The 243,793-nt window shown below is 40.2% G+C and overlaps 1 protein-coding gene and 1 long non-coding RNA gene across 2 annotated transcripts; one reads left to right on the plus strand and one right to left on the minus strand.

Annotated features, from left to right (window-relative positions):
* Window positions 1–24,333: 24,333 nt before the first annotated feature.
* Window positions 24,334–27,051, minus strand: LOC120740190. The gene is made up of 2 exons (XR_005697330.1): window positions 26,937–27,051; window positions 24,334–25,773 (listed from the first exon to the last, which is right to left on the minus strand). It is a non-coding gene; the product is annotated as an uncharacterized LOC120740190 (long non-coding RNA).
* A 63,292-nt stretch (window positions 27,052–90,343) lies between these two features.
* gfra4a (GDNF family receptor alpha 4a) lies at window positions 90,344–240,091 on the plus strand. Its single transcript, XM_040042345.1, has 8 exons — window positions 90,344–91,355; window positions 201,106–201,387; window positions 207,177–207,257; window positions 213,876–214,215; window positions 217,728–217,837; window positions 219,538–219,672; window positions 232,051–232,220; window positions 236,544–240,091. The coding sequence occupies exons 1-8, from the start codon at window positions 91,298–91,300 to the stop codon at window positions 236,688–236,690; spliced, it is 1,323 nt and encodes a 440-aa protein (XP_039898279.1). The 5' UTR covers window positions 90,344–91,297; the 3' UTR covers window positions 236,691–240,091.
* The last annotated feature ends 3,702 nt before the right edge of the window (window positions 240,092–243,793 follow it).

A 243,793-nucleotide genomic window follows, 5' to 3' on the forward strand; every position in this document is an offset into this window, starting at 1 on the left:
GAGGGAAAGGTTTATGTGAAGTACCACATGAAACGTGTATAATTTGTTGAAATGACTTTAAATGTCTTTACAAATTACATGTTTTTGTTGTCAGCCAATGCTACAAATTTATTGACCTACTAAGAGAGTTTGATGGGGAAGTCCAGATATTCCAATTTTAAATAGTTTTTATAATAAAAGTTTTGACGTGCATATTTTTGTATAGAAGTGTCTAAACAGAGTGATATCCATTTTTAAATTTTTTTTTAAATAATCTCAAGTTTTAAAAACTTGAAATTAAAACACTTGAAACCTTAACTTTTTTTTTCAAGACAGTTTTTTAAATTTACATTTTTTAAAAGTGTTTATTTCAACAACAAACAAACTTAAGGCTGGAATTTGTTTTAACGTTCTATATAATATAACTGAAGTGCCTTAAAAACAATAGTGTTAATAAAAGAAAAAAAACAAGGAAAATCAAGGAAAAAGGTAAATGTGGGGTACCTGAGAGACAGCAATGTATAAATACATGTGTGTAAAAATATGGTGTAGGAGGTGATTTCTAGACAGAAAAACAACTCCCCTGAGTTTTCAGAAGATGTTTTGATTGATAAATTGCATGTAAATACGTGCAGTGTTCATTATCCACTGGGTTAATTATGAAACAAAACAGACAATTAGAGCAATGTGATTATTTAAAAAGTCTGTCTGGAAAAAGAGCTTGGTAGAGGTGAATTATAGAGTCAGCAAACAGCTTGATTTTGTAAGCTGTAATTAGTATTGCATGCAAATCTGCGCAAGGCTGATTATGCAGGCAGCTTATGGTGACCAGTGATCACATTAACTTCACACTTCTCGGTCAGCGTAACGTCTGTGTTGAAGGTGAAAGGTAACATCTCCATGGTGAAGGGAGGTTGAGGGAGAAGGTTATTAGATTAGTGTGGGAGAAGTGTTTCACCAATGGTCCCTACAGTGCCAAGTGATTGAGCTCTGAGGACAGATTGTGTGCAATTACAGTCCATTTGTTCCAGTCTAGCCTCCCCTCCCGTTAGAGAGGACCTGGTAATAGAACAAGCTCGCTGGCTTTCGTCGGGCTCCTATTGTCTTTGACTTGGCTCCTTTTCCCTTCTGTCTTATTTCCCTTTGTTTTTCTATCTGTCTCTATCTCACGACTCCCATCTCACTTTTCGCTCGCGATCAGAAACACTTTGCCCTCACCAGTTCAATAAATACACTAGATCTCCCCTTTTCTCTTTAATTCCTCTCCTTCTCCCTCTTTATCTCTTTATCGCTCCTTCTCTTTCCTTTCTGTCTCTCGTTCCTTTTTTCTGTCTGGTTGAAGCAATTATATGCTTTCCAGCTTCCAACTAAGGGCCTTTTCCTTTTTGAAATCAAGAATGTCCCCCTCCCCTGTCATCCCACTTGGCCTCCTCCAAAGGACCGGGCAGAGTCCGTCTGCTTGCAGGATATATCAAGTGGAACTTAATTAGATGAAGCTCATGGAACCTTGCATGCAGTGCAAAGGGACACAGAAAACATATAAGTAACACACCAAACTACAAAAATATACAGAGTCAACAATTCCACATGCCCTTATCATCATTTCCTCTTCTTTTTTTATTCCCATAAGCTTTGTAGCTCCTTGCTAAAGCTCTTTCCTTTCAACACAACCCCTTTCCTGCCTTTTTGTCTTTCTTTGTTGCTTCTAAAGCAGTCCCACTTTCTGCCTTCCTCGGTACCTCCTGTCCCTCCCTCAAAGTCCCTAAGGAGTCAGCCTCTTGGGTGTATCTCTGCAAGGTTCAGAGACAAGCACAATTAGATTGCAGTGCAGCTGGAGAAAAAGGTAGAGTGACCTTGCAAACAGTCCAAATGAAAGGGAAGACCATTGTTTTATATCTCAGTCAAGCAACATTCATTGTTCAGATGTGGTGTTATATTTATGTGAACACAATGTTGTATATGTCTTTGTTTTAACACCTGCACTTCATTCATGACCAACAGTGCATAATGCAGTAAAGGGGCAAATTTTAATCCAACGCCAAACTTTTCCAGAACTTATTGAAGCCGCTTTTAGTCACTAAACCTAACTGGAAAGTAAGGAAAGTAAAAGGGGATGAAAGTGGAGTGAAGCACTAAGTAAAAACAAAGTCAACAAAGGGGACAAAAATCAAGCACTCCTGACTGGCAAACTTGTGAGATCCTCTTCCCACAAATGTGCACTTTGTTGTTCCTTAAAAGAATTCTTAAAAAGCTATTTACTAACTAGGCACAGTGTCTATTTTGCAAGAGAAAGACTTGAAAACATTTATTTTTGTGTCTTGCCAGTAATTTATTTTCAGATCACAAAACTTCGGGAAGTTATTTGAATTACCCAGACAATATGAGGTACAAACAAATGTAGTCCTAGTGCTGTCACACGCCTGGATAAATGGGGAGTGGTCCACCGGAAGGGTACCTGATGGAAAAATCTTTGCCAAATTAAACATGTGATCACCAAGAATAACATTTCCATACTGGAACAAGTTAACAGATTAGGTCGGGCAGGAGTCTCCATGCATGATGTTTGCAGATGGCATTGTGATCTGTAGTGAGAGTAGAGAGCAGGTGGAATAGAGCTTGGATAGGTGTAGGGGTTCCACAGAGCATCAAAGTAAGCAGAAGCAAAGCAGAATACATGTCTGAATGCGTGGGAGAAGGGTCGAAAGGAAGATTGCATGGAGCAGTGGTAGTAAAGGTGAGTTTGAATAACAGGTGTCAACTATCCAAAGAAAGGGACAGTGCACAAGAAAGGTGGACAGAGTGGAGACAAAGGGAAGGTTTACAAGGTGGCGGTGAGACCTGCATGTACAGTATAGTTTGGGAACATTGGTTTTCACTGGGTGTGACCAAGAGTGCAGTTTTCATAACCAAGGCAAGGCTGAGATAGTTTGCACATGTGCAGAAGAAAGGTAGCTGATATACTGGGCAAAAGACCACCACAGCAACCCTTAAGGTACAATGTACAATGTCTTGTATCCTGTCTTCCTTCTCTCACCCCAACCGGTTGCAGCAGATGGCCCCGCCCCTCCCTGAGCCTGGTTCTGCCGGAGGTTTCTTCCTGTTAAAAGGGAGTTTTTCCTTCCCACTGTCCCCAAAGTGCTTGCTCATAGGGGTTTTTTCTCTGTATGTATTAATGTAGAGTGTACCTTACAACATAAAGCGCCTTGAGGCGACTGTTGTTGTGTTTTGGAGCTGTATAAATAACATTGAATTGAATTGAATAGTTTAATCAAAGTTATTCAAGATGTTTTAAAAGGTGTTCCACTTTTAGCCATGAAAAAAACTTAAAGTCGTTATCTTACAGATAATGAACTGCACTTGAATAACCTTTAAAAAGAAAAAAAAAGATAATTAGTTATAGAGAACAACAGCCCACCACCTCAACCTTTCAGGGAATCTTTTTTTTCAATAACAGATTTAAGTTGGATGGACATATATTTTACAAACAGGTGTATTTTTCCATTGTTTTCTCTGCTTTTTAAACCAGTTTTTATTACCATCTTCCTTCCTCGTCTTTACTACCAGCCCTCCTGTTGTGCCCTGGCTCTTCCCTCGCTGTAGCTTTTGACCTGCTCTAGAGGACCTCTGGTAGTGCATGCCTTTGTTTCATGCTTGTAAGTTCTCTAGTAAAACTTAATTAGATGAACTGACTGAGTAAGACAAATATAGCTATAACCCACATACAGTGTGTTGCAGAGAAACAGTGTTATTCACACAGATCATGTTCATGTGCAGTATAAAATTAGGGCTCAGTGCTCCATGATTCCCATGTTCTTTGTCACTCTTTTGTCTTCATTTATCTTTCTGTCTGACTCCAGCAATTACCTTGTATTCTAGCTCTTTGCTAAAGCCCTATTTTTACCCTCTGCTTCTTCGTGGTTTCTCCAACGTCTCTGATTTCTTTTCTCATTCAGTGCTATGACTCCCCTGAGGGGCACTGTAAGTGTGCCTCTTGAGTGTGGGACTGAGTAGAGCACAATTACATGAACTTTCTACAGTCAGAGCAGATGTCAAAGATCACCTCATTTCAAAATTAGGTGGACAGGCTCTGTTAGAACACTGCCATCAGATGGTAATTAGCTTCAGATTTGATGTTGTTCTTTTGACCCTTTGCTATAACAGAGGCTTTAGATTCATCTGACTGCGTGAAAATGTCGATAAGACAGGGGACAGAGGGGGGAAATGTAACCTGTCAGAGATGAACTGTTGCGGGTAAACAGCTACTCCCACACCTCACACACGCTTCCCCTGCACTTAAATTTCCAGCCATTAATTTTAGTATGGACAACCTCATCCATCACACCAGATGCACTTCTGAGAGTAGCCCGGTGGTTTTACCATTAAGGCCTGTCCTCTGTAGCCCTTTAGCATGAATCTGAGTGCTAACACTCAACAAGCCTATCGTTTTTTACTCATTACACCAAGTTTCAAACTAGCCCAGTTAAAAAAAATCACACAAAAATATACTTTTATTTAATAAAACACGTGAGGAGAAAAGCATGAACTTTGAACCTTAGATGTTATCTATTGATGGGATGACAATCAGGTGCGCAGCCAGTCTGAAGAAAAGAATGGGGGATTATGAAAGATGGATCACCTAAACACATGTGAAAAAGTAAATCATGCCACAAGGTGAAGATGGGAGGACATCAGAAAAATAGTTCTTTATGCTTAATAAGGTTGTAAAAGATTACAAAATCATAAGTTTGCACTCCAGTAATCAATCAACAAGGATTGATGGTTTCTCCACAAAGAGAAAACTACTGTCCATCTGCAGTTTGCTGTGTATGATATGGGCAAACCAGGATGCTCTGTTATGTTTTTGTTTAAAAGAGAAATATTATAGGCTGGAGAAATGAAAACACTACAGGCCAACCTAAGAACTTTATCCTATCTTTCAGAAACTGTGGGGGAAGTGTCATGATCTGGACTTGTTTTGCTGCGTCTGGGCCAGGAAGGCTTGTCATCAGTGACAGAGGAATGAATGTTGAATTATTAGCAGCAAATTCTTAAGAAAAATGTCAGAACGTCTGATCATGAACTGAATCTCTGAGGACAATGGGTAAGGCAGCAAGAAGACAACCCTAAGTAACCTCAAATCTGATTTGATCTTTGCTAAATTCAAATGTTCTGTTGCAGTTACCATTCAATACCATAATTTCTTCGTATAGCACTTAAAAAGAAGCACATGGCCGACCAAAGTGCTGTACAGCAAAAATATAACACACTACATACTGAAAGCAAGCTTTCAACACTTCATTCATATGAATATTTTTGTCCTTTTAGAATTTGTGTGGCAGTTAGTATAATTGAATCCATCTGTTCATCTATTTTCTGCTGCTTATCCGGGTCTGGGCAGCAGGGCAGCATTTTAGGCAGAGATTCTTAGATCACTTTCTCCCTGGATACTTACTCAGGCACTTCTGAGGGCACACCAAAGTGTTCCCAGGCCAGCCAGGAGACATAATCTCTCCAGTGTGTTCTTGGTCTGCCCCAGGGCATCGTTCCAGTTGGACATGTCTGAAACACCTCACCTATGAGGCACCCAGGAGGCATCCTATTCAAATGCCCAAACCACCTACGCTGGCTCTATCGACGTGGAGGAAAGTGACCATATGTGAGGGCAGGAATGTAGCTCGACAGCTTTGTTTCACACTAAGCTCTCCCTTCACCACAACAGACCGAAACAGCATCCGTATTACTGCCGACACTGTACCTATCAGTCTCTTTGTTCGTCTCTCTCCTTCCCTCACCCGTGAGGAAGACCCAGAGATACTTAAACTCTTTGGGGCAGCAATTCCTTCTGAAGAGTGGGGCAACCATCTCCAGCTGAAGATCTTATACCATTTCCTGCTGTGTAGCTAGACTGCAAGGTCTTTTCACAAATTCACATTCCAGATGGGAACAGCTCAAGTGCTGAATAATTGTTGGGTTTAGATTAGATTAGGTTAAATAGTTTGCAACCACAAAAGTGATGCTAGCGGTTCTCCGTGTTGAACTGAATGCTACTTTCTTAAAAACCCAAAGCTAGAAGTCTGATGTTTCTGGTCTGTACAAAATATTGCTTATACCATATAACAACAATAAAACAGGAAATCGAGTTTCATGTGCAACAGAAATATTTACACTTACTGTTGATTTTTTTTAAACTTCTCTATTTTTGTTGAATATGTCCAAAAAGTGTTAACCTGAAAAAAATTGAAGACCCCAACAAAATGCTTTGCAGTTGAGGGCAAAACACTGGCTGTAGTCTGTTGAGCTATAAGGGATGTATAACGCAAAGATGCTTTGTTAACTATTGCATGCATCCAAAATTCCAAATGCAAAACACTGGATTCTGGATGTGTTGCCATGATCTAGTTTTTGAACAGGCTATAGGTATTAACATCCCCAGTCATGCGGGCATTTGCATGCAGGCCAGCTTACTTCACAAAACAGATGATGTATCAGAAACGGAATACAGAATGAACTTTCTAAGCCCCTCATTTCTATGCAAGACTGATCTGCTGGGGACTTGTCATCAGATCAGGTAAAGCCAGTGAGAAATCAGTGGGACAATTATAGAATGCAACAAGTGAGCAGTTAAATGAACAACATGAAACATACATAGAGCGGAGTGTACAAAGGGCAATAACTTTCACAGTGTCAATAATGTGAGGCCTGAATATAAGTGTGTTGAATGTGTTGTTAAACAGCTTATTCAATAAGTGAACGCAGCTCTCACTGTTCCACCTGTCAAGTAGGGAAGACGAATAGAAGCCTTTATGTTAATGTGTTACATAATGCATGGACTTTAATCTTTAAAAGCAGTATTTCTTACAGTGAAACCAGATGAGAACTACCTGGGTGTTTGCTGGGCAAAGAAGCATTGCAGAGATTAAGAGACTACACATGTATGAGAGGGGATGTACAGTGCAAGCTTTTGCCTTGAAAGGAATAATTCAGATGCATGTTTGCAAAATGTGTATCAGTGATTCAATGGGGTGCACAGGACAACTTGCATCATTTGGCAGCTACAGAGAAGCATCCATATAGACCCACTCATCTGAAATTAAGATTTAAAAAGATCAAATGTCTGTATTACAAAAGGTTTGGCTGAAGCAAAATACGTAAGAATACAGAAGGCTGCAAATCTTTTCACTACACTAATGTGTGAACATTATCAAAATCGCCAAAACATGAAATGTGGATACAAATAAATACAAATGATAAATACAAAGTAGTGCACTTGTTGTTCTGTAGGCACAGGAGACAATACTTAACATTCACAAGCAGAACAAACACACACACACACACACACACACACACACACACACACACACACACACACACACACACACACACACACAAGTGAATAATTCACCTCAAGATAGAAATGTTAGATATGTGTTCATCTGGCATTCATTACATTCATTAATTATTCACATTAGTTGTAGTTCAAAGCATTTTTTGTGCATTTCATTTTGATCACACTATGCTGCCTTCATGAAATTGCATTCAAAATTAATTTAAAGCATGTTGTCAGCTCATGCATCCAAAAATGAAGTCACATGATACCCTTAGAGGGCTGGGCCTGGCCTAGGAAGCGTTGCACTCATGTCTCTGCTGTGTGATTTCTAGAATATACTGGCTCTTGATTATTCTTTTAAATTAATATTTGTGGCAGTTCCCCACAAATGTCCATTTTCTTCTGTTAGAAGCTGAATTAGTAATATACTGCTTTAGCCAATACACTTGATTCATCAAATGTTATACATTTGAATTTTTATTCATAAGCAGCAGGGCTTCAGTGATGGCAGTTTCTGTTTTTTTATAGGTCAGTCAGGTGGTTGGTTGCCCACTTCAAACTGTTAGATGAATTAAGATACAAATATGTGTAAACATCACCGGTGCCTTGACGATAAAGCCTGCTTTGCGCCTGCTTGCATAACACATTTTAGATTTTTTTGATCGGCCATCAGGCGAACAGATACACACTATTAAAACCAGCTGTCTCCACAGGTGGTGTAACAGGTTGGTTTACTTGCACTTTGCACTAAAAAACATCAGGTGTTTCAGATGACTTCAGGTCAGTTTTCCTTGATTTTGCATGTGCAACTAAAGCAATCAAGTTCTGGTAACTGGTAAGTGCAGCCAAATAATAGTTTCCACTCTATTTTGAGATCACTGCAGCTGACTCCTTTACTTTTCTCAGGTTTAATATTTTATTTTGTCAAGAACTTTGCTAAACGCTGGTGTTTTGTAAAGCTACATTCACATTTTCCCTAATACAGCAAATGCTAGAAATTAGCATGTAAGCTATCATTTTACTGCACTATAGTCTGCAAGAGCCGCTTTTGAAAAATGCATGGTTCAAAAAACATGTTTTCTGGGTGCAGCACAAAAAGTTGCGCGAGCTTTACTTTGTTGGGAAGAAACTTTTGTGTACCAGTGTTTGTGCTAATCTGTCCAACTGATGTTGAGACATTTCACTGGATTGAAAACTCACACTTGCCGCTTGGTGACAAGTGAGGAGCTATAATAAGAATGATGTTGATCAAAAGTGAGAAATTGTGACTTCGCAGTGAATAACACCCTTCTACCATTTTTGTGCCGCAAAAGCATCTTTCATATTTCCTGTCAAATCTAACCCTGGTGCTCACAAGGTAAGGACGAGGCTGTCACAGGCGCTAATTCTCCGTGTGACTGACATGTTTGTTTACTGTAATTATAGTGACACTAAAAATTCTTTTTGTGATGATTTATTGATGTTAAATGTAGGGCCTTCAATTAAGCAGTCAATTCATTATTTATTACTTTTCCCTGTCAAATACATGAACACATTCGCTCTTTTCTGTGTTTGCATAAATCATACCCACAGCTTTCTTTTAATCTCACTAGGTCGCTTTCTTTTGCAAACATATCAATGTCAGTATACTGTATTAACGCTGAATTTATTTTTCTCCAACTCTTTTCCGCAGCTCTCCCACTGTCAACTTGCTTTTGTTTGACTGTGCATGTGTAGGTTTTTTAAGGGTGAGGCAGGGACCCTGTCGTAAGTCCTTATTTATGTTTCTTTTCTATTATTATTCATTTTCTTCATACTAAAACACTTATAAAAGCAAAGGTGAGACCTGGATGTGGTTTCAAAGTTCTCTTACGACCCCAAACCTGAGGTAAAGCACCCATAAATGGTGGTGTAAACTTTAATTATATGTTTGTGAAAGTATTAGAAGTTGAAGTCATTGATGCAACATTTTTACAATACTTTATTCAAGATATGATATTATTACAGTTTTTAACATTCTGCAATAAGCTGATTATTGCCATAACATATATTGCCATTTACTGTCTTTTGTCAACTGCAAATTATGTCCCCAAAGTTCTGTTTTATCCAATAAGGGAATCCGAATCTGAATCAGTTGATGAGTTCGCAAACTCGGTTTGTTTTCATACAGAGAAAAATCCAGGTCAACTCCAGGTGAATTTAAATACGTCACTACAAACCACGTGCTCAGTCCGCTCTCTGGCCAGAAGTGTCTGGGGCAGGAGCAACAAAGGTAACTCAAACTTAAGCTCAAGCTAAAAACATACACCTGATTGTTGGTTTTGGTCGGGGTCAGGTCACGTTCACACCATAAACGAAATGCTCTGGAGTTTGTTTGGAACCATACTGAGACCACGTCCTCCAAAGGGTCTCGGTGTGGTGGTTTATGTTGGCACCTGAGTGCAATTACTGTGTTCAAACCTGCACATACGGCAAACAGCAGTAAGTGGGAACCAGAGTTTGATTTCGATGGACTAAACACTGGAGGTGTGAAAACAACCCAAAATACATGATCTCACGTCACTTATTTGTTGCTGCAAACTGAAACTGTCAGTAACACGACACTGAGTCAGTCTGATGTCGGTCTGTGATTGAATGGGGTATCATATCTGCTGTTTACATAGACAAAAATTTAACATTTAACAGAAGAAGTTCAAGTGTCACCCCAACCTGTTTCTTCCTGTTAAAAGGGAGTTTTCCGTCCCACTGTCGCCAAAGCGCTTGCTTACAGGGTCCATATGATTCTTAAGGTTTTCTTTGTATTATTGTAGTGTCTTTACCTTACAACATAAAACACCTTGAGGCAACTGTTGTTGTGATTTGGCGCTGTATAAATAAAATGGATTTGAATCGAACTATTACATTTATACTTAGCAAACTTCCTGTTCTATAGGTATATAACCAGAAGACTACTAGCTGACGGCCAGTCGAGGGGTTCAAGTCCCCTTGAGTTGGCAACATGTTGGCAGTCTGTCTGCATTTATACAGTTATTTTGTTTTGTTTTTTTGAAAGCAGGTTGCTTCCCTATTTTAACTGGTGCCACGGAACCATTAGCAATTTAAACTATTATTAGCCTAAAATTCTTTGGACTCCAAGTTGCTTACCAGTCTACTGAAAACGGACTCAGGTTCCTCAACACTCTACAAGTTATTAATGGGATTTTATTTTCCAAGTCAATTAATTTTAACTAACATGGTGATTTAGAAAAGCTAGCAATACTTTAGGAACTCTGGGATATCAATCTGAAATTTTAAGCTTATATTTGAGTGTCAAAAACAAAACAAAATGCATATCTGTAAGTGAACTGAAAAGTCTGTCATTCTGTATTTTTTATTAAGCTATATAAAATCAATTCACATGTATATGTCAGTGCAGAGTTATTTAGACATTAATAACACTGACAGTAAATCTTTGAATACAGGCTTCACATAGATCATATGTTTTTAAATGGTTGTCAGATATGCTAAATGATGACTTCACAGTCTATTAGTATGAATTAATACTGATTAAGATTTTTTTTATTTGTCCAAAACCAGCAGTTTGTTTGATTTTTTTTATTTTTTGCAGATATTTTTGCTTATAAGTCTTTAAGTTTGATTTTGAATTTAACAATTGACGCCACTGCCGTAGCTCGTTAGATGGCGTGTGGAAAACCTCCCTAATGGCACAGTCAGTAATTGAAGCTTGTGGTATGTTTTGCACCTCAATCACTTGAGGCTATTTTTTGAAAAAAAAAAAAAAAACTGTCTGTCCGTAACAGGGTCCAGGTGCAACTCAGCAGGAAATTTCTCCTTCCTCCGGAAACCTGGTGATTACAGGACAATTACAGTAAACACTAACAGCCAAGCTTCATCCTAAACACAGGCTTTATCAGTCAGTAGGCCACCTCTCTCTGGGCAACACTAGCATTTATCTCTATCTAGACAGACAGACAATCCTTCTGGGCAACAGCGTGCATGTTAGTAGCTTCACTGTAAACATGTTCTTCTCAAAAATTGTTTAATCTGGCACTCGGTTGTATCATCTCAGCGGAGAAATCGTAAACATTGTTAATTGAGGCAACAGCACCTTTTCCAGGGGAAATACATGTTCCAGGAATGTCCCTCAAATGTCCCTCAGATCAGTCACAACATCTTTAAAATTGACTGATGATCCCGGTATTAAACAATAATGCTAATTTCTCTGCTGTTATCATATTTTTTCTTATAGGCCGACTAAATGTAAGTAGGTCCATAAGATTGTGGTACTGACACTTACTTCTATGGAGTCCAACAAGATGCAAAAATGTAAGTGAAGCAGAACTTTATTAGGCTGAAAACAAAAATAAACATATCAGAGAGATATTTAAAAAACAACAACAACTAAAACTAACAGTATCCACTTATTTCTACAAAGCTTAACGCCACCTTTAGACACATTAGATGGCTGGATGCTTCCTGTGTAGTTTCTCTCAGTTATGTCCACAGCCTTGTCCTTTTGATTTACTTCAAGCAGCCTTAATTTCTCAGAGCAGACTTTCATGTCCATCCAAGTGTTGGAAGACTTCCAAATATACATGGGGGATATGATTAGGCATTATCTATTTAACACAGTCGCACACAAGAAAAAATACATCTCAACTGTCTCGTTATCAGGTGGCTGCCACAGATGCACGCCTAATACAAACGACTTACAAGTGGGATCTTTAATTTTGTGTTTTATTGTTGTTGTAGCTCTAATGTAACTCTCGTGACTCGCAATGCTGGAATCAGGGCTGGGCAAATACAGCATAAATATTACATAAACAGTAAGTATCAAAAATGTAATGTTCCCCACCAAGGATGCCATAAGGCTGTAATTTTCTCAACGGGGTATGTTATTTCACACCGCAATATTCTGGCGCTTTGCAACTACCAATCAGGTCAGCTGCACAAACTGCACCTTCAACCCACACACACACACACACACACACACACACACAGAGTAGTTTCAGTTTGACGGTCTATGAAAGTAACAAAACAGATTGAATTGTAACAAGAGTGTTTTTTGTGCTTTTCTTAATGTGCTGTTTGTGTTATTTAAGAGCACGCCACCTTTAATGTTACAGTCCACCTGAACACATGTTTATTATTAGTATTACATTGAGATTCTCAGCGGGTTGCTCTGATGTTGACCAGCTGTCCTGCTGTTGGCCGTCAAATACAAAACAAAATAGTAATTTAGGTTAATGATGCCCATTCAGAGCCGAATATACTGCATAGCCACGAGGAAAGACAACTTGAAACACAAGGGCAACGCAAAATCCATCTGTTCTCCTTCTCCACCTCCGCAGTCTGTCACGTCTTTCTCTTCTGCACCGTACGCCGCCGTGAACTCTAGGAAACAACTATCCCGCAGCTGTGTGTACACTGATCCTGTGGCAATGTTGCCTGCACTACTCGCTGATTGTCATGCTGTTGCTTTCTCACAATATGCAGTGTTGCACAGTGTGGTCTGCAAGCACTTCTCTTTGCAGAATGAAAGTAGTGTGTGGGTGACGGTTTTCTTTTTTTGTACGAGAAAAGAAACAGTTTTTACTTCTGCTGAGGTGCACTTACAGTCTCTTTGTCCAAGGGTAGATATTTTTAGATGTTCTTTACTTGGGCACTGATATTGAACACAAGTAAATGCAGCTTCTAGTTATTCAGGGATATATTAGCAATTCCATATTAATGCAGAAGATGCCTGCCAGCAATTGCTACATTTCTGTGTGGAGTTTGAATGTTTTGTACCTAAAGCTGGGCAAACACTGTGTGATTTCTTCAGTCGCGTTTTTCAGCTCCTGCTTAAACTGTATTACTGAATCGCAGGGGTTAGAAGTTCGTAGGTCACGATGCAGGGTCTCACACTATACGGCCCGATGCCCTGATGTGACCTGAGTGCTCACACTGTGCATCCATAACACGAGGCTTATAACACAAAATCTGTCTCTCGCTCTCCCTCTCTGTCTTTCACTCACACAGACACACACACACCACCATCAACTTTGCTAAATTGCTAATGAAAAACATTGACCAGGCAGCTGCAATTGAGCAGCAATGTCCATCCAACTCTTTTCACGGTTGTTGTGGTCGTGATAATTTTGTGAGGCCACATCGAAAAGGCTCGGAGGAGCTTGCCAAAGTTCTACAAGTTGTGCCTCCATCGTTTGTGTCGAGATCACACGCTGCACTGCCGTGCTACTCCATCTTTTTCACTTCCATTCCTGTGTTTGCGCGTGCGCAGTGTGAGAGGCTGCGTTGACACCCTCACGAGGGGCGACTGGATTTCAAACAGGTTTGATTTTGTTGCGACCATATGATTGATGATTGGAAGCTGGTCGTGAGGTGTTAATCGCTTCTCATTACCCCATGTATACTACACAATGCACGACACATGATTAAGGCAAAACTCAGGCCAATCCCCAAAACAGTCACACGACTGAAAAATCGGTTCAAAATGGGCCAAAAACAGTGTATGCCCAGCTTAAGTGCATGGGATTCTCCTTGGGTACTTTCACCAACCTCCTCCCAAAAACATGCATGCTAGGTTGTGCATATGCAGACCGATTGTTGCTCAGGTTCACACACTTTTCGACTTTTATTTATTAACATAAATCCCAATTCGACTGATCATGTTGAGTGAGCATGTTTGCACTTTTTTGTGTCGAGAAAGCAGGAAGAACACTTTTAAATGTGTATTTAACCCAAACCATGATTTCGTTTTTTCAAACAATTAATTGCACTGCTTAAATGTCACCAAGAGAGATACCTTTAATGAATAATGTATTCAAAACTGATGATGAGACAAACTTGGGTTTCTGGTGTGAGCAACCAAAGGTGACTATTTCATGAACTTCTATGAGACGGGGTTGTAGCATGACCTTACCTCAGTCTCGCTTCTGTAGACTCTAAAGTTTAAATCTTCATCACATTTCCTGGATAACAGATTTTCCGGATCCTTATCTGAAACTTTAGGTAAACCTCGGTTTTCTTAACACCAAGTCTTCTTCTTCTCTGCTTGTTTGAATAATCAATCATTTCAAAATTGCAAATCTTCTTATCTTGCGCAGGGCCGCTGGACAACATCAGTTAAGTGCTTGGTATGTGAAATTAAAATGTACCAAAGCCCTCAGTGTTTTCTTTGAATACCTCATTTTCTTTTGGCTATGCAACCCGTCTATCACATTTGCATTTTCGTACAAACACAACATCATAGCGTAGATTGTTCTTTTCTTTTAATCACAGCCAACTGGCCGTGCAGGAAAACAAATAGGGTATTTTTAAATTGACACAGACAAACATTACGGCGCAATCGAAGCCATGATCTAAAGTGTTCTATTTAACGTCAGCCATTCATATGCTGATTTTAAATTGCTACAGCACCATGCTGTGCCAAGTGTCTATAATCACAGTGACAGTATACAATATTCTGGCCCGTAGGCGAGAGCTCTCTCTCCAATTATGTTTCTCTTGGCCTGAGATTGAATCTATTACTGTGTAATTGCCTCTATATCTCCAACTATCACCCCGAGCAGTTCCGTGGATTATTCACACATATGGTGAGTAAATGTTTGGTGGAAATCAGAGCTATTTTTAGGATGTTGTTGATGTTGAAGGAGCAGTGTCCTGATACTCGCAGAAATTGTTGAACAAAGTTATTCAAAGGACTGTTTTATCCTAAACTGTAATGGTGACCTGGAGAGTGCCTCGATATATGACTTTTTTGGATTGCAGTGAGACGACCACTCTGAGAAGCACATGTGTGCATGAAGCCAAGGTAGTGACAAATACTTTTTTTTAAACATTTCCTCTCATCCTTTTTACCCAGGTGGGTTCAGCTCACTGAGTCAAGACATAGACAGCATCACTCAAGCTGTCAGGGACTAAGAAGTAGATTTAAGCTCCAGGTTTTCCACTGGACAAAAAAAAAATCCACCAACGTATACCACACAAACATCCGCCCTTTTCTCATCAGCAGCAAAGTGTTGGCATTCATTTCCAGGTGAACCGACTACGCAGTAAGCACAGGTATTTATTGGCACCAACTGAAACATAACCCGTATGCAGCAGTGCTGTGCAACAGTGCAAATGTGGAAACTACATTTTGTTATTAAATAATTGGTTAGTATTGCAGATGCAAATATTCACACAATTCAGTGGGCTGCATACCAAACTAAAGGGAAATAAACAGAGTCATACTACTATCAATCAATAGTATTGACACTATTACCAGCATTGGTATCTATACTATTGATACAGGGAGTGCAGAATTATTAGGCAAATGAGTATTTTGTCCACATCATCCTCTTCATGCATGTTGTCTTACTCCAAGCTGTATAGGCTCGAAAGCCTACTACCAATTAAGCATATTAGGTGATGTGCATCTCTGTAATGAGAAGGGGTGTGGTCTAATGACATCAACACCCTATATCAGGTGTGCATAATTATTTGGCAACGTCCTTTCCTTTGGCAAAATGGGTCAAAAGAAGGACTTGACAGGCTCAGAAAAGTCAAAAATAGTGAGATATCTTGCAGAGGGATGCAGCAGTCTCAAAATTGCAAAGCTTCTGAAGCGTGATCATCGAACAATCAAGCGTTTCATTCAAAATAGTCAACAGGGTCGCAAGAAGCGTGTGGAAAAACCAAGGCGCCAAATAACTGCCCATGAACTGAGAAAAGTCAAGCGTGCAGCTGCCAAGATGCCACTTGCCACCAGTTTGGCCATATTTCAGAGCTGCAACATCACTGGAGTGCCCAAAAGCACAAGGTGTGCAATACTCAGAGACATGGCCAAGGTAAGAAAGGCTGAAAGACGACCACCACTGAACAAGACACACAAGCTGAAACGTCAAGACTGGGCCAAGAAATATCTTAAGACTGATTTTTCTAAGGTTTTATGGACTGATGAAATGAGAGTGAGTCTTGATGGGCCAGATGGATGGGCCCGTGGCTGGATTGGTAAAGGGCAGAGAGCTCCAGTCCGACTCAGACGCCAGCAAGGTGGAGGTGGAGTACTGGTTTGGGCTGGTATCATCAAAGATGAGCTTGTGGGGCCTTTTCGGGTTGAGGATGGAGTCAAGCTCAACTCCCAGTCCTACTGCCAGTTTCTGGAAGACACCTTCTTCAAGCAGTGGTACAGGAAGAAGTCTGCATCCTTCAAGAAAAACATGATTTTCATGCAGGACAATGCTCCATCACACGCGTCCAAGTACTCCACAGCGTGGCTGGCAAGAAAGGGTATAAAAGAAGAAAAACTAATGACATGGCCACCTTGTTCACCTGATCTGAACCCCATTGAGAACCTGTGGTCCATCATCAAATGTGAGATTTACAAGGAGGGAAAACAGTACACCTCTCTGAACAGTGTCTGGGAGGCTGTGGTTGCTGCTGCACGCAATGTTGATGGTGAACAGATCAAAACACTGACAGAATCCATGGATGGCAGGCTTTTGAGTGTCCTTGCAAAGAAAGGTGGCTATATTGTTCGCTGATTTGTTTTTGTTTTGTTTTTGAATGTCAGAAATGTATATTTGTGAATGTGGAGATGTTATATTGGTTTCACTGGTAAAAATAAATAATTGAAATGGGTATATATTTGTTTTTTGTTAAGTTGCCTAATAATTATGCACAGTAATAGTCACCTGCACACACAGATATCCCCCTAAAATAGCTAAAACTAAAAACAAACTAAAAACTACTTCCACAAACATTCAGCTTTGATATTAATGAGTTTTTTGGGTTCATTGAGAACATGGTTGTTGTTCAATAATAAAATTATTCCTCAAAAATACAACTTGCCTAATAATTCTGCACTCCCTGTATTTGGATCAATGCACTAACCTTTTTACAATTTTTCAGTCTTATACAAACTTCCTTTTGGTGGTGCTTTGCTCACGGGTGCAACATTGAGTTCTGAAAACACCCATTTACAGACAGAAGAAGTAACAAGAGTTCTGACAGTGACGGGAGCACAGATGCGTGGATACAGAGAGACGTGAGAGATCCCTTTTACTGTTCTGAACACCAGCTAGCAACTCACTCTCAAATGCACTGTGAATTGCTGTGAATGCACTGGCACCTGCTGTTGTGGCCCAGACAGAAATATTGCTACAACACTACATTTTAAACACGACATGCTCAGATTTTTCTGTCTTTACTGGAATGTACAGGCTACGTTTTGGTAGCATGGTATGTCATGCCAATGTATCTCAGCAGGCTGAAAAGCCCATAAACTAAGCAATGGTTATCATTTAGCGTAATACTCACACTTCCCTGGTCAGCCATGTAGAGTTAGCTAATCAGTGGACATTTCCGTCTGTTTCACACAGCTAAAATGTCTGAAAAAAAAAGTGCACACCAAATGGCTTCTTTCCATTTAGCAGCTGTGTTCCTGTTCCACAGTCACACAACAGATGATAGCTCAAATGCCCTCTTTTCCCCACCCAACATGGACAACAGGAGGGGTCAGGTTCCATGTAGAGTCACTCCAACAGCTTTTACCAAGAAAATAATTACGAATGAAAAAGAGAGAAAAAAAAAATAATCAAACAGTACTCATGTTTTTCACATCCTGCATCATATGACATTTTTTTCATGTGCTGCTACTTTTCTGAATTCAATAGTGATGGGATTTCGGTTCGGCTCACTAAAAAGAGCCGGTTCTTTTGGCTCCGAACCGGCTCTTCAGGTTGTTTTGTTGCTTTAATTAATCTATTATTAACAATAATATAAAATTATGCACAAAAGGAATTACTAACGTAAAAAAAAGTGGTTTTATTTATATATCTTTATATATAAATATATGCGGTGGCCCCTAGAGACAAAGCACGTACAAACTCCAAAACACATTTCTAGCATGAACTGAACTTCCAAAGCAGAGCTACTAGATCACTTAAATTACACAATTGAAAGCATGTGTGTATTGTTTGTGTATTTATACACAGGCACTCATATATATTCAAATAATTTATAAAAAAGTTCATTTACCTGTTACTACCACACACCAAATCCGGTCGTTGGTACTTGCTGGCTTGTGTAGCCACTAGGTAACAAAGCTCAACACTGCGCCCAGCATCCTGGAGCACTTCTGTTGTGTTTTGTACGTGTTTTGAGTTTTTATGTGCTTCTGAGTTTTTACGTGTTTTGAAGTTTGTACATGCTTCAGAGTTTGTACGTGATTTGAAGTTTGTATGTGCTTTGTCTCTAGGGGCCACCGTAAATATACTTTTATTTATTCACTTCACATAAAATGTAATAAATAAATCATATAATACAAAAATCAACTATTCACATTTCAACTTTTAACTATTTAAATTTTCAGCTTTTTCCTTTAAAAAATTTAAAGTGAAAACAACACAAAACACTGCAAACCACAACACAATTAAATATAAATTATAATATGAAAACAAAAAGAACATGCACATTCTCTGTCATATTAGCCTGCATGAATAAACTTTCTGAATCCTTCATCCACGATTACTATACCTTTCTAATGTGACGTTGTTGTCCCTGGCTCTGTTCCTGTGCTACTGAGTGTAACTACCGCCCCTCCCCCCTCTGCCCAGCATAAAGCACAAGGCTCGCGTGCAGAGTGAAGCGGAAAAAAAGAAGCTCCTTATCGGCTCGCGTCGTTCACGTCAAAGATCCGGCTCTAAGAGCCATTTCGTTCGCGAACGACCCATCACTAGAATTCAATCACCCAGTGTTGATAAGGAGGCTCTCTCTGCGCCTTCCAGTTCCTGAGAATCATTTGCCATCTTGTCATAATAGCAGTCTGAATCCAATACTTAAATGATTGTGAAATTCCAGATAACATGTTCCAGTCTTATAATACATAAAATGTTGGCTATCACATTAGCTTCAATTTTTTATAACATTACCAACATAACAGTAAGTTTTGATATGAATTAACCAAATGAAGTTTAGCGTTCACTCATGTTTAATAAAAACAAAGGTTTTGACATGTCACCACATGCTGAGAAAACATAGATCATTGCATTGATTCAGCAAGCCTGAAGCTCTACAGAGGGATGGAAAACCTTTTTTACTTCAGTTGTTATTAAACTCAACAATTGAGCAGCTGATACCTGTTTGCTATTTGCTTCAGCTATGATGACCTACATGTATTTTCTACTATAATGACATTGTGAACTCCGCTCCATTCCATTTATGTCCATGATGAGGCCATTTCCACACCAACAAAAAAAACACGTCATTTTAAATAAGACCAATCACAGAATATTAGTTACCGACAGTTTTTAACAATGACATTTCTAGATTTCAGGCACACCAAGCAATATAAGGATGACCCGTAGGGATGGGTATCGAAAACCGGTTCTTGTTGAGAACTGGTTCCCACTGTTTCAATTCCTTGGAATTGTTTGCCATTTTTACAAACGATTCCCTTATCGATTCCAGTCGCCCCGAATGACGTCACCACATTGCGTAGCGTCTTTTACCCAGTTGGAAATGCGGCGCCTAAGCGGCACAAACGCTCAAAAGTTTGGTTACCCTTTATGAGAAAGGATGACAACAGGGCAACGTGCAATACTTGCAACGTAGAGATTTCATCAAAGAGAGGAAACACTACGAATATGCAAAAGCATTTGCTCAAAAAACACGTGATTGCTTTAAATGAATGTCGTGTTTTTGATCCGCTCCGGACTAGCAAAGCTCAACCCAGCAGCAGCGGTATCGTTTGCACGTCCTCTCCCGTTAATACTGCAGGTAACTAATCAACTAGCATTGCATATTATGTTAGCACGTTTTGCCTTATTACAAAACCTGCCATTACTGTGCGCTGCATTTAGATGACCATGACGAGAGAGACAGACAGAGTCTGTCTGGCTCAGATGCTGGCAGTTTTCGCTGCAGTCTACAGGTGGCTTTTCCTTTCACGGAGGCAGGGAAAAGTAAAATGGACTCAGGTTTTATTTTTGTTTGTTTTATGCAACATATCTGTTGTATTTTTGTTTTGTTGATTTTGCAGACTGGCTAAAATGGGCAATGATGACTTAAGAAAAGCAGAGGAGTTTGTGGTACTCATGCGGAAGCACTACACCTCCACACTAGCAGTGTCCAGTGACAAAAGTCCGACCTGTGGTGAGATTTTGCCCATCCTGCAAAAGCTACAGCAACACTACACCGTACAAGAAGATGACTCTGCCTTCACAAGGAGCATAAAGGAGAACATTTGGAAAGATCTTTCCAAACGATACCAGGTACAATTGATGATTTATTTATCATAAATAAAATGATAGTCATGATGTCACATTTTCCTCCCTCTTAAAAATTTAAGGACGCTGATATCAAGAGCTTCCTGGAGGAGGCCACCATCTTGGACCCCCGATTTAAATCCAAAGTGGAGAAGGATGAAGTCTGACACAGGATCAGGGAAGCAGCAATTGCAGCAAAGACAGAGGCAGGAGCAGATGAGGTATTTCAATATGACAGTGTTTTTCATTGTTGCACATTTCCATTGTGAGAGTGAGACCTTTCATCTATGGATCTGTGGTACTTAGTTTGATTTGTTTGTTTATTTGTCACTTTCTACTCAAGCACCTGGAACAAGGAGACACACAGGGAGAGCTGTTCGAAGATGAGGATGAAGAAGACTATGTAAGTTTAGTTCATTGTGATGGTAATTTAAATGTCATGGATTGTTCATTTTTTGCTTATTTTTTTATCATGTCCATTTAATTTCAGGCGCCACCAGTAAAGCAAAGAAAAACGGCCTTGGAGGAATTCTTTGAAGAAGAGGACAACGAGCTGCAGTCATTCCAACAACGGCATCCCGTTCTTTCCCTGGGCCACAGAGTGGATTAGGAGATCCAGCTGTATAGAAGCCTAACCCCCATCCCCTGCAAGGATAACGCTGCCCTATGGTGGTGGAGCAAGAGAGAGACTCTGCCCCTGCTGTCAGCACTGGCTGAAAGGTTCCTGTGTGTGCAGGCATCCTCCACCCCGTCTGAGAGGGTGTTCTCCACAGCTGGAGAGACCATAAGTCCAGAAAGATCACGTATCCTTCCTGAAAAAGCAGATATGCTTATATTTTTTATTCTCCATAGTTGATGGATGCAGAATTGCACAGAGCACAGTTCCATTGGACTTGAGTTGATTGTATTTTTTGCTGGCTGATATAGTTTTATTGTTGAGTGCCCAGCTCATATATACTTTTAAAAAGGAGAGTGTAAATGTTGCTGGACATTCTTGTGTAATTGCCACTGAATAATTTATGTTATACTTTGTTATTGCTACAACAGAATATTTATTTTATTAATATTTTACATTTACAACCTTTTTTTTTCTGGGGTCCTCGTGGCATCGAGGAGCAGTAGGCTGTGGATCTCTTAAGATCTCACTGTTGGGTTTGTAAGGTCATGCTACTCCTACATTTCTGTCTGTTCAAAGGTAAGATATAAAACAAAGTTCAAAGCTAATCGACCCGTGTGTTCTCCTTTTTTAAAAATAAGAATCGATAAATAATCGAATTGTTAAACAGAATCGAAAATGGAATCGGAATGGTGAAAATTAATACCCATCCCTAATGACCAGTGCTACTGAAAACTTCTCGTAGACTTGTAAGCATAATTCTGTGGGTTTACAGCTTTGACATAACCCAAAGCTGGATGGCTACTCAAGGTCACAGAATTAAAGCTAAATCATGGCTGGACCTCCAGGACCCTTGAGGACGCAGATCAGAATCTGCTTTCATAGTTGTGGTCGTGCAGGCGATCATTTGTTTTTGAATATCTAATAGGAAGCTTGGAAAGCACAAACACATCTGGCCTAGTAATTATGGTGCAGTGATTGTCAGCTAACAGCCACCAAACCAAAGACATGAATCAGATCGTTTGAATGCACGGTGTGTGTACAAGTAGTAGAGGGTGCTTTCAAGCTGTTTTCTGAAAGCAATAAGGAATAATACATGAAGATTCTGGTCTATTTAATCCAAAACACACTTAAAGAATGAACTAAACTGCAACTATCTTTCTCACAACAAACATATTCATGTTATACACTATGTATAGAAAATATATGCGTTTGCTTAATGGCTCAGTGAGACTAGAGTATAAACAGGACTCTTCTTCTAACTCGGAAAAATCCGTCACTGTGTCTCTTTGCAGTTGGGCTCTCAACTCAACTAGTTGTCAACTGGTTGTGTTGTGATTGTATTCCTATATAAATAATGTGACAGCAACATTTTTGGATGGATGGATGGAAATAAACTTTCTACTACAGACCTGCTACTACATGGTAAAACGAGTAACTCAAAACATCAGCATGATTTGTACATGGCTTGATCAAACCTTGAATGACATGCAAGAGTGAACATTTGTTGACTTTCGCATTCATGATTTGAACAGTAACGTGACATCAGGTTTCAAACCACTGGGGTATTTTTTTATCCTGTAGTAAATCAAAATCATATTCCCTTACTGACCTTAATTGAGAGCTGTGGTTTCAAAACTTGAGACCGTCTTACAGTGAGATTGCACCAGTCATTGCATCAATGAGCCACCATACTTATCTTTGAACATTTTAACCCTGTAAAGCCTGAACCATGAAATAACTGACAGAAAAGCCAAAGTTTTTGACACTGGGGTGCTTATATATGTTTATATTTTCTTTAAAATTAAAGAAATAAATTAAATACAAATTTGCACATGTACATTTTTATCAGTTTTTTTGCTATATCCAACATTTTTGTGCAATTTATTACTTAAAAATGTATTGTGTATGTATTTATTTTGATTCCTCTGGAGAAATTTTTTTTGACTCATTTGACATTAAAAGGTTCATAAAATGAAACACTGATAAAGATGGCTCAAATGCAGTGTTATGAATATTAACAAGAGTGTGCCAATCGCATAAAGTCCAAGGCCCTATGCTTTTGATGAGTCAGACCACCCTTGACCCATCTCCCACTCTCTTGCACAGACACACGCGCACACACACACACACACACACAAGTGGTTGGTTAAACTGTGCATCCTTGTGAGAACATTCATTGGCATATCAAATCCCCAGCCCCCCTATCCTACCATTAGCCATTTTCAGTCAGTAGTTAACCCAAAAAAACATCAAATCTAATACCAGGTCTTGGAATTAGGTATCCTCAAACAGTCATATAAAGGTGTGCGAAAACAACATCAGCCCCGTCATGCACTCAGCATTCGCAGATGTTGCGCTGCATTATTAAACAGATGGTTGAAATATGTAACTTGCTAGATACCTTAATCACCAGCAGTTCCTTATTATGTATGTATAGTAGAAAACACAATAGAAGTATTATTATATTTCCACTACAACACACTGTATTTGCTCTGGCTGTTCCTTTTATACAGGTATATAGCATGTTTGCTTTTGTGTGTACTTCACTCTTATATTAGCTCCAGCTCGAGGCGGGCAAGTCAGTGTCTACACAACAGGTAGATATGAAAGTTATTACTTATGGTATGTTTTTCTGATGCAAGTAGACATGTACTGTTAAAACAGGTCATGTCTACTTTCATTTCTTGCAAATGCATAATTGGAATTGAAAATAAATGTCAATGCAATGTGTACCACACAAAGTTACAGTATGAGAGAAGTGATTGGATCTTACATTCAGTTAAATAAAAAAATTCTACTTTTAGTTTGTGTTTAGTAAGTAAGTAAAGTAAGTAAAGTTTATTTATTAAGCGCTTTTCATAGACAGGTAGTCACAAAGCGCTGCACACAGAGATTAAAATAAACAGTACGATAACTAGCAAAATGCACAGTATACACAATATAGAGTTTAAATGTAAATTAAAAATATAAAACGCATTGGTCAACAGAAAGCTTGTTTAAACAGTAAAGTTTTTAACTGTTTTTTAAAGGATTCCACAGAGTCAACCAAACGTAGTTGTAGAGGTAGACTGTTCCACAGCCTTGGTGCCACAGACTGAAAAGCTCTGTCCCCTTTCGTCTTCAGACGTGTTCTGGGAGCAACCAACAAACTCTGAGTCTGTGAACGGAGACGGCGAGTGAGAAGCTTGGATAAATAATCTGGGGCTTGGCCATTTAGTGCTCTGTACGTTAAAACAATAATTTTAAAATGAATTCTAAAATCTATTGGGAGCCAATGTAAAGAACATAAAATAGGAGTGATGTGAGCTCGCTTGCTAGAGCGTGTTAGTAGTCTGGCTGCTGCGTTTTGTATAGCTTGGACGCGAGAAAGAGATGATTTATCCAAGCTGGTAAACAGGGAATTACAATAATCTAAATGCGATGACACAAATGCATGGACAATTTTTTCCAGTTCAGCTAAGGAGACCACATGTCGCAATTTAGAAATATTCCTTAAATGGAAGAAACAGGAACGAGACAGAGATTTCACGTGTGAGTCAAGGCCCAAAGAAGAGTCAAATATTACTCCAAGATTTTGAATATTTGGCTTAGCAGAAGAACAGAAAGGGGCAAGAACCTGACTGATTTTAGAATATAGATCAGGAGGAGCAATGATCATGGTCTCTGTCTTGTTCATGTTTAAAACGAGGTAATTGTAAGAAAGCCAATCAGAGATTTGAGTTAAAGCCTGGACTAGGGTGGACAGCCTATCCAGCTGACATCCAGGACATATACAGCTGAATGTCATCGGCATAGAAATGATAAGACAGGTCACTAAAAGACTAAATAATGCCAGCTAAAGGAAGCATATAAAAAGAAAATAATAATGGACCCAATACTGAACCCTGTGGAACCCCGCAGGTTAGGGCAGCAGTGTTAGAGAACCTATCAGTCCTAACAGAAAAGGTCCTGTCTGATAAGTAGGAAGAAAACCAGTCTAAGGCGGTGCCAGATATACCAGCCAGAACCTTCAGCCTGTTGAGTAGGATTTTGTGGTCAATGGTATCGAAGGCTGCGCTAAGATCTAGCAAAATGATCACGGAACAATTTCCTGCATCAGATGCCATTAGTAGATCATTATAGACCCTTAAGAGAGCGGTCTCCATAGAGTGCTGCTTTTGAAAGCCAGACTGAAAAGGGTCAAAAATCTGCAATCGGCATAGTAAGGACCTGAACTGATTTTCTACAATTTTTTCTAGTAATTTACTTATAAATGGCAATCTTGAAATAGGACGATAACTACTAGGGGAGGTAGGATCTAGATTCTGTTTTTTTTTAACAGAGGGGTTACCTCAGCATGTTTAAAATAGGACGGGACACAGCCTTGCCTCAGTGAATTGTTGATGATGGATAGTAGTGTGGGACCAATGCTGGTGAGAGTCCCAGACAGGACAGAGGGAGGTAATATATCTAAGGAGCATGATGAGGATTTCATTTTACCTATTACTGCAATTAAGTCATTGAGTGTGATTGGAGAAAAAGAAGTAAATGACCCGGGACAACAAGGGGCATCTTCATAAGGGGAGGCACTTGAGGAGATTTTGGATCTCAAGTCCATCACCTTATTTACAAAGTAACTGAGGAAAGTAGTGATGGGATTTCCGGCTCTTTTTAGAGAACCGACTCTTTCGGTTCGGCTCACTAAAAAGAGCCGGCTCTTCAGGTCGTTTTGTTGCTTTAATTAATTTGTTATTAACAATAATATAAAATTATGCACAAAAGGAATTACTAATGTAAAAAAAAAGTGGTTTTATTTATATATGTTTATATGTAAATATGTACAGTGGCCCCTAGAGACAAAGCACGTACAAACTCCAAAAGACTTTTCTAGCATGAACTGAACTTCAAAACAGAGCTACCTAGATCACTTAAATTATACAATTGAAAGCATGTGTGTGTTGGTTGTGTGTTTATACACAAGCACTCATATATATTCAAATAATTTTTAAAAAAAAGTTCATTTACCTGTTACTACCACACACCAAATCCGGTCGTTGGTACTTGCTGGCTTGTGTAGCCACTAGGTAACAAAAGCTCAACTCTGCGCCCAGCGTCCTGGAGCACTTCTGTTGTCTTTTGTACGTGTTTTGAGTTTTTATGTGCTTCTGAGTTTTTATGTGCTTCTGAGTTTTTACGTGCTTTGGAGTTTGTATGTGCTTTGTCTCTAGGGGCCACCGTAAATATACTTTTATTTATTCACTCCACATAAAATGTAATAAATAAATCATATAATACAAAAACCAACTATTCACATTTCAACTTTTAACTATTTAAATTTTCAGCTTTTTCCTTTAAAAAATTTAAAGTGAAACAACACAAAACACTGCAAACCACAACACAATTAAATATAAATTATAATATGAAAACAAAAAGAACATGCATATTCTCTGTCATATGAGCCTGCATGAATAAACTTTCTGAATCCTTTATCATCTGCAACTGAAAATAGTTGTGGATGATTACTATACCTTTCTAATGTGACGTTGTTGTCCCTGGCTCTCTTTCTCTCTCTCTCCCTCCCGCTCTATTCCTGTGCTACTGAGTGTAACTTCTGCCCCTCCCACCTCTTCCCAGCGTAAAGCACAAGGCTCGCATGCGGAGTGAAGCGGAAAAAAAGTGCGAGAGAGAGGGTGAGAGAAAAAAACAAAACAACCCACAGCTCGCGATAAGGAGCCGGCTCGCGTCGTTTGCGTCAAAGATCCGGCTCTAAGAGCCATTTCGTTCGTGACGGACACATCACTAGAGGAAAGTGCTACAGTCTTCGTCAGAAAGTAACACAGCATGCTGAGTTGGAGGAGAAACAATACTGTTGATAGTATCAAATAGAATTCTTGGGTTAGTTTTATGACGATTTATGAGATTATTGAAGTAAGAGGATCTGGCCTGTTTGACTGACTCATTATATAAGTGAAGAAGTTCTTTGAAGTGTTCTCGATGGACAACCAGCCCAGTGGACTTCCAGAGACACTCTGCTTTTCGACAGGAGCGTCGAAGACCACGGGTTTGATTATTTAACCATGGTGTGCAGGAACTAACAGTGCAATGACTACTTTTGAAAGGAGCAACCTGATTAAGAATGGCAAGACAGTGTTCATTAAAAGAATTAATAGGGATGTCGACATCGTCAGAAGAAGGTTTAAAATTAAAAAGAGAAGAAAACTTTAAAATGACAAAGTCATCAATAAAGCACCTGCACCTAATAAAACTTTGGGGAAGAGACTCTGAATTGAAAGATACATTAAAAAAGACTGACTTATGGTCGCTAAAAGACACATCATTTAAGTTCATGTGGTCAAGGGAAACACCACAGGTGAAGACCAAGTCCAGAGCATGCCCAGCTGTGTGAGTAGGACCTGATACATGTTGAACAAAATTGAAAGAGTCCATAATGCTCAGGAACTCCTTAGTGGTACTATTTGATGAGTCCTCTGCATGAATGTTGAAGTCACCAACAATGATGACCTTGCCCAGTTTAATCGTGGAAGTTAAAAATTCTTGTAGGTCTGACAGAAAAGGTGCAGCAGACCCAGGTGAACGATAAATTAAAATGCCGTATATGGGCTGTTCTCGTCCGATTTTCATCATAATCATCTCAAAAGAGTTGTAACAGCTTGAGGAGATCATCTGGCATAAAAATGTCTTTTTGAAAATTACCGCTGTTCCACCTCCTCGTCCAGATATCAGAGGTGCACTGAGAAATGAACAGTCAGCGGGACACAGCTCTAAAAGATGTGAGCCTTCATTCTCACGCTGCCACGTCTCAGAGATAAACATGAAATCAAGCTTCTCCGTACAGAACAACTCATTTAAGATATAAGACTTGTTGGCAATTAAGCGGGCATTAATTAACATCCACTTAACGCTGCGACCCACCGGGACAGGGGTAGAGTTTCCAGGAACAGAGTTAGTACTATGCGGTAAGCTGTGCAGCAAAACAGGGTTCCTGCCGCGATGAGGCATTGCTTTCCATGCTTTTAGGTGGAAGCCTGGGTGGTAAACACAGTGGGTTGTGGCGATTAATCCAGCTCTGACAAGTCTCAGGCGGATCTTACCGCTAGCAGCCCAGGAATAAAGCCCCCGAAGATCTGCCTCTTTCCGAAGACGACGGAGCAGGACCACTTCCTCCGACGAGGCCTCTGAAGCAAAATTGAGCTGACCGGCAAGAGTGGAGGTAAACCGGGTGCTGCGTCGCGCTCAAGCGGCGGTGGGAAAACAACGTCGTATCGTTGACTCTGAAAGTTATCCATAGCAGATTTGATCGCCAGTAACGCCTGGCGATCATAAATCCGAAGGGAGATGACACCGGACAAGACTGAAGCAAGAACATTTGCATAACATATAAAGTAAACAAACACACGGACGAAGGCAGCGGCACAGCCAAACACAGGCGCCATCTTGCCAGTCCTGTTTATAATTAATGCTTTTTAGTGTCGAAGTAACTTGGAGAAAAAGATTTCAGGAGTGTTGCTGAGTACATTTCCTCTTGTATGTTTTTTCCCCAAAACCTTATTAAGAATATCATAAAATCTGCAGGAGAATAGGTGAAGAAATTTCTTGTCATCAGTTGCAAAACAGGGCTGCTGCATTTTTAAAAATGCATGGCTTCATGTGCATCACCACACTGCCACTCTTTGTGTTCCCGAATCTCCAAAGCAAACGTTCTGTGTGGAAATGGAGCTGACTGCTGCTGAATGAATGCGTTGGTGTTCCACTGATGTTTGTGACATCTGATTGATTTATTCATCTTCCCCGGCTCTGCCTTGCCCAGAAACTATGAACATCGCAGTCTTGATCTGGCACCCTGAAAGAGGTTGCAGGGCTCTAGAGTGCGACCAATTTGGTCGCAAATGCGACCAAATTTTTCAGTGGTGCGACTACAAAAAAAAAATTTGGTTGCACCTGTGCGACCAAATGTTCGGGTAGCAAAAAAAAAAAAAAATCTGCAACCTTCCCTGTGGTCAACAACAGACACACATTATGCCCCTATCGTGGACTAAACCAATCAGAGATAGTAAGGGGCAGGACCTCTGATTGGCCATGGTCCAGTTGAAAGTGCAGGTGGAAGTGGGAGGTGAGTAGCTTGAATAAAGCGATATCAATTCATTAAATCCTGAATCGACTTTTAAATATAACTGTGTTTTGCCAGAAACGCCAGATTCTCAGATTAAAGCTCACAAAACCATTTCAACAACAACCAAACAGCAAATGAGAGCAGGTACACGGATTCCACACAAAGACGTGAACACAGAACGGACCGACGCATCAGAATCAACTTTGTCTTTCTCGGCTTTCTCACCCGACGGCCCGTAGACGGACACGCTGTCGGAGCTTAGCGATTCTGATGCGTCCGGTCCGCGCTGTGATTACCTCTTTTTGCGCTGATTCTGAGCTGCAGGTTCTGTCTCTCTCCAACCAAAATCCACCGAGCCAGCAGCAAAGGAAGCAGCAAACTGCGCTTCACATTTGATCAATGTCGTCATGAATTTTGCTGTTTTGCTTCCATGACTATTAAAATCACACTTCATGCACAGCTAGCTCTCTCTCTATCTCTCTCTCTGTACTTCAAGAACAGTTTCCCGTCTCCAATCTCTGTTTTCTGTATTATTCATTCGCTTATTACCCACCAGTCTACGGTTGTTTACAGCGCTGCTGTCTTTTTCTTTTCTTTTTCTTTTTTTCACTTAAATGACCTCAGACAAGAAAGCCTATTTTTTCTGTTGTTCAATACTGAAGAAATTTAAACTTTATGTTTTTCTGTGTTTTATTCTCAGTTACTTTCACACAAAGGCATCTGCTGTGATGTTCACAATTCTGAAGAAGTCAGTACTGATAAATGATCAGAATTATAATATTTCTGACTGTCTGAGGCCAAGTTGAATCGAATCGGGACTTTGAAAACAGGAATCGAATGGATTATAGAAATCAGTGATGATACCCAGCCCTAGTGAGCAGCCTAGGCACGACAGAAGTGGATGTAGCTGTAATAGGAAAAGAACTATTGCTAACTTTTCTGTTAAGTTAAGGCCTGATCCTTCTGAAATTCATAGCCAGTGCTCTGACACGGTGTCATCAATCTTTGAATGCTGAAAAAGCACAGTGTATCCAGAAAAACACATTATATTATATAAATTATTATAAAATTTGTGTGCGCCTAACTTTTGTGCCGGTACGCCTAACTTTAAAAAGTTAGGCGTACCGGTACGCCCATGGCAAAAAGTTAGTCTAGAGCCCTGGGTTGGGGTCTGGCTGTGACAAATGCAATTCTATTTTTTGGGGGGGGTAGGGGGTTGGTGTAGGTACCCTGATTTTCATGTTTGCAATGAAATTGGGACTTTATAGCTTTATAGGCAAAAAAAATGCTCCTGTGCAAAAATTCAAAAAGTTCTGATTCGAGAAGAGCACACAGTTTATAATTATGTGCTTATAAGTGCTTCTCAATAGGCTATCAGACCATATCTCGCTAAGCTTGGGCTACCAGCTTTTTAAATACACAGCCAAGGAGAAAAATTCAAAGCAGACAGCGGATTTAATGATAGAATAACAGACGTGGATAAAGGCAGGTTAAATACTTGCACTTGTTTCAGACTGGAGATTCAAACTGAGGGATGTTACCACATCAAGACAGTCAAGGTTTCGCCAATGCAGAAAACCAAGGCAGATTTAACACTGTGGAGGCTGGTTTGGAGCGTGGGGGTTATTGCTGCAAACTGCATCACTGAAAAGAATAAAGTGCAAATACCCAGTTGGATTCTGCACAGCTATGTCTGTTGCATTTTAACAGATGATTTGCATCTGTTTTCAATTTTTTCACCTTGCCCCATTGGAACACTTGTGTTGGATTCTTCCATTATGATGCATGAAGTTCAAATGTATTTCCCTGAGCATTGTATGCCTGAATGAACCATTAGATAAAATCTGGAAAGTCCTGTAATTGGCAGTCAGGAGGGGATTCTTTTGGAATCTCATACTACAATACCAACTGGTTTACAGGTAGATCCATTTATGTGAAATTTCTCACAGCGCATTAGTGTATAGAAAGTGTATGGCTCCTCTGTGACGTCTATAGTAACAAAGTTCTAGTAAATACAGGTCTATTTTCACAAATATTAATTTGGCAGCAGACCACTTAAGACTACAGAAGAGGACGAAGTGCTCATCCCACTCCGATCTCACTGTTTGTCAGGTGCTGTATGCATCTTGCGGTTACACACAAGGTGTCTATTGTGATGGATCATTTGATACATTAGGTTGTTGGCTGGGTGGCACTGGCATTACTCACAGGTTTATCAGCATGGAGACTTTGGTCCACATCCAGATTGGACCTTTGACTTCCCAGTTCATACACGAGCTGCTGACCTTGCTGAGTTTCTGGGCACTAAATGATTTGCTGTGTCATGACAGATGACTGAACATTCTTTTTGAACTAACCTCTTTTTAGTTGTTACATTTTTGCGCTTTTCTTTTAACACAGCAATGATTTGGCAGCTTGACTCTTAGCAATACCAAGGAAATGCCAAAGAAAGGACAAGAAGGAATCCGAGAGTGCAAACCTCCGACAAGGAAGCTCACTCTATGTACAGTATTTACTTTTGAAGGAATGGTATTGTGGTTTTTATATATTCATTCATATAGTCATCATTATATATTCATTTTGTTTTCTTTGGTCTTTTCAAACATACCTTAAGAGGCTTGTGGTGCAGTAAAAAGAAGTGCAAACTGCAGGCTTTTGTTATTTGTCATTAAGCTGACCTTGAAGGCAAATTATCAAGGATTGTTAACAGTCCACCTTAACATATGACTCCACTCTAAACCCCTACAAAGTTTTATGAGAATTAGTTCAAAAATTTTCAAGCTATCATGTTTAGACAGAAAAAGATGCACACAAACATTACCAAAAACGTTAACCTCTTTGATGAAGGTAATAAAACATAAATTCCAATAAAACTGTGGTTGTGTTTTAAACATTTAGCATTTAGCATGGCCACTTTACAGTATGTTTATGTCTAAGTACATCAAGCTCTGTATAACTTAAACAAGTGTATAAAGCCACTGGCACCCATCCAACAACCTAATGCATCAAATAATCAGTGACAAGTATTTAAATCAGTTTGTTGACCCAGCATAATACTGGCTTGGTCGAAGCTGTGATGAAGTAGGACTGTACCTAATCCAGTACTAATATTTTTCAAGAACAATAGTGGGATGCAAACATTCTTGTTTACTGTCATAAATGTATGAATTTGCCTCTGCAGCATTTGTGAAGCTGAGGCAACCCATGGCTGTTTATGCCTAATGAGGTGCCTAATGGATCTGAGAACAGTCAGGCTTTTTGGTTTGCCAGCGAAACGTTTCCATGAATCTTTGTCTCCTATGCACAGGAAGTAACGGAAGATGTTACAGGTAACAGAGGGTAAGCATCTGATTATGCAAGACAGCATGTCATAGCGGGAATCTGATCAAAAACGTCTCATATCATGACATTTTCTGACATACTGTAGTGTCAGTTCAACAAGAAGAAGACAAAAAAACTGGTTCAAAAAGTTTTATTTATTATAGGGGAAAAAGTTACACTCACTCATTTATATGTCATATGTCCCTACTGCTATAGGGAATTTGTAGATAGTAAAAGAAAGAAGTCTGTTGCTTTATAAGTCTGCTAATCAGAAGGTCTGTGGTTTGATACTGAACCCCAGAGTTGCCCCCAATGTATCCACAGCAGTGGGTGAGTGAATGTTAGGTTAAGGTGTTTAGTGTAGAAAAGAAAAAAAAACACACGTGTGAGTGGTTGAATGAGGCTTGTAGTAAGAAAGCACATTGAATGCGTTTTCTTACTACAAGCAGTTTTAATTGATTAGAGAAGTGCTATGTAAGTACTAATCCATTTACCAGTTTCTTGTTTTCCAGGTACAGTAGGAAACACCAACTTTCTGGACTTTACAGTTTGTACAAGGAAGTGCAAAGGAAGAAAACATGGATGAGCTATTATGATTAAAACCTCATATGCTTCTCTGCATTGTTTGGCAGAGTTATATTGTGCATCTGCACTAACATGCAAACCCAATTCCAAAAGCAATGGGAAGATATGTAAACTCTATATAAGATCAGAACATGATGATTAGCAAATCTAGTATTTCATATTTTATTCACAATAGAAAAATAACTTGGAAAGCATTTTAAGAAAAGTATTGGCTAATTTTATATTTGATAGCAGCCACCTGTCTAAAAAAAATGTTAGGAGAGTGTCTTTTTTACCACTGTGGAGTATCCCCTCTTCTTTTAACAATGATCTGTAAATCTCTGGTCACACAGGAGACGAGCTGCTGGACATTTTTTAGGGGGGGGGGATGTTGTCCCGTTTTTCTGTGTTACAGCTGCTCAACATTCATGGGTCTTCTTTATCATATTTTTTGTTTCATGAAATTTTTGATTTGTCTGTTTTCCACTTTTCCATATTCACACATTGTTTTTTCTTTGCACAACAGAGCTTAAACTTGCATACGGATGGCACGGCAAACTGTGTTGACTGGAAGTGTCCTTGAAGGCCATGCAGTGATTTCCATGACAGGATCTTGCCATGAACAATAATCATTTACAAACAGATTTTTCAGTTCAACAAATTTAATCGTTTTCACTTTCATAAAGGTTCCTTTATGTACAAATGCCTAAAACGTTTTTGCTCACTAACAGAAATATGAATAAAGGTGCACAAATTGCCTGAAATGCACAGTTCACATCACATCACATGTAGATGTGGAGTTTTGAGATTCTTCACAAAGCTCCACAGATGTAACCTGTGTTCAGCTGCTAGTTGAAAACTGGGACATCTGATTTTCCAGAACATTCCTTTGTTATTTCAACTTCAGTGTATATAGATGATACAGTAGCACATGAAGTTTAATATATGATTTAAATATATGGTGGCCATTCTTCTGTTTGGAAAACAGAGCGTGCAGATGAAAGAAAACCATGGTCATACATCCCTGTGGCTCATCCTCTGAAGAGAGTATATGCTAAATAATCTCTTGTCCACTTTTAATATAGATATAATCCAGATAATTTGGGATAACTACATCTGACAATTGCCATCTTACAATTGTTTGGTATCAACAGACCAACATTAATGTTTGCTTGAGGACTAATAAACAGTTGGTATCAGTGCTCATCCTTCTCAAATTTTACTCAAGCAGTACAGTTTTGTACAGTCTTATTAAGCGAGTGCCTGCTGTTCCTGAACCATCAGCATTTTGTCATCTGAATTCAACACCAGGTTAACAGCTTTCTGCTGTCAGCTAAATACAAAGCAAAAATACAAGAGATTAGTTCTGATACTAAAATACCAAACTTAAAAAGTTGCCTGTAAACAATTACTATATCTGGTTTTAACATGTAAGTTCGTTAAAAAAACCAAAAACAAAACATGTCTCACATGTTATACATGTCCTCACATTACTTTGCATTTGTGTGTGCACCCATTTGTGAATTCTCCAAATTACACATTGTAAACATTTGTAAATCTTAGTTTATGTTTTTGAATCACAACATCCACGTTTTTCACAAAAAGAAGAGCCAGTGTAAAAATTTGAGTCACAAACTGTGCACATGACACATTTCTGTCGTCGACATTGTAAACACTGCAATCTGCATATTGCCACGCCCATTTTTCTGTTTAAGGAAACACGTTTACCTCAAGGTACAGTGAAGAAAGCCATGAAGTCATTCTTAGGTAGAAGCCTCCACTGCAAAATACAGACTGTCAAACTGAAAAAACTAAAAAATGATGTCTGAGCAGGCACTTCTTTACCTACAAGTGATAATAGTTTTTAAAAAAATTCAAGGCTCTGGCTTCAATAAATGTTTTATGCTCTGAGACAAGGACTGTGGTTCAGGTAAAGAAGGAAAAAGTTTGACATCAAACTGTGGTCTTACACACATGAGTAAATGTGAAATTTTCTTTAATTTAAGGAAAGGAAAATATCAAATAATATTGATCGGTTACTCATGAACAATTGTTTTGTTTCAAAAAGCCCTGAAATGACACTATAGTGAGTTCGTGCTTGGCCGCTAACATTATAATGCTTCTATCGTGCTACACAGCCCGTAGCTGTGAGTATGTGTCTGTAAACGTGTTTCTCCCTTAGGCCATAATGTTGTAAATTAGAATGTGTTCTGAGTCAACCTACCATGCTAAATAACAGTTAAATGTTCTGTAAGTCAGCGATTTTCAGACTCGGCAGCAGGGAATTTTGCTGAGAGGTCGCTGCTGTGGATATCTGTCAGAGATATCCTGTTTCCTAGATCAGCTTTAATGTAAACTACAGTTCGGCTGACTTCAGGCGGACCCTGAACGTAGGACTGCTTGGCATTTGTTTATTTATTTTTTGTAAGTCTCAATAAATAAACAGCTGATTATTTTTTAAGCCGAAGCGAAGATGTGGGTAGTGCAGCTGAATATCTTATGAAAGCAGAATCAGTAATGCTGCTTGTGAGATTCTTAGTAAGGTAATTCAGTGCTCAACAAGGTGTCACATTATGCAACACTGTGTTACAGATGTCCTGAGAATTGGCTGTAGGAATGACACCGGACTGGGACAAATGTAATGCTTCGGCTCTCAATTTGCCTACTAAAATTGGGCTCATTATAGCGTAACAGCCATCAAATCCACTGAATAGTTAATATTCTTTTCATTGTGAAGTTGTACAAATCCCTTTTTGTTTCACAGGCATGTCAAATGTGGCTTTAACAGGAGTAATGAAAGCAAACCCCCCCTGCAAAATGCAATTATAGTCTGCAAATTACAAACTGTAATGATTCTTGAGCTACTGGGACAACTATTGTATTTCATTTGTAGATACCATGATTGCAGATGTGTCTTGATTTGGCATTTTCAAAGCGAGGGCTTCACTGGGAGCCTCTTTTTCCTTTTTTTATTGATCCCAACAAAGCAAGGATGCCTGAGGATGCCTCACTGCAAAAAAAAAGAAAGAAAAGAAAGGCGCTCTGTATGTTAGAGGTTCGTAGAAGTTCAGACAGAGTTTACAAAGCCTGCACAAAAGGGATTTTTAAGAAAACATGTGTCTCTGGGGAGTACAATAGCAAGAACTAGCCCAACGTGATTTAGATGTTTTTGTCACAATGTCACCAAATATGTTTTTAAATCACAAGCCTGGTGACATTCTCTAGTTTGTTATTGTCAGTAAGAAATATTGATTAACTATTAGTACCCACTGCATCACAGTGGAGCAGTGGGTTGCACTTTTGCCTCACAGCAAGAGGGTCCTGGGTTCAAGGGCCTTTCTGTGTGAATATTCCCCCAGTGTCTGCATGGGTTCTCTCCACGTACTTTGTTTTCTTCTTATAGTCCAAACACATGCAGTTAGTAGAGTTGGATTAACTGGTGAGTCTAAATTGGACACTGGTGTGAATGTGAGTGATTGTGGGTCTCTCTGTTTTACCCCCGCAACAGGCCTGTCAAGGGTGTACCCTGCCTCTCGTTGTACGGTAGTTAGGATAGGCTCCAACCACCTGCGATCCTAAAGTGGAAGGAAATAAAAATAATTAACACCCAGTGGGTTCCGTTAAAAAGCTTCCTTAACCTTACCAGCTTCCTATCGACAGATAGCCATTCACGATCACATTCATAACTATGGGCAATTTAAAATCAACAGTTAACCTAACTAGCATGTCTTTGGGAGGATGCTGCAGTACCCACGCAGGCATAGGAAGAACAGGCAAAGTCCGCAAAGAAGAATATTCAACCCAGGACTGTTTTTTTTTTTGTTTTTGTTTTTTTTCCTTTTTTGTGTCCCGTTTGGATCTTTAGCCATCAGAATTGTTGTCTTAAGGCCAAGAAAGATGCCAAGCGGATTTATTTTACCAAGTGGATCGTCATGGCCTTGCCATATTGGTCCATTTGATTGACCTTTATTATAATTATGAATTTATTTTATTTTCAGTTGCTACAAACGGGACAGACATGACTGGGGGATAGGACAGGGAGAAAGAATGAAAGAAAGAGAGGGAGAGAAAGAAAACCAAAGGGGAGAAGAGACGGTGAGAAGGGGGGGAAGAAAGAAAAAAAAAAAAAAAAAAAAAAAAACACCTGGGTCACCTGTATGGAGAAAAAAAACAGAAGAGAAAGCAAACAACAAAGAACAACATAATAAAAAAACGGCACCATCACAATAAACTAGCTAGCAGTAGATATCAGTAGATACTAAATAATAAACGATATTGTGCAGCACGCAAGATAGACAGCGCACAATGTGCTTTGAGGCAGCAGCCAAGAAAGCTGTAGTCTGCGTCTGTGAATACCCGTGTGTACACCTGTGTGCATACCTGTGTGGATCAGCATGCTTGCATTCCAAAGGTTTCTCCATGTAACGATCTGCTAGGGAGTGTGGGGAGCCACAGCCCCGTCCTCCAGGGTATGAAGCAGGTATGGAGGAGATCAAAACTCCAGACATCCAGAGGCCCCCAGAACACAAGAGACCAAGGAAGACCAACAGAGGGGCAGCCGCGCCACTGGCCCAGTAAGAGCTGAGGAGAGTCCCAGATGAGGGCTCACTCAGCAGCCGCGGAGCAGAAGCCAGGGGGAGTTGCAGTGACGTGCCCGTGAGCTCCGCCGGCAGCCAGCTGTGCCTGAGTGACCGAGCCCCAGGCCGAGAGGCCGAGGGCACCCCACCTCCGAAGTGGCCCGAGCTAGCCCCAGGCTCCAGGCCCCGATAAGCGGCCGCCAAGGAGTGAGCCGGTGTGTACCCGGACGCCCATCCCCGGACACAAAGAACCACCAACGCACCGACACCTGAGGGAGTCCGCCACTGGCAGGGGAAGTGGTGGTGGGGGAGATAGGCCTCCAAACCTTGGAGGGCCTGAGATGTCCCCAGAGAGGTGGCGTCTGATACCCAACCTGACATATAGACACAGACATACAGGCACACACAGACACAAACATCCATCCCCACCCTCATGCTCTCATATGCACTTACTCCACACTCAACCAACGTGGAGACAGACATAAAGAGACGCTGTACACACGATCACACTCCCCAAGCGTACTCTACGAACCGGGTCTAGGTACCCTTGCCCCTGGAGGGGGGAACTGCACCCAGACCCAGGTGGTGTTACCCTTTTCCCTGCGGTGGGGAGAGGCAGACCGCCCCGACTCCGCAGCAGGAGGGAGGCCCCACACTCCAGACCGCAGTCGGACGGCCAACTCCTCCTCCTAGCCCCCCCGCTCCAGCAGGCCGCAGAGAACGGGGGTGAGAGAAGACTCCAAACCTCCCTCCACCCGCTCATTGTAGTGTTGATGCATGTGTGTTCTAAGGTGCATTTAAAGCCCAGGAGGGCATGGAGCTACCTGCCAGAGAGCAGCAGGTAAGCGCATAGTCCCTCCTGCTAGCCCTCAATGTCTACGTGTATTCAAAATTGAGAGGTGGGCAACGACGCCAGGGGTGAGGTGTACACCCTGATGGTACTTTGGACTTCAAGATCCTATATGTATGTGTAATGAGAGTGTGAGTAATGTGAATGTCTAAGTTGTGGGAGGACTGGTTTTTGCCATGAAGCGGCACCACTACCACACCACTATACCACCTTGTAACAATAGTAATTAACAAGAAAGGTGGAGGTCAAGCTAAAGCTTGGAAGACAAAAACAAACATTTAAATTAAAACCACCATCTGACTGCAAAACACCTTTAGGAATATTTACCAGAGAGTGGAAAGGTGGTGCCATGTATAGAAAAAAAGACTTCCCTCCGTCCTAACCACAAGATTTTGCCCATTCAGAGCTGCACCTCTAAGAATATAGACTAATCTAATGTTATTATAAAACCTGCTCTAAAAGGTACACAAAGACCAACACTGTGTTGGACAGTGTTTCACTAAAAGCATAGCTTTGTAAACCACTGACTTCACACTGAAAGAAGCTGAACTATGGCACACTTACTTTCAAAGCTGCTGAGCAGTTATGTTGTAAAAGTACTCTGAACTGCTTCCACTTACCTTTAGGGAGGCAGGCCGGCCCCCAAAGCGGTAGTAGAATAAGCACAGGTGAAGTTGAACTACCAGGAAGCTACTGCAGAATATAGTGCAAATGCAGCTGATCCAAACAGATCTAAGAGTAGCAAAGAAATGGTGCTCCACCAAATAACCTAACCTAGATATTGACATAAATACTCTGAGTCATTGATGAAGAAAAAAAAGAAATAGCGTGTCATGTGATCAGAGATAACAGTGAGTCCAGCACAAAATAACTAGATTGCGAATGTTCTCAGTATGCAAATTATAAGTCTAATTTAAAGGCCTCTAATTTGAACCTCCTAATTCACTAGTATGCCCTCAAGGTTTTCTTTCTCTTCTTATTTCTAGTTACATAAATGCTTTTGAGCATTGGCTCAACCTAAGAGTTCCTAAAAGCCACAGTGCTGTGCAAAGTGTAAGTTGAAATAAACCACTGCTTGTATTTTCTAGTTGGGGAGGACAACTCACATACTCATTGACTCAGTTTGGATTTCAGTGCCCTGATGAATGTGGAGATTTGGAAGTGTACAATTGCAATCTGAAGATCCCCCGTAGGCTTTGCAAAGCCTTTTGACCTTGTGGAGCAAAAGAATGCGGCAGAAGTCTCGGTGAATGTAATTACTTCGCTGTGAGCAGTTCCTCCAGCCTTGCACGTAAAGATTTATTTGTGTAAAGCGCTTTGCTTTGGACTCACCCCAGCACATTTCATCAAATTTAACCACAATATCTTTATCATTAGTTGCTTTAGAGCCAGCGAAGAAGCTCAACTGCGGTATCTGGGGGATCAAAGTGAAATGGGGGCGCAAACTTCCCTAGTTGCTCTTGACCTCACACTATCTCAATTAAACGTTGGGGCTTTATTGGCCTGCAGATTTGCATAATTTATGAAGTGCCCTCAGGAAGTTCCTCCTCATTACAAAGCATGTTATTATGGTTTATTAGGTTCAGAATCAGGGTCTTTGTGTGCGCTGCCTGATAACATGGCTTACACAAAACAAACTAGTGGGACACACAGTCTCTCTTTAATGTCTTCCATTAAGTTTAAGCATGTGTGACTCATACAGCTCCTTGAAACTCAGTGACCTCATCTTCAGGAGTGAGAGGAGAGTCTGTGAAGTTCAGTTTCTGGATGAGTGCTTGGTTCTTCATTTGTGTTGTGTTTCAGCTGTTGATAACATTTTGTAATATTATTATATTATCAGAACATTACCATTTCAGCACCATTTTCTACTCTACCGAGAGGAGCCAGTATTGCTTTTACTATTTGTATTTGCTGGCTGATTTTCATGGGTGCAGCTACACCCTCCCCCTTAGGGTTTGATATATTGTCCCTTGTGAAAATGTCAAAAATATCTTCATTTTGCCTGTTCTGACGAGGAGCGCGGCGTTACGATTCCCTAACATCCTTGTTATTTACGCAAGCTAACAAGGTTAGGACAGAATTTAGACTCCTGCTGAATGTCATGACGGCTTTAAAGAACTGAATTTAATAAGCTCCACTGTCAGGTTGGGGTGCAGCAGTGCATTTATATGCATGAATATGTATGTAAGCACCTCTTCCTAACGTTTAACGGATTAACAGCTGAGTCTGTTACCTGTTTTAGAATTGCCAGAGGAAGAAAGTTTCTGAATCTAATGGGGAGGAATTATTTATTGTCATTATTATTATCATGAGCTGGGGGGAATGCCGTACTGAGCTAATGTTAGTAACTAAAGTAAAGCTGGTTTAAAATGCTGCACTCCTTTGGCCTACCAGAATTACTTGAGATCAATTTACATATTATGATAATTTGTGAGTCATATGGCGCTTTCCTTGTTCGCTTTTGTGAATTAATAAGCTCCGACTGCATTGTTTGGGTAGAGGTGGAGATTCTTGACCCAGTCGCTGGAGTCTGTGTCACTGTTGGTCCGTTCAGCTGAGTCAGGTCTGCCCTTCCCACACCACCTTATCCTCTGTCTCCTATCTCGCTATCTCCTTTATATGCCCTCATCATCCCCAGGCCAATATATTCCCATTTACTGTGGCTGACAGTGGGTATGAACAGAGCTACAAATAGCACTGGGTCATTAAATGAGGGCAGAAGTAACCTGAAGGTGAGAACAATGGGCTTGTTGCTTGAAAGTTGCTGGTTTAAAATTTCTGACCAGGGAAACAGGACTATGAGAAATTCATTTCTTTCTTCACTCGTTTGATGACTTTTGTGTTACTCTGTAACATGGTGAGATGCATTGTCACGTAAAGGCATTTCCAGTTTTGTTTTTAAGTGTGACCTGCCGCAAATTTTCTTTAGAACTATAACATACACACCGTATACAAAAAGCTACTTTAAAAAAAAAAAATCTTTTCATTTGCTTCTTTAAAATGTCCATGTTCAGCTAGGTGAGGGTAATTTAAGAATGCTCTATGCTAACAACGAGCTAACAACATGTTAGCCTGTTGCTGTGAGCTCGCATATTTGCCTGTGCAGTTGTGCGCATTGTGAAATGGACTGGTTCATTATTGAAAATACATCATGCTAACTTCCTGGTCACAGCTGAGGATGCTGGAAATTAGCTGATTCCCACAAACTGTCATGAAACTCAATCTTAAAGAAGAAACACGTTATGAACACATAATCAACAAATACATTTTTCTTCACGAATATCACCACCACAACTTTACTGTAGAAACATGTACACGATAGCGGTTTTTGATACGGGCGACACGGGCGGTTGCCCAGGGCGGCATCGTGGTGGGGGGCGGCATCACGAGCATCGGCAAAAAAAAAAATTTGCTCGTACTCATATTGGGAATGGCATAGGCACCGATCGGTTTTCTACCGCCCATTTGCTGGGAGTAAGGGCGCCCTCCGTTTGCGAGGTGTGCCTGCTGCTTGCGGCACAGGGAGGAGAGGGCGGGGCGGCGGGGGATTCTCTGGCTGGCTGGAGCAGCGTCTAATAACCAACTCGCAAAATAAAACAAAATAAAAACAAACCAACAAACACGAAAACACCAGACATCATGATACAGACTTATAATTTGCACCGATGTTTTTTCGAAAGAAAAGTGTCCAAACCCGGGTAAAGGAGCAGGGTTGGAATTGTGACATTAAAAAAAACAATAATTGCTAAAATAAATTTAATTTGTAGTTCTAAAAAAAACTCTAAATGCATTTAGGATGTTTTTTACTCACTTTATGTCTCTTCCACGATGTTATTTCTCTCTCCAACAACGTAGGTTACAATTACATTAGCATGACCAATTATGCAAATTGATGTCATTTAGGGACTTTTAGCGACTTTTAGGACAACCAATAACGATTTTCCTTACTGGGGAGTTGACCACACTGGGCTCTTGCTAGTTAGCTTGGCATTTGCTCACATTTAATTTGGTTTGATGTCAATAAAGTCATATAGAGTTAAGTACATAAACATCCAAGACGCACAAAGAGAAAAATAACACAATTCTTACTCTGAAGGTATCAGAGAGCAAGAGAAGAGGAAAGCGGAGGGAAGCATTCCCGGAGAATTGGCTGAGTAAAGTTACAGTATGTATGGATACACAATTTAGTATAGTGACTCCCATGTTGTAATGCATTCTTTTTTAAAAATTATTAGAGTCATCCTGTTGTTCTATATTAGAGTTCAGTGTGTGTTGACAGAATATCCTGGAAGTCAGACACAATTGTCATGTCATGGTAGAGACATCTTTTAATAATGTCAATTCCAGTGACTGTTATCGCTTACTTGACATCCCCTTAAGTGCTAACACTTATACTTATCTCTTTAAAACAAAAAACAGGCCAATATCATACCATCTGAAAGTGGCCTTTTAGAAAGTAGGAAAAATATCATCACCTAAGCTGAATTTCTCCTTGTTTGGTTGCAACTTGTTTATTGTAGGCAGATGTGAAGACTTCTGCAAGTTTTAGAGATTTCTAAGGCTGTTACTTTGTGTTACACTTACAGTTACTCTTGGGTTCTGTCAAACTCTCAAGACTGCAGACTGTGCTCTTTCGAGAAAGTCAGGTCATCCAGGGAGAGTGGTGCAGCATTCCTGAATTTCTCCAGACTGCAGTCAATGTTTCTCAACAAGAGCAGACTTAACGATAACCACAGTTTGTATGAATTTATTTCTGATATAGGGAAATGTCTACAACCAGTACTTCCAATCTCATCTCTTTTAATTGGAATGCCTAACTCCTAATAGCTTTTGAAAAACGTTGTTAGCACCAAGGTCTACTTACATCAGCTTTCACGGAGTAATGAAAGTACACCAGCCTTCGTGTCAAGTGATAGAGTCAAGTGACTCAAACATGGCAACGGACTGAATAGTTAGGTAAATGTTTCTAGCTAGTTAGTTGCTGTGCAGTGAAATGTTTCAAGGTATTTCAAGGTAAAGAAAGAACGATAAGAGTAAATGAGAGCTCGCTCATCACTGAATCTCATTTCAAAGTGATCCTTTTTACAACAGCTTAAAGGTCACAATGCACTTTTTTAGCTCAGGCATCATTTATGTTAGATCCCTTGAGGTTATTACCAGAGGTGTGGACTCGAGTCACATGACTTGGACTCGAGTCAGACTCGAGTCATTAATTTTATGACTTTAGACTTGACTTGAAAAAATGTTCTAAGACTTGTGACTTGACTTGGACTTTTACAGCAATGACTTGGGACTTGAATTGGACTTGAACCGGTTTACTTGAAAAGACTTGATATTTCACCCCAAATATAAAATTTAACATGCATATTATATGGAGATTGAAAATGTGACGTCATTCACGGGTAGAACCGCAAAGGATTCTGGGAACTCGTGGCAAGCGGTACTAGCGCACGCAGGCTTTCAATTAAAATCAGTCACACAGCGATAAAAAGAAACACAAAAATGTCAAGAAGCTGTTGTATTATTAACTGCAATAGCCGGTCGCATGACAGCCACGGGAAGCCGACGGGTAAAGAGATCGGTTGTTATCGGATTATGTCGTTGAAGAGAAATTGTTCAGGCCATGTTTCCGAAGTAACAAAGAGGCAACGGATTGCCTGGATTGCAGCCATTCAAAGATCAAATATAACGTCCCAGAACACTCCAGCTCACAGGTTAGTCTGCTCCAAGCATTTACACGAAGGTCAGTGTTTTTTAGTAGTTAATACGTCATTTTCATAACATAATTGGTGATATAGGTTACAAGCAAGTCTGGCGCTGAACAGAAATTGTCGCGCTATGCTCCTTTGTTTATTGTGCATAAATAGTGAATTGTCCTGACACAATATTGCGTTTCGCTTCTGTTATTATGGTACATTGACAAAAACATATACTTTTATTCACAGGATAAAACAGGTTTTTTGTATCACTAATTGCCCAGTACGATTACAGCATACAATATTGTTGTCACTGCTACATTTCTGTAATGCTACCAGAAATTATTTTCACTACTAATTAATTACCGTTGAGCTCGTTAAGGAATGTGTATTTATGACGACAATTTGTGAGACTGGTAAACTTATGATACGTACGATGGTCTTTCGTTCTACACGGTGCATTTCAAGGTCCTGCACCCATCCGTCGGTAAACTGTACCTGGGCTTGTTGCAGTGACCGAAAGTTACTAAACTTCATGAGTGTATGCACTCACTCCAAGAACCGTATGATTATAAATATGCATATAAATATGCTACAATGAGATAGCTGACTTCATCTAACTAGCAAATGTTGTCCAGGCTAAGTTGGTGATGCAGTTTTTTATTTAAATGATATTTTTTAAAAAATATCATTTATTTATGTATGATATTTTTGTCATGCGATTTTAAAGCCGGTCCTACAACCGCATCCAAGAATAACATGCAGCTTATCTCAGAACTGTCGGTGAAAATTATTCTTGGAGCTAGGTTTAATTGAGCTGCATTTTAAAGAGGTGCAATTTCACAATTTGTGTATATTTTCTAAGTTCACTATTTTGTCATGTGTTGAGAAAAACACAGATTTTAAAATTACATGGTCTAATATTTACATTTAGCACATAACTGCAACATGCTTTTTTCGTTTTTTTGTTTTTTTTTAAAGACTCGAAAGGACTTGAAATTCAAAGTTTCAGACTTGTGACTTGACTCGGACTTTTACACCAGTGACTTGAGACTCGACTCTGACTTGCCTGACATTACTTGAGACTTGACTTGAGACTTGAGGATAAAGACTTGAGACTTACTTGAGACTTGCAAAACAATGACTTGGTCCCACCTCTGGTTATTACATTACATTAATATAGGTGAGGTGTTAATATGAACAAAAATCCATTAAAAAAAGCACAAGATTATGTGTTTAGCTGTACCCGTCGAGCAAGCAGATTTTATTTCACCTCTGAGATCTCACATCACACTTGAATTGAAATTTGACTGAATTGCCCTATAGTATTAAAACTAAAGTTAATTAACAGAATGAAAAGCAGACAAAGCAAAACCTTAGAGAACCAGAGCTGTGGCAGAGTTTTGACATTCCCACAAAGAAGACGAGGAAGCAGATTTTATGCATTTAGCTTCACTACTGTATCCTCGCTCAATCCTCGCTCACAGAGGTGTCAGTACAAGTTTAAAGAGATCTCTCGACCTTATGTCAGCCTGCTGGAGTTGACCAAAGTTGCTGTTTTGCTGATGGTCAAGCCTCTTTGATCATAAGACATGAATCGAGGGCCTCCGGTCCTATAGTGACTAAGCAGATATGACTCAGTGAGGCAGAGAGTAACCTGACTCAGCTGAAAATAAAGACTCTGCTGTCATAACGACAGGAGCAGCAGGGAAAATTAAACAATAGCTGACCAAACCCGAGGAAAACAGTGATGACAGCTACAGTAACACATCCTGAATAAAATGCTCTGTACACCCAGGAGACTGTCTTTATTTCACAAATTACCTTGTATAAAAAAGATTAAGTTACGTGCGAGCAAAAGCAGATCTGGGAATCCTGAGAGAACAAACCTAATGAATTCACTCTGTTTCCCTTACCAGCGTTTTACCCAATAAGGATACAACTTTAAACATTCAAAACACAGCACCATAAATAGAAATTTATTAGAGCTACAAAAAGATCCACTGTGTGGCCACAGGCAATCGACAGGCATCAAGGGATGAAGTGAGCATGTGAGACGGAGGAGAAGAATGGTAAGTGAATAAAAAGACAGGGGTGGCTAAAGCACCCGGAGGTCAACAACAAACGCTTCACGGGCAAAAATAGAGACAGCTGTGCCTCAGGATATCAACTAATGAGCATGGAATGCATTTCTTTCAAGAATTCAGGAGCGCATGTTATGAAGTCGAGGACATAGGAGCGGGTGATGGTCTGTGGCAAATGATCATTATTAGAAAGACAAAAAAACCCATAATGAATAATCAAATGTTTTTTAAATGAGGGCTTTAATGCCAAAAGTACAGATGTATTTTGGGGAATGTTTTATTTCCAAGACTACATTAATCATAAAATAAGCACAACATCGAAAAAGCACAAGTGATCATCAAAGCCGCTTCTTTGCAGAATCTTGAGTAATGCTTTAATTATGTCCTTGACTTTCATGCCAGCAAAAATTTTGTATGAGTGTACTACAGTTTAGGGGGTGATTACCTCATCGCACTGCAAAAAAAGAAAAGAAAAAAAGTTTGTGTACCCATGCCCCTTTTCTAAAATACACCACAGGCAGCCAGTTTATGTTTACTTAAAAGATAAGGCCTGCACACAGCATTGCTGTTAATAATCAACTTCCCAGCCAGCTGCTGGCACTCAAACTTTAACCCAGTGAAAGTTATTGTTATAATTCTTTAAAATCAGTTAATTAACTATGTTATTGTATCAAAACAGACAAACAACAAACAGAAAAAAAATCATATAACATGTGGGCACTGCAGGTTTTTTGCAAACATTATGGGACAGCAGCAGAGGTCTATGATGCAGGGATTTGGGATTTTAGAGGAGAAATATTAAATATTAATATTAAGGTGTTTATTAAAGGTCTTTAAACATAATAACACAACTGCTGCAAGTGCATTTTTATCTGCCAGTAATAGTGTGTTTAATTTTGCAGTAGACTCAAAACTCAAATCCCTTCATTATTAATCTAAGCATGCAAGTGATTTCCACAGAAAAACAAACACACAAAAAAGTTATTAGAAATATAAATGACAATGGCTGCGAAGAACTGAATATGTGACTCCTATATACATATCTATTTTATCTGTTAACACTACCTGGCCCCTGTTGGACTGGCCTTGGTTCAGCTTTGTCTAATCATCTCCTATCTTAAATTTTTATTATATTAATTGATTGTCTTAGTTTACATTGAAACTATTTAGTTCAGCTTTATAATAATGAATGTACATTTTATGTATATCATTGTATTCCAGTAATAGCACTGGCAGATGATATAGTGATATTAACTGTTGCTCAAAATGCTAAATACTTGATTTTTGGGGTATTTTTGAATGTAGGTTTACTTTTGATTTCCACTGATCATTGTTATTTTGTTAAAAAAAAAAAACCCACAGTGGGTACCTTTAAACATTTCCAACATGAATAAGCATCATCATCCGATGTGTGACTTACAGTTGTGGTCAGAAGTTCAAGCATTGGATTGACCAATACGCAGAACAATGGGAAAGACCAATGAACTCCATGAAGATCTACAAAGGAGAAATGTAGATTTGCACAAGTTGAAAAGGTCTCTTGTGGCCATTTCTAAACAAATGCAGTTTCTAAGATCATCAGTTCAGTTTATTTGTTTGGATCTGGTTTAAAAGAAGATCCCAACTGTCCTCAGGTGAGAGTAAATTGGGTAGGACATTAGCATAAACAAAGAGGGTGCTGTCCGAGAAGTTTGAAACTTTACACCTTCAAGCTCGACTCAGATTTACAGCTACCAACATGCACCAAATGCCTTTAGTTTTTAAACTTTGTCAGAGGAGACAAAGGTTAAGCTATGGTATGTTTGGAGGTGTAAGGTGAGACTCAAACGCTGTACCTACTATCAAGTATGGTGGTGGTAGCATCATGCTCTAGGGCTGTTTTGCTGCTGGTAACAGTGCAATACATTACATTATAGCAGAAGGGGAAGGATACATGAAGAAGGATTCTTCAACCTTACCTCAAATCAACAGCTAGATGATTGAAACTTGGATGCAATTCCAACACGACAATGCAAAGCAATGCATTGTTCACAATGCGAGGTGGCTCAAAGCTAAGCAGCATGATTCACTTTTTGTCAGAAAGCCCAGAGAGTGGTACATGAAGGTGGACCCAAAGACACCAAAACAAGACAGTGATTAGATTTACAGATGTTACTGTAAACACTGGAGGAAAATAACAAGGGAGCCCTGAGCAGGGAATCACTTGGCGTGACGCACTGCAACAGAGGGAGAGGTGGTTAAATCAAATCAAATCACTTTCATTGTCACATCACATGTGCAGGTACACTGGTACAGTACATGCGAGGGAAATTCTTGTGTGTGAGCTTCACAAGCAACAGGGGTGTGCAAAAATACAATAACATAAGAACAAGCAAAATATAAGAATGGGTAAATCTGAGAGTTATATGAATAAATATATGTACAATATAAGAGTATATGCGCATTACTGAATGTGTATACTAAATATGTATATCTACGCGTGTGTGTGTATGTATTTTAAAAATTAAATAGAATAAATAATAAAATAAAATATACATAGGTTGGTAGTTGGACATGTGCAAAACAAGTGGCATTTATATACAGTGTGGAGTGCATAATGTTGAAGTTCCGGTAAGAGAAGGTGAGGTGTTTATGAAGTGCTCAGCAGTCTGATGGCCTGATGGAAAAAGCTGTCTCTCAGTCTGCTGGTTCGGGATCAGATGCTGCAGAACCTCCTTCCTGATGGAAGTAGTCTGAACAGTTAATGGCTGGGGTGACTGGAGTCCTTGATGATCCTCCCCGCTTTCCTCAGGCACCGCTTCCTGTAGATGTCCTGCAGGGAGGGAAGCTCACCTCCAATTATCCGTTCAGAGCACCGCACTACTCGCTGGAGAGCTTTGCAGTTGTAGGCGGTGCTGTTGCCATACCAGGTGGTGATGCATCCAGTGAGGATGCTCTCAATGGCACAGCGATTGAAGGTCCTGAGGATGCGGGGGCTCATGCCGAATCTTTTCAGTCTCCTGAGAAAGAAGAGGCGCTGTTGCGCCTTCTTCACTGTTTTGTTTATGTGTACTGACCACGTAAGATCCTCAGCCAGATGTACACCAAGGAACTGGAAGCTGCTCACTCTCTCCACAGCAGCGCCGTTGATGGTGATGGGGGTGTGTACTTCTCTGCACCTCCGGAAGTCCACTATCAACTCCTTTGTCTTTGCGACGTTGAGGGTGAGATGGTTGTCTTGACACCAGTGGGTCAGGGCGCTGACCTCCTCCCTGTAGGCCGTCTCATCACCTTTGGTGATAAGACCCACCACTGTAGTGTCATCCGCAAACTTCACAGTGATGTTGGAGTTGCTAGTGGCCGTGCAGTCGTAGGTGTAGAGTGAGTATAGGAGAGGGCTCAGTACACACCCCTGTGGAGCACCAGTGTTCATTGTGATGGGGGATGAGGTGATGCTGCCCAGTCTGACCACTTGGCGTCTGTCAGACAGGAAGTTAAGGATCCAGCTGCAGAGGGAGCTGCTCAGTCCTAGATCCTGCAGTTTCCTGTCCAGCTTCGAGGGAACGATGGTATTGAATGCTGAGCTGTGATCTACAAACAGCATTCTCACATACGTGTCTGTCTTCTCCAGGTGTGACAGGGCAGTGTGTAGTGTCAGGGCTATGGCAAATGGTAAATGGCCTGTATTTATATAGCGCTTTACTAGTCCCTAAGGACCCCAAAGCGCTTTACATATCCAGTCATCCACCCATTCACACACTGGTGATGGCATCATCAGTGGACCTGTTGTGGCGGTATGCGAATTGTAGAGGGTCCAGTGAGTCGGGTAGTGAAGAGCAGATGTCCCTGACCAGCTTCTCGAAGCATTTGCTCACGATGGGGGTCAGGGCTACAGGTCGCCAGTCGTTCAATAAGGAGATGGTGGAGGATTTGGGTACAGAGACGATGGTGGCCATTTTGAAGCAGGCTGGGACTACAGACAGAGAAAGCGAAAGATTGAAGATGTGTGTAAACACTCCAGCCAGCTGACTTGAGGACACCCGTCCGGACCAGTAGCTTTGCATCCGTTCACCTTCCTGAAGCCCTTCCGCACATCCTGTGTCTGAGGAGGTTAAAGACGGATGAGGAGTGAGCACCAGAACACTGAGAGGAATGCTGGGTTGAAGGGCTTACCTGCAGGTGGAAGTCATTCAAGTTTGGTGGGGGGGATGCTGAGTGAGCGTTCAACAGGTGAGTGTGTTTCCAACCTTGAGTTACTGATGTTCCAGAGAAGACGGCAGGCAGGAGGACGGGCAGGTGAAAACGGTGAATATCCAATTTCCAGAAGTGGAACAGCGGAGCTGCTTGAGATTATTGTCGGGAGACCAGTGCGTAGGTTGTAGACTGCAGGATGGTAGTGAAGGCACGATGAAGAAAATACGGACACAGGGAAACGTGGTAAGTACAACAAACTGATTGCGAGGCAGACAGAGTGTAGGGCCTGGTTACCACCATAGGTAGATGACGGACTGGCAAAGAACTGATGGTTCTGAAATTTAACTTAAATCTGACTGTAAGACTAGTCAGTTTGTCTAATTGTTGTTCCTTGTTTATTTGACTAAGGAATTAGTCGCCAGGAACATCCCTAATAAAACTTTCATAATTAACATGACATTCATGGTCATAACGAGTGAATGTAAAGTTCTGACAACAGCTATAGGTTCATTTAATGTTCTTTTTTGTTTATTTGCTTCTTTTTCAGATGTGTAGCCAGCATTTATTGTATTTACACTGCAGAAAAGAGGTAACAGCAGATAGGTGAGACATAGGGGACAGTGTTAGACTAGGGTTTTGAGCTCTGTGGTAAGTGAGGAAAATAACATTTTTTATTCCACAGCAGTAACTCCTTGATAACTTTTACTCTGTAAAGTGCTTTTTGCAAATTCATTTAAAAATACCAATCAAATCACATTGTTTCACAATGCAATGCCGCCATTTGTTTCTATTAAATAGATTTTAATTGTACTTGTCTTTGAAAGATGAACTGTACTGTTGTGAAACTGCTTCACGTTGTATTTGCACTGCTGCAAATAGCTGTGAAAAACACAATTTTTCACGTGTGTAGACGACATCCTTGGGGTTGAAATTAATAGCGAGAGCACTGCTAATAGATTGTCTTGTGTAACCCTTTGCACTCTGCTGTGCAACTAGGTAGACTGCACACACAATGCCACCGGTTCTCATAAATTCCCAGCCGAGGGTGAGAGTGAACGTTGACGAGGACTGAACCTTTATCTGAGAATGATAAATCCCTCTCCACTGCCACGCAGAGGATCACTGAGGAACCTTGAGCTGATTTATCGAGCTCAGAAAAACAAGGAGAGTGAAGAAGCTGTCCTCTGGCTTGATATCGCTGCCATTCTTCATTTGGGTGACTTTTCACTCAACCCTTGAAGAAAGTCCCAGGGAATACTAGGCTTGCTGTTTTAAGGAAATTTTTTGTGACATTTCTGCTTCATAAGATTCTGTTTAGAGACAAAATAGGAAGAGAAAGGAAGCTTGAGAGTGATAAGAGAGGGTCATAGGATTCATTCAAAAGTCATGACATTGGAAACAGGTTTTTATTTTTCTGTTGTTGTTACCATGTCTCTGTGCAGAATCTGTACACATGCAATATACACAATACTGTGCACAGATCTTGGATCAGCCCTCATTTCTTCATATTCTGCTTCCAAGGAGCCAGACTTTCTTGTAATTTTTTAATCATCTTGAGGCCTCCAGGCTTTCTGGAGACCTTTCAGAGTTTTTCTTTGGACACTGGCTGTTTTTTCAGTCATTTTCAGTCCAGTTTTTGTACCTTATCCTTTTCAAATGAATGATTTCTTTCCTTTTTAAGCCATTTAGCTCTGACCTGTGAATCAGTCAAGCATCAAAAGAAACCCAAGTCATCAAATTAAACTATGCAAAAAGTTCAACTTCACAAAGAACCAATTTCAAATTTTATCTTTAGGCACTTTTTTCCTTTAGTTGCAAAAATGCATAATTTGTGACCAAAATTGTGACCAAATTTATGAAACATGACAAAGATAACATAGTCTGACATGCATAAAGTGGTATTTTTACACCAAAAAGGTGATTTCAAAAGAGATATTAGCCGAGAACTTTGTCAGCATGGTGTGCATAGTATCATCAAAAAAATAAATAAATAAATAAAGGAAATTGGACAAATGCAGGCTAAAGGAAGAAGCAGCAGGCTTGAAAAAAAAAAAAACACTGAAAGAGGATGAACTGTATCTGAAAATCATGTTTTTAGGAAAGAGCAAAAACTCCAACAAGATCTGACGCAGGACCTGAGAGATGCATCTGGCGCTTCAATTGATCCATCTATTGTTTATCAAAGGCTCATTAGAAAGCATGTAAAAGCTGAAGTATGTTTAAAATCAGTAGCAAAACCCAGAAAAGTATTACCAAAATTTGATCCACCCTCCAATAGCATGTGGAAAGCATTTGATTGGCAACAGCTTCAATTTTCAGCATGAAAATTATTCTAAACACACTGAAAATACAGTAAAAGCACACCTGAATAGAAAAACACATAATGGAGCAGTCATGGATTGGCCTCCCCAGAGCCCAGACCTCAACATTATTGAAGCAGTGAGATCATCGTGACAGAGAAAAGAACAAAAGACAGCCAACATCCAAAGAAGAGGTTTGAATGTCCTTCAAGAAGCCTGGAGAACTATTCCTGAAGACTACTTAAAGAAATGACAAAAAAGGGCGTTCAGGCTGTGTGGGAGAATAAAGATGGCCATACTAAATATTGACTTTTTAAACTGTTTTTGCCTTATATACTGTATTTCCATGTATGTTTCCACATGTTTGAATATATTTCTGCAGGCGTTTCCCATTTTTCCTAGCAAAGAAATGAGGGCAAGAGGTCAGAAAGTGTGTGACAAACTGCACAGACTGCACATAGCCACGTCATGCTAGAGCTGCTGTATTTCATAGGAGAAGGGAAAATACCTTAATGTACAACAGTGAGAGCTGGAGAAAGATTTATGAAAGAGATGACAGGAGAGAAATAGGAGAGTTTATTTTCAAAATTAAGGGCTGATCTTGTTGGACTGGTACAGTGCAAGCAATGTTAGCTTACATCAAGGGTAGCAGTGAAATGCTCCTAGTACCACTAGGGACCACTTTGGACTTTACCTTCCACATCTGCTCCAGTGGTTCCTTCAGCTCCCTAGTACAATTTCCTTGTGCACCTTCTTCCTGATGTTGCTGTCTCCAGGGACTGCAACATCTATCACACTGTGATGTTCTGTTCTTGTATTCTGCTCCTTGTGAACCACCACTCTGTCTGGTTGGTTCTTTGGCAGCTGCTTCTCTGTCTGGAACTCAAAGTCCCACAGGATCTTAGCCCTGTTGTTCTCAACCACTTTTGGTGGCATGTCCCACTTTGTCCTTGGGGAGAATCCCAGCCACTTGGTTATGCCTCTCCCAGCACACACACACACACACACACACACACACACACACACACACACACACACACACACACACACACACACACACACACACACACACACAAGTATATATAGGTGATAAAACAAGCTATTAATGTGACTTATTTCTGAGTAATTCTTCACATAGTGCACTGCTACACCAGACCATATGGTTCCCCACCTGCTAAATCCCACCGTAACCCCTGGATATATATGCAGATATATTTTTAAGATGTTGGTGCCTGAACTAAAAGTAATAGAGCTACTCTGCAGTAATGAGCTTTATCAAAAGCTGTGATCTGTCTGGAACACCAGACAGAAACTCCTAAGAGTTCTCTGTGTTCCACAAAGTAAAAAAAGAAAATGATACATATATGTTTGTCTAAACTGATTGTCTGTCTCTATTACTTGAGTTAACTTTTCAACCCCAATCATCCAACCCTAACTCCAAGTCCGAACTTCACCTACAACCAGCATTCTTTTCAGAGGCAACATCTGGATATAATGATACTGATTATATTCTGTCACTGCAATCCCCCGTTTAGCTCCAGTGAGAGACTGTAGCTACATCAGCCATTAGAGAGAAATTCTCTGTCAGCTTGTCTTCGGCATTTGCTTCTTTTAGCCCTTTATGCAACTTTATGCAAAGTTCATAGCTGTTCTACTAAATGTAAAAGCAGACATAAAGCAGGTAAATCAGGTTGAAGGACAATGGAAAGATACATCTAGAACATTTACATCGCAAAATCAGTGCCTCCCAGAAGTATCCAAACATTACAGATCTATCAGTGTAAGAGTTCTCGAGGTCAGACATTTCTTTCATACACAGTAAAGTTTTGTGGAATCTTTCTCTGGACTCATTACTGAAAGCCGCACATCCAGCACAGCTGTTCTGTTACCAACTCAGACACATGACTAAATAATTAATTTTTACTTGTGTTGAGGTCTGGGTGAATCGCCATGTTTTCCTGCTGCTGTTGTTGCCTGAAATATGTTCATTAAAAGCATTCGTTACCAAAAGAGTGAAATTCTTACAGCCTGATGCACAGTCTGAATCATTTGTAAACTAGAATGGCATTCAGACTATTGCCTTTGGTGGAGGCAATAGTCCACAATCATATACAGAGCCTTGCCACGTGATTCATTTATGGATAAAATATCAGCATTATTGGACAAACACACATTTTTCTTTTTGTTGTATTCAGAGAAGGTAAAACGCCATAAAACTTTTTGTTCTTCAAAATGTTTCCATGTTACTGAAAACACTTTTGCGATAGACAAGGCTGGGATTGAATATCATCTGTGGCAGTTTAGCTGAATTGGAATGAAAAAATGTGTGGTATTGGAAATAATTTAAAAGTTTGTCATAAAATCTAATGGTCGACTATCCACTATAGCAGAACCCAGCTTGATCCAACGACTCCAACAGCACTTCCTGTGTGAAAATAAACATGGTGCTACAGTGCTAACTGCAGTTCACTATATGAGGTATCTGGTGTGTAAATATTTTGTGGGTTTTTTCCGATGATGACCTTGAGTTAATTTTATTTGACTTTTTAACTCCAGGGAGCACTTTATGTGCTTTGTCACATTTCAGGAAGCTCCATTTAAATCCACTGAAGACTTTATTATTTCTGTCATAAACGCAATGCTTTCCAAAGCCTGTAAGCAGTTTTTAAGTTGTAAAGTGTAAGTGTATATTTTTATGGAACAACTGTCAAGTAACATTAAGCAATATGAGGGTTGTCGGAGGCCTTGAAACAACCCTTCACAGGGAGGTAGGTCAGCATTGCCTCTTAAGACAGAGGAAGGTATCTCTTTACCTTCAGGCCCTTATGTTCCATGTTGTGTTCTTTTGTTATTTCTCCCACTAATCACTGTGACACCAGTGGTGACACAGCTGGCAATCATTTGTCTCCAAGTGACCTTTGGACAAAAGCAGAGTGATGTAGTTACACTTCAAACCATGTGTACATCCTTGTATCCAGGTTTTAAACAGAGTGGACGGATACTCAGATTGATTCCATTTCAAATTTCACTTAATCAATTCATTACTAATGTAAAGTTTGCTACTTTTAAAATAGGATACAAACAAATGTTTGTATTCCCCTTTTCATTTGTGTGCCTTGATGATCAACATGAAAGCAAGGCAGTGATGTATATGTGAGATATGGGAGGGATAACACTGATTTATTTGGAGATTGGAAATTGCAAGATTTATTTATTTTTTTTGAGACATACAATTTTCCTTCAAACACAGTAAATTAAATGATGAGTGAGTTTGTTATTTTTGTTGTATTCTTGGCTGAGGAACCAGTGTAAAAGCGAGATCGAGTTCCTGAAAGCAGGTGCGATGGAAAAATGAGGATCATTTCTGCCGGTGTCTGGTTTTGCCCCAACAACACCAGTTTGTTCAAATGTAGCCATACATCTTGGTTGAGCGTGATTACGAATGAAGAGAGACAGGGAACATGAGGCTGCTCATGAGGAGCTTCAGTTTGGGGCGTTTCGAGTGAATCTACCTGCATCGTGGGCTCGAGCTGGAGCACCTTCACCGCTAAACATATCTGACACCTTAATGGCGGAGGCAGACGGGCATGTTTGTTTAGTCTCTGTAAGGAAGACAATTGTTTTCAAATTATCTCTGCACCTGTCTGCTACATTGCTCCAGTCAGCTGTTTGCTCTACCCCCCCTCCCATCCCAGACAGCTGCTGTGAACGCTTGGCCTCAGCTGAGACACGATTGGCCAGATGCAGATCCATTCAGCAGTAGTCATACCAGTATTCACGCTTACATTTGTTAGCTTTCCACTTTCGTATTGCACAAATTCAGCTTAGAATGATAGCAGCGGCAGCTACAATTAACCATAGCTGTAGAGTAGATAGAAAAACAAATGAAACCGATGTCAGGCGTTGTTCCTAATAAAAGCAAGTTTCCCAACTGTGAAACCATGGTAACACTTCCGAACGCTGATTTAGATTGTTATTTTCTGCAATTCTTTTTAAATGTGGTAATGCTACCCTGTTGCAGTCACCTGGAGCAGCAGTCCTAAATCAAACCTTCTTATAGTGCAGTTGTATAAAGATGAGTTTTATTAGTATTTCCTGCAGACCGTTAAATTCCCTCTTTATCTCTAGATTGGCTAGACATTGGATATCTTTTTTTTTATCCTTGATCTGCAGAACCGAGCTCTAAGATTCTTTTGTTGTACCGAGCTCTATGATGATGTAAAAAAAAAAAAAAAGAAAAGGCATTCCATTGAAATCAACCTATCGCACCTGTTTCAACAGAAGCACATATGGAGAGATTATTTGCAGAAAAATACGCAAGTGGTGGTCAGAGTTTGACTGATTGCTCTTAAAGAAGCTCATAAAAATCCAAGGACAAGTGTCTAAAGCCTAAGCTGCTTTCACGGCCTTGATGCCAGCTGGATTAAATTTAATTTGTTCTTTTCAGTTCCACTTACTCCATCTCACACAAACACTCATAGTCCCGTCGGTGGCATTGATAAGATTATTTATGAAAACCATTTATTTAGCCATGACTTGATCAGAGGCAAAATAATTGCACACACCCGTGATTAGCAAAAATACATGCAATTAGATGCATGCCTACAAGTGTGCTTCTCCACCACACTGGGCCATGCAAGGCTATGGTGCCTTGCTAAAGAAAAATAACATTATGCAGGTATATATACGCTTACCAGCCACTTTACTAAGTACATTTGCCTACCTTATTCTACCTTAAGCCTTAGCAACATTCCTAGAAGAGTTTGGTCCATGACAGCATCAAACAGTTGCTTCAGATTATTTAGATTCAGATCCATGAAGCAAGCCTCTTGTTACACCACATCCCAAAGGTTATAGTGTTTAAACAATGGCTAAAGTTATTTAAAATAAAACTTCAAAGGGTCATCTTGACCACACCTAAATTCCCTGAGTTGCTGTCATGTAATTGGCTGATTAGATACTTGCATTAATGAGCAGCTGAAAAGGTGTACCTAATAAAGTGACTGGTAAGTGTGTGTGTTTATTTCAATATTTATATTCCATTTCAACGTTTGCTTTTGAAACCAATAATCTATTTATATCTAAATCTACAAATGCCACTCTCTATTTAATATACATGTAATAGCTTTGTTTACCAATGCAGGCGATGCTGTGGCACTGGTTGTCTATTTCAGAAAAGTGTCATGCACTCACAACAAAGTTAAGCAACATTATATATGTAATACTATAGTGTATAAGGGAATGAAGCTCAAGAGCATTGCAAGTGGGTAATGAAACGCAGTGTCTAGAACAACATGAGTTCAAACAAAACTGCCAAAATTTGTTGAATTTTTGCAAATGCTTTGCTCATCGTCTCTGAATATATAATTACTCAACTCAAATGTGTTGTGTGTTGGAGGAATATCGCTAGCTGAAAAACAGAATTGTGAACTATTTTATCTCTGCTCTGTTTGTGCTGTGGCAGTAAAAATATCCAGTAACATTCCAGTGGGCGTAGAATGGCTATTGCGAGCACCAGCAGAATTCCTTGTGACCTGGCCAGGTGATTGGCCTGTAATACGAAAGCAGTGTTAAAAATGCATAACTTGTAAATTACAAGGCAGGCACAGCCACAGAGTCCAACCCTGCTTTTGACTTAAACGCTGTGATCGCCAGGCCACTGGTCACGCATTTATGCACATCAACATACAGTAACATTATTAGTGCTTTACTGAAGTGCAGTAAAACCACAACACGTCTTTTGTTATAGTATCCTAATGCATAAGGACACTGAAATGGTATTCTCTGGCAGGGCCATCCTTAGTAAACATTCAGTAACAACTACCCTTCCTGAGTCGATTGCTCGGTCTCGCATTCCTGGCTTGAGATGTTTGCCCACCAGACAATAACAACATGTAGCATTATGTAGTAATGGAGCATGTGACATGTTCTTCATCAGTGGGGGGAGTTTACCCAGTCGTTGTAAATGTTTTTTTTGTTATTTTGCCAGGTTAGTATTAAAGTTGATTTTACAAAGTCTGTTCTTGACCTTTAAAATGGCAGTGGACAAAGTGTCTCATTACATCTCACCATTGTGTCATTTGACAGCAGTAAAGAATATTTTAAATGTAATTCTTTTAAGACTGAAATTTGATGACCTTTCCTAAAGTGACCAGAAATACACAAAAATTCACACTGTTATACAGGTGCTAGACATTTTTGTACAGTGAGGCTGCTTGGGACAAATTTGACCCATATCTGTTCAGGTGGATTTTACATCAACCAGTGTGGATCAAATCAAGTTAAATCATGTTTTTAGGGAATCTTGTGTCTGTGTTATTTTTTTTATATCACAGTGACTCTGTAGATGAACTGCACAGAATAAAGTGTTGCATGAATTTTTGGTTAAAATGTGGGTCATCGTTAAAAGTGCTTTGAGTTATTAGTATTAAAAAAAATCCTACAAGAATGCAAGAATGTTACATTTGCACCTGCAGTTTAACAAAATCTATTTATTCCTAGCTCGCTGAGATTAAAACAGAGATCCAAATGGGAGTTTGAGGGTCCTGACATTATAAAGGCACCTGCGACTTCACAAGCCCCACACATGCAAGGTTTCCTGTCACTGATTTTAATGCACAGGCTAGTTTGCAAGAAATAGCGTTTCATGTTTTGTGTTCCTCCTGGTCATTTTTGCTTTGAGTAAAATATATTTAAATTATAATGTCTGGTATGTTTTCATACCTTATGTAAAACAAGACTTATGTTGTGTGATAATAGATGTTTTTCTCTAAAATGAACTCTGGTAAATCCTAAAAATACACTCTTCCTAGCTGTCTGAAATACTTAATTAGGCTTTAATCATCCATTCATGAATGCCAGATGGGTTATTTAAACATTCTAATAGAGCTGTAGTTTAGAATTCAGTATAGACAATTATTATGGGTCTATGATATTGACCTGCCCCATATTGTGAATGCATAAACAGCATGTTAACAGTAGTTAAGCTAGTCCGTAATTTTGCAGTTTCAAATCCATCCATCCATCTTCTGCCATGTATTCTTGGCCGGGTCACGAGGCCAGCAGCCTAAGCAGAGAAGCCCAGACCTCCCTTTCCCCGGCCACCTCCTCCAGCTTGTCCAGGGGAAAACCAAGGCATTCCCAGACCAGCTGACAGATATAATCTCTCCAGTGTGTCCTGGGTCTGTCCTGGGGCCACATCCTGGTGGGACATACCTCAGTGGGCATCTGATAAGGAGGCATCCTTGTCAGATGCCCGAACCACCTTAACTGGCTCCCCTCCACTTGCACAAAAGAGGTGACATTCCATGTCCCAGTTGCTAGTGCTTCGTAGCCAGGGATCAGTCTGCCAAGGCCTCCGCTCCTGGTTGCCGCCCAGCACACATTGCCCCCGACCCCTACAGCGCCTCCTGCAGGTGATGGGCCTGCAGGAGGATGGGCCCATGTTCGTTTTTCAGGCTGTGCCCAGCCGGGCCCCATGGACTAAGGCCAGGTCACCAGACGCTCATCCTCAGGCACCCAGGCACCCTGCCCAGGATAACCCTATCTTTCACTCATAGAGGTCTGCTGAATCGCTCATTGTCTGGTCCCTCACCCAGGACCAATTTGCCATGGGAAACCCTACCAGGAACAACATAGCCCCTGGGGTCCCTGGGACACACAAACCACCTCCACCATGATAAGGTAGCAATTAATTCCCAAATTAATTGGGAAATTCCAAGATTAATATTAAGTTTGCCCAAATTTTGTTATACGGCATGAGGATGCACAAGCACAGGGTGTGAAAATGAGAGATGCAATCCAAGATGATATGTTGTAGAGTTTATGTGTGTAATAATGTCGTGGTGAATGTCTTTCGAAATATTCAAAAGAGACCAGCTGCAGAGGGTTGCACTTCCATCAGAGCACTTTCAGATATTATAACTACAGGTCAGCTGTTTTAACGTTGTCGGTTATTACAGGAAGAACTAGGCCTGTGATGGACGTGACACTCAACCATATAAGTGGTTAAAAAACACGATCAGTGGCTATAAAGAAATATGTAATTCTAACTGTTAAGGTCTCTTTTTTTTTTTTTTTACCTGTGTTTAACATCGACCTAATGGTCAACAGTTTTAATTATGAATTCGACATTAGTATCACAAGACATGCTATTTGTCTCCTCCCATCACATAGTTGCAATTTCCAAGCAGCTCTATCTGGTAAATAAATTCATCGAGTGTCTCAAAAGGAGCGGACATCAGTCACACTGAGCACATAGATATTTGCTCAAAGCACTCTTTGAAACCAGTTCACCAGCAGTTTAATTTTGTGCAAGCTTGAGTCCATTTGCAGTATATTGCTGCCTTCAGGAACGAGCAGTGCAGATGATTGGCTCTTACATGTTCACACCTGGTTGAACATGGGTGGTTTGACATTCATCTGAGGCTAATTGTGTGCCTGATTTTGAATTAAACTGATAAGAACATTAGGACACAGCATATCCCACAGTTGAACTGTCTCTATGACGAATCAGTTAGCGGCATTTTAAAGCCTCTTAAGTGCGAGGAGAAAGGAAGAAAAATCTTTTCGTACAAGAATAATATTTTCCCGATATTTAATTCATCTACATAATGTCTTCACTACACATCATGAGTCACATTCAATCTCAAGACATGAACTCATAAGCCTGTTATGCACCACCACCTGCTGAGCTTCTCAATTAATTTTGCCACCTTTTGCGAAATCACATCAGTAGAATTAAGTCTGTGCAGATATGCAGTTAAAAAAGTGAACACAATGTTCAGCCATCCTCCGCTTTGCCCGCGATAACGCCACAATTTCCCCCCTTAAAATGAATCCAGCACAAGGAATTACCCGCAGTGTCATTTTCCCTGCATGATCACACAGATTTCCCTATCACAGGTTTTTGCAAAAAAAAAAAAAACTTATCAGTTTATCTCTGCCATGTAGAGAGGAAGTTCTTCACCAGTGATGCTGCTGTCAGCAGTGCAAACAAAAAAAAGCTGATTGCAGTGCAGAATTATCTAGATTACCTGTCTCTGTTAGCATCCGAAGATATCATAGCGCCAGAGAACAGAGAAAGGCACTTGCCTCGTGCGTACTTGTTTATAAGATAATATCTTTTTACGATAAGTCCCCATTCCCAAGCCCCGCCCCAAACAATATAAATGTATATGAGGGAAAACTAGGGCAAGCCTGAATCAGAATTTCAATAGACCCCGTTTTTGTTTAGACTTGCAATTTTGCAGTAAGCACCACCACACTGAGAATATCAATCAAATGCTCTTATTCTTACGTCTCCGAGATGTGTTTTGAGAGAGACGCCAGTCTGCTCAGTGGAGGTGGCACCGCTGAGAATATCGACAGTAATCACAAGCAGAGGCAGATGTCACAGATTGTTATTTTATTTTTTTGTGCTGCATGAATTATTCCTCTGATATAAAGTGCAGCGACTCTGTCACCTCTCTCCCCCCCACACTGCTATGAACACCTCGACATATCCAGGACCTCCGCGACCTCGCCATACATTAAAAGGCAACACTAACTGCTGTTCTGCTTGCTGATTCACTTGCACAGTTATCGCTGGAATGATGCTCGTGGATGTTTGGCAACAGAGGGCAAAAACAGAAACAGGGCGATGATGGATCGTAAAGTATTTGGTTTATTGAGCGTAATGGCGCTCCGTTTATAGGGAGAATGGTGGACCATTGAAACAGGAGTGTCAGCTGTGTAGTTTAGACACCATGAAATTCCCAGCTACCTTCAGGGCATTGCATATCTGCAGGTAGCAAGATTTTGTACACATACTGGCAAAGAATAATAAATGCGAATGCTGTGAAATGAGGGGGTCAAAGCCATAATGGCTTCCAATTAAGGCACTCAGATGGTTCAAAGTCAGAATTCAGGAGCTCATTGTGCTAGAGTCCAATATTTCATTTAATTGCAGTGTGGTTTTACTTTTAAAAGAAATTAGACAATTTTTTTTTTCTTAAGATGTCAAGGAAATATTTTTAGGTATGAGGGCCACGTACTGTGAAAGCTCCATTTTTTGAGGTATCAGCTAGAGCTTGACATGCATTCCTGCCACTTATGGTTGCCTTAGCTCGAATAAAATGAAAAGAGACTTGTGGGTGCACAAAAATGTGGGGAATGTTAAACCAGCAGGCAGCACAGGTTTGCTTGCAACCCCACAGAAGCATATTTAAACCCTTACAGCTGATTGACTCCAGGCTCAGCCTCATTAGTGGGTTTGGAGAGGAAAGTTTCATGCAGGTTGGGTGGGGAGCGAGTTTCATAGAGCATGAAGGCCAAATACGCCGCATCCCATGACAATACCAAGGACACCGTTCTGCCGGCAGCAGAACCAAGGCAGAATCCTTGGATCATCAAAAATGCTGTTTTCACGTAATGGGAGTGAGCTGAAAACAAATAAACCAGGCTGATAATGAGGCTTTCCCTCAATTTCTGCGACATTTTTCCAATAAGAATCATCTGTGCTTTTTAATAGACAACAAACATCTGTGCTGCTCAGTACCACGGAGTCTAATTTGTCTGGTAATTGTTGGCCGAGGGCGGAGTGAGCTAACCGCAGTTTTTGTCAATAGCTATTAAAGTTCTTAGAGATGTAATAAAATGGTTATTCATTACAGTATGCACCACTCTCATAATTCAACTGCTGATATAAGAAGCAAGTTAGAGAGCAGCTTTAGAGGGCTGCTTGCATAGCTGTGGAGACCGAGCCTGGTTACATTTCAGAGACGGTAACAGATGGATGGTTTTATTGCTGCTAAGTTTAAAACAACCAAATAAACCTGTTGTAAATATCTAGATTAAAACTGGAATTCATTTATTTATAAAACCTGAAGGGTTTTTTTCTGCAGATCTAGCTGGAACAGAATTCATTATTCAGCTTTAAATGTATACAAGGATGTACAGCTGTAATGCACAGCTGTAATGCATTTAAAGCAGTTGCCATCACTCCAGCAGTATAGAAGTTTATTCAATTAGCTGTGATTTTGATGCCTTGCTAATTAGAGAGGAAAATAATTATGCTCAGTTGACATCCTTTGGGGGCACCTTTCCACTCAACTTGATCGTAGATGTGCAAATTAAAAAAGATAGACCCAGAACGCAGCTAAAAACTCAATTATCTCCTGTGACTCAGTAGCAAGAAACATGTGGACATGAGCACACGATATCATTCCCTATCCTTCTACAGTTAAGTTCTTACCCTTCACAGACAGACTGTGATAGTTTGTCTACGCTAAATTTCTTTCCATTTTAAGACTTTTGTTCTTTTTGATGTTAGCCAAAATGCTTTTTTCTCAGAAAATGAGGTGAAAAGTGAAGGAGAAATGCTTCTTGTGCCATACAGTGATGAAGCTTATGTGTCAGTTCAGTTAGGAACATCTTTAATCAGTCATCTGCCTGCTTTCCTGGGCGTTAGTTTCCTGTTCTGTTCGCTATACATCACTTCCTCTTTCCCAATGCTGTCCGTCTCAATACAGTCGACCCCCGCCTATTTGTGGTTCGGTATTCACGGGTTTACCTACTTGCAGTTTTTTCTGTGGAATGTAACTCCAAATTATTTGTGGAAAATTCGCCTATTCGCAGATTTTTTCGTAGAGCATCTAAAATGTTCGATACATATTTTCATTCTATCCACACGAGTGTTCGAGTGTATGTAAGCCATACACTTTTAAGGGTAATGTTGTAAGATGGCTTTGAAATTGTGTTAAAGTGTTTCAGGATGATAGTTTAAGGTATTTTTGATGTTTGAACCATTAAAATAAGCACTTTTAAGCATTTTAAGAGAGGGTTTCATTTTTCAAATTTTCAATTCGCAGGCGGTTGTGGTCACCGACTGTACTGTTGCCCTTACTCTAGTTCAATCAACTTCTTGCCAACCTTCTTTTGGGTCAATCAGCCTTGACTTTGTGTAGTTCAAATCTTTGCTCTCAGTCATTCTCCCTTGCAATCCACCTCCTCCCCACCTTGATCTCACAGACACCTCATTTGGAGCTCCATCCTCACCACCCATCTACACTCCAGGGGGGTCCTATCCTAAATCCTATCACCACTGGGAGTCCATTCTGTCATGATAGGTTCTTCGCTATCTCAATAAATCATGTTCTAATTCTTCTAAATGATCTTTTCTTATTAAACTGTGAAAAAGTATTTCCCCCCTTCTTGGTTTCTTAGTTTTTATGTATTTTTCACACTTAAATTATTTACATCATCAAACAAATTTAATTTAAAAACTATATTTTATATTTTCTCCTGTTATCATTGTCTAATATTACAAATTTGCTTGATGATTTGAATCATTTAGATGTGACAAATATGCAAAATGCTAAGAAATCAGGAAGGGGACAAATACATTTTCACAGCAATGTAGCTTTTTAAGAGAGGACCTTGAGTGACAAAGTGATCTGAAAAATGCATAATTTTTCTTTTCAGGTGTTAATTGGTGGACTTCATGGCTCATTGTGCCGTGTTTGATTCAAGTAAGTGGTTAGAAAAAAGGAACTTCAGTAAAAATACTGTAATGTAAGCTGTTATCATCCACACATGAACGAAAAGAATGTGATTTTAGCTGATGGTAGTTTTTGAAGACATTTTCTAATATTACACCAATTCATGTGGTTCTGAACAAAAGGACGAGTCAAATAAATTAGCTTCTTTTTAAAATGAGGAATGAGCTATTTTTAAAGCTATATTTAAAGTTTTGCTCTGGCTTTTACTCATGCAAAACTAAGACCTGCATTTGTGGTAAAAAAGAACACTTACTCTCTGTCAGTTCTAAGATACAATGTATCAGAATTTGAACCTGCGCAGGTCTTAAAATAAGGTAAATAAAACCTCAGATTAACAGTAATATACAACCATTACACGTGTCATTATTTAACAAAAACTAAGTAAAAATGCAGAAGCAGTATGTGAAAAACCAAGTACACCCTTAGTGTTTCCATCAGAAAGAAGAAGGTAAGTCCCTGCCAGCTGCTAATCAAATGTACTTGATTAACTGATCATCACCTCTATAAAAGCAGATGTTTTGGCTGTTTGCAGGTCTGGAGCCTTCAGATATGCGTTAACACAACGCCAAGGAGGAAAGACATCGGCGATTGTTGCTGCCCATCAGTCTGGGAAAGGTCATAAAGTCATTTTCAAACAATTCGAAGTCCATTATTCTACAGGGAGAAAGATTATTCACAAGTGAAAAACATTCAACACAGATGCCAGTCTTACCAAGAGTGGACATCCTAGCAAATTAACCCCAAGGTCAGGCTGTGCATTGCTCAGAGAAACTGGAAAAAATAAGCAAATGTTACAAGTCAGACTCTACAGGCCTCAGTTAGCATGATAAATATCAAAGGTAGAAAAAGGCTTGTTTGAAAGATGTTCAGGAGAAAGACTCTAGTCTCTAAAAATAACATGGCACCACAGCTTAACTTTGCAAAACTGCAAATTGTCATTTTAGCATCTTTTCAATTAGTACCTCCTCAGCACTGTTCGCCATGATTTTCGGGCTTTTCCATTAGGTCAAAGTATGTGGTAACAGCTGTTTTTTTTTTTAGTACCTGCTCAGCCAGGTTTCCAAGCAATCCGAGCATGTACTAAAATGTGATGTCATCACACTGCGGGCCTCCGATTGGTTGGTCAGCATCACTCGATGAGTCGTGAGAATCAAACCAGCGAGGCAAATGGCTACAAAAAACAACACCGTGCTCCCTGACGCTGATGAAAAGCCAAAGACTGAGCAGCAGGTATATCCCCTCGCATTCATGTCGCATTTCGTCACAGGATGCTCTGCAGGGTTGCCATGACAACAACCACGGACATTAGGACTGGAATGTAATGGAAAACCAGTCGATCCAAGCCTAGTCGTGGCGATCCATGCTGAGTCCATCAGAGTAGGTACTAATGGAAAAGGGGCTTTACTAACAGTGCATAAATCACACGTACAAACATTTCACACACAAATCCACATACCAACTGTCAAACACGGTGGTGGAGGAGTGCTGATTTGAGCTTGTTTTGCAGCCACAGGATTTTGGCAACTTTGGAGTCATTGAGTTGATCATAAACTCCTTTACCACAAACCTCAATGAAATAAAACAGAGGAAATTCTGCTTAGTTGAATAAATAACATTTCCCAAAGTCTTCCTACCTCTGTTTGTTTTTTGGTTTTTTTTGGAGAGATAGGGGGCAGGGGGGTGTTAAACAAAACTATGGGACATAATTACGACACTGCAGCCAGCACAATCAAGGCGGAAAGGTGCCGTCAGAGGTAGGAGGGAAAGTGGTGGATAGATTGGACACTGCTGGTGCTGGGCTCACACCACCGAGAACAAAACAGAGGACCCTCTTAGTTATGGTGGCGAGGGAAGCGTAGCGCTTGTAAGGAAAGTGGAATGCTGTTGTGTTTCTTCTTCACGCCTCATCTGCTCCTGCTGTTTTGATGATGACAGTGTGCCACCATAGGTTTGACATACCCTTTTAAATTTGCCTTGTAATGATGTAGATGTAGCGTGTTGTCTGATGTGTGCTGAGGTGACAGGTTTTCTTTTCTCTGGCAATTTTTGATTTGGGATTTTAAAAACACTGTGAATCTCAGAAAACAGACAATACCGCTGCAGAAAGTAAAATACAATAAAAATAAAAGCATTTATTAATGAATTTATACAAAAATGACCAATCAGTACCAATATTTCAGAAAATAAAATGCTGTGACAAAAAATATAATATCAAGCAAACAAAACTGTGGTACAACAGAGATAATAATATGAAAACGCATAGAGCAAAAAGATAATACTTTATCACAGATAGCAACAGCAATCCATAATCAACATCATAACACACTTACACAACAATACTTAAGAGGCAACCAACACTTAAAAAAGCCCCTCTAAAGCAATAGCATAGATAAAACAATAAAAAAGCAGGCAGATAGAGGGGGAAGTACAAAGCCAAAGCTGCATGCGATGACAAATCTAAAAATCTAAATCAACTATATTAGCCAAGTGCTGAAGACAAACAAAATTGTAAATGTGTTTTCCAGCCTGAGATATTAACTGCGTTAAGTATGAGATGCCTCTGCAGACAGTTCCACCAGCCGGGGTGGAATTGATATGAGAATAAAATTGGAGTGTAAAATGTTATTTTACAGCCAGTAAAGAGCTCGTGTGCACAAAAGTGTAGGTTGTTCATTACTGAGCATACGCTGCTTTAAGTCGGACTAAAATAAAACGATGCTGACGGCAGAGCGACTTTTTTCAAATGTCATTTCAACTGCTGTAAACTACACAGAGTCCTTTTCTTCTATTGCTGGAAAAATAAGTTTTTCTTGACTTTACTGTTCAAGGTGCCTTACCTTAGCCGTGGCCCGACTGCAGCAGTGTTGTGTTGTGAGTTTTGCTTCGGCAGAAGAATATAAACACTAAAGCTTTTATTCTGAAGCGCTGGCAGTACAGTTAATACGGATCTGTTCTGTTAAAGCACGCTGCAGATTACAGTGTATGCGCTTAATGAACTAGATTGAAATGTAAATGGGGCTCACTTGAAAGCAGCTGTTTAATGTGGAGTCTGTTTGTACTTGTGCTTTAACAAGGACGTCGATTTGAATGACCTTGTATTAAGGCGGCATGTTGTAAACTAGAGCCCGGATGCTGTTGGACATAATTTCCCTTTTCAACGCTGCCAGTTTTGGATCCTAATAGTCCGACACATTTTCTTTAGTTCCTTTTTGCTGTGACATTTAACGGCGTTATTGTCAAGACATAAAAAAACAGCAACCGTGTCAACTATGTCAATTAGAGCCACAACAGAGAGAATGCTTCTGTTTCAACCAGAATCACAGTCTTAAAGGTAGCTCTCTGTGAAAATAAAAGAGCAAACGTGTGGGTTGTTTGTGTCACTAATGTCACTCATTTTACTTTTAAAGCAGGTGCATTTTTGGAAAATGTGCTCTTGAACTAAACCTGCCTTGCGTTAATGGAAGCTGTGCTGCTGGAGGTGCGGGTCTGCAGCCCTCCAGGGATCCTTGATAAAAAGCCATTAGTCTCCTGTGGGCAATACCTGGTACTTTACAGTATATAATGGACTTAACATGCTGGTCGTGTAGCTTTGTGTTCTGAATTTTATCCACCTTACTGGGATTAATCCCTAAAGGCTGATAGATGCTAAATGAATATTTATGACCCCAAACAATGAGGGTGAGTAGTGAGCACTGAGCCTCCCCTCTCACCACAGGTGTGTCTAAGTGTGTGAGGATGTGTGTGGTTGTGTGCCTCCGAACCGGCCAACATAATCAAATCCTCGTAACATACTTCTAAGTGGAGCACTTTACCGCAACACAAGTTTATAGATTTTTTTTTTTCAGGAGTGAAATGACGCCCTGCTGGACACCAAATTCACTCTGTGAACAACTTTTTTTTTCTCTTGGTCTGGGCTGTGTGAGGGCAGAGCTGAGAGGATAGTCAGACATTTTCAGCTGCTTTTGGTTAAGCTTTAAAGATTATTTCTTATATTGTACTTATTTCTTACAAGTCTTCAGTGCTATTACCAGAAAATCCTTAAAGTATAACTTGTACACATATACTTAATTCTCTTTCATTCAGTTCATGAGGCACTTCGTGCACAGTATAAATGGTTTCAGAAGTTTCATCTTCAGCATTTACATCGTCACCATCTTGGTTGCAAAAAATAAACAGATGTGGTGAAGAAGGGCAGGTCTGACTGTGGCTAATGGCTAATGACTTGTGATCAGCAAATCAGCTTCATTCCACAGATGATCCTTCATTTTGAAACATGGCTAAGATTTCCAAAACACACTTAATTTTTGTAATCAATATGGTCCAACATGAGTGAGTGAGCCCATAAACTCAGCCGTCAAGACAGAAAGCTGTTGTGTCATCGACTCAGAAAGACCAGAAGTCTTTTTGGTGGTCTTTAGACAGAATTCAGATTTTAGGCACATTTTCTAACCCAGTAAACTGTCCAACCTGTTTATGGTGCCATCCTATGAATTAAGAGTTTTGCTGTACCTAGTGACAAACCAACAACTCTCAGTGTAATGTTTGCCTTTTTTTTGCACTTAACAAATGAAATAAATGGCATTCATTGAATAGTAAGTAGGACTACTCAAAATTTCAATTGGTTCTTAACATTTGGTAACAGCAAAATGTTCTAGCCTGACAAAATTTTCTCTTATAAAAAGCTTTTTGGGGGTCTGCACGTTGGCTGAACCAGCTTTTTTTTCTTGTCCAAATCCATAAACGTAGTGTCCTTTAGTAACTTGTTGATTTGAATAACTGAACTGTGTGTGGTTCTCCTGGTTCTTACTGAGCTGCACAGAGAATTTCGTTTTTAACCATGAAAACCGGTGGTGTCACGCTCTGCCCATCGGGGTGTACATGAACACGGAGTAACCTGACAGTGCCTCAGATTTGCATTAAAGTCTTTCTGATGTTATTTTAGGAATCTGGAATGGCTTTCATGCAAATGGTAAAACTCTCCCACACAACTGTCTTTTTGGTGATTTAGGGCACTTCTTGAAATTGATTTTGCTGCAATGCAGTTCGAGCCATCAAGCTAACTCGCTCTTTTTAACATCAGCCGTTTGCTATGGTTGCACGAAATTGCAAATCAGCGGCTGGTGACACTCTCTGTCATGTTTGCAATGAGAAACAGAGAAGAGAGGTAGAGAAGAGAGGAAGCCGAAACAGTATCTAACACCTGCAAATGGAAACTGTCACAGCTTGATAACAAACCTAGAGGAGGTGGAGCAGAATAAACACTAAGCTCTCTAGTGTTGCTGCTTAATGAGGTTTTCAATGATACAATTCAGTGAGATGGAAAGAAGCGACTGGCAGTTGTGAATGTGATTCACAAAGGAAGCCAAATCCTTTGACCTCTGCAAGGATCTGTAAGTCTTAGTGGCCATACATTTTGTTCCTTTCAATGACCGAGATCCTATAGAAGATCATAAACGGAGTCACCGCTACGGCTGGGCGCTCAGCTTCATCTTTGATTTAGTGCAGCGAGACAGGTAGAGACACTGGCGCAGCCTTGCATGACCAGAGGCAAATGAAACAGGAAACTGACCGCCTCATCTTCTCAAGGGTGTCTGTGGATGTCTGAGGTGTGTGGGCGTGTGGTGGAGATCAGGTGGGGTGGGCAGACGCGGTAAGGTTGGGGGAGTATATTTTACTAATGAGGACATACTTGCTGTCACCTATGGGTGTACAAACAGATGATGTAGAAAAATAAATTATGCATCATCATTGCACCTGAGCATGCATACAGCTGAATACTGCAGAGCTGTATAGCCATCTGCTTAGTGGCAGTATTGCTATTAAATGCACATACAGGCCTATTGACCGGTGCAAATGCAAAAGATGACAGCATACAGATTGCTTGCTGTCTGCTCACTTTAGCTAGTTACCCCTGTAAAGATGTGTACTTAGAGAGCTTGAGAAAAAATCTATGAGCCGAAGCTGAAAACGTTAAAGGCACCTGACAAACATCAGGACTGCAGCCTTTATTGGAAATGTTAGAGGGGTGGATAGATTGTTTGGACATAAGGAACAAACAAAAGCACAAAACAAAGAAAAACAAATTCAGCCACAAAATGAATAACAACGAACAAAATTTTAGGATTAACCTCAACATGAGGTTGTGGTTGGAAGTTTACATACACTCAACATGGCTATGAATGTTATGGTAATTTTGCCAGAAGCTTGTTGATGGCTATCAAAAGCAAGGTCAACTATGTATATATAGTCCAAAAAATAGTCAAAAAAACTGGACAAGTGGACATTTTTGACACTTTGTTTCCAGCACTGGAGACTGAATGTGTGTATATATGTCACGCCATAAATAAATTGTTACAACGGTTATTCTGAAATACTTTTAAAATCTTCCATCCGTGTGTGCTATCTTGCTCCAGATATTACAAAGCGTTTTTCTCCGTCAGTGATCTTGTTGTTAAGATTTATGATCTTCTACCTGTTCAGAAACATAGAAGTGTGGATCTCCCTTTGATGTGCACGCATGCTGTTCTAGATACTTACTGCATAAACATCTGCAAAGCGTTATTGGACTGAAGATCAAGGATCATGATTGTCTGCAAACGGAAGAGAAAGGTTAGGGATAAACAGCACTATAAACTCTTTAAACAGCAAATTATGTGGCCCATAGGAAAACCCGTTGCATACCTGATGTCACTAATAGCATCTTTTATTTGAAGATTTTAGAAAGTCTAGTAATAATCAAAAATGAGAGGCAGATTTGTTTTTAATTAAACACTGAATGTCTTGAGTCGGAGGTGTTTGGCTGAGGCCATTAACCAGAATGACTTTGAATGATTTAACTAGTATGGAGTGTTTCTCAAGGGGACTCTGAATAGCGTGCCTCCTCCTGAGACCTAACCTGTGATCCTTTTTTTATTACAGGATGACTTTGTGAGAGCTAGGCTACCTGCGACCTTTAACTCCTTGTGCTGGTCATGGTTCACGAGTCCCTAACACATTAAGGTGTGAGAGGCATGGGCTTCATTACAAACGAAACGGTCTGTGCACATCGGGAGGAGGAGAGAGGAGTGTCTTATTAAAAAAGTGGACTTCTTTGCCTCCAGCTGTACTTTGAGAGTGACAGGAAAAGCCTTCGTCTTCATGGTTCTGCAAGTGGTCCAACTTCATTATATGCAGCAGTGACACTTGAGCCACAAAATGCCAAAAGTCCAAAAAGATGATTTTCCAACTGTGTGACTATGACCAAATGCTGTTTCGTTTAGCTGATGCTTTCATCCAGAGCTTTTTTACGGTCGTCAAACACTGGCGTTAGAAGAACCCTTAACCATGGCAGTCCACATTCAGTTAAAGGACGTTTGGAGCATTTTATTCAAAGTTTGCTGTGCTTTTCTCTTTCAGTCTGTATCAGTTGGACAGGTGCAAAGAATGCTTTTCAAACAGTGCAGGTCACTAACCCTGACAATGTAATACAAACCAGCAGTAGGAGAGAGGTATTAGAGAACACATGATGATATCTTATATCAAACCCTGGAAAGAACAAAATGAACTCAGGGCAGTCGAGTAAGATGCTACTGGTATATTTCTTTATGTATTTTTAAGCTGCGAAAATCATTATTCACAGTAAAAAAAAAAAAAAAATCCCTTTTTAAATAAAAATAAAAATATTCCAAAGACTAAAAAAATCATTCACCCTGTGTACAACAGTATTTCACATATTCTGTATCTGCTTGTTACAGCGTTTAAACAAAGCAACAGTATAAAATGCTGACACTGAGTTAAGCATCCAGACCCAAGAAACTGTGTTTTTATGGCTGCGGCATTAAATCAGGCTGAAATCTGTTAGACGTATTGAGCATAATTTTATTCACATCCTCCTGGAAGTCATCCTAGTGTATTTGTATCTCTGGAAATCTGGGGGATATCCACTAGAATTCAAATAAAGTCGAGATGGTTTTAGTGGTATAAACACAGAAAAAAACACACACGTTCAAGTCTCTTATGGTTAGCCATTGTCAGATATATCTCATATTTATTTGGCCTTCCCCTTGGAGAGTTGAGGAAAAGCTGTTTAGCGTGATAAGCTGAGACATATGTCAGTCCACAGCATATTTTTTACAAACTTTGCAATCTTACTTTCTTAGTTTAACCTGTTCATCTCTGGTATAGCGATTTCATTTTGGCTTGAAGTCTAAGCTGTGTTTACCACTACTAGATTCTGAAAATCCCCTTTACCTTAATGTCACTGACCTAAGCAGCACGCCTAGTGAAGATGAATATACTCTAATTTCACCGCACAATTTTTGACCAACTCTAATGCGCTCCGATTTCACACGTGCACCTTTTGGACACAATTCCGCATGATTGTAGTCAAAAGTTCATTATAAAAACAAATAGGTGCGATCAGTGTGGCGACACTGATAACGAGGTTCTGTTCCTCATCTCTGTAATGAATGGAATAATCATCTCAGCGAGGCTGCTGTCGAATAAACGTCAGCACTAAACCATTTCTCTTCCACACTTCTTCTCCCCCAATGGGCTCATTAGTGTGCTGCTGAAAGCTGCGCTCCACAGTTATACAACATATTTATTATGTAGTGGGGTTTTTTCTGTATTCTACTTCTTTGTCTTCTTTGTTTGCACAGTGACGTCCTGCACATTTCACACTAGTGCTGTAATCAAAACTCTACTATGATCCACTATATTTAATGTGGCTCTCAGTCATTCTTTTCCCAGTAAGAAATCTATAGAAAAATGACACATGCAGTGGGTTTATGTGTGGTACTTGGATAAGATCCAGAAACTGTATTTGTTTCAAATGTAGAGTCGTTATCATGAACTCATTTAGCTCTTTTTTAGCTAACCAACCCTAAAAAACTGAAGCCAGAATAAAAGCATCTTCACCTTCAGTGTGCGGTTTATGACCTTTTAAAGGTTAGTCGCTTTCAGCACATTCGTCTGACATCAGCACTGTGACGTGAGAACAGAACATCCTCGTTACAACTGCTGTCAACAAGATCTGTGATGCAGAAAACATCGCACAGATGCAGGGTTGGCTTTGCTCAGAAGACACACTGACAAGCTTGAAGTTGCACATCTGTTTGAAGCATGCAGATTCAAGAAAAGATGAAGAAAATGGGCTTGATTTCACAGTAATTTTAGACTATTTACTTTTCGTGCTTTAATATAATGTTTGATTATGAAAAGGTCAGGCATTTTCTTCCTGTTTTATATGCCTGGGATGTACAGTACAGGCTAAAACTATTTAGATAATAACATTTTGTTGCTGTTTTTTCAACAGGGCAGCAGGTTTTAGTGTTATAATGTGAATTCCAAAAGTTTAACAGTCAGAAAGTTATTAATGCAACATATAAAGTAATAAGCCATAAGACATGCAGGTATATTAAACACATTATTGCTTTAATACTTTAATCAGTGTATACTTTAGAAAAACAAACTGTTTTCTTTTGCAGTGCAGTTAAAAGGACAAATGGAATCCAATCTTTTGGAAATTATACTACTTCTTTCTACCTATCTAGCAATAGGTACAGTGAAATCATTGTAATATATATATTTTTGTCATTCTCTTAGCCTGAAATGAAAACATTTTTTTTTAAATTGTACTGTTATAGAGGAGCTACTGGTTTGAGGCATATTAATTCAAATGGCTTTTTTGATAAACCAGTGTGAGTCAAAACTGTTAAACTGTGCATGCCATGTCCGTTTGTAGCTTGTACAGGACAGTGGTGACACAGTTAAGGCAGGATCATGTCTTTGTTGCGAGAACTGTGTTCCCATTACAATTGCCCAGGTTCCCCCAGAGACAGGCACTTTCTGGTCTTCTGGCCACCTTCTGGTAATTAGTGATTCTATCCTGGCTGTGGATATGAAGTAGACAAAGTGCTTGAGTTTTAATAGAACCAAATAGAAAAGTGGTGTACAGTGGTGCCTCGCTATAACGCAGTTCACCTTTTGCAGCCTCGCTGTTTCGCTGATTTTTTTCTTTTTGTGCAATTTTGCATGCTTTTTTGTAGTCTGCGTCCTGATTGGCTGTAGCCAATTTCAATCAATCTCCTCCATGAAATGTCTCCTGTACAGTACAGAATGTGTTCAGCTTGTCAAATTTACATAAATCTTTGATCGCTAGCAGTGTGACTCTGAAGTGCTGTACTGTATGTTTGTAAGTTTTCTCCCCAACAAACACAACAATGTCGACGAAACATTTTACACCGTCAAAGGCACCTGCGGTAGCACCCAAAAAGCAGAGGAAGATGCTAATCATCGCACAAAAAGTTGGACTTCTGGATATGCTAAAGGAAGGTAGAAGTTACCGTATTTTTTGGACCATAAGGCGCACCGCATTACAAGGCATATTAAGGGAATCAAAACAGTCAGATAAGTCAAACTTTACTCAACTCATTCTTCTTACTTCCTCCACTTCTGTACCATTGACTCATTAATGTTGAATTCTCTCGCAGCTGCTCTATTCTCATGTTCTGGACCTGAAAAAAGGGTTTGATCTTTGGTTTCGTTCTATAATACTGGACTTATTTTTCTACCAAGGTTTGAACTTTTACAGCCTTAAAACATCTATAATAATTGTAAAAAAGAAAGATGGCTACTTCGCAGATTTCACCTACTGCGGGTTATTCTTAGAACATAACTCCCACGATAAACTCATCGCGATAAACGAGGGACCACTGTATAAATGTCTGGTCAACGGTAGTTAGGGCTCTAACACACAAAAATGTGCATAAGCATGCTCGCTTATTTCTGACATTGTCGCAGTTATTTATTGTTGTAATTATTTATTGTCAGCAGATTAGATGCAATTCTCCCATTGCAGCTAACAACAAGCCTGCTAAACAACAACAGCTGGTTATAAGCTAATGCTACGTCAGCTAATGTTAGGCTCAAGGGTCCTAAAAATCCCACTGATGAACCGTTTGAGTCCAACAATGTCACAGCCACTTCAAAGGAAGTTTCACTAATGCAGATTAACAGCAGCTAACAGTTGCAAAAACTGCAGCGCTTACAGAAAAGTTCAGGATATCTTCAACAACAGTATGACCGTCATCAGAAAGAAGTGAGCTTCACTGACTCTTTAACACGTATCAGACTCATTTCACAAAGGTTTACAGCCTCACACTCATGGACACATATTGACAGCTGAGGTAAACGGCAGACTGACAGCTTACACTCACTACAGATGAACGGCAGCTGGGGTTGTTTGTCCTACAGCAGCCTAGATAGGGTTATGGACTTGAATTGGAAAGGGTAAGAAAACAGAGCTCAGCTGACTGCAATCTGCGATCTACTGACAGCTAGTAGTGAAGTTTTACACACTGAACCTTTAAAAAAGCTTTGAGTGGTAAGGAAGACTAGAAAAGTACGATTTAAATCTCAGCACATTGCAATGTAACAAAGTACCCTAAAGCCAAATCAGAATCAATTTATTCTATCTAAGTAAGCTTAAAACAGAGAACAGGGGGATCTGGAGGAGAGAACAAATTTTAATGGTCCCAGCAGTTCCAAAAGGTTTTTGTTTTTTGCCATTTTCAATTTCAAAACATTGAAGTCATTATTGCTGTTATGTTTCCATGTCTCAGGTAAAACAGCACGTTGATGTTTTTTTCTCCAAAAATGAGTGTTGTAAAACCTTAATAAATATACTCCCCCTGGTCTCTGAAACGTTAATTAAAAATGATAATCCATGTATTAACGATGGTTATTTATACATTCTGAAAAGATCTGTAGTATAGAATTACTTATAGAAACTTATAATGAGGGAATTCTTGGCCCAAGTCAAAACTGACCCTGGGCTATTCTGTTAAGGCATGAAATATGAACAGTATATAAGAATTCGATTTATTTCACTTTTCTGTATTAATACAATACAGGGCTGATAGCAAGACTTAACAGAAAGCCTTTAAATCTAACTTCAAGCGGTAAACATAAAAATGTTGCACACCACACTAGGCTAATGTTTTACCTTTAAGCTTGAGAATAAAGAACTCAGTCTGCATAAGAAAAACATTTCATTTACAACTTTACATGACACTGAGCAAAGCTGTTTTTTTCTTTTTCTTAAATCTGTAAAGGCTACTTAATTTTCTTTGGCGTGTTATTCTATCAGGTCTTACATTAGGATTTAATAATGGTGAGGTGTTGCTTGAATAAGATATCACGTGACAATCTGAAAATAAAGGGTGACCATCGTAGCATAGTAACAAAAACACTGCGACTGCAGAGTAGATGTGAGGAAAATTAATGAGTATTTAAATTGCTAGTGTTGACATTGCCTCAACCCCACACTGCTCCAGTGCAGCTGCTTGGTGTTCACTAGTATGACTCTGTGGTTATACTGGGGAGCCCCCAGCCATGTGTGTGTGTGTGTATGTGTGTGTGTGTGTGTGTGTGTGCGTGAATCTGGGAGCTGCTGGAACAGAGCATGCATGCTCAATCAAGTTCCCCAAGATAAATAATATGGAAAGAGATTAGTGCCAGCAGAGATTGTATTTGTATTGCATAAATTTAAATTTGTCACCCTCATATTAAGCAGTTGATTTAAAAAAAAGGAAAATGAATTTGTTGAATAAATGAATTCTAAAATTAAATATGAAGTGAAATTAAGGGATTTATGTTGGCTCTGATTACATTTAAATTAATTTTAACAAGCCCACATGATCTCTGTGTTTTCTTCTTTGCTATGTCTTTTGTCGAGATTTGGACCAAATGTAGCCAGTCATGATATGACATACAAGACCAGGACACAATAAGAGCTAACTGGTTTAAAGCTGTATAAAAAATAGTGATATGACAAGTGGATTTGTCATTTAATAGCCTTTGTGCAGATTACAGAGCTTCTGTCAAACAGTGCAAGTGACAACAGAGTAACAGCAAATGCTAAAACACTGTGTGACGGTGGCACAAATAAAGATATAAAGTCATTAAACAGTCCAACTCTAACCCTAACCCTACTAAAGCACAGCAGCTGTTATTTATTTAATTTCACTAACTGTCAAGTTAAATTACAATGTTGGTGCTAATAGACTGCAGTTTTTGCTCCACACATTTAGCAGACAGCTATTTCTTTTTACAAATATTTTAATGTATACAGAAAATGTATCTAGGTTTGTTCCTTTATCATGTTCAGGCAAATTTTTATTAGAATTAATTAATAGAAACTCTTAGAGTCTAAATATAACTTCCACCATTACAGTTGTGTCCATAATTTGTTGTATAAAGACTTATTTTGTAGTGCATCCCCCCAAAAAGTGCAGACTAATTCAAAGCATTTAAAAGGATTACATTGACTGTTTATGAATTACAGCAATATTTATACACAGGGCCTCATTTTCAGAGGCTCAAGTAACTGGAAAATTGGCTGACAAAGCAGGTTTACGGCCAGTCCTCTTGTTATTTCATGCCAATGAGGCAGATACAATATATGAAATTGATTCAAAATGTTGTCAAGGTTTACAGTCAAACAACACCTTCATGAATGGAAACACAGAAGGCTTTGAACAAAAGAAGCGCTACTTACACTGGAAGCAAAAAGGTCAGATTAGCCTTGAAATAAAACAACTAAATGAACTGGCACAGTTCTGTAAAAATAAAGTTCTTTAGACAGATGAAACCAAGATTAACTTGAACTACAATGATGGGAAGAGAAAAGTATGAAGGGGGAGGATGGACACTGGTCATGATGCGAAGCATAACACATCATCTGTCAAACATGGAGCAGCCAGTGTTGAGCACGGGGATGTATGGCTGACAGTGGAACCAGGTCACTTAGTGTTTATTAATAAATTCTAAAGTTTAGATCACTCTCTCCTCAGATTCAGTCAAATGCTGCAAAATTGATCGGAAAGAGTTTCACAGTGACCCGAAACAAACTGCAAAAGCAGCCCAAGATGAGATATTCTTTAATGACCAATTCAGTCACCTGATCTCAACCCAATAGAGCTTTACTGCTTTACAGTCACTGAAGACAAAACTAAAGGCAGAGAGACCCACAAACAAGTAGCAACTAACAGTGACTGCAGTAAAGGCAGCGTTTAGTGACATTCAACTTCTCATCAATTACTAAAAACGTTCCCTATAGTTATGATGCGTTTATCCAATTACTTTTGAGAATCTGAACATGCGAGATTCCTAAACCCTTAATGCAACTTTTTTTTTTAGTTTTTCAGGTTTTGTTTGTTTGTTTCTCATAGGAAGATGTGTGCTCTTTCATTTTTTTCCAAAGGACTGTTTGAAATGAGCCCAGCACTTGAGTGGAAGTTGAAGTTGAAGTTTACAGCTGCACATATATCTGTCCCTTTCTGTACTCTTCACTCTGCTTCATTTCTTACTTTTCCAGTGGACAAAATTGAAAATGTCCGTAAAACTCACTGCTCAAAGTCACTGCCGATAAAACTTGGAACAAGATATCAGATTTTGGCTGCAGTGTCTCCCCTGGCACAGCGAGGAAAATACTAAAAGCAATAATTCAGTTCTGAAGAAAAGTAGCATTTTTTATATTTTTGATACTTTTGCCTGTTTAGGAATTCAGCACCTTTGGCTGCTTTTTAGCTCAGGCTATACCGCAGGAAACACTCAGGCTTGCATTTAGAAACAAGTTGATGTCTTCTTGCTCCTCTGGTCTGAAAGATAATGTTGCCAGTTAGTAATAACTGATATCAGAACTGGAGGAGAAAGCCCTATTTCCTGAAATGACATCAGGCCCCCCTGGCAACACATTTACAGGTTGACTGCTTCTGAAGTGTTTTTGGAGGTGTTGATGCTAAAAAAAGTTTCTGATTCTGATTGCAGTTTGATGTAGTAACTTTTGTTTTCCTCTCTACATCTACGTTTAGAGTTAAACTTGTTATTTTAAAGGATTATGTATGTGTTTTCAGACTAAATAATTCCCATAATCTTCAATAATTACTTGAACTGACGGTCATCTAAAAGAGTAAGTCTATTACTTTATGTTTGTCATAGAGACACATACCAGCGAAGATTTAATTTCTTGAACTGAAAAATGTGAACAGTGATCTTTATTAAAGGCTTGTTTGTCGTTTGTCTTCACATTAAGTGACGTATCTTTGTTTAACTGCATTTGTCATGTAAAAGGTTGCTGTGACTCAGTGTAGCACTGTGCATCTGTACCAGTGGTGTTCTCTCAGGAAAAGCAAGGCAGGGAGTGTTTGCCTTGTCAAATCTACAAATAGACAAAAATTAAAATGTGCCAAAGCAAAATGACCTCTCCTTTCATCTCAGGTACCGCTGTCACACATATAAAGCTCCTCACCTGTTTCCATCCATCCGTTAAATAATGTTGTGAACACACTCGCTGAAAGCTGCATTTATTCCATGCTCACTGGATACTGTAGCTCTCTGTCATACCAGCATGTCTGTCTCCCATTAACAATGACTGGAGCTGGGTAAGCTGAGAGGCCAGAAGCTTTTTCTGTTTTTTTGTCATCCGTACTGTGGATAAACCTCTGGTCTTTTGTACTAAACTAATCAGAGACCAAGCTGCTGGCTCAGCTTTGACTGCTCTGAGATCAATTACGACCTGAGCTTCGTATGGGAACACAGCTAGCATTAGCAAGTAAACTAGCATTAATGATGTAGCATCATAACAGATAACTTTTGTATTTTTAACCACCTTGGCTAAAATATGTGATGTAGACAAGGTGGAGGGTGAAAAAGTTGTTAATAACTCCTCTAGTGCATTTTTAAGGAAAGTTCTAACGGTGATGGAGAAGGGACGGCAGGTCCACCCATGTCCATAAAATAGGCAAGTTGACAAGGTGCAGCCACCTTCTTTGGTGGCACAAATAATTACAGAGGTTATCAGTGTCACATGAAAAAAAAAACACTGTACCTGTTTATAGTACAGCTAAACAAACCAAAGTCCATCAGTGGCTGCATCGGACAACCGATTAATGCTCCACATAGTACCCATTGTTTTTCCTGCCGCAGTGGGACGCAGGGAAGTCGGTTACCTCACTGAAGAGCTGTGGAGCCTGTCACCTGCAGCTCTTCATCTAGACGGCTCATTGCAACTAGTCCTTCTCATGCTTTCCTACACTTCCTTCCCTTTGCTCCCTGTGGTATCTGATCCAGTGTTGTCTTGTTGTGTTGGCACATTTCTGATGGACAGTATGCGCATACCTCGCTGACATATACTGTATGTAGGAGACCAGGTTTGTGCACATCTAGGCAAAAACAAAATATCCAGGTGCAAGACAGAAATGACACAAGATGTCATAAAACAGGCACTGCAGAGCTCCATTTTAATAATTTAAGTCCATTTTAAATTATTATTTTAAATGCAGCAATTCAGGCCACAGGATCTTCTTCAGGTATGCGATGACAAGTCTGGAGGCCATTCTCTCTCTCTTTTTTTGACACATGTGGCTTCACAGCACACCCATGCAGGGCATATAATGTGAAGCAGGAGTAGCACTCATATGATGCGCAGAGATAGAACAGTCAGACTGATATTAATGTGATTACATTTATACTGAATTACATGGATGCATCATTTCCTCTGAGTGGGAAATTTTGTGCAAAAAGGCCAGGCTTCGCTGAAGAGTGCACGCAGTGAGGCAATCACATGTAACTGCTAAGTACGAAGAGGTGCTAATCATGAAACATATGAAAACTCACTCTGAATCCATGAAAAGGTTTGCAAATTTTAGGTGCTAGGTGCTAGCGCGTCACAAGTTACACACATTCCAGTGGAAACATTAGTGTCCGTCTCTGTAAAGATAAAAGTCAGTTGAAAGTTAAATGCTACTGCGACATTTGCACTCCATTTCCTCCACACTCTAGTTAAATGAGCACTCATTTAGAAATGATGAATAGCACATTCGTTCTCTGTAATATATATATATGATAGCGAAGGAGAGCACAAACACTTTTCTCATACGTCCAGTTCATGCATTTGATTGTGGGTAATGGGCTTGTATTCCAGTAAGTTTGAAAGTAATGCATACAGTTTAGTGATTATGTAATATGTCCTGCAACTAGTTTACACCCAGTAGACTTGGACCCTGTAAACAGGCAGTCTCAATCAGCAGCATGCAGGCAGATAATACGGGCACATGGATTTCTATTCCTGATTGCAGCAAAATGTAGTGCCTTTCATTTAATGAAGCAAATAGCTCGAGTTCAAATGGTAAGGGGTTATTTATTCAGTCATCTCATGGATGTTGTCTACATTAAGCATTATAGCATGTAGCCTATTAGCTCAAATTTGTTGTCTGCTCTTCATAATGAGTCAGATGCTCAGTAGCAATAACAGTGTCACAGCCAGATGTGTAACTTGATTGTTCTCTGTGGTTGGTGTGTACAGATATGTGTGTTTACCCAACCTCTAATCTGTCATTAAACCGGTGAAACAAAGCCTCGCATTCTCTGCGTTTGATCAACAAATCGTGCCGACGATTTAATTTATCAGACAACAAAATCGATGCTTTTGGCACGCGGAATGTGTGTCACACAGTTTAACCAGATGACACACTTTGCTTGAGAAACCTTAGCGTTGGTTACATTTTTAAGTCAGTGGGATGTTTTAGATGGCCCGCTGTTGCACCGCTTTCTAATCAAGGCTGCACCTTGAGTGTGAGGGAGACAGTGAGAGGTGTCGTCGTGTATGCCTGTGTGTGTGTGTGTGCGTGTGTGTGTGTGCGTGTGTGTGTGTGTGTGTGTGTGTGTGTGTGTGTGTGTGTGTGTGTGTGTGTGTGATGACTACTGACTCAGCTGGAGAGGGCAGACAATGACAATGATGATATTTAGCAATGCACATGGCAACTGGGGCCTTAATTTAGACATGCAGCAGTTACCAGCAAAGTACAAGGTCATTTTATTACATGTTCTTTTTTGTACTTTTGCTAATTGTGCCAGATTTATCATTCAGACCCTGATCTGTAAACGCAACTGTGTCAGATAATGAAAAAATACATAACAAGCAGTCCTTTTTTTGGTTGCATAACTTTAACAAATATTCCATTACCTATAGCTTCCTTCAAGACATATTTGAAGGGAAATTTCTTTCATTTGTGCCATGAAAATAACAAGAGTCTGTCTCCTTTTTTTCCATCTCAGTAATGAATGAAATAATTAGGTCTGTGAGGCTACTGTCGACTGAACGTCAGCATTAAACCATTTCTCATCTTGACTTCCTCTCCCCAGATGGCCTCATTGATTTATCCATTTCCACGCATCCTCGCTGTGCATCTGAAATATGCCCCTGCAAACACATCACGAAAAAAAAAAGAAGCCACGAGTTGCCAAGGGCGTATGGGTCTTTTGGTCTCTGTGCTTTGCACTTTTTTTTTTTTTTTGGTGCAAATCCTTCTCATCACCTGCCCACTGAGATGGGCAGATATGATTGTAATTATGCCACAGGCCTGCCTCGAAAAGCCCAAACACACCACAGACTCATTTGGCAGCTTTTTTATTCCTGCCAGTTTCTGGTTACAGCTCGAGCCCGCAATGAGAGCAGAAGCTGATGCTGCAGTACGCTGGCACCACTGCAGGCGAGGCTTCTCATATTCAGCTTCATCTTCAAAGGGTTTTCATTGTTGCTGGAAAGACTGGGTGACGAGCTGGCATTTCGATGACATGCACCCACGCTGGAGGGGCAAAGCGGAAATATGTTGCCCGCCACAAACTCTAATCATTGCTGTAGCCGGTGGCGGGAAGCTTATCTAACCTTAAGGATAGACAGTGTCTGAAATGAGATACAGGCTGTGGTGAATATGAAAAACCATCCATCTCAGTTAAAAGTTCGGTATGTATTAAACTGGTAAAAGTACAGCAGCAAAATATCCTTGAAGTCAGAGTGCAAAAAGTTACTGATTCATTTATGTACGCACGGTATATGGAGCATTTAAATGCTGTCACTGTGCAGGTGGCATTAGAGTTGACCTTGCTCTCACGCCAGTCCAGTGCAACAATGTGCAGAGCAAGGACATTATTTTCAATCGAGAGTGCACCTGCCCCTTCACGAGCATCTTCACTCCTGCCTTTGCAGCCAGACTGGAAAGATTCACATCAACACTGACACCACAACACAGAAGTCCCAAGGATTATGCTTCAGTGCGTTTTGATTATTTCATACTGTGTATATAAAAAAATGGTACAATCTAGTCTTTATAATTTAAGTATGAAAAATTAGTCTTAGAAATGTAACTCCCCTGTCACAGAGTGAATTAAACCGGATGTATCTCATGCTGACTGAATTCATGAAATACTAGGAAGGATCTTCAAGCTTGCTTTTATTACCTCCTTTAGCATAGGATAGGATGGAACATCCTTCATGAAAGATGAATGATCCATCATTAATTAGGAGTGCACTTTCAATTTCATGCTATAATCTGCCGTTTGGAACCATCAGTGACAAGCTACGCTAAAACCACCAGTTAAAATTATCTTAGTGTAATAAAATCTTCTACTTAGATGAAGAATGAAGTTTTTTTTTAGTTCTATAAACAAAGATTATGAGCAACAAAAATTATCAGAGTGAATTTAAGGTTTGCAGTAACTTACGTTCGCATAAGTATTGCCAGCCTTTACTCTCTATCAACAATCAGTTTTACTTCAGTCATAGAAAGCCTTAATAAAGCTGAAGATGGATAATCGCCTCAGCAGGAAGAGGAAGTATTTTATATGCAGTATTATCTTCATTTATTTGTCGGGTGATAGAGTGGCTGGTGCTGTCACCTAACAGCATGAAGGTCCAGGGTGCTGGCCAGCTCCTGGTATGGAGCGTGTTTTCCCCGTGCCTGTGTGGATTCCCTCCCACAGTTCAAAGGCAGGCATGTTAGGTTAACTGCTGATGAGTGTGAATGTGGGGGCGAAAGGTTGTCTGTCTCTGTTAGCCTGCAGTAGGCGATCTGTTCAGGGTGTACCCCCACCTTTTACCTCGTGACAGCTGAGATAGACTCCAGCTCCACTGCAACACTGATTTGGATAAGAGGAAGAAAATTTATGGATGGCAATAAAGTCCCATTTCTAACTGAGTTATCCTCGTCTATACATTCTGCATGAATCAACACGGTGAAGCGGGTGACGTATAGGAGATGCACTTTTTTGTGGTCTTTTGTAGGAAGATAGTTGCAACATGGCAGTCTCATGTCAACAACATCCACCATCACATTATCAAGCAGTGCTGTCAGGTTCTCCGACTCCAGAGTTTCACTTTTCCCCAGCTCATCACACCTTTCTTTGACTAACAAGATGAAGCAAAGGGCTCAGAAAAAAAGCGATAGGTTTTTTTGTTGTTGTCTTTTTGTTTTTTTTATCACCACTGTGCTCTCTCTCCTCTGCCTTTCTTGTGCGTGAGTTGGGGACAGCTGACTTCGGTCAGGTTAAGAAAGAGGAAACCATCAGTAGCAATGAGTCAGTCTGACAGTGTTTTAAAAGCATAGGGTGTGCACTATATTTAGCCTATTTTAAATTGATCCTTTCTAAATGTGTGGACAAATCCTAATTATGTGATTAGATTTTTTGTTGGCTGGATTCCTTTAAAGCATTGTGTCATATTTTTGTAAGCTTTTTATAAAACTGCTGTACAGTTTAAAAAACCAGAGAGATTTCAAAAAAGGGGAAATGGTCAAAAGTTAAATTATAGTATGGAGAAATATATGGATAAAATTCAACCTCACAATATTATTAAAACCAACTGCAGATACAAAGAATATCTGTTTGGAGAGACATCAGGTGACTTTCTGCTGGAACTGTGCAGTAACTACTCAGATACATTCAGTACAATTCTGAAGTATGTGACTAAAAATAAATGTGCCTTTCAACTTCCCATCCCTTTACATAATTTTGTCTTTATCCCAAAGATAAAATGCAGTACGATGCACATTAATACCGAGAAAACATTTTTCAGTTCATTGTTTCTCCTTTTCACAGAAATCTATCAACTGAGACGCTCCCCGCTGAAAAGTTGCTTGGACATCAAATGAGACGTGCTGAGTTTCATTCGACTCAGATTTCAAATCACTGCTCACAAACGATGTCTGCACTGCCGTTAAAGGCTACAGCGTGCGGGAAATATTTTGTAGTGCTACAGCTTGATAATATTGCCCACAGCAGGGACAGAATTTGAAAATGGGCCAAAATCAGTGTGACAGCAAAGAAAAAGTGTCATCAGTCCAAATTGTCAGTTGTTTCAGTTATGCCTCTGCCCAAGAGGAGGAAGTGAAAAGTGTTTTGGGCTAAATAGAAAGTCAGTGCGATACAGAGAGGTTTTTTGACCCTCATTTCTTCTTGCTGCCCCACTGCCCTCAGCCATGTTGCTGAAAGCCAGTAGGTTAAACTTCCTTACTGCAGAACAGTTTAAGTGCTAAGAACTCTGGAGCATGATAGGATGTCATATACAGTGCTGTGTAAAAGTCTTGAGTCACCCCCATTACTTTCATGTTTTGCTAGGAAAATGGGAAATAGTCCCCATAATAGTCCGCACATGGATATGCAACATATTTAGCAAAAGTTGAGTTTGTGCAGTTCTGACTAGCTTCGAAATCAATATTTGGTGTGAGTACCTTTTTTCTTCAACACAGGCTGAACTCTGAAAAGGCAAAATCTAAGGTAATTTCTTTATGTAGGCTTTAGGAATAGTTTCCTAAAGGGATTCCAAAGCTCTTCTTTGGATGTTGGCTTTTTGAATGCTGAAATCTGGTCTGGAGAGGCCATTCCCAGACTGATAGCGTTCCACTGTGTGTCGTTTTCTATCCAGGTATGCTTTGACTGCATTGGCAGCGTGTTTCGGATCATCGTCGTGCTGAAAAATGAAGCTGGTGCCAATCAAATGCTTTCCAGATAGTACTGCATGGTGGAGTCACATCTGCTGGTACTTTTTTACATTGATAATTACACAGACCATTTCTGTTGAAGTTTCAGTGAGCAGTAGATGGATCACCTGAAGGACCAGTCATTTCTCAGGTTCTGTGTCAGAGTTTTACTGGATATTTTCCTGTTTCTTAAAGACATGACTTTCATATCCTGTTCACCTGCTGTAGATAGTTTTTGTAGACCTACCACTTCTTTTGTCCCCCACTTGTCCAGTTTCCTCTTTTTTGTTTGGGTTTTTTTACGAACACACTCCATACCATGGTGAGATATGCCGAGAGTTTGTCTTATAGTTTTTTGGTATCTTGTTTGTGGAAAAATATTATTTTATGCCTGTCAATCTGTTATACTATGTGTTTTTATGACAGGCAGCTAGGAACAAAGTGCCAAAGATACAACTGAAAACTGATTCCTTTTTAAGTTGTCTGTTATGCGTAGCCAGGTTCATCTCTTTAGTTAGGTGCCTTTCTTATGATTGAGTGATCCATAGATCAGTGTTAGGTGGCGTTACAAAAAACAAACAAAAAACATTCTTACTAAAAAGATCTGGGATAAGGACTGGGCATGACTGAAAAAAGAACGGAGCTTGAAAAAGCCTGCACGAATATTGCTCAGGACCAATTTAAAAAATTACAAGAAGATGTGGCTGAAAGCAAAATTTAAAGAACTGAGGGGTGACTCAAGACTTTTGCACACGTATGAACAACAACTACTTACTAATCGTTTTTCTTGGCAAATCTGTTTCTACGTGACCGATTATGATCAAAGGCACTAAACCATCTTACCAAGAGCATGTCCTGGCATATAAGACTTTGGTTTGGTGTGGCTTCTCTAAATGCCCGTCTCAGTACTGTGTAATTGGGCCGACTCTGGTAATTATCCATCTGAGATAATTATGTAAATTGCTTGCAAAAATGCAAAGCAGTTATGTAAGGGTTAAACGAGAAGGTGAGAGAAACAAGAGAAAAGCGCGTGAGATGGAGACGAGATTTCACGGACACGGAGCAGAGTGTTGCACTGCAGTGGCTTTGTGTCATCATCATGTAGCTGTACCTTGCCCAGCAAGTCTTTGTTTATATTCTCCGGCCTTGAAAGCTGTTCCAGCGTCTGATTCAGCTCCATCGCTGGTCAATAACACAACTACAAAGTGACTCCATCACAATTGTGGAGTCGCACAGAAATGGCGGTGTGTAGGTGGTGCAGCACCACATCTCTCTCTGTGTATTCTCTCTTTCTTTCCTCCTCAGTCTCACCCTCTAATTTCTCTCTCCATGTGTCTAAGCAAGATTGTGCAGCAGTAGGCAGACACAGGAAAAAAAAGAAAAAACAACAACAACAACAACTCAGGAGCTGGCATTAATTTGAATGCATTAACACCTCTCAATCAACCTATAAGATTTTTTTCTGCTGTTGCATGGCCAACACAGCAGGAGCTTGTCCCACATCCTCGCCAGGCTTATGACATCAGTGTTGCAAATATTTGGAGGGCAAGGCAGCTTTTTGAGTCACATCAAGAGCTGGAGCGGAGGCGGGGACGCAGAAGATATTTCACTAGGAAGATTGGATCCAATGTGGGGAGGGGGACGCTTGATTCAAAGGGGAGAGGTGGGAATCAGAGGCCACAAACTGTGATTCAGGGAGTGTTGGAGAGGGGTTGAGGCTGCGTTGAACTTTGGAAATGTCGAAAATGGAAAGACACGACGACCCTAAAAGGATTGTTCTGTGTTCCCAGCCAACTCGCCCTTGAGCAAGGCAGTTAACCACCAGCTGTTGCTGCTGTGGAGCAATCAGTTAATGCACTGCTAGACAGCTGCCAGGCTACAAATCCAAACCTCAGACTTTACATTGTCCCTATCAAAATAAAAAAAAAAAAGAAAAGTTAAAACTGAGTTTTATTTCTTGTTAAATATGCACATTCACAGAGCTGCCACAGACAAAAGCTTCAGATTGAATAGTGAAGTCCAATTTGTGCTGAATGTTGTTTTCTTTTCGTGTGTGGAGACAACAGAGAATGCCACCGAGTGACCACTAGCGCATTTTAAAATGATTGTTTACTGAGATAACTAACAACCTGACAAATCAGGTCACAGCATACAACAGGACTGTTCAGCATCTCTAAATGATTTTTTTATAAACTTACTGCACCTCAATGGCATTTGTTTTATATATTTAAAATGTACTATTTTAGAGTGATACAAATACTCAAAGCTTCACTGTTCAGTTTACTTTTTTGCATCCTGTGATTATCATGATGATTTTTAAACTTGCAGCGTGTTGTATATTTGTACAAAACAATGAGCGGTAAGCAATTAAAACTCACTTCAGGCTAAAGAAGAATCTAAGCAAATATAGTTAAAAAAAAAAACTTGAAAAAGCAATGTGGGAAAAACCAACAACGGAGTCTGCGGTGGTCCCTGAGCAGTACATGCTATTGGCCTCGAAGCATAAATGCTCCTTGAAACTTCTCACCTCCTGCGGTATCTTTCTTCTCACCCTCCCTGTAGCCTCCGTATAAGCAAATCCTAAGAGGAGCAAACTGCCCACTCTCTTTGAGGGGAAAAAGTAGAACAGTGAAAAACAGAATGGGGTTGTGTTTCTATTTTTATTTATATATTTATTCATTGGGCATGATCCTTCCCACGAGTATCAGTCTTTTTTTTTTTTGCATACTGCACAGACACATTTTTTGGATTAAAGTGTCCCTGAGATGCTGTAAAATGCCGCAAAATAAGCTTGAAGAGGCAAAACAACTCCCCGAAGAGAACCCCAAAAATGTGTTTGTCATCTAGAGTGTGGGCTTCGACGCTCGGGGATGGAGGGAGGGGGAAGGGGGCAAGCTATCAGCTATCAGTATGTACTGTAGAGTGCGAATATTCTCCAGAACTTGTGGAGTGTAACTTTTGTCTGGTCTAATTCGGTGATTTTGGGTGTGTGACAAATTTCCTTCAGATTAAAAAAAAACTAGGCTGTGTCTTAAAAATAATAACAGTACATGTCTGAAGCGCCAATCAGACCCATTGTCCTCAAAACCCAGATCAAAATAGATTTTCTTTGTTCTGTTTTTTTTTTTTTTTAAAAAGAAAGAAAAAAGGACCAGCATGAGCACATTAGACAGCAGGTAGCCTCAAACAGCTCACGCTGGCTGCAAGATGGTCTTTTCATTTTACCATTAGGAGACAGACACCGTGAGTCAGCCTGGCTCTGTTTTCACCGCTGCTCCTTCTGCCTCCGTGGGGGCCCTTAAAAAGATTTTCTCTGCTGCCTCACTGATTCTCGTTTAAGTTGATTGTGGTAGTTACTCTTTTTTTTTCTTTTTCTTGGAGGCGTGCGTGTGTGTGTGTGTATGTGCGTGTGGGGGTATAACCTACTTTCAGAAAAGTGTGGTTATGGTCTACCCACCGATGCAGGCTATGCACCATTTTACGCGGGGTTGTTGTTTCCATTTTATGGCAGTAACGAAATAGCCTATCGATTTAAGTTGTCCTATTTCAACTTTGGTCAAGATTGGATTTTTTAAACGAGCTGGGTTGGGCATCTCCGGCCGGCCCGCCTGGGAGCTGAGGATCACAGCGGGGACTGACTCTCGGGTCGGAGTGCGCAAAGCAGCGCGCCAGTGATTCAGCCGCAGTTTCCAGACGGCGCGCAGGTGGAGGCGACGAGGAGAGGAAGCAGCCGCTCAGGACGTGCTGATGAACCGCACGGGGATGTTCAATACGCACACGATTTGTTCCACGTAAAGACCGAACTGCTTCTTTTTTCTTCTTCTTCTCCCTCCGCGGTGTGATTTTGGTAGCGGTGTCTTGGTCTGGCTCAGCTGTAACCCATTTCCCCTCCAAGACAAAAGTTTGCCTGCTAAAAAAAAGGGAAAAAAAGGAAAATGATGTTCTGGTCCGCTAATGTTTTTTCACGCAGTGTTGTGGATTCCGGCGTCAGCGTAAGTGGACAGTCATCACTTGAGAAATAGCTGCGATTTTTTTTCCGCTCTTAATTTCAGTGCCAGTTTCAACAAAAACAGCGGGCTTTTATTCTCCGCACATCATCTCTCGCCCAGGATTGCATCCGTTTGAATTAATGTCGCACTCCACAATGGACTTCCTCGGACTGTACTTTTTACAGCTGGCTCTCATCGGTAAGTTGATCAACACTTGAACAATTGATTGTGGTCGAAACCAATGCGCCGTCCTGTGACTGCCCAATGCAGCTCGCATTCGGCTTGATTTTATTTTATTCTATTATTCTGTTGTTACTAGCTTTTGTTAAGTCTTTCTTAGTGCGAATGATCTTTAAAGGTCCATATTCGCTTGCTTGTGTCAAAGTTGCATCATGAGATCATTCTTTTGTTTTTTTAACCCCTTTGCAGAATAAGCCGGTTTGTTAATGAGATACACGGATGCACGACAGGGTCACAAAATGAGGAGAGATTGTGATTTTCTTTTAAAGACCACACAGAAAGCCCGCAAGTAACATCCTATGTGTGACTGGGGAGTGATGAAACAGCGGGACTCTGACAGGCTGCTCACATTTTCTCCACTCGAGAGATGCTCGCTTGTGTTTTTTCGCAGTCTTATTTTGTTCTTTTTTCTTTTTCCCACCCTGCGGGCAGAAATCCCCTTTGTACATCCCATGTATTTAAACCGTTTCCCAGCACCGGCAGATGGATGTGATGATAGATTACCAAAGAAAAGATAAAGATGCCACCAAGCTGCCGCTGCTGCTGTTATCCAGCTTCGCTGCGAAAATGCCAATGCAGACAAGTGTATGTCAAACTGTTGGCGTGCGCGCCCGCATGTGCCACTTCTCACGGTTCGGTGAGCGTGCGTGTTGGAGGAAGGGGCATGGTGGTGGGGGGTTACGCGCTTGTGCACCTGCCTTTGCAGGTGAATTGTGTTGTCAGTGCGTGAATAGGGAGGAAAAAACAACGTGGTGGTGGTTTGCGTGCGTGCATGCGTGCGTGGTGGCAGGAGAGGAGTGTGTGTGAGCGCGCACACGCTTGAAACGAGCCAGTCAAACAGGGTGTGCGTGATCACATCAAACGCTGAAATCATAAGCAATGACCACCAGCACTGCAGACGCACACGCGCACACACGCACGCACACATGGACACTCAGCTTTTTTCCATTCCTCCACACTTACTTGGGCCAGGTGGTGCAAGTCAGTTTCAGTGCCAGCTTTGTTTTGTGTTTGCCAAACACAAGAGTAGACACCCTGAGTTTTTTTTTTTTATTGCATTCTATTGTGAAAAAAATATTATATGGAGGGAAAAAAAACTTCCTGCAGAACGAATGCTGGCTGGAAACAGGATGTACAGACGGAGGGATTTGTGTTTGTTAGATTTATAGCCTCAGTGTTGACAGCTCTCCATCCCGCAGTTCATTTCCTTTTTGCTGCAGATGTGATTTCAGCCACACTCCTGGTGCACTGACAGCAGCCTTATACGCTGGGAGTGAACTGGAAACTCGGGTCCTAGACAAGAGCTTCCACCACCATGAATCCTTAACAAACACTTTCAGCGGTGCTAATACCCCCCGCCCCCCTTGCTGTCTTCCTTCACTTTTCCCATCATATGTAAAACCTGTGTCACCACACTGCTGTCAGTCAAGATATGAGCAGGGTGGGTAACTGGAAGCAATATGTGCTCGGTGGAATAGTCACTCCTCGTCTTTTCTCTGCAGATATTCTCACCTTGTCAAAAAGATGTGTCAAAACGGCCGAGTCACTTAGCCAGGGCCTCGTGATCCCGTCCATCAGCCACACAGGGAGAGACGGAGGGGAGATGAAAGGCAGGAAAAGCAGTTTATTCTTAGAAAAGGGGAAGGAAGGTGGCTGGTTTGAATCCTGAGGGGTAGACTGGCTTAACTGAACTTAAGAAAACCAGCAGACTTTATGAGGATTTTTTTCTTTTTTTCAGTTTAAGAGGACACATCGGCTATGTGGGATTGCATGCAGCTTTTTTCCTGGGGCTCCCTTACATATAAAAGCATGCTTCTCTACAACTTGCTGGGCCAAACCTGAGCTTTAAAAGCTGCCTGTGGTGTCCAGGGCTGTACTAATATCCTTCCAATCTAATGAATGTTTCTCTCTTACGAAGCGTGCTGTGTGAAGTGGATGTATGCAAGATTAGTGTGCTGTGTTTTTGCATTTTGTTAACTTTGCAGGGCTAAACTCGCGGCATAAAAACGACGGGGGGAGAAACAAGCATCTATTTACTTCGGCTTTAAATTAGCATATTTACCGCTCAGTCTTGTGATGCTTCACTGATTATCTGCCCGCACAGCTCTGAACATTTTGCAATCATTACTGCAATTAGTTGACCAGGTTTATCTGCATATTATTCTTCTCTAAGTGGTGTGGAGCAAATGAACATGCCCTGCCTTGCCATTTCTGACATGGGAGAGGGTTTGTAGTGCTTAGCATTCTGTGTGGTCTAATCTTTTATACATGGTAGTGCTTAGCTGGCAAATAATAATGATGGTAAACTCGAGTGGCTATGTTTTTGCCTAACATGTGTTTGTAGCGACTGATTCTCGCAGCGGTGGAGGAAACTATAGATAAGATGTGTCAAGGTGAGGGGGCTGGCTGGGAGGACAGTGTCACATCCTGTAATGAGAACCAGCAGAGGAAGGGCATCCATCCACTGGCACTTTGTTTTATCAGCCTGCTTTGTCTAATGGCTGATTAAGTTTAATCTTTTTTAGTACAGTAGCTGTCATAGTGTTAGTCAGCTCCACAAAAAGAATAAGATAAGAATCTGCATACATAAAAAACTATTTCTGAAAGTAATGCAAAGCCACAAGATATTATTGATTTGCTAAATGTTGGTAATTTGTGGGAATTAATAATTTTCCTCATCACAACAGGAATATCTGCTATTAAAAAATATTGAAAGTTGCCTGAAACTCATCAATAAGAATGATGAGCAGCATGAGAATGTTTGACCTTCTACAACAAAAGCATGTTGAAAATAGTTCAGCGGGTGTAGGTTAGTCGGTGGTTGTGCTAGTAGATTACCCGTTAAAGCAGAAAGACACTGGAACTGTATCGCTAATATATGCTTTTTAATATTTATTAATTACAAGTAATGTTATTTTTGCAGTCTTGACATTGCATGTGACAGATTTTCATACTCTAACACAGGCCTAGTCAACACTGTCCATATAAAGTGCAGAAACATAAATGAAACATCAACTTAAGCTTTGTATGCCGTGACAGTTTTATTTAGTTTTAACAGCAAGGACTTGGCCATTGTCCAATGTGGATATCACTTTGGTTTGTCCCCTTCTCCCTCCCTCTACCTGCTGAAACAGCACCCTCTCTGGGGACCTGCTGATTGCTGTGCATATGTAACAGTGTTTGTCAAACAGTGTCCTTATAATTCATCAATCTAATTAAAAAGCAAATCAGTGTCCCAATAATAATCGTCAAGTGTTGATGGTAAACAACAGAGCAAAGTATAGATCTCACTGCCTTGTCCCTGATTAAGTTTACTCATTTATCTCATTCCAGCACATTAGTAACTGGTGGTCCTGATTTTTGATAGATGAGATCAGGCAGTAGACTCTGTGTGGACTTTGACATAGTGAGGAGGAGGAAGAGGGCCTGGAGAGGTGGAGGTATGCTCTGGAGAGAAGAGGGAAGAAAGTGAGGAGAAGCAAGACAGAATATATGTGTGTTAATGGGAGGGAGACAGGTGGAAAGGTGAAGATGCAAGAAGGAGATATAGTGAAGGTGAAGCCATCCAAAGCAATGGACGGTGTTCAAGAGTGGTGAAGAAGAGAGTGCAGGCAGGGTGGAGCGAGTGTAGACAAGTGTCAGGGGTGATTTGTCTCACAAGGATAGCGGCGAGAGTAATAGAGAAGCTTGACAAGGTGGTAGTAAGACCTGCTGACATGTATGGTTTGGAGACACTAACGCTGACAAAAAAAGGAGCTTTTCATTAGGAATGACCAGAATGAAGAAGATTAGAAATGAGTACATCAGCTTAGGATGAGCAGTTTGGAGACAAAGGTGGAGAAACAAGTCTGAGATGGTTTGGTCATGATCCACTGTGGTGACCCCCAAAACGGACCATCTGAAAGAAGAAAAAAATGGTCATGATTTTTTGATCTTGCGGCCACACACTACTAATTTCGTGGTGGCAATCTTGTGATCACTCAGTAACATTTGATTTCCAGACAAAGGTGGCCTGGGGACTCTAACAGAATGTTCAAAGTTTGCTTCTGAAATTGTAGCATGGAATTAGATCTGTCATAATCACACAGTCTCACAATAAACACAGCAACCGATAATATTTAACTGTGTTTACGCCATCAGCCGTTCTGTACTGTAGCTAATCACGGTTGTTGATCGTGTCAGTGCAGCCTTTCAAATCACTGATTGGAACAAAACACACATTTTGATTTTATATTTTGAGTGTTCTAGATCAAAGTTTCCCAAAAGTAATTACAGCGCTGAGGCTACTGAAAGTAAACCTGCTGATTTCCATTTCTTGCTAGGTAATTATTTACTGATTAACTTTCCAGTCCAGTTGAACAGATTTTTTAAAGTAGTGCTTCCTTACCTCAGATTAGTATTCACAGCCATTATAATGTGATCATGGGGACGTAAGGAGGAGCACTGCAAGATACAATAAGTTTTTATGCTGTCTTGCCTTTTTTATAATTGATTTATTTTTTGCTAACCGCAATCAGTCTAAAAAATGTTGCCTTAAAAAGACTTTGAAGTTACAGGCACATATAAGAACTCGCAGTTATGAAAAGTTACCCTTTTAGATTAAATAATAGAGCTGGAAATGAGCACAACAGGTCCAGCGTCGCTACATGTGAGAGTACGTTTTGTGTAAAGAAACAGGTTCCTCTGCTTTTTCTGATCTGTGTGATTACTGAATGTAAGGTGGAGGTGGAGACTTTAAGTATCAAAGCTGTCAAAGGTAGTAATTCACCTTGAACCTCTTATGTATGTTGGCCTTTTATTAGGAGATCTGAATAGAAGTAAACAACTTCTTTGAGAATTGTCATTATAGTATTTCCACTGTCAGTTATATCATTATATCGAGGGCTACAACGGTCTCTGGACATCACACCCTACATTCAGTGACTGCCTTTGTTTCAGTATTAAATAAATTCTATAAAAGGAAAGCTGAAAAGAAGCCATGCTGTAGGAAGACAGAATTCTAGCCCAGATTATTAACACCCTACAGCTGCTGTTCAAGCCTTTGTCTGATTGGTCTCCCAGAAGCAATGAAAGGGAACAACATGTGTGCTCAAAAAAGTAAATCAGCCACATACTTAGTACTGTGCCCGTGCCGACTGAAGTTGCACACAAAATTGGAAAAACTGTTATTGTTGTGTTTGTGCCTCTCTGATGAATGCATGCCCGTTATTCTTTCTACTTTTAGTGGTGGTTTGGTCTCCACAGTACCTTCCCTCATCCCAGGCAAGCAGGGATACATGGGTGCATTAACATTTATTAGACCAAATGCTTGTCAAACATGCTAGTTGCGAAACGTGAGCCCTGCAGCCAAACGGTCTTTTATGGCACAGCGTTGGTGGCTGTTTGCGTTGCTCTCCACCTTTCCAGACAAATTATGGGGATTGAACCTACTAGGAGGCAAAGATGCTCCAATAACCATTTTGTGGCCCACTGATACTGTTTTTTCTTTTCTTTTTCTTTTGCAGAGTCTGATTTTTTTATTCTAAAAACTGTGCCTGACAGCACATATAAACAAAAAATCAACTTACCTTCAATGCAACAATTTTATTTTCTTGGTTTCCTTGAAATTTCTCCCAAACTGCAGTAAGTTACTGGATCTTCACTCACTTAAACAACTGAAAATAAAGTGCTCCTTCACTTCAAAGAGGTATAAAGAACTAAATGAAAATGAGTTACTGTACAGCCATCTTTACCTGACATGTATGACCTTAACAAACAAAAGCAAGTGCAACAGATTTTTCTTTAACTGTTCTGACCTGTGATCCTTACTGCTCATACCGAGGCTCATACTGACACTGCTGGCTTGCGGCTGGTTCTTAGCTCCAGATGGTGCTAGCTTTGGCACACCTTGTCTTTGTTAGTTTCTTTAAATTTTCCACATTCGGCTAGGTGAGGGTGATTTTTTGCATACATGAAATGGACCATCTCAACATATGGAAAGCTGACTGGATGGTCCGGGCCGAGGATACTGAACATCATCCTGGTCCCTGGCTGGTCGATCGTTGCAGCTCTAATTGGAGGCTCTGGGGCTGTGCTTGCCCGCTGTCCATCGATGCTTAGATTGAATGCTGTGTGGCTGAAAATGTAGCATGAATAGGAAAGTAAGAAGTGTGAAAAACAACAAAAATCAATTCAACAATCAATATCAAATTTCAGATCTGCTAAAAAGATGTTTTATGTACATGGTCTTTTACATGATGGGGCTAAGCTAAGACCAGCACAGACTGTTGGTTATTCCACATGTAGATGGGGCCTGCAAAGCTCTGTGCAGCACCTCTGCACAGCAGCCAGTTTCTTAAACAGTTAACGAAAAGTTTTGTTTAAATGAAAAAACAACAAAAAAGTAAAGAGATGAAATACATTTGAAAAGTTTGTGGGAAAAAGCTGCAGTGCGTCGACATTTTATTTTTTATCTCCGTTACTAAAAACCCACGTTGCCGTTTAATTCACAGTTATGTAATGTTGTTAATTATCACACCTGTAATGAAGAGTAAATATAAAGAGTTTAGCTGTGGGAAACATAATCACAGCTTTTAGAAAGTTTCACAGGACAAATATTCAAGTGTAGAGGGACAGTGGAAGAGATTCCACAGAAGATAAGCTGAACATTTCACTCCACGCAAATAGCTTCCTAATTATCAACCCACGCACAGTCTTGGCCAAATTAACCCACGCTCAGTCTCACACGCAGACACACTGAACGTCCTCCAGTGTATACAAACCAAACTCCTACTGTTGCTGTCAGCAGTTTTTCAAACTAATCACTTTGCTTTGGGTGGGAATGAATAATTTGCTCCCTTCATGTTTAGTAACCTTGCATTGTAACTGCTAATATCGCAGTCATTTCCCCACGTGCATTTATTCGGACAAATCTGAAGCCCGCCCCTGAAACATGTATAATTCATACCCACCCTCCTCTCTCTCCAGGTCTCTGTAGCTGGCGCGGCGTTGCATAGTTTCCTGATTTCCCTTACTTGTAGATACTTCGCTGTGCCTTCAAGTTCCACTGACAGAGAGAAGCGAGAGAATATTGTCGGAGAAATTACAGAAGCAAACACAGCAGAGAGAGGAGGATGTGAATGTGAATAAGCCATGTGACAGCCAGAGAAGGGATTTATTTTTCTGTGAGGATGGAGCTGTCGTTGGGCATCTAACATAGAGGAGATACGTAGTCTCTGTAGAGAGTCTCACCCTAACTGACTTTCTCTTTGGATTCCCGGCACATCGGCTCAGTTCTAAGCCTGAAATTTACTCAGCTGGCCCTTCAAAATCTATTTATACACTTGCGATTGTTTTTCATGCAGAGCACCTGTTGCTCCGCATCCCTAAAGTGGAGATTTAGAGATGGCTTTCCCAAATCTGCACGCTCAATCTTCCCATTTGCAGATACGATTTTTGACGCTCACTCTGTCTTGTGTGATTTATTGGTTTCATTTGTCTAGTTGCTGTGATAATGCTTTGGAGTCACATGGGGGGGAAGTGCTTTAGGGACTCTCATTATGACTCAGTGATAGTGACACACTTGGATACTTGTAGGTGTGTTTCATCGATGGTTGACGTTTATCGCCAGCTGTCTTGATGATTTTCTCACTGCTCTCTGCTATCTCTGACAGAAAAAGTATGATTTTAAGGGTATGTGGATGCAGTTACAGGCAGTTGGAGGTACTGGAGATAAACATTCCCTGAAATAGAATGAATCAAACTCTTGGTAGAGACCAAAATGACTTCTAGTATTAAAACCCTGTCATTTCCATTTGCTTTTGTCGAGGGATGATTATACCACATAGAAAATTACCCTGCCCTTGTGAGCTAAAAGGATATGGCATTTACTTCCACTGTATTCTGTAAGTTTGTAATGAAAAGGCTGCAGGATGGTCCAAGCAGATTGTAAGAAAGCCTAAAAGGCTGCAATTAATCAGAAAGAAAAGGGGTTTTTTTTCCTTAGTTTGAGGGGGTGGCGTTGAGTTGGCAAGGCAGAGAGAATGAGAGGTGGTAATGAAACAAGCTAGCAAGACTCCAAGGCCCTTCATCAAATGCTCACAGTACTTAAAGCCTGTAAGTGTGTCTGTCAGTGCTTATTTAAGTATAAGGAACTTTAAGTGTCTTATTGCAGCTGGTGCAAACCATTATTCGATCCCATACAATAAAGGCTCTTATCACTCCACAATTTTATTGAGAGAGGTGACAGCCGTTTCAAACATTCTCACATATTCTCATTTCACACAGACAGGGCCAGCAAGAATATATCTGATTATCATGAGGCCTCAGCTTCCATTCCCATGATCCCACACATTAATCACACATGCTGTGCCAGTGCCTGTCTGAGAGACTGAGCATACATATTTATTTTTGTCACTGTTCCAGTGTGAACACAGCACAGACTATAAACACTATAGAGAATATGGTTGTCGCATGGAAAAGGAGCAGGCTACCTTTCTTCTACCTGACAAAAATGGAAATTGGACAATTTAACATGTTTTTTTTTTTCTTTGTTTGTTTTTTTGGTCAGTGGGAAAACTGCTTTCAAGGTGGTGCACTGATCCAACCTGATCCAAAAGTTATCTGCCAACACTGAGTACTGATCCAATAGACTTTCATCCCAACTATGAGGAAGAAACTGGGACTCAAACACCAAACTAAAAAAAGATTTTAAAAAACTAAAAGTGTTTTAAGTTTTAGAGCTGATATCTCCAAACTGCTGTCGTTTCGCTGTGACACATCTTCCTCCATGCTACTGAACCGCACTGAACTAAATGACTCGTCCCTACATCGAGCTGTTGTGCAACCAATATCCAGTCCAGCGTCTTAAGCCAGGATCTGACTAATAGAGATGTTAAGAGATGGGAATCACCACAATATGATAATATCGCAATACTTCACTCACGATACGATATTATTGTGATTTTAAACATTTTGTGATATGATGAACATTGCCATAACACATGTTGTGATTTATTGCCTTTTTAAAATGTTTTTCAAACTTTTTTCAGTATCTGTTTAAGATAAACTTATCTCATTTCAGTTATATTTTTATTTATTTAACTGCAAAATTAGATTGTGAAGCATCCGCTGTCACCAAAACTGTTTTCTATAAAACAGTCTGCTATCAGTCTGCAGCTGAAGGAGGTCAAGTTGACAATTACACGCAATCTGTTTCTGATAACACAGCAATTAACTGTGAAAACTGTAACTTTGTTAGTGAAAATCACATATCTATTGTTGTCTACATAGACTGAAATTCGCATTTAACAGAAATGTATTTATTTATTAAATTTTTTGTCAGTACCCTTTCTGCTCTATAGCAATATAAGCAGAAAACAACAAGCTGTGCTTAAAGACTAATGGAAACATTTTGCCCCTGTTTGCATTTTTTAATTTAGTGGCGAGTATTTGCAAATTGTAGGCTGTTTACCTTACAGTATAAAGCACCTTGAGATAACTATTGTTGTGATTTGGTGCCATATATAAATACAGTTGAACTGAATCAATACCTTTGTCAGTCTCTCTTAGACTGACAAAGGTATTGATGGTATGTCAAATGTCACTTCACATCAGACTGCAACTGTTTACAGAAATGTTGGCACCTATTATGCGACCTGTGCAATTGCCTTGTGATCAGAAGTGACACCTTCAACCTCTGGAGATGCAGTTGGTCGCAAAATGTATTACAAAAATACTTCTTCTTTTTTTTTGTATATGTAAGAAGGTTGCTGGCCTATTTTTACTAATGTGACTGAGCCACCAGTGTGCTCTGAATTAGTAGATAGGTTTGTCAAGCTAAGTGTGTCCAGTGTTATTTAGTTGAGCCAATTTGGTGAAAGTTTGTTCAGGTAACATTGTCTCAGGATGGTGCAGTATGAGATGAGGCGTTTTGTTCATAATATTCCAGAATATTTGAATTTAGCTAACAAAATATCAGTATTTGCTAATGTTTGTCCCTGTCTTGATACAAAAAATACAAAAAATATGATAAACTGTGCTGTAATTCTGTTTTTTCACTCCTACCAAATATATTAGAAACTTGAAGCCATTTTCTTTTTTCTCATATAGCAGAAATTGTTCACGTCTGACAGCCTGTGTAATGTGAAAGAAGGTGCACATGTACGTTTCATGTGGTTTCAATAACTTTAATACCATAGATTGTCACAGTTGTATGGTATATAGACATAAGTTTTGTTAACATATACCAGAAACTGCTTGTACCCAAATGTCTTAAATCTTTTTATTCTGTCAGTCGACTGTGTGTCCGCTGAACCACTCAGCCAGCTTTCCCGTAGAGGACATGAGTGCATGATAAGAGTGAACCTCTTTATTATAGACATCAGCTTTACAGCATCACCTGTCAATTAGTGTAGCAATTCAATGACATGTTATTTTAAAAAAAAAAAGTGAACAGCATAAAATGTCTGTCAAGTGCAGTTAGACCAGAAGTCAGTAGATTTCTCTGTGGTGCTGAAACACAACGCTTGTTAGAACCTGACAGAAAGTTTGTAAGTGGTTAAAAGTTTGGGGAAATGATCAAAAGGCTGAATCCTCTGCTGCCAGGTTTCTGGTAGGTAGGTATGTTTGTTTGGTGTCAAACTCAACTAATCAAAGATGTTTTAAAAAAAACTCTTTCACCCAGCAGCAGCAAATTTGAACTTTGCTGAAACTTGACCTGAAATTTGATCTTAAACGTAATCATCAATCCACGACTAAGCAAGAAAAAGAAATACATGCGAGACACAAACAAGTATCCAAAGAAAATCAATCTTTATTAATCTTTTCCTACTACAGCTCACATTTAACTCAGGTTGTGTTAAAGAAGTAGCTCTTCCACTTGTCATCTTACGTTTCCCTGTGAACCCCCGGCAAATGAGAGCAGACTGCTTCATCCAGAGCAGCAGGCGAATCGTGATGATATCCTGCACCGGGATCTGAGGAGCTAATTGGTTTCTAATCAGGGCTTCAGTTTCTGTGGTGGCGTTCTGCTCAGTCTGTCGAGATAGAAATAGAGGAAAAGTGTGAAATCGAGATTCAGGAATCAGGTTCAGTGCCAGGCTGTCAACTGACTAGACCGTGGAGAGGTGGAAGAGGATGGGGATGTGTAGCAATGGGCCAAATCGCTGCAGGCTATCTAACAAGGCAGTCTCAGATGTGTGCCAAATAGCATTTATGAGGGCTAATGAAAGAGCTTGCAACTCAACACTCTTACAAGGTTTCCACTCTGTTGTCTGCAGCAGGCCACCCAGCTGATTTACACTCATCACATGTGCACATGGAAAAAAAGAGTGATGGGGGGAAATTAAATCAGAAAAATGTTCAATATTTGTTAAAGAGGGAAAAAACTCAAAATAGGACAATCTGTATTTTTCTGCAATCTTTTTCTACAGCTTGCAAAAACTCTGCAATTTGCAGGGATGACCCTGTGAATAGTCAAGCAAATCATATTAGGGATATGGAACAATTTAAGTATACTAGTAAGTGAAGGAGGAGTTGGTATTTCAGGCGAAGCATAGTTTCATGTAGAATTTATTTCTATAGGTTCATCATCTCTCTAAATTAGCACTGTAGTTTGACCTGAAGTTGGGGTGTTTGAGTGATTAGTACAAATGAGTGCAATAAATACTAAAATAGTATTTGATAAAGTTTGCATGCATTAGATAATGAGGAGAAGCTACAGTATTTGCAGCACAAAAGGTTTTTCAAGCTGACCTGTAAACATTCACTAACAAAATGTACAATTCTGTTGCCTACACATTTGTGGATGTGACTGTTGCAGGAAATGTACCGTCTCTCATTTTTAATCCTTTCTTTTAGAGACTTGAACGTAAACTACTTGCATGTGTGTGTAATGAATGTAAACCTGATAGTGCTGTCTGAAACTAGACATGGCAGGTTGTGCATAGACAGATTTAACAACAGCATTTACAAGTTTATAAGCAGGGGTGCACATAAGTGGTCCGTAGGTGCGCATGCGCTGTCAAAATAAAAGACGCGCACCAGATAAGAAGTTGCAATGCGCGTTTGCGTACATAAGATTTTCTGGAGGAGGACAGACATTTGTTTTGAACTCTTAGAAATTTCAAAGAAGAAAGCTCCTTTAAGCAATTACTTTGGTGTTCCTCCACCTCCAAAGAAATGTCAGAAGGAGCCCAAACCGCAAAAGAAGAGCGTATTCTCGGAAAAGTGGTTGCAGGAGGTGAGCTGGCATTTGTTTGAAGCCAGCTCACAAAAGGCATAATCCTGTATGCAATTTTTTAAGTGATTCATATACTTGGATGCGCATTTAGCTGCATCATCTGTAATGACACAAATAAACCTAATGGTCAATAACGGCAATTAACGTCACTGGAAATAAGTCATTGCACATTTGTCATTTTTGGTACTAAATTGGCACTTTGGCGATGGTGGAGTTTGCTTAGATTACATTGTGTCAGCAAGCAAATAAGTGACTTAGAAAGGAGCAAATTAGATCAGGGTTAGGGTTTTGACAATAGTCATAAAGGTACTTTGCTTAGAGTCTGCAAGCAAAGTTAGTGCTGCTAGCATTACAGTGTTGATTTTGAACCATGGAAGGTCTGTATTTCCAGTAAGGATGCATATATCTACCATTAGTGTGCTTCTGCAGCTGTTTATCATGCTTGAGTATACATCTGAATGATGGCTGACAAAGGATTGCCTGAGCATGCTGATAAAAACCTATCCTTTTTTTATATAATATAAACTGGAGAGTCAAAATGAATATCAGATTCCTTGAAATAATATTTATTTTAATTTGATTCAGTGTAATTTCTTTAGCTAGTTGTTTTAACACATATTTCAACAGCTCGATTTGGTCTTGCTTTCCCTTATATTGTCCTTGTGCCTAATTCCTGCTTAATGTGCTTTTTAGCACACATGTATCTAAACTATATTCCATATTGGTGTTAAAATGCTAAAAGCTAGCTAGCTGTTTGCTCATTGGCTGGTAGGTTATGGTGGCATCAGTAAGGCTAATGGGCTTTTCATTAACCACAATCAGTTGCTCTCTGTCCCTTGCACACTCTCTCCTTTGCAGGGTAAATGTAAATCTGCATGACTGGGATTGGAAAGCATAAAGGTAAAGGTCATCTAAGTGGAGATATTTGGTAATGAATTGTGTTTGTAAATACAATAAAATAATCCCTTCTATCAAGAGAAACAAATACTGGTAACGCCTGTAAAACTCTGTTGGTTCTTCAACATAAGTGACCCCTTTCACAGGGCACAAATAGCTTCACAAACTTTGATAGCTGGGTGGTAAGATGGCAAGGCTAGCAATAAATAATGGAGTTAGGCAGAATGCATAAACAGGGCCACAACGTGTCAGCAATAAAGGAGTTGTGTTTATGGCAGTTTTATCACGTTAAACTGTTCTTTTTAAAATATTAATACGTTTATGTCCTGCAGGCCTTGAGATGGATTCCATGTGAAAATCATATGCAGCTTTTTGCCAGGCTCCATATAAGCTGAGAATAAGACGGGGCAACCCCGTCCTATCTCCGCTCAGTGGATCATCTCCCTTTAACTAAGCTGATAAATCCTGCCTTCAAGGTCTTTTTGTCCTAGCACATCTAAATACTTTTTTTTTTAGATTTATTTCAGAAGGGATTTTAGAGTATCTTGATTGACACTCTGCACACAATATAATAAGGAATTAGTAGCTTTCCTTCTTTTTCATGTGGTACATGTACCCATTTCACCAGCGGGATCGGAAACTTGATTTGCAGTGTCTTATAAACGGTCAAGGGAGTGGACATATTACATATCATGGGGATTGTGTCTTTCTTGAATTTGAGTTTGTGATTAGCCATTCTGCTGCATTCTAGATGGTGCATAGGGATTAGATGAAACCCTGATCTTTTTGCCTTTTTGCCTTGAATATATTATACGTTGAAGATTAGTTGAACCAATATAACTAAGGTATGGAAGCTTAGTAGCACAAGAATGAATGTAAATAGGATTCTGTGGCGATGAAAGGTACAAAGTGGTCTAATTAAATCCCTCTCGATGTGAATTCAATTTCCCCAGCCCTCACGGCATCCTGTCAGTGACAAGAGAGCTGCTTCTCTTTGTCTTCCTCTGAGCAAATTGCAATTAGGTGGTGGGTGTATGTTGGCTTGCCAGTCAATCACAGTCAAAGCCCATGTTTTAAAGATGATGACAGTGGCAATATATACAGACTCTAATGCTTTTGGAGTCTCTTGTTTAGAACAATAGACAGTTAACAGAGATATTGATTTCTTTTTATATGCTTGTTGAGTAGGAGACTCGGTTCATTTAGAGACTGGCTATTTGCTGCTCTCCCTCATCGCTCTTAGGGTTCCTCCGAAATATCACTCACACAGCTGTTTTCTAGTGTCGCAGTTTCTCCAGGCAATTAACACTAGCACCTACCGCTAAAGTGATTTTCACGACTTTCGAAACTGAAAATATTTTTTCCATGTTATCGTTATGGATGTCGGTGGTTTTACAGTCTGCCAACAAGGAGCTTTTGTTTTTAATTAATGTAATCTGACAAACTGTAAAAGCAATGAAAGCACCTAATAATGTGGGGGAGAGCAGTCAACACCTACACTCGACTTAATGTGACTGAGCCTTTGGAGCAGGAGTACGTGAAAGAAAGGGAGACCATAGTTCCACACCACTGCTGCCTCAAACCACAGACACACACTTACAGATACACACACAGATTTTCTTCAAATCAAATTACTGATGCCCGTTACGATGGCCAGCGACGGCTCGGCCTCAACCATCATCTGCGTTTGCCTTCAGAGAGCCTCATTTATTTTGAGTAGACTTTTTTTTATGACACGCTCCCTCATGTGGAACACTGAATATAAAATATAAGACCCGTCTGCCTGGTGACTTTGGGCCATGACGAGATCAAACAACAGAGCGAAGGGAAAAGGATTGGAGAGACGGAGAGGTGAAAGGAGAAAAAAAAGAGTGAGGGAAAATATTGGAAATCTTTTCCAGATGACTGCTGGCTCGCCTTTGTCCCCTTGGTCACTACATGTCTTATCTTTAGTTCCTTTTAACTCAGCCCATCGGCCTTTCCGTGTGATCATGGATCCTTGCCCTGCATGGCTTTAGGCCTCGCTACTGAGCTGCGTGAGGATCACTGAAGCTACTGAAGTGTGACCCAACCTTAGTGCCATTGATCTTAGGTCACTCGCCGTCACGCCAGTGACATTTCACAGATTCCAATTACTTGATAATCTGCTGCATCATTCATCCCTCAGATGAGTCAGGTATGAGATTTCTCCCCAGTGCTCAAGTAGCTACATGAAACCCAGCTTTTGGAGGATTCTTAACTCTTTGAACACCATCAAAGTACTGCTACTTTTTTTTTAGCCTTTTTCTGCTTTACCTAATAGTGCTGCTATCGTGAAGATGAAGGATTATGAGGAGATAGCCTCTGAGGTCAAAACCACTTGACTTACTCAGCTACTGCTTGATGATATCTAAGTAAGGTAATAGACACAGCCTTCCGAAAAGTGAAGCTTGGCCAGCAGCATAGCAGGTTGGTTATCATCAGCTCCTACAAGGCGGCAGATAAAGTAAAAGCCCCTCCTCCCCCGTCAGCTGCCATGACCTCATGTCTGATCAGCAACCCGAACAAACCCGAGGTTACGTGTTCACAGAACAGAACAAGATGCTGTCCAATCTTGATAACCACTAGATTGGATGAAAGCCATTGAGTCACAGAAGAATACTCTTCTGTGGACCCCAGCTATCACAGGGTTCACGAGGTTTTAGTTCCCATCAATATCGCTTAAGGACTTACACAGTGTACCAGTACTCCAGTGTTCTGGGAGCCAGGTAGTACTACGCTCCCGAGCCGAGGGTGCTAAAAGCCCAAAATGCATGAAAAGACCAAGAGGCTGGCCTAAGACACGGAGCCAAGAATCTGCCAGGGCCAGAGCCATGATAGATGATGAGGTGTTATGAAGGTTTTGTTGAGGCTGTAGCGCAGCTTGTCGTGACAACCAATATGAATGAGATCCTTGGCATCTCTGGGCACTGTCACCCCTCCGGTCTCATTTTTATTATTACTTATTCACGTACAGCAATAATGTTGGTGTAATTTCTGCTGCTATCAATTTGCAACCTTGGCTCGTAAACAGTGAATTATGCAACAAAAAAAGGGGGGATGGCAGCTAATCACCACTACTATGCTGAGGATATTTACAGCCTGCCTTTGCTCCCTGAAACTGTTTTACACCAGTGAAGGGAAGAAAACATATGGAAATATGTGAACACACATCTTGACTGTAGCAGTTCTCTGCTGGTCCTCTTGATTAGTTAAATGATAAATCCACCCTCCCCGCTACTCACAGTATGATGGTATTTGCATACAGTGATTAGAGTTTTTTTTATAATCACTGGTGTATTAACCATGTGGTCTTTTTCTAATTTAGCAGGGATTGCTTACAAGAATGTGTATATTGTGTGGTAGACAATATGCCATTATGCTGAGGTGTGTTTGTCAATAACACGAATGCTTAATGGAGTGTCTGTTCGCTAACCCCGTCCCAGCCTTCCACTGATGTATTATGTCAAGACAAACTTGTGAGCATGTTTGCCTTTTTACTGTTCAGCTTCTTGTCCTTTAGCTAGTTTTATTAATATAAAGTATACAGTGTGGTTTTGGAGTTTGAGTTTAATGCTTGTTGGGAAATATTGGCTAACTTTACACTGATGGAGTTAAGGCAGATATTAAAATAGCTCTAAGGACTGAAAGAAGTTTTATAAAGGTCTCTTTAATTTTCCTCACTTATCTGAAGTGTGCTCCAAAAAGGAATGGCTGTAGTTCAAAAGGCACAGTAGGGCTTCCATTAATCAAATGAGTTGCTTTTTCAGGTGGAATGCAGGAGTAAATTAGTACGGCTAATGCTGTACTACATAAAAGCTGTTCATCGGCATGGAACAAGAGGCAGCAAACCCTAACTCCTAACCAACAGCCTTGCAAGGCTGGCAACCGTTCTAACCATTCAACAACATATCTTTATTTATATGTTTTTATTGTAATATTTGAAAAATAACTTGAGTTGCAGTGGAGTAGAGATCTCTTATACATAAATGCAAACACTCAAGTAAGGCGGATGTACAGTCCCTCAAATTTGTACTCAGTTACAGTAAACTTAAACTTACAGTAAATTTACTTCATGGCTCACTACCACTCATTTTCCAGAAACTTCCTTTTAGTAATTGATTTGGGGCATCAAATCTTTTAACAATATAGAGACAAGAATCATTCAGAACATGACATACAGCTCCAGCCTCTGGACAAGCCTCAGCCACAACCTTAGGCTTCAATTTTCATATTGATATGGTCACATTAGGGCTGTTCGATATAACGATATATATCAGATGACGATATAAAAACATCTATCGTTTCATTTTACGCTATCGTTTGTTTCGTGGTGTCGCAAAATAAACGTTTACGGCAATATTTTTTCACCGTTTTGATGGTCACTGCAGTGGCTATATTAATTTCTTAAAGTTCTCTCTTTCTCTTATATTTAATATAACCACACTACTGAAGGACAAGCGCCTGTTTTTATGCGTAAAAAATAAACCTTAGACTCAAACGTTAGAACAGGCTTTTCCCCGCAGCACGCTGTGTAATAAATACTCACAAAGAAAACGGAGGCTGTTATGTAGGCTCATGCATCGGTTAAAACCAGTGTTGGTCAAGTTACTTGAAAAAAGTAATCAGTAACTAATTACTGATTACTTCCCCCCAAAAGTAATCCCGTTACTTTACTGATTACTTATTTTCAAAAGTAATTAATTACTTAGTTACTTAGTTATTTAGTTACTTTTTAAAAACACGATTTACAACCTGAATAGGTGATAAAGCGATAGATCTTTCAGCCCAATTCTACTTTTTCTGCATAATCCATCATACAAAATGTAATCAAATGGAAAAGTCTCTTTTTAAAACTTGTTTTATTAGTTTTAATCTTTTAACTTTATGCATCAAGCAAAAATGTAATTATATGCAACATTCTCTGACCGGAAGAAATTAGTTTAACATTTAAACCTATTTTCTGCACATTCCAGCACATAAAATAAAATATTTTTTGTGTTTACACTCAGTCTTTCAAATAGATGCAAGTAAAACACAGCAGAAAATAAATAAAATCAAAGACTCAGCGGTCCTGTTGCTCTATTTTCACCTGTAAAGCAGGAGTGGGGTAGGCGGAGGTTTACCCTGGTGCAGGTGTGCCACAGCGGTCAGTGGAAGAATCCACGAGTTTCTCTGTGAGTTTCCCATTATGTGGTAGCGCACTCGGTGCTTGTTTAGGTTTTTTTCGCTGTAAAAAGAAGTTTTCTTCCCACGCACAACGGACACTAATGTTTTTGTCACTTTTTATGGAATCAAACTCAAAATAAGGTCAGTACTTCCACGCTTTAAACGCTGCACGCTCATACTCTCTCCCGCACTCGATATATGATCCACTGTTGATCTGCACACAGCTGTTGTCACGACTGTCGCACTCGCTTACGTCACTGTCATGAGACATTCTCGCAAAAAAATCACGGTTTTAGTAACGCAGTAACGCAGCGTTCCTACGGGAAAGTAACGGTAATCTAATTACTGTTTTTGCAATAGTAATCCCTTACTTTACTCGTTACTTGAAAAAAGTAATCGGATTACAGTAACGCGTTACTGCCCATCTCTGGTTAAAACACTCGACTGCAGGTACACGACGCCAAGCTGGAAACACTCCACCCAAGTCGAGCTGCCCGAGATTCACAGAATTTACAGAAAATGTTACATTTATGGGATTTATATTGTTATCGGACGATAGATGTCTTATATCAGGATATGAGATTTTGGTCATATCGCACAGCCCTAGGTCACATCATCTGTGATAAAACTGGTCAACTGTGATATAAAAGTCTAGTTCCCAAGCCAAAGGAGCTACTGCAACACCTTCCATCAAAGCACACACTGCTGAGTACAACCAGCCATGTGAGGAGTAGATACTAGTAGCTGGTGATGAGCAGAGATGGGCAGTAACATGTTACTGTAATCCGATTACTTTTTCAAGTAACGAGTAATATAAGGGTTAGGGTTAGAAGTAATTAGATTACTGTTACTTTCCCATAAGCACGCTGCATTACTGCGTTACTAAACCGTCGGGATTTTGTTTTTGAGAATGTCTCATGACAATGACACAAGCACATGGACGCCCGTAGCAGCAACAGACGTGTGTATATCAAGATTATATCAAGATTAAAACTCATAAAACAATTTTTAAAAAGAGACTTTCCATTTGATTCAATTGTATATCTGTATTATGCATAACAAATAAAATTGGGCTGAAAGGTCTATTGCTTTATTACGTATTCAGGTTGTGTATCATGTTATTAAAAAAGTAAATAAGTAACAAAGCAACTAATTATGTTCGAAAATAAGTAATATATATATATCTATGCTCCTTACTGAGCCTGGTGGGAGTCCTTACCTTACATACATATTATGCACCTTGAAGCAACTGCTGTTGGGATTTGGCACTATATAAATAATGTTGAATTGAATTGAATTGAATTGAATTGCCTATGCTACGTTTGTGTTTATAATTCACTAATGCCGTGTCACTACTATATTGGACTACATTACTGCTGCTGCTGTTGGCACCTTGTGATAGTAGATTCAATATTTGAATCATGTTGTCTGTCATCAATGAAAATAGCTTTTTGGAGAAGAGAGATGGAACATGCCCCTTATTTGGTTTGCACTAATAAATGCTGCTGCCTGTGAGCCACAATCACCGATAAAACATTATTCGGAATTTTATTTTCCTTTTCATCGCATGTACCATTATTGCATACTTTTTTGGAATTGCCTTGATATAATTTTGAGGCTATATCGCCCACCCCTGTTGAAGTCCCCTCTTTATAATTTCAGTTCAGGGCACTGTGGTGAGTGTTCTGCTCACATTAACAACCCAGTTTGTTGCATGAAATGGTTTAGTGATTAAATAGTCCACATACACTAAAAATTATGTTTTTCTGCTGGCCTGGAATCAAACCAAGGCAGAGCCTTCCACTAGGGGGAACTAGTTTTTTAGGGAAAAGCTAATTTTGACAGGCAGCAGAAAACAGCTGCTTGACACTGTGTGTTTCAGACAGCAAATGGAAATGCTTTCATGGACTCAGTATCAGTTAAATGTTCTGCCAGTCAATGAAAGCATCCCCAGATATATTTAGATAGAATGATTTAGGCCTACTTTATTCACACATTGTTATGGTTCCTGCTTCCATCTATATTTGTGCTGCCGCAGAGACATAAGGAAGACATGCACGACTGTCCTCCTTGATCATGTCCGACATTTATGGTCAATCCTATGATCTGGCGCCATGTTCCTATGCACTCCTCGCTTTCTTTAACAGGACAGCTGAAATTTCCCTCTTTGCATATTAAATCCTCTGACCAGAGAAATGTCGCAATAATCCCCAACCGTGTTATTAGGGGCCATTGAGATCTGCTAGCATGTTCAGCTACGCTTGACTGGATGATTCCCATTTATACCTAACTTTCTTATCCTCCCTGCTGTCTGGGAAGACAAGAGCTGCCAGGTTCATCTGTTTGCCTGTCTCCTGACTTGTTAGAAGCCTCTGTCAGCCTTGTTACTGAGCCTACTGATCCATGGCCATAAACCTGTGCAAAGGTGGAGAGGTATTAGCGAACCAGGGCTTTACACAGCTGTTGGATGGGGTGGCTTTAAGCCCAGCATCTCTCTCAATTCATTACTGACACTGTTAGCAAAAGCTGAACTAGTGTCAACCTAAAATAGATAAACAAATGCGTATTTCCTCATGTCAGATTCTTCCTTTTGAGTTTTAAAACCTGTTTTGCGCGCTCTCTTGTATTGACAATGTTGGATTGTATCAGAATCATTTTGTGTAATGACCCCACAGTAATGGCCTATGTGTGCATTGCTCAATAAAAGCAATGAACTGGTACCGTTTCTCAGCCCTATAATCTCCAGCTGTCCTCTAGTACTGCTTTATTGCATCCACGTCTGCTGGCTTTAATATCCTGGTTTGTTAAATCAGTACATTTCACTGCTGGCTATGCTGATTTGTTTCCAGCGGTTGTTGTAATTACCCCTGGTGGAATCAGTTTTGTCGGTGATGTTTACCAGACAAAAACACTGGAAAAACAATTTACCCGAGGAGATGAAGATGTATTTGACCTCATGGGAAATCTTTACTAGATCAACACCATTAATTACTGACAAAAGATTCCCGTTCGATATGTGTGTAAAGCCAATACGTGTTAAGGACGGTGTGCGCATGTGACTTATTTATATTTAATGAAGCCTGAAAAGTGGAAAAAAAACCATGTTTATTTTTCAAAGGTGTGTTTTTTAATATTTATTCACGATCTTTGCTTTACTTCCTTTATTTTTTTTTTTCTCGCTTTGATAAACCCATCTGGACATTTCTTTGTAACAGCTCATGTGTGATTAATTTCACTCTCCTCACTGCACACTTCATCAAATAGATGTTACCTGTAGCTGGTACAGTTTTATCTCTGTCTTTGCTCAGTGACTTTCATTAACAGCAGGTAATGTTTGCGAACAAAGACGCAGCTTCCAGTGTTTATTCCCTCATCTCCCGATGCTCTTGCGAATGGAAAGCACACCCATTGTGGCCACCTGCTCTGAAAATAGCTGGTGTAAAACCTCAAGCCATAAGTCAGCTGGCACAGTGGCAGAAACTGAATTGTTTCAAAATGCAAAGTATGTTGAACGGTGCGGGGAAAAGGCAAGAAAGTGTGAAGATGCATGAAACACTACATTTTGGCTTTTTGGCTCAGAGTCCCATGAGAAATATCCCCCACTGGCCATCATTCTTCATGCACTAGAGATATGCACAGAGACAAAAATAGAGGAGATGGGACACTGAAATAGTGAATTCAGCACCAAATGAAAGAGCTGAGAGAAGGATTAAAAGGTGATGCAGAGGGTGAAAAGTACACAAAGAAACAGCAAGATGAAGAAAGAGAAAGTTGAGAGAAAGTGGACAAGATTAATTAACTTATTTCCAACAACAGATCCCATTAAAGTTGCTGTCAGCACTCACTGACTTCTTCTCACTGAGGCCGAATACTTTATGAGCTGTGATTTTAGGTTCTGCCACGTGAACCTAAAAACCGGGCATTGTCTGCATGCTGTTTGCCGTTTTCTTTTATGGCTTTCCTGAGATTGCTCCAGCAGCGGTCAGGTATCTGTTGCTACACTATTACAGAGCGCAGCAGATAGCAAAATGGCAGGTAGATCTGTAAACAGAACATCTGAGTGATTCAGTATAGCAGGCAGGTGTATAATACCAAAGAGCGATGGAGTCAGAGAGGAGGAGGTGGCGTGCGGGGTGAGAGGCCAGCTGCTGGGAGACAGCAATGAAAGATTGATCAAGGAGGCAGATGCCTTTTCAAGGTGAGATCTCAGTTCTGAGGGAGGGTGGGACCTCATCCTCACCTTCTCACCTCCTCAGTTCAGATTTTTTTCTTTTCTTTTCAGTACTCTGGGAGAAAGAAGATCTCAGAGAAGAGAATAAACCTGAGCTGGAGCAGCAGGAAGTCTCAGATTAGGAGAGTGGGCTGTTGTTTTTTTACCTGGTGGACTCTAGTAACACTCTAATACCTTCCCATAGTATTTTTTTAATCATTTTCTCTTTAAAACTTGTTTTATTAGTTTTAATCTTTTAATTTCATGCACATTGCATCAAGCAAAAATGAAATTATATGCAAAAGTGTTTGACATGAAGAAATTTGCTTAACATTTAAATGTATTTTCTGCATATTCCAGCATATAAAATACCATATAACTTTTGTGTTTACACATCTGTTGCTTCCGGACGTCGCGTGCTCAAACCTCATTGTCATGGGACACTCTCACAAACAAAATCATGGTTTAGTAACGCAGTAACGCAGCATGCTTATGGGAAAGTAGCAGTAATCTAATTACTTTTTTGCAATAGTAATCCATTACTTCACTAAATACGTTAGTTATGCGTTACTGCCTCTGATTTCTGATCACGATACACGATACATATCGCGATATGTTTGAATAACCTCCAAAAACAAATGTTTTTTTTAACCATATAGTGACTAAAATTTCACTGGTATAGTCACTCAAATTACCCATTCCATATATACTATAAACAAAATCAGAATGAATTGAAATGTTTTTTAACCACAGAGATTTTTCCAAAATGACACTACTGTCACAGTAAGTCTCTTTCTGTGGTCAACACTGACCTTTAACGAAAGATCATAGCAACAAAAAAGGACATCAAGCAATAATTCATGAGACAAAATGAAGCAATTAAAATTGAAAAGGTGCTCTTTTGTAATTATAACATATAAAAATTGTAAAATAAAAAATGTGATGACCTCAAATTACAAAAACATATGTCTAGATAATGACTATTAAAAAAGCTGACCAAGAACAGTCACAGGGATCACAGCTGGTTAATTTAATGTTTTCTTTGGTGTGTGGGGAGATGTTGACATGCAGAGTTTAAGAAAATATCCCCCACACTATTAGACCACCATCAGCACCCTAAACTGTTTATACGAGGCAGGACAGAACTTCTTCGGTTTTTCCCATTTTGGTTAGTTCAGGTAATTGTGCCATCACGTTCCTATTCTCAGCTGGCAGGAGTGACATCTGGTGTGGTCTTCTGCTGCTGTAGCCCATTTGGTTTTACATTTGAAGTTTTGTGCGTTCAGAGATGCTCTTCTGCACACTCTGGTTTGTAACAAGTTGTTATTTGAGTTACCTTTGCCTTCCTTTCAGCTTGAAGCAGCAGCCTGGTTCTGCTCTGACCTCTGGCATCAAACAACCACTCAGAACAGCTGCTCTCTTTTTTTCAGTCCATTGTGTGTACACCCTGGAGATAGTACTGTGGGAAAATCCCAGTAGGTGAGCAAATTCCAAAATACTCAGACCATCCTGTCTGGCACCAAGAACCATATATTATATAAATCTTTTTTTTTTTTTTGTATTTTACAAAGCAGCCGTGGCCCACTGAGGCTTTTTAAACATTTGTAGAACTCTATTATATCTGTCAGCATCATCAAGCACAATGACAATAGAGCCTCTGGGTGTGAATCTTCACCTTCCTTCATATTTACTGCAGCACCATTTGATCTTTTACAGCTTCCTTCAGTCCCCTGCACTGCTTCTCATTTAAAACCATGTGGGGGTTTGATCTCACTGTGACAAAGCTTTTCTGACACTTAAAAGGGCATCTTGCCACTGTTCAGCTCTCACATGCATTCCTAATAGTGAGAATGATAGTTAGCAGTAAGTGCTAATTTCACATAATTGATTTTTCCACTCAGTTCCATTTAACACAATGTAAAAACCGTAATTGGACTCTATGTCAGTCTGCACATTGTTTTTCACTTCCTACTATGTCCCCTTTAGAGCTTCGGAGGGAACATATATAATGGATCACGACAAAGAAGCTGGTTGCAAGAACCAGGTGCATCTGTGGTTATCAGTTTGCAGGTTCAACTCAGGCAAGTGTGGTTGGAGAGAGCAAATTAAGAATTTTATATATTCCCTGTCGTGCTTCCAAGGTGCCTTTAATCAAACCTCTTAGACTAAAAATATTCTTTAGGCCTTTTTAAATGTTAAGTGTTAAAAACTCGTCTCTGATTGCCAGGAGATTCCAGGAGTTGGTTCCTAACAAACTGTTATAATTCACCCGCCCCACAACCACCACATAACTTTAGTGATTTATTACTTCTTCTACAATTCCAACTTCTAAAGAACGAGTCTGGACTTGTTGCTTGCTTTTTTTCTGATAATGATAGCACTGTTATTAATATCTGTCAGCGCCAGGGCTAGTTTGTTTCCAGTAAACTACAGCCTTACAACAACTATCCTCCGGCCATTTTGGGCATTCTTGGTTACTGAGACTACTGGCCATACAGTACTGTTAGAATAGCATTGAAAACAGAAAATGATTAGGGTCATAGTTAACTTTTCAGCGGTGTATTTCACTAACTAGTTAGAAACTTACCAGAAGGCACCACATGACTCCACACCACCATTGCACATGTCTCTTGTGTTCTCCTCTACATGTGCTTCTAGACAAGGTTGAGAGTTTTGTAAATAACGGACTTGGAGGTTGTGATGACACCACTTATAACATGCCCAAGATAGGTTTTTCGCTGCATTAAAGTTTGTGAAAATAAATAAAAACATTTTCATGGCACCACGTATCTGAAAAAATGTAATTTAAAAAAAACCCCACACAGATACTGATATACTGCATATGTACAATAGAACAAAATATCAATACAGCCATAGGGTTGGACAATATTGTGATGAGGTAGACCAGGTCATCTACTAATTGGAAGGATGGTGGTTCAATCCTTGGCTGCTCCAGTCTGCATGCCAAAGTATCCTTGGGCAAGATACTGATCTCATGAAGTTGCTCCTGATGCGCTCATTTGAGTTTGTTTGATAAAACGCAGTAGGTGAATAAAATGCTTTGAGTGCTCCAAGGAAAGGGAGTGGGAGAAAGCAATATAATAACCAGTCCATTTACCATAGTTGTGGTCTATGTGCTGTATATTAATTAGGTCTACTGAGTCTTCATCGTGTGTTTCACGAGGTTGGTGCTTTGGGGATGCAGCTATGTGTGAGTTGCTGGTAGACTCATCGACAGCCCTGCGTAACGATCTATTGAAATGCTGTAAAATGTACGCAGGCTATGCATGTTTTCCTATAGCATTACAGTTCTGAAAAATAAGTTCAGCTTTAATAAAAAACAGTGTTTCTCCGTGAAAAGATAATCATGGAAAAAATATCAGCTACACATGTCCTAAGCATATGCTGGTACACAGGAAAGTTATTTAAGTGATAATGAAACACGGACACCATTTTTACTGGAAGAGCAAACATATCTCCAACAACCACAAAGCTTTGCAACCATGAACATGAGCAGCAGTGCGCTGGCTGCTGCTCAAGCCAGATTTGCAAAATATCTTGCTGATAATTATGACCACTGACATGATTATGCCTTTAAGTATTCACAGGAAAAGCGTTAACAAAATGTCAATAGTAAGCTAATTTGCTTTTAACCTTTTAAATATCAGGGGGGTACCTGCTTGAAAATGACAGGCCTAAAAAGAATGGATTATTTCTCTACAATTACAATCTCTGTGTAAACCATCTTGGTATGAAAATAAGCTAACACATGTAAGACTTAATAATAGGTGTAAGCATTACAGCAGATGCTACAGTATCAAAGTAACTGAGGATGGAAGACAGAAAAGTTGAAATTTCTTAGGTATTGAATAGCAAAAATTAGCCGTACTTGTCAGACAAATACACAACAGTTTACTGGTGCGTAAACAGGCAAAGAAGGCAGAAAATAGTGGTTCATGATGGGAAACTGCTCTTGAAGCACACTGGGAGATGGAGCAGTGCAGGAAATGTGGTTTTATTGCGGTGGATTTTTTTTAGGAAGCGAGACTGCAAAGGTAAGACAGAATTCATGCTAATATTTTTCTTTTTTTGCTGCTGCTTCAGTGAATTTTGGTTGGATCCGAGATCTGTGCTTTCAGCAGAGATATGGTTTGGCCACGTACATGCCATCGGAGTGAACAGGTGACTATGTACTGTGTGTTTAAATCTTTTCATGGCATCTGTTTACCTGATGCACACCCCGTGTAATCACATCCCCCCCTTTACATTGGGATTCAAGAGGTTAATGCAAAATATAGGGTGGCAGAGCATGAAAGAAGATTGTCTTATTTAAAAGTTTTCACCCTGTGTATTTCTCAAGGATGTCTCCTCTCTGGTAACTTGGGAAATGCTAGCTTTCTGATCTCTTGCTAGCGGTTATGTTTGTGATTAGCTTACTTTGCATATAAATATATAAGGTTTTGGAATATTTGTTGACTTTTAATTGCCTGAAAACAATATAAATACATAATTTTTATACACTAGTATCTGAACATTATTGTGTAAAGTTTCTAGCAGCTGACAAACATGTGTCTGTGATGACTACAGGGACAGACATTCCCATCAATAGCACATTACGACACAGAGTCAGTGTGCATAGAATCTTAATAGACATGTGTATATGCATAGTACTACATACTATATAAATCATACACATTAAAATACACAATAAATCACAGAAGCACACTTTTAAATAGCTGCCAAAATGAGTAATGGTGTGACACTGCTACAGAAAAAAGGCTTTTAATTTACACCCTGCAGAAGCTTCACACGCGGTGTGTTCACCGCAGTCTAAAAGGGCATCCAGCATTGCAGACGACTCTGTGGGAGATCAAAGATGTGCTTTTTGTGACATGGATGGGGAGGTAGTCTTGGATTTTTTTCATTTTCATTTGTCCCTTCTTTCTGACATAACCCCCCCCCCAAAAAAAATAAAGATACTGTACAAAGAATTTTTTCTGTGTGAAATTTTGACATAATGTAATTATTTCAGATGTATGAAATGGTAACTGAAATTGGACAGAAACAAAAAAGCACCCTTACTGGTTTCTTTCCAACATGTATCCCGTGGATATAATCCAGAGGACGGCTGAAAAATCTAGCAGGTGCAGTAGTGATTATCGAGCCTCCTTATGCCACAAGTGGTTATGTATCCAAGGAGGAGTACATGTCATGGTGTTGTAGGACCTGTGAAATCCACTGCGCATCTTGGTTTAAAGTTCACAGAAACACAGCTGTTAACAAGGAAACAAGCATTTTCGTTCCTCTAGAAACAGTTACCTGCATGGAGAAAGGCGAATAAATCGACCTTAATGCAATTGTCTCACTTTCTGCTTAGTCATGTGTGCTCAAGGAATTTATATTTATACTGCAGATGGTTAAAGCTGTTGTATCTAAATGGAATAGATTCAGTTTTAATTCAATTCAATGTAATTTTTCATTTTCATTTTGTTTTTTACTTTATTTATATGGTTTTGCAAGTTATGCTTTTTACATAAATTAAGCACGTTCTTGCATTCGAGCCAACACAAAGTGTGAAACAGGTGTTACACAGGATAATTTTATTTGCTTGATGAATAGGGGTGAATGGGGTAAACGTGTAGACTCTGTAGCTCTGACACTCATGGTAAATCTCTGGTTCACTCCTGTTTTTATCACTTGAGAAACATTGCTAAGCTGAGTCCCACTGTGTCACGCTCTGAATTGGAAATTGTCATACATGCATTTGTTTCATCTCGTTTGGATTATTGTAATTCTTTGTTCTCTTGTTTATGTAAGGCCTCCTTGGAACGTCTGCAGGTTTTTCAGAACGCTGCTGCAAGGCTCCTGTCCAAGTCTCCCAAGTACTTGCATGTTGCACCACTGCTGATCCAGCTGCACTGGCACCATCCCCGCACCAACATACATCCCTAATCTTTTACATCCATACATCCACAGCAGGCCCCTGAGGTCATGTGATCAAGGTTTGTCGGTTGTCCTTCATATGAGGCTGAAAACGGAAGGTGACAGAGCTTTTGTAACTGTGGCCCCCAGACTCTTGAGATCTGTGGACTCAGTGGTCTCTTTGTGATTTTTATCTTGAAAGGTGCTTTACAAAAAAAATTTACTTACTTAGATATATGGATAACATGAAACAGCAAATACATTTTTGCTATAATTTTAAGCTAAGTTTGTTCTAGCTTCGTGTTATTCTAGGCAGTTTACCTTACATTATAAAGTGCCTTGAAGCGACTGTTGTTGTGATTTAGAATAGAATAGAATAGCTAAGGGCAAGGGAGGGCTCAATCCAGCCAACTGAGTTGTTTTACCCACCCAAACCAGCCAGTAGTCTGCTGATCGCCTACAAAACCTTCCCCTGCAGAGCCATTTAGACTTGAGGTACAAGCACACAAAGAAGCAGACTGCTGTGAGTTTTAGATGGTACAGAGATCCCAAGAAATAGCCAGTATAAACTTATACACATGGACCTATACACAGTCCATGTTTAAAAAAAGAAAACTATAGTATCCACTAACTCCAGATGAATCAGTATAGCATTGTTGGTTATTGTTTATGACAATATTCTCTGCTTTCAATATTTCTGTCTAGTTTAGATTCACCTGCTGTTCCTGTGCTCTCAGGTTAACACATTTGATGTGTGGATCATTACCTGTCTTTTCTGGTTGGTAAAAATTGTGATTACTTCTGTTAAACCTATCTGAGAGTTTCACGTATTTGCATCTTTTTTTGGACTGGCTGCACTGAGAGATGGATGCACATTATGGTGTTGAATCATGATTTTTCAATTGTCTTGTGTGCTTTTACTCACAGACTGCATCAAACGAGAACCCTAACAACAGGAAAATAAGCTCCATATGAGCACTTTCGGTATCATGACATTTCCTGGTGGCCCAAACCTTTTTTTTTGCTCCAGTGAATAATTTTGACTCAATTTGAATGAGTTGACCTAATAGAATCCACACATCAGGTGATACTGTATCTCCACACACACTCTCTGCTCTCCAAATAATATCAATGGCATGCAGGTGCGCACCTCAGAGACATTCACTGCGAATAAATGTGCAGATGTTAGAACAGCGACAGATGTTCAGTGACATCACACAGCTGCTACACTGGAACAATTTAATGTTTTTTTTAATATTAGCTTAGTCAATTTGTCTTCTTATCTTTTTCATGGATAAGGCACAAAAACTCAGAGATGTCAGCATCCGAAGGTGAACTCAAACCAGAAAACCTAAGATCACTTAGTCAGCTATTCTCAGTTCCTCATTTCACCCAAGTTGGCCACAAGGATTGATAAAGAAAACCGTACTCAGATATTAATCAATACTAAAAATTAAAACCTTAACGATACCACCAATAGTATCTTTGCTTCATCCAGTTGATGAATAACTTCAAACGGCCTTGTGACACGTAGGCTCAAAGCCCCTCCCTCACTACCAGCTAGCATAACATCCATCCATTCATCCATCCATGCATCCATCTTCTTCTGCTTATCTGGGTCAGGGTCGCGGGAGCAGCACACTAAGCAGAGAAGCCCAGACCTCCCTCTCCCTGTCCACCTCCTCCAGCTTGTCCGGGGGAACACCAAAGCGTTCCCAGGCCAGCCAAGAGATCTGGGTCTGCCCCGGATCATTTATTAGTAACGTGTTTCTGCTGTCTTTCTGTATCTACCACTCAGTGACTGCCTAATCTGATGCAGTTTTCATGAAATCAAAAGGTAAAAATAGTTTGATCCCAGCAATGCAATTTTTTTTTTTAAAGAAAAAGGTCAAATAAATATTACAGTTACACTTGTGGCATTTGTCTGATGATGACTAATCTGGTATGATACTGCACTCTGTCTCACAGTGGAAGTGCTAGAATTTCAAAAACCTTTAATCTCTTGGCTTACTACAGTCTGTTATGAACGAGTGAGGATTTGCAGTTGTAGCTCGTCAGATGGTGGCGAGATGAGACATCTGAAGGACAAACGATGGAGGTGGGTGGTGTTTTGAAGACTCCACAGCACCTCTGGAGCTTAAGGTGTGTTTCATGATGAAGATTAACTCTCCTGTGACTGCATCTATTATGGAAATGCAATCTCTTTGTCACTTTCACAAACGAAACCTATACTCTACGCGTCTTGTGAAAGCAGTGTTTAGTCTCTTTCGCTCAAAATGCAGCGTTACCATGGTTACTCACTGTATATCACAGCTATTCATCTTTGAGTTTAAAGTTAAAGCTACAGTTTATAGTATATTCAATTTTTTTTCTAATGGCGTGTCCATCCTCCTATCATTGTCCCTCCGGTTGTGCTGTGTAAGAATTCTCTTCTTCTCCACTATATCATAATACGTGTACCTCTATCCTTCCCTGCCTGAAGTTAGAGTACAGTTAATCTCACCCTTCCCCTCTTCTGCCTTATTTTTTGAGACACTTTATCTTTCTCTTTCAACTTACAGTATAGGAGCCAAATTCCAAACCTCTCTCCAAGTATAAGCTTAATCTTTCCATCAACCCTTTCCTCTTCCCTAATTTGCAACAGAGTTAATGTTAAACTACCCAAAAAGAAGAAGACTCATAGCCTTCTGTTAGAAGTGTAAATGTGCCGAAAAGTACTTTTGCAGGAGGGTTTAAGAAGGATGAGCGGGGTTAAAGGGTTGGATTTTAATCTTATCCACGTCAGTGCTGCTGTATTTCCATTTGGTTGCTGTGCTACACTGTGAGTGTCACTCACTGATTAACTGATCCGGATAAGGCTCAAGTGGTTTTACATTAACAGGACAGCGTTTGATAAACAGTTTTTCACCTTGTTGACATGAACGAAAGCCTCTAAAGTACTCACCGCATGCTACTCATCATCTAAAATTACTGTAAATTGTCAATCAGTTTTTTATTTTACTAAAACGTAATCAACAATTCATGGTAGCTTAACTGAGAGGAGACAAAAATGTTCTGGTTCCATTTCCATCAAGCCTGTGCTGGGTTGACTGTTGGGGACATTTAATGTGAAAAAGCAGCTTGAATTGTTAGAATGTGCGGTGCTGTAATATAAAAATGATAAAGCCGGTATGGAGTAGCAGAGTGGAAGAATGGTGTATGAACCAAAGAAGAATACATTCACACAATAACGTATACATTTCTTCATACAGCAGGACAGTAATCAAATATCAAACATTTTTTTGTAAGTGTAACTGCTTTATTTTAATAACAGAAGATGGTGTTTCTTATACACTGATAAAAGATGACCTGTCCCACTGGGAGCCCTAATGTGAGTGTTTTCATTGACCATGTTGGTGATTTGAACATATGGCTACCCCTCCCCAACTCTCTGGTCCTGGTGGAGTGCACTTACTCATACAGAATAGCCTGATCTGGTTCTCTGTCTGTTATGGTTGGGTCTTACCTTTAAAATATGAAGGAAAAGAAAGAAAGGAAGAGAAAGAAAAGACAGCTGTGTTGAACTTGGGCTATGAATTTAGTTCAGCTGAATTTAAACTGGACGAGACAATCGGAGGATGAAAGGGTGATGGTAGCAGGTTGTCAGCTGGGAGTAATGTTGGGATCGTTACTCAAAAAAAAAGCACTGTGTTACACATTACAGTAAGGCAGTGATTCGTTACACTACTCGCTACTTTACTTTCTGTCATTCTTCTGGGTCAGTGATCCCGTGTTTTTGATTTTTGTACTCTTATTTTTGATATTATGAATTATGACAGTTTGTGTTTTGGTTTCCCAGTTTTTATTCTGTGCTCCCTCTGTTTTCCGTCGTCTCTGCCTGTGTATCCCCTGTAATGTAGTCAGGTCTCTGTGTTAAGCCCGTGTCTCTTAGTCTGTCTTTGTGTTTGTGTTTCCTGTTTTATTTTGAAAGTCCGTGTCTGATCTCAGTGTGTTCACTTTATGCTTCCTTGTCTCATCAGTTCTGATTTCCCCCAGCTGTGCTCTCCTTCTGTGTCTTATTCCCCTCGTTACTTCCCAGTGTATTTAAACCCTGTGTTTCTCTGAGTCAGTGTCGTGTCGTCCCTCATGCTGTGTGGATCTCCCTGTGTCTCACTGTGAGTTTAGTTTGTGAGTTTCCAGTTTAGTTTAGTTTAGTTTGCTTTTGTATGACTTTCCCCTGCCAGCAAATAAAGCTGAGTTCTTTGTGTTTAAACCTCGTGCCTGAGTGCCTGCATTTTGGGTCCAACTCCTGCCTGCCACACAGCGATTCATGACATGTTCGTGTTACTCTATCAAATGACATGAAATGTATTGTCATAAAATTACCAGTTCCCCACACAAATCCATGTCCTAATGAAGACACACACAGAATCTTTTTCTGTTTACAGATGAAAACAGGCAAAATAACAGAAAGCCAATACCAAGGGACTTCAAAGCGATCGCCACAGTGATTCTGCTGCAGGATTGATAAAAATGGATGCTGCAATGCCACAAGGCTGACTGCTTATCGCTGCCGTTATTACCTGTTCAGGATCAGGCTCAGGCTCCGGTCTGGGATTTTAACAGCTTTAATATGATTCTGGGTTCTTTGCTAGCTTTGTGTTGGCATGCTGTCTGTGCAGATGCTTGTGCTCTTTTGCTTCCATGCAACAGAAATAAAATTAATGTCCATACCACCGGGCTTCAAAAGCCCGCGGGCCAGAATCAGCCCGACAAAGACTCCCATCCAGCCCATCCGCCCCACTGGACTGCTGGAAACTGTGAAGGAGGGCTTACATTTTAGACTTTTAATTGCATTTTTCATAAGTTTTACAGCTTCTCCCAATAATAACATCTCCCATGGCCGTACTACATCTACTACCACGAGTAATTAATTCACACATAAACAAATAACAGAAAAGTTCAGTGTTTTTCACAGTCTAATATAATTATTTTTTACAATGGGTCCACAGTGGAAAAAAAATAAACACACCCAGCACGCCCCTGCGGGCGGTTTATCCTTCAAGCTCGGGTCCTCTACCAGAGGCCTGGGAGCTTGAGGGTCCTGCGCAGGATCTTAAGCTGGGCATGTGTGAATGGGTGGATGACTGGATATGTAAAGCGCTTTGGGGTCCTTAGGGACTAGTAAAGCGCTATATAAATACAGGCCATTTACCATTTACCATACACTGTGCGATTTTTGGCCCATTTTGAGCCGATTTTTCAGTCGTGCGACCGTTTTGGCGATCGGCCCGATTTTGGCCTTCATCGTGCGTCGTGCATCGTGTAGTATACGTGGGGTAACGACAAGCGATTAACACCTCACAACCAGCTCCCGATCATCAATCACTTGGTCGGGAGGATTTCAAACAGGTTTGAAATCCTCACGACCGTCGTGAGGGTGTCACCGCAGCTTCTCACACTGCGCACGCGCAAACACAAATTTCGGTGAAAAAGACGGAGTAGCGCAGCAGTGAGTGCAGCGTGTGATCTGGACACAAGCGATGGAGGCACTTGTAGAACTTTGGAAAGCTCATCCGAGCCTTTTCGATGTGGCCTCACAAAATTATCACGACCACAACAACCGTGAAAATAGTTGGATCTACACTGCTGCTCAATCACAGCTGCCCGATCAGTGTTTTTCATTAGCAATTTAGCAAAGTTGATGGTGGTGGTGTGCGTGTCTGTGTGAGTGAAAGACAGAGAGGGAGAGTGAGTGTTAACCTTCATTTTTATGGACGCACAGTGTGAGCACTCAGGTCGCATCAGAGGCCGTATAGTGTGAGACCCTGCATCGTGACCTACGAACTTCTAACCCCTGCGAGTTAATCGCACAGTTTGAGCAGGAGCTGAATCGCGCGACTGAAAAAAATCACACAGTGTTTGCCCAGCTTTAGCTGTTCCCAGGACTGCCCTCTTCTGGACAGAGATCTCCGATGTTGTTCCCGGGATCTGCTGGAGCCACTCGCCTAGCTTGGGAGTCACCGCACCTAGTGCTCCGATTACCACGGGGACCACTGTTACCTTCACCCTCCACATCCTCTCTGAGCCCTTGGTATTTCTCAAGCTTCTCGTGTTCCTTCTTCCTGATGTTGCTGTCATTCGGAACCACTACATCGATCACTACGGCCGTCTTCTTCTGTTTGTCTACCACCACTATGTCCGGTTGGTTAGCCACCACCATTTTGTCCGTCTGTATCTGGAAGTCCCACAGGATCCTAGCTCGGTCATTCTCCACCACCCTTGGGGGCATCTCCCATTTTGACCTCGGGACTTCCAGGTTATACTCGACAAAGATGTTCCTGTACGCTATGCCGGCCCGATTAAGAGATCCTTAAGGTTATTTTCTTCCAGACTATCTTTTTGCAACCAGAGGAGTCAGAAGTGTCTTACATGCCAGTTGAATGGATAAAGTATCGATCTTTTATGTACAATTTGTCCTCTGCTGTGCAGAACAGTCTGAAAGTTACAGTTTAATAACACTCAAATATTCATCTATGGATGCTGTCACATTTTAAACAACTAATAAAACTTTTCCAGTGAGAGAATTTAAGAAGCCAGAGTAAAGTCAGTTTAGTGCATGATGTCAAATTTAAGGTTACCATGAAGGTCAAAGTAAGAACATTCATCCAGTGATACAATCTGAAATGCCGCATTTTGTCTCTCTCTGGTGTCACGCAGAAATAAAGTTGTATTTACTCACCATCTATAACTTTTTCTCTATCTTGTGCCCTCTCTGTCACTTGAACCTTGTGTCCATCTTTCTCTATTCCATTTTCTCCTTCAACTTTTTTACCTCTGTTCCCTCTGTTCCCTCACAATGACAATATTATTTACAGTTGTTTGAGTTCATATCGTTGACCCTCCCAGCAGTGATAAGGTTATGGGCTTTCTGTGCAGGTGGCTGGTTGCCCACCCCCACCAGAACACACACAGACGAAGACACACAAACACTCACGCACGACTGCTCGAGCATCGGCTGTGAATCATGGTCTGACCTGGAGAACAGGGGACGGACCTGTAATTAAGGCCTGGTGCTATCATTCCTCTTCTCACCTTTGGTCCCCTCCACCTTCTTCTTCTTTGTCTTTCTCTTCCTTCCTCTCTCAGTGCCTTTTCTTTCTATTTCCCCATGCTCCATTCTTTCCTGTCAAATTGTCTTTTCCTCAATTTTCCTTCCCCCTTAAACCCTTTCTGATATTTGTATTTATGCAAATAACAGACTGGCAGTTTTATCAGGCAAAATTGCAGGCTGGCTATTGTAGCCGATTCTCATTCTTCCTCACTGAGATGCGCAGGCTCATCCCCTTTGCCCAGATGAAATTGAAGCGTTGGACACTAGCAGGGGATCTTTTATTGTCATCATTACTCTAAGCAGCCACTGAGAGGGAATTGAGATGTGAGAAGAGCATTGTAATTTATGGGTAATGAAGTTCTTCGAGTGGTTACCTCCTGTTGCTTCCCGGTGCCTGGTTTTGTGTCACATTTTATCCAGACTATTGCAGCACTGCACACTCCATAAACATTCCCAGTAGCTCTTCCTACATATACATATGAAAGAGATTCAAACACCCCAGAAGTCTGGAATTTACACAGAAGACCTCCCGAGATGGTTGACCTCTCGCCTGCAGCCTCACCGTGTGAAGTTTACTCACATTTAAAGTGGAAAACTTTGGATATAAAAGCTGTTTTTAACTGTTGGACATCAAGGAGGTTTCTAAGCAGTTTAGAGCCCTGTTCCATGTTCGAGTGCACCTCAGTAGAAGTCATAGAGAGGATGCTTTCTTTGTGTTAATGCCTCTCTTCCCTTCCTTCACTTGCATCTCGTCCTTGCCTCTTAGCTCCTCCCAGCTGGAATATGTGCTGCAAAATAAGAATACCTGTCTTCTACAATGTTAATCTTAAGCTACATCACTTAGATGACCAAGAGCTGAAAAATAAAGGCAGTGGGTACCACCGGAGCTTTGGCTTATAAAATGTTTTGTGGGAGGTTTTTTTGTTATTTTTTGTAACTCGTCCATCTGGATACTGAAATTAGTGGCTTGGGCACTATGACTGACAGGTTTCCAACACAGCCAGCTGGAGGCGATCAGTGTCTGCTGTCTGCTCACCTCCACTACTTTGAGTCATTAACTGGGCCTCTATACTGTGCTTATATTGGTCCCTTTTGGAGCCTTTTTAATGGATTATCTAATTATCATTATTATAACTTGTTGTCTAGAATAGACCGTGCAAGAAATATTTGGTTCAGTTCTGGTGAGTGAAATATTACGGTTTTATTCTTAAACAGACAACATGTGTTTTTGCACATTGCACCTGCACCTGTTTGTAGATGTACTTTGGTGATCAGGCTACTAAACATAGCTTCTGACTCCAAAAACCCAGTGTGGGAGCAGCCAAACCACTGATGTCTGAAGCTTCAGAATACAGAGTACCAAAAGTAATCGGTGGCATCCCTGTGGGTCCTTTTTATATATATATATATATATATATATATATATACTGTGGTTATGGAATGATGCAAAGCTGGATCAACTGTCAAGTGAAGCTGATTTTAATAATTTCTTAATATGTCTTTTAAATCTTCTAAGTTACGTATGGGTCAGTTCTTTTATTTCCATTATAATTTCTTAGGCTTTATAACTGTGGCTTTACGTCAAGCTGCTACATCTTGAAATCATTTTTCCTTTTGCATGTTCTCCCTGTGTCTGTGTAGATTTCCTCCAGGTGCTTCAGCTTCCTCCCACATCCAAAGATGAGCATGTTAGGTTAATTGGCCATAGATGTGGTTGGGCATGTGAATGCCGGTCTATTTGTGTGTGTGTGTGTGTGTGTGTGTGTGTGTGTGTGTGTGTGTGTGTGCATGTGGTAGCCCTGGACTGATACACTGGCATCTTTTCCTGGGTCTACCCTGCCTCTAACAAAATGCCAGGTTCCATGTAGCCTGCACAGTTGGTCACAGCTTGTGTTCGTGTTTCACACAGAAAGCCAGTGCATGCTTGAGCATCAGCACAATTGTCTGCGCCAACTGTAGCATGAGCATGAAAATGCCCTTAAATAATAAAATGCCTTTGACTGAAATATGGTCTCAAGAAACAGATGAAATTGAAAAATTGGTTGCCGTGAAATTGTATTGTCTTTTTTTTGTCTTTTGGATATATGCAGACTTTCAAATGACACTAATCCAGTAGTGAATTCATAATAACATCCTACACTTAGTGTAACTCCTTTGCGCTGCTCTTGTGGTGCTCGGCCTACGAGCAAGTGCATAATCTGCACTCTTCATTATTTAAAAAAAAGAGTGACATCATTTACATATCAGAATGTCAACAGGGTATTTGCATATTTTTCATGAACTCTGCTCAATTAATGACTTTGCTGTGAGGCTGTAATAGGAAAGACCCCCTGCTTAATATTGATATGTGTTAGGCCATTATTCTACTGAGCACAGCCAGTCAGCCATGCTTAATCATCAAGTCAATTCAAATATTTATATTAGTAGCTTGATGGTGGGACATGGGTACACGCCTAATGCTTTTTCAATATGGTTCAGTGTGACTGATCGGGCAGTGGATTGGATGATGACTGTGTGCTGATGGAAATTATTCAACATGTATCAAAGTTGGCAAGTCAACAGGAGAGGTTTAAATACATAAGCTATTCCCCGCAGCCCCCGGTGCCTACTCTGAGTCTGTGTGTAGGTGGACGGCTTGTGAGGGAGATGGTGCGTATGTGCGTGCGTGTGTGTTTGCGTGGGCAGGCAGGCCGCTCATTAGCATATTCACTTCAGAAATTCAGAACTAAAGATGGCATCCGTGAACCTGCTTTCGCTCTTAATCACACCTAGAAAGTGTGCACACACACGCATTCCTCGGCATGCATGCAAACACAAAAGCCACACAGCCTGTCAACACAGAGACACTCCTTAAATCACACACTCTTAACACAGACACTACATGCACACTTATACACATCTTTGCCACACTCAAATTCTCTCTCACTCATATTCGCGTTTCACATTAGAGTCCCCAAGTGTGCTGTTTGATAAATCTTCCCCTTAAGTCTATTATCCATGGAATACTCTGGTGGCACGAAAAAGCTGCTTTGAAGTCTTCCACCCTCTTCCTGCTTATTCTTCAGTATGAAAACACAGATGACGCTCTGCAACTCCGCTGCCTACACGCAGCAGATGCACAATATTCTGCTTGAAGAGTTCACTTCCAAAGTGCAAGATATGCATTTTGGAAATCGTTCAAAGGCGTGTTATCTACCGGTGCAAGAGAAAAAGTGCACAATTTGTTTTGTTTGTTTGCTAACAGACATTTTGTAAGAGTGGGTGTTATCGTGCTACTTGAAACTCTTATTGAAGGAAGGCTTATAATGCTGCTTCCAAGGCAAGGAGCTTGCAAGGCTGCATAGTGAAGTTCATAAAGGCTCGTTTTGGCCACTATCAATAGTGCTGTTCTTAGCACCAACCAGAAAGTGTCTAAAACAGAAAAGAATTTTAATTTTTTGATTGAATCTTGATTGAATTGAACTTCACCTTATATGTTTTGCTACATTGGTGGATGTAATATATTCCAAATACTTTGCTCTTCAGTACAGTTTGGGGTACTGGTACAATTGGCAAATACTGTTTTCTCAAATACATTTACTTGACAGCTTAAGTTACTTTGTCCACACAATACAGAATCAAACAGTAAATGTCTAGTAACCCTCAAGGGTAAACCTGATTAGCAATCTAAACACCTAAATTTAGCTAACAAATCATTTAAAAGTGCCAATTATAACTTAGTTTTAATTTAAAGAACACAAATGGCTCTTTTAAACTGTATGTGACCAAATAAAGTTTGTACATTTGGATTTTGTGCATTGTTTTTCCATTATCTCTTTCTCCATCATCTCTTTCCTCCCTCATCTTCACCTTACCCTCCCCTTCCACACCTGAAGCCTCATCTCCCAAACTCAAATCAACTCTATAATAAAATAAAACATATGTAAATATGGTTATTCATCCAGATATTGTCGCTTTTACATTTTGCTAGCAGATTAAACATACAAACCTGAAGAGCTGGCCAAAAGCCAGCTATAACAACGTTAGCTGCTTATAAGCTAACATTATGCTAGCTAACATTAGCAAATCACACGTTACATCTGATAAACAGTGTGATTACATTCTCACATTGTATTAGAGTTTATTAGATAATTGCCTCAGTCTGACAATATTAGAGCCACTTCTAAGAAAGTTTTGGTAAAGACCTCGATACCTGTCACATTGCTCACATTGTGCACCACAGGTAATGTAATCACACAGTCATATCCATTTATGGCTGGCAACAGCAGATATGACCTTTAACTTCAACTTTGGTGTACGATACGTTCGCCAAAGTTCACGCTGTGGGGATAAAGGAGCCCCAACAGAGGCTAACCGTGGCTAATGGTGGCGCTAACAGAAGCTAACACCAATTCCAGCCCTTACCAAGAGAAAATTTCAGGATATCGTGAGCTATGTTGACTTGTCAACTTGTATTGAACTGTACAGTCTCCTCAAGAGTAAACAGATGTGAACGCTTCACACCAAGCACTTTGACAAATGAGGTATACAGCAGAAAGACATGCTTCACTTAACTACGGATTAACTGCAGCCATTATGGGATATATACATCACTACAAAAACTGTATCAACAAATAAAATCCAGTGACCCAATTTTTTATTATTCTGATAAAAACATGATGATTCTTATAGTTGTGCAGAACAGTTCAATGGTGGTGAATACTACGCATATGCTTAGCCCCCAAATTAATATTCATATTAATCTGCCTTTTTTAATGCTAAAATTCTGATCCTTGTTTTAGCTTAGGCTTTACTCATTTATTACGTTTTTAACAACATGTCTTTATTGCTGCAAGAATCCAGGAAACAACATAAAAACTCTGTAACAACTCCTGCTGGCAGTTTCTAAGTGTCCTCAATGATAAAATAAATTTTACAGCCGAATTTACAGTTTCAGCTTTCTAGTCTTCTAATTTCTGGTAAATCCATAAAAATTGTTTTCGTTTTTATTTTATAGCACTCATGTAAATTAGGTGTGTGAGTAAACTTCATAACTGAGAGGAATAATAGTCAAAACCACAATAATTGCCCACAGGTAAATAAGAGAAGAAAATAGCTCCTCTCAGGAGATTTTGTAGCCAGTCAGGAACAAAACCTCTCAAATCTACAAACTTTGTTTCACGGTTTTTTCCCTGCAGGAAAAACAAAGACCTTTCTACAAAAATAGGATAATAAATAGGAGTGTGTGCCTTTGAAATATGTTCTCATTGATGTGAAAGTTAAACACATTGTGGGTAACATTTTCTTTTATCGTACTTTCTATTGTTTCAAAGTTAATTAACCAAAATTCTCGAATATTACTCCAAATATGTTCTCAAGGGAGTCCTCTTCGTTGCTCAGCCATATAAGGACTTTTGGGCTGAGTTAAAGCACAGAGTTAAAAGTGGTGCTTTCCACAGATACTTGACTGTTACGCAGCTGAAAGAGAACACACAGATAGAAGCTCATTTTTGTTCTCTTGTGCTACCAACCAGCAGGATCTATGTTTAATGGAGGCAAACAGGCACTTGGACAGAAACAGAGACACTGATATGATGAAAGCTTTTTTACCACTTGGCACAGCGTGGGGGATACAACGTCACAGTGAATTTAAAATATAATGATATCTCCCTGATGTTTTATGTGGCAAATGCGGGAATGGTGGGCATAAAAGAACACTTATTTGTCATTGTTGAATAATTAACATCACCGTCTTGTTAGAAAAAAACCTTTTGTTGTCTTCTCACCGACTCGGAGGCAATCTAAGCCACCAGACCTCCCATTGGCACTGAGTGCATTAAGCGAATGCTCTTCCACTGCTGAAATTGAGCAAGTCACTCAGGCATGCTGATATCTCTATGAGTTAGATGTGTAGTTTTGCCTTTGCGCTCGTATAGCAGGGCATCAGCTGTAACGTTAGCTACAGCTAACGTTTAGGCCAAGTTATATGCAAACGTGCCCACAGACAACTGTAGACTTACATTGGCTTATATACAAACCGCAATTGGGTTCAGGCACACATTCTTGCGTGGATGCTGCTGAAGAAGAAGAAGAAAAACCACTTTGTTTTTATTTTTTGGCTGGATGACATAAAAAGCCAAAAAAGGGAAAGCAGCGCTTGTGATAAGTGACCAAGAAACCAGCCAAGAATTTTCCATCACCTGAACAAACAGATAAATGACTGTGAAACCCGTTAATTGGTGTGAGAGGTAATAGTTGTTTTCACTCACACTGCCTACAGTACATATGGTTTAGAACACACAGTTTTCTACCTGTAGAGATAACATTTTTATTCACAGCTTGTATTGCATTACAGTTTTACCATGTCTCATTTGAGTAAGAAATGGCACTAGTATGAATATGTGGCTTGTAGAAAAACATTTTTTAAAGTCAAGTATTTGTATTACATTCGAAGTAACCTATAAGAAGGACAATGTATATGACATGTGTATATATTTTTTTAATGTAGCGTAATAAAAAGTTTAGATCTAAATGGGAAATGGCCTGTATTTATATAGCGCTTTACTAGTCCCTAAGGACCCCAAAGCGCTTTACATATCCAGTCATCCACCCACACATTCACACACTGGTGATGGCAAGCTACATTGTAGCCACAGCTGCCCTGGGGCGCACTGACAGAGGCGAGGCTGCCGGACACTGGCGCCACCGGGCCCTCTGACCACCACCAGTAGGCAACGGGTGAAGTGTCTTGCCCAGGGACACAACGACCGAGACTGTCCAAGCCGGGGCTCGAACTGGCAACCTTCCGATTACAAGGCGAACTCCCAACTCTTGAGCCACGATCACCCCATCTAAGTAAATATACAGACTGGTATGAGGGGCCGTACAAGCCAAAATTCATTCTTTCGCTCTCACATACATATATTCTTCTTTCACATACATATACTTTCACTCTCACATAGTTTTATTTTAATTTTTATATTTAGATATTTTTATTCTCATGTTTACACATATTTAACACACACATTGCAATATTGTAATGACTGGTTGTACCTGGTAGACTAAGGAGCCTCAAAAAAGCCTAAACATTCAGCCTTTTTGGATTTCTAATCATAATTTGAATAGAAATAGCAGCTGCACTGACAAAGCTCTGACACTGCACCTTGTAGCATTCTCACCGACCTCATTAACCCGCCGCAGATATTACACAGACATTTCAGTATATGAGAAAGTAAAAATACTACCTATTTCTTCTTTTAAAAGACTTGGCACCCAATCTTTATAAATGGCAGAGATCTTCATTTGCAATAAAACTGCTCAAGTGAAACCCAGCTAACCTCGGGGACTGTGGAAATACCTAATCTGTTCAGCTTGGGCTGCTGGATCAACTTTTGTAACCTCCAAAGCTCAGTGATTCGAGTCCCCTTTTGTTTTAGTACATTTCCTCCTTGAGCCCCAGTACATCAAGATCAGGAGTGTGAGTACAGGTTAGGGCCACGGCTCCATCCCAGGACTTATAGTCTGAGCCCTCATGGTCATTAAAATTTAAATAGAAGTCACTATCAAAGCTCAAGCTCTCTGTCACATTGAAAATGGTTGTGCACCAGATGAACATAAGGATTTACACTAAAAGCGTTTAAGGTCATCCACTCATCGTGGTCAGCTTGAAGGAATATGGTATCCCTGCAATGCTGTACATCCCACTATGTCTTTGTAATGCCAAATGACTTTTAGTCCCCCATCAGATTTCCCTGTTGGCTGCAAGGGCCCTTTTTCAGAGATATGCTGTGGAAATAAGGGCATGGTTTGCAGGCAGTGGGGCAAAACGCAACAGACAAATAGCACAGACAAGGAGCACCTTGTACAGACGGACCGGACATGCAAACAGGTAAACAGGAAAGGGTAAGAAGTCATATAGAGGACATGTCAGAGACGGTTTAGCTGACAGATTTATCCACAATGACTTTCATTGAGTTTTCCAACCCGAATAAACTTAAATTCCTCGATCAACAATATGACAAGCCATCAAAGAAAAAGACCTCAAAGGTCAAAGCAGCAGCATGAATATAGATGTAATAAATATTCCCATGTCCCTCAAAGTGCTGCATACTAAAATAATGGAGTGAAGAAAAGTTAAGGTGCAGTTATATGGCAGAGAGAGTTTTTCTTCAATGCACTAAAACAAGCTGATATTAGATAGAGTTATTCACATTTCCATCTCAGTAAGCCTTGGCTAATATGTAAGATAGATGTAGTGGATTCAAACTAGACAGACTGAAATCCCTTGGGGCAAAAACACATGTACAAATAGGTGTACAGGATTAAAGAAAGGCAAACATACAGGCATGAAGAGAGGAGACAAACAGCAGGATGGACAGTGCCCAGAAGAGGAGATAGATGGGATAGACTGACAAATTTAAAGACAGAGTGATAAGACTAAGGAAAACACACATGCATAGAGACAGACAGCAGACAGCCTGGTCTTTTCATGGCTCATTCTGCAAGAGATCACGGGAGAGAAACGGCCTCTCAGCAGATGGAATATTTATCATGTCTGGCTCTGGATTCGGTACGCAGTCACAGCTGAGAAGCAGTGAGACGGCTGGGACAGATCTGGGCTGCACAACACACACCGAGCGGATTGGGACATGCCGCGACTTGGGCTTGCCGTGCCCATGATGGTGATGAAGGCCTTGTCACCAACCTGTCACTCGCCAGCCGCATTCAGCTCAGCCAGGCCCTCAGCCAGAGACGGCACAAAATAGCCCACTAATGAATACAAGAGAGTGCTTAGTGGTTTGCTAGCTGCCAGGTACAAGTTACAAGCAAAGCTAGTTAAAGGGGTTTGTGTGTGTGTGTGTAGGTGTGTGTGTGTGTGTGTGTGTGTGTGTGTGTGTGTGTGTGTGTTAACACACACACACACACACACACACACGAACCTGTGGGCATCGCTGCAACTCTCTCTTGCTTCTTGTCATCGAGTGTAAGTGGAGTCTGTTGACAGCTGAAGTAGGAAAAATGTCAACATAGACGTGCATGATATCAAGACAACAAAAATGACCCACTAAAGTAAACAAACACAAACAAAACAACTCACTAATGGCATCTCAGAAGTACAAGTGACAAAGCTACAAAATGTGAAAGTTTGCCTACAAGTAGGTGTCATTTAAGCTGCTGTCATTTTCTTGAGTTTTTGACAAAAAGGGCTCTGTTATTTCAGAATTGTGTGCAAACTTTTAGCGGTACAAAAACTTCCCTGATTTGAAGTCACATTGTGTAACCTGACGATGATAGAAGTTTTATAACCTCAAGGCCAACCCACGCTTATACTACTCACTAAAGCTTGAGTGATGCATTGTTAGTCATCTGTCTTGTGGAGAAGATAAGACTCCATTGTAAACAATGTGTCTATCCATGCTTACTCCGAGGGACATGCGTTACAGTATATGCAGTTTAATAATACCTGTAGACGTTCTTTGTTTTCTTTCTTTTGCCTTAACTGTCATCCCTGTAATCACCCAATTTTCCTGCCTTTTATACTCTGTAAAAAAAACACACACACACACAACAACAACAGTATTCTGCTCATTTTCAGCCATGATATTATCCATTTTAATGGATGTTTATGGGATTTTCCATAAATTGTCAAAATCCACGGATGATTAAAAATATCGAAAAATATCCAGAAAAAAATTAACACTGAAAATTAATTCGCATTAAAAAAGTATGATAATGCTAAACTATTGGTATTTACAAAGAGAGCATAGTGACCTGAATCCATGCAGATTGTTGTGGCTCACCCTGTTTCATATGTATTTCTGAGAGTTCCTTACTTAAGATGCAAAATATATTAAGGGGAATTTTTTAAATCAGGCATGCTAACTAATTAACCAACCTTTGCCACGTTCACTACAAATTGCACCAAAATTGACACCAGAAAAAGCGTGCCTTATCTTGAGATATATATATTGCACAGCGCAACTTTTGTACATCGCCCATAAAACTATGCAGACCTGTATTTGGGGTTTACTCATATTCAGTAAACCAACCTGCCCCACGGTGCTGTTAATGTGTATTTGCACATATTTTTCAATGTAATTTATGATTTAGTAAACGAATTACAAATATTGCTCAAGGCTTGTGTCCCACTATAAAGCTATAGCACGGTGATGATGGGATAAAAAGAGGATAAAGACGTGACTTGGCAGATCTCTGCTGGTGAGAAACTCCAAAGTAATGCGTCCCTATAGTAATGGGTAGCTACTGTGTTTTTTAACCACAACTTTGGAATCATATGATATTAAACATGCATTGATGTATTCAGAGGGAGGTCCCAAATTGGGCCTTAAAATCCTATTCTGAGATTACAAGTTGCCAGCTTTTGGGCTATATGGACCTATTTGGGAAGTTAGTAAGAAGTCTGGCAGCTGATTTATTTGGATCGGTTATGTTTTCTGAAACCTGATTAGAGTGAGTGAGTGCAGTCTAGCTGGATGTGAACTGATGAATGAATGGCAAATTCCGAGTTTTTTTAGCAGACAGAAATGTTTGGATAGGAATTCTGTGTAACTAGTCTAAAACAGGACTTGTTGTTGTTGTTAAATCCTTGACTAAAAGAGGTTAAACTTCTTTTAGTCGTGCTTTCTCATGCCCAGTAATTTGAGTCACAGCCAAAATCCATCAAAACAAACAAAGCAGCCTCACAGATCTGCCAGCGTGGCTATATACAGTTAGTCGTGACCTGCTAAATAGCTCCATTGGTGACATTACTGTGTTTTTATTATGAAAGTATCACCTGTTGAAAGGATTTTTATTAAGCTATTAGACTTCTAGCAAAAAATAAAGAGGGAAACGTAAACTTACTTTACTATGAGATTGATTTCTAAATACAGCATGAGTTATGCAAAGTTTAGATAGATAAATTGGTTAACTTAGTTAACTAAGTTGACAATGACTGCAGAATGGCAATCAAACATAATTTATATAAAAAGAGAATATAATGTTCATTGTATATTTTATGTGACTGGAAGTTTGGAATCAGTCACTCGTCACACAGCTGATGGATTATTTCGTGTGATTTAATTTTCAATTGAATTCAGTTTTGTTTGTACAGCACCAAATCACAATAACAGTCACCTCAGGGCACTTTATATTGTAAGGTAGACCCTACAATAATACAGAACCTGTTCTGGTGTTGGTTTAAGCAGTGAATCTTTAGACAAAATAGGTTAATTGACTTTATTGTCATTTAATTTGATTTGAAATAACAATAAAACAGAGAAACTGAAATAAATCTCAGCGAAACATGATGCAATATTTCTCACAGGAACAAAGGATTTCCAATTTGATGCTGTCAGAGTGGAGTGTTATGATCTTTTACCTTTGTTAAACAGGGAAATGAAATGTTCACCAAGCTGCACTGCAGAGTTGAAACAACTCTTTCAAAGCATCAGTGCCTCTCAACAGGTTTTCTAAGCCAGAAAACAGCACTTGTGGAGATAAGTTCCATGCCACGTTAGGACTTAAGGATAAAGCAGCAGTGTTCTTGAGAGACATTTCTCATGTAATGATTTCTTGCCCCAGAATCCAATTTAAACAAAGGAATTTAGTGATCCATTTCCTGGAGTTAAGATAAGAAGAACAGTTTAACATGGTGGCTAACGGCTCTTGTAACTTGAGCTCATTTGCAGCCAGACAGCATCTCCTGCTCCTGCTCTCCCTCCGTACTCACCATCTCCTCCTCCTCTTCCGTCCTTACCCCTTTTCTGCTCTTTCCTCCAGGGCTGTAGGCTGGTAGAGGCTGCACTGGTCAGCCAAATCAGTCCAATTAGAGAGGCTCATTTGGGGCTGTTGGAGGGGCTCAGGTGCTCTACTGGGGTGGTAAATCTCTATTAAAACCACAGCCTTTACTGTCCTCTTCATATTAATACCTACCCTTCCCAGCTTTCAGTGCCATCAAGGTGATCAAATCCAGCCCTTCCCTTTTTGTTTCTGTTCACTCTCCTTTAACTGTTTCCTGTATAAATAGGGCATCTCCGTGCCAGCAGTCTACCTCCACCCAGAGGCAAAGAGCACTGGTTAGCAGACTACGTCTGGGCCAGCTTGCTTATGTGGATTATCCATCATCCTGTCAATGCTTTTAATTCAACGCAGTGCAGACGCCTTTAAGGGGACTTGACCTGAATAAGTTGTTGTTTGTATTTTGATGTAAAGGTCATTCCATTTACTAATGATGCACTGAGGGACTGTGATTGGTGCTAGCCTTGCTGTCCAGGGGTTCAGAGGGCAGGTGTGCTCTGGCGGGGTGCCCTGTTTCAGACAGCTGGGTTCAGCAAAATAGAAGCGTAACACAGCGGCAACCCGGCTTACCGAGCACATATGTATCTATTTGTTGGAAAAGTAACCAACACAGGAATCTCAAAGAGTGTTTCCCTACAACACCTAAAAATCAATACTATAATCGCAACAAAAGAGCATCCAGGAGTCAAAAGAAGATAAAAATAAAAAGAACACAATACAGAACTTGTGTGTGTGCTTGGGTGACTGAGTGATCCTTGGTCTGTGTCGCATGAATGTGCGAGCACGTATATGTGGATTTGCGCTACCCGAAGTGCATACATATAAATCTGCAGCATATGAGATCCTCTGTGCATAAACATAAGATCACTGAGTGTTTTGTGAATATTTTATTTGCCTTTATGATCATGGGTATGTAAATATGAATCCAAGGATTCTTACAAGCCCTCGGTGTAATCGCAGGAGAGATGAGCTGATCTGAAGGGAGGGGAATTACAATAGAGGAGCCGAGGCGTTAGGTACAGCTAACAAGGCCAGCGCTGCCAGCTATGCAGATTGTGCACCATCACTCGTCCTCCGCAGGGAACCCGCCCACCCCATAAGACGATGACTGCAGAATGTTTAAGGCAAACTGACAGTTCATTATATCAATGACAGACATCTATCTCTCACACCTATACACTCTCTAGCACTTATGTTGCTTAGTATTCAGTGTAATGCGAGCAAGAGGGATTTTCAAGGTGCTCTAATTGCATGACGGCTGTAATATAGCTGGATTTATGATTTACAATCCTCAATCAGTTTCTCAATCAGTTTACTAAAGTTTCTAAAAAAGTTTGAACTGGGTTCAGACTTACTGTGTGTAGGTTGTTATAAACTGTCTATGCCTGTTTTTAATTACAAGCAAAACTTAAAAAATATGTCTATTTACAAAATATACGTAATGTGCTGTGCATAGTTGCTGTAGGCACGATCTGATATCGTCGTGTTGGTGTTGTTCCCAGATCAACGTAGTAAATGTTGTTCCAGGATCAACATTGCAAGTGACCAATCAGAATGTTGTGACGTCATACTTTTGCGACTTTGGGAAAAACCGCCGTAAAACAAAAAACTGTACTTAAGGTGCGAGAAACCGCCTCTGTCCGCCGATCAATGGACCCTGACCCTAACCCTTTAATAAACGCTAAGCAGAATTGATATTGTCCTTGCAACATTGGAATTTCATAAATACATGAATGGCTTGGCGCGCCAAAGAACAACATCACAAGAATGTGATTGGTCACTTGCAATGTTGATCCTGGAACAACATTTACTATGTTGTTCCAGGATCAACACCAAGACGACGATATCAGATCATCCGTTGCGCTAGAAGGAACTCCAGCAATTCAGTCACTTTAGTCACACAGTTGGGAACTAGAATAGAAAAGTTAAAGCACCTGAGGTTTTAGATGGCCTTTTTATACATTTAAAGATAATTAAAACAAAGAATTTGTACATTGTTATCATACAATTCAGTGTCATTTTTGAAAAATGTTGACATGTGAACCTTTAAAGTGGTAATATGGTAATTGTAATATCAACAGTAAGTCATGATCAGAAAACCTGCTTTAGTGCATTGTTGTGTTACCATACTCATACATACATACTCATCTATTTACATTTATTATTATTAGTTCTTTATTTATCCAGATAAAAAAAATCTCATTTCCAAGAGAGACCTGGCATGACATTTGAGGGCTTGGTTCACTAAAACTTTGAGTAGAACACTGGAGTGTTATATGACTCATTTGCCCAGAGGCCGAAATGTCTTCACTCTCATCTCACCACCTACTCAACAGATAAACTCCAGTGATAGTTTATATAGTTTGTATTCATTATACAAACTATACAGACATTCATTCAGCAGTTTTTGGGAAGGCTGCTAGACATTTATTTCAGTAATTCCATCTCATAATTATGTAAATGTTTTCATTTATTTTGCTAGGTAGTTTTGTGTAGTCTAAACACAGCCTTATCAAGATATTCAAAAATATAAATTATTCATACAGTGCAAACAGTTTTTCAACACTAAATTATCTTCAGGTCCAGAAATAAGTTGTTAGTGGTTCCTTAATGATTTCTAATAGTCTGTTGCTCCCAATTTAGTATAAATTTGAAATTAAAAGCAGATTCTACTGTAAATTTAAGGCATTACAAAAGATGTACTTTCAACTGCAAGGTGAGAAACGGACATTTTCTTATATAAAATAATGGGCTCACTAGAAATTGTTTTGACTCGCTAGAAGAAAAATAATTTGTATAAAACAAAACAATATCTTAAATACAGTTTATTCACTATCAGACACAGCTTCTTATAGAGGCAAAACGTGTTTGTCAGTTATAGAACAGCCAAACCAAAAATAATTATTAGCGGTCAAAGCGCTCTCTTGGACGTTGCAATGCTCATATTGTCAGGATTTCACACTTAAACGGACAGTCAGCTTTACAGGTACCAGAATTCATCTCAGAAGGTAAGTTACTTAAGAAACTTAGCTTTGTGCACTTTTTGGCAAATCCATTGATATATTTGGAACTATGTTTTAGATGCATAACATGCATTAACACAAAAATGGCACGTATATGTTAATATCAAAATTCATACTGTTTGTGCAGCACACACAGTATGAATGAACAGTTTCTAAGTCAGGTAGCCAACTTATATATTTTTTGAATTTACAAAATCATTTATTATATTTGGGGCCAAGCATTCAGACTCTGCACACATAAGTGAAAGTATGCTTGTTCATTTATTTCATTTTATTTTACATGATGATACATTACAGCTTATATCATGATGCTGTTGAAAAATCTAGGCTAATTAACACGGTCATTAAAAAAAAGATGAGCGATTCAATGGGGGGTTTTTTAATCTCAATGGAGCACTTAGGCGCACTGGAGGGATTAGTGTACTACGAGCCTTATTTTAAGGGCACGATTGCATTTTCAAGGGCGAAAATCACATTACAAGAAGTGACTCAGGGAAAAGTCTTGTCCCCGATGTACCAGGCGATGGTGCAGCGAAACTCTGAATATTTCTGAGTCCTTTGGCTGTGTAGAGATTTGTAATGTTTTGTCAAGAAAACAGTTTATCGACGGCGAAATACCCGGCCGATCACACAGCTCCTTGCTCACTGGAATTGTGTTTCTATCTCATCCTGAGATCCCGCGGTGAAAAGATACTGTTATGTAAAGTGTGACTGCCCAGCTATATCCATGCCCACACACTATCCATCTAGTCTCTGCACACCTACCCAGCCGTGCCAGTTTATCTACCCATCTCGCCTTCCACCCATCCATTTTACTCTCTGTAGCTTCTCTGATCTGCTACCCTATCATAATCAGCCAGCCCTCAAAGGCAAGGGAGGGTTTTTTATCTCAATCAACCATGCTCTCCTCCACTATCACTGACACCATCTATGGACCTCCTCTGCAAAATTAGATGCCGTATTTTATGTATTCCCAGCCCCTGCTGACATAACCACCTGCTGACCCACGATCAGACCCATCAGCTTGGCCATGCCTTTGCTTTCAACCACTGCGCTTTGATGAGATTATTTGTATTTGAGAACAACATGTAATTTCCTGGTTAGGCACAGAGGAGTATATTTCACCTGCCTTCAGGGTAAACACAGCACAGCTTGATAGTCCAGTCCAGTTGAAGATACTTCCAATGTGAGAAGACAGTTATGTCTTAGAACTGAAGGTGTGGGGGTGTTTTTGCATAGGAGTTTGTTTTTCTAAAAATAATTTCATTGCTTTAATTATTTTCTTGGATAGTTCAGTAGCTAATAAGCGAAAACATGTAAATAAGATGAGCTTAAGTGTTTCTAGTAAGTAAGTATTCTGCACAAATCTCCCTCCTGAACAACGATGAAATGTAATACTCCTTCTAGTCCCAGTAAGACAACAAGCAAACACATTTTTTTTAAAAGAACCTATTTATTTAACTTTTGGGTCACTGGTTAGTGAATGTATGTAGTCAGTTAATTTTTAGCAATAAAGTACGTGTGCTATTACTTGAATCTACAGTATGTAAGACTGTCTGTCCCTGTCTGTATCTCTGTGTCTGTGTCTAATCCATGGCTGTGGGAGAGCGACAGGGACACTGTACATCTGAGAGTTTCTGGGAGATAATTGGGACCTTTTCTCAGGTGATTACCATTCAGAAGGAGTTAGGATCAAAGCGAGGGCACCCTGGCAGCTGAGGAGAGAGGCCACGGCTGCCTTCAGTAATCTTTTCAGATAAAACGCTCTCCCCCCGCCTCCCTGCAGGGCTCCGACTGTCCCAGTCTTTACCTGACTGTTCATCACTGTCAACGCAGACCCACGTTAGACTTGTCAATTCGACTAGATTTCAAAGATAAGATAAGGATTGCGTGATGTAGGAGCAAATTTCAGCTTGAATAAGTCATGTATGAGCCAGTTAAATATATGACTATATATTACTTAAAGGAGTTTGAGTTCAGGAAGTAGCCCTGTGCACAGGAATGTTATAACTTGTGATTTTTCTAGTTATTAAGAGCATCTTTTAAAGACATTATTATCCAAAATGCAAGATTACACCTGATGGATACGATGTGTTCGTTATTCCACAAGCTACATATCATAATGGTAAAAACATCTGTTAATAAAACCGGTCAAAAGTAATTGGTGATAAGCTTGGTTCTGCAAAATTTGTGAGAAAGGAAAATCTTTTCATTTGTCGTACAAAGAAGATCAAACAGCCAGGCATTTGTTTTTTTTTCTTCACTGATACCGTCTGGGTTACCCAATACTACTTGTATATCATCAAAAACATTCATTAAACTCAAATATGTAACTGTAGCTGTCATGTCGTTGTCGAATAGCACTCATTATAAAAATAAGTGTATTTAGCGGGACAACCTGCTGGAGTTTCTAGGTGAGGTGATTAAAATAGCGATGTGAATTGTGCGGCATGGCAAGGTGTGTTGGATTTGTACAAGGGTTAGCTGTCAGTTAGTAATTGGAAAGCATTGTGCAGTCACTTAATGTTTTTATAATTTCTCAACACAGCACTGCTGTTGTTGTTGGACATAAAGATACCTAAGGAAGAGACAGAGCTTTGCTCCCACGCTGCTTCAGTAATGTTGAAGTCTGGGCTCTGCGGAGGCCGATCCATGACTGATAGTGTTCCATTGTATGTTTCTACTGCATTGGCAGTGTGTTGGGAATTATTGTCACGAAGATGAATAGCATAAGCTGTTGCAGTGTTGCCGTTACACCACTGCAGTACATGGTGTGAGAGCCTCCACCATGTTTTGCAGATGCTGTAGGTACTTGCTGTTGTACCTCTTTCCTGACCTGCTCTGCATATATTGACAACAATTGGAACCAAAGATTTTTGTTTTGAATTATCACTCCTCGATACCTGTTGCCACTGATTTGCAGTCATGTTCTTGTGTAATTCTGCATGCCTCAGCCTTTTCTCCCTATTCGTTCCTTCCTTCCACTGAGACCATTTTGGACGAGGCTTCTGGAAACAGTATCACGTGAAAGGGCAGATTTATCGCTCAGGTCCTGTGTTAAGTCTTTGCTGATTTATTGTCCTATTTCTTAAGGACATGACTTTCTGATACTGGTTATCTGCTGCAGAGGCCTACCTTATCTTCTTCTGTCCTCCACCTGTCCAGTTTCCTCAATGTTTTTAAGGACACACTGCACACCATGCTGACAGAGTTTAGCTTTTTGGGAATTAACTTGTTGGTGCTATTTTTATATCTGTCGAACTGTGTTACAGAAGAAATGGGAACAAATTATGTGCTTTTGTGACAGATTGCTACAAACAAATGCAGGTAAGGAACTCCCCAAAGGTTGATTCTGTTCTTCAGACTGAAGAAGTCACTTGGATGAGTGACGAAACATTTCTCCCATTGAAAAGGTTACGTTCTAGCATGTAACACATGTTCATGCCCAGATAACACCAATAAACATGTTGTACTTCCACTCCTGATATAAATTAGCCACTGAAACTTAAATGTAAAAATTGGAAAAACGTTGCATATAGTGTGAATCCTCTGCCTGATTTTATAGTAGCAACTATACGGATGAAGTGTTGTGATAAGGCATATTGTGTTTTATGGAGGTCGTTATCACAATGGTGCACTTTGGTTCAAACCCTGATTCTGTCTCTCTACAGCACATTCATCATTAATCCCATTCTGCTCTAAAGTTATTGTGGCATTATGTGATGCTGGATAGAAGGTCAGCCTTGGGGTTAGTTGCATGCTGTCATACACTATGGAGATAAAGTGATATAGTGCTTCCACAAGTTTATTTCAGAATTCTATGATAACCACAAAAAGTGAGTATCTTTACCTCTATGTCTGCAGTAATATGGTTTTCTATTGTTAAGAATCAAAGTAAAATTAACAAAAAGGATATAAAGTTTTATTCCGCTTGTCAAATCATCTTTAATTACGTAATTTTCAATAGTGTTACAAAATAATGACTGAAAGTTGTGCTCAAATGACTGATTTAATTAGGATAGTCATAATTACAGCACAGAATTCATCAATTTATCACAACTTCAATGACAGACACATTGATATGCATGATTTCTTCAGCCTGTCCATACAGAGACGTCACAGATGGAAGTAATTCCAAAATGTGATTCCGCCTCAAAGGCATTTTGTCCTTTTCCTTTATTTGAAAAGACAAGTTGAGTGTTTTTTCGCCAGCTGGTTACATATGAGATAACGCTGCCGCAGAAACATATCAACACTTAGAGGCCACCGGGACATTTCCAGTCTTCGTGTCTTTTTCATTCTTATCCTCTTCCAGTGTGTCTAGTCACGTACGTAAAGCAGGCAGCACTATGAATGTAAATGCATGTAGACCTTATCTCAAGGCATGCCCCATCGAGAGACCTTTGGCAAAGCGAGGGAACCAGGCTGCATTATTCACAGCCACAAATGAAACTGTACCCCCATGAGAGATAGCAAACCCAGGAGAGAACACACACACTTGACCTGGCCTTCTGTTCATGCTGTTTTCACATCTTTCGGCCCCTATGAATCCCTGCAAAACACTGTAGAGGTGCATACTGAACAACCAGCCACATCCCCCGTGGACTGGCTCCAGGCAGCTTGAATTAGCAATGGGAAGCGTTTGTTTCAAAGCACCGTGATAGATAGCTGTGAAAAAAAGGAGCCACTAAAAGACGCAACGGTTTCCTGAAATGTGTCAAATGCCCTTGACGTGGTGAAGACTCTCTGACACGCAGGGTGCCAATGAAAATTGTTTGCTATAAAGTTTCTGCCAGTGGCTTAAAAGCTTGTATTTACATTGCCACAAACCAAAACAACAACAACAACAACAGTTGATTGTGATCCCATTTTGTTGTGTTTCTAGGAAGAATGGCTACTTTTGAAGCCAATTCATTTGTATTCTTCTCTTTTAGTTTTTAGAACACAAACACCGATAAGGCAACATATCACTGAAATGACCTGCAGGGGTAGACACCAAAGAGATGAGATTTTCTTTTATCAAATTGTTTGTTGTTGTTTTTTCAGTTGCAGTTGCCTTTAATTATACTACTTAACATTTCATGGTTAACTTGTGAGTTTTTGCTCAAAAGGATACCATTATTGCTGCACCTGAACAAATACTTATGATACCATTCAGTACCAAAATATCAGATTTTTTTATGTGGTAACGTGCTTAACTGTAGGCAACATATGTACAGAGGTGCCAGTACCTCGAGAACTGAAAGGGGCAGCAAGTGTTCTAGTCTATCTATACATGCTAGAAGAAGGTCCACAAGCACAGAAAAAACTGCAAATGGAAGATGGTGACAAGTGTCAAAATATCTGTCTTTCAAGTCATTCATAAGAAAGAGCCGTTCAGGGTGAAGCATTTAAAAGACCAGCATCCACATTTGCTCAAAGAATTGAAGTTCACTAAGTTTAGGTTGACAGTAGCAACATCCAAAGTGTTATCTCAATCTTCTTGCAATGAAATACACGTTAACATTTTCTTTGTGACAGCTGACATTGTTCCACAGGCTGAAACATTAGCAATGTTTGCAATTGCTAACATTAAATGCTTAAGCTAACATAATATAACTGCAACATTAGCAGGCTACTCAACCATTTATGCTAGCCTTCATGTTGAAGTACGTGGGGTCTTGATGATAGTAATTCTACTAGTATTGGCACCAACTTCTAACTTTTCTTGTATTGTGATGTTGCTATCCTGAATGTAAGTCCAGGTAGTTAAAGTAAAGAACAAGTTAGTAGTTGAGTTTGAGTTTGTAGTTAATAAGCTATAAGTAAAAAAGTCAGTCAATGTGTGTGTGAATAAATAAGTGTGTAAATAACAGAGTTAGCGAGAAGTTGACTGAATGAACGAGAGGAAGTAACGGTGATAAGCAGAGCAATTTAAAAGACATTTCTCGTTTGTCTATATTGCCTCCAGAAGGGAGGCCAGTAACCCTCCAGGCTTTTGCCCTGGGCTAGGATATCCTGCTGCACCGTGGCCGTTCAGGGATGCAAGGACAGCAGTGACAATCCTGAGGTGAATGCAGAGCCCAAGCTTTAGTCAATAAATAAATCACTGGCTGTGACTGATGTGCTTGACCATCGAACCCAAGTGTTTGAAAACGTGGCACTTTTTCTATAGAGTCATGGTCTGACCATTCTTGTCTCAAGAGTATCGGTAAGATAAATCTCGGCATTTTGCTTGCCCGTTTTGCTCTACTGTAGCCGACACATTCATGCGTTAGATTTGGGTGTTGATGTCACTTAGCAATGAAAGCGTGAATGGGTTAATTTGCCTTAAAAACCTCACTATCCCAGTACTATGAAATTAATTCTGGGTTTCACTGGAAACTTTTGTGTTCTCTCTTGTTTTTTACAAATAGTTTTTACCACTACAAGCATATGCAATTGTAAAATTAATGGATTTGAACAAAAGCTACTTTTTTTGCCATGACATTAGCAACATAACTATTCAATTAATTTTTTTAAAATTCATTTTTTTTCATATAATAGCAAATCGTACCAGCAGTCGCTTCTAGGCACATTATAGTAAAGACCAAGTCCCTCTCTCGCACTGGCTAATAGATCCTTTTCAGGGACAGCGGAACAGTGAGTGAATTTCTCACACATCTAATACAACTAATAATTTAACATGCATTACTGGGCATGTGGCAGGTTTGAAATAGGCAACAGCTGTCTGCTTAGTTTAAGTTCGGCTAATTTGAGTTAGTGAACTGGATCACCTTTATTGCTGTGTCTGGCATGTTGATGTGTTTGGAGCATTTTAATGCTGTTGTCTAACAAATAATGTGCGTTGCTGCGTGGTGCAGCCCATCCAGAAAACTCTGTGCTCCAGTTCTGGTAAGTGAAATTCTGTTCGTTTAATTACTGTATATACAGTCGCTGGTTCTAACGTAGTGGAATCAACAGCACAATGCTGCACGGCATAAATGAGAACTGACAGCATGTTGATTGTGCTGGGTGTTCCATCTCTGGCCTGGATATGCAGCTAGCACAGAGTTACAGCAATCTTCTGCAGAAACTTATGAATCTCCTTTCATCTTTAATGCATGTATTCATCAGTACATATGCACTGTATGTGACCAGATGGCTCGTGTGTGTGTCTGAGGAGTGTCATTTCCACCCGCTCGCTCTGTTTCTGTCTCGTCACAAAAAAATAAAAAATATGATCACTTCAACCGAAGAATACTAAGTGTTGAGTATCATGTGTGGGGGGAAAGGATTTGAATTGCAAAGAGGTAGGAATTATAAATAAGAAGTGACAGTGACACTGGCAGGGAATGGCTTGAATGCTTGAAACATTTGGATTTGTAATTACATCTCCTTTGCAATTCAAATCATTTCTCTTGCACAGTCTATGACTTTCTGCCACCTTTTCAGCATTGAGACCCATTAATGTCCATTTCTGGAGTGCTACTTTAGGCTGTTTGCACAGTTTTGGGTCCCAAGGTGTGAAGTTTCATATACTTCAGCAGCTTGAAGCCGTGCCTGCAAGGAAGTTATTGATTTGCAGCAACTACCAGTAACAAATTGAAATGGACCTAGCCCTGCCTGTGAGCGCTAATTCTCCTTCCAACTCACCTGAATCTGATTTTCCGTGTTTCTCGTGCCGCTGTGGTTGAGCAGTACAATGTAGAAATTATTCCTTTTGAATAAACATGACTCACCGGTATGTAATTTATTAATAATATAATACACGATAACATTTAAAGTAAGAGGATCAACATTCAACTCTGCTGCTTTCTGAAGCTTTTAACTTTTAACTAATTGTTTTAGATTTTTGGGATGCAAATTTACTCTTTGACCCGACAGGTGGCTGTTTTCAACAAGGGAAAAAGACTGATAAATGGATTCACACCCACAATGTGCCAACAGCAAAGTGTTAGTGACATACCAAGCAACGTAAAACACTGATTATTTTGCGGAGGCCAAAGCTGGCCTGAAAGTAGTAGAAAACATTTACCCAATAACTTTTACTAAAACCTTAATTTGTTAGGTATGCTAACAATCAGCCCATCGTGATAACTAAACCTCGACTTGAGAGACTAAATAATCACCGTCTTCCTGTCCTGGAAGTAGCTGCCTGGCAACTAATTTAGCAGAACTGTGTGCCAGCATATAGCGTTGCCTCATAATGGAAAAAAATCAAATACAGAGCATGACCTTTAAAGGTAGATGAGAAGAAATATCTTTATGGCTTGTAATTCTGGAAGTTAATTGTTTGGTTTGTAAATGAGGATTAGCAGCCCTCCAAATGCTATCAAATGACATTCATCAAAAGTATCAAAAGTCCAGTTAAGAAAATCCACTTATCCATCAGCGTGACCTTTGCTGAGGTCACACTGATGGCAGAAAATAATTTAACTCGCACTTGCATAAGTTTTGACTGTACTCAGTGGCACCTCAGGCTTCTGTCTGCAGCTGTGTCAATATGAAGCAAGCTGCTGTTGCAGATGAGTGCTTTCAGCAAACTCACCCTAGAAGAAAATTTCTGGAAAAATAAATGGTTTACTCAGTTCAAGACAGAAACTGAGGATAATGTATGAAGGCACATGATGCCATTCGTCATTGTTTACGAGACATGTCCTCCCCCCAAATCAAGATCTGATAAGTCAGTCCTGACCTACAGGATATTTTATCACAGCCACTCGAGCTGGTTGATGCTTATGATGATACATGCCTGTTGGTATTTCATATTCCTCATCATTACACCGGCCTTACAAGCCATCATTTATGAGATATTACCCAGTTTAAGCTGTAAGAGAGAGGATGCCTGTATTCAAAGCCAACTCTGAATTTTTGTAGATCCAGTGTGACAGCTCACCAAAATAAAAGCTTCAAATGACAACATGAGTAATTATATATTAATGGTATATAATATATATATATATATATATATATATATATATATATATATATATATGCATGCGCACACATATACATATTATATATATATATGTATATGTGTGCGCATGCATATATATATGCATGCGCACGCATATACACGCACATACCTATGTGCAAAAATCCATGTACACACATGCCCCATATTTATTTATTTGTCCAGAGCCCCTCATTAGTAACTGATGTTACACTTGCATCACATACACAGATTCCTTCACTCCACAGCTGCAGCTGACAGGCCAGCAGTCTGTGTCATTGTCATCATTGCAGTCCATGGCAGGCCACTTCAGTGTGTGATGAGTGTAAATCCTGCATCAGCGCTGACTCCTCTCGCAGGCCTGCCACTGCTGGCACACGGTGTCACTCCTCATCATGTCCCCAGACGGACAGCTCACCACTTTTCCTTGTCCCGCTGCCATCCACCAACTGCCTGGCAGCTTTTAATCTGACCCCCTCCCCCCTGTTGGTGTGCAGGGATAGCGGTAAGTAACTAATTACTCCAGTGAAATTACCTTTTGTCTGTGTGTTAATCCTCCTGACCTGCTGTGGGCAAAGCTACGGACTATCATTGATCTCGGAATAATGTGATGCTGGATTAACTTTGATTATTTTTTTTAAAAAAAAGGTCAAACCTTAAAATGTTAACATTCATGTGGTGTCATCAGCTAACATCATGCATCAAAACAGTAGTTTTAAATTGAAGATAAAAATCAACTTTGCTATTGCTCAGATGTTTCACACATAGCAGGTTTGACAAACACTAAGATAGTTTTAAACATTTGGACATTCTATTTTAATGCCTGAAGGTATGCCACTGTTTGTCTGTCCATCATTTCACTCCAGACTAAACTAGTTGATGGTTTAAAATGAGCCACCCATGACTTCCAGAGGTTGAAATCTAATGGGTTTTGTGATCCCCTAACTTTTCATCTGCAGACAGGTCAGAACGCCCGTAAAATATCTCAATATCTCCGGGATGGATCTGAGCAAAAACTAGCACAAACATTCATAGTTCCCATAGCATGCATCTAAATGACTTCGGGCATCCTTTGATTTGCACCTTTCCCTCTAGTGCCATTACTTTGACATTACTATTTCTCCAATAAAATATCTCCTTACCACTACTTCACTGCCATGAAATTTCATACAGAACAGACGTTCATGGCACCCTCAGGATGACTTTGGATTAACTTTTGCGATCGCTCACTTTCTGTTTAGCAGTTACTGGTGTGCACTTCAGTGTTTACACTCCTTAATGTAAATTCATACAGTTGGTGTTTTCACGCTGAGCGTATGGCAGCATTCAATGCACTTCAAGTATGCAGAATGTGTATGTATAACAAGGAAAATGATAGCCGGTTTGATGCTGTATATGCTAACGCTGACGCTCAGTTCTGGCCTTAAATAGTTTTCATCTGACCGAATTTCTAGTCACAAAGAAGAGCATACACAATTACTGCTGATGCCAATGGTACTGCTAGTTTCCTAGCAAATCGTAGCAGCTTTTCATTGACGTGAAATGTGATGTGCTGTTGTTATGCCATATTAATTTGTCATTACCACTGTGGAGCAATTTTGTATTATGTAAAATAGGGGGCTTAACAACTTGCAAAGTTGCCTGAACCACCTCAGCTGGCTCCTTTCGATGTGGAGGAGCAACGGCTCTACTCTGAGCCCCTCCTGGATGGCTGAACTTCTCACCCTATCTCTAAGGGAGAGAGGCCAGCCACCCTTCGGAGGAAGCTCACATATAATGATGAAATTATCAACAAATAAAAAAGACAATTTCTTTTTCTTTTTTTTTGGTTTATGGTCAAATATCAAGGAGAAACTAATGACAGAAAATGTTAACCTGCAAAAAATAGGTCAACTATGTCATTGCAGCTATGTCAGATTTCTGAGCATGTAGTACACAACTGTCTTTGAATAATTTCCTACCTCTAAAAGCTGATTTTAGAGATACACGCTGGAAGCAATTCATCTCAATATGGCAACCAGGAACCATAGCACAACAATCAGCACTGTCTCAAAATAATTGCTTTACACAGACAAGTATGGGAATTGGTGTACTATCCATCCATCCATCCATCCATCCATCCATCTTCTTCCACTTTATCCAGAGCCGGGTCGCAGGGCAGCAGCCTAAGCAGAGAGGCCCAGACCTCCCTCTCCCCAGCCACCTCCTCCAGCTTATCCGGGGGAACACCAAGTCGTTCCCAGGCCAGCCGAGAGATATAATCTCTCCAGTGTGTCCTTGGTCTGCCCCGGGGCCTCCTCCCGGTGGGACATGCCCGGAACACCTCACCCAGGAGGCATCCTTGTCAGATGCCTGAACCACCTCAGCTGGTTCCTTTCGATGTGGAGGAGCAACGGCTCTACTCTGAGCCCCTCCTGGATGGCTGAACTTCTCACCCTATCTCTAAGGGAGAGGCCAGCCACCCTTCAGAGGAAGCTCATTTCCGCCGCTTGTATCTCGTTCTTTCGGTCACTACCCACAGCTCGTGGCCATAGGTGAGCGTAGGGACGTAGATCGACCGGTAAATTGAGAGCTCGCTCTCTCTTCACCACGACGGACCGGTGCAGCACCAATCCGTCCGTCGATCTCCGTCTCCCTTCTCCCATCACTCGCGAACAAGACCCCGAGATACTTGAACTCCTCCACTTGGGGCAGGAACTCATCCTCAACCCGGAGTGGGCACTCCACCCTTTTCCGGCTGAGAACCATGGCCTCAGATTTGGAGGTGCTGATCCTCATTCCCGCTGCTTCACACTCGGCTGCGAACCATTCCAGTGCAAGCTGGAGGCCATCACCCGATGAAGCCAACAGTTGGTGTATTATAAGCACATATAATGATGAAATTATCAACAAATAAAAAAGACAATTTCTTTTTCTTTTTTTTGGTTTATGGTCAAATATCAAGGAGAAACTAATGACAGAAAATGTTAACCTGCAAAAAGTAGCTTAACTATGTCATTGCAGCTATGTCAGATTTCTGAGCATGTAGTACACAACTGTCTTTGAATAATTTCCTACCTCTAAAAGCTGATTTTAGAGGTACACGCTGGAAGCAATTCATCTCAATATGGCAACCAGGAACCATAGAAAGTGAATGACATTTCAAGCACATTATTCATAGATCAGCGATAGTCTGTAGAAATAACCACTGGTGACTGCAAAAGAAAGCGCACGTCCACTGTGGAAGCTGCTTTACAGTCTTCTCTGTAATCACAGCTGGTTTCTGTATAAGGGTTTCTAAAGATTTCATTTTTCTTCTTCTTTTTTGATAATGAAGCTTTTCATTTCGACTTACTAGCCGAGAGTAATAATGTAAGAAAGTCTTTTGTATCCAGAGAAGACAAAAACATTGTAACTCACCTCCTCAGCATTTTCTATCTGGTCTCAAGACAGAATTAGTGCACATTATTAACACTGTATACTAGTCACTTTGTGTTAAGGCCTTTACTTCTCTTTCATATACCTATCTTGCCTCTGTTAGTGATTTCTCAAACTGTCCCATCTGATTTCCCAAAAGAGCCTTTGTGCAAACCACCTTCATTTTATTGTGAGCTGATGGCGTCAGTGCTCAGATGTTTCATGGAAACCAGGTCGCTGAATTCTCTGAGGAATGTACACACACGCGCACGCACACACACACGTATTCACACATACCTACACATGGTTTAAGGAGTCTATTTTAATGGGAATTCATCAAGCACTTATTTTTAGTTGAGGGCAGTCACTTTACTGGTAACACAGCATAGTACCTGCTGCCAGCTCACAGCAGTAGGATTCCTTTATCCATATTGCAAAGCAAGATGTTTGTGGGAATCTCTCAAAAGATAATTGATTATTCACCATCTGCTACTGAAAGTCTTATCACAAAAATCTGTGGCAAACCAGAGTGTGATGCAGGGTTTTTGGACTCATACAGAGTCAGACAAAGATAAATGTTTAGTCAAACTTAAAACTCCTCTTTTAAATCCTTCAAAAAGTAATTGTCCCTCTATAGTTCACATTTGGTGTCTATGTCTTAGCTGTTGACATATATTTCCATGTTTATGGTGCAGTGCTCTAAAATACATTCAAATTTGTTTTAACTGCAACTTGAACTTGTAAATTAAGCATTAGTCAATGTTAACCAATCATTTTTTTCTTCCAGATGTGCGCATGTTACAGAGACACTCACACTCATAGTCTGGTATTTTATGTCTCCACTGTTTGTTTAATTTCTCTTGCATTGTCATGTTACCTCCATTCCAACATGGTTTTCTTTGCAATTAATTTCTGAAGTTTAAATCCTGCGCACAGAGAAACGCCTCAGTAAAATAGACAAGTGATAGAAATTAGTCTTTAAATTTCAGGGGTAAAGTGGTTACTTGCATGAAATCAAGTGTATTGTTTACCTTGGTTCAAAATCTTTTTTTTGCACTAGACATTTATGGGAAATGGAGTGCAGTAATTGGTGGACAAACTAAATATGGCTTTTCCTGAAGTGAGTCAACAGCAATTTGCAGGAGAAGCACAGTAATGCTTAGCTGACTTGAAATGGTCATCTGTCCAAACTGTGCTTTTTTTTGCCAAAACTAAATGACCAGGCATGCACTGGTCTACTGCCAAAGTGCTTCAGAAATAAATTTAGACAAACTTTATGGATTTTGTGGCACTAAAACTGATGCTTAAAAGTATTGGTTGGATCTAATTTTCATCATACACTACTAGGTCAGTTTCAAGAGCACAAATTCTTCACTGGAACCAGATTAAAATACAGAATTAGGCAAAAATGGTCCGTGTCACGGTACCTGCTAATTTTCAGTTACTCTTCCAAAACTGTTTTGATTACACTTGAGGAAGTTGAAACAATGAAAAACAACTGTAAAATTTCAAATTTGTCATATTACCTGTTAGGGCTGTTCGATATAACGATATATATTGGATGACGATATAAAAACGTCTATCGTTTCATTTTACGCTATCGTTTGTTTTGTGGTGTCGCAAACTAAACAGTTTACGGCAATATTTTTTCATCGTTTTGATGGTCACTGTAGTGGCTATATTCATTTCTTAAAGTTCTCCCTTTCTCTTATATTTAATATAACCGCACTACGGATGGACATGCGCCTGTTTTTATGCGTTGTCGTTAGCAACAACGATGGTAAAACCATCGCATGTCCGCTTGTTTATTTTCCACATAAACCTTTCACAATAAAGCTCAAGATCCTGTTGAGACTTTTCAAAATAAACATACCCATGTGAAAGACTATGTGGAGTGCTTACTGTTGAGAAGCAAAATAGAGCCGCCAGGTGCTAAAAAATAAACATTAGACTCACACGTTAGAACAGGCTTTCCCCCGCAGCACGCCGTGTAATAAATACTCACAAAGAAAACGGCGGCTGTTACAACTTATGTCTAAAAATGTATCATTTCATGCATCAGTTAAAACACTCGCCTCCAGGTACACGAGGCCCAGCTGGAAACACTTCACGCAAGTCAAGCTGCCCAAGATTCACAGAATTTACAGAAAATGTTAAAGTTTTGTGATTTATATCGTTATCGGACGATAGATGTCTTATATCGGGATATGAGATTTTGGTCATATCGCACAGCCCTATTACCTGTAGTTGAGCTTTGGATGTTTACTCTGACTGTGGATTTGGTAACAGGAACTTTTTAAAAAGTTTTTTTAGGCATATTAAAATATCCTACAAATAATGCATTTTATTTTGTTTTACAATAAGCGTTTGAAAGTCCTGTGACTAATCAAAGTTTTTCCAGTGAAATACCTGCACAGTAACCTTTCCTTGTCATTGGTTGGCTTCCTACAGTGAGCCGGCACTGTCTCATAAATAAATTAAACAACTTGACATCGATAGACTGTCTATGTCTTTTTGTAATGGCAATGCTAATTAATGAATAGGGATGGAAATGAGAATCGATAAGAATTTAATGATTTCAATTCCACTGTCGATATCACTCATCAATTTGATTCTCATTGGGTCCTCACCGCTTTGAGAGTCACCACCATCTCTAAGCAACATATCAGAGACATTACATTCATGCAAATTAATTGCTCTGTGGTCAAATGTTTGTGCATGTTGGAGGCATTTCCCATGTTTGTTGTGATGTGTGTTGGGGTCATTATTCATAAAAAGTAATAAAGTTGCTATTATATTAAGTAACCATAAACAGAAGAGAAGACATAAGCATAACGGCTATCTTAATAGTGTACACACTTTATATATTTATGTAGAGAGAGAGAGAGAGAGCAAGAGAGACGCGCCTCCCCCACGAGGACTGTATCAGAAACATCGGATGCTGAAAGTCTTTTGTCTTTTGGTAGCTGTCTTTTTTGTTTTATATATCGGAAAAACAAACTGAGAGTTATGAGTGACAGAAAAAGCATGGAAACAATCTGTTAGAGGGAGTAGCACAAGATCCCTCCAGTAGTGGTCTGATCGATTCTGCATTAAAGAGGTCTTAAAAAGGGATTAAACAGGGGATATGGTGATATGTTAATTTTGTTCTGTTTTCTTTTTAAAAACTGTTCAGTTGTTTATGTTGATACAAATACTCAACACATCTAAGTGCAATCAAACTTGCATGCCTCTTCACAGAGAGAATATGTGTAACTTCTGTTGCAGTTCATGTAACGTGGGTGTTTTACCAAAGCGAGCCAAGAAGTGGGCTTTAAAACCAGAATTTCCAGCACCTGCAAGCACAGAGTAATTGAGTCATTAGTTTTGATCAAGGACCCTATCAGCCTCTTGCAGATATATTACGGCCATTTTGTAGCAAAAGTAAAGAGTAAGTTAAATTCTCTTGGTTTTATTCTTTAAATCTGTTTCCCTCGAGGTTACTAAGTAGAAAAGAATTCCTCTCGCACTCAAAGAAATTAAGTAGCACTTTGAATTGAACTGAAAAGGAAATGGAATTAAACATAACTGACTGCAACTGAGTGTGGCTAATAAAAAGAATTATCAAATTAAAATGTTTTTAATCACACTCCCTCTAATTCTATGTTATTCCATATAATCCATGACCTTCCAGCCACAATCAAACGGCAGTATTACCTTATTCACTCAACCCTTCACATCGGCACTAAATCCCATTGATATGTACAAGGAAGCATCAATTACATTTTGTCTTTTCGTTTAATCCCGCCGGGTACACGAGCCGTTAATGTTTAAATCAAAATCAATACATAACTTAATCATTCAAACTCGTTTCTAATTTGTTTGTCACAATCGATTGCTTTGGCCTGAGCGTGCTGTCTGCCCCTCTCCCCGTCAATTAAGGTGTGATGTGAGCAGACTGTAGCTGCTGGATCGGAGGGACAGCGGGAGGTTTATGACCAGCCCTGCTGACATTATGATCTATCAAATGTTATGACCTTGGGGATATTAAGTAGAACTAATAAAGAAGCAGTACAAGTAGAAATGAAATGACAGGAATGATTTCTCATTCCACACACAGTGCTTGTTCAGGGGGAATATAATTAGAGCATGGGTGATCCTCATCTGCACAGGTACATTTTTATTATGAAAATATCATTTTAAAACACATCCTTCCACGTGCAGTATTGCAGCTGCTATAAAGTCTCAATCTCATATATAATACATGCATTCTCTTTGTAGTCCTAGCTCTGGATAGACTAAATCTGCTTGATGACTGAAGGGGCACCCACAGGAGCGCTTAAAAACCACTGCAGGGGTGATATCAAAGAAATAGTTCGATTGCTCAAACAGACTGGTTGATTCAGATTCTAGTCATAACCTTTGACATTAACTAGTAATTTGTAAGAGCATTGCAAAAACTGCCTTGAAGAGAATGGAATATTGAACTGGCAGATACAGTAATTTACCCTGAATGAAAAGCCTTTTACAATAAGTTACTAGAATTAGCTTCGATTCTTAGCAGCTGACTTTAAAAACTACAACTGAAAGCTGCAGCATCTTGACAGCAGATGAAACAAATGTGATATCATAACAGCGTCTCATATAAAAATCTGTGTTTTCATTGACAGCACTCATTCTTTCATGTTTGCTGTTCCCATGTGAAAACACTGTGTCAGCAGTGATTAACTGATGCAGCAATTATGGCTTACATAAAGCTATGCCATGACAACGTCAAAAACAAATCTGTACCGTATGCATTGGTGAAGTGCTGCTCAGAGGACACAGCAGCAGATTTTTTTCATGTCATGTACTTGCAACGTGTCAAGCTAATTTCAAACTCATCCTTTATTAGTTCCCCTGAAACAAATTAAATGAAAACCTGCCTACGTCATTCATATTCACAGATGTTAAGGTATTTCCTTCCAGCAGCTTGGGAATCAAGAAAAACGAACTGCAATGTCAGTGTTTTGAAGGCTTTGAGGGCTTTAAGTGGTACTAAGTTAGAAAAACAGGAAGAAATAGTTACCTCCTCTCTGTGATCAGGGGGGATTTTTACAAGAAAAATGGCTTACTATTACAAGAATAAACGAATTGCTGTCAAGGTAACTCCAATTGCAACTGCAACTCCAAATTTGGTTATTTGGAGACTTTAATTAAATGATTTTATCCTCTGCCATTCAAGAAAAGCCTATCAGGATATGACTTTATCAAAAACTATTTCTAAGCACCCTGGATAAACTCACCTGAATAGAAAGCCCTTTTTTGAATGGCTGACACTGCTGAATTCAAGACGATTGCTTGATAGTGATAGTGACACGTACTGCCTGCTCAACTCTCACCCCGTCTTCTACCAACTTCATTTCCCCTTCTGAGATATGTAGAGGTCTGCCTGCATACAAGGTGGAAGTAATTTGCTTGGAATATGGTCATAAATCTAGCCAAGCACCGAAGCTTTCTGAAGAATGCAGGGTTTATCAGTAGAAGAAGGACTGATCGTTTATCTTAACTTCAGCAGAGCACGCCGCACACTGTGATGAGGCTGATTGTGTTAGAACTCACAGCAGATTTAAAGCTCATAAACACTATCATCATCACGAAATCAGGAAGAAAGTCATTAGCCAGCATTGCAGTGATTCGCTTTGTATATTCACACTGTTGCACATTATTGAGATATGAGCCCATTGTGCCAAATGTGAACTTATATGCCCTGAACTTTACCTTCACAAAATATATTCAGTGTCTTAAGTTCCTTTGATATATTTCTCTGTCTTTTCATAATAATAAAATGTTTCATCTTCTTAAACACTCCATCAACTTAACCTGCAGTACAAGTGCAGTTGGTGGTGTACCATCTGGAGAAGTCTCTTTAAAACTACATGAGAAATTTGTTAAAAGAACTATTATTATAAAATTGACAAAGCAAACTTGTGAGATGATCTATTTTTTCTATTGAGTTTCCTCAACAGAAAGAAAAAGAAAGTAAGACAAAAAAAACCAAAACAAAACTGAATTATTGTCTAAAGTTTTTGCCTTCAATGACTGAATCACTTCTCTACTATAAAAAGTATGAGATTGTAATGTTTTGGCTTTGAGTGGGTGTACAATAGTGGAAAACCCTCTGCTTTTTAATATCTTTCGTAAAACCTAATAGATTTTTTCACAAGTTATTTTAACGATATTACTTATTCCCATTAAAAGGTTTCTTTTGTTTTAGTTTGAAAAGTTATCAAAACACAACATGGTTTTTGCTAACGCCGTACTATAATAAAACGTGTGTGTGTGTGTACCTGTTTAGAAATGTTTGTGGGGACCAAATATTGGAATGTTACTATACTTGTGGGGACCAACAGCCACTTGTGAGGACAAAGGTGCCTGTTCTCACAAGTTTGAAGGCATTTTTGAGACTCAAAATGTGATTTTAGTGTCAGGGTTATGATTAGATTATGATTAGGTTTAGGCTAAGGGTTAGAATTGGGCATTCATTTTTGATAGTAAGAGTTGAGGTAAGCGGGTGGGAAAAGCATTATGTCCTCACTAAGATATCAAAACGAGAATGTGTGTGTGTGTGTGTGTGTACCAGTAATCCTGCTGTAGATTTTTTTTCTTGCTTTAAGAGGGTGAACCCCAGGTAACCTCTGGTTGCTAGGGGAAACATATCTTACAAGATGAGTGGTTGCTGGATTTTTCTGCCTGTTGCTAGGTGAAGTCCGTCACAAAGACATGGCTGCAGCAAAAACCTTGTGATTGCTTTCGTCCATAGTTTGCATGGAAGAAGCTGACTTTAGCAGCAAGTAGTTGGTGAGTGTTTGCAGAGAAGTTGGAATCTTCCATTCAACCTACAGGCGACCAACACAATATGCTAACAGCCAAAGCAATTGCAAGCAGGTTTTTCGTGCAACAAAATTCACTTCTTTGGAAGCAACTTCAGCCAGGGATCAACTCACCAATAGGTTCCCTAGAAAGTGGAGATTTTTCAGTTTGGGGATTTGGATATTTGTATTTTGTTAAATGTTTTTCCTAAAATTGTGTTAAAATATAGAACCATCTGAGCTTCAGCGCTCTGCAAACATGTTGCGTAAAGTAGTGATCATTATGCTGACCCCCCTTTTTTGCCAACTGAGCAACTTTGTTGATAGGTTTAGTGACTCTTGGTAGTGATTTTTGTTTTTTAAACCAGCCAATAAATTTTCTCTAGCAACCCCGCTACCTGGTTGTGAGAGTGAAGTGCGCAGCACTCAGATCGAGGTTGCAGACTACATGAAAGAAAAATTATACATAGAAGGAAAAAATAAGAAAGACATTCTGACTATTTCACTTGTAAATATTTCACAGCCATTAAGAAGATTTTGACAAAGTGTATAAAGTTCAACCATCTCCCAACCACACCTACCAATTTGTAGCTCAAAAAACTGTATTCACAAAAAACTATTTGGTCTTTTGTATATATATATATATATATATATATATATATATATATATATATATATATATATTAGGGGTGCAACGATATTCGTATCGATATTGAACCGTTCGATACAGTGCTTTCGGTTCGGTTCGCATATGTATCGAACAATACAACATTTGTAATTTATTTTATCAACTTTCCTTCTGACGATGCTGTCTGTGTTGAGCGCTCAGTGAATCTGCGTTCGACTACTCCGCCTAGGCTGCACTGTCGAGCGCAGATCCACTGAGCGCTCAACACAGACAGCACTGTCAGAAGGAAGAGCGCAGGGCACCTCCCCCACCCTCATTCAGATCTGGCGTTTGGAATTATTTTGGTTTTCATGTGACGTATGACCCTGAAGGTAAGCGAGTCATGGACTAAAGTAAAACAGTATGTTGGATGTGCCATGCAATGCTCAATTACATGGGTGGGAGCTAGTGTGTTAGCGCAGTTAGCTCGTTAACGTGTTGGCCGTCTAGCCCCATGCACGGGGCGATCGGCGGTAGCTCGTTAACGGAGATTTGCCGTGTTGTGGTGTTAAGGTCATTTCAACGAGATTAACCTGAAAGCACTAGTGGGAACACAACGAATATGACTGCACATTTACGCCGACATCATCCTAGTGCAAAGACAAAAACAACAAGCATGCTACTAACTTTAGCCGAGTCATTTAGACAGCTGTTAGCACATGACTCTCCTTATGCTGCTGAGAATATAGCCCAGAAGAAGCGGATAGTATAGCTTTTATTTTGGAAAGAGCCATTTCTCTGTAATAAACTCTCTTTTCCAAAGATGAGTGATTCCTCAATAAGATACAGGGCTCGCAATATCGCTAGCCCGACGTCCTGGGGCTAGCGATTTTTTTCAGTCGGGCTACCAAAATCTATCTCTTCCCTGCCCGTCGGGCTATTGTAGGAAGGAAAAATATATGTCAATGCTTTTGCATTCTTTCAGAAATGTAGCTGGGTAATTATGTCATTGGCATCGGTGAGCCACTGTCAATATGTGACATATTGAAATCGCGTTTGAATTTGCGCTTGTTTTTTTGCTTTCCCTTTGCAATCGTGCGAACTGTGTATAGAGAGCGACAGCACTGATCTGTGAGTGATGATAATTTGTGCACCAATTCCTCTGACATCGTCTTATTAATCGTTAGCTTACTATGCAAACATGACAAGTGAAATCTCCCGCAGCAAGCTTAAACATGTGAGAGGTTGATCGCGCAGAGAATCGCTGAGCTTATGTGAGTGCGTGTGTAAAAGCAGCACGATATATATTTTAGTTCTGCTGAGCCAAATAAGACAGGTCAGGGTGAAGAAGTGACAGCCAAAGAAAAGCTTACCACAAAACGGAGAAGTTATGACAAATCAGACTATAAGGCAAAAAGAAAGTGCAGCTTTATGGTTTCATGGACAAAATAATTTCTGTGGCTGCAATATGACGAGCTAAATAACCAGGGCTGCACATAAGTGGTCCGCAGGTGCGCATTCGCTGTCAAAATAAAAAAACACGCACAAGGGTTAGGGTTAAATTTAAAAACTGTACTTTTGAGTTAAAATATATATTTATAATTTTAATAAATGACAAATTAAAAAGGCATGAACATTTTTTTTGTATCGAAAAAATATCGAACCGTGACACCAAAGTATCGAACCGAACCGAACCGTGAATTTTGTGTATCGTTGCACCCCTAATATATATATATATATATATATATATTAGTATTGATCTCTGCGATTTAGAAAGACTAAATGACTCACTTACGGATGATACCTACTACAGCATGTTCTTTAATTGGAGGCATATCTTTTTAGAGGCTTTACAATGATGTGTTGCCTGAACCTTTACAGATAAAACATTCCGTGTCTCTCTTTTCACTTCTAACAACCCCAGAACCCATCTGCATTCAGAAGGTGATGGAGCAATATGGCAAGTGAAGTTAGAAGCAGTCTGGCAGGGGCAATGAGCAGCGGCCTTCATCTTTGAGTGGAATCGATTGCTTGTACAAGTCAAGGGAAATGAAAGAGATCTGACCACCTTTGGATTGGGTAGATCCCTCATAGACAGAATCATAACAAGAGAGAGAGCTTATGGCCCGAGTGTGTGTTTGTGTTTCAGATTGATCAGGTGTACATGCATGGTTATGAGGAGAGATTTACTGGTTGAGCATAAAATGTTTTGAAATATGTAAATAAGATATCACATTTCTGATTGAAGTCATTTTAAGATTGTTGAATTGTGCGGGATAAGTGTGTGCATGACCAATCGAATTCACAGAAGTAAATGATTGCATCAGCATTCTTAATACTGTGAAATTAAAATTGTTAGCATGCATCAGCCTAGGAGCCGTTTGGGTTATCAAGCAGTGTTTGAAATCTCATATCATAATGGGAAGACCTCCCCACTTTGTGTGAGGATTTGCCAGATATGAAGTGGTGAGACAGAGGGATGTTTGATTCTCTCCCAAGCACTCTCTAATTTGACTTCCTCGCTTTTATGTACACAGTTCAATGAAAACACTATGGAAGTATTCAACAGAAGGTTGTTTGAAAGAGACCATTCATTTTTATTTAAATAATTCTAGGTGAACAGTTGAGTACAAATCCAACTAATATGAGTAATTTACTCAAATACATGCATCCTCTTAGTTTTAAGTTGTGTAATAACTATTCTTTAAAGATAGCAGCAGTGTAGTACAGATGTAGAGCTTTAAAAGTGCATTGACAATAGCATTGCAGTGTCCCTTACCAACAGTATAAAACGATTTTAGTTAACCATTAGTCAGTAGTTTATTTTTTTATTTGTTGTGATAATATATGTCTAAGATGTCATTAAATGGGCTTTGATTTAAATGTGATTTACAACAGATCGGTTATTAAAAACAGAAAGTCCTTGAGCATTTTACAGGCTCTGCAATTTTCTCCTTGGACTCTAATAGCAGTCAGCACATCGTGATAGGTTCTTTAATTTTCCCTGCCTTTTAGTAAGCTAGAGCTTATTCTGGTTTATAAGTTGTTTTTAAAAATTGATATAGTGTACACAGACTATGTAAAAGATGTGTTTAAAAGTGGAAATTAATAGATCGCTGTATGTTAACGTCTCTGCAATGAATACTCACCAGCCACTATATTGAATCTAACACATTTGTTGGTGCCAAACAGGCTGATCTGTTTCAGAAACTGCTAATCTACTGGGATTTTCCAGGGTTTACAAACAATGGCCTTTAAAAAACATAGAAACTATGCACTATATGCTCTGACCTTTGTTGTTGTCAAAGGTCAGACTGCTTCTATGTGAATGCAACAGTCATTCAAATAACAGTTAGTTACAACCAAACTATACAGAAGAGCATCTCTGAACAAGCATGTTGTGTTGACAAAGATGTACAGCAACAGAAGACCATACCAGCTCAAAAGAGCTCACTTAGCACAGGGTTAGTAAAATTAGACAATGGAAGACTGAAAAATATTGTGAGGTCTGATGAGTCTTTATTTTTCTGCAACATTCAGATAAGTGTCCAAATTTGGCATAATCAACACTATCCTGCCTTCTGTCAGTGGTTCAGGCTACTGCTGGGGATGTAACGATGTGGGAGATATTTTCTTAGTACAGGTTAGTACCAGCTGAGAGTCTGCTTGAGTGTTGTTGCTGACCACGTCCATCCCTTATGACTACACTGTGCCCATCTTCTGAATCTGTTTCATGTCACAAAACTCAAATCATCTCAAACTGGTTTCTTGAAAATGACATATTCAAATGGCCTCACCAGATCTCAGTCTAACAGAGTATCTTTGTGATGTGGTGGAATGTGATATTCACATCTTGGATGTGCAGCCAACACATCTGCAGCAGCTAAGTGATGCTATCACATTAATATGGAACAAAATCCCTGAGGAATCTCTCCAGCACCAAAGTATAACCTGATATTATCAAGGTACCTGCAAGAGTGGCCAGTATGTGCATTTTGCAGACTTAAAAGACCCAAGCTTGATTCAGCAACACCACCTGCTGAGCTGCTTTGCACAGTCTGCTACATGTGCTGCTGGCTGTGCTGACAGCATAAACAAATGAATAAAGATAATGACCAGTATCGGATGTATCTGTGATAGAAGGAGCTCTATTTTTTCAGCCATGGTATGAGATTATGGTTACCACGCTCTGTGTTAAAAATTATTTTGTCCCTGAACTAGGCACTACTGTTTCTGCTGACTGGTATTTACTGCAGATTGATGCTGACCGAGTAAAAATGAATGAGAACAGTTTAAAAGGTTCTCTTTTTTTGGAGGATTGTAATGTGATCAGCGCTGAAAAGGAATCTGCAAATGCCTGCTAAGATACCTGCGAATAAAGAGATGAACTAGATAAACTAAAGAGGGGCAAGTAATTCAATTAGGTCTCCCTGGACATCAAATTAGTACCCATAAGTGGGTGAGCTACATTATAAAAGTACATTTTGAGCCTTTTTCATTTTAATGACCAGCCAAAAACTAAGAAGAGTCACAAGTGGTAGTTTAAAGCAATTCAAAGTACTATTCAAACATGGCTAATGCTTCCAGAGCTCAATTTAAGGAACTATTAGAGCTGAAAGGAGTGCCATCTATGACCGGGTTAGTGGAGGGCCAGAGATTTAACAGAACTAGACAGAGGTGGGGGTAGTAAGGGCAGCCAGGGTGGCTTTGCTGGAAATGGAGGCCATAGATCTGTTTGTTTGGGGATTAGGCTGGGATTAGGCCTCTAATTCCCTTCCCTCGTGTGCATAATTGAAAAATGTGCCTCATCTAAGGAAGACGAGAGGCCGCAGTCTGAGCCCCTTGCATCGCTTGATTTTGAGGCTGTCGAGCTCTGAGCGAAGAGGAGGAACTTTTAACAAAGAGCTTCAGTCAAACCAACGTCCACAATTGATTTCTGCTCAGCTACACAGAGTCGGTCTGTCCTTCCATCCATGTCTGTGAAGGATGAGCTCTCTGACTGCAGCAACAAAGCGACAGACAGCAGCATCTAACCAGCTTTTTGTTCCTTGGCTCTGAGGAGAGAGTGGCTGTCATTGCGGTCTGTAATAGAGAGCCTGTCCCCTTGGATTCTTTGTGCTTTATCCCCACATTTCTGCACCCTTTCTTTCCCGCTGGCTCCTTCTGGACTAAGCACAAGCATCTGCTGGAAATTTCCTGTGTGGTTTTTGTTTTTTGCAGCGCATGATACAATGCAGAACGGTATAACTGTGTAATTTTATGGCTAATGCCGAGCTGTACACGGATTCAAGAACAAGGACACCACTCGCAGAGTGAAAATCCATTGTAATTGTGTTTTATATCCCACTGCTCTTTGGATACACGTGGCACTGAATGACGACATTGCACAGTGGATGATGAAGAGACCAGAGATGTATTACTATAAATCACATCAGATGGTGCTGTAGAGCGCCATGTGACTTGCACAGAAAAGGTATATTTTAGAAGATCTCACCTCCTACTAGATGGAGGGTAATATGTTTGAAATACCATAAATCCAACCAGACTGTCCAGACTTTAGTGAGAAATGTTGGGTTTATCCACGATTTCTCTCTTTTTATGTCAGCATAGTCAAATGCGTCCTGGAATCATTTCTGCCTTTTATCTTAACTCCTGACAATACACACCAAGCACTTGCTTGCAGATTGAGCCGTCGCTTTTTCTCGTGCTGTCGAAAGCACAGCGTACACTGATAACAGATATGATTACACTTTGACATCTAAATGTTTCTCATCTCAGGCCCAAATAGACTCACTCATCTCTGGTCTGCAGCCGAGCATGAGCTCTACCCGCAAACATATCCTTCTCAGATCTTTCTTAAAGTAAAAAACTCTCTGTCCCTGAGAACATGGAGCTAGTTTCATTTTGAAAATACTTGGGTTTAGTAGTCAGCAGTATTTTAAAAAGGTAGAAAATTCTGTCTGTTTAAATATTAACACTTTCCCTTCCTTCAACTATTTTCATGGTGCCTGTGAGCCAACAGTGCTCTATACCCACAGTAAAAGCCTCTTTGCAGGCTCCCTCTTGTGAATTTATAGCTTTAACCAAATGAATATAAAGCCGGTGGTTGTTGAAGGAGTGTGTGTGTGTGTGAGCCCGGCAAACTTTCCCAGTATGAATAAAGGTTAAGGCACTTAAACTGAATTAGGCTGAAAAAGAATTAAAATACATTTTTAATACTTTTGGGAATCCCGGACGCAAAGCACAATCGATCATATCGTACCACTTGGCCAGCCAAGATAAGGAAGGTGTCACTAAGACACTTGATCTCCTCTACTTGTGAATTAGGCTGTTAAATGTTGCATTTGTCTTCGCTCAGAGCTAATTAAATACACGCATCTGCCCAGCGAACCACAGACATTTAATTGAAATGCAGATTTGAAAAAGTAAGTTTGTTAGAATGGCAGGACTGCTTTCACCTTTTAAAAGAGTGTGAAAGTGTGTGATTAGATAAGAGCGAGAGATGACCTTTTTGAGTTTACCCATACACCTTAATTAAAATTCATCCTCCAAGGCCAAATGACTTTTCTCATTTAGTTGATGTATTCTGTTGAAAGGAAGGCAAATTAAATTTGACCAGCGCTACATTTAGCCAGTGAACAGTAAGCGCTGTGTAGGAAGGTTTTATGTGTCGACACAAAGTTATGAGGACTCTTAATTTGATATGAGCTCATTGTTAACCACCGAGTGCACAACCTAGCTGAGTAGCTTTATAAAACAAGTGGAAAAGTGTAATTAAAAAAAAAATGTAATTAATGAATTATCTATTTCCTGTCCACCAACCCCTGAGAAATATCTGCCTTAATTGCTAAATACTTCAGCGGTATAGTTTAACATAAAAGGATTCTGTAGACCGCTACAATGGTTAGAGTGACCCAAAACATTAAAATTACCAGGTATATTTTATTTATCAGTCACATTTTATATACTACATTCATACTGTTTAAAAAAAAATAGAAACATGTTAAAACAGCAAATATTATTCATTTTAAAAACAGTTTTTTTCTTTATCTTTGCTATTTTAAACACCTGCAGGTTTTCCAGCTTCTGATTATTCAGTGATCTGTACAGCTGCCCTAACAATGTTCTCCAGTTGTCTTTTTTGCTATCAAAATTTAACAGTTAATAACTACTAATACTATTATTAATAATATTAATAAAATCTCAAAAGACCAAGCAGCAAACAGTGTAGTCTGTACATGTGCTCTTGGGCTTTAGTACTGCCATGATTCATGCCCTCTTCATTCCTAAAAACAAAGATTTCCTCAAGCTTCTTCAGGTTTCCCAACTCTAACTACTGTATGTCAGTTTTGTTGCTTAATACGGTTACTTTGAAAAATCTTTACACATTTTGCCTTCATTCAATGAAAGCCTTTAGAGTGATGACAATAAATAACATGAAAAGGAGAGAGAGAGAATGATGGGATGAAGCAAAGGTCATCTGACAGATTCGAATTGTGGATATTATGGATACATGTCTGGGAGTTTGTGGAGTGCAGGAGACACTATTCTCAACTGGATGCAGATAAGTGTGACCTTCACACGTGATCAGAATTGAATACATTTCACATTTCTGTTTCAAAATATTGTGCCCTTCTTTGAAATGTTCTGTGGGAACATCTTTACTTACTTACATAAAAAATAAGAATTAGGTGCACAAGTTTGAATTCACAACCTCAAGCTTGTACAAGCTCTGTTGATCATGGTAATAAAGGCATAAATATAGCCTTTGTTACCATGATCAAGCCACATGAAACACTACTGCAAATATGAACACTTCAAAAAATCCTTATAAACAAGCATTGATGACAGTGGAAAGAAAAATTGAAGAGGGAACATAAGAACAAAGATTACAAATAATATGACATTTCCTGTTTATCCAAAGCTGACCTCAGCACACTGCTTTATTTAACTGATGTAAATAGGAATAATACAGACATAATTCATATACGCTGTTTTTCTAGTGAAGAAAAAGCCCTGGTGTTTCTAAAAAGATTTCTTACAAGTACCAAACATGGAAACATTAAGGCTTCCCTTTTGAAATGCAGCCTTTCTAAATCCCTTTGATAATGACACCCTTTCACTTTCTAAGGAAGATAATTAAATGTTTAATTTCTAACTGACTTCTGTTCTTGCCAGATGAAAATATATGAGTTGCATGGGTGACTGTATATAACCTCCATGCAGTACAGCTGCAGGTTTTCGATGTGCATATTATGGTCTTATCAAGCCGATGACAATAGACACGCTGCATTACGGTGGCTGCAGGGAGGCTGTAACTGGAATGGACAAGGTCAAGTGCGGCACTCCCAGTTTTAAAGAGAACATAGTGTGTTTTCTCCTAGCCTAACTATGATGGCAACACAAAGTGACATGTGTTCATGTAATACTGGGGCCATGCTTCCAGATAAGTATGAGGCTATGCATCAAAAAATTACCTGTACGTGTTTTCCTAGCGAGCAAATGAGGAGACGTGAAGCGTCTTAGCTGAGAAAACATGTTTACCAGTCGTGGGAAATGAGAGGAGTAAATTTCATGAGAGAGCGCAAGTTTGTAAACATGTTTACTCATGGAACTGAGCTACTCTGATAAGGGTTTGTCCTGAAATGCAGTGGAAGGCAATGGGGACCCCAGGCCTATTGGCACTTTGGCATCAGGGGTCACTCAAAGTGGACTTTTCTGAGTCCTAAGGGTGATGTGAAATGAGCACAAACAATCAGTCCGTGCACACAATTGTATGGCGCACTAGGGTTAAGATAAGCATCTCACATGAGATACACGGGAATCTAATATTTCGCTGTTAGGCTAATTAGTATTCTAAGAAAAGGTGTTGTGACGCAAAGGCTCAGTTAATTTGCATTATTCATCAGGACTCTGCATACTTGCTGTGGGAAGCCTCCGTGTGTTTGTCTAGAGCCCATGGGAAACGCCTCACAAGGAGTTCCTGTTGAGCAGAAACTTTTTTGCTTGCAACCCCAAAAAACAAAGTGCTGTCTTTTCAAAAAAAAAAAAAAAAAAAAATCAACCAACTTAGATGCTCTTGTCTAAAATGGTGAACTTACTTGACTACCGGTAGATCAGAGAGACTGTCACATCACCAAAAGGTCAAAGATGTCCTCGAGCAACCTACCTAATCCTTTTCCTGTCAGTGTGCATAAGACTCTCACCTAATATGGATGTACTTTCTTTTTCCAGCCTTAACACTGTAACACAGGTCTAGAGGCAGCACTGTATATATTACCTCTGGAAAAGCTTTTCCCTTATAATGCCCCTTTCGTACCATTAATAGCAAAACTCAGTATAATAAATCAGATTAGTTGACAGGTGTTTATCATCATCTTGTTTTATCATCTGCTTATTTGTTTGGTTTTAATAGTTATTCTATTCAAAGATAATTTTGCTAATTCTGCTGGAAGCTGTATCTAAATATTTTTTGATATGTAAAAAACCTGTTAACCATTTTTAACTTGTTGTGTTTCAAATTTTCAGCAGAACATTGTGTACTAAATGACATTGTTGTAGTGGTAAACATGGCTTTGGCATTCAGCAGAAGTATCATGCGTCAAATTGATTTTGTGAGTAAAGAAATGCTTTCTGCATTGTGAACCTGTGGCTAGACTGAAGGTTTCTTAGGGGGCAGTGGATGGATCTCTGAAACATTTTGTGGAAAGTGGATCAGTTGTATCCAAAGCACAATCAGGCAAGAAAAAAGTGACCGCCCTATCAGAAGATCAATACATCAAGCTTCGTTCACTGAGAGATAGAAAAACAACTTTGGTGCAGAATTTGCTTTTTGAAGATAGCAACACTCCAATTAAGAGTCCTGTGAAAAGAAGGGCCTGTCTCAGGGGATAAGCAGACTTTGTGCTCTCAGGGGATAAGCGGTGTCTCCTCTAAACCAATTCTCAGGAGGGAACAAAGCCTCAGACATACCAGCATTTTACAGTGGCTGACTCAAAGTCCTATTTACTGATGATCCGAGTAACATAAGCATGTATGTAAGGAGACAAACAAGAGAGAACGATACCTGCGTACATAGATCAAACACAAAGAAAAATACAGCCATGGGCATATACGATGTGGTAAAGTCTTCTGTGCTGGGACACCTGCACCAAATTAAGCTTCCAAATGACCTCACCTTTGGAAGAGGTACTCGAAGACAAAAAAAGGTCAAGGATTGTCCTGCACTTTCTACTGAGTTTAACCCCACTGAGCATCCACAGTCCCACCAATGTAATTGAGCATTGCGTGGCACATCCGATATACTGGTTTACTTTTGTCCATGACGCACTTACCATCAGGGTCATACTTCACATGAAAACCAAAATAGTTCCAAACGCCAGATCTGAATGAGGGTGGGGGAGGTTCCATTTCGGCTAGCGCTGAGGCAGTTGCCATGTTGCAACGAGCTTAACTTCTGTCTCGCTAGATTGCGCTGCGCTCAGTGGCTCTGCGCTCGACAGTGCAGCCTAGGCGGAGTAGTGGAACGCAGATCCACTGAGCGCTCAACACAGACAGCATCGTCAGAAGAAAAGTTGATAAAATAAATTAAAAATTTTGTATTGCTTGATACATATGCGTACCGAACCAAAAGCACTGTATCGAACGGTTCAATAGCAATACGAGTATTGTTGCACCCCTAATATATATATATATATACTATATACTATTGTTAAGGTTCAATGCAGGGGACTCAAACGCGGGACTCCTGAATCAGCTGAACACAAGGATTTATTTACAGAGTTCACCAGGTGAATATACAGAGAGTGCCGGGCAGTGCTATATACAACAATGTGAGGGACGGGGCTCCAGGCAAATCCAAGGGGGATCGCTCTCCAACTCTCCACATACACGACTGCAGTTCCGTTCTTCACACTTGACACGCCGATTCACACGGGAAAGGTTATCCAGGGGGTGCGTGGTAGACAACGATCCAGCGAAGACCAGCAGTCACCTCCTGGCTTAAATGCCGTTCACCTTGATGGGCATCAGGTGTGTTCTTTTCCGTGGTCGTGGGCCGAGGGCGCGAACCCACAATGAGTTCCGCCCCGGCGACAGAGAGGAGGAGAGAGAGAGCGCGAGAGAGAGAAAAGAAAGAAAAAGGCCGATCAGCGTCTCGCCGATCCCCCAGGCCGTGACAACTATGTACTGCATTTAACATGCTAATGTTCATATCAGATAGTATTATGTCCCCAGATATTTTAATAATTACATTCATTGGTTTGGGAATATTGTCTATTGAAGCGTCAACCCTCTCTGAAGTAAACCAATATAACAGTGTATCATTTCAGAGCCCGGTATTATCATATGCTTTCTTATTGTAATTTGTAAGTACATTTCTCAGTCCTTTGAGAATTTCTTACCCTGTCTGTGGACCATGGTGCATTGATAGCATTAGCCTTATTGTTCAGCGTTAGAGTTGTCAGCTCTAAAAGTATCCTCCAACAATAACTTCATCTGTGGGGATCCGAATCTGTAAATAAACAGACAGCGGTGTGGCTTAAGTGGAGCAGAAAACAGCATAAACTTTAAACAGACTGCGCATGAGTTTTATGAGTGTACCAGCAAGCCATTTTACTTCTTCATCGTTGCCTTTTCCTTTCAACAAAATTGCTCTCTCTGTGCTGTCTGCACTATCAGCAGAGTAAAGAGTGCAAACCATAACTTTGTCAATTCTGAGGCCAAAACCACCAGTTACTTGTTTTGCCCACCAACCAAACTCTGTTTATCTGTTGTGCAGCAATTTTGAGATGTACTCAATCTCAGGTCAGTAATAACGCTGTTCCAGGCTGACTCACAAAAAGAAAAAGAAAAAAAGAGCCTGTGCGCTGCCTTGTGATGCATAAAATCTGTACATTTCTTGAGGGGAGGATTTTTAGCTAAAATCCAATAGATTCTGCTAGATTGTGATTCAGTGAATCATGATGCGCCGGATACCATAGCAGAACACAATCTTCTCATTGTCATATTGTAAACAGATGGGGAAAGGGGATGAAACATGACGCGGCATCAATAAGCACAAAACAGCCTATTTTAGACCTGCATTTTCGTGGCTCTGCATGGTCTCTGCATTGCAGGACCCCATTGTGCTGCAGATGGGTAGAAATAAACAAGCAAGATCGCGGTTGTTTATAATGACGTTTCTCTCAAGAGATTCCGAATGGAGTCATTCCACTGTGATGCTTTTCTACCAGGGATTTAGATATGCCTCTTTCTTTCTTTCTTTCTTTCTTTCTTTCTTTCTTTCTTTTAAACCAGGAGGTATTAAAAGTAATTATGCCAATAAGATAAACATAATTAGCACAGCATGAAACTTCATTCCTTTTCCTGTGAATTTTCCAACCCTAATTATGGCTCAACAGTTTTTTAGGCCTGTTCCAAATAAACATACGCACTGTTGCAGTTAATGTCTATCTATTTCGCTTAAGAAGTCTTTATTTACATTTTAGTCATCATCAGTTATCACCGAGTTACTCTGTACTTGGAAAGAAGTCTTTAAGGAGGGCTATTTAGCTTCACTGTGTATTCATTAGATCTACATCAAACTTCATGCAACTCTTTAGCCCTCAATCTTTGCTTATATTGTCCTCTAACTTCTGATTTGCGGTACACTCGACATTGTTACGTGGCTGCTTCTTGGGCTTTACACAGTTGTCAAAAGTACGCGGATGGTTTCCAAACTTCCCTCTCTAGCTGCCTCTCGGTGGTGACAGCCAACAATGTTCCTTCATATCGGTGACTCCCTCGCAGAGTCAAGTCAAGTCAAATCTATTTATAAAGTGCTTTTAACAACCAGGTTTGTGCCAAAGCGCTTCACAAAAGGAGAAGAAATGACAGAGAACAAATAAAAATGAATAAAATGCAAAAAGGATGATGGTCGGACGGGAGATGGTGGAAGATTGAGGATGGCATCTGGTAATGTCAGGCAGATTGTATACGTACACCTGTATATGCGTGTGTGTGGGATGACTAGAAAAAAGGGTGTTATAGACACAAAAAGCTACATGCAGAGGGATTTGTCATTTGTCTCCTAGCAACCATAGCTGTCCTCATCTTGCAGGTTTATATGGGAGAAATCCTCACCTTCATCTTGGCTTTGCTCCTTTTGATTTTTGGTGGCTCACAGATTAGAAAAGCACAGATAAGCAATAAACTACCGTATTCCAACTGTGAGTGTGATATACATCCAGACTACATGCATGTGTGGGCTTTAATCTCTGCAGCATTCATCTGAACATAATTTACTGTTTTTATCAAACAGCAGCTTAGCTAATATACAGCATTTCTGTTTGTAGTAGGCCAGTTTCCACATACAACAAACATACGATGCAGTTTTATTACTTCACGTGTTGACAATAGGATAAAAAGTGTATTCAATGTCTTTAATGTTGTAGGAAATGAAACCCGTTCAAAATAAATGACCAGAAACGAGAATTTCAGGAGCAGGACAACACTGCACACACTTCCAGTTGGGCGTCTATAAATGCCTTCCTGTCCTACATGCCAGTTTGTTCTTGTTTTCATGCCCCACCCTCCCTCCCCCTTTCTCAGTTTCTCACTTCCTCTTGTTAATCCCAGGGGAGCTGCCTGGCCCGGGTTCTCACTGAGTCCTTCCCCAAATTGCAGTCTCTGGCCTAGATCTTTGCTCACTCCTGCCGTTCTCTTTCAGTAAATATTGTTAAATTATATTTGAGGTTGTTCTTTGCTGGTGAAGTTCCAGTTAGAAAATATAGACTCATGCTGATGTTTACAGAGGATTATTTTAATACTTGGTCCTTATTCTTTAGTCTGGCCTCTAAGTTCAAGAGGCAGTGTGGCTGGGACACTGTAAGCACTGTGGCATCGTCACCATCGGCATCTGCTGACACTAAGAGGCAGTTTCCATTTGGTTGAAGTGGGGATGGGGTCAGCAGTGACATCTGTGACAGAATGCAAATTCTGTCTGTTGCACTGCATTGAAAGTGAATGGTAGCACTGAGTGCAAATTAGATGTGCAAAATTATAACTGCAAATGTGGTGATCTTCTACAGCTATAACTACTATGTCTCAGTGGCTTACGTTCGTCCGTCCTTTAATGCGTTTACTGTGGATGTGAACTGGTGCAAGCCAGTTTCAACTTTGTTGCGTAACAATTTTTCAGATGGTTCATAAAAAAATAGGCTTTTGCAAGATTTACTTGCAGGATATAATAAAACTGATCTTGATTCAAATTTGATCTGCTCTTAGAGAAAACGGCATCCAGTCCTGATAAATTTGCCCCATTAACACTGTATCAATATTTAAGTGTGATGTTGTAAACACCCATAAAGAAATGAATACAGAAGCATGCACAGTGTTGTTAATTTCCTTTTTTTATTCATGGGGGTTGAATAAACTTTTAAATTCTTTATATCGGCTTTGTGCAAAAAAGGTACTTGAGGGTGTTAGCAGTAGTGAAACAAGAGAGAGGAGAGTGCAGGGGGTTTGCAGTATTCGGAGACATGTATCCATTTACAACATCGGCATTTCTTCCAGCTCACAGGCTTCTGGAAAAATTAAGACAAGGGGGAGAAAGAAGAAAAGGTGTTCATAGTGGCGCCCCAGTGCTGCGGTGCTGCTGCCTCAGCCCCGTGTGTCACTCCAAGTGTCAGCTTGATTAATGAGCCTGTGGCTCCCAGGAGTCCATATCATAGGGACAACACAGATCAATACGCTATGAAAACTAGTTCCAGAGGTCCCTGTTCATGGCCTCTGTAGGTTCGTCTGTGATGTCAGGTGACTGAAACATGCGAACAATAATTCTGCATGTTTTTAATGGTGCCTCAGACGTAGCAGTTTAAATCAGTCGAAGATAAAACAGCAGCTAAAAATCTCAGGAGGCATCAAACCTATGCTGTGGCTTGATTGATATTAAACTCACAGTACAGCGTTTGAGTGCACGCTTCTAAACCGAAGTGCCCTGCGGCAGTATCTTGGCTCGTTCTCAAGACAAGATAGTGAGCTCTTAAGAAGCGTCTCTGTGTGTGATTTAGACTCTTTACTCTCACTGTCTTGTTGCATCTTTTTTAATGAACTTTTTCTGGTGTTTGTATCAATATCCCGGCCTGTAAAGGCAAAGCATCCAAAGTCTAGCCAGGGTTTTAATTGCTTTGGCAGGAGCACAAGTCTGTCTCCTGCTCAGATTTGGGACCAAGTCGGGGTCGATAGCTCACAGTCGATATTGCTTTGTGTCAAGGAGAGAAGGGGGGAGGGTGACAGTGTCGGTATTTACGACCCTGTATAGGAAAACGATTTTAAACAAGAGAATGATTGTTGATATTGAACATCCATGCATTCTAAATGGGGCAATTTTATTCCTGCTATTTCGGGGACAGTAAGTGATGCCGGTTTACTTCCTCCTCACTGTAAAAACCTGTTTTGCTGCAGGCTGCGGTCAATGGACTCTCGCTGCATCACATTCATCACATTTATTTTGAGCTTTCCTGAAAACCCATAGGGGTGAAACTGATAACATTTTCTGCGTGCTCTTCCCTGAGTATCCGTAAAAGTTTCGTGCCCATAAAAATTCAAGGAACTTCAATCAGTTTTCGCTCCTAAAATTTCCAGAGTGACAAAGATTTAAGTTTCTAAACTGTGCTCGGGTGTTTGAAATCATCACAAAACTCAAGCAGGCTGAACATTTTCTCGTCTTGGAAAAAAAAGAATAAAATTGCTCTTTCGTTATTTCTTTTCTCAGCTTTTTCTCTCTGTAAATAATCTTTCTGTGTTTGCTGTTGTTGTGTTAAGGCTGCTTACACCTGCTTGATGGAAACTTTGATTCTGCTTTCAAAGTTTGTGTGAAGGAAAGAGCCGGTCAGTAATACAGTTTAACACTGTTTAATTTTCAGGCAATCTGAAATATATAAAATATACATATTGCTTTGTAGTATTCTCTCATCTGTCTTCACACACATAGAAACTTGAGTGACATCTTATTCTTAATCCATAGGGTTTAATATGATGTTGACCCATCTTTTCCAGCTATAAAAGCTTCAAGTCTTCTGGGAAGGCTTTCCACAATGTTTATGGGGCCCTCACAAATGTGCATCAGATACTGATGTTCAACAAAAAGGACTAGCTTACAGTCTCTGCTCTAATTCATGCTAAAGGTGTTCTGTTGGGTCGAGGTCAGGACTCTGTGCAGGCCAGTCAAGTTCTTCCACACTAAACTCACTCATGCATGTCTTTATGCACCTTACTTTGTGCACTGGTGTGCAGTCATGTTGGAACAGGAAGGGGTCGTCCCTAAACTACTCCCGCAAAGCATGAAATTGTCCAAAATGTCTTGGCAGGGTGAAGCATTAAGGGTTTTTTTTTCACTGGAACTAAGAGACCAAGCCCAACTCCTGAAAAAAAAAACCCTACACCAAAATATCCGTCCACCAAACTTTACACTTGGCACAGTGCAGTCAGAAAAGTATGGTTCTCCTAGCAGCCGTCAAACTTGAACACTTCCATCCAATTGCCAGACAGAGAAGCACGATTCGTCACTTCAGAAAACACATCTCTGCTCTATAGACCAGTACTACTCTACTGCATCTGACACTTTGCATTATGCTTGGTGATGTAAGGCTTGGATGCAGCTGTTCAGCAATCAAACCCATTCTATAAAGCCCTCTATGCACTGTTCTTAAGCTAATCTAAAGGCTACGTGAAGTTTGCAGGTCTGTAGCGAGGCTCAAAATTTGGATCACTATTGTTTTTACTAGCAAAAATCATCAACCATAGCAATCAATCAATCAACCATACAGGTGACTTTTGCCAGGCCTGTGGCATTTCTTCCACTTCGTTCGTGTACAGAACTTAGCAACAGAATGACATATACATGATACTTACAAGCTACATAGTAACTTGCAAGTATCAAGAGGACAATTTGAACTAATTCATTTGCCTATGATCATATACTACTTTTCCTTTATGCACATGGTTAATTTTAAAATACCTTTCTATATCCCAAATTGCACAGATAGTCAAAGCCAAACAAAACTGACACAGAGTCCCCGACGGCAGAGAGTCCACATGCCCGTTCATGTGGAATGGCAGCCTCTGTGACATGAACACCAGGACACAAACCTTGCCCAACCTTTTCAATTTAAAATGATCTGAAATGCCATACACAATGGCACCTCAGCACTACAAATGTTTATTACAGGGACATTACATCATATATAAATCTATATGAGTTAAACGCATATCGGTTCAGGGGCTGTAAAGATACACACACACTCGAGCCATTTTCTGCTCAGCACAATCTCACCACAACGTTTGCCTCTGACCGTTTAGATCAAAGTTACATATCCCTGAATTATATAAGTGTAGAAAAAGTTGCTTGCCCATGGGACTCCTTTGAATAAGCCCATGGCATGGCCTCATAGTAAAAATATTAACTTTAAGCTTTATTCGGGTCAGCGGCAACTAACATCCTTTCTGGGGCTGGGATGTGCATGTGTGCATGTGTGTATGTGTGAGGGGGAAGATAAATAAATAAACATGCATGGAGCACTTTTAAGAGCTTATTTCAGTCAAATCTTTTGGGAACATTTTATCAGACTTCCCTACTCACTCTTGTAAATTAAGTGCATTAAATCAGTTATTTTCCATTGGAGCTGAAAGTGCAAAGGTTCTAATATACTTTGTAAGAAAAAAATGCATTATATGGCGGCACAAAGCCTTTGTCTACACTTTTTCAGAAAGTTTGCCTCCACTATTACACAAAATGTTTGGTCTCAAAGATAAGCTCTTATGAAAAACCACTGTTCTTCATATAGTTTCCACAATAAATGGAGAACATTTGTCACAGCGAGCAGGCCAATATAGCTCTATATTTCCTTTTTGTGAAAAAAAAAAACTAAACAATTTCTTATACAGCAGCTCTCTGGTGTTGTGTATGAGCACAGCAGGATCACAGCCCCCAGACTCTTCCTCTGTATGCTGTATGTGCTAGTAATATGTGGTTATATATGGAAATACTATGGCAGCAAAAACACACACAATAGAGCATTCAGGCGTTCAAGGAGGAGAGAGAGAGATCGGTTGGAAGAAAAGAGCTAAATTTGTTTAAATAAAATATGAAGATGCAGAAATGAAGTTTGTTTGGCAGATTCTGATGAGAAGCGACATCATAAAACCGAGTCCCAGATAAAAGTAAGAGATAGTGACTGGACCCTGGAGTCCGTAGATGGCTGATAGAGACTTTGGATGAGACACCCTGAGCAAGGGTGACAAGAGGGGAAGGCAGACAGCCGGAAAGGCAGAGTGACAGATCACACATTTTAAGAAGTGTCAACAAAAACAGATAGTTTTTTTAGGCTTAAGCAGAGATGTAATCTTGATTGACATAATTTTGCGTTGGATAACATAAGTGACAGAGAAAGTAGAGCAGCAACAACGGCCCATATCAGCGACATCCTTGTTATCCTTATTTCTCCTGCGGTGTCAGTAATCCGTGCAGGAATCATAAAGCAGCTTCTTATAACCTCAGCTCCTTCCTCATATCAAGCAGACTCGTGCATTTCCTGCAGCTGTAAAAAAAAGAATCCATGTAACTTTTGTCTGTTTATCCATTGTCACTGCATGAGCAATAACTGCTGGCCTCTTACGATGCAACACAAAGGCTACAGGCTAAAACATCAGAGAAATGTAAAGCATTAAATATGGCATTCAAACCCTTGGAGTCGTTAATCCTCACATATTTCCACCCCGAGATCTACTTTGAAGACAGACATCTTCAGTAGAAAATCTTTTGTTACGGGCTATGAAGAGTGAAGTATGCAGAGTGGCCGAGAAGAGTGAAGTCTTTATCCAAAATTTCTAATGTAAACAGACACATTGCTAAAGATTTTCATGTCAAATAATTGATACTGGAATATAGAAACAGTCTTTGTGTGTGTGTGTGTGTGTGTGTGTGTGTGTGTGTGTGTGTGTGTGTGTGTGTGTGTGTTCCTTTGTAGTTATGATTTGTCAATTCCTCCGTGAGACATAGTTTAATCATTTTTTACAAACCTATACATGCAGAAAATAAGGGGGGCTTATAAGGGTCAATAAAATAAAATAAAAACACAGACAGCGTCGTAACAGGGAATCGAAACCGCAGACCTTGTTAAACAACACAAGCACAGCTTGGCTCTGTGGGATAATCGCCTCCAGTCTGCTCTCTGTGTTGACACACAGCACAGAGGAGTCGATGTGGGAGAGGGTGTCCAGGGTTTCTTACTTCACCTCGGAGCCAGAGCTTGATCCAATCTGCCTTTCCCACTGAGCCGTCGTGAGGCAGCTGGCATTTTATTCAAAATTGATTCCTCATTGTGATATGAATTTAAAAATTGATAGTCACACGGGATGTTAAAGGTTCAATTTTCACATTAATTTACTCTTTAAAATGAAATATTTACTTTTCTAGTTTTTGTCTTCTTTGGAAAAGAGCTGAAGTATTTTATTTCTGGCTTATGTCCCCTTGGCAAAGTCCAGCAAAAAGAGACCCAGGATGAAAATATCCACTTACGATTAAAACATTCACGTGCAAAACGCCTTTTTTTTCCGCTCTTGGTAATGGCAGAGCTCCTCCGCATGCAGATGGGACCTCGTAATTCCAAGCTCGTGAATTGCTTCCGTGAGGCATCTGCATACATAAACTAAAGCTGCATTCACAATAGAAAAGATAATCAAAGTTTTATCTGTTTGTGGTGCACAGAAGGCAATCTTTACTGTTTAAACAGAAGGAAATGATTGACTCAATGAGGCTTTTCATAGCTGAGAGTTTGGGGTCATATTTGGGTGGAAGATTAAAAAAAGAAAAAGGGCATAAGAGTTATTTGTACTCATCTATGAAAGGATCAAATGTGCATTGAGTTGTTAAAACCTAATGTTTCTGCTTTAATTCTTCTAACAACCGTTTACCACCAAATAACAGGTGTTTTCTCTCATGCTACGTTTATCTGTCCAAAAGTTCCCAGTCACTGTTATACACTAAAGAGGATGTTTTGGCAAAAGTGTTCTTGTAAACCGCACGGGAACTGGGTATTAAACCCCCACATCTTTACAGTAATTCAACATCAAAGACAGATCAGCTGGAATTTGAAAGCACCGAGTGGGTGTGAAAGGACTTTAAATACAAGCATAAAATATAAATGATAAAATAAGACATTGTAATGCGTAAAGACCCGACTATAATCGCTGAATACAAGTGTTTTTGCAGTTAGTGGATCGCTGACTCAACACCGATCCTGACAAACACCAAACTGTTTTCCAGAGCAAAGCCAGCACTACCACTGCTCTTAAAAGCTCACTTGATATATGTGCACAGCTGCTCCGCAGATCACATACTGTTGCTGCTTAAGTGTCTCATATGCAAGTTAGTGAAACAAACCTTATTTCTTCGTTCATATATTATTATAATAATAATAAACCTATCTTGCTTTTTGTCCAGTTTTATAAACTTTACTTAATAATATCCAAATAATTTCAAAAAGACAAAACTTAAGCAGGAAATTAAGTCATCTTGTAGAAAACATAAGCAACTAACTAACTACTAAAAATAAGAATTATTTAACACTAAATGGATTAAAAATCTAAAAAGTGTTACATATGCATATTTTAAGTCCCAGTTCTACCAGACTGTATATAAAAGATGGACACAGACCCCTTGTCTGAAAGGTGAAGCTGATGCAACCGTGCAATAAACATGTACTTATGTAATGGCCATCAGGTGCAAAAAATCAAATTCAATTTAGTTGTTTTTATTTAGCCCCAAATAACAACAATAGTCACTTCAAGAGTAGTAGTAGAGTACTACAGTATTTGATTGAAAACCACAACAATCACATGACCCCTCTATGAGCAAGCACTTAGCAACTGTGGGAAGGAAAAACTCCCTTTTAACAGGAAGACACATCTGGCAGAACCAGGCTCTGGAGGAGCGGTTATCTGCCACAACAGGTTTGGGATGACAGGACAAAAGACATGGTGCGGAAGGGAGCCAGAGATGAATAATAACTAATGATTAAATGCAGAGTGCTGTAAAAACACATAGTGAGTGTTTAAGATCCCTGGTGTCCAAAAGGAGTCTGGTTGTATAGTCTATGGGAAAACAACACTTTCTTTGTAACTTCAATAAACACTTTCCTTATGAGTTTATGGTTTCATTAGCTCACTAGTCTTAATACAACATGTGGCTCATTTTGTAAATTAATGATCCCAATAGGATCAGAAAAGGAGGATAACAGAATTGGGCTTTGAGGTGGGTCTACTTTGTGACATATAAATTGTACTGGTGTGACAAGTCCCTTAGTTTCTCAGTCCGATCCACATTTCAGTCAAAACATGAAGATGATGATGACATCAGAAACACTCAGTTTTCAGACAGCAACAATGTACCAGTGTCTGCAGACAACCACGGCACACCTTGATATACGGTAATAGTTTATGGGACGTCACATAAGGGCCAATAAAACAAGCCAAGTGCCGCAGAAAATATATACAGCAGGGCTGCTATACAGGAAGTTGATGTTAAAAGAGAAAAGCGCAGTTTTAACGAGACTTTTTACTGGAGTTCCTTAAATGCACTTCTACAATTTTGCTGCCTTTTTTTTCAAAAGCACATATTTGATTGGGAAACAAGACTTTTCATAGGCTCTGAGTAAAGTAAGGCAGCTCTGCATGCTGTGCCCTGCCTGACTTAAGCTACAGCAGCAGCTCTGCGCCGCCTACACACTCACACCCGCGCCAAGAAAGAGCTCGCTTCCAATTCCTCTCCTGCGCTGCGTGTCGAGTCAGCGTGGACCCGTTTCTCTCCTGCTAGTGAATAGTTAGAGCACAGCACTCAGGCCAAGGGAGCTGTTACCTCGCCTGACAGAGGGAGTTTCATCATTATTCGATCCATAAGAGAGGATTTTGTCACAACAGCGACAGCAAACGCTGCTCCAGTGAATATCGTTAGCACTGCTTTGGTCTGAGTTTCACTGTGCACTTCCACAGCTGCTCTAGAGCATGTTGTCTGTTATGGACACAGATTTAAAGGCTGTCATCCAAATCCATTCACACTGCAGGTGTCTTAAGCATGGTTGGAAAAATATACTCTGTAACACATTTTAAATGCGGTTACTTTAAAGTCTAAAAATTAGCTCTCTAACTGGACAGGAGAGACTGGGTAGCCACATTTTTCATTTTAATTACATGGGCAGGAATATAGTAGTTAATTATTGGAGGGTTTTTGTTTTGTGTTTTTGCTGCAGTGTTCTTCATATGTACGTAGCCTTGATTGCCCAGATCATTTTGTTTGTTTCCCAATAGATTAAAATTGCTGCAAACAAAAGCTTGAACTAATCAATCCTGTATGGAACATTACACATATGGGACCTGACAAGCTTGCCTTCTCTATTTATTTTTCTATTTAAATTTTGCCCTGATATGGGCACAAAAAATAATAACTTCAAAATAACCTCATTTTCTTTAGGTAAACATCAGGTCAAAGTTCAAAAAGATTCAGTTTACAGCGCTGTAACGCAGGAACAGGAACATTCTTCCACTTTGGATACTACAACGACCAAATGTTTGATGCCTTTGCTTATGGAAGCGCAGGAATGATTAATCAGTTATTGAAACCGCCTTGATTAATATTTAGCATTTGATTAGGTAAACCAATTAATCAGCTAATCATATCAGTAGCAACAAATTACCTGTGTAACAAGAAAAGAGAGGGGAACTTTCCTCCACGGGGACCGTGCAACAAGAGCGTACTTTCTATTTAAACCACTATATTTATTTTAGTTGAAGCATTTAATGTCTCGTGCTGTACCTTAACTGTTCACAAAATGGTCTTTTTTGCTCTTGCAACAAGCAATTTGCGGATGAAGCCCCGGTGCAGATGGAAGCCCTCAGCGTGTTTTTTATGAGTGAACATGGAGAAGCTTCTCTGTGTGTTCCCGACCTGGCAGTCTACAACAGGCACTTCAAATTGCTTCTGACACAAAGAGAGCCTAGCTAGTCATTTGTGTCTGACTTGATCTGTCTCTGTGGGGCTCGTGCATTATTCGTGTCTGTGGGTTTCTGTGTCTGCGCTCCTTGTGAGTGTGCACATACAGACTAGCAGGACAAAGTATTGGCTGGGTGCAGGCTTGTATCAGGTCAGCTTGCCCCTCTCACAGTGTCCCTCCTCATTAAAAAGATGCCTCAGGCTCCAAACTCGTGACCACAGACCTAAACTGAGAAAGCTCTCCTCGACGTGACAAGGACCACATTAATACTGCGACGCCCTCCACTCACTGGACTACATTTGCAGGACTATACTGACATCACTAGCACTAGTTAAAAGAAAGGGAAAAAAAGCAGAGTTAAAATTGGCCAAAATTCAATTTCAAAGTCACTCTTCCAGAGAGACATCAAATCCAGCCAAAGCTCAAATCTATTCCATTGGATGCTGCCATGAGATTCAAAATGATGATCTGCTCATGCAGAATGATATTGCTCTGAAAGTGTAACAGAGCATAAGGTAGCTGGAGTGAGACAGAAGCAAAATCTGTCAATACACATTATCATTTCATGCTGATCTCATATGGAACACAACGCTCTCCTACCTTAGATAAGGGGACGCCAGAGCCATCGGTGCGTCTTTTAATCTGCTGCCTTCCATAATGAAATATCAGCTCACCACCTTCCTCATCACGGGTCATGTCCCAAGGAGTGTGTGTGACCACAGAGCCTTTGCCAAGCGCTTACGTCAAAAGCCCTTCCTATTTTTATCTTTTGGAATGACATTGTTAATTAGCGGGCATCCACAATCAGTAATTAATGCAGAGTAGATTCTTGGCCCATAAGGGCACCCACCGTGGAGAACGGAAACGATAACTCAGTAATCACGCCACCATCAAAATGGCTCAAAACCATTTTTCACTGTGTAATAGATCCATTTGCCAGTTTCAAGGTTAGTTTTTCCACTCGTCCAAAAGTCTTTTTTTTCTCTGATTTTAATTGTCTGCTGACCTTTACCCTGCAGGTTAAAATATACATTTGGAGAGCTCTTTGTAGAAGTTATAATTGGGGGTCGGTGATGCAGTCACAGCCCGTCCCTGCAATCAGTGTGTCCTCGCTGCGTTGCCTTATCTGACCCAGGCACATGTACAGGCAGGGGCAGGCACTCACTTTTTACAAAAATCAGACAGAAAAGCTAAACACGACCAGCTACGTGAACACACACACACACACACACACACACACACGGCATACTCCATCAGTTGCGCTGAATTTAAAAGTGAAACACAGCACTCACAAGCCGACATCTATATGTACTCAGTCATTTCCGAGCCTGCAGCAGGGAGTATTAAATCCATTTCACACCAGGCACGAAGATGTGCAACTTTCAAATATAATTATTTTGTAGCGTGTAATGGAAGATTGCACACTAATGCAGAAGGTTGGTGAGGCACAAAAAGTGACTGGAAACAAAAAAATAAAATCCTTCAGATCCTGAAACTAAAAACCAGGACTCGCAGATTACATGCAACTTTGGCTGGTAACATGCTACTAGTTAGTAATTATGGAGGGTCACAAGTGCCAAAATGAATTAAATAAATACATCATTAAATAATTAATCAAATGTGCCATCAATTGATAAAAGTAAAATAAAATTAAAAATCTGTTCATTTTATTTAAACAATGTAATCAATTATTTATTCATTAATTTCCGATGTTCAGTGATTAATGACATGTTTAAGGAGTTGTTTAATAATTTATTAGTTATTTAAGAATGTATTTACTTCTTCATTTTGGCACTTATGGCTCTCCGTAAATACTGACTAACAGCTATTTTCAATAGCGAGTAACTGAACTGATCTGCTACTGTGTACTGTATCTTAAATTGTTGGTGAACGTGAATTAAAAGGATATGAAACCAACTAGCTTGTAGTTCTTTTAGCTGTGGGGTGTATACTTAGGTAACCTACTAACTAGCCCGTCACATAGTCAGACCTATCACACGAAAAATGGCCAGGCTCGTCTTTGTGTTATGGGTGGGAACAGCAGTAAATAGTAACATGCACACAGCAGAAGTGAAGAACCACTGGGAGGTTTATACCAACACTCCCAACTCAAACTGGCTCAAACGACCATGAATACAATGCCAGTTCTGAGTACTACGCTTGTGAGTGCAGTGTGTAGTCACTGGGACTAATGTTAAGCCTGCTACTGGAATGTTAATACCTTTAAATCACAGTCTGCCTGCCTGATTATCTGACTATCCCTTTTTTTCCATCTTATATGTACTACTTAAAAAACACAATGCATGGCATTACAGCAGCTTTGCAGACTTTCAGAAAGAAACTTTGTCTGGAACTGGCCAGGTTTGTGTTAGTTTTGTTCAGTGCATCGCATGTTCCTTTAATTGAGGAATAGGGTTGTCACAGCTTGAAAGTACTGTGAAAAATTCCATTTTCAATACCACATGAGCAACAAATCACAAAAATGAAGGCCTCAATCTGGGACATTTTAGACACCAACACTTTTTAGACACAAATATGTGTGTTATGCTGTTAAATTAACACTGTCCCTTACAATAGACATTACAGACGAGCAGAGCTGATAGCATTTGGCCACCTTGCTACAGAGGAATTTTGCACATGCTGAAGTGAATGCTTAAGCTACGCATAGGAAGTGGCTACATTTTTCAAGAGCCTTGTTTGTGTGAGCACCAGGTTCAGCACCATGGACAGCGCACCAGGGCATACTATCCTATCAACAAGGACGTGTCGGACTGAGAGGAATTGAATTTTTGTGATTAAAAGATGGATCACACCGGTGCTACTGTACAATTGCCTTCTTTTTTTTTTTGGTGGGGGGGGGGGGGGTGTCTTCTATTGCTTCTAATGCTTCACATAACACAAACCAACAGAGATACACAAAATAAGCTGCCTATTGCCCACATGAGCAACGTGGCAGGGTACTGATAAGCAACACATTAGATGAAAAGACCCAGCTTTAAAGGATTGCCAAGTGCAGCTCAGGGTTTATTGGGTCAGAATATTTACTATGCTGCATCATTAAGTGTGGGAGTACCATTTCCAGCATGGCCTCAAACTGTGCTTCTGACATTTGAAAATAGTGCTTTTATACCAATGACACACGCGTTACCTCGTAACTACTCACTCATTGTTATCAAAGGTGCTTTCTCAGGGGGCAATAGAACACGAGAAATTGCCGTGACAATCAGACTACCGCTTTGGTTATGTTAATGCGTTCACGTTGGCTGATTGCTCCTTGAGAATGTTGAGTCTCTTGTTTTGTTTTGCTCTCATCATCACCAGTAATGAGTGTCCCATCGTCATTATTTTTGTTTGACACAGGTAGTGTTGTATTGGTTCCTAAAAGCAGTTAGCTTGTTGTTTTTCCACACAGATGAAAGAGATTTTTTTATGAGGTCTTACGTTTGTTGATTAACAACACCCTTCCCTCCTAAAATAATCCGCCCTCTAGCAAATTTGTTAAAATATATATTTAAAAACACTGACAGGGGGAACAGAAATTGCCATTAAAATTGTTCTGACATGTTAAGGCTTCAGCTCCACAAGACCTCTGAAAGTGTCCCAGCAACAAGGTTCAGCAGATCTTTCAAGTCTTGGAAGTTGTGAGGTGGGCCACCAGGGAATGGGCTTGTTTTCCTCGCACATCCCACAGACGTAAACACTATGTGATGTTCTTCAAACTACTCTTGAGCAGTTTATGTGGCAGGGTGCATTATCATGCTATCTTGCCCACTGCTGTCATCAAGAATGACGTCTGTGGTCTGCAGGAGGAGGAGGCACGTGTCAAAGGATCATCAGCATGAATGCCAGGGCTTAAGGCTTTGCAGCAGAACATTGCCGAGAGCTTTACACTGCCGTGCCGCCATCTCACCTGATGATGGATGTAAAAGAAAATATGATTCATTGCATCTTCTTTCATGGTCTTTCATGGTCCAGTTCTGACACTCAGAAGCCACTAAGGCACTTTTGATGCCAGACAGGGGTCAGCATGGCAGCTATGCACCCACATATACAGGAAGCTATATGCTGTGACATCTTTTTTTTTCCATAAAGCTGTTTCCCAGTCTGGGAACCCTTTAAGTGTGTTCTTGTGTGTGTTCTCATTTGAGGAAATATTCCTTTATGCTTTACATGTGACACACACATGTATGGTAACGTTTTTACTGCGGTACCAAGTTTGAACAATGAAGGATTTTAAGGTCAGATTCTAACGAAGCATCGTGGCAGAGTGGCACCCCCAACAAAGACAGGAAATATGGTGTCTGGGATCAGGTGGAGATGTGAAGGAGAGTCCGGAAGGCAGAGTCAAAGAATATCATTGAGTCCTAAAGAAAAGGGGACTGATTCACAGAAGATTATTGGATCTGAGACACGACAACAGAACCGAAGCAGGAGTGATGAAACGAATAGAATTGCACGAAGAGCTCAAATATAAAGCAGTGCAGGCAGACCTTTACTAGACTTGTGCAAAAGCCATAGATTGTTTTTAATCCAATTTTCTTTAAACTAGTCAGTAAGTGTTAATGCCCTGCATAGACACACCTATGTTCATGATGTATTTCCCAATATCTCTTTTTCTCCTTTAATTTGTTCATTTGGATCTGTTAATTTGCAAACCAGGATGTGACATAACATGGTCAGAGCAGCCAAGGCATAAATGAACTACGTAAGAAGCAAAAGCTAATTGCCAGATGAAATTCCTCATGTGGACAAAATGAATTTTCAAGCCTTGTAAAAAATCTGGTTCAGATAATCAGTGCACTGGCACCGATGCTTCAACGCAAGACCAAGACACACTAGCCTTGGGCTGCCTAGGTAACCTTGTTAATTAACCTGATGGCCCCACAAGATGATAAATGACGAGCCTTTGGTAAAAAAAAAAAAGTTTTAAAAAAATGAATAAGTAGTTCCCTGCTTCTCTCTCTCTCTCAAGTTACTCTGAACAAAGCATCAGAGAAGCTTTGTTTCTGTTGTTCTGCCCACTTGGGATTAACTCAAACAATAAAATTATTTCCACCTGCACAAAAAGACAAAAAAAAATTTTTTTACTCAAATGTTTGTGTAAGAGCGTGCTCGCACATAAATGCTGTAAACAGAAAAACGCAAGGAGGATGCTGACAGGAAAGAGGCACATTTGTAATCCTCAGCAACAAAACTGTGGATGCAGACAGGTAGCAACATGTGCGCACACACACACAACTATGTTTTCTGGCTCGACCCTAGTTAATGCAGACGTAGGGTGTCCCGGGGAGATGAAGCGAAGAGGTGAGGTATCAGCGGAGAGCATGTTCAGGGCATGTGAGGAACACCAAGGCGTATTTGTGTATTTTGGCCGTGACGTTTCATTTTTCTGTGCATGCGGCATAAAAAAAAACAGAAGAAGAAGCAAAAAAAATGAAACAATAATAAGAATGTGCAGTTGTGTGCGGCTCACAAGAGACTGGGTACGAGTGTGCTGTGTTTGATGTTTATTTGCAATCTGCACATAGTGTGTGTGTGTGTGTGTGCAAGCGGAGAAACAGCAACTCTGTTCATTTCGGTGTCTGTGTGTATTCACAGCTTCATGTGTTCTTATAACAAAAAGAAGAAGAGATAGGCGATGATGCAGGAAGGAGGAGTGGAGTGCAGCTATTTTGGCATGTGTATTTAGAAAGTGAGAGAACGTAGGGTTTTTTTTTCTTTAATGCTTCCTTCTGTGCTCCAATCAGACTTTATAGCACCTGGTCTCTGGAGGACGGTGAGGATATAGCAGTTCATGAGAGTAAAAATATCATTAGAGAAATATGAAAACCTTTATGTGAGAAAGCAACAATATATCGCCTTAAAATGTGCCAAATGCCAGTGGGAACAATAGTTATAATAGAGAAGCATTGAAAGGTGGATGCAAGGAAGAAAAATAATGCCAACAGGGTAGACTGTAATACTCTGCCTATGGATTCCCATCCATACTGATCATGAACCACACCAAATGTGCAAAGCATCTTTTGGTTTTTCACAGACAGAGGTTGGAGACAGGGTGTCATAATAAAATTTCTTTTGGAAACTCTTGACTTTGCCTGTGCTGTGCTCAGAAAGTGTTTGGGGCTTGTTATAAATGGGAACCCAAGAACAACAGCAGCTCTGACGGAGACCGATGCTTTCTGAGCTTTGCTTTAGCACTCAGGGCAGATAAGGAATTGTAAAACCTTGGTGCGGCAGGTGTTCGGGAAGACTGTTGAGGTTGTCTTTCAGGCGCCTTCTGAGATTTCCTAGACAGCCATTCTATCACTTCATAAAAGGGATGAAATCCAGGCTTTTAGCCACATGTGGCAAGAACTGATCATCAGAACAGTGGATGTGGTTGAACTATAAAAGTCCCTGCTTGGGAAAAAAAACAAAGCCATTAGAAATGGAAACATATGGGAATAATTATTTCATAACAGTTACTATGCTCATCAGTGGCAGCAAGCTAACAGTAGACAGGCTTACAAAAATCCCAGGGACAACTTCCTTGAATTGTCCAGAAGGTGCCAATGATTGAAAAGAATGACTGATACTGCACCAAGTAGTCTACTAATATGCCTTTCTCTCAAACGTTTTATTCATAACAATAAATGATGTGGTCAAAAGTTCTCACAATCTGTTGCTCATAACCCCCCAAGATCATCTTCACATGTACCTCATGGCAGCAACCTCTATGATTCCCTCGTAGGGTGTTTAGGGTTCACTTGAAATTTGGACTGTGAGAGCAAAACATTAAAAGCAAAAATTGCTCCGAGTAATTTAACCTTATCAGTATTTTATCTGTATTTTTTATTTTATTTGTAGAAATAAGGTTCTGTCCCAACATCCTATATGTGACAGCAATCCACAGTAAAGTCTACAAGTGTTAAAGCCAAAAAGCAGTAAGAATTGTAAGGTCAGAAGACAGCACCCAGACAAAAGATGAAACAAATAGCCTTATTTCCCCAGATTGCTCTCTAACTGAGAAAATTGGCAACAATTACATCTGGACTGACACTTCATGGATTTCCTGGCACTACAAAAAATATCCAGTTCAAGAAAACACTGTCTGTTCAATCTGTCCTCTCTCTGCATTTTACTCACGAGCTGACATCATTTTAAGAGTATTTTTCTACCAGCGTTGTGGTCTGCAACAGAACATCTGTTGGACTTCACATAAGTTCCTTCTTTGTACCAGGCTTTCTCAATCAACATGAACAAGAAGAAGCCGAACAAGCATGTTCGGCTTCTTCTTCCCGAGCAGCACATTAACAAACAAACAAACAAACAAAAAACATAGGATGTCTTGTTGACAGCTATTGTGTGCACAGGATCATTGGCACTTTCCACAACACACTCCTGCTTATGACTTTGGCTTGAAATATTTGGTGGCTTGAGGTGATGAGGTGAGGTTATCCACGTTATTTGATGGATAGAGCATTGGACGTATAATATTGTTGGTTGATCAACAGCTAGAAATTCATTCTATAGTTTTTCATAGGATAAATATTCATGCTAGGATGGACTAATCTTCCCTTTGTTATCAGCTAGCTATGAATGCAACTTCTATTTCAGTTGGAAGAAATAAGTCTGATCATTCTAATTTTCCCTTTCCTGTTTAGGATCAAACTCTGGTTCATCGAGTGCCACATAGTCTTACCTTTGCAGTTGAAGCTATTACTTGCAGCATTGCAAATGATGTGGGGGAATTTCCATTATTTATTAGGCAGTATTCTGATTGGCTGAAGGATAACTTAGAGCGACACCTCTTGCCAGTTAGAGCAGGCTGTCATGAATGATGTAAATCGTATTCAAATAGCTACCAAAACAGGCTGCTGGAGGACTGAGAAGAATCAGGGATATGTGGAATATCAAAGTTTTGGTGAATAGATTTGGGATATAAAAGAGACTGTATTTAACAGACCTTTTAGTCTGTAAAGTTGAGAAAACTCAATATAAAGGTAGCTTTTTGAGTTTTCTCAAGTTTTGACTGTTGTTGATTTTAGCTAGATTTAGTTCTGGCAACTCCAGTTTTGTTGTTCTCCCAATTACAATAATCTTGTTAGGTTACAGGTTTTTGGTTTGGGGCTGATTATTACACCAGACACCCTCATGCAACCCTCCCATTTATCCAGGCTTAGGACAGGACCAACAAGGACTAACAAGGACAAGGCATTATTTTCTTCTCTGTCTGACTGTACTTGTAGATTTCTGTGTAGACTTAACAAGAAGCACAATTCTGATATAAAATCCCCAAAGAGTCGTAAACAATAAGAATAACAATAAGAGCTTAAATGTGTTGTTTTTGCTGTTTAGCTAAGTGGTCTCCCTGGTGTTGTAAGTTGGTTATCATAGCTGGAAAGGATTCAGCATAAGATGAACTTGGCATCACTTCTCTAGTGGCTGAACAGCCAATTTGGACCAAACACTCAGTAGTCCAAGGATTCACTTTTTCAGATCCATCGGGGGAAAAAAATACTGACCAACACTGGACATCTAAAATCTTTGTGTGGGAAAAGGGAATGGAGATTCTTTGCTCTCCCACAAAGACCTCACACTGTCTACAGCTGAATTTGCTGCTCAGTCCTCAGTTCTCCCAAACTCAACTTTGCTCTTTTACCTTTTTTTAAAAGTCACCCCCAATTTTTTGTACTGGCCTTTCAAAAAGAAGACTTCTAAAAACAAAATAACTCACCATTGCCTTCATTTCTTCTGTTTGGCCACCTACAGAAAAAGTAGTCGACAAACACTGTCTGGCTTTTCTGGGAATTTTCCCTGAATCACATAGTCCTCCTCATCATCAACAGACTGAGTTTGCTCAGCTGGCTTGGACCTGGACACTTCAGACTTTCCATGTAAGAGCAAATACATTTACCTCTGAAATGTGGTTGAGGGAAAACAGGTAAAATGCTCGAGTCTACCACTGGGCTTCAACAGTTTGCTTGATTTCTACCTTAAAGTGCCAAATGCTGTCAATTCTATTACATATTATTCTTCTCTGTGTGAATGTGTGTGTGAATGTGTGTGTGAATGGGTGGATGACTGGATGTGTAAAGCGCTTTGGGGTCCTTAGGGACTAGTAAAGCGCTATACAAATACAGGCCATTTACCATTTCTCTCATGCTGCATCTGTAATTCATATTTAAATAAAAACCCACATTCATTATTATAATATTAGTGTCAGTACTTTTTTGAAGTACTGAGCCTTTTTCCATATCTTTTCAAACTCTGATCTTGTAATCTAACTTTAGCATAATAATAATTAAATTCTTTCACATCATTCCTATCACTGAAGCTCAGTCTAAAATCAATTTAATATTATCTTGCAAAACATAAATGTCTCGGCAAAAAGCATGATCTTTATATTAAAGGGGTAAAGTTACTTTCTCACTGGAAAAAATAGATTTTTTTTTGCTACTTTTTTCCGTATACTTTCTGGGTAAATGATACACATTTGAATTCGAAGAAGACAGAAAAATAGAGAAAAAAGAGCAAAAATGCCCAACTTGCATTTGCATGTTTTTTTCTGAAGCAGCTGTGGAATAATATTGACATTCTTTGGGATGGATTAGTCACTGAGGAATCTGGGAAGAGCATTAGTATTCTGCATCATAGCCAGAGTACTTTGGATCGTCTCTAAATTTCATCATGCATTGCAAGTTGTTGTCCAAGGAGACTTTAATACAAACTAAAGTTATGCTAACATGCTTATATTCTTTTGGGTTTGTTTTTTTTTTACTGCTATGCGGACATTAATGCAAGCATGTTGGATCTTTGACACTGACGTGTCCATGCATTTATGGGAAGAATATTGCATTTTTGGCAGAACTGGTGGGGAGGAGAGAGGGCATTATTAGTAGCTGTGAAGAAAAGAGCAACAACAGAGCAGAAAAGCCCCAGCAGACACTGTGAGTCATCTCGGTTAAAAAGTGTTCAGGGAGGCACGGTTAGCTAATAGGGAGCTACAATACAATAACAAAAGCATTGTCCCTTGGTAGTGCTGTCAAAGATTTACCAAACAATTCAAGAGGCTGTTATCCTTAATAAGATTCATGATATTGTCTTATAGCAAGTTACTCAGCTGTAGCGCGACTGATGAAGCAAAAGATATTTTTTTCGAGTCAAATCAGAAGAAGAAGAAAAAAACTACAAGCAGCATGGAGACTGCATCAGCTCAAATAGAGAAAACAAACTTCAGTCATCAGTTACAGGTCCAGATCTTTGTTCCAGCTACAAGTTTCAGTGTTTGAAACTTGTAGCTGGAACATTTAGCAAAGAGTGGAATGCTTGCTTTATACTGAGTTAAAGAGTGGGCAGTTGTTTTTGGTGGGGTTTTTATATGGTGATATTGGGAATAGTCTTTCTAAACAGTATGTAAAGAAAGCTTTTTTTGCTACCTCTTGGGCAAGTTCAATAAGATAAATTAAGTTTCATACACAATGTCTATTTACTTCCATGGCCCACAAGTGTGGCACCAATAAGTCTTATTGCTTTATATCACTATTTTGGAACAGCAGCAGCACTGACAGCAGCTGACTTGTTTTTCCACCATTGATGTTTTTCCAGCAAGCTGTATATGGCAGCAAAAGCTTCACTAATGTTTTTGATGGCTACAGTATCTTCATTCAGACACTTGTGTTAGTAGACTGCTCACATACTAGTGCTTGAGCTTCCATAGGGTAGAGCTGTGTGAAGTTAAACACAATGCAGTTATTGTAAAAAATGAAAATGGCTGTTAGCTAGCTAGCACTGGCACTATTAACATAAGTGCTTTTTAAAGGCTGGAAATTAGTCGATGGTCCATCTCATTCTGCTATAGCAGAGGATGAGGGGAGAGGCTTTTATACAGAACTTTTTGCCAGTTATGATACTGGGTATTCATAGTACACCGAGTACACACAACATACTGCAGATAAAATAATTATTGAACATGTTAGCAATTTAAAATATATTTGTAAAGGTGTTATTGGCATACAGTTCTTACCAGATGACAGTAAAAACCCATCCAATCCACACATGCAAAGAAATCAAACCATAATGTCCATAAATTAAGTAATGTGCAATGATAAGGGGAGAAAAGTATCGAACACATTAAGAACAGGAGGTGCAAAAAGGCATGGAAAGCCATGACACCAGCCAGAATCTGTCAGTAATTAGAAAGCAATCCTGCCAATGAGTGCAAATTCATATCAGCTGGTTCAGTCCCGACTGACAGCCTATAAAAGGTGTCACACAAGAAACATCTCATGATGAGTAAAACTAGTGAGCTCGAGCAAAAATGTTGATTGTATATTATTTCACCAAAAACCAGCCACGACCAGGTGCTCCCTACAAGATTTCAGACAGAAGAGATAAAAACATTATAATAAGAGTTGTCCAAGAGCCACTTGTGGAGAGCTTCAAAAACACCTGAAATCAGCAGGGACAAGGCAAAACTCCATTTCTGAAGATAAAGCATGGTGAAGCACAACATTTAGACAAGCCTGTGACATATAATCTGAGCACCATGTTTGGAGGTCAAAATGCACTGCATATCACCCCAAAAACACCAGACCACCAGTGAAGTTTGGAGGTGGGGCTGTTTTTAAGTATAAGGCCCTGGCACTCTTCGTGTAATTGAAGGAGGAATAAATGGAAAAATGTTTTGAGACATTCTCGATAAAAAAAAAATCTGCTGTCATCTACCAGGATGATGAAGATGAAAAGAGGGTGGATGTTTCAGCAAGGCGATGATCCCAAACACACAGCCAAGGAAACTCTTTCATTTGGTTTCAGAGAAAGAAAATAAAGCTGCTAGAATGGCCCAGCCAATCACCTGCCCTGAAAATTTATAGAAAGAACTAAAGCTCAGAGTTCACAGAAGGAGCCCACGAAACCTTCAGGATTTGAAGACTGCGTGTGGAAGAAAGTGTCAAAATCACACCTGAGCGATGTATGTGACTAGATTCGCAACTGTAGTGTTGCACTTTGCAAAAGGATGAGCATATAGAACATGACATCATCCATTATATTTGTAACTCTGTCTGTGGAAGCTGCAGCTTTATGTCCACTTTCATCCTGATTGTCTGCCTGATAGCTGCCTGTGAGGACTCCTGTCAGCCAAAGGAGCTACACCCCGAACTTAGTGAGTTATACAGAAATCACATGTTATAAAGACTATTAGCTACTGAGATTGTGAACATGTCTTGTACCGCATAAACTAATTTTTCTCTCTGAACTTAGTCACTTTAACGCCAGATTCTATTGGAACTAACCTTTGGAGCCTCTAAGCTATTTAAGGAACTGCAGCTCGACTGCAGATCAAACACTGTATTTCTAGAAAAAATAAATAAATTAAAAAGAAGAAAATGAAAAACCTGAAGATGGAAAAACAAAATTAGAAGATCTAAAAAGCTCAGAGCACCGGGAAATTAAAAAGGATTCCTTCCCCTGTAACAGACAGCGAGTGGTCTCTACTCGGATTCTCTCATTAGGAAATCTTAACATGATTCAGGTTCAAGCACACAGCATGTTTTGAATACTACATCGTTTTATTATTGGCTTGGCTGTCCTCCACACCCTTTAATCATAATCATTCTTTTCATGAACTGCTTGCAGTGATGGACGTCAGTTATTAAGCATTTCTCAGCTCCCTTCATGTGACATAAGAGAACGCGACGCTTTTGATGGAGCTCATAGATTTTTAAAGGATACTGGCTAGCGGCTGATGGCAGTGATTCATTCTTTGCACTGTGAATTGACACATGACGTGCTTTCCACGGTTGTTTTCAATTCGCGGTCCGCTGTGCCGCCATTTAAAACACAATCATTTCCCCCCCTGTTATTGCTAATGTGAGCACTTCCATGGTTTCCCTGTCAAAAAAAAAAAAAAACATTGTTAATTCTTCGTGTCTGTTTTTGTTTCCGGCTCTAAGAATAAAGCCAAATTGGCCCGACATCACAGGAATGACAAGTGAATTCAGTGTTGTGTTTGTCTGCTTCTTCATTTTCTTTCCATAAAAAAAAACGTTTATTTACTAAAATGTTTCTCTGATTTCAGAATCTTCTCTTTGAACTGTACCAGGTGTGTTTTAGCGCAAGCTGGGTAGGGGCCATGACAGGAAGAATGTGGGGAAAGCATGGCGTGAAAGAGGGAATCAGTGGAAAAGCAGGAAGAGAAACAAAAAAGCAGAGAGAGAGAGGGAGGGTGCCCAAATAGTTTATTTACCTCGGTGGGGTAAACAGGAAGTGATATAGGATGGAACGAATTTGAATGACAAGGCAACTGATTTCTCCTAATTGGTTTTGACTGTCTGTCTTTGAACTGCCGGTGCGCTGCGGCTCTGTTTCCAGGCAAACAGTTATCTCTGGCAATCTGGAGTGCTGCTTAATTCCTCAGACAAATATCAAACCTCTCTCCACACTGGATTAGTTGCAGTTTAATAAGATTCGCACTGCCACTGCTTACAGGAGCTCTCCCCCACCCCCAGCCGCCCCCACCATACTTGAAACCAATTGCAAGGAAAACTCTGCTTTAAGTTTCCTCTCTGCTCCACCTTCTAAACCAGAACACCCACACACAGCCACAAACACACGCACGCGCGCGCCACCCACGAATCCAGCCCTCACCTGCAGTTCAAACGCACTCGCGTGAGAGAAGCAAAACGAAGCAACTCCAAATGTGTTTAAATATTGTTTCTCCTCACCTCCAGTGAAGGAATACCGCCACGGGGATGAGGCAATGTTGCGCGTTTCCAATGCGAATCTGACTTTTTAGGGGTTTCTTAGAGCGAGTGAAACATCTTGACATAAGGCAGATTCCTCCACTTTTTCTTTCCTAGGTACCATCTTTTGATCCAAGAAAACTCTTGAGCAGAGCTGATTTGCATCAAAAACGAATGACATTATCTCACCCTGCAGTTCGTTTTTTTTCTCTCCCCACCGCCCCGTGCTTTACATAAGATACATCAGATTTTAAGATTCTATAGTGAAATAACTGATTTGGTGAGGAGGGAGGTGGGTTCTTTTGTAGTTGTTGTTGTTGTTGTTGTTGTTTGGCACAATAAGTTCTGCCTGTCAAGACCTCAGCAAAAATGAGCTCTTCACTTGAGTGGCAGATGCTTTCTCTCAGCAGCATCCACAAACATCCAAAACCCATAGCAACAAGCTTCTTGCCTCGCTGTCTAAGTTTTTTATTGACAGGCCGCCGCTGGATTAGCTGATTCCTCGGCACAGTTGAGACGTATCCAGCCGGGCACGTGGCAGTTAACCCATTTTCTTCACGAGTGTGGAAGGCTTCAGCCAAAGAAGTTGTAACCTTTTGTTTTATCTGATCGACCCCCGAGATCCATCCAGGGAGAGTGACAGTCTGAGTCAAACAGGGATGAGCAATTCTGACAGTTTTGTGGGTTAGTCTAAAACTAACCCACAGTTAGTGAGATGGAATTCAATTTTATTAAGCTGTAACTGGCCTGTATGTCTCGTTTAGGCCTTAAATTTTCACTTTGGTGTACGCAAACATGAAAAGTTGATATTTTATAGCTGCACCATTCCCTGAAATTCAAGTGTTCTTGGTGCATCGAGATGTTTTAGATGCTTTTCACCAAAATCCAGCCTGACATATATGCAGTGTTTAAAACTTCAGGATATCCACAACAGTTAAAAATTAAGTTTTGCGGAGAAACCCAGAAGCAGTGTGGCTAGAGCACAAATTCAGCAAGTCCCAGGTTCAGTTACTTCAATTTGCACCACTTTCTCTCCTTACATTTCCCTTTCTTCTCTGCAGCTATGAAATAAAGACACAAAATGTCACTAAAAGACAATATTTTAACTCTTTTTTTATTTATTTATTTTTTGCAGAAAGTGTTGAGGTGGCATTGTTGGTCATTACATTACTTTGATCCAATCTTTGGGAATCTGAATCTCGACATCTGTCATTCTCCTCTTGAGTCGCCATGGTGACATGAATAAAATAAAACTATTTGATTGATTGCCAAAGAATTTGGTGCTGTACTCTTAAGTTTCCTTGCACCATCGTCCAATTTAAAGTTTCAGCTCTCGCAGTACTTTTGCTTACGAGCCTGACAAACTTATGACATCCATGTTAGCAGTTAGCATGAAAATAATTAACTATTTGCATAAGACAGTGGAGATGTCTAACCTCATATCCTGTTGTTCCTCTGCAAATTTGCATTGTCAGCAGACAAACATTAGCATTTGCAGCTTAAGATAGTTTACATGGCAAAAAAAATTACTGATCCTTTCATTAATGAGCCCAATTAGAGGCAAAAACGGGCTATCACCACTGTACACTCTTATTTAGCTCTTTATTTTTTAGCATTTTTCACTCACTTCTAGCTTCTTCTTTTTTTTTTTACTCTAATAATAAGATGTTTCATTTAATGTTACATGCACTGTATATTTTGAATATTAAGCAGGAACTCTTAGACAGCTGGAAATAAATATTGTCCTTAGGGGAATAAAGCTTGCATGTTATTAGTGCCACATGAAATAAAAAGGCAGACGGTAAAAATGTTGTCCCCCCACAACTAATACAGCTCCTCTCTGGGCCAATCTGTAACAAATATGACACTTTGTTTTGACTGGAGCTGAAACGCTTCAGTGTAATTTAGAACACGTCAGAATGTATTGGTGAGATACAAGTTTCATCAAAACCTAGTCAGTGGCACCAGATGGATTTCATGTGACATGTGTATGAATTCATGAATAATATAGCGCACCCCTCGGGTTTATGAATGTAATTTTTTTTGTTGTTTTTTTTTACTAGCAAGAGGAATCATTGACCGTGTTTGATGGCTGCTGACGAGGGATGCGAAAATGTAATCCAATTATTAAATTCAGCTCAATTGCTTTGTCTTAGAGATGAACCAGCGAGTCATAAATACTTCGCATTTATTTACAGCAGTTTGTTTTGATTTGCTTAAAGGAGCAAACCCATCAGCTACGCACGTCAAAGTGAGCTCTCTCATCGCGGGGGGAGCAAATAAAACGTTATGAATCCCCACTGTAAGTCTGGAGAGCTTTAACTACTCTAGTGCACAAATTAGCCGTGAACATTTTTTGATTATCCCTCATGATAGTGTGCCGACAAGTTTCACATTATGGGACACGGGCACTCCAAGTTTATGACAAACATGAGGGGCGCACAAGTGGACTTTTATCAGGAGCTTCACTCATATTAAAGACTGAAAGTCATCCTCTGTTGCGAGTGCGTACTAAATTAGCTTTTAATTTGAAAGTAATGCTTTCACAAAGTAGCAAAACAGCTTTGTCGGGGAGTACAGAAAATGAGCCAATGAGATCAATAATTAAACAAACACGGGGATGGTAGCTACACCTGTATAAACAGGAGGGCAAAATATGTTGGCTGACCTTTTGTCTGTTAACTCTCTATCCTCAAAGTAAGTAAGTCAAAGTCTTTTGTCTGATGCGTTTCCACCTTTGATAACCTCCGATTAGCAAAGCAAAAACTGGTTAATACAACTGTCAGTACGTGAAAAACAAAACAAAGACAAAACAGATCTACACGGCTGTCTCTCGAGAATCCATCACGACTCTAACATGTCCTCTCCCTTGTCTCACAGGAATCCCACGTATGGCCCTCTCTGTGGGTGGGAGGGACTGTCTGCGTGCTGGTGACACCTGTTCCAGCGATGACACCTGTAGCCCGCGACTGCGCACCCTCAGGCAGTGTGTGGCAGGGGACGGCAGCGTGAAACTGGGGCCCGGGGCGCGAAACCAGTGTGAGAACGCCATGACGGCACTTCTGTCCACCCCTCTGCATGGCTGCCAATGTAAACGAGGCATGAAGAAGGAGAAGAACTGCCTGAGTATCTACTGGAGTCTGCATCAATCTGTGCTGCATGGTAAGATTCGCATTAGTCCCAAGGTCACCAGTAGGTGGACCAGGATCCGGATCAGGACCCAGAAGCTGTTTCAAAAACTGTGAATTTAATCATTATTTTATTATTCATTATTAATATCCTTGTAACTATATATAGTTACAGTGAACTGTTGATTATGTAGTCCATGCTACTTAAAACGTATTGCTTTGAATCATACTAAATGTGGAACTTTATGATACTTTTGAAACCATTTTTTGAGGACAGTTTCTCTAACTGGATTTCCTTCAGTTGAGTAGCATTAAAAGAGGCGGGCAGAAGTCGGGGTATCATGTCACTGCGATTATCAAGTGTGTGCCACCCAGTACACATGAATTAGACTTCCACCTCCAGATGGCTTGACAGTAGATTCCAGGCTGAAATGAAAAGAGTCATTATTATGTCGAAAACTGAGCATTGTGTGTGCGTATTGATACTAGCAAAAACGCAGCAATGAATTTTGTTCACTCAAACTTAGCTTTTCTTCGCGCAAAATAAATTTCTCCTCAAAATGCAACACTTGTACTTGCACTTTTTTTTTTACGTGCGCTCAGAATAGTGGCACAAAAATAACTCCATAAAAATCCAGAGGCCCTGTAAAATGCGTGTGCTTTTACATTCAGACCAAATGGAAAAAGCTCGACTCTAGAACAAAGCTGACAACAATGTAAATATAAGTACGGATAAACCAATCAGTGTCTGTAGAAAACATTTATGAGGTCAATTTCATGCAACACGTAGACAAAACAACACGCATGCTTTCAAGCAACCACGCCTCTGTCGTGCATTTTATGTAATGGACTGTTGGTCAACCAAACATTACTAAAACATCCGTTTATGTGCGGCAGTTGCTCCTCCCCAATAAATATTTATTCATTACATTTCAAGTTCAGAACTAATAATAAATATTTATTTTTCTAACTGCATGTACTTTATATTTAAACATCGCTTCATCTCTATTTAAACATCAATAACATTTTATGTCATAGATAGATATATATACACTTCTATTACGGTTACCCACTTAATTCACCAGGAACACCTTGCTAGTATGCGATTGGACCGACTTTTACCCTCAGAAGTGTCTTACAGTTTTTCTCTACTGGTTTGGCTCATTTCTTGAAACAGAAATTACATTCTCAAAACTCTAAGATCATTTGGCAAAACACTCTTACAGTTTAGCACAACACTAAAGGTCACCTGCAAAAGCTCATATCTCTTCCAAAACTGTTCACTCAGGCTTCAATCTAAATCCCTTTCTCATTTAAACAGTCAGTGTCTCCAAAATGGCAAAGATCCTTCTCAATAGCTTTGGCTCATTTCTCGACACAGATCGGACATTCTCATCATTCTTGGTGCTTTTGTCAAAATAAACCTGGATGGTTGATCACAACAACATAGTCCACCTGCAAAAGCTCATATCTCCCCTAAAACAGTTCACTCATGTGTCAAAACTACATTTCTTTCTAATCTGAATAGTCAGTGCCCCCAAAAGGGGGACCAACAATTTACAACAGAAAAGAGTAGCCTCCAAGGTTTGACATCACAGATTGCACTCACACTACCAAGGAAATTATAACCATTTGTTATTCACACGCAAAGAAAGTTTTATACATATGTAAAAAGAAAATGTACATTACAGTAGTAAATTGTATGAACACAAAATCAAAAAACAAGGACTTATTCAGTGGTCGCTGTACTCATTCTCCCGCTCTTGTCCACTGTCTTCACCCTCCTGATTATTTACACGCTGTTGTCCGTCTGGCCACAGATTCTCGTCCACATCACAGCGGATACTTTCTCTTGCGATGCAACGAGGGAAGAAATGGTGTGATGCCGCAACCATCCCCTGCATTGATCTCCTGTAATGTCGTCACACGCTGCGTCCATAGCATGGAGCAGGGACGGCTGATCCTGAGCATGATTCTCATACACTCTCCACCTCCAAGCAGAGAAAAACTCCTCTATCGGATTGAGGAAAGGAGAGTAAGGTGGTAGGAATGACCATGACCATCCTTGGATGCGTTGCAAACCAGCCCCTAATGAGTGGGCTATGGTGGAAATTGACATTGTACCACACAATTACATAAATGGGTAGGTGAGGCCCTAAGAGACCTCTCTCATTTTCAGGGATAAAATCGGTATAAAGGCGATCCAAGAAGATGAGGAGCTTGTGTGTGTTGTATGGGCCAAGACTGGGGATGTGAGTGGCCACACCATTCTCAGAAATGGCAGCACACATAGTTATATTGCCCTTTCGCTGACCTGGGACATCCACTGTGGCCCGGTGGACAATAATATTACGGCCACGTCTTCGGCCCTTGGCCAGGTTGAAGCCAGCTTCATCCACGAACACCAGGATGTGAGGGGTCTCATGTCCTTCCAATGCCATTATTCTCTAAAATAGAGTAAAGAACATAAAATCAGTCATACAGAAGAGCCATATACTACAGTTAGACAATTACATGTTCTCCCCCACAGGTTCAATATACTACAGGCCACTACTCCAGTGGTTCTAAACTAGTGATAGGCCTATGAGGAAGTACTGCAGGGGTATTTGATAGAAAGGGGAGTGGGAAATACTGATGACTTACTGAGATGTTACAGCAAAACCTACAGTATTAGATAGATTTGATTGGGAGACAACAAAATAAGGATTATAATGAGAATCGTATCATACAGTAAACTGCAGGTTTCTGTTGAAATTGTTGAAGTCAGATGAAGCAAATACTGATTCTGAAATCAGGTAAAGGAGGTATTGAAACCAAATAAGTGAACAACTGCTTACTGTGATTACAGGTAAGGTTATAATGAGAGACAACCAGTAACTGACTTACATTTACATAGTGGTAGCGCAGCTCCTTCACTCTGTCAGAGTTCCTCTCAAATGGTACCCTGTAGATTTGTTTCATTGTCATCTGATGCTTCTTCAAAATCCGGTCTATTGTGAAGATGCTTATTGTGTTTATATTCTGGAATATATGATTGTCCTGAAGGATGGCATCACAGATCTGTCTCAATGTGATGGCATTATTTGTGGCCTCTTCCCCCTATTCCTCCACCACGCATTCTCAGTCCTCCTCCTCCTCTTCTTCTTCTTCTTCCTCCTCTTCCTTGAGGAAGAACTTCCCCTTGTCCGTTTGCTTGGCCTTGTCTATCCATGTTCAGAGATCGGACTGGCTCTGGTCAAGCTCTATATATCTGTGTTTGGCAGCACACAATCATGGAACACACCTGTGTGTGACACTCCCCCTTCGTTAGTCTAGTTTCACCTGACTGTCAATGACTGTCATCAATTTATCAAATATTCAAAGAAATTCATATATGGTATTCATGGTATTATGTTCTTGACCAATTTTGACAATTGAACAGACAGTTGTGCATGCGAGTACTTATACAATGAAATCATGCTGACATGTTTTGGAGAGAATGATCATTAGACTGAGAATCAACTAATCAGTTTAGATCTACGAGATCTATTCATTTGGAAAATGTGCTAAATGTGGGCTAACTGTATAACTGTAGGCTACTTGTACTTAATCATTTGCAAAGATGCACTGAGACAATTGAGACATGTACTTAGGCATTTGCCACTTGATAAAATGAATGCGAAATGCCATTCTGTTGTGAACATTTGCCAAGAGGTTTGGAGGTTTGTCCATGTTATTTTGAGAATGTAATTTCTGTTTCAAGAAATGAGCCAAACCAATGGAGAAAAACTGTAAATCGATTCAACAAGGTGCTGGAAACATTCCTCACAGATTTGAAACCATATTGACATGATGGCATCACGCAGTTCCTGCAGGTTTTTCAACTGCACATGATATGAACCTCCAGTTCCACCATGTCCCAAACATGCTCTACTGCAGTGTTTCCCAACCTTTTGGAGCCATGGCACTTATTTCACATTAGAAAAGTCACACAGCACACCACCAAATGTCACAAAAAAGCATTTTTCCCTGTCACCAGGCATAGCGGAATTGGATCAGTTTGTCCTTCTTTGCTTTCTTCTGACCACTACACATGCTAGGGCCTTCATCTGGGTTGGAATTTTCTTCAGGACCCAGGACAGATTGGCTACTTTTTCTTTTCAAATATTTGTGTATTGCTATTATGCAACTGGCAGCTGGCAACCCATTTAATTAGAGCAGGTAGTTGTACTGCCCTCTAGTGGAAGAGAATGTAATTGCTTTGCACGTTACGCCAGTCACTTAGAGTGCTTATCAGGTGGAACCAGGTAATCTTCCACAGCACACACAGTGGTTGAGAATCACTGCTCTACTGGACTGAGATCTGGTCACTCTTCATCAGATAATCAGATTAAGACAATTTGACCTTTGTGACATGACACAGTCAGGGTCAGCAGGAATACTTAGGTGGCACGTGAACGATGCTAAAGATGTCTAAAGTGGGCCAATAAAACCATTACACCAACAACAACAACCTGAACCACTGATTAGATTTTCAGCCAAAGGTTACCATGTCCTTTAGGCCAACATCTGATTTTACGGTTCCAGTGTCACAGCAGAAATCAAGACTCATCAGACCAGATGTGGTAAAACACGATTGTTGTTGTTTTCACTTTATGTTTTAACTTGTGGAAACAGCAGTAATCTGTGCTCAGTGACAGATGTTTCCAAAAATGTTCCTGAGTCCATGCAGATATCTAAGTAAAGCACTATACAAATACAGGCCATTTACCATCTGCTAAAGAATCTTCACACAAGGATCTGAAGATCACAGTTATTAAAAGATTTGCTCCTTTTTCTCCTTGTGTGAAGATTTCTAGCTGGTTTCTCTGGATCTTTGAGAGACTTTACATTCCACAGATGACAGAATCCAAAAATTATTTGGACTAGTTGCACTTATGAGTTAAGAACCCATCCATCCATCCATCCATCCATCCACCTTCTTCCGCTTATCCGGGGCCAGATCAAGCAGCCTAAGCAGAGAAGCCCAGACCTCCCTCTCCCCGGCCACCTCCTCTCACAAAACAGCCTCCACCAAGGCGTTCCCAGGCCAGAGATATAATGTCTCCAGCATGTCCTGGGTCTGCCCCGGGGCCTCCTCCCGAACCATCCTAAGTGAATTTTGTACTACTCATCTGCACCAATAGTCCTGTCTCAACTTTGTCTCTTTCCTTCCTTGTGTCCTTTCCTTGTTTTCCCTGTTCCATTTACCCTATTTACCCTAGTTTTTTATTTGTCTGTTTACCTTTGATTTGAATTTTTAGCTTGTTGTTATCTTTCATGGGTCTTAAATCTCTTTTTTTTTCTCTGTGCCTGACTACCTTCATGATGTCCTGCTTTTGAATCGGCTGAAGAATGTTTCTAAACCATAATACATTTTTTTTACAGTCTGTGTTGCAAGCATCAAACTACAAGAAAATCCTTCTTTTGTAAACATGAGATTTTGTCATGTTGCCTTTTTACTATTTTCATTTAAATTTTCCATTTAAATATAATTCAGGGCAGCTGAGCTGTGGCATTAAGCCGTACATTGTGTGATGGTCTAATAAGGTTGTTGAGCACTGTGTGGTTGATTTTCTAGCAACTTCTGTAACTAGCTAATTTCTGATAGCCTGTGGTAATTTACACAAATGTGAGGGGTTTGCATGTTTTGCAGCTTTGTGCACATCTATAGCTTTTATGAGTAACACTACATCCTTCAACAGTGTTACACGCTGGGATTTAGGACTTTGCAAAAATGAAATCTACATTTTAAAAAGAAGAAAAGCCATTTAGCTAACTACTCTCTTTCCTCTGTGTTGGCAGGACTCAGCCTGGTGGAGAGCTACCCATATGAACCAGAGGAGAGGGGCACTGACTACGTTCGTCTGGCCTCCATCGCTGCAGGTAATCAAATGAGCAGTTACTGCCTGGCCAGGGGGGGAAAAGTCATTTAAGTAAGTTAAGTATCTATTTTTAAGAACAAAAAAAGGCTAAGTGGGTTATACTATACTACGTGTCAGAGTAATAACAGATCAAGTTGTGATTCTGCGTTGTTTTGACAGAGCAGATATGCAGGTGGTTTTGTGAAGCGTTTGATGAGTAACAGTCTCACTTTGCTTCTGTCTTGCCTCCGAGCCTGTGGGCAAGCTGCAGGGTTGGTATGTGCTGCTGTTAGCCCCCAAGGCACAGATTAATTACCTATTTACTTAATGCAGCTGGAAGCAGCAAAGCTGCGGTGGGTAAAGAGCTGAAAGCCAGAGTGTGAAGTAACGACAGAAACAGAAGAAAAGAAAAGAGGTTACATGGAGAAAGAGACAGAGGAGGCGAGAAAAAGAAAATGGCAGAGCTGTTGACTCATATAAAAAACACTTTGTTTTCTTCTGGAGGAATGGAAAAGACAGAGGCTGCACAAAACTGACAAGTTGCTTTTTTTCCACTGCAGAGGACGTGAAGTTAAGTGTTTTATGTTTTTCTGACAACAGTTACACTCAGAGAGTCTGTGAATGTAATGACTGAAATGAAGTGATTTCTATGGAAGGTATTCATGCATTACAGCAGAGTATAATGATAGTTGTCATGATATACTATCAGGAAGAACCTGATGCACCTTTTCCAGCATAAACCCAACAGGTCAACGAGAAAATGAACCAAATTGTCTTGAAAGAAGAAGAAACAAAAGGAAAATTGGTGGGTTTAAAAATTACCACCACAAAATAATAAATGTTAGAAATGTTAAATATGCACTGCTGAGTAAAACACGTTTTAATCAAAGTCCAGCATCAAATCTATTAAACCTTTGTGATATTGATGTGGTCAGTTAAGTAGCAGAGGGGATTGTTAATCAGTTTCCACTGCTTTGGTGTTAATGACATTAACAAGAGGTGAACTAGAGTGGCAACAATGAGACAACCCACAAAATCTGACTCTTTTTTTTTTAACTAGTTTTGCATTTTGGCTAGGCTCAGTGTCACTGCTGTTAGCTTGAGGTGATACCTGGCCCTTACAGAGGTTACACAGGCAGTCCAACCCTTCCAGGATGACACATCAATATGTGCCATCTGCTGTGTCTCCCAGCACAGTCTCAAGAGCATGGACTAGATTCCAGCAGGCAGGCAGTTCATCTAGGAGAGCTAGACAGGGACGTAGAAGGTCCTTAACCCATTACCAAGACCGGTATCTGCTCCTTTGTGCACTGACAGAGCTACAAAATGACCTCCAGCAGGACACTGATGTGAATGCCTCTGACCAAACAATCAGAAAAAGACTTCATGAGGGTGACCTGAAGGCCCAGCGTCCTCTAGTGGGCCCTGTGCTCACTGCTCAGCACGGTGGTGTCTGATTGGCATTTGCCAGAGAGTAGAAGATTCGCCACTGGTGTCCTGTGCTTTTCACAGATGAGAGCAGGTTCAGCCTGAGCACATGTGACAGATGTGAAAGGGTCTGACGAAGCCAGAGGGAACGTTTGACTAACCTCTACAGGGTAGTCAACAGCACCCTGACACCCTGACTGCTATCAGGTATTAGGATGAAACTGTCAGACGCTACACTGGTGCAGTGGGTCCTGATTCCCTCATCAGGAACGACATTGCCCGGCCTCATGTGGCAAAAGTATGCAGGAAGCTACTGGAGGATGAAGAAACCTCCAGAGACTTTATGTTTCTGTCCATCCAGGTTACCCCTCAGAGTGTTCAGAGATGATGTCCTGATCCAGATCTGGGAGGAGATCCCACAGCATGCTCCGACATTGTTAGTCATGCATGTGGGGGCCAAACAAACTACTGAGTACAGTTTTGAGTTGCTGCAATAAAATTTTGGCAAACTAAACTTTCTTGCTTTGATAGTTTCCATTTCATTTAACCGATGTGGCGTTCTTCTGTTCCTAACACATACTCAGTCCATATCAATATTGATATCTGGCATGATTTTTGTTTCCCATTGAGATCTAATGTATTTTTCAAGTGTTGCTTTAATTCTTTTGAGCCCAGTACATTAATATAAATATTAGAAGTCTCTATGTTTTTACACAATTTTGTACTATTTAGGTATGTGGCGTGTACACTTTAGTCATGTACAGAGGTGAGGTGAGGTGAGGTGAGGAGTGGAGTGGAAGCACTCTGTGCCACAGGAGGTTTCTTCTTCCCACAAGCTGTAATATTTATTGTATTTATCATGGGATTTAAAGGTAGTTCTATATTTTGGCATCCGGTAATACCAATGAGGGATCAGTGTCAAATACCAATTTCATGTTTCCAAACCTGAACTAATGCAAGTTGACACTGGTAAACTGCACATCCTCTTTTCATGGATGGGAAAGCATTTAACGGTGAGATGAGGGCAGTTCAGGCCATAGTTTGCATAATAGCCTTAAAGGTAAATTCAGGTTATGTAACAGGTAACAATGTAACTGAATACAGAGATGCAGAGCATGGCTTTTCCTCTAAATGGAGCTTTAGAGTGCAGACCACAGAGCATACAAGCTGGTTTAAGATTATAAGAACACTATACTAAGTAATTACTACCACCTGTGAATGCAGTGACTTGTATAAAGTAAAAAAAAGTATCAACTCTATACTGTAACCAGACATGTACTCCCCCACAGCAGAGCTACTCTGCACAGCTTCTCTCATTTTCAAGGATCTTCCCACAACATCCCAGCCAGCTTTTTTCAAACCCACTAAGGATCTCAGCGGTGCATTATAGTGGCGATATCAGCTCAGCACCATTCATGGCTCCCAGAAATGCATAGTGCATGCTGTAACATTCACCTTCATCTCCTTAACCAATTCATTTTCTTCGGGCTTGTTGTGCATAATTTAGTGAGATCACAGATTAGGCAAATTGGATAAACCGCGCTCACCTGTTTGCACGAAACTGTGTTTGCATCTGTAAAGACTGTAAAGAAATGCACACAAAACCCATAAGAAATACCAAACAATTCAGGTTTAGTGCTTGTCACCTTTTACGCGTGATCACATACATATGCTGCTTTTTTAAAACGAAACCTCTCATCCTGGGCTGACGTGAATTACAACAGCACCAGGCCCGCACTGTAACCGCCTTCTGGTAAATCTCGCTCCAGTACCTCCACAAGGGGTCATAGTTGACATCCGTGCCATGCATCTCGACAAGTCAACTGCCAAAACAACAAAGACGTGATTAATGGATGTTTTTCCGCCCTTATAGCATCGCTCCTCAGACAGAGTAATGACCCTTTTTGAAGATGCAAGTCAGAGTCCCAGCTCATCATATTTAGCGAAGTATTCAAATAACAGAACAGTTCACCCTTTAACAATTAATCAGTTAACTAAAGTCAACTCGGTGATGCTGAGAAAAGGCTTTCTGTTGAAGCGCAGCAGATGTAGGGCAACAAGAAAGAAACTTTTTTTAATGCGTCGTTGACCCGAGTGTGATCAGTCCTTTTGTCCTCACAGCGATGCTTCAAGTTTGTCACAAGCTTTGTAAAGTCAATCAGCCTTTTAGATACAAACCTCTTTGGAACAAGAGGCACTCTGAGATCACAGGCGTGACAGATGATTACTTTGATTATTAAACATTATGTAGGAGTAGGTAATGGATAACAGGCAGTGATTTGTAAATAACTGGACATGAATACCTTGAGCCTATTATATACTATTATAATGCAGGATATTTCTTACTAACAAGGCAGCTCATTCTCTGTGTCTTGACAAAGGTTTCTTTAAAGATATAAACACATTTTGGGGTCAACTTGAAAGAAATGGGAAATGTAAAACTGAGGTCAGAGGTCAAATTTGACCTGATATTTGGATGCTAACTATAGTGTGAATCCCCGCACGCCAGTATCATTTCCTAAATCCTGCCAATATACACAAAGCAGAATATGTTTAAACACAGTTTTAAAAGTAAAAGACATTTTATTAAAGTTTGACCTTATTTGACCTCGACGAAGAGAGAAGAGGTCAAAGTTCCAGAGTTTCAGAATCCCTATATCCCCTATATACCTATTTATTGTTAATACAAATCTATGTGTAAATACTGTAAATAGCATTCTTATCACTCTGACCTCCAGATCAATCTAAAGACCTTGAAGGTCAGAGGTCAAATGTGGCGTGATATTTTAAATCTTTATATGGTACTTTCTATGTGTTGACATTACACACCTCATCTGTGAGAATCATAGTTTCTAAGTTATGAGGCTTTTTGTCTGTTTTCCTTGAAGACCTTGGTGGATTTACGACAAAGTTGAATGGCTTGTTAATATGACCCCACTCTACACCCCTACAAAGTTTTATCAGAATCCATTATAAACTTTTTGGAGATTATATATTGGAATTTCAGGGGCGGGACCACGCCTCCAAACACGCTCCCTCCGGCTCTCATCTACGTGCTCCCAGTTCTGCAAGCTGTCATTCTCGTTTACGTGCCCCTCCCTCCCTTCCCCTTTCAATTCTTTAACTTCTTCACTTCTATTTAGTACATGTGGATCTGCCAGGCCTGGGAGCCGTCGCCAGTCCCCTTCGAGGCCTTCCCCAAACCGCAGCTCAATTCATGTCCAAGCGTTCACCTTTACCACTAAAATGCTGTCAAATCTAAAATGAGGACGTGGGCCCAGTGAGTGAAGTGAGCTATTATGTTTACAGAAAGTGACATGCACGCACTCATACGCTACCAAAAAACTTAGCAAAGGTAAGAAGAAAATGCTTGTGTTGTGTTTCCATCCAGATCAGCTGAACAGGCATTGTTATACTGTGTAATATTTCAAGGTGGTCTTTAAAAAGGCTTCTGTTTGTGAGATGTTTGTGTAATAAGGATCTGACCACGTTCAGAGACACTGGTGGCTTTAAAGGGAGAGAAAGCGAGAAAGCTCACCGCAGAACAAAAGAAGTTGAGAAGTTTCACGTAGCATAATCCACTCTTTCTTTCACATCCTTTAAACTACAGACATTTCCACGTCACTTTTTCAAGCATGCAGTTTGCGATTGTGTTTTTTTTCCCCTTTTCTTTTTTTGGACACACATTTTTTTGATTTTCATAGACAAATGCTGGAGTTTTCCTTTAAGGCTTAGGTACTTTACGCTCAGTTGCTTTCTATTTTTCAAATCCATTGTGCTAGAAGGATGGTGCCAAAACAGCTGAATGTGTCACTGTCCAAACACAGAGAGACTGGCACCACGTAATTAAAATTTAGACGCGTAATCCTGAACATTACAGAATCTGGTGTGAGACTGGATAATAATCCTCGGTATGCTTGATCTACAGTCGGCCCGGTGGCAGCGCCGGGCTGTGGGTAACTTTTGGATGCGAGTGCATGACACATAAGTGTGCTGCATGCTCAGCGAGCCTCCTTTGAATAAATAACAGGTTACAAAACCATGGCGTGAAGGATTTCACACTCAAGGGTGTGGGAATATTCTCCTCCCCAAGTATGCAGACACTGGATCCAGTTTTTCAACCTGCACTCCACCCTTGCCCTCCGCTGGCTACTTGGTTAAGCTTGGAATAACCTGTGCTTTGCGATGGGTTGTTTGCCTTCTCTCTGAGGCCATTCATATTTTATATGACAGCTTGGTGAGAGTCAAACTCACCAGGAGACGCAACTACAGGCACTTTACAAACTAATGAGCAGCACTATCTGCCAGAGGAGCTGAGCGTCATCATGGCCGTATTGACTGGAAGGTCGCTTGGGAAAAAAACACACACACGCACACATATAATGATGGATTGGGAAATAATACAATGGGGAAAAAAGGTGCTTATGAAAGGGGTTTCCACTGCCTCCACAGAAGGTGGCTCATTACTCGAGAAGTCAGCAGGAGCATGGGCACTGAGGGAGGCAGAGATGGACAAAGTTGAGGAAGAATGGATGGGAGAGAGAGCTAAGCAGGGGAAGGGACGAGACAGATGGAGTGGGGGCGATAGCGGCATCGCGGGTGGCAGGCACATAGCGAGGGAGGAGGGCGGCGAGGGAAGGAGGGAGTCAGGTGAGTGAGGAATGGGCCCAGATGTAGGGAGGGAGTGCTGGAGAGATGGATAGATGGATGAAGGGGGGAAGGAACAGTAATTACAGGCCTTGTTGTGCGGCTGGAGAGATGGAGGAGCAGCTTTTTCAGCGCTGCCACTCTGCATTAACCCAGCAGAATGAAATATTCAGCCATTAGGCCTTGGCTGAAACACATCCAGTGCCCGCACTCATACAACATTTAGACACCATTCATGTTCTATTCATTACAGGGAGGCCTGTTACATACAATCATCATTTTGGTGTATTTTCTTCTTCAAGACATGCGTTGTTTTGTTTTGTTTTGTTTTGTTTGGGTTTGGTTTTTTTGTTTGTTTTTTTTTTGTTTTTTTGTTTTGTTTTGGAAGTTTTTTGCACTTGTAAATGCAACTCTGCATCCAAGTGTAGAGGTGAGGGCCGGCGAGTCGATCCTAACTCCAATTAGTGCTTCAAATCATTTGTAAACATTGCTTGAGATTTGATTTTCTGCACACGAGGATGTAAGCCTTTCTGCTGCTCACTTGTGTCTTCTTTCTTCCTTTCAGAGTCTGAAGTGACGACAGTGAACCGCTGCCTGGACGCTGCCAAGGCGTGTAACATAGATGAGACGTGTCAGAAGCTTCGTACGGAGTACGTCTCCTCCTGCATCCAGCCGTCTGCCCGCTCGGGGCCGTGCAATCGAGCAAAGTGCAACAAGGCGCTGAGGAAGTTCTTCGACCGCGTCCCCCCTGAATACACCAACGAGCTGCTGTTCTGTCCCTGCACCGACACGGCCTGCGCAGAGCGCCGCAGGCAAACCATCGTGCCGTCCTGCTCCTACGAAGACAAGGAAAAGCCCAACTGTTTGGCTCAGCTGCGGATCTGCAAGGCAGACTATGTGTGCAGGTAGAAAAGTGAAAGAAAAAAATCTGGTCTTACATGCTGCCTCCTGCTAAAAACATTTCACACATAATTTCTAGAGTTGACGTCACTTTTCACACTAAATTGAGAATCATTTTCAGCAGCTGCAGCTTCTATTAAAGGCTCACAAAAGGTCTTTTTCCATATTTTGACCTAAAAGTAAAATCACTTTGTTAAATGTTTCATGTCATGGTTATCACATCCTGCTCAGATGCTTATTCAGAACACTTGAAATAACTAATCCAGGACAAACGGAAACACGGATTGATTCAGAAGGTGCCCGTTCTTTAAAATGATACTCAAAGACTTAAAACTGAGATAAATGTTATCTGACGTGTAGAAGCTGAAAGTAAACTCCCACTTAAATGGAGAAACAGGCTTTAAAGACTGTATCAGCTTATCGAGTTCTTTTGTTAAACTTGTTGGTAAACACTCGCCTGAGGTTACTGACACATCACAGATCTTCTTTGATCTGTCGGCTCTTGAGGAAACTATTTGAGTCTTGCCTTGTCGTACGCTTTTAACACCAGCTTTTTTTTTCTCTTTGACTTTCTGCTTTTTACGATGAAAAATTTAAAGCTTGATTCATTTTAAATGACAGGGCTCCTGAATACCATAACAATCACACAGTAACCGAGCGAGGACACGAGAAGAATAATGCGACCGGTAGTTTCTTACATGGAAATTGTAGCCATTAATTTTTGACCACTAGCTGAAAGACAAGCTGCACATAAAAGAGATTTGCTAAAGTGTTAGCAAACAGTCCCCACACACACATCAAGCAGACATAGAGCAGTTTTATTATTTATGATCATTAGCATCAATATAATTAAAGTTTGGTGTCTAGGCTCCAAGGCCAGTGCACCCAGAAAAAGTGTTGCATGCAGAAATCTGAGGGTGTGGAGCGGACGGGTGGATGTCGAGGTGGTGGAGGGGTTAAATCAGTGAATCAGTGAAAGTTTGAAGCCAAATTTGCAGTATGGTTAAAGAGAACCTTCAACCACTCACCTAAAAAGAAAACAAGACAGTTAAAATAGGATAAAGTAACACCTGATTTATTGTACTGCTCAAAAGGTTTGGGGCTACTCAGGGAGGTCTTTGTTTTTGAAGGAAGCCACTTTTGTTTAGATTTATAATATAACTGAATTGAACAGACATGTGGTAAAGAACAATTGGAGATTCATGGAAATCATTCAGTGTTTTCAGTGCAGCGTGGACATAGATGTAACTTTCCCTGCTCAGTTAGCCGAACGCAACTGTATCCTGTTAAAAGGCTAATTGATTATTATAAGAAAAAAGCCATTATCATCTTCTAGTTGGGTGCCGAAAACATCACCTGCTGTGGTTTCAGTTAGTGTCATAATACCCAAACAAACAAGTAATGAACCCAGTAAAAAAAACAACTCACATAACGATGCATAATGTTCCCTTTACATAACTGGAAAAACTGGCTCTTACTAGAAAAGACAAGCGAGAGGCTGTGGGGGGAAAACTGAGCAAGAACAAAGGTACGTCAGAGTCTCCAGTTCGACAAACAGACCCTTTATAGGTTCTCAACTGGCAGCTTTATTAAATGGCGGCTGCAAAACACCAGTCGCAATGTCAGCAGTGAAGAGGTAACTCCAGGATGCCGGTTGTCTAGGCAGAGTTCCAAAGAAAAAGCAATAACTGAGAGCGGCCAATAAAAGGCAAAAAGATAAAGACGGGCAAAAGGCGCACAGACGACGGAATATTGGACGAAAATACTGATGACAGCAACAAAGGCTCGCCAAGTTTGATTCCGACTACAGTTTACTTCATAACTACCTCTACAGTTGGTGCATTTGGTCAACACTGAGCAATAACAGCCAGTCTTATTGACCACTGAGGGAACAGAGCCATGCTTTATTCACCGCCTTTCCCAGAGTACACGAGGTGTTGAGTGTAAACTGTAAGGGTTTACTGTCCCATTAGTGACTAAGCTGACGAGTTTGCTGACAGGTGACAAGCTAAGTTGCAAGTTGTGTCAAGTTGATTTATTTTTTCTGACCGAGTACAAGATGTGGCGTCATCGTCACCGCTGTCTGGTTTAATTTGAAGTGCTCTGTTGATGGTGGCCTCGCTCGCTGACTTTCCCTCAGGACAATAAATAGCGTCGTGTATATCTTGGAAGATGTGTCTGGCTAGGGTGATATGTTCATTTAGATTTAATTAGTCAGTTGTGTTTAATTAATGCAATTGTTATACTCATTAACTGTGTTTAATTAGCTCAATTAAATTCTGCATTCATTTTCCAAGTGAAGCAGCCATGTGAAATAGTCATTATTGAAACAGCCTTTCTCACTGGGGATTCACGCATGGTTTTCCTGGCAAGTTGCTTGGAAAAATGTTTATTAACAGCAGTGAAGACATCGTCAGGATCAGAAAATAGTTTGCAGAAAAAGTGACCCTCCTCACATGGTAAGTCATCTGAGAAAGCTTAGTTATTCGGCGTTTATGTCCCCATGTATGTGACTACCAAAGGATTTAATTCAAATTTAAATGGGTTGTAAAGCGTCCAGTCAGAAAACTAACAATGCCTTATGAGGTCATTAGGATTCATAGGGTGTGTTTCTCCCAGGAACACGGAGTTCTCAGAAGCATCCAGTCAGCCTCCTCTTACTGACAGCAAATGGTCGCCAGCATTTAATCTAGTTCCTCTTCAAATGTCAGGAAGACAAAGGGCTTCATCTGTCACGGCTATCGATCAGGCATTATTCTCCACTGCCGCCCCGACGGATAGAGCATCTCAAGGCCCCTGCACGGCCCACCAATCGCGCACCAGTCAGCCGGCATTAACTGGCTGCCTGCGGAGGATGCCTTCACTTAGCGCACAGCCTATGAGTTTTACGCACATCATTACAATGACATGACAAATGAGGGCAAAGTGGAGAGTTGTGGTGCCCTGAGGGGATCCCGTCGCAAATGCCAGTCGGCGGGGGCCAATGATGCAATATGATGGCCTCGATAGCCTCGCACGATGACGGTGATGAGGTTGGATGTCTGTGCGGCTGGCAGGAAAGGTAAGGCGGGAAGGCAAAGCTGCTGTGGGAGGAAGTATTTATATGAAAGATCCATATTTGTCTAATCTCCTGGTGGCCAGGCCTGCCAGACAGCACCCACAGTATTAAGAGAGCAGAGCTAAGGCCTATCTTTGCCCCTCATTGACTCTTTACAGCCTGGCAGCTTTCCAGAAGACGACTGCCAGGGAGAAGAAAAAAAAGGAAGAAAGAATAAAGGGGGATGAATGTCACCATGGGTGGCTGGAGTAGGGTTGAAGTGCTGTAGAGCGGGAGATCTTGAAGGGCAGAGGGAGTTGTCACGGGGAGCACAAGCAGGTAGATGAGCGTGGTGGTTTTCAAACCTACATTCTGGGGTTAGATGAGAGAAAGCACCAGCGCTGGCCACCACTCATTGACATGATGTGTGCAGCAGCCAAGCACAAGTAAATGATGGATGGCATGTTATTGCTCCCACAGGTCTCGCTGGGCACAGTTCCAGCATGATTGCCAGCCCTCCGAGCAGAGTGCCAGTGGCTGCAAGCAGGAGAACTACGGGCAATGTCTGCTCGCATACACCGGCCTGATAGGTAAGAACTAAATCTTTCTGCACCAGCTCCGGCTCGCCCACCTTCGGTGATAGATTGGGAACAAAAGGTTTTCGAGGGAGGAAGGCCAAGAGCAGACAAGTGCGCTGAACAGGGCTCAAAAGAATGAATCAAGGATTGTGATGAGGAGCGCGCTTTAGGAATCGATGGAGTGCTGATTAATGTGGCTACAGCGTGCCCAGCCAAATCGTTGGCATTATAAGTAGTGCAATTACAACTATTGACCGCTGTTTTGAGAGAATTATCCCTGACGTGACAATGAGCGGGACTGGGTAGAGGCGCAGAACACGGCCTATTGTGCTTCGTACAAAAACTTAACAAAGGATCACATAATGCACAAAAGGTTGTTAAAAAGCACTCAGTTCAAACATGTCATTATTGGACAACAATACCCAAGTGAAGTACTGCAAAAAGAAGGGTGTGTGGGGGAGAGGGGGGTTGTTGGAAAGTGAAGTAGACAGATAAAGGAAGACGGAGACAGAAAGCTGTGCAGCACAGATTGGCCATTGTAGACAACTCAAGACGAAGTGAAACTCTGAGGTGCTGTTGTTTGGAAGTCCCAGAAAAATCAATAGAGGTAAATCAGAACTTTTTTTTTTGTTTTGTTTTGCCACACTGCCTCGAAGTGCAGCGGTTTTATCCTCACCCTCTTTAAAAAATACAAACTAGAAGGCTTCCCGGGGAATGACTTTCCAATCATTTCCCACTGAACGGTTGAAAAGATTCAAAACGAAAAGAAAGACTCTGACGGCGCCTGAATTTTGTGTCTCAGGCCGCTGCTCTTATCAGAGTTTGCCAGGCTGGCGCATGTGGTGGATGCGCATGTTTGGGGAGTTCATAAGTGTAAAAGAAAACCTAAACAACTGCTGCGGTACTTGGATGCTTGGATCTGTTGTAACATCAACAAAGTAGGAAGGTTGCTAGAGATCAAGAGGATAAGCTAGCAGCGATGCACTGTATGTATGATAACTTCACCCACGATGAAAATCACATTTTTGAATAATCACCAGTTACACAGACAGAGTATTTTTAGCTGTGTGTTTGCTATTTTCAAACCAAGACATAATACAGTAAGATTTCTTTGCCTGACTCGGTCCCAGCTGGTGTCCGGCTGCGGCACTAACTAACCTGCCCGTCTGCGTCCCTGTGCGCATTCACTCCGTTTTCATCCGTTCCTCTTTTTAAATTCCTCTCACTTTCCCTCTCAATGAATACATTTACATACGCACTAATAACTCAGTCTTAACATGATTAGGGCAATGCCGGGATGATAGAAATTGCCATGTAAATGCCTTTATTTGATTATCGTAATCAGAGTAAGGTCATAATCAGGCTAAGCGTAACAAGATTAAATCAGCCAGAATTCAGCTCGAATGACATCAAACTTCTCAGTCAGACAACTTTTTGGGGGGTTTTCTTTGGAAACTGCAGTTTTTATGAGGCGCTTACGAGCAGAGTGTTGCACGGGGAGACGGGCGGAATAGCTTGAATAACAAAAAAGATGTTAAATATTCCGCACAGTTCGGCTAAATCAAAGAGATAGCTTCCTTTTTATGCGAGCTCGCTTAAGGTCAGATTCAATCACTGCATCGTAAAGATAGTAATGTGAGGAGATGTGTTGGCTCAGTACACCTGTAAACATACGGAAATGTGTTGTTTTCCACCTCTCCTGCCCTCAACAGGAAGCACAATAACTCCCAACTACCTTGACAACTCCACCTCCAATGTGGGACCCTGGTGCTCCTGCGCAGCGAGTGGCAACCACAGGGAACAATGCAGCGACTTTCTCACTTTTTTCCACGACAACATCTGCCTGAGTAAGTAACAACTGCAAAAAGAGAGACCTCTGGCAACAGAGAAGCAATTACAACCCAGACTAAGAACCAGAGCAAGTGCGAGAATTAAGAAAGTCTAGTTGTGAACAGAATAATCTGTGACGCTTTTATTGTGGTGCAAAAATCCCTTTGATGTTCTGCAACCCACACGGGAGTCGGGCTATTTTGTACATAGATGAGAAACAGAGCAGACAGAGGGGTAGTCATTATTTTACTTACTTACTTACTTGCGTTTTCACTTGAACTGTGTTGAATAGAAAATATACACTAGACCTCTTGAATGGCACTTAAAAACAAATATCAAATTAGCCAATCACATGGCAACAACTCAACGCTTTTAGGCATTGAGTTGCTGCAATGTCAAGATGACCTGCTGAAGTTCAAATTAAGTATCAGAATGATGATTTTGAGTGATTTTGAACATGACATGGTTGTTGGTGCCAGACAGGCTGGTCAGGCTAAGTGTTTCAGAATCTGCTGATCGACAGGGATTTGCCCACCCAATGATCTATAGGGTTTAAAGAAAATGGTCTGAAAACGAGAAGGTATCTAGTGAGAGTTAGTTCTCTGGGTGAAAATTCCCTGTTGATGCTAGAGGTCAGAGGAGACTATTTCAAGCTGATAGGAAAGCTACAATAACTCAAATAACTAGTTGTTTCAACCAGGATATATATCTCCGAATGCACAACTGGTAAAACCTTGAAACAGATCGCCTACCGCAGTAGAAAACCACACTGGGTGTTATTGCTGTCAGCAGAGAAAGCGTAACTGAAGCTATCATTTGCTCAGGCTCAACAAACCCGAACAATAGACGACCAAAGAAATGTTTGCTGGTCTGATGAGTCTTAATTTCTGTGACGATATTCACGCGGTAGGGTCAGAAACAGCAGGAACTAGTGATGGGATTTCCAGCTCTTTTTAGAGATCCGGCTCTTTCGGTTTGGCTCACTAAAAAGAGCCGGTTCTTTCGGCTCCGAACCGGCTCTTCAGGTTGTTTTGTTGCTTTAATTAATTTATTATTAACAATAATATAAAATTATGCACAAAAGGAATTACTAACGTAAAAAAAAAGTGGTTTTATTTATATATGTTTATATATAAATATATGCGGTGGCCCCTAGAGACAAAACACATACAAACTCCAAAACACATTTCTAGAATGAACTGAACTTCCAAAGCAGAGCTACTAGATCACTTAAATTACACAATTGAAAGCATATGTGTGTTGTTTGTGTATTTATACACAAGCATTCATATATATTCAAATAATTTAAAAAAAAAGTTCATTTACCTGTTACTACCACACACCAAATCTGGTCGTTGGTACTTGTTGGCTTGTGTAGCCACTAGGTAACAAAAGCTCAACACTGCGCCCAGCATCCTGGAGCACTTCTGTTGTGTTTTGTACGTGTTTTGAGTTTTTATATGCTTCTGAGTTTTTACGTGCTTCGGAGTTCGTACGTGTTTTTACGTGTTTTGGAGTTTGTACGTGCTTCAGGGTTTGTACGTGCTTCAGAGTTTGTACGTGATTTGAAGTTTGTGCGTGCTTTGTCTCTAGGGGCCACCGTAAATATACTTTTATTTATTCACTCCACATAAAATGTAATAAATAAATCATATAATACAAAAATCAACTATTTCAACATTTCAACTTTTAACTATTTAAATTTTCAGCTGTTTCCTTTTACAAATTTAAAGTGAAACAACACAAAACACTGCAAACCACAACACAATTAAATATAAATTAAAATATGAAAACAAAAAGAACATGCACATTCTCTGTCATATGGGCCTGCATGAATAAACTTTCTGAATCCTTTATCATCTGCAACCGAAAATAGTTGTGGATGATTACTATACCTTTCTAATGTGACGTTGTTGTCCCTGGCTTTCTTTCTCTCTCTCTCCCTCTCGCTCTGTTCCTGTGCTACTCAGTGTAACTACCGCCCCTCCCCCCTCTGCCCAGCGTAAAGCACAAGGCTCGCGTGCTGAGTGAAGCGGAAAAAAAGTGCGAGAGAGAGGCTGAGAGAAAAAACAAACAAACCACGTGACGGCTCGCGATAAGGAGCCGGCTCGCGTCGTTCACGTCAAAGATTCGGCTCTAAGAGCCATTTCGTTCGCGAACGACCCATCACTAGCAGGAACACATGGATCCATCCTGCTATGTATCCGTGGTTCATGCTGCTGGTGGCGTAATGATCTGGTGAATGACTTCTTGGCACACTTTAGGTGACTTAGTGCCAATTAAAATCCCATAGTGTACCTGAGTACTGCTGCTGATCATGTCCATCCCCTTATGAACACAATGTACCAGTGAAGACATTCTTGAACATGACAATGAGTTCACTGTATTCAACTAGATGGTCACCAGTTGTCAGTCCAATAGAGCTGAGATCTGATGATGAAACTGTGTGACGCTATCATGTTAATATCAACCAAAATCTGCGAGGAATGTTTCCAGCATCGGCAGTTCTGATAATGCATTTACTTTTCTGTTGGATGGTCCATTTAAAATTGACCATTAACTTGGTAACACACTGCCAACTATTATGCACTGCCCGCTCCTTCTTTGGGACTTAAAACAAATGGGCCTTTCAAACTGCAGCCAACCAGCAGACCAGAGCTAGTTTTATGGTGCAGAGCACAATTCAAAATTTTATATAAAAATGTGGCAACCTGCCAAAAGTTGTGTCATCAAATTATGGCTGCGTAATTGTGTGATTTTCTTTTCTAGAAGAGTAATATTTTGGGGAGAAAAACAAATTTAAAGTCTTAATTTGTAGGTTTACTAGAAAAAAATATGCACTACTACTGTGCTGTAGATGTAATTTGAGTTTATAAAGTAATGTATTTGTGAAAAAAAAGTTATAATAAAAGAACTGCATCACATTTGCTTCGTTGACAGAAGAAAAATTAGTCTTTTCTCACAAATTTGTGACTTTAATCTCTGAGAATTTTTATATTGTAAATTTGGCACCTGTAAGAATAAGAAGGTTTTTTTTTTTTTTTTGGTCCTCTTAAATTTGTGAGTCATTCCTGGTTATTTTCAAACATAAAATCTGAATCATCCAGCCTTTAACAGTGGAAATTATTGTTCGATTATTACCCTCAACTGTGCTGCTAAACATCACTTTGCTTTTACCGTGTTTGAAAAGGATTCTTGGGAAAGCTCGTTCTAGTGACACATCAGCGACAAAGTAAAAAGCCGCTCCTTCCCCCTTGTTATCGTTTCAGTCAATAGTCATTTATTTATTTTCACAATTAAACTGTCAGATAAACAGCACTGTGAATTATGGCAGCGGTAGACCAGTGACACTAATGAAACACTACAGCTGGTGGCACAAAGTAATGGATTAACACAAATATCACATATGTTTGTTTATGCAACTCGCAGGGAGTTTTATCACGCCAGAAAACAAAAATAACAATAATAGCATGTTTTCTTAATTGCAGTGCATTCTGCTGATAAACTGCAGCTGGTGTTACGTTAGAATTATCCACCAATCCGGTGTAATCTTTTATTCATCCAGCAACGACAACAAAACAGCTATGATGATACGGGATCATCCCTCCGAATGAATGATGGCGCCAGTGACAGAAGAATGACATTAGTGACAAAGTAATACAAACTGTAGCTGCTGGTGTCTCGCACACACACACACACACACACACACACACACACACACACACACACACACACACACACACTGGGATTTATTTGGGGTTATTATATTTTTTCTAACAACAAAAGCAGACATGTTCTTACAAAGCTGTCAGCGTGAATAACAACATCAGTGACAAACCACAGACGCCAGACGTTGGACTGTGTGACTGTAGTGACACTACAAAGCAAACTGCAACTGATATTCAGGGTCAGTTTATACATATGTTCAACTGTGACAGAACAGCCAAGTACCAAACTCTCATCAGATGTCAGACAAACGGCCTCTTACCACTGATTTAACCAGACTCTACAGCAACATAAACCCTGCCACGAGTGATCCGATGGTGTCGGCGTGTTATCTGTGCTGCTGTTACTGCAGCATCTCACCCTCTGCTCCTCTGCCTTCACATGATCGCTCTATTTTTCCTGGCTTTTGGTCTTAAGTGTGAAATTTACATCAACACCTATGATTAAAGCCTGCAAATGTACTCGTTTCAGACTGCACAGCTTTCCACGCACCTGTTTATTCTTTACACTGCACAATAAAGCAGAAATACACACTTGATTTTTCATGTCAGGGAATAATAAAAGGATTTAATAGCTGGTCAAAGATAGTGAGATGAGCCATACACTAGATAGTATTTCTGTCACAATTTTTTCAAACTTTTCAAACTCTGCTTGACCAGCTGACGATTCCCAGAAACAATTAATATAACCATGATGTGTATAAAAAGCTATACAGCAGTAGACCCAGGGGCAGCAGATGTTCACCAAGCAACTTTGCAATTTTGGATGCTTAATAAGACAAAGTATGAAGATTCAAACAAACCTTGTTAACAGAAAACAATGTACACTGTGGCTCAGTAGTTTTAAAAAACAGGCCTTTGGATATTTATTAAAATCCATCCATTCGCTTCCGCTTATCTTTTTTAGGGAGCCTGTCTCAGCTGTCTTAGGGCAAGAGGCAGGGTACATCCTGGACAGGTCGCCAGTCTGTTGCAGGGCTCCCGCATTCACTCCTATGGGCAACTAAGTGTTTCCAATTAACCTATCCCCACTAACTGCATGTCTTTGGACTGTGGGAGGAAGCCAGAATACCCGGGGAGAACATGCAAACTCCACACAGAAAGACCCCGGCCTGATGGTGGAATTGAACTGTGCTAACCACCGTGCCACCATGTTGCCCTTTATTAAAATCTCGCTTTAAAACTCAAAGTTACCAATTCTCCATAGAATGAATTAGATTACAGGTAAGACCTGGCTGATGGATGTCTTGCTGTCCAGTGAAACTCCTCACGGGTATCCTGCAGTCAGGAGTTAGACTTGCTATGGCAGCTCCCGTGTGCTGTTTACAGTAAGCTCCTTAAAGACCCAGAAAAACAGAGCTCAGAGTCACTGGCCTCATTTTCCTGCATCTTGGCCAAAAGTGGAAACAGCTTGAGCGAACGGCTGAAGTCAAACATTCTACATGTGATGATAAGGATTAACAAGTTTCTAATGGGAAAGGACCAGCAGTGCATGTCACACTCATCTCAGCTGGAATTTAGTTGCTCTTCTAATACTCGGGCAGACAACACCTCTTTTTGGGGGGGAGAAAGTGTCCGTAATGAATTGACAAAGTGAGTTTGGATTGGATCCAATAATTGTGGAAATGAATGCGCCCTGGGAGAGTTCCTCATTGTTTGCTTTCCCCCATGTTTCTTGTATAATCACAGCGTGTAAAGAATTGTTATTCATTTTGAGTACAGGGGAAGACTCTCCTGTCTTCAGTGATCGTTCAGTTTTACAAATGGACAGCGACATCATCATCATCGGTTAAATAAATCCTCCTTGTCTTTTTTGTGTGTAAATTTCTTGCAGCTGAATCCACCGTTATTTTGCGCACAACCCCGCCCTTGTGCTGGGGCCTGCTTGCTGAGACAGGACTTCAGATGGCCTTTGATGACTTTGTAATTGAGCCTAATTTGGTTTCCTGCCTCCGAACTAATGAGGCGGACAGAGAGAATAGTGGCAGGGAAGAATACAGTTGTTTGCAGACAGGGGAGGGGGAAACTGCTGGGGGAAAAAAGCCTTCCCTGTATGGAGCGAGCTCAGTCAGGTTTTAAAAACAGCTGTCACCCCACCTTACTTCCTCATCACAGCGGTAATAGTCGCATCACTATGCAGAGCAGCAGCTCTGGACCTCTTCATTCTGTGCGTGGCAGGGGGAAAAAAAGAGAGGACAGATGGAGGTGAAGCTAATTTTATTTCTGCAATTATGTAAAATCTTTTCTGGAACTTGAATTGGTATTATAACAGGGAAAAGTGAGGGTGGCCAACAATACGTTGGGGAGTTTGGGGACAGAACCGGGGCATGCATAGGATGGGCTCTGCATTAATGCCCCAGGGAACCTGTGAAGTCAGTAAAAGAGGAAAAAAAGCCCTCAGGAGGAAACTTAAAAGTGGAAGAGATGGCTGTGCTTAAACAGCCGTGGCCAAACATTTACAAAGAAACTGTCACAACAGCTTACCACTAAAGATATCAATTGGCACTTCATCTCTGCGTGATGGCGGGTGGTGAGGCATGGTGGCGAGCAGCTGGAGTTGCATCCTTCGCTTCTCTCATCCGTCACCCTGCCAGGGAATTGCTGTGCGCTGCCGAACCCTAACTGCACACTTTGAGCGCACTGGCACACTTTCCCACCTGTCCTACCAATGCTAATGACCCACAGCACCATTAGTATGGTAGTCCACAGCCTTATATATGTATATATAGCCTCAAATGGGATCAGTATTTGATTTCTTCTCACTGTCAATTCATTGAGATTCTGTTGCAACATGCATTCCCTAATTAGCTGCAGGGCTAAAGGAACAAACAGGTCACCCTTCCAGCAGCTCCAGTGCTCGATGCTGATGCTCAAGTCAAGGCGCTGCATTGACTGCTGCAGAATTTTCTTTGCAGAGGCAAACTATCTCAGGAGGAACGATCAATTTGTTTATGATCCTGTGAGAAATCAATGTCTGTGCGTCACACGCTGATACTCCGCTGAAGACTCTGAATTCACATCACTGAAATTCAGTGAGTCGCTTCTGGGTTTTTCCCCCTCAGGAACAGCTGGAAAATGAGGGTTTTTTCATGTCTCATGCTCACATTCATCTTACAGTATAAGCTATGGTTATTAATTGATGGATCTGACAGTCATGTCTTTATTTTGAGCATATTTTAATTGAAGTGACTTTCATGAAAACGTAATTGCTGCTGAGTAACCCATTAGCCAAATGAGAATGAATGCCTGTAGAATATTAATTCATTATATGGTCATAATTCATTCTGGTTGCTATAAATCCAACAACTTGATGTAATGAGTTTCCTTATAAATCCAGCAGTCAGTAAATTGTACACAGGAAATATAATGTGATATTCCTCGCAGTCACAGGCTTCTTATGGTCCTTTTAAATAATCAGTGATCATTTTGTCAAACCTTTACAGAAAGGTGACAGATTTTTGAGGGTCTTAAATACAGTAAAGGAAACCAGTTCAGTCCAGTATCCATGTCTGCCGTCTCTGACTTTCTCCACCTTCCTGCTCTGTGTCAACGCTCTGCTAACCAAACATTTCTGTCTGTATTTTACGCGCCTGTAATTTTACTGCATACTTCTGGTAGACAGTGAAGGTAGAAATGTTATCTGTTTCAATCACTCGAGTGTTCAAACAGAAATATCAACAGCATCTGTTTGACTGAATTACATCCAAATTTGAACAGCTGTTTCCTATGCTCCTGCGAAAAGAGAAAAAGATCTCAGAATTTTTCTAGTCATTATAAATTTGCCGACAAGAGATTTTAATGACAATGGATGGCAGGCAGTAGTCTGTGGAAGTACACGTTTGTATATTTGTGTGGAAAAGTGCGTTTTCACACGACTCCATAGCCCTCTGTCAAACTAAGTACACCCCATGACTCAGTAGCTTGTAGAAGCACCTTCAGTACTACTAACTTGAAGTAGTTTTTTGAAGTAATTGATATTTTTATCAGTTTATCTTTGTGGCTCACTCTTCTTTACAGCATTGCTTCACTTATTGAGGTTTACAGGTATTAATTTATACACGGTGCTCTCAAGATTCGATGTTTTCCAGGTATTATATAGTGGATAAAGGGTGGTGATACTTTTTCTGCAGTAATGATTCAATCACTTGTTGACAAAATTACCAACACCACTGGTTGAATGTCGCCATAAACCGCGACAGAGCCTCCACCGTGTTTTGGAGTTGTACCTTCCTGGCCTCCTTGCATATTGACGACCTGTTTCCACTGATTTTCAGTACAGTTCTTGTGTAATTTAACATATCTGCATTTGCCATCCTTCCACTGAGACCTTTTCTGATGATGCTTTAGCAAATAATAGATTAACTGAAAGGCCAGATGCATCTCTCAGGTCACGTGTCAGGTCTTTCAGAGATTTTTTTTCCTGCTGCTCAAAATACTTTTAATGAGCTGATAGTATTTTAAGCTTTCCTCTCTTTCTTTTGTCCTTCACTAGGGCACACTGTACACCATCCTGAGAAAGCTTTTAACTAAATTGGTCTTAAAATATTATCACATCTTTGGAAGTTCAAGTTCTCTAGCCACAGCCAGGCCTGATTACTGCCACACCTGTTCTCCATCAAGAAATCGCTTAAATAGGACCTGCCTGACAAAGTGGAGTAGACCTTGTCTGTGTGTAATATTTACATTTGTTTGATGATCTGAAACATTTAAGTGTGAAAAACATAGAAAAAATAGAGGAAGAAAGTTACATTTGTTTCAAAACTTACATTTTAGTAGATCTCTTACATTCCACTGTGGTTTCCATTTGACTGACATTTTATTGGCACTAGAGTAGAGAGCCATACTGTACTACATCCTCTCCAGGTACACAGACCAGTATTACATGCCAGTGGTTTTAAAATGAAAATTCATTTATGCAATTCATATAAATCTGTTTCTAAATTTTAGATTCTGATAGTATTATGACTCATTGTTTGCTGCTTGAGGAGCTGATTCAGGCTTTGGACAGTCAGAATCTTTTGCATGCTAGAGCTGTATAGAGGTGGCATTGTGCCTATACTGAGTCTCCCTTTTCAACCAACCAACACATTAAGGGACATAATGTTTTAAGACCTGCTGTGTTTAACGACACTAAAAAAACCTTCACATTTCACGTTTTAAACATTATGATTGTTAGCGCATCATTTTCAGCATCTTTTCTTTGCTGGATGGATAACTTCTCACATCTGAAGTCGCTGAAAACGTGATGTTAGCATCCAGTGTCTGGCTCTTTAGATGTTAAATGTTCCACTTAGTGTGAGCTAGTTAAAAACGCTGTGTGACATTCGACATTTATACAGTACAGATAAATATACAGTACTTCAGAATCCCAACCATCTATCAAACACATTTTAAAAGCTTAGAGCTATAAGAAAATGCTACCATTACAATTTTGATCAAATCTGCATTTGAACTGACACAAGCTGGTGCTGGTGGTGTCAGTGGATGACAAAAACCTTTGGGTCAACCTGTAATCGGAACTCTTTGGGGCACGATATCGAACCCCCATACTGATAAAGATAATATGAAATCAAATCACTTTGTGGGCGAGGACGGTTTGAATTGTAAAGCGCTTTTGGTGGTCGATAAGACAAAAAAAGCATCAAAGACCTTTTTACTTTTCTTTTTTGTGCTTTTGTTAAACATAATTGCTCACTGTTGCTGCCGGCTAACGCATAAAAACCTATTTAACCTAACCATTGTGTGCTGATTGGATGTTATGACTCAGCTGCTATTCTGTGTTTAGTCATTACTTCACATTCCCAACTTGCGATGCCGTATGCAGAAGACGCTGCACTTCAGTGTATTCTCAAGTGGGACTGAGGCAAGTTTAATTATGCCGTATAGAGAAACTTTGCACAGCGTTGGCCCTTCGTTCTCCTCTCAAGTGTTAAGTGCGGGGCCAGTAACCACCCATGCCAATCAATGAACCCTCTTGTTCTCACTAATCAACAACTACCCCTCTGCTCTTTCATAACATTGTCATACAAGTCACAACAGGTGTGTCCTTTATTAAAAACAAATGTTGTCCAATCAGTTTGTGCATTGAAACCCCTCCGTCTAACACACTCATCTATTTCTAACATTTCACAATGAGATTAATTTCCACATTTCACTTGTAGTACTGCAGTGGAGCACTTTCAGCATGTATTGTGATGGTTTGTGTGCGTTGGCGCTCCACCGCCCATGACCCTGTGTGGTGCTCTTATTTTACTAAAGAGAGAATCCTGCCAGGTTGAGAGGGTCTGAGAGTGTATGTCCTTGGTTTTTACTGAGTGAATTAAAGCACTGGAATATATGAAAATCCTGCTGCATATTTTTGTGTAATTTGACCTTACTTTAAAATCAATCACTGTGCATAAAATCAAACATTGTACATATAAAGTCTGTCTTGATTATACATTGCACAAGGCATGAATTTAAACAAAGCATATAGGGCTTCTAGGTCCAGGACTAGATCCGTTGTTAAGTACAACTCAGAAGGATTTAAGGCTCTGGGTTATTGCTTAAGATGCCTGATTAAGTGAAACCAAAAAGTTGGAGCTGGTATATGTTTGGAAGGAGAATCAAAAAACTCAAAATGTATATGAAGCAGAAATGTTGAGTCAACAAAGAAAAATGCTGTAAATCAAATTTTCTCTCAATGAATTCAACACACACAGCCGCACCATTCAAGCTAAGATAACTCCTAGCTGGTTCCAACCATTGCTGCAGGAGGTGTTTTCAGTCCTCCAGACACTTGGGGTCACACGTGCACATGCATTCTGTGCACAAGCCTCATTTCCACTCCCATCTCTGGCCTCAAAATAAATGTAGAGACTCCGTCTGCCTATTATTTGGATTGTTTGTGCCACAAGTTATAAAACACGGCAATGAAAACAATAAAGAAGATGTGCAAGTCTGTGTAAATTCAGAGAAAACAAATGAGTGCTACAAAAGAGAGGCTAAAAAGTGCGTCCGTTCACACAAGGGAAGCATTAAGTATGGCTTCAGCTATTTATAGTGTCGCAGTTACCAATAATAATGATAACAACAGTGGCCTCATACAATTTAGTGGACACTAAATTCTTTGCAGTGAAGTCCATGTGGATAAATTAAGCATATTAATATAAGTAAGTGTGTTTGCAAGTAGAAAAATAATAAATATAAGAAACTCAAGCCCTGAATACTTGTTTGTTTAATTTTCATGTTAATTTCTGTTTTAAATTTCTAGTTCCAGACTTTCAGACCTGACTCTCTCGAAAAAGCGTGTGCGCGATCTGACTTGTGTGTGTAGTCTGCACACTGTTTCTATCATAAATACTTTGTGTGGTAGAAAAAACATGCGCGTGTCTTTTTTGTGCACTTACATCATTTATATATCCAGTCCCAGAACAACAAAGGTGATAATTACACTTATTAGAAGACACATGCACAACTCTTATTATGCACTGCTGCTCAAGATCTGCCTTACATTCAGCTTCTCCCGCTATTTTCTACATGATACGACTCCTCCTCACAGACACGGTATTTTTTGCCTCATACTTAACCACCGTTCTCTCCACATGCACCATAATTTGTTCCTAACTGTCAGTTTCACTTACACGCACCATAACTTCCTAACTACCAGTCCCTTCTTTTTTAGTCAGCTGTCTCACACGAACAACTTTACCAAGGTGATAATTGTGTAGTGTGGATACTTTTTGGCCTTGCAAACCTGCACTGCAACCAGAAGCAACACATTATTTATTTATTTTGCAATGATTTCCTTATAATAAGCAGTGAATATTGTGAGATTTATGGATACATCTTTATTTTGGAGAAAACCAGCAGGAAAACCAGTACACTAGAATAGCAAAGTGGTAGCTAAGAGACTTAGCAACCAGGCATGCTTGCAGGGAATTAATTAATTATTATTTTATAATGTAATTATAGTTCTCATTTTGCTGTTATATGTTCCTGCATTACATCTGACTTGCTGGAGCCCTTGCCTCACAGATTGACGTAATTAAAACCAAAGCCTCCATCTGTATCTCAGGCATTTTTCCATAGTTTGTTTACGTCTCTTACATAAAAAAGTGAGTTTTGGCTCACACGCTCTTTCTTTCTGTCTTGTTTAAGAGCAGACAGAGCACAAGTTTGCTTTTTTTATCGCCTGAGGAATAACATACTGAAACTGATTCCCCAGGTGTGAATAACACAGGTAGCTCCTTACACCGGTGACCCAGCACAGAACCAAGATGTGTAAATTTGAAAACTGAACCGTGGCTGAAGCATTCACTGCTTATTTAGGGACATTTTACACGTTTCTTTCTACTACTACTAAGGTTTTCCTTCCTGAGTGTGTGGTAGCTGCTTCTTCTTTTTTTTTTGTGTGTTGAACTGCCAAATCCAGGGTGAAATTAATGCTTCAGCTCAACAAGCCTGATGAGTCGCAATGCAAAGTTGACCACCTTGCAATTTTGGGCCTCATGTACGTAGCTGTAAAGTGGCCAATCACAATCAAAAGAGTTATGCAGGAGAAAAAAGCAAAAGAACACTTGAGGTGATGACTCATGTAAAAATGATCAAAGTCTCCTGATTTTTCAGCATGAATGTATCTATTAAGCTTCCAGTCGTGTCAGTGTATCTGCGGCTGCTCTTTTGTTCCAGAAAATGCCATTCAGGCGTTTGGAAACGGATCGGATGTGAAAACGGGGGCCAGTCAGCCTGGAGTGTCCAGTCCAGCAACGGACAACCATAGCCCACACTTGGCAACCACTGCCCCGGGCATCGCTATGGAAACAGAGCAGAACATTCTGCGGGCACAGATACCTACTCAGGTGAGACGAGAGGGAAGACTGAAAATATGATGTACGGTCTTCTCCAAACACACGCACTAATGGAGACGGCCTCTCCGAGAGTCGGGTCATAAAGCCACAGATATCTTTAATTGTTTGTTTTAACTTAGTGGGAGCGACAGATGGATGAGATTTACACAGTCTGGATAATTTACACAGCACCGGGTCACAGAGAAGTTGAGAAGAGAGTTTATTTGGCATCTCGTGCAGAAAATTCACTTCTTTATTTGAGCATCTAAATTCTAGGTGTCCTCAGTGGGTCAAGAAGCATCAAGAACAAAAATCAAGAAGCTTTTCTTTGCCTTTTAAACTCACTTGTGTGCTTGCTTTTACTTAGTAAATACCAGAATCTCTGGAAAAACTGCCCGTTTCCCCTATATGCCTGAAATTTGGCTGCTAAATGGTAAATGGTCTGTATTCACACACTGGTGGAGGCAAGCTACAGTTGTAGCCACAGCTCCCCTGGGGCAGAGGCTGCCATATCGCGCCATCGGCCCTTCTGTCCATCACCAGTAGGCGGTAGGTGAAGTGTCTTGCCCAAGGACACAATGACCGAGACTGTCCTTCCGATTACAAGGCGAACTCGCAACTCTTGAGCCACAATCACCCCAATAGTATTTGGCACTGAGTAAAGATATTTTTAATGTCTAAATATGAAGTTTTGCAGGAAATATGAGCCCAATAAAAGATAAAGCATGCTCATGCTGTGGTTTCTATATTATATGTGCTTTATATCCTGTGACAAGCTATTATTGACTCATTAAGTCAATACACTGACCGGGCTCTCCAGCTCAGCGGAGACTAACCAGGGGGTACGAGTGAACTAAAGCATCTTTAACATTTGCTTTAACTTTATTGATTGCAGTGTTGTCATTAGATCGATTGAGCACATAGCCAAGCAAAAAGCAAAACAAAAGAACACATGGAGAGTAAATGATATAAATTGATTTAAACGAAGGTAAACAAATGAAACTGGAGCACAAAATACCAAACCTACGGATGACACAGTGTGCAAAAAGTAATGTGAATCAAAGTATCTATACATAAATAATTATGTTCTTAAAATATGTCAAAAAGACATTTTTTGAAATGTAATGTTGTTTAGGAATTAGTAAAAAAAAAAATATTTGCAACTAAAACAAAATGAAACTCAGAAAGTGCAAGAACATGTCAGATTAAAGCAAACATTTGGTTAATTGTTAATTCTTTGTTGATACATTTTTCACTTCCACATAGATAAAAACATTTAATAGCATTAATCCTGACAAACAGGTCAGCCATGGTGAAAAAAAAGGAAAGTACATCAAGGTTTTAGTTAATAAGACTAAAAAAATCAACTGGTAAAATCATCATTTAGTAAACACAATAACACATGAAGTATTACAAAATGTCCTTAATTATTTAACAAAAACTGAGAGAAAAATACAAAAGCAGTGCGTGGAAATCTAAGTACACCTTTACTGTTTCCATAGGAGTTAAAGGGAGTAAGTAGCAGCCAGTGCTGCTAATCAAATGCACTTGATTAATTCCACTCACCACTTTTTACTCTCCAAGTGTTTCCACAGAAACGCAGCGTGTCATTGAATTTTTCTATTCCCGCTCCCTAATCTGTTTTTCCTGTCTTGCTACACTTTCTTTATTTTCACTTTCCCCCTCACCCCCTAACCATTTGAGTGACAGCATTGGTCTTGGAGAAGCATTGTTCATTCTCTACTCATCTCCTACTCTACAGCCCTCAGTTAGCATGTCAGATGTTTCCAATTCAATTTTCAATTCAATTCAATTTTATTTATATAGCGCGAAATCACAACAAAAGTCGCCTCAAGGCGCTTCATAGATACAGAGAAAAACCCAACAATCATATGACCCCCTATGAGCAAGCACTTTGGCGACAGTGGGAAGGAAAAACTCCCTTTTAACAGGAAGAAACCTCCGGCAGAACCAGGCTCAGGGAGGGGCGGGGCCATCTGCTGAATGTGGAAGTTTGTGACAGTAAAACTAGAAAAAGACTGAACAAGTACAAATTATGAACACAGCACAGGTTAGGTTTGCAAAGTTGCATCTGAAGAAACCACAGAGGAGATGTATATACAGCACATCAGGAAAAACACCTTGTGCCATCAGTAAAGCACGGTGGTGGAGTGGGTGTGATTTGGGTTTATTTTGCAGCCGTATAGTAAGACCTGAACTCCTCTGAATGCTAAGGTTAGTTAAATTTATAGCTAAACATTGGTCCAAATTTGGTCATGCAACAAGACAATGACACCGAGCATAGCAGCAAATCTGCAAAAGAATAGCTGAGAAAGAAAAATATGTTGCAATGTGAAAGACTTCACCCTGTTTGGTGTGCTATTGTGGGAAGTAGCAACGAAGATTAGGCCAAAATCCCTCTGCAATCATGTGGGAGACTGAAAAAGTTATTTGACTGATTCAAGCAGATTTTTGGGGTTTAGTTTTTGTTGAATAAACAGTAACAGTGTCATATGTCCTGTGCTGTTTTTCTTAGTTTGTATTCAGACAATTTCAGAACATGCTAAGGACCAGCTGATTTTTATTATGTCCTGATATGTGAAACTTAAAATGGAAGGATATCATGACTGAATCACTGTATGTTTTTTAAAGACTTATGAGTTTAAAAAAAGTCTGTAGATACCCATTGTTGTTTTTACATACCAAAATCAGCAGAATGACTTTCCAGCTCTAGAAATCCAACCATCCGAGGATCACATAACTGTGAGGTTTGAGTTGTCGCTGGCTTTGGAGTGTCCAGGATGGTTTTCTTTTCGTGCTGTGTGTACACCATCAGCTTGAACATACAGAAACTGCTTCTTCATTCACACCATTACCAGGTTCTGTAAACCCCATTAACAAAGCCCATACAATGCAGTCATAAAGCAAACAACTACTGAATTCTGTTGGACATAAATTTTAATGTGAACAGCCTGTTTTGCATTAAACATGCACACAGTATTGCAGATTTTAATAATGAGGAGAAATTTATAAATTATGTAATTTACATCAGGGAAAAGAAATTTGTTCCATGCATTATGCTCCAAATGGGAACCCAAAAAAATAATGCTGATAACATAATTGACAGTCTGGCAACAGATATAAATAAACTTGACAAGTTAAGTAGGCCACTTACTTAGTTCCAGGGGAAAAGCTGCAGAAAAATGGCCAAAAACCAAATGATATCTTTTTGCCCCGAGTCCTCTGAACGGTGTGCCCCACATGCAATTGTTTCAACAGTCTGTATCATCCTTTCACCACAGCAGAGCTAACAGTACGGTAAAGAGACTCTGTTGAACATAAACGTTTTGTCACCTGATAGTCGAATGTCAAATGAGGTTTGGATAACATACGACTGACTTGACACCAGTCAAAGTTAATTGAATCTGTAAATTAATTCTGGGCAGCTGCCTCAGAGTCGTAACAGCAGATATGACCAAACAATATCCTGTCACATTGTTTTTAAACTGTCAAGCAATACAGCTCCAGTCTTTAGTACCTCACAAATGAGGTACGAGAGGTAGGAGTGGGGGGGAAACACCCATTTCTAATTAAATATTTTGATTGACGCATTTTCATCCTGTTTGTTTGTTTGATTAAATTCAAAATGCTCATTTTCAAGCAGGAAGTTGTGATTTCATTATCCAATTTCTTTTTAATACATAGTTTCATACATATTGGTGACACAGTTTATCTGTTATAAGCTCACTAATGGCCTGATGGATGTTGAAAGGTTAAAACGTGTTTAATTTAAATGTAATAGTATTTTACCCCAAGATGAGTTATTTGTTTCAGGGTCACGGTGGGGCTTGGATTTAATGTGTGCTGACATAAGGCTGGGTATTCGTGGATCGGGTGCCGAGTATATCACAGGGCTAACGCAGAGAGACAGACACACGCTCACATTTCCACCCACAGCCAATTTAGAATCACCAATCAGCCTAACATGCATGTCTGTGGACTGTGGGAGGAAGCCGGAGGGAACCCACACAAGCTCAAGGAGAATATCAAGAGAATGAAGGGGAAAAAATGATGATGATGATTGAAGAGTTTACTCTGAATACATCTGCAGCCAAAAAAAAAAGCTTCTCTTGCTGTGAAATTGCATCATGTTGATAAGTGGCTATGTCCTTGGCATTGCTTATCTTATTTTTCAACTGTGGATGCGGAAAATTCGGCCATTATAACCACATAGTTGGTCATAAAATCGCTGAAGATATGTTTCAACAGATTTTGTTGTATTCCTGTTAAACATAAATGGATGTTTCAGACACAGATTTACATGTTTTCTTTCAGGTTAATGAGAACGACAGATTGTGGGACGATGACGGAGACTCCACTCTTCCCTCTCCGGGCCTTTTGGACCACGGAGCTGAGCCCGTCTGCCTCTCCATGCCGCTGCTCAGCCTGGGCTTGCTGTTCCTCCTGCTCTCCAGTCTGTAAGAGGCCTCGGTTTGCCCGGCCTCCAAAGACAAATGTCAAGATCCAAGGGGGAGGGGTTGGGGCACCAGATGAAAAAAACACAACCTAAAAACAGCCATTTTCTATGTGTCACGTGATGGTGAGGGAAAGGGTCAGCCTCGTCTTACCCTACTCCCCTCTCCCTTTCTGTCACAAAAATCACTTAATCTCTATTTGTGAATCATGACTGAGAGCAGATGTGTTGTGCAGCCCACACACTTGCGAAGACCACCTGAGTGTGTACCACTACAGTGCCATGGGAGGGGGGAGGGGATCAAGTACACAACTCATTTCCTGCTTCACACCTGCCCAAACATAAACTTTTCCACACAACACACACACACATACAAGCAGACTTCACTTCATCTGAAAATAACATCCAAACGGTGAAAACGAGCGAAATCAGAAGGTGTACAGCAAAAGACACTGATGACCCAGTGCAGGAAAACTCTTAAATATATACATATGAAACAGCACAATTTTTTTCTTTTCTTTTGTTCTTGAACATTCCTTGGTGTAAAAGAAAAATACTCAATGTTAAGACTTTTCTCGCAGATGAACTGTGATGATGTGTTACACGAAATTTAAGCTGGAGTGTGTGTGTGTGTGTGTGTGTGTGTGCTCAGCTTCGCTCTTTATTTCTTCGAAACGCACATTTTAAATTTCGAACTGTTGTTTTGCTACCTGGGATGTTAGATGGAAGCACATCGAGTCAAATCGCAGTGAAAATTCTTTGATCGTTGTCGTGCTCCATGTTTCAGGTATGAAGAGTTCATTTCCAAAACAAAGAATATATAAATATATATAAATATATCTAAAATACGAAATTTAAGTTTAAAATTTAACATTCAAAGAAGATAGAAGTGTATTATGTCATCACACAAGGACCTACTTTAATGTACTTTGTACATGTTTTTTCAAATGGTGGATACCTCACTTTGGAAGGGGACTCTTCATATAGTCATTCATTAAGCTTTAAGTGTGAAGGCCTACAAAATATCTTGGATCTGTTCCTTTTATAGAACTTTAAAAAAGGCACAATCATGTGAAGTGGAAAGAGGTTGAGACAAGTTTATATTTTTTCAAAAGTAAGTGGACTTTGTTGCAGAAAATGCAGATGTGTATTGACAAGTTTGGGACCATTCATGCTTTGCTGGTAAAGAGGGATACGGTTGGCTTTAGTCAGTGCACATTTGAATGGATGGTTGGTTGCATCTGTCTTTGTGGGATGGAAGCAGTAACTCGCCTGCTACCTGCAGGGAATCTACGTTCAGCGTGGGACGGTGAAGAATTTGCACTGTAAAAGCACAGCTCTGCGTGGTGGAGCGGACATGTCTACAGGAGGCGCTCGAGAAATATATTGTGGGGTGTAGGGACAACCTTCAGTACTGCCATAGAATACAGTTTATTCACCTGCATTGCTAAACAATGCTGATTTTTACACAATGAAAATCAGCTGCGATGAGGAAATGATGGACCTAAGAAACTCCAGATAAGGACGTTCTACTGGGCAAATTCTACGAGGACACAAGTGATGCTCATGTCATTTAATTGTGTTTTAACAGGTGTGGGGAAACAGTTGTACTATCTTAAAGAACCAGTTCACTCAAATCACAAATATTCTCACTCTCAAAAAAATCACATGGATATATAGAAGACCGCTTTAGTGAAAATAGTGCAGCCCATTTATGTGCACTTACATGGAAAGCTTAAAGCAGGGAGAGCACACATCCCTGCCCTTCAGGTGTGTAGGTTTGAATAGCCAGAAGGCGGGGAGTAAAGGAGGAGCTGCAGTGGAGGTGTGTTGCAAAGCGGCTTGCAGAGGCACTGCAGCCAGGATTACTAGCTGAGCTCGACTTAGCGGTCTGCCAGAACTAATGCGATGCTCAGTTTTGGTTTTATTTTCGCAGCTTTTAGAAGAGAATACTTACTGGTCGGTTCATTATGGATACCTGGTCAAAATCCATTTCAATCCAGTATAAATGCTCTGCGATAACTCTACTTTTACAAACATGTCTTCATTTTCTGTTTTTCTAGATGTTTTCAAAAACGTTTACTATGAGAGTAAAAGAGAGTGCTGGGTGAAATATCTGCATTACATTTAAAAGTATATCTAGTATAGTCTGGCCCTTGGAAGACGTTTTAATTTAAATTACATATAATTGTCATTTAGGGATATTAAGGGAAATGTGTTTATAAGCTAAATACTCCACCGCATTTACCAGCTGGTCGGTATGTTTGCCAGTTGTTTACAGCCGAGCAGTTAGGGTACAAAGACTTTAGAAGGCAGTTTCTGGTAAAAGTCAGCTCAAACAGAAAAGGCTTAAAAGCTCGTGCACAGTCATCAGACATTTCTCTCCCCAATATGCTAAACATTGTGTTGCCGACAGCAGTTTCAGAGAAAGATATAGGTACTCAAACTGTACTACAGTGGATTTATTAATGGTTAAAAAACTATTTGCTGCTTTTACTGACTTCTTAAAGATGAACTAGAAGCCAAAAATATCTTATAGATGGGCAGATCTCACAGAGCATGTCAATTGGCGCTTTAGAAGCTTTGGATTCACTGAGAAGAACCCTCCCATGGATTGTGAATAAGCAGTATATAAATGGATTTTGGTAAAGCTGCCCTGCAGCCCTTTCCCTAAAGACAGGTAGTCAAACTGTCAGTGAAGGAGTCCTAGTAATGTAAAGTGTCCTACTGAGGAAGCATTTACTATAACTCAAAAGTTCCTGTTTTAGTGGAATATGATTAACTAAGTATCAGTAAACGTTACATTAACAATTAAGTTAAATTAAAATGTGTTTTTATTGTTTAAATTAGTCAAATGTTTTTAGTCAAAAAAAGTCATATAATTATATATTATATATGCAGAGGCCCCATTAATGAATTCGGTGCAAATGGAGCAACAAACAGAAAATGTATCTGTTTGGTGTTGTTTTAATCTGGGATTATCCACAGCAACTAATGACGACTAACTGCTGATGGAAGGACACATTCCTGTGGAGTTTGCAGAGGATAAAAAGATGTGTGCCCAGTGCTCACAAATGAAATCACTTCTGCATTCAAGTGGTGTGTTTGTTTTGTCGTTTGGGTGAACTGGCGCTTTTGTTTTCGCATAAGAAAAATCACCTTCATCTATGTACGTTTCGACACATCAGCGAGTCCGAGGGCTCCCGTTGGTTTGCACAAAGCCTCTGTCTCATATCATGATGTGTCACCAGCTGAGCGCCCTGTTTTGATTTGTCCTGTGTTTTATCAGTCAGCGTGCATCGCGGTGCCGTGAGGTGACCGACCAACCTGCTCCCTGTTCGTCTGCGCTGGCAGAATCCCTGATGTGACATGTGTCACTTCCAGAAATAAAGATGACATTGTAAATGGAGGTGAATTCTGACCACTTTCTTGTAAAAGGGGGGAAGAGACTTTTTTTTCCACCTGTCTAGAAATTTCTGGGTCCCTTGACAAGATGTGACTGTTGACCTCGATCTGAGTTCAGCTCTCTGTATTCCCCCTTAGCATCCAGTTAAAAATCCATGTTTCATCACACACAGGGTGTGATTTGTAAAGATGTTATAGTACAGTGTATATACTACATGGTGAATACCATATATATGATGTCTATAAAATTCATACCTTGAGTAAAAATAAAAAAGGATTTTATCCAAAGTTTTGCTTTTGATATGTCAGAGAAAATCACCAAGGAGTTAATTCTGACATGAAAACTTTACAAAGCACAACTTTGAGCCCAAACTTGAGCATCAGGAAACTTTAATAAATGAGACCCCTGGTGTAAATAAACCTAGAGCAAATTGGTGTTTCTTCTAAACTACTCTATACCTTAAGGCTATAATGCAAGGATGTGTTTGTAAGGCGGCTGAGGTGAGGCACACTGCAGCTGGAAATAGCCACAGAAACACTCGATGCTGTGGTTTTTGGAAAATCAGCAATCCACACACACAAAAAAAGCCTGACAGTAGCCAAATATAACTAGAAATCACCTCACAACTTCTGAAAGTTGCTGTTTGGCTAAAGAAAAAGACTTTAGCCCATCATCCTTCCAAATTGAGACTCCAGCTGCACGTGTGCGCCACCTGTGCTTTGCATATTGCGGCTGTAATTGGCGCCGTTCTCCATGTTTTGGGTCAACAGCTATGTGGGACAGACCTCCTGCTGTCCCACATACTGGAGCTGTTAGTTCTGTGGCTGCTGCTGCTGCTGCTAGTGCTGAAGGCTGATAAAAAGCTAAAAATCTGACCACCAACGGGCAGCTAAGTACTGCACGACGTCCTAAACTGACTTCTGAAGTTCAGAAACAAATATCTGCAAGAGTGTTTACTGACTTGTGACACTTTATGGCTACTTAAACTCAACTGTAGAATTATTACATTTAAAGAGATCAAAATAGGCTCAAAACAAACTAAATGCTAAGTGAAGAAACAGATTCTCTTAAATCGGAGGTCAGCAAGCTGTTTTTGTTGCCACTGGACCATAAAATCCATAATGAAATATCAAAATAGTCAAAATCTTGCTTCTGTTGAGGTCACTGATTTATATTTCTAATGATGGCTCACGTGGTTCAGACAGGTCTGTCTCAGAAGCTGCTGTATAGGACTTTCACCAGGGAGAGGTGGCTTCATATCCTGTTTTGAGTCCTGTGAAAATGTCATTCAAAAGCTTCTAGAAGCGTCTTTCAGCACAATCACTTCAGGTTGAGCCTCTTTCTTTAGTACGGCTTTCAGTCTCTCACATCATTGTGGATGAATTTTGGTCCACTCTTTAGTTTACTGAAGTCTGCAAACATTCATCTATACCAGGGGTAGGGAACGTTAGTCCTCAAGAGCCGGTGTCCTGCAGGTTTCAGATCTCACCCTGGGTCACCACGCCTGAATCAAATGATTAGTTCATTACCAGGCCTCTGGAGAACTTCAAGACATGTTGAGGAGCTAATTTAGCCATTTAAATCAGCTGTGTTGGATCAAGGACACATCTAAAACCTGCAGGACACCGGCTCTCGAGGCCTGGAGTTTCCTACCCCTGATCTATACGCAGCTCTCTGAAGGTCCCAACACAGCATTTCATTGAAATCAGTTGAAGTCTGGGCTTTGACCTTCATTCTTTTACTCCAGACATTCTGCTGTAGATTAGCTGCTGTGCTCAGGATCATTGTATGACACAATTTCTGTCATGTGACTTTAGATTACTTTAATATACATGGTCAACTCAGTGACTATAAGGTGCTCAGGACCTGTGGCTGCAAAACGAGTCCAAACCATTACTCCTCTCCTACTGTGTTGAAAATTACCGTAGGATGTTTGTGCTGATATGCTGTGTTTTCACCAAATGTGGTGCAATGCATGTTGACCGAACATCTCTACTTTTGAAGTACTTGAGATACTTGAGGTACTTGAAGTAAACTGTGTTGGCAGATTCTTTTTAAAGATGAGAGTGTTTCTCCTTGCCATATTTCAAAAATAAGCCATACTTGAACATGAACTTTAACATGTAACGTGCTAACTGAGGCCTGTAGAGTCTGAGATGTAAGTTTGGGGGTTTTGCAGTTTCTGAGCGTTGCACAGTCTGAGCTCAGGATGAAGATCTAGTGAAGATTGGAGCGTTGTGCTGACGCAAACCTGAATGCTTCAGTCCAGAAATGTGTCAAAACATCTTCTTTTACAGAAGCGCTCACACTTGCTGATAAGCAATTAATCAAGTGCTTTTGATTAGCAGGACCTGGCTGCTACTTACCATTTTAAACCCTATTGAACCAGTAATGTAGAAGCATTGTAGGGAAGAAGGCTTTGGAGGTGGAGAGCTATGTTTATTTCAAATTTTGCAATTTTTCCACATTAAAAAGTTTGTTTACTTGAGGCATGTGCATACGCAGACACTTCCAAACACTTTCAGCATATTAGTTACAAGACAAAACAGCATCATAAAGACAAACAAGCCCATGATCGATGTGAGCTGCTTCCCACTGGTCACAGAGTTGTTTCTACTCATTTTATGATGACACATTTCTGCTTGTAGCTGCTGTTACGTGTAGGTTTTTCTGTCATATCACAAAGGGCAAGTTTTACCAACCAGACGTCACAGATCTTAGAAAATTCCTCTCATCCACTGTTGCAGACATATTACTTTACTGGCATTTTGCGATACTGGCAACATCTTGGACAAGCTATCATATTAAAGGCCTTTTGTTTGGGAGCTACAGCGCATGAGCAAACAGGGATTTTCCTCAAATGATGGATTTACTGCAGATTGTTAATGAGTGAAGTCCTTTAACATCACAAGAGGGTGGAGGGGGAGGGTGGGTATCAGCATCAGTCAGAATCTGACAAGCCAGCATAAAGAAGGAAACTAAAGACAGACCAATGGAAGAAACTTCCCTGAGAAACATTTACTAATTGTCATAATGTGTCAGAACGACACACGAGAAGAAGGGAAAAAGACGTCTGTGACAGAAAAACACAAATGCAGCATTTCTGAGAATTCCATCTCACCGTGTAACCTTTGTTCAGCAAATTTGAAACACGACGGGAGGATTTTTTTTTTCCTCTTACCCCCCCAGACGTTATTGTCCCTGACAGCTCTGCTGAAAAACCAGCCGAATCAAAGCCGAGGAGAGATAATTACATTAGACTGTTTGATGAAAGCAATAAAGTCTGGATGACCCGAAAATGGGCAGACGCATGTAAAGTCTGCAAACAATATCTGCTTACTCGGAATTAGACTCAGATGATGATGAGGAGGAGAGGGAGGAGGAGGAGGAGAGGGGAGGATGGTTTCATAAACAGCATTGTTGTAATGTGAAGGAGGAAAAAAGAAAGAGAGGAAAAAGTCTGGATGATAAAAAGTCTTATTATCATCCAGCTGCTACAGAGCAGAGTGTGCAGCCTGTCATAATGATCAGGATGCATTTAGTCAAAGACTTGGAATCAAAGGACAGCACCTAATCATCTGTTTACACCGTATAGGAGCTCCTCGGGCGGAGAGAGAACAGGGTCGGAGCAGGTAGTGAGGAGAGAGAGGGAGGGAAGGAGAGGGAGGGAGGGAGAAGAGAAACAGAGTGAGAGATGAATAGATA

The sequence above is a fragment of the Simochromis diagramma genome, unplaced genomic scaffold (assembly GCF_900408965.1).
Source record: "Simochromis diagramma unplaced genomic scaffold, fSimDia1.1 OVJJ01000304.1, whole genome shotgun sequence".
In the NCBI taxonomy this organism is placed as follows: domain Eukaryota; kingdom Metazoa; phylum Chordata; class Actinopteri; order Cichliformes; family Cichlidae; genus Simochromis; species Simochromis diagramma.

Coding starts and splice junctions, on each gene's coding strand:
- gfra4a (XM_040042345.1), top strand. CDS start 91,298: ATGTCGCACTCCACAATGGACTTCCTCGGACTGTACTTTTTACAGCTG. Junction 91,356..201,105: donor TTTACAGCTGGCTCTCATCG/GTAAGTTGATCA, acceptor CTTGTCTCACAG/GAATCCCACGTATGGCCCTC. Junction 201,388..207,176: donor GCATCAATCTGTGCTGCATG/GTAAGATTCGCA, acceptor CTGTGTTGGCAG/GACTCAGCCTGGTGGAGAGC.